The 288,358-nt window shown below is 44.3% G+C and overlaps 2 long non-coding RNA genes across 2 annotated transcripts in view; one reads left to right on the top strand and one right to left on the bottom strand.

Annotated features, from left to right (window-relative positions):
- Positions 1 to 98,204: 98,204 nt before the first annotated feature.
- LOC125963926 (uncharacterized) lies at positions 98,205 to 198,147 on the top strand. Its single transcript, XR_007476377.1, has 3 exons — positions 98,205 to 98,286; positions 149,130 to 149,211; positions 198,105 to 198,147. It is a non-coding gene; the product is annotated as an uncharacterized LOC125963926 (long non-coding RNA).
- Positions 198,148 to 285,167: 87,020 nt separating this feature from the next.
- Positions 285,168 to 288,358, bottom strand: part of LOC125963927 (uncharacterized) — an 18,104-nt gene continuing 14,913 nt past the window's right edge. The window contains exon 3 of the long non-coding RNA XR_007476378.1: positions 285,168 to 285,237. This is a non-coding gene — a long non-coding RNA (uncharacterized LOC125963927). The remainder of the gene's footprint in view (positions 285,238 to 288,358) is intronic.

Raw genomic sequence — 288,358 nt, 5'->3', positions numbered from 1 at the left:
GTCTTCTCCCTTTTTTTCTTGATGAGTCTGGCTAGTGGTTTATCTATTTTGTTTATCTTCTCAAAGAACCAGCTTTTAGTTTTATTGATCTTTGCTATCGTTTCCTTCATTTCTTTTTCATTTATTTCTGATCTGATCTTTATGATTTCTTTCCTTCTGCTAACTTAGGGGTTTTTTTGTTCTTCTTTCTCTAATTGCTTTAGGTACAAGGATAGGTTCTTTATTTGAGATGTTTCCTGTTTCTTAAGGTAGGATTGTATTGCTATAAACTTCCCTCTCAGAACTGCTTTTGCTGCATCCCATAGGTTTTGGGTCATTGTGTCTCCATTGTCATTTGTTTCTAGGTATTTTTAAATTTCCTCTTTGATTTCTTCAGTGATCACTTGCTTATTAAGTAGTGCATTGTTTAGTCTCCATGTGTTTGTATTTTTTACAGATCATTTCCTGTAATTGATACCTAATCTCAAAGCGTTGTGATTGGAAAAGATACTTGATACAATTTCAATTTCCTTAAATTTATCAAGGCTTGATTTGTGACCCAAGATATGATCTATCCTGGAGAATGTTCTATGAGCACTTGAGAGAAATGTGTATTCTGTTGGTTTGGGATGGAATGTCCCATAAATATCAATTAAGTCCATCTTGATTAATGTATCATTTAAAGCTTGTGTTTCCTTATTTATTTTAATTTTGGATGATCTGTCCATTGGTGAAAGTGGGGTGTTAAAGTCCCCTACTATGATTGTGTTACTGTCGATTTCCCCTTTTATGGCTGTTAGTATTTGCCTTATGTATTGTGGTGCTCCTATGTTGGGTGCATAAATATTTACAATTGTTATATCTTCTTCTTGGATCAATCCCTTGATCATTATGTAGTGTCCTTCTTTGTCTCTTGTAATAGTATTTAAAGTCTATTTTGTCTGATATGAGAATTGCTACTGCAGCTTTCTTTTGATTTCCATTTCCATGGAATATCTTTTTCCATCCCCTCACTTTCAGTCTATATGTGTCCTTAGGTCTGCAGTGGGTCTCTTGTAGACACCATATACACAGGTCTTGTCTTTGTATCCATTCAGCCAGCCTGCGTCTTTTGGTGGGAGCACTAAATCCATTTACATTTAAGGTAATTATCAATATGTATGTTCCTATTACCATTTTCTTGATTGTTTTGGGTTTGTTATTGTAGGTCTTTTCCTTCTCTTGTGTTTCTTGCCTAGAGAAGTTCCTTTAGCATTTGTTGTAAAGCTGGTTTGGTGGTGCTGAACTCTCTCAGCTTTTGCTTGTCTGTAAAGGTTTTAATTTCTCCATCAAATCTGAATGAGATCCTTGCTGGTAGAGTCATCTTGGTTGTAGGTTTTTCTCCTTTATCACTTTAAATATATCCTGCCTCTTCCTTCTGGCTTGCAGAGTTTCTGCTGAAAGATCAGCTGTTAACCTTATGGGGATTCCCTTGTGTGTTTTTTGTTGTTTTTCCCTTGCTGCTTTTAATATGTTTTCTTTGTATTTAATTTTTGATAGTTTAATTAATATGTGTCTTGGCGTGTTCCTCCTTGGATTTACCCTGTATGGGACTCTTTGTGCTTCCTGGACTTGATTAACTATTTCCTTTCCCATATTAGGGAAGTTTTCAACTATAATCTTTTTGAATATTTTCTCAGTCCCTTTCTTTTTCTCTTCTTCTTCTGGAACCCCTATAATTCGAATGTTGGTGCATTTAATGTTGTCCCAGAGGTCTCTGAGACTGTCCTCATTTCTTTTCATTCTTTTTTCTTTATTCTGCTCTGCAGTAGTTATTTCCACTATTTTATCTTCCAGGTCGCTTATCCATTCTTCTGCCTCAGTTATTCTGCTATTGATCCCTTCTAGAGTATTTTTAATATCATTTATTGTGTTGTTAATCATTGCTTGTTTCCTCTTTAGTTCTTCTAGGTCCTTGTTAAATGTTTCTTGCATTTTCTGTATTCTATTTCCAAGATTTAGGATCATCTTTACTATCATTATTCTGAATTCTTTTTCAGGTAGACTGCCTATTTCCTCTTCATTTGTTAGGTCTGGTGGGTTTTTACCTTGCTCCTTCATCTGCTGTGTGTTTCACTGTCTTCTCATTTAGCTTATCTTACTGTGTTTGGGGTCTTCTTTTCGCAGGCTGCAGGTTCGTAGTTCCCGTTGTTTTTGCTGTCTGGCCCCAGTGGCTAATGTTGGTTCGGTGGGTTGTGTAGGCCTCCTGGTGGAAGGGACTAGTGCCTGTGTTCTGGTAGATGAGGCTGGATCTAGTCTTTCTGGTGGGCAGGTCTATGTCTGGTGGTGTGTTTTGGGGTGTCTGTGGCCTTATTATGATTTTAGGCAGCCCCTCTGCTAATGGATGGGGCTGTGTTCCTGTCTTGCTATTTGTTTGGCATAGGGTGTCCAGCACTGTAGCTTGCTGATTATTGAGTGAAGCTGGGTCTTGGTGTTGAGATGGAGATCTCTAGGAGATTTTCACTGTTTGATATTACGTGGAGCTGGGAGGTCTCTTGTGGACCAGTGTCCTGAAGTTGGCTTTCCCACCTCAGAGGCACAGCACTGACGCCTGGCTGGAGCACCAAGAGCCTCTCATCTACACAGCTCAGAATAAAAGGGAGAAAAAATAAGAAAGAAAGAAAGAAAGAAAGAAAGAAAGAAAGAAAGAAAGAAAGAGAAAGAAAGAAGATAAAATAAAATAAAGTAAGATAAAATTAAATAAAGTTATTAAAATAAAAAGTAATTAAGAAAAAAATTTTAAACAGTAAAAGGAAAAAATAGAAAAAAAAAAAAAAAACCGGACAAACAGAACCCTAGTACAAATGGTGAAAGCAAAGCTATACAGACAAAATCTCACATAGAAGCATACATATACACACTCACAAAAAGAGGAAAAGGGGAAAACATAATATATCTTGCCCCCAAAGTCCACCTCCTCAATTTGGGGTGATTCATCATCTATTCAGGTATTCCACAGATGCAGGGTACATCAAGTTGATTGTGGAGATTTAATTTGCTGCTCCTCAGGCTGCTGTGAGAAATTTCACTTTCTCTTCTTTGTTAGCACAGCTCAAGGGTTCCAGGTTTGGATTTGGCCCTGCCTCTGCATGGAGCTCGCCTGAGGGCGTCTTTTCTTCACTCAGACAGGACGGGGTTAAAGGAGCAGCTGATTTGGCCGCTCTGACTCACTCATGCCGTGGGGAGGGAGGGGTATGGATGCGCCGTGAACCTGCGGCAGCAGAGCCCAGCATGACGTTGCATCAGCCTGATGCGCGCTGTGCATTCTTCTGGGGAAGTTGTCCCTGGATCACGGGACCCTGGCAGTGGTGGGCTGCACAGGCTCCCGACAGGGGAGGTGTGGATAGTAACCTGTGCTCGCACACAGGTGGCTGCGGCAGCAGCCTTAGCGTCTCATGCCCATCTCTGGTGTCTGCGCTGATAGCCGCAGCTCGCCCCCATCTCTGGAGCTCTTTAAGTGGCACTCTGAATCCCCTCTCCTCGTGCACCAGGTAACAAAGAGGCAAGAAAACGTCTCTTGTCTCTTTGGCAGCTCCAGCCCTTTTCCCGGACTCCCTCTTGGCTAGCCGTGGCACACTAGCCCCCTTCAGGATGTGTTCACACCACCAACCCCATTCCTCTCCCTGCGATCCGACCAAAGCCCAAGCCTCAGCTCCCAGCCCTTGCCTGCCCTGGTGGGTAAGCAGACAAGCCTCTCAGGCTGGTGAGTGCTGGTCGGCACCGATCCTCTGTGCGGGAATCTCTCCTCTTTGCCCTCTGCACCCCTGTGGCTGCACTCTCCTCCGTGACTCTGAAGCTTCCCCCCTCTGCCACACGCAGTCTCCGCCCATGAAGGGGCTTCCTAGTGTGTGGAAACCTTTCCTCCTTCACGGCTCCCTCCCACTGGTGCAGGTCCCATCCCTATTCTTTTGTCTCTGGTTTTTCTTTTTTCTTTTACCCTACCCATGTACGTGGGGAGTTTCTTGACTTTTGGGAGTTCTGAGGTCTTCTGCCAGCATTTAGTGGGTGTTCTGTAGGAGCAGTTCCACGTGTAGATGTATTTCTGATGTGTCTGTGGGGAGGAAGGTGATCTCTGCATCTAACTCTTCCACCATCTTCCAAGATTCCCCTCCACTGCTTTTAAAATGAGAGGTTAGCAGGTTCCTGTTTGTCTGAGGGAGAGACATTAGCTTATTCCTCAAGGCTGTTCATTACAAACACACTCCCAAGAAATGGTTCAGGTGAAATGCTGTCAGGGTATACATTCTTTTTCTTTGTTTCTTTTGTTTTTTTTAATTGAAGAATTGTTGGCTTATAATATTACATTAGTTTCAGATGTACAACATAATGATTCAGCATTTGAGTATATTACAAAATGATCACCTTGATGAGTCTAGTAAACATCTGTCCCCATCCACAGTTACTGCAATATCATGAACCATATTCTTTATTCTGTACATTAAATTCTTTTCAATTTTTATCATATAACTGGAATTTTGTACTTCTTATACCCTTTCACTTGTCTTTTCCATGACCCACTCCCCTCCCCTTTTGCAACCACCAATTTTTTCACTGTGTCTGTAAGATTTGTTTTGTTGTGTTTATTTTGTTTTTAGATTACACATGTAAGTGAGATCATGTGGTATTTGTCTTTCTCTATGTGACTTACTTCACTGAGCATAATACTCTCTAGGTCCATCCATGTTGTCAAAATGTCAAGATTTTATCTTTTTATGGCTGAGTAATATATAACTGTATATGTACATTTGTATACACATATATATGTATATGAATATATCTGCATATATGTACAGATACATGTATATATGTGTACATGTGTATATGTATGTGTGTATATGTGTATGTGCATTGTGTATGTTCATATGTATGTATGTGTATATATGTGTGTGTGTGTGTATATATATATATCACTTATCCATTTGTCTATCATTGAACATTTAGGCTTCTACCATATATTGGCTATTGTAAGTTATGTTGCAATTAACACAGGGGTGCATGTATATCTTTAAATTCGGTTTTTGCTTTGTTTTGTTTTCTTTGGATAAATAACCAAATGTGGAATTGCTAACTCATATGGTAGTTTTTTTTAATGTTTTAAGAACCCTCCGTAATGTTTTCAATAGTTGGCTACACTGATTTACATTCTTAGCAACAGTGCAGGTGAGTGCTCTTTTCTCCACATCCTCAGCAACACTTATTAATTGTTGTCATTTTGATTATAGCCATTCTGACACCTGTAAGGTGATCTCTTTTTGTGGTTTTGATTTGCATTTCCCTCCTGATGATTAGGGATGTTGAGCATGTTTCCATGTGATTTTTAGCATCTTTTTTTTTTTTGGCAAAATGTGTACTCAGATCCTCTACCCAATTGTTTTTATTTTATTTTTTAAAAGTATAATTTATTTACAATATTATATGTGTTTCAGGTGATCTGGGATTTTTTACAGATTACACTTGATTAAATGATTTTACAAGAGAATGGCTATAATTCCCTGTCTTATACAATATATCTTTGTTGCTTATCTGTTTTATACAAAGTAGTTTGTACCTCTTAAGCCCATACCCCTAATTTGCCCCTCCCCCCTTACCTGTCCCCAATGGTAACCACTAGTTTGTTTATAGATCTGTGAGTCTGTTTCTGTTTTGCATATACATTCATTTGTATTATTTTTAGATTCCACATATAAATGATATCACACAGTATTTGTCTTTCTCTGACTTACTTCATTAAGCATAATATTCTCGAGGTCCATCCACGATGCTGCAAATGGCAGAATTTCATTTCTTTATGGCTGTGTAATATTCCACCGTACATATATACCATATCTTCTTTATCCATTTGTCTGTTCATGGGCATTTCCGTTGCTTTCATATCTTGGCCATTGTCAATAGTGCTATTATGCATATTGGGGTTTACGTATCTTTTTGAATTAGTGTTTTCATTTTTTTCCTAGATAGGTACCCAGGAGAGTTATTGATGGATCATATGGTAGTTCTACTTTTACTTTTTTGAGAAACCTCCATCCTATTGTCCATAGTGCCTGCAACAATTTACAATCCTACCCACAGTGTACAAAGGTTCACTTTTCTCCACATCCTCTCGAAAATTTGGTATTTGTAGACATTTTTATGAGAGCTATTTTGACAGGTGGGGGTTGATATCTCATTGTTGCTTTGAATTGAACTTCTCTAATAATTAGTGATGTTGAGCACATTTTCATCTGCCTTTTAGCCATCTGTATCTTCTTTGGAAAGATGTCTATTCATGTCTCCTGACCATTATTGATTGTGCTGTTTGTTCATTTCGTGTGTGTGTGTGTTATTGAGTTGTATGAACCATTTATATATTTTGGATATTAACCTTTTGTCAGTCATATCATTTGCAAATATTTTCTTACACTTTGCACTTTGAATTTTGATTTTGTTGCTGGTTTTCATGGCTGTGCAAAAGCTCTTACACTTTATTTAGCTTCCACTTGTTTATTTTTGCTTTTATTTCTTTTGACTTAGAGGCCAGATCCCCAAAACTATTGCTACAATTTATGTCAAAGAACGTTCTGCCTATGTCCTCTCCTAGGAGTTTTATGGTTTGGTGTATTACCTTTAGGTCCTTAATCCATTTTGAATTTTGTGTCTGGTGTGAGGAAATGTTCTAAATTCCTTATTTTACATGTAACCCTCCACTTTTCCCAACACCACTTATTGAAGAAACTGTCTTTCTCCATTGTATATTCTTGCCACCTTGGTGGTAGACTTATTCACCATAAGTGTGTGATATCCTTTCTGGGATCTCTATTCTATTCCCTTGATATATGTGTCTGTTTTTGTGATTATTGTAGCTTTGTAGTCAGGGAGCATGCTATCTCCAGCTTTGGTCTTTTTTTCTTAGGATTGCTTTGGCAGTGTGGGTGTTTTGTGGCTCTATATTTATTTGGGGATTATTTGTTCTGTGTGTGAACATTGTCATGGGTATTTTGATAGAGATTGCTTTAAATCTGTAGGTCGCTTTGAGTAATAGGACTATTTTAAAAAAGATTAATTCTTCTGATCCAAGAACATGGGATATCTTTTCATTTGTTTGCATCATCTTCAATTTCCTTCATCAGTGTCTTATAATTTTTAATATATAAATCTTTCACGTCCATGGTTAAATTTATTCCCAGATATTTTATTATTTTTGGTACAATTGTAAATTTTTCTCTTAATTTCTCTGCTAGTTTGTTATTAGTGCCGAGAAAAATAACAGATTTCTGTATATTAATTGCATATATTTCAATGAAAATAAAAACAAAAATTAACAAATGGGACCTAATTAAACTTAAAAGTTTTGCACAGAAAAGGAAACCATAAACAAGATGAAAAGACAACACTCACAATGGGAGAAAATATTTGCAAATGAAGCAACTGACAAAGGATTAATCTCGAAAATATAAAAACAGCTCATGTAACTCAATATTAAAAAAACAACAACTCAATCAAAAAATGAGTGGAAGACCTAAATAGGCATTTTTCCAAAGAAGACATACAGATGGCCAACAGGTGCATGAAAAGATGCTCAACACCATTAATTATTAGGGAAATGCAAATCAAAACTACAATGAGGTATCACCTCACACCAGTCAGAATGGCCATCATCAAAAAATCTACAAACAATAAATGCTGGAGAGGGTGTGGAGAAAAGAGAGCCCTTTTGCACAGTTGGTGGGAATGTAAATTGATACAGCCACTATGGAGAACAGTATGGAAGTTCCTTAAAAAACTAAGAGTAGAGCTACGTTATGATACAGCAATCCCACTACTGGGCATATACCCAGAGAAAACCATAATTGCAAAAGACACGTGCACCCCAATATTCACTGTGACACTATTTACAATAGCCAGGACATGGAAGCAACCTAAATGTCCATCAACAGAGTAATGGATAAAGAAGATGTGGTACGTATATACAATGGAGTATTACTCAACTGTAAAAAAGGAACGAAATTGGGTTATTTGTAAAGACGCGGATGGACCTAGAGAGAGTCCTACAGAGTGAGGTAAGTCAGAAAGAGAAAAACAAATATCGTATATTAACACATATATGTGGAATCTGGAAAAATGGTATGGATGATCTCATTTGCAAAACAGAAATAGAGACACAGATGTAGAGAACAAACGTATGGACACCAAGGGGGGAAAGGGGGGATGGGAGAAACTGGGAGATTGGGATTGACAGATAAACACTATTGATACTATGTATGAAATAGATAACTAATGAGAACCTACTGTATAGCACAGGGAACTCTGCTCAGTCTCTGTGGTGACCTAAATGGGAAGGAAATCCAAAAAAAGGGGATATATGTATACGTATAGGTGCTTCACTTTGCTGTATAGTAGAAACTAACACAACATTGAAAAGCAACTATACTCCAAAAAAGTTAATTAAAAAAAAAAAGAAACAAATTGTGTATACTTCAAATTTACTGAGTTTATTTATGCTAATAATTTGTTGGTGAGATCTTTAGGGTTTTCTCTACATACTATCATGTCATCTGCAAAGAGTGACAGTTTTATTTCCTTTACAAGTTAGATCCTATTTTGTATTTTTATTTTTGTCTTTGGCTGTGGCTAGAACTATTAATCCTGTGTTGAATAAAAGTGGTGAGAGTGGGCATCCTTGTCTTGTTCCTATTCTTAGAGGAGATGCTTTCAGCTTTTCACCATTAAGTATGATGTTAGGTCTGCTTTTGTCATATATGCCCTTTATATTTATTTATTAATTAATTCATTCAGGCTGCACCGCACAGCATGGGGGACCCTAGTTCCCTGACCAGGGATTGAACCCACACTGCCTGCAGTGGAATTGTGAATTTCCAACCACTGGACTGCCACAGAAGTCCCTGTCCTTTATAATAAAAAGGTATGTTGCCTCTATACCCACCTTGTTGAGAGTTTTTATCATAATTCAGATGTTGAATTTTGTCGAATTTTGCCAAATCATTTGCTGGAGATATGAAGATGATCATACTATTTTATCCTTTGTTCTGGTAATCTGGCGTGTCACTTAATTGATCTGCATAGACTGAGTCATTCCTGCATTGCTGAGATGATCCATTTGATCATGGTGTATGGTTCTTTTAGTGTATTGTTGAATTCAGTTTACCAGTATTTTGTTGAGGTTTTTTGCATCTATGTTCACCAGGGATATTGGCCTGTAATTTACCTTTTTTGATAGTATGTTTATCTGGTTTTCATATATGGGTGATGGTAGCCTCAGAAAATAAGTTTGGAAGCACTCCATCAATTGTTTGGAATAGCTTGAGAAGGACAGATGTTAACTGTCCTTTAAATGTTTGGTAGAATTTATTAGTAAAGCCACCTGGTGCTGGACATTTATTTATGGGTTTTTTTGATTATTGATTGATTTCATTGTTAGTAATAGATCTGTTTAGATTTTTTATTGATTGCTAACTCAATCTTAGAAGATTTATGTTTTTAGGAATTTATCCACTTCTTCTAGGTTGTCCCATTTGTTAGTGTACAATTGTTTGTCGTGATCTCTTAGGATACTTTCTATTTCTGTGGTGTCTGTTGTAACTTCATCTCTTTCATTTCTGATTTATTTGGTCCCTCTCTTTCTTAAAAAAAATACTACTATTGTCTTTTATTCTTTACAGAAGCTTAATAAGTGTTTGATCTACTACCCTTACTCTATGTATACTTTTTGCAGTGAGATTTTTACTTTTGTTTGTTTTCTGATTACTATCAATAATTAGTGAGACTTCTTTTAAGCTTAAGTAAATTCTTGCAACATTGCTTATAAGGCTGTTTTCTTAGTGATGAACTCTTCTAGCTTTTGCTAGTCTGGGAAACTCTTGATCTCTCCTTCAATTCTTTTTTTTTTCATAAATTTATTTATTTATTTTTGGCTGCGTTGGGTCTTCGTTGCTGCATGCACGCTTCTCATTGTGGTGGCTTCTCTTGTTGCAGAGTATGGGCCCTAGGTGTGCAGGCTTCAGTAGTTGTGGCTCGTGGGCTCAGTAGCTGTGGCTCACGGGCTCTAGAGCACAGTCTCAGTAGTTGTGGCTCACAGGCGTAGCTGCTTCACAGCATGTGGGATCTTCCCAGACCAGGGCTCGAACCTGTGTACCCTGAATTGGCAGGCGGATTCTCAACAACTGTGCCACCAGGGAAGCCCTCTCCTTCAATTCTGAATCATAATCTTGCTGGTAGAGTATTCTTGTTGTAGCCTTTTTCCTTTTAGCCCTTTGAATATATCCCGTCGTTCCTTCCTAGTCTGCAAAGTCTGCTGAAAAGTCAGCTGACAGCCTTATGGGAATACCTTGAACATAACTAGATGCTTTTATTTCACTGCTTCTATGATCCCACTTTAAATTTTTGGCACTTTATAATATGTCTTGGTGTGGACCTGTTTGTCTTCATTTTGTTTGGGACTCTGTGTTCCCTGGACCTGGATGTGTGTTTCCTTCCCCAGGTTAGGAAAGTTATCAGTTACTATATTCTCTAATAAGTTCTCTGCCCCTTTCTCTCGTCTCCTCTTTCTGGGACCCCTGTAATGCTCATGTGAATATTCTTGATGTTGTCTCAGAGGTCCCTTTACCTATAGTCTTAATTCTTTTTTCTTCGTGCTATTCAGCTTGGGTGATTTTCACTACTCTGTTTCCCATTTCACTGATCTGTTCTTCTGTATCATATGATATAATGTTGCTCCCCTCATGTGTGTGTGTGTGTGTGTGTGTATGTGTTTTAATATCATTTATTGTATTTTTCAGCTGTTTGGTTCTTTCTGACATTTTATTACTCTTTGTTGAAATTCTCACTATGTCCATGTATTCTTCTCCTGACTTGGGTGAGCATCTTTATAATCATTAGTGTGAACACTTTTTTTTTTCGGGTAGAATGCTTATCCCTGTTTTATTTAGTTCTTTTTCTGATGTTGTGTCTTGTTACTTCATTTGTAACATATTCCTCTATTTCCTTCTGTTTCCTAATTCTCTATGCATTTCTATTCATTAGGTTCAGGTTGCTACATTCCTGGGTCTTGGAGAAGTGATCTTATATAGGAGAAGATTGATATGGCCCAGCAGCACATTGTACTCTGGCCAGCAGAGCCACATGCTCCAGGGATGTCCCCTGTGTGGGCTGCACACATCTTTCTCTTACGGCAGGGCCACCTACTGTGGACAAGCTGGTAGGCAGTGTTGGACTCTGGCCTGAATGGATGTGAGGCCCTGCAGTATGTGATTACCATGGGGGTGCTGGTAGCTAAGGCAGCCCTCCATTATGGGTGGCTGTGTGGTGCTCTGGGTGCACGGGCAGACAGGGTACGCCCCCAGTGTGTCTGGTTGTGAGGCCTTGTGGTGCAGGAGTGCTATGGGCATGGTGGTAGATGGGGCAGGCCCCTGATTCTAATCAGTTCCAGGGAAGACTCTAAAATGTTGCTTGCCAATGTCTTAGTTCCTAGCAGGAGTCCCAGCTTCCTCTTGCCTTTCCAAGAAGCTCTCCGAGATTAGCAAGTGGGTCTGACCCAGGTGTCTTTCACACTACTGGCTCTGCACAGGGACTGAGAATGTGTGAGATTTGTGTGTGCCCAATGAGAGCAAAGTCTCTGTTTTCTTTAGCCTCCAGCTTTCCTGAAAGTAAGCCCTGCAGGTTTTTAGAGCCAGACCTGCTGTGTTCTTTTCTTCCCAGTGCAGGATCCCTGGGCTGAGCAGCCTGATGTAGGGCTAGGACCCTTCCCTCCATGTGGAGGACCTATGCAATTGTGATTATCTTCCAGCTGTGGGTCACTGTGCTCGAGGTGTGCATTCCAACTAGATTGTTTCCAGTCCTCCTACCTGCTTTGTGGTTTCTCCTTCCTTATATCTTTAGTTGCAGAAAACTTTCCCTGCTAGTCTTCAGGTCATTGTCAGAGATAATTTCCGTGTAAGTTGTAATTTGGCTGTGTCCATGGCAGGAGTGGAGCTCAGTATCTTCCTACTCTATCATCTTGATCCTCTCTCAAGAATTTTTTTAAATACATCCATTTATTACTGTAAACATAACTCTTTGAATTGCATTGTTTTTCCTGTATTCCATAAATTTAGGTAATTTGTGTTTCCAATTTTGTTTAAGAATTTTTTTTAAAATTTCCCTTTTGATTTATTCCTGTATGCATTGGCTATTCAGGAGCTTATTGTTCAATTTCTACATGTTCTTGAATTTTCAATTATTCTTTTTAATGTTGAATTTCAGTTTTATACCATTGTGGTTGGAAATGATACTTGATATGATTTCAATATTCTTGGATTTTTGAAGACTTGTTTTGTGGCTTAACATAGGATCTACCCTAGGAAATGTTCTACGTGTACTTAAGAAGAATGGAAATTTTGCTGCTGTTGAGTGGAATGTACTGTATATGTCTGGTAGGTTCATTTGATATCAAGTGTGTGTTCAAGTTCAGTGTTTCCTGATTGATATTCTGTCCAGATGATCTATACAGTGTTGAAAGTTGGGTATTGATATTTCTTACCATTATTTTATTTCTGCACATTTTCCCCTTCATGTGTGTTAATATTTTCTTTATATGTTTAGAGGCTCCAATGCTGGACATGTACATATTTATAATTGTCATAAATTCCTGATGAATTAATCCCTTTATCATTATATGATAACCTTCTTTCCATTGAGAGGTTTGACTTCAAGTCTTTTTTGCCTGACAATAGACTAGTCAGGCAAGTATCATTTTCACGGAGTATCTTTTTTCCAATTATTCAATTTTATGGTATATATGGATTTAAAGTTAACATGAATCTCTTATACACAGTATATAATTGAACTTTCTTTAATCCATTCAGCCACCCTATGGATTATTTAAATTGAAGTATAGTTGATTTACAATATTACATTGGTCTCAGGGGTACAACATATGGATTGAATATTTTTATAGATCATGCTCCACTAAAGTGATTATAAAATAATGGCTATATTTCCCTGTGTTGTACTATATATCCTTGTTTGTTTATTTCATACATAGGGGTATTGGATTTAGAGAAACAAACTACTGTATTTCCCTCCACCCTTCACTCGCCTCACCAGTAACCACTAATTTGTTCTCTGTGAGTCTATTTCTGTTTTGTTATATACATTCCTTTCTTGCATTTTAGATTCTTCAGAGAAGTGAGAACATAGAGTATTTGTCTTTCTCTAACTTATTTAAGTAAGTATAAATATTCTAGGCCTATCCACGTTGTTGCAAGTGGCAGAATTTGATCATTTTTAATGGCTGAGTAATAGTCTATTGTGTATACATACCACATCTTCTTTATCCACTCATCTGTTGATGGACATTTAGTTTGCTTCCATATGTTGGCAATTGTAAATAATGCTGCTATGAACATTGGGATGCATGTATCTTGTCAAATTGGTGTCTTCATTTTCTTTGGACATATACCAAGCAGTGGAATTGCTGGCTAATATGATAGTTCTACTTTTAGCTTTTCTCAGGACCTCCATATTCTTTTCATAGTGGGTGTACCAATTTACAATACCACCAACAGTGTACTAGGGCTCCCTTTTCCATGTCATGAACAACATTTCATATTTGTAGACTTTGCAATAATAGCCACGTTGAGAGGTGTGACATGACTTCTCATTATGGGTTTTCTTGTGGGTCATTCATTAAATTTAATTTACAAAAGAAGGTGATAGGCTGCATGTGATCTCCAGGTTTAGTTTGCTAATGCCTGGTATAGGTTAATTTGGGGAGAATTAATACCTTTACAATGTTATTTATTGCTTACATTTTTCAGGTTGACATTTAATGATTGGTAACAGATTTTAAATTTTTTCTCCCTGAAGGATATCTGAAGTCTGTTGGTTTGTTTCTGTTTCATAAATTTGTTCATTTCTATCACTTTTTTGACTCCACTATAAGTGATATCATATGATATTTGTCTTTTTCTATCTGACTTACTTCACTTAGAATGAAATAATGCCATTTGCATCAACTGGAATGGACCTAGAGATGATCATGCTTTTTCATTGCTGAGTAATATTTGATTGTGTACATGTACCACTTTTCCATTATCCATTCATCTGTTGATGGACATTTTGGTTGCCTCCATGTCTTGGCTATTGTAAATAGTGCATATTTGGGTTTGGGTGCATTTGTCTTTTTGAATTCTGGCTTTCTGAAGATGTACGCCCAGAAGTAGGACTGCTGGATGATATGGTAGCTCTATTTTTACATTTTAAAGGCATCTCCATACTGTGCTTTATAGTGGCTGTTACCAGCTTACATCTCACCAACGGCATAGGAGGGTTCCCTTTTCTCCATGTTCTCTCCAGCATTTATGGTTTGTAAACATTTTGATGATGGCCATTCTGACTGTGCAAGGTGATACCTTGTTGTGGTTTTGATTTGCATGTGTCTAATAATTCGAGATGCTGAGCATCTTTGCATGTGTTTTTTTTAAAACACTGTGGGAAAAAGTTACAGTTGACAATGGCTTTTTGAAAGTCTGACTATTTTGAATTTTTGTTCGATAGCTACCACAGGACATTTGTTAAAGGGCAGGTGTCATTTACACCCTGGCAGTCCTTGTGAATATTAAGTGCCCATAAGCACACGTTTTAAAGTTGCTGTTGTGGAAATGGGCACAGGTGGTAGGATTTTCTTCATGCCCCTCTCTGGTTACTTCGGTAACCAGAACCACTGTGGAAGATGGGCTCCTGGATTGTAAATTAGTGTGGGCTGTGGCAGAACAAACACCCAAAATCTTCTGTTTTGTTACTTCTTGTTTTTGTTTTAATTTTTCTTTTTTATTGAAGTAAATTTGATTTAAAATATTCTGTTTGTGGTAGGCGTACAGAGTCTTGTTCGGTTATGTATATTCATATGTCTATTCATCTTCAGATTTTTTTCCATATAGGTTATTAGAGAGTGTTGAATAGACTTCCCTTTGTTATACAGTAGGTCCTTGTTGATAATCTCTTTTATATGTATTAGTGTGTAAATATTTTTCCCAGCCTCCTGATTTATTCCTTCTGCCCACCTTTCTCACTGGGTAACCATAAGTTTGTTTTCTACATCTGTGAGTCTGTTTCTCTCTCTTTTATTTTATTTGTCTGGCTGTACTGCAAGGCATGCGTGATATTAGTTCTCCCAACACCAGGGATCGAACGCATGCCCCCTGAAGTGGAAGCTCGGATTCTTAACCATTGGACAACCTAGAAAGTCCCTGTTTCTCTCTTGTAAATTAGTTCATTGGTATCAATTTTTAAATTTCAGCTATAAGTAGTATCATATGATATTTGACTTTCTCTTTCTGACTTACTTCACTTAGTATGATTATCTCTAATTCTATCCATGATGCTGCAAATGGCATTCCTTCATTCTTTTTCATTTCTGAGTAATATTTCACTGTGAACATGTACCACTTCTTTATCCATCCATCTGCTGATGGATATTTGGGTTGCTTCCATATCTTAGACATTGTAAATTGTGCTGCGGTACACATATGGGTGCATGTGTGTTTTCCAATTCTGGTTTTCTCCTGTTATATGCCTGGGAGTGGGACTGCTGCATCATAGGGTACCTCTAATTTTACCTTTTAAAGCACCTCCATACTGTTATTTATAGTGGCTGTTACCACATTAGATCCCAACAGCAACATAGGAGGGTTCCCTTTTTTCTACAACCTCTCAAGCATTTATTGTTTGTGGACTTTTCGATGATGGCTATTCTTACTCATGTGAAGTGATCCCTCATTGTAGTTTTGATTTCCATGATGCTAATAATACAGGAATTAGAGCATCTTTTCAAGTGCTTTTCTTTTAAACAGTGTAAAATTTACCTATTGAAATAGGATCTTGAAAGTCTGTGCCTTTGGAATTTATTTTGCTTACCTATCCCTGGACATTTCCTGATTGTGCGTGTCATTTAAAACCCAACAGTCCTTGTGAATATTAAGTACCCATAAGCATTGTTTTTAAAATTGCAGTTGCAGTAAAGGGCAACAAGGTAGTGGAACTTATTCATACTCAATTTGATTGCTAGGGAAAACAGAGGCTTAGTGGAATTCCTCTTCCTAGGTTGTAAATTGGAGTGTAAAGTGCCAGGACAAATACCCAAAATCTTGTGTCACATTACTTCTTGTTGAATTTACTTTTTATTTCTTATCAGAGTAAATTTGATTACAATGTTATATTTGTTCTTGGTGTACAGAATCTGGTTCATTCATACGTATACATATATCTAGACAGGTTTAGATTATTTCCCATGTTGGTTATTAGAGTTGAGTAGACCTCCCTTGGCATCCAGTAGGTCCTTCTTGATTATATATTTTATGTGAATTATTAAATGCATGTTAACCCCAACATCTTAATTTTTCCATTCCTTTCATCTTTTTCAAAGTCTGTATGGGTCTTTCTCAGTGGAAATATGTTCATGGGTATCAATTTTTAGATAACACTAGTAAATGATATCATCGGATATTTGTCTTTCTTTTTGTGACTTACTTTACGTAGTATGATTACCCCTAGGTTCATCAGTGGTGCTGTAAAAGGCATTGTTTCATCTTTTCCATGGCTAATATTCGATTGTGTACATGTACCACTTCTTTGTCCATTCATCTGTACTTGGACATTTTGCTTGCATCCATATCTGGCTATTGTAAGTATCGCTGAAGAGCACTTTTGGTTACCTGTGTCTTTCTGAATTCTGGTGTTCTCGGGTTACAGGCCCATTAGTGGTTTGGCAGGATCACATAGTAGCTCAATTGTTAACTTTTAAAGGCACCTTCATTCTGTTCTGATTAGTGGCTGTTACCAGTTTACATCCTAGCAACAGCATAGGGTGTATCCATTCTCGGAAACCCATTCAGCATTTATTGTTTGCAGACATTTTTTTCTGATGGTCATTCAGACTATTGTGAGGTGATGCCTTTTTGTAGTTTAAATTTGCATTTTCCTAATAATTCTTGATGTTGAACATTTTTTCATGTCCTTTAAAAAAACACTGTGAGGAAATTTACCTCTTGAATTGTCTTCTCCAGATTTTCTACTGTTTTGCATATTAATGTCCATTCCTGGCCACAGGATATTTTTTGAGGGCAGGTGTCATTTAAAGCCCTGCAGTCCTTGTGAATATTAAGTGACCAATAGCACTGGGATTAAAGCTGCTGTTGCGGGAATTGGTCACAAGGCAGCAGATTTCTACATTCCCAGCTTTGGTTACAAGGGCAGGAGAGCCTTCCTGGAAGTTGTGTTCCTAGGTTCAAATTGTAGTGGAATGTTCCAGGACAAACTCCCAAAAGCTTATGTCTCCTACTTAGTTTGTTTTTTAAATTTATTTTATGTTTTTCATTGAAGTAATGATTTTTTAAACTAGATCCTTACTCTATCTACAATTTCCCCTTTCTTCTTTGCCTTTAATATTTATTTATTTATTTATTCACTTATTTATTTATTTATTTATTCATGGCTGTGTTGGGTCTTCGTTTCTGTGCGAGGGCTTTCTCTAGTTGCGGCAAGCAGGGGCCGCTCTTCATTGCAGTGCACAGGCCTCTCACTATCGCGGCCTCTCTTGCTGTGGAGTACAGGCTCCAGACACGCAGGCTCAGTAGTTGTGGCTCACGGACCTAGTTGCTCTGCAGCATGTGAGATCCTCCCAGACCAGGGCTCGAACCCGTGTCCCCTGTATTGGCAGGCAGATTCTCAACCACTGGGCCACCAGGGAAACCCCTATCGGAGTAAATTTTATTAGAGTGTTGTGATTCTCTGGGTGTACCAATTCTGATCAATTTTTCATACATATGTCTGTTCATCTTTGCATCCTGTTACCAGGTAGGTTATTACAGAGTGTTGAGTAGACCTCCGTTTGTATTTGGTCGGTGTTTGGTGATTATGTATTAGTGATTATATAATTTATATATATTATAAGTTTATCTACATATAACATACATTAGTGTATGTATGTTAACCCCATAATCCTAATTTATCCACCCTCCCACCTTTCATTTTGGTTAACCATTAGTTTGTTTTATATGTCTCTGAGTGTCTTTTCCTTTGGAAATATGTTCATTGGTACGAATCTTAAGATAACATCTATAAATTATATTATAGGATATATATCATACACTTTTGACTTAACGTAATATGATTATTTCTAGACTCAACTGTAGTCATGAAAACAGCATTGTTCATTTTTTTCAAAAGCTAATCTTCCATTAGGTACATGTACCACTTATTCTTTGTCCATTCATCTGTTGATTGACATTTTGGCTGCTTCCATGTCTTGCCTATTTTGAATATTGCTGCAGGACAGCTTTGTCAGCCTGTGTCTTCTTGATTCGGCTCTTAGGTGACAGGCCCAGTGGTGGGCGTGCTGGATCAAATGGCATCTCAATTTTTACTTTTAAATGCATCTCCTTTCTGTTCTCATTACTGACTCTTACCACTTTACATCTCAGCAGCAGCTAGAGGGTACACAGTTCTCTAAAACCCTTTCAGAATTTATTGTTTGTAGACATTTTGCTGATGGTCATTCGACGGATGTGACTCGAAAACTTCGTAGATTTGCATGAGTCTAATAATTCCTGATGTTGAGCTTTTACCCATTTTCCTTTTTTGAAAAAAAGAAGGTGTAAAACTTACCTCTTCATACTATCTTTTTGAAAAATTTGCCAGTTGTGAATTTTTTTGGCCATTCCCTACCTCAGGACATTTTTTGAGGGCAGGTGTGCTTTACAGCCCTTGTGAATGTTAAGTGACCGTTACCTGTGGGTTTAAAGCTGCTCTTGCGGGAAACGGCCACAAGGTGGCAGCATTTCTACATTTCCAACTCTGGGTTTTTAGGCAACAGAGCCTTCCTGGAAATCCTGTTAGTAGGCTGCAAGTTAGAGTGGAACGTGCCAGGGCAAACACCAAAGAGCTTATATCTCCTTACTTCTTGTTTGTTTTTTAAATTTAATTTTTATTTATTATCACAGCAAATTTGATAAAAATGTTGTTTGTTTTATGTGTACAGAATCTGATTCATTATATCTATGTATCTAACTATTCATCTTTGGATCCTTTCCCGTGTAGGTTATTACAGAGTGTCGAGTACACCTCTCTTGGTATTCCATAGGTATTTCGTGATATGTATTTCATATGTATTAGTACATGTCTGTTAACCCCCATATCCTAATTCATCCATTCCTTACACTTTTCCATGTGATTAAACATAATTTTGTTTTCTTAATCCATGCGTGTCCTTCTCTTGGAAATAATTTCATGGGTATCAATTTTTAGGTAACACCTATAAGTGATATCATAGGATATCTGTTTTTCGGTTTCTTCCTTACTTCAAATTGGGTGTTTATCTGTAGGTCCTTCTATGGTGGTGCACACGGCACTGTTTCATTCTTTTCCATGGCTAATATTCCATGTGTACATGGACCAGTTATTCGTGGTGCATTTTTCTGTTGATGGACATTTTGGTTTCTTCCAAGTCTTGGTTATGTTAAATGTTGCTGCAGAGCAGGATTGCCAGCCTGTGTCTTTTTGATTCTGGTCTGCTCAGGTCATAGGCGCATCAAAGGGCTTACCAGATCACATGGTAGCTCAATTTTTACTATTTAAACGCACCTTCATTATGTTCTCACTACTGGCTGTTACCAGTTTACATCCCTCCAGAAGCTAGAGGGTACACAGTTCTCTAAAACCCCTTCAGCATTTATTCTTTGTAGACTTTTTGCTGCTGATCATTCTGATGGCTGTGAGCTGAACGTTTCTGTAGATTGGATTTGCATGGCTTTATTAATTCCTGATGCTCAGCATTTTTTCATACCCTCTTTTTTTAAAAAAAATAAAAAGGAAAAGACAAACTGTGCATAAAATGTGCCTCTTGAAATGTGGAGGTCTTTTGAAATTCTTGGTCGATTTACAACCCCAGATTTGTTTTGAGGGCAGGTGTCATTTACAGGCCTGCAATTGTTTTGAATATTAAGTGACCATTAGTGCTGGGTTTAAAGCTGCTGTTGTGTGAAACGGCCACAAGGCGGCAGCATTTCTCCTTAAAAAATTTGGTTATTAGGGCAACAGAGCCTTAAGGGAAGTCGTGTTCTAGGTTGTAAAAAAGAATGGAATGTGCCAGGAAAAAGGCTCTTAAGTTTATGTCTCACTACTTCTTGTTCGTTTTATTAATTTAATTTTTATTTTTTATCACAGCATGTTTGATTACAATGGTTTCTTTGTTCCGCCTGTGCAAGATGTGGTCCTTTACACATATACACATATCTATTCTTCCTTGGATCCTTTTCCCATGTAGGTTATGATACAATATTGAGTAGTCTTCTCTTGGTATTCCGTAGATCTTTGGTGATTATATATTTCACCTGTGTTTGTATATCTCTGTTAACGCCAATATCCTAATGTATCCAGTCCTCACACTTTTACATTGGTGAAACATAAGTTTGTTTAATGAATCTGTGATTGCCTTTCTCTGTGGAAATATCTTCACTGGTATCAATTTTTAGGTAACACATATAAGTGGTATGATAGGATATGTGTCTTTCCCTTTCTCACTTACTACAAGTTGTGTGATTACTTCTAGACTCATGTATGGTGCTGCAAACGGCATTGTGCTATTTTTTTCCTTGGCTAATATTCCATCTGTACATGTACCAGTTCTTCTTTGTCCACTCTTCTGTTGATGGACTTTTTGGTTGCTTCCATGTCTTGGCTACTGTAATACTGCTGCAATGCAGATTTGCCCACCTGTGTCTTTCCAATTCTGTCTTCTTAGGTTATAGGCCTAGGAGTGGGCCTCCTGGATCATATCGTAGCTCAATGTTTACGTTGTAACGGCACCTCCATTCTGTTCTCATTAGTGGCTCTTACCAGGTTAAGCCCCACTTCAAGTTGAGGGTATGCACTTCTCCACAACCACTTCAACATTTATTGTTCGTAGTTTTTTTGCTGATGGTTATTCTGACTGGTGTGAGCTGATACCTCTTTGTGGTTGGACTTGGATGCGTCTCATAATCCCCTGAAGTTGAACTTTCAGGCATGTCCTTTTTCTCTTCAAACTGTGAGTACAGCTTACCTCTTCAAATGGTTTTCTTGAAGTATGTGCCACATTTTGAAGTATTTTGGTCATTACACCCCTCAAGACATTTTGAGGGCAGGTTTCATTTACAGCCCTCCAGTACTTGTGCATATGAAGTGACCATCAGTACAGGTTTTAAAGCTGCTGTTGCAGGTAACGGCCAGAGGGCAGCAGCATTTCTGCTTTCCCCAGTCTGGTAACTAAGGAAACAGTCCTTCCTGCCAGTGGTGTTCTTTGGTTATAAATTAAAGTGGAGTGTCCCTGGATAAACCCCCAAAAGCTGATGTCTCCTTACTTATGTTTGTTTTTTAAATTGAATTTATATTTTTTATTGGAGTAATATTCCATTGTGTATATGGACCACTTCTTCTTTGTGCATTCTTCTGTTGATGGACATTTTCGTTGCTTCCAAGTGTTGGCAATGGTAAATATTGCTGGAGTGCAGGATTCCTAGCCTGTGTCTTTTTTATTCTCATCCTCTCAGGCGATAGGCCCAGCAGTGGGTATACTTGATTGAATGGTAGCTCAATGTTTACCCTTTCGAGGCACCTCCATTGTGTTTTCATTAGTGGCTCTTACCACATCCCACTTAGAACCGAGGGTACGTATTTCTCCACAACCCCTTCAGCATTTATTGTTTGCAGAACTTTTGCTGATGACTATTCTGACTGGTGTGAGCGGATAGGTTTTTGTAATTGGATTTGCATGTCTTTAATAATTCCTAATGTTCAGCTTTTTTCCACGCCTTTTTAAATTCTGTTAAACAAAAACAGAAAAAAACTGTGAGTACAATAAACCTCTTGAAATTGTCTTCTTGGAAGTTTCCATCTTTTGATTTTTTTGATCGATGTTCAACGCCAGGATTTTTTTTGAAGGCAGGTGTCATCTACAGGCCTGCAATGAGTGTGAATATTTAGTGACCCTTAGCACTGGTTTTAAAGCTGCTGTTGTGGGAAACGGCCACAAGGGGGCAGCATTTCTCCATCCCCAAATCCGGTTACTAGGGCAGCAGAGCCTTTCTGGAAGTCATGTTCCCAGGTTGTAAATTAGAATGGAATGTGCCAGGAAAAAAACCCCATAAGTTTATGTCACATTACTCCTTGTTCATTGTTTTAATTTTTTAAATCAGGGTAATGATTAGAATATTGTTTGTCCTAGGTGTACACAATCTGGTTCATTTGTACAATATATTTATATATATGTAGATATATCTATATATATAGATACATAGATATAGATATAGATGTACAGATCCTCCTCCCATGTAAATTATTGAAGAGTGTCCCGTAGACCTCCGTTTCTATATGGTCAGTCTTTTTGACATATGTATTTAATATGCATTTGTACACGTATGGTAAACCTGATCTTAATTTATCCATTCGCTCCACCTTTCCTTTTAGATGAGCATAATTTGTTTTCTAAGTCTGTGAGTGTGTTTCTCTGTGGAAATATGTTCATTTGGGTCAGTTGTTAGATAACACCTATAAGTGATATCATAGGATACGTCTTTTGCTTTCCGACTTACCTCATGTTTTGTGATTATCTGTAGGCTCATCTATGGTGCCTCAAAGAACAGTGTTTCATTGTTTTCCAAGGCTAATATTCCATTGTGTACATGGACCACTTCTTCTTTATCCATTCATCTGTTGATGGACATTTTGGTTGCTTCCGTATTTTGGCTATTGTGAAAATGGCTGCAGTGCAGCTGTTGCAGCCTCTGTCTTCTCGATTCTGGTCTTCTCACTTGAGAGGTTCAGTGTTGGGCATGCTGGATGGAATGGTGGCTCAGTTTTTCTCTTTTTTGCGATATGAGGGCCTCGCACTGTTGCGGCCTCTCCCGTTATGGAGCACAGTTCTCTAAAACTCTTTCAGCATGTATTGTTTGTAGTCTCTTTGCTGATGGTAGTTGACGTGTGTGAGTTGAAACCTTTTTGTAGATTAGATTTGCATGAGTCTAATAATTCCTGATGTTGAGCTTTTATCCATTTTCCTTTCTTTTGAAGAAGAGTGTGTAAACTTATCTCTTCATACTGTCTCCTTTAAACATTTGCATGTCTTGAATTTTTTTGGTCATTCCCTAGCTCAGGACATTTTTTGAGGGCACGTGTCCTTAAATGCCCTGAGTCTTTGTGAATGTTAAGTGACCATTAGCAGTGGGTTTAAAGCCGCTCTTGCCGCAAACGGCCACAAGGTGGCAGCATTTCTACATTTCCAACTCTGGGTTTTTGAGCAACAGAGCCTTCCTGGAAATCCTGTTAGTAGGCTGCAAATTAGGGTGGAATGTGCCAGGGCAAACCCCCAACAGCTTATATCTCCTTACTCCCTGTTTGTTTTTTAAATTTAATTTTTATTTAGTATCAGAGTAAATTTGATAAAAATGTTGTGTGTGTTCTAGGTGTACAGAATCTGGTTCATTTTATGTATGTATCGATCTATTCATCTTTGGATCCTTTCCCATGTAGGTTATTACAGAATGTTGAGTAGACCTCTCTTGGTATTCCGTAGGTATTTGGTGATTATATATTTCATATGTATTAGCACATGTCTGTTCATCCCCATATCCTAATTCATACCTTCCTTACACCTTTCCATTTGGTTAAACATAATTTGGTTTTCTGAATCTATGAGTGTCCTTCTCTTGGAAAGTATTTCATGGGTATCAATTTTTAGGTAACACCTATAATTGATGTCATAGGATATCTGTCTTTCGTTTTCTTTCTTACTTCAAGTTGGGTGATTATATCTAGATCCTTCTATGGTGGTGCACACGGCACTGTTCCATGCTTTTCCATGGCTAATATTCCATGTGTACATGGACCAGTTATTAATTGTGCATTTTTCTGTTGATGGACATTTTGGTTTCTTCGAGGTCTTGGCTGTGGTACATGTTGCTGCAGTGCAGGATTGCCAGCCTGTGTCTTTTTTTTCTGGTCTTCTCAGATGATAGGCCCATCAGCGGGCCTACCAGATCACATGGTAGCTCAATTTTGACCTTTAAACACACCTCCATTGTGTTCTCAACACTGGCTGTTACCAGGTTACATCCCACCAGCAGCTAGAGAGTACACAGTTCTCTAAAACCCCTTCAGCATTTATACTTTGTAGACATTTTTTGCTGATGATCATTCTGACAGCTGTGAGGTGAACCTTTTTGTAGACTGGATTTGCATGGCTTTATTAATTCCTGATGTTGAGCATTTATCCTTGCCCTTTTTTTTAACAAAAAAAAGAAAGAAAGAAAAAGAAAGAGAATACAAAATGTGCGTAAAATATGCCTCTTGAAATTGTCGTTTTGAAATATGCACGTCTTTTGAGATTTTTGCTCGATTTAGGACTCAAGGATTTGTTTAGAGGGCAGGTGTCATTTACAGGCCTGCAATTATTTTGAATATCAAGTAACCATTAGCGCTGGGTTTAGAGCTGCTGTTGTGTGAAACAGCCACAAGGCGGCAGCAGTTCTCCTTTACCAAATCTGGTTATTAGGGCAACAGAGGCTCAATGCAAGTCGTGTTCTAGGTTGTAAATTAGAATGGAATGTGCCAGGAAAAAGCCCCTTAAGTTTATATCTCATTACTGCTTGTTCGTTTTTTAAATTTAATTTAATTTTTTATCACAGCAAGTGTGATTACAATGTTTTGCTTGTTCTAGGTTTGCAGGATGTGGTTGTTTTACACATATACATATATCTATTGTTCTTTGGACCCTTTTCCCATTTAGGTTACGACAAAATGTTGAGTAGTCTTCTCTTGGTATTCTGTAGGTCTTTGGTGATTATAGACGTCACCTGTGTTTGTATATCTCTGCGAACCCCGACATCCTAACGTATCCAATCTGCACACCTTTCCATTGGTGAACCATAAGTTTGTTTATTAAATCTGTGATTGCCTTTCTCTGTGAAAATATCTTCACTGGTGTCAGTTTTTAGGTAACACCTATAAGTGATATCATAGGATATGTGTATTTCACTTTCTGACTTACTACAAGTTGCGTGATTACTTCTAGACTCATCTATGGTGTTGCAAATGGCATTGCGTCATTATTTTCCTTGGCTAGTATTCCATCTGTACATGTACAAGTTCTTCTTTGTCCACTCATCTGTTGATGGACTTTTGGTTGCTTCCATGACTTGGCTACTGTAATACTGCTGCAAGGCACATTTGCCTGCCTGTGTCTTTCCAATTCTGGCTTCTTCTGTTATAGGCCCAGGAGTGGGCCTGCTGGATAATATGGTAGCCAAATGTTTCCCTTGTAAAGGCACCTCCATTCTGTTCCATTAGTGGCTCTTACCAGGTTACGTCCCATTTAAAGTTGAGGGTATGCACTTCACCATAACCCCTTCAGCATTTATTGTTTGTAGTTTTTCTGCTAATTTTTATTGTGACTGCTGTAAGCTGATACCTCTTTGTGGTTGGATTTGCATGCGTTTCATAAACCGTTGAAATTGAGTTTTCAGGCATGTCCTTTTTTTCTTCAAACTGTGAGTACAGCTTACCACTTCAAATGGTTTTCTTTAAGTATGTGCCACATTTTGAAATATTTTGGCCATTACCTCCCTGTAGACATTTTGAGGACACGTTTCATTTACAGCCCTCCAGTACTTGTGCATATGAAGTGATGATTAGCACAGGTTTTAAAGCTGCTGTTGTAGGTAACGGCCATAGGATGGCAGCATTTCCGCTTTCCCCATTCTGGTAACTAGGGAAACAGACATTCCTGCCACTGGCGTTCCTAGTTTATACACTAGAGCTGAATGTGCCCAGATAAACGCCCAAAGGCTGATGTTGTCGTACACTAAACTGTAACCTAAATTGTACCCGTTCCCTAACCGTAACCCTAACCCTTACTCTTACACTAACCCTAACCCTAAACCGTAACCGTTCCCTAACCCTAACCCTAACCCTAACCCAAATGCTTACCTGAAGCCTTACCCTAACCCATACACTAATACTAATCCGTACACTAACACTAACCCATACCCTAACACATATGCCAACACTAAACCATTGTCGTACCCTACCTGTACTCTAAAACGTACCAATTCCCTAACCCTAAACCTAACCATAACCCTAACCCTTACGCGAAGCCTTACCCTACACCATACCCTAATCCTAACCTGTACACTAACACTAACTCATACCCTAACACGTACATTAAACCTAAACCGTTATCGTACCTTAACAGGTACCCTAAAAAGTATCCGTTCCCTAACCCTAACCCTATCCCTTACATGAAGCTTTACCCTAACCCGTAACCTAATCCTAACCCGTACACTAACACTAACCCGAACCCTAACATGCTAACCCTAAACCATTGTAGTACCCTAACCTGTATCCTAAACGTTACTTGTTCCCTAAACCTAACCATAACCCTAACCCTTACCCGTACCCTAATCCTAACCCATACACTAACACTAACCTGTACCCTAACCCATATGCTAACGCTAAACCATTGTCGTATGCTAATCTATACCGTAAGCCGCACCCGTTCCCTAACCCTAACCCTAAACTTAACCCTAACTCTCACCCTTACCTGAAGCCTTACCCTAACACGTACCCTAATCCTAACATGTACACTAACACTAAACCATACCCTAACACGTACGCTAACCCTAAACCATTGTCGTACGCTAATCTGTACTGTAAACCGCACCTGTTCCCTAACCTAACCCTAAACCTAACCCGAACTCTCACCCTTACCCAAAGCCTTACCCTAACACATACCCTAATCCTAACACATATGCTAACACTAAACCATACCCTAACATGTACGCTAACCTTAAACCGTTGTCATACCATAACTTGTACCATTAACCGTACCTGTTCCCTAACCCTAACCCTAACCCAAATCCTAACCCTTACCTGAAGCCTTACCCTAACCTGTACCTAAATCCTAAACCATACACTACCACTAACCAGTACCCTAAAACGTAAGCTAACCCTAAACTGTTGTCGTACCCTAACCTGTACCCTAAACCATACCCATTCCCTAAACCTAACCCTAACCCTAAACCTAACCCTTACCCGTACCCTAATCCTAACCCATACACTAACAATAACCTGTACCCTAACACGTACGCTGACCCTAAACTGTTGTCGTACACTAACCTGCCCACTAAACCATACCTGTTCCCTAATCCTAACACTAATCCTTACCCGAAGCTTTTCCCTAACCCGTAACCTAATCCTAACACGTATGCTAACACTAAACCATACCCTAACATGTACGCTAAAACTAAACCTTTGTTGTACACTAATCTGTACCCTAAACCGTACCTGTTCCCTAACCCTAACCCTTGCACGAAACTTTACCCTAACCCGTACCCTAATCCTAACCCGTACACCAAGAGTAACCCATACCCTAACACGTACACTAACACTAAACACTTGTCCTACCCTAACCTGTTCCCTAAACCGTACACGTTCCCTAATCCTAACCCTAAACCTAACCCTTACCTGAAGCTTTACCCTAATCCATACCCTAATCCTAACACGTACACTAACACTAACCCATACCCTAACACGTACGCTAACCCTAAACCGTTGTAGTACCCAAACGTGTACCCTAAACTGTACCAATTCCCTATCCCTAACTCTAACCCTAAACCTAACCCTTACCCGTAGCTTAATCCTAACCCATACACTAACATTAATCTGTACGCTAACACGTACGATAACCATAAACCATTGTCGTACACTAACCTGTACCCTAAACCATACCCGTTCCCTAACCCAAACACTAACCTTCACCCTCACCCTTATCCAAAGCCTTACCCAAACCCATACCCTAATCCTAACCCATAGACTAACACTAAACTGTACCCTAACACGTACGCTAACCCTAAACAGTTGTCGTACCCTAACCAGTACTGTGAATTATACCCGTTCCCTAACCCTAACCGTAGCTCTAACCCAAACACTAACCCTTGCACGAAGCCTTACCCTAACCTGTAACTTAATCCTAAACCGTACACTACCACTAATCTGTACCCTAACATGTACATTAACCCTAAACCGTTGTTGTACCCTAACCTGTACCCTAAACCATCCCCATTCCCTAACCCTAGCCCTAACCCTAACCCTAGCCCTAACACTTACCTGAAGCCTTACCCTAACACATACCCTAATCCTAACCCGTACACTATCACTAACCCGTACCCTAACACGTACGCTCACCCTAAACCGCTGTCATACCCTAACCTGTACCCTAAACCGTCCCCACTCCCTAACCCTAACCCTTACCCAAAGCCTTACCCTAACCTTTACTGTAATCCTAACCCATACACTGACACTAACCCATACCCTAACACATACGCTAAACCTAAAACGTTGTTGTAACCTAACCTGTACCCTAAACCGTCCCCGTTTCCTAACCCTAACCCTAACCCTAACACTTACCCGAAGCCATACCGGATCCGGTACCCTAATCCTAAACCGTACACTAACACGAACCTGTACCCTAACATGTATGCTAAACCTAAACCGTTGTCCTACACTAAACTGTACCCTACACCATCCCTGATCCGTAATCCTAAGCCTATCCCTAACCCTAAACCTAACACTTACCTGAAGCCTTACCCTAACCCGTACCATAATCCTAACCCATACACTAACACTAACTCATACCCTAACACGTACGCTAACACTAAAATTTTGTCGTTCCCTAACCTGTACGCTAAAGCGTCCCCATTCCCTAACCCTAACCCTAACCCTTACCCGAAGCCTTACCCTAAACCGTACCCTAATCCTAACCCATACACTAACAGTAACCCATCCCATAACACCTACACTAACCCTAAACTGTTGTCGTACCCTAACCTGTACCATAAACCGTCCATGTTCCCTAACCCTAACCCGTACACTAACACTAACCTGTACCCTAACACGTACGCTAACCCTAAACCATTGTCGTACCCTAACCTGTACCCTAAACCATCCCCGTTCTCTAACCCTAACCCTAGCTCTAACCCTTACCCGAAGCCTTACCCTAACACGTACCCTAATCCTAACCAGTACACTAACACTAAGCTGTACCCTAACACATACGCTAATGCTAAACTGTTGTCGTACTCTAACCTGTACCCTAAACCGTCCCCGTTCCCTAACCCTAACCCTTACCCAAAGCGTTACCCTAAACCTTACCCTAATCCTAACCCGTACACTAACACTAACCCGTAACCTAATACGTATGCTAACAGTAAATCGTTGTCATACCCTAACATGTACCCTGCACCAACCCCATTCCCTAACCCCAATCCTAAGCCTAACCCGAACCTGAAACCTTACTCTAACGCATACCCTAATACTAACCGGTACAGTAATACTAACCTGTACCCTAACATGAAAGCTAAACATAAACCATTGTCGTACCCTAACCTGTACCCTAAACCATCCCCATTCCCTAACTCTAAACCTAACCCTAACCCTAAACCTAACCCTTACCCTAACCCGTACCCTAATTCTAAACCGTACACTAACACTAACCCATACCCTAACACGTATGCTAACACTAAACCGTTGTCGTACCCTAAACCGTACACAAAACTGTCCCCGTTCCCTAATGCTAACCCTAACCCTAACCCTTACCCGAAGCCTTACACTAATCTGTACCATAATCCTAACTCATACACTAACATTAACCCATACACTAACACATACGCTAACCCTAAACCATTGTTGTACCCTAACCTGTACCCTAAACCATCCCCATTCCCTAACCCTAACACTTACCTGAAGCCTTACCCTAAACCGTACCCCAATCCTAACATGTACACTAACACGTACACTAAATGTACGCTAACCCTAAACTGTTGTCATACCCTAACCTGTACCCTAGGCCATCACCATTCCCTAACCCTAACTCTAATCCTTACCCTAAACCTTACTCGAAGCCTTACCCTAACCCGTACCCTAATCCTAACCCGTGCACTAACACCAACCCATAACCTAACACGTATGCTAACCCTGAAACGTTGTCCTACCCTAAACTTTACCCCAAATCATCTCCGTTCCCTAACCTTACCTTAAACCTAAACCTTACCCGAAGCCGTATCTTAACCCATAACCTACTCCTAACATGTACACTAACACATACCCTAACATGTACGCTAACCCTAAACCGTTGTCGTACCCTAACCTGTACCCTAAACCGTCCATGTTCCCTAACCCTAACCCTTACCCAAAGCCTTACCCTAACCTGTACCTTAATCCTAACCCATACACTAACACTAACCCATACCCTAACACGTATGCTAAACCTAAAACTTTGTCATACACTAACCTGTACCCTAAACTGTCTCCGTTCCCTAACCCTAACCCTAACGCTAGCCCTAACCCTTGCCCGAAGCCTTACGCTAACCCGTACCTTAATCCTAACCCGTATACTAACACTAACCCATACCCTAACACGTACGCTAACCCAAAACCGTTGTCGTACCCTAACCTGTACCCTAAACCGTCCCTGTCCCCTAACCCTAACCCTAACCCTAACCCTAACACTACCCGTTACCCGAAGCCTTACCCTAACACGTAGCCTAATCCTAACCCGTACACTAACACTAACCCATACTGTAACACTTACGCTAACCCTAAACCGTTGTCATAGCCTAACCTGTACCCTAAACCGTCCCCTTTCCCTAACACTAACCCTAAACCTACCCGTAACAGTTACCCAAAGCCTGACCGTAACCCGTCCCCTAATCCTAACGTGTACATTAACACTAACCCATACCCTAACACGCACTCTAACCGTAAACCGTTGTCGTAGCCTAACCTGTACCCTAAACCGTCCCTGTTCCCTAACCCTAATGCTAACCCTAATCCTTACCCAAAGACATACCCTAAACCGTACCATATTCCTAACCGGTACACTAACACTACCCCATATCCTAACACGTACGCTAACCCTAAAATGTTGTCGTACCCTAACATGTACCCTAAACCGTCCCCATTCCCTAACTCTAACCCTAACACTAAACCTTACCCGAAGCCTTACTCTTACATGTACCCTAATCCTAACCCATACACAAACAGTAAACCATACCCTAACATGAACGCTAAACCTAAACCGTTGTCGTACCCTAAACTGTACCCTAAACAATCCCTATTCTCTAACCCTAACCCTAACCCTAACCCTTACCCGAAGCCTTACCCTAACCCGTACCTTAATCCTAACCCGTACAATAACACTAAGCCACACCCTAACACGTACACTAACACTAAACTGTTGTCGTACCCTAACCTGTACAATAAACCATCTCCATTCCCTAACCCTAATCCTAACAGTAAACCTAACCTTTACCCGAAACCTTACCCTAACCCATACACTAACACTAAACCGTACCCTAACACGTACGCTAACCCTAAACCAATTTCGTATGCTAACCTGTACCCTAAACCATCCCCGTTTCGTAACCCTAACCGTAAACCTAACCCTTACCCAAAGCCTTACCCTAACCCGTCCCCTAATCCTAACCCGTACACTAACACTAACCCGTACCCTAACACATATGCTAACTCTAAACCGTTGTCGAACACTAACGTGTACCCTAAACTCTCCCTGTTCCCTAACCCTAACCCTAACCCTAACCCTAACCCGTACACTAACACTGACATATACCCTCACACGTATGCTAACCCTAAACCGTTGTCATACCCTAACCAGTACCCTAAACCATTCCCATTCACTAACCCTATCCCTAACCCTAACCCTTACCCGAAACCTTACCCTAACATGTCCCATAATTGTAACCCGTCCACTAACTCTAACATGTACCCTAATGCATACACTAAACCAAAACCATTGTTGTACCCTAACCTGTACCGTAAACAATTCCCATTCACTAACACTAAACCTAACCCTAAACCTAACCCTTACCCGAACACTTACCCTAAACCGTCCCCTAAACCTAACCCATACACTAACACTAATCCATACCCTAACACATATGCTAACCCTAAACCGTTGTCATACCCTAACGTGTACCCTAAACCCTCCCCGTTCCCTAACCCCCACCCTAAACCTAACCCTAACCCTTACCCAAAGCCTTACACTAATCCGTCCGCTAATCCTAACCCATACACTAACACTAACCTGTACCCTAACACGTACGCTAACCCTAAACCGTTGTCGTACCCTAACCTGTATCCTAAACTGTCCCCGTCCCTAACCCTAACCCTTACCCGAAGCCTTACCCTAAACCTTACCCTAATCCTAACCCGTACACTAACACTCACCCATACCCTAACACGTACACTAACCCTAAACTGTTGTCATACCCTAAACTGTACCCTAAACCATCCCCATTCCCTAATCCTAACCCTAACCCTTACCTGAAGCCTTACCCTAACCCGCAACCTAATCCTAACCTGTACACTAACACTAACCTGTACCCTAACACGTACGCTAACCCTAAACCTTTGTCATACCCTAACCTGTATGCTAAACAGTCCCAGGTCCCTAATCCTAACCCTAACCCTAACACTTACCCGAAGCCTTACACTAACCTGTACCCTAATCCTAAAGCTTACACCAACACTAACCGCTACCCTAACACGTACGCTAACCCTAAACCATTGTCATACCCTAACCTGTACCCTAAGCCATCACCATTCCCTAACCCTAACCCTAACCCTAACCCTTACCCTAACCCTAAACCTTACAAGAAGCCTTACCCTAACCTGTACCATAATCTTAACCCATACACTAACACCTGTATCCTAACGTGTATGATAACTCTAAAATACTGTCGTACCTTAAACTGTACCCTAAACTGTCTCTGATACCTAACCCTAACCCTAAACCTAACCTTTACCAAAAGCCTTCTCCTAACCCGTACCCTACTCCTAACCTGTACACTAACAGTAACACATATCCTAACACATACGCTAACCCTAAACCGTTGTCGTACCCTCAACTGTACCCTAAATCATCCCCATTCTCTAACACTAACCCTAACCTTAAGCCAGCCCTAAATCTTACCTGAAGCCTTACCCTAACTGTACCCCAATCCTAACCCGTACACTAACACTATCCCATAACCTAACACATACGCTAACCCTAAACCGTTGTCGTACCCTTACGTGTACCCTAAACCGTCCCCATTCCCTAACCTTAACTGTAACCCAAACCCTAACACTAAACCTTACCTGAAGCCTTACCCGAACCCGTACCCTAATCCTAACCAGTACACTAACACTAACTCATACCCTAACATGCACGCTAACCCTAAACCATTGCCATACCCTAACCTATACCCTAAACTGTCCACATTCCCTAACACTAACCCTAACCCTTACCCGAAGCCTTACCCTAACCCATATCCTAATCCTAACCCGTACCCAAACACGTGTGCTAACCCTAAACCGTTGTCATACCCTAACCTGTACCCTAAACCGTCCACGTTCCCAAACACTAACCCTAACCCTAACCAGAAGCCTTACACAAATCCGTACCCTAATCCTAACCCGTACACTAATACTAACTGCTAACCTTACACGTATGCTAACCCTAAACCGTTGTCATACCCTAAACTGTACCCTAAACCGTCCCCATTCCCTAACCCTAACCCAACCCTAACGCTTACCCGAAGCCTTACCCTAACCCGTACCATAATCCTAAACCGTACACTAACACTAACCCATACCCTAACATGTACGCTAAACCTAAACCGTTGTCGTACCCTAAACTGTCCCCATCCCCTAACCCTAACCCTAACCCTAAACCTTACCCAAAGCCTTACCCTAAATCATACCCTAAACCTAACCCATACACAAACACTAACACATACCCTAACACGTACACTAAACCTAAACTGTTGTCGTACCCTAACTTTACCCTAAACCGTCCCCATTCCCTAACCCTAACCCTTAGCCCAAGTCTTACCCTAAACCGTACCCTAATCCTAACCCGTACACTAACACTAACACATACTCTAACACGTATGCTAACCCTAAAACGTTATCGTAACCTGTATCTGTATCTAACCTGTATCTGAAAACGTCCCCGTTCCCTAAAACTAACCCTAACACTAACACTAATCCTAACCCTAAACCTAACCCTAAACCATACCCTAATCCTAACCTGTACACTAACACTCACCCGTATCCTAACACGTATGCTAAACCTAAAGCCTTGTCGTTCTCTGACCTGTAACCTAAACCGTCCCCATGCCCTAACCCTAACCCTAATCCTAACCCTTACCCGAAGCCTTACCCTAACCCGTACCTTAACCTAACCTGTACACTAACACTAACTCGTACCCTAACACTAAAACTTTGTCATACCCTAAACTGTACGCTAAACGGTCGCTGTTCTCTAACCCTAACCCTAACCCTTACCTGAAGCCCTACCCTAACACGTCCCCTAATCCTAACCCGTACGCTAACACTAACCCGTTTCCTAACACGTACGCTCACCCTAAACAGTTGTTGTACACTAACCTGTACCCTAAACCGTCTCTGTCCCCTAACCTTAACCCTAAGCCTAACCCTAAATCTAACCCTTACCTGAAGCCTTACCCTAACCTGTCCCCAATCCTAACCCATACACTAACACTAAACAGTACCCTAACACGTACACTCACCCTAAACCATTGTCATACCCTAACCTGTACCCTAAAGAGTCCTGTCCCCTAAACCTAACCCTAACCCTTAACCGAAGCCTTACCCTAATGCGTCCCCTAATCCTAACCCATACGCTAACACTAACCCATACCCTAACACATACGCTCACCCTAAACCGCTGTCATACCCTAACCTGTACGCTAAACCATCCCCTAACCCTAACACTAACCTAACCCTTACCCGAAGCCTTACACTAACCTGTCCCCTAAACCTATCCTGTATGCTAACACTAACCCGTACCCTAACACATACGCTCAACCTATACCGTTGTCATACCCTAACCTGTACCCTAATCTGTCCCCATCCCCTAAGCCTAACCCTAAAACTTACCCGAAGCCTTACCTTAAACCGTCCCCTAATCCTAACCCGTACGCTAACACTAACCTGTACCCTAACACGTAAGCTCACCCTAATCCCTTGTCGTACCCTAACCTGTACCCTAAACCGTCCCCGTCCCTGTCCCCTAACCCTAACCCTAACCCTTACCCGAAGCCTTAATGTAACCCATCCCTTAATCCTAACCCGTACACTAACACAAACCCATACCATAACACATACGCTCACCCTAAACGGTTGTCGTACCCTAACCTGTACCCTAAACCATCCCCTAACCCTAACCCTAACCCTTAACTGAAGCCTTACCCTAACCGGTCCCCTAATCCAAACCCGTATGCTAACACTAACCCATACTCTAACATGTACTCTCACCCTAAACCATTGTCGTACACTAACCTGTACCCTAAACCGTCCCCGTCCCCTAACCCTAACACTTAACTGAAGCCTTACCCTAACCTGTCCCCTAATCCTAACCCGTACGCTAACACTAAAATGTACTCTAACACATACACTCACCCTAAACCATTGTCGTACCCTAACCTGTACGCTAAACAGTCCCCTAACCCTAACCCTAACCCTAACACTTACCCGAAGCCTTACTCTAACCCGCCCCCTAACCCTAACCCGTACGCTAACACTAACCCATACCCTAACACATACACTCACCCTATACCGTTGTCGTACCCTAACCTGTACCCTAAACCGTCCCCGTCCCCTAACCCTAACCCTTACCCGAAGCCTTACCCTATCCTGTCACCTAATCCCAACCCATATGCTAACAAAAACCCATACCCTAACACGTACGCTCAACCTAAACTGTTGTCGTACCCTAACCTGTACCCTAAACTGTCTCCGTTCCCTAACCCTAACCCTAAACCTAACCCTTACCCGAAGCCTTACCCTAAGCTGTCCCCTAATCCTAACCCGTACGCTAACATGAACCCGTACCCTAACACGTATGCTCACCCTATACCGTTGTCGTAACCCTAACCTGTACCCTAAAACGTCCCCGTCCCCATCCCCTAACCCTAACCCAACCCTAACCCTAACACTTACCTGAAGCCTTATGCTAAACCGTTCACTAATCCTAACCCGTACGCTAACACTAAACCATACCCTAACACATACGCTCACCCTAAATCATTGTCATACACTAACCTGTACCCTAAACTGTCCCTGTCCCCGTCCCCTAAGCCTAACCCTAAACCTTACCCAAAGCCTTACCCTAACCTGTCCCCTAATCCTAACCCGTACGCTAACACTAACCTGTAGCCTAACACGTATGCTCACCCTAAACCGTTGTCATACCCTAACCTGTACCCTGAACCGTCCCCATCCCCTTAACCTAACCCTAACGCTAAACCTAACCCTTACCGAAGCCTTACCCTAACACGTCACCTAATCCCAACCCGTACGCTAACACGAAACTGTACCCTAACACGTACGCTCACCCTAAACCGTTGTTGTACCCCAACCTGTACCCTAAACCGTCCCCTAACCCTAACCCTAACCCTATCCGTAACCCTTACCCGGAGCCTTACCCTAACCCGTCCCCAATCCTAACCCATACGCTAACACTAACCCATACCCTAACACGTACGTTCACTGTAAACCGTTGTCGTATACTAACCTGTACCCTAAACCGTCCCCGTCCCCTAAACCTCACCATAACCCAAACCCTAACCCTTACCCGTAGCCTTACACTAACCCGTCCCGTGATCCTAAACCATAAGCTAACACTAACCCGTACCATAACACCTACCCTCACCCTAAACCATTGTCGTACACTAACCTGTACCCTAAACCATCCCTGTCCCCGTCCCCTAACACTAACCCTAACCCTAAACCTTACCCGAAGCCTTACACTAATCCGTCCACTAATCCTAACCCGTACGCTAACACTAACCCGTACCCTAACACGTACGCTCACCCTAAACCGTTGTCATACCTTAACGTGTACTCTAAAGCGTCCCTGTCCCCTAACCCTAAACCTAACCCTTACCCGAAGCCTTACCCTAACCCGTCCCCTAATACTAAACCATACGCTAACAGTAACCCATAACCTAAAACGTACGACCACACTAAACCGCTGGCGTACCCTAACCTGTACCCTAAACCGTCCCTGTCCTCTAACCCTAAACCTTACCCTGACCCTAACACTTACCCGAAGCCTTACCCTAAACTGTCCCCTAATCCTAACCCGTATGCTAACACTAACCAGTACCATAACATGTACGATACAATTTAAATATCCCAGAAAGCGAAAAATGGATAAAGAAGTTGTGGTACTTACGTACAATGCAATATCACTCAGCAATGAAATCTATGTCATCAGGCCCGTAGCAGCATAATGAGTGGATTCAGGTACGATGATTCTAAGTGAAATAAGTCACACAGAAAAAGAAACATCATAAGATATCACTAATACTCGGAATGTAAACTTGGCAACACATGAACTGAATTACAGAACAGAACAGTGTCTCACATTTAGTAAACTAACTTATGCTTGTTTAAGGGGAAAGGTGAGTTGCGGTGCTGCATAAAACCAGAGATTGAAATTAGCACAAATACCGTTACATAAGCCAAACATGTAATAGAAAAGACCTACTGCTTGCTCAACGAAATGGACTCAACACCCCATATTCAACGCCTAGGAATATACCTGACTAGTAAGAATCTTAAAACCGATGTATTTATATGTCTCCGTAATAGAATCAATTTTGTGTATAGTGGCATGAATGCAGCAGTGAAAATCAGCTAAATCCCATTATAAAAATAAATTTCAAAAACAAAACCCAATGACAGTGAAATAGAGAGCAATTCTTAAATAATTCATTTAGGGCTTGTGATGAAACCTGGATTTACCACATCTACACCCACAGCTGGGTGAGACATTAGGCTGGACACTTGGGGCTGTTAGGACTTGTGAAGTTCGTTGAGCAAATGCAGACCCTTTGAAATAATACTGCATGGTACCCATTCCATGGGTCCCAACTCTCCAGGTTTAAGGGATTCTTCCTTCAGCTAAAACATGCATGGGTAACCCAGAGTATGGTCCACCGTGTGATCGGGAAACGTTTTTAGTTTTTAAATGCATCTCAGTTTTCGTCCCCTGGTACTCAGGTTAGCAATTCCAGATGCTTTACTAACACTCTCCCCACTTGGAAAGTCAGTGCCTTTAACCTCCTGTTTGGCCCAGTTTGCAATTTCTGCAGAAGATGAACAGGAATAGGGAGAACCAATGAGAGACTAGCTATAGGTGTCTGGATGGGCACATTTAACTCTAATTTCCCACCAGGAAGAGGAATAACCAAAGGCTCAGTGTGCCATGCCAGAAGCAGATTAGTGCCTGAAGCAATCCTGTTTTTTGCAGCCAGCTCACAAGAAAGCGAGTTGAAGAAAGGATCTCAGGGACACTGTAATTCACAAACCTGCAGAGTTATAAATGACAGCTATCGTCCAAAAATATTTTGAAGTAGGGGTGCGAAGAGGACTTGAAAGAGGGGCAGAATTGCAGGAAACTGATTTCAGGAGGTAGACTGGAATTGCAGTTAAAGCATAGGAAAAGAGGCAGAACGTGGACAATGATGCACTTGGCCAAAAAGGGCGTATGCGTTTTTTCCTGAATATATTCAGGAAAAAACGCATACGCCCTTTTTGGCCAAGCAAGCAAGCCTGCAACGGAAATCCGCATTACAATGAAGTCTCACTTCCCCCTGGTCAAAAGGGCCATCTAAAGAAAGTGGAAAATCCAGAAAGGAAGGATAGGCCATGGAGAACAGGGAGCCTTGTTATGCTGATGGGTGGGATGTCAATTGCCAACAGCCCCACAGGAGAAGTGTATGGTGTACCCTGAAACATCTAAAAAACAAAGCAACAGAGCCTAGGGCACTTCCACTTATGGCCCTAGAGCTTAGGAATATTAAAGTCAACAAGACACAGCCAACCCAAAATTTAGGGCTGCTGTGTTTACAAGAACCTCGAGTCCAGTACAACTTAAATATCCCAGAAAGAAAAAATGGATAAAGAAGTTGTGCTACTTAAGTACAATGGAATATCACTCAGCAGTACAATCAATGTCATCAGGCCTGTAGCAGCAAATTGAGTGGTTTTAAGTACGATGATTCTAAGAGAAATATGTCACACAGCGAAAGAAAATTATCATAAGATATCACTAACAGAGGGTGTGTAAACTTGGCTACACATGAACTGAATTACAAAACCGAACAGAGTCTCACATTTAGATTAAAAACTTATGCTTGCTTAATGTGAAAGTTGAGTTGGGGTGCTGTAGAAACCCAGAGATTGACATTAGCACAGATACCGTTTCATAAGCCAAATATATAATAGAGAATACCTACTCTTTGCTCAATGAAATAGACTCAACAATGAGGGATCAGCTCACACCTGTTAGAATGGGCATCATCAGAAAATCTACAAACAACAAATCCTGGAAAGGGTATGGAGAAAAGGAACCCTATTCCACTATTTTTGCGAATGTAAATTGATACAGTCACTACGGAGAACAATATGGAGTTTCTTAAAAAACTAAAAATAGAATTATCATATGATACAGCAATCCCACTACTGGGCGTATACCCAGACAAAACCATAAATCAAAAAGAGACATTCACCGCAATGTTCATTGCATCACTATTTACAATATCCAGGTAACGGAAGCAACCTAAATGCCCCAGACAGACGAATGCATAAAGATGTGGTACACATGTAAAATGGAATATTACTAAGCCATAAAAAGGAATGAAATTGGGTCATTTGTAGAGACATCGATGGATCTAGAGACTGTAATACAGAGTGAAGTAAGTCAGAAAGAGAAAAACAAATCTTGTATATCCATGCATATATGTGGAACCTAGCAAAATTGTACAGATGAACCTTTTTGCAAGGCAGAAATTGAGCAACAGATGTAGACAACAAACGTATGGACAACAAGGGGAGAGAGCTGTTGCGGGGGTGGTGATGGGAGTTGAGAGACTGGGATTGGCATGTATACATTATATAAAATAGATAAACAATAAGAGCCTGCTGTATAAAAAATAAAATAAAATTCAAAATTAAAAAAAATAAAATTAAAAAAAGTAAAACAGAAAAAAAATTCTTCCCTTCACATACATGTATTTACATGAATAAATTATTTCCATGCTTATATCTGTAAATACAAAAAAGAGGAATAAAATCTACCTTGAACCAAAAACGAAAAAAAGAAAAAAAAAAAAAACAGAACCCACCAGTTACACAGAGGAAAACCGTATCAGGGCACTTGCTCCAGTTGTAAACAACTCTGAAGTTGGTCAGTGGTGGGGAATCGTCTCCCATTCAGCCAGCAGCACCCACGCAACAAGCGTCCTCATTGCAAAGCTGGGGGACCGTGCTGAGGCATCTGTGAGTAAACGTGAGCTGAGCCCCAAGCCAGCTGCTGCTGAACTGTTCCCACACTTCCCAGGTAAAACACCTGAATATGTACAAGAACTTGAAAGCCTAGAGGAAGGGCCATGGAGGCACAAGAGCGACAGCATGCCAGCCGACTTGGTGCCTGCAGGCCAGCCAGGATGGTCCTGGCCCTGGGTGCTCTTTTGGAAGCTTTCCATTTCCCTGCCTGAGATACCCGTCCTGTCCTGGTCCCCACTGCTTTTTTCCTTCCTCACCTCGGCCCAGGGAGAAATTCCAGCAGCAGGTATGGGTGACACATCCTCTTCTTTAGCAGGTGGCAGCCTGGCAACTGCTGCAGAAAGTCCGGCAAAGCCCCACTCACACTGGGCCACCCACAAAGCCGTGGCCTCTCACTCCGTCCCACCAGCCCAGCCCCGAGACTGCTGAAAGGGCAGAGAAAATGGCGTCAGGCACAGCTGCAGAGACTCTTGCTGCCTGGAGCGGTGTTTATATTGATCTCAACACAGGCACACCTGGGGAGGGCTGGCCAGCAGGGTCAGGCTGCCCAGGTCAGCCAATAGTCACCCCTCAGGGTCGCACAGTTGTAGAAAATGGACCTTCCTGAACTGGCCAGGTCCAAGGAAAAGGTGTGGGCTCTGAGAGTCAGGATAGACAAGGGGCTGCAGCTCTGGCTTGTTTTCTAATCATTTTATCTGGCCCATGAGTGGGAGACAACTTCAAGAAAACCCTCTCCTAATGAGAGGAACCCAGGAGTCAGGGAGAGGAGGGGTGGGTGGTGGGTGGAGACAGAGGCCTGGTGCCCCAGGTGCAGTGGAAGTCTCTGGAAGACCAGGTGGAGGGAGGCCGCACAGAGTGATGCCCAGGGTCACAGACCTGTCGGAGCTATTGTTTGTTAGTTCAAGTCCTGCTCTGAGGTGCTCTGTGTCAGCTCTGAGCGACAGGTGAACTGGGGGTGCTCTGCAATGAGGGCTATGTGCACGGTTCCTGTGTGCCCAGCCGTGCCACGTTACCTGCAAGGGTAGCTCTGTATTCTGGGAGGGGCCTGACAACAAGAGCCCCATGAGCTGCAGGGGACCTGCCCAGGGAACACCATATCCTGGGTGGGGCCTGACCACGAGAGCCCCGTGGGCTGGGGTGGGGGTGGGGTACCTGCCCAGGTGAGCTCCATATCCTGGGATTGGCCTGACCACGAGAGCCCCATGGGCTGCTGGGGACCTGGTAAAGGATGTCAGGACAGTCAGTGAAGCCACCGAGGATATACCTCCAGTTGCTCCTAATTCCTACACACTGCTGGTCATTCTACCAACTACCAGGACATGCTATTCTGTATTAGTCTTCAATGATGCCTTCTTTTGTATTCCATTAGTCCCAGAGTCACAAGAAATATTGGCTTGTGAGTGGCAGGACTCAACATACAACTAAAACAATACTTCCAGGCCGTCTTGCCCCAAGGGTTCAAAAATTCCCACACCATCTTTGGGGAAAGCTTAGCTAAAGACCTAAAAGTTCTACCTCTGGAAAAGGAAACCCTCCTTTAACATGCAGACGACATTCTGATCACTAGCCCTAATAAGGAGGCCTCTGAACTACCAAGCCAATAAAGGATAGAAGTTGTTCAAGAAAAAGCTCAAATATCACAGACTGCGGTGACCTGCCTGGGCTTCATTCTCACAGAAGGTCGGAGAAGCCCATCCCAGGAAAGGGAAGAAACCATTTTCAGCCTTACCCCTTTCTAAAACTAGAAGACAGCTTAGGGGTTCCTGGGGAGGCCAGGGTTTGCTGCTTCTGGATCCCTAACTACAGTCTACTAGCTGGGCCTCTATATGAAACACTGAAAGGAAAAGATGATGATCCTTTTGAATAGAATCCAGAAGTGGCCTTTCAAGAATGGAAAGAGCAGTCAATTCAGACCCTTGCCCTGGAACTCCATAATTTAGCTAAACCCTTTGACCTTTACATTCCCGGTGAAAGGTGAATCACCATTGGAGAATTAGTGCAAAAACTGGGACCACTTGAAATGGAACAATGCAAGAATGCCATCCAGGTAGGATAAACTACGGTCACCAAGGGGCTTGGCCCACTGCCACATCTGGCCAAGATACTGGCGGTATCTAAAAACCTGGAAATCAGCAACCCAAAGGGCCACCTCCCTCCTAAGGGAAAAGGACCCCACGTGGTGATCCTAACCACCAAGCATGCCCTGAAGTTGCAGGGTTTGCTCCGTGGGCACAATGACCTCGAGTGAGGAGGCCCTCCAACTCCAACCTCCAGAGAGATATCCGGGGGCAACGGGGCACAATGACGACTCGTGTGACCATCACTTGACCTGGAGTTTCTCTCATAAAACAAGAGTGTGTCCCAAAAGAGTAGACTACTGCTTGCAGGACTTACTGCACCCAGAGGGGAGCTAATAATCTCGGCGGGGGAACCGTATATCACGCTGTCACCATAGAAAAGCCTACAGACACCATGATGATGGTGGCCAATAAGACCGGCTGGACTCCTGTTTACTTCAAAAGGCTGTTGACTGAGTGGCCATCATGGTCCTTGATCACCACTGACCCTGGACTGTCTGGGACTTGAGCAGGCAGGGCTCTGACACCTGGTGCTGTTTTTACGTTAATTCAGGGGCCTAATTGAAGAAAGCACAGACTACTGGTCAGAGCATCTAGGCTGGCAGACACGGTCAGCCTAAGGTGGCTGAACAAATGTGGGGCGGGGTGAAACCTGACCTCACAGTGTCTCTGCACATCTCCTTCGTGGACCCTTGAAGGTCATTAGAATCTATAGCACTTCCAATGCTGGTGCTCAGGCGGATGAGCAGGGAGGCAGGAGGCCTGGGGACAATCAACGTCACCTGGAGGCTGCTGGGGAGAAGTTCTGACCCTCGCCCCCGGGTACGAGGGCTCCCAACTCAGCATGAAGCAGTTACAGAAGAGGGGTCTGCACCCTCAGCACTCCAAGTATGAGGAACAGGACAAAAGGCCGAAGAGGGGTTTTTCCCAGGCAAAGCCCATTAAAAATCCCTGGGAGATAAAAATAGAATCTGGGCAATAAAATAAAGTCTAACCTTTTTTATCCTTTGTGCTTTGTCTAATTTCATGTGCTCCTAGGGTCTCACATTCAGAGGTTCCACACCCGGCACTTCAGACCAGATTTCCTGGTGCAGAATGGCTGGATCGACACCTCAGCTCCTGGGGCCCAGTGCAGACTCCGCGATATAGAGCCTGAGCTGCAGCCAACCCGGCCCTCGAGAGCTCCACCCCCTCCCTCCCACTGACTCTGACAGGATCTCTACACAGCAGCCCAGCCCACAGCCCACGGGGTAGTGCATGCTCTCACCTCTCCATTCTCTGATCAAAATATAAAGTTTCCTTTGCTTGTGAACCAAACTCAGTCTCGATCTGTTGGCTCCAATGACACTGGGCAGGGGGACACTTGTTGGGGTCCACTCTGGAGGATCAGTAACAGAAATTGAGACTATTGTAACTTCAGTGAACAGATGTGTGAGCCAAACTGTAATTAACATAGAACAGTGTATAAGGCTCGGGTAAAATAAGATGTTTCTAACACTTCCATTTGACATTTCCATCACTTTATTATAAGCAAGTTCAGTGAAAAGGTTTGTCTTATTTGTCAGGTCAATATTCGAGAAACGAAGTGATTTCTTTCCAAGGATGTACATCTAATAATCTTGGTTAAAGCTTCAATCTTGTTTTAAATGCTTTTCCATTGAAAATGATACCTGTCTTTCAGCTCCCCCATTTCTGGGAAGTATAAAATCTTATAATTTATTATTACCAAAGGGGAAAGGTGGGAGGAGGGATAAATTAACAGTTTGGGATTAGCACATACACACTGCTATGTATAAAATAGGTCATCAACAAGGAACTACTGTATAGCACAGGGAACTACACTCAATATTTTGCAATAACCTATAAGGGGAAATAATCTGAAAAAGAATAGATATTTTTATTGACATCATCTATCAATGACAGTTAAAGTGTAACCTAAGGGAAGCTGGTGGTGAGTGCTTCTGACCCTGAAGACTTCAATCATCTAAAGTTTGGACTCTGCCTACTTCCCGAGGCCCTTAATGAACATATGTGTAGCCGTAGCTTAAAAAATTCCCCAGTTTGGGTTTCGGGGAGACACTGATTTTGAAAAAACCCTGGTGTTCTCCTTACATGAATGGGACCCTTCCTACTGCTAAAACATGTCTGTCACACCCAGAGGATGGTATACCGTCTGATCGGGAAGAGTTTGGAAAAGGCATCTCATCTCCTCATCTCCTGGTGCTCGGGTTCACCCCTCCAGCGTCTTTACTAACAGTCTCCCTACTTGGAGATGTCAGCACTGTCAACATCCTGTTGTGTACAGTTTGGAATTTGTCCAGAGGATGAAGCGGAAGGATGAGGAACAATGAGAGACAAGTCCTAGGTGTTTGGACAGGCACATGTCACTCTAATTTCCAATCAGGAAGACGAATTGACCAAAGGCTAGGGTTGCCCATGGAAACAGAATAGGGCTTGAGGAAATCCCTCTGCTTTGTGGCCAGTTCCCATAAACACAAGTTGAACAATGGAACTCAGGGGCAGTAAAATTCACGAAACTGCAGAGTTGAAAATATCTATCACTGAAAAATGTCTTGAGGAAAGTCAGAGAAAAGGACTTGTAAGCAAGGGAGAATGGCAGGAAAGGGATTGGAAGAGGTAGAAAGGGCTCGCCATTAAGCAAAAGAAAAGGGGCTGAACATTGCCAACATTGCAGTTGGCCATAAAGGGTGTATGCGTTTTTTCTGTATATATTCAAGAAAAGGGCATACACTTTTTTAGCCAACCAAACAGGTGGGCACTGGAAATCAATACTACAAAAGATATCACTTTGCATCAGTCAGAAGAACCATCCTCATAAAGTATAAACACCAGAAATGCAGGACAGGGCAAGGAGAAAAGGGAGCCCTGTGAGACTTATAGTGGAAATATATATTGCCAACGGCCATTCTGGAGAAGTGTATTGTGTTTACTAAAGCATCTGAAAAATGAGCTACAGAGCATAGGGCACTTGCACTCATGGGCGTATATCTTGGGAAAACAAAAATCGAGAGGACACAGGCACCCCAATGTTTACCGCCTCTCTGCTTAAAAGATCCTCGACTAGGATATAACTTAAAATGTCTCTGGAGGGAAAAAATGGATAGAGATGTGGTACTTATGTAGAGTGGAATATTATTCAGCCTGGAAATCAATGAAATACGGCCAGTTGTAACAACTCCGGAGGAGTTACGTATGATCATTCTAAGTGACATAATTCAAAAAGTAAAAGACACATATCATAAGATATCACTTAAAGGTGGAATCCAAAATGGCTACACATGACATAAATTACAAAACAAAAATATAGTCGAATATGTAGAAAACACGCATAAGGCTGTTAAACGGGAAAGGTGGGGAGGGGTGAGGCATTATCCAGGAGTTTGAAATTAGCAAACATACCATTCCAAATACCAAATCGATAATCAACAAGCTGTACACGGTACCTAAAAGAACTGCAGTCAGCACACTCAAGTCACCGGAAAAGAATATATACGACTGGTAAGAATCTGAAAAAGAATTTATTGATGTCTCTCTGTACGTGAATCAAGTGGATGTACAGCAGCAAGAAACAGAGCTTTGAAAATCAGCTGTAACCAATATAATAATAAATTGAAAAAAATAAATGACAGAGAGACAGAGAGAACCTCTTACAACATTTCCTCAGGGATGGTGATGCAACATGGATTGAATACATCTAGACCCACAGCAGGATGAGACATAAGGCTGGAAACTGTTCGTGCTAAGAGAAATGTGAGGTTGGTTGAGGAAATGCACACCCTTTAAAGTAATACTACCTGGTACCCATTCAATGGGTCCCAAATCTGCAGGTTCAAGGGATCTTCCTACAGCTAAAACATACATGGAAAACCCAGAGGACTGTACACCATGTGATCGGGAGATGTGTCTGAAATGCACCTCATTTATCCTCTCCTGGTGCTCCTGTTCACCATTCCAGCCACGTTACTTAGAATCTCCCCACTTGGAGAATCAGCACATTTAAACTTCTGTTTCTCACATTTTGCAAATTGTGAGGAGGATAAACGGGAAGAGGGAGAACCAATGAGAGAATAGTTGTAGGGGATTGCACGGGCACATGTCACTCTAATTTCCCATTAAGAATAAGAATTAAAAAAAGGCTCAGCCCACCTCGCCGGAGCCAAAATAGGGCCTGAAGCAATCTTGCAGTTTTGAGGCCAGCTCACAAAAGAGCAAGTTAAAAAATGGAGCTCAGGGTCACTGCTATTCACAAACCTGCAGAGTTATAAATGAAAACTAACGTCCAAAAATATGTTGAGGTAAGGCAAAGAAGAGGATCGGAATGCAAGACAGAATTGCAAGAAACAGATTTCAAGAGATAGATTGGACTCGTCTTTAAAGCACATGAAAAGCGGCAGAATTTCGACAATGGTGCAGTTGGCCAAGAAGGGCGTATGCGTTGTTTCCTGAATATATTCAGGAAACAACGCATATGCACTTTATGGGCAAACAAGCAAGCAAGCAATGGAAATGCGCACAACAAAGAAGTCTCATTTGCCACCGGTCAAAAGGGCCATCTAAAAAACTGTAAAAACCAGAAATGCAGGACAGGCCATGGAGAATAGGGAGCATTTATACACTGTTGGGGGGTGTGTGAATTGCCGAGAGCCACTCTGGAGAAGTGTGTGGTGGTTCCTAAATCATCTAAAAAACAGAGCTACAGAGCATAGGGCACTTCCTATCACGGGAGTGTATCTAGGGAGGTCTAAAAATCAAGAAGACAAAAGAAGACCACAGTTTAGGGCTCCTCTGCTTACAAGAACCTCGACTTCAGTACATCTTAAATATCCCAGGAAAGAGAACAGTGGATAAAGAAGATGTGGTACTTATGTACAATGGAATATCTCTTCACCATGAAATCAATGTAATAAGGCTAGTAGAAGCATAAAGAGTGGATTTACGTCCGATAATACTACTTGAAATAAGTCAAACAGAAAAAGAAACATATCATAATATATCACTTATAGAGAGAATGTAAGTATGGCTGCACAACAAATGAATTACAAAACAGAACAGTGTCTCACATTTAGAAAACACACTTATGTCAGCTTAAGGGGAAAGGAGAGGTGGGGTGATGCATAAAACCAGAGTTTGAAATTAGCACACATACCGTTCAATAAACCAAATAGGTATTTGACAAGATCTACACCTTGCTCAATGAACTGGCCACAACACACCCTATACACCGCAGAGGAATATATCTGAGTAATAAGTATCTTAAAACCCATATATTGATATATCTCCATAAGGGAATCAAATGTGTGCAGAGCAGCACAAACACAGCAGTGAAAATGAGCTAAACCCCATCATAGAAATAAATTTTAAAAACAAAACGCAGAAACAACAAAAGAGAGAAAAATTCTTACAAAATTCGTTCAGGGGCTGTGATGTAACCTGGATTGACCACATATAAACCCACAGCTGGATAACACATAAGGCTGGACACTTGGGGCTGAGAGCATTGATGAGCTTTGGTGAGCAACTGCCAAACCTTTAATGCAATACATCATGCTACTCATTCCAAGGGTCCCAACACTCCAGGTTGAAGGGAATCTTCCTACAGCTAAACCATGCATGGGTAACCCAGCAGATGTTATACCATGTGACTGGGAAAGGTTTCTAAAATGCACCTCACTTTTCCTCTCCTGGGGATCCGTATCAACATTCCAGCCACTTTACTAACCATATCCCAACCTGGAGGGTCAATGCATTTAAGTTCCTGTATTGCACAGTCTGCAGTTAGTGCGGAGGATGAATGGGAAGAGGGGCAACCAGCGAGAAACTAGCTGTAGGGGTTTTGATGGGAACATGTCACTCTAAATTCACATCAGGAAGAAGAATTAACCAATGGCACAGCAAGGCGCCCCAGAACAAGAATAGGGCTTGAAGCAATCCTGCGGTTATGAGGCCAGATCACAAAAATAAAAGCTGAAAAGTGGAGCTCAGGGGCACGGTAATTCACAAACCTGCAGAGTTACAAAGGCAAATATTTTCCAAAAGTATATTGACGTAACGCTATGAAGAGGCATTGAAAGCGGGCAGAATTGTAGCAAACGGATTTCAAGAGGCAGATGGCATTTGCATTTAAAGCATAGGAAAAGGGGAAGAATTTTGACAATGATGCACTTGGCCAAAAAGGGCGTATGCGTTTTTCCCTGAATATATTCAGGGAAAAACGCATACGCCCTTTTTGGCCAAGTGCATCATTGTCGACGTTCTGCCTCTTTTCCTATGCTTTAAATGCAATTCCAGTCTACCTCCTGAAATCGGTTTCCTGCAATTCTGCCCCGCTTTCAAGTCCTCTTGGCAGCCTTATTTCAATATATTTTTCGACGATAGCTGTCATTTATAACTCTGCAGGTTTGTGAATTACAGTGCCCCTGAGCTCCTTTCTTCAACTCGCTTTCTTGTGAGCTGGCCGCAACACCGCAGGATTGCTTCAGGCCCTAATCAGGTTCCGGCACGGCACTGAGCCTTTGGTTAATTCCTCTTCCTGGTGGGAAATGAGAGTTAAATTTGCCCGTCCAGACACCTCCAGCTAGTCTCTCATTGGTTCTCCCTATTCCTGTTCACCTTCTGCAGAAATTGCAAACTGGGCCAAACAGGAGGTTAAAGGCACTGACTCTCCAAGTGGGGAGAGTGTTAGTAAAGCGTCTGGAATGTTGCACCCGAGTACCAGGGGACGAAAACTGAGACACATTTGAACACGTTTCCCGAACACACGGTGGATCATACTCTGGGTTCCACATGCATGTTTTAGCTGAAGGAAGAATCCCTTAAACCTAGAGAGTTGACACCCATGGAATGGGTACCATGCAATATGACTTCAAAGGGTCTGCATTTGCTCACTGAACCCCACCAGTCCTATCACTGCTGCGTTTATGCCGCTGTACACACGCTATTCTCTTTCGGAGACATAAATCGATAGGTTTTAAGATTCTTATTAGTCAGGTATATTCTTAGGCGTTTAATATGGGGTGTTGAGTCCATTTCGTTGAACAAGGAGTAGTTCTTGTCTATTACATATTTGGCATATGGAACGGTATCTGTGCTCATTTCAATCTCTGGTTTTATGCAGCACCCCAACTCACCTTTCCCCTTAAGCAAGCATAAGTTGGTTTTCTCAATTGGAGAACATGTTCTCTTTTGTAATTCAGTTCCTGTGTAGCCAAGTTTACATTGCGTGTATTAGTGATATCTTATCATGTTTCTTTTTCTGTGTGACTTATTTCAGTTAGAATTATCGTAACTGAATCCACTCATTATGCTGCTACAGGCCTGATGATATAGATTTCATTGCTGAGTGATATTGCATTGTACGTAGGTAGCACAACTTCTGTATCCATTTTTCGCTTTCTGCAATATTGAACTTGTACCGTAAATGAGGTTCTTGTAAATGGAGCTGTCCCTAACTTTGGGGTGGCTGTGTCTTTTTGATTTTAATTTCCCTAAGCTATAGGACCATAAGTGGAAGTGCCCTAGGCTCTGTTGCTTTGTTTTCTAGATGTTTCAGGAAATACCATACACTTCTCCAGATTGGCTGTTGGCAATTTACATCCCACCCATCAGCATAACAAGGCTCCCAGTTCTCCATGGCCTGTCCTGCCTTTTTGGATTTTACACATTTTTCAGATGGCCTTTTTGACCAGGGGGATGTGAGACTTCATTGTAGTGCAGATTTCCTTTGCAAGCTTGCTTGGTTGGTTAAAAAGTGCGTATGCGTTTTTTCCTGAATATATTCAGGAAAAAACGCATACGCCCTTTTTGGCCAAGTGCATCATTCTCAACGTTCTCCCTCTTTTCCTATGCTTTAAATGCAATTCCCGTCTACCTCCTGAAATCGGTATCCTACAATTCTGCCCCGCTTTCAAGTCCTCTTGGCAGCCTTACTTCAGTGTATTTTTGGACGATAGCTGTCATTTATAACTCTGCAGGTTTGTGAGTTATAGTGCCCCTGAGCTCCTTTCTTCAACTCGCTTTCTTCTGAGCTGGCCGCAACACCGCAGGATTTCTTCAGGCCCTCATCTGGTTCCGGCATGGCATGCGGAGCCTTTGGATAATTCCTCTTCCTGCTGGGAAATGAGAGTTAAATTTGCCCGTCCAGACACCTCCAGCTAGTCTCTCATTTGTCCTCCCTATTCCTGTTCATCTTCCACAGAAATTGCAAACTGGGCCAAACAGGAGGTTAAAGGCACTGACTCTCCAAGTGGGGACAGTGTTAGTAAAGCGTCTGGAATGTTGCACCCCAGTACCAGGGCACGAAAAGTGAGACACATTTGAACACGTTTCCCGAACACACGGTGGATCATACTCTGGGTTCCACATGCATGTTTTAGCTGAAGGAAGAATCCCTTACCTGGAGAGTTGAGACCCATGGAATGGGTACCATGCAATATGACTTCAAAGGGTCTGCATTTGCTCACCGAACCTCACCAATCCTATCACTGCTGCGTTTATGCCGCCGTACACATGCTTGATTCTCTTTCGGACACATATCAATCCATAGGTTTTACGATTCTTACTAGTCAGGTATATTCTTAGGCGTTGAATATGGGGTTTTGAGTCCATTTCGTTGAGCAAGGAGTAGCTCTTGTCTATTACATATTTGGCTTATGGAACGGTATCTGTGCTCATTTCAATCTCTGGTTTTATGCAGCACCCCAACTCACCTTTCCCCGTAATCAAGCATCAGTTGGTTTTCTAAATTTGAGACCCTATTCTGTTTTGTAATTCAGTTCCTGTGTAGCCACGTTTACACTCCGTGCATTAGTGATATCTTATGATGTTTCTTTTTCTGTGTGAGTTATTTCAGTTAGAATCATCGTACCTGAATGCACTCATTATGCTGCTACGGGCCTGATGACATAGATTTCATTGCTGAGTGATATTGCATTGTACGTAAGTACCGCAACTTCTTCATCCATTTTTCGCTTTCTGCGATATTGAACGTGTACCGTAAATGTGGTTCTTGTAAACAGAGCCGTCCCAAACTTTGGGGTGGCTGTGTCTTTTTGATTTTAATTTCCTGAAGCTATAGGACCATAAGTGGAAGTGCCCTAGGCTCTGTTGCTTTGTTTTTTAGATGTTTCAGGAAACACCATACACTTCTCCAGAGTGGCTGTTGACAATTTACATCCTGCCCATGAGCTTAACAAGGTTCCCAGTTCTCCAAGGCCTGTCCTGCCTTTCTGGATTTTACACATTTTTCAGATGGCCCTTTTGACCAGGGGGAAGTGAGACTTCATTGTAGTGCAGATTTCCTTTGCAAGCTTGCTTGGTTGGTCAAAAAGGGCGTAAGCGTTTTTTCCTGAATATATTCAGGAAAAAACGCATACGCCCTTTTTGGCCAGGTGCATCATTCTCAACGTTCTCCCTCTTTTCCTATGCTTTAAATGCAATTCCAGTCTACCTCCTGAAATTGCTTTCCTGCAATTCTGCCCCGCTTTCAAGTCCTCTTGGCAGCCTTACTTCAGTATATTTTTGGACGATAGCTGTCATTTATAACTCTGCAGGTTTGGGAATTACAGTGCCCCTGAGCTCCTTTCTTCAACTCGCTTTCTTGTGAGCTGGCCGCAACACCGCAGGATTGCTTCAGGCACTAATCTGGTGCCGGCACGGCACGCTGAGCCTTTGGTTAATTCGTCTTCCTTGTGGGAAATGAGAGTTAAATTTGCCCGTCCAGACACCTCCAGCTAGTCTCTCATTGGTTCTCCCTATTCCTGTTCATCTTCCGCAGAAATTGCAAACTGGGCCAAACAGGAGGTTAAAGGCACTGACTCTCCAAGTCGGGAGAGTGTTAGTAAAGCGTCTGGAATGTGGCACCCGAGTACCAGGGGACGAGAACTGAGACATATTTGAACACGTCTCCCAATCACACGGTGGATCATACTCTGGGTTCCACATGCATGTTTTAGCTGAAGGAAGAATCCCTTCAACCTGGAGAGTTGAGACCCGTGGAATGGGTACCATGCAATATGCCTTCAAAGGGTCTTCATTTGCTCACCAAACCTCTCCAATCCTATCACTGCTGCGTTTATGCCCCTGTACACATGCTTGATTCTCTTTCGGAGACATAGCAATCCATAGGTTTTAAGATACTTACTAGTCAGGTACATTATTAGGCGTTTAATATGGGGTGTTGAGTCCATTTCGTTGAGCAAGGAGTAGCTCTTGTCTATTACATATTTGGCTTAAGGAAGGTTTTCTGTGCGCATTTCAATCTCCGGTTTTATGCAGCACCCCAACTCACCTTTCCCCTTAAGCAAGCATAAGTTGGTTTTCTAAATATGAGACCCTGTTCTGTTTTGTAATTCAGTTCCTGTGTAGCCATGTTTACATTACATGTATTAGTGATATCTTATGGTTTCTTTTTCTGTGTGACTTATTTCAGTTAGAATCATCATACCTGAATCCACTCATTATGCTGCTACGGGCCTCATGACATAGATTTCATTGCTGAGTGATATTGCATTGTACATAAGTACCACAACTTCTTTATCCATTTTTCACTTTCTGCGATATTGAACTTGTACCGTAAACGAGGTTCTTGTAAACAGAGCCGTCCCAAACATTGGGGTGGCTGTGTCTTTTTGATTTTAATTTCCCTAAGCTATAGGACCATAAGTGGAAGTGCCCTAGGCTCTGTTGCTTTGTTTTTTAGATGTTTCAGGAAACACCATACACTTCTCCCGAGTGGCTGTTGGCAATTTACATCCCGCCCATCAGCATAACAAGGCTCCCAGTTCTCCAAGGCCTGTCCTGCCTTTCTGGACTTTACACTTTTTTCAGATGGCCCTTTTGACCGGGGTGAAGTGAGAATTCACTGTAGTGTAGATTTCCTTTGCAAGCTTGCTTAGTTGGCCAAAAAGTGCGTATGCGTTTTTTCCTGAATATATTCAGGAAAAAACGCATACGCCCTTTTTGGCCAAGTTCATCATTGTGGACGTTCTGCCTCTTTTCCTATGCTTTAAATGCAATTCCAGTCTACTTCCGGAAATCGGTTTCCTGCAATTCTGCCCCGCCCTCAAGTCCTCTTGGCAGCCTTACTTCAGTATATTTTTGGATGATAGCTGTCATTTATAACTCTGCAGGTTTGTGAATTACAGTGTCCCTGAGCTCCTTTCTTCAACTCGCTTTCTTGTGAGCTGGCCGCAACACCGCAGGATTGCTTCAGACCCTAATGTGATTCCGGCAAGGCATGCTGAGCCTTTGGTTAATTCCTCTTCATGGTGGGAAATGAGAGTTAAACTTGCCCGTCCTGACACCTCCAGCTAGTTTCTCATTGGTTCTCCCTATTCCTGTTCATCTTCTGCAGAAATTGCAAACTGGGCCAAACAGAAGGTTAAAGGCACTGACTCTCCAAGTCGGGAGAGTGTTAGTAAAGTGTCTGGAATGTTGCACCCGAGTACCAGGGGACGAGAACTGAGATATATTTGAACACGTCTCCCGATCACACGGTGGATCATACTCTGGGTTCCACATGCATGTTTTAGCTGAAGGAAGAATCCCTTAAACCTGGAGAGTTGAGACCCGTGGAATGGGTACCATGCAATATGACTTCAAAGGGTCTTCATTTGCTCACCGAACCTCTCCAGTCCTATCACTGCTGCATTTATGCCGCTGTACACACGGTTGATTCTCTTTCAGAGACATAGCAATCCACAGGTTTTAAGATACTTACTAGTCAAGTACATTCTTACGCATTTAATATGGGATGTTGAGTCCATTTCGTTGAGCAAGGAGTAGCTCTTGTCTATTACATGTTTGGCTTAAGGAACTTTATCTGTGCTCATTTCAATCTCTGGTTTTATGCAGCACGCCAACTCACCTTTCCCCTTCAGCAAGCATAAGTTGGTTTTCTAAATTTGAGACCCTGTTCTGTTTTGTAATTCAGTTCCTGTGTAGCCAAGTTTACATTCCGTGTAATAGTGATATCTTATGATGTTTCTTTTTCTTTGTGACTTATTTCAGTTAGAATCATCATACCTGAATCCACTCATTATGCTGCTACGGGCCTCATGACATAGATTTCATTGCTGAGTGATATTGCATTGTACGTAAGTACCACAACTTGTTTATCCATTTTTCACTTTCTGCGATATTGAACTTGTACCGTAAACGAGGTTCTTGTAAACAGAGCCATCCCAAACATTGGGGTGGCTGTGTCTTTTTGATTTTAATTTCCCTAAGCTATAGGACCATAAGTGGAAGTGCCCTAGGCTCTGTTGCTTTGTTTTTTAGATGTTTCAGGAAACACCATACACTTCTCCCGAGTGGCTGTTGGCAATATACATCCCGCCCATCAGCACAACAAGGCTCCCAGTTCTCCATGGCCTGTCCTGCCTTTCTGGATTTTACACTTTTTTCAGATGGCCCTTTTGACCGGGGGGAAGTGAGACTTCATTGTAGTGCAGATTTCCTTTGCAAGCTTGCTTGGTTGGCCAAAAAGGGCGTATGCGTTTTTTCCTGAATATATTCAGGAAAAAACGCATACGCCCTTTTTGGCCAAGTGCATCATCGTCGAGGTTCTGACTCTCTTCATATGTTTTCAATGCAATTCCAGTCTACCTCCTGAAATCGGTTTCCTGCAATTCTGCCTTGCTTTCAATGCCTCTTCCTAGCCTTACCTCAATATATTTTTTGAAAATAGTTGGCCTTTACAACTCTGCAGGTTTTTGAATTGCAGTGGCCCTTAGCTCCATTTTTCAGCTCTTATTTTTGTGATCTTGCCTCATAAACGCAGGATTCCTTCAGGCCCTATTCTTCTTCTGGGGCACCTTTCTGTGCCTTTGGTTTATTCTTCTTACTGATGTGAAATTAGAGTGACATGTGCCCATTGAAACCGCTACAGCTTGTTTCTCACTGGTTCCCCCTATTCCCATTCATCCTCCGCCCTAACTGCAGACTGTGCGATACCAGAACTTAAAGGCATTGACTCTCCATGTGGGGATATTGTTAGTAAAGTGGCTGGAATGTCGATCCGGAGCCCCAGGAGAGGAAAAATGAGGTGCGTTTTAGAAACCTTTCCTGATCATATGGTATACCAGTCGCTGGGTTTCCCAAGCATGGTTTAGCTGTAGGAAGATTCCCTTCAACCTGGAGTGTTGGGACCCTTGGAATGAGTAGCATGAAGTATTGCATTAAACTTTTGGCAGTTGCTCACCAAAGCTCACCAATCCTCTCAGCCCCAAGTGTCCAGCCTTATGTCTTATCCAGCTGTGGGTTTATATGTGGTCAATCCAGGTTGCATCACAGCCCCTGAGCGAGTTTTGTAAGAATTTTTCTCTCTTTCATTGTTTCTGCGTTTTGTTTTTAAAATTTATTTCTATAACGGGGTTTAGCTCATTTTCACTGCTGTGTTTGTGCCGCTCTGCACACACTTGATTCCCTTATGGAGATATATCAATACATGGGTTTTAAGATTCTTATTACTCAGATATATTTCTCTGTGGTGTATAGGGTGTGTTGAGGCCAGTTCATTGAGCAAGGTGTAGATCTTGTCTAATACCTATTTGGTTTCTTGAACGGTATCTGTGCTAATTTCAAACTCTGGTTTTATGCATCACCCCACCTCTCCTTTCCCCTTAAGCTGACATAAGTGTGTTTTCTAAATGTGAGACACTGTTCTGTTCTGTAATTCATTTCTTGTGCAGCCATATTTACCCTCCCTCTATAAGTGATATCTTATGATATGTTTCTTTTTCTGTTTGACTTATTTCAAGTAGTATTATCAGACCTAAATCCACTCTTTATCCTTCTACTAGCCTTATTACATTGATTTCATGGTGAAGAGATATTCCATTGTACCTAAGTACCACATCTTCTTTATCCATTGTTCTCTTTCCTGGGATATTTAAGGTGTACTGAAGTTGAGGTTCTTGTAAACAGAGTAGCCCTAAACTGTGGTGTGCTTGTGTCTTGTTGATTTTTAGACTTCCCTAGATATACTCCCATGATTGGAAGTGTCCTATGCTCTGTAGCTCTGTTTTTTAGATGATTTAGGAACCACCATACACTTCTCCAGAGTGGCTCTCGGCAGTTCACACACTGCCCATCAGCGTATAAAGGCTCCCTGTTCTCCATGGCCTGTCCTGCATTTCTGCTTTTTACAATTTTTTAGGATGGCCCTTTTGACCGGTGGGAAATGAGACTTCTTTGTTGTGCACATTTGCATTGCTTGCTTGCTTCGTTGCCCATAAAGTGCGTATGCGTTTTTTCCTGGATATAATCAGGAAAAAACGCATACGCCCTTTTGGGCCAACTGCATCATTGTCGAAATTCTGCCGCTTTTCATGTGCTTTAAAGACGAGTCCAATCTATCTCTTGAAATCTGTTTCTTGCAATTCTGTCTTGCATTCAGATCCTCTTCTTTGCCTTACCTCAACATATTTTTGGACGTTAGTTTTCATTTATAACTCTGCAGATTTGTGAATTGCAGTGACCCTGAGCTCCATTTTTTAAGTTGCTCTTTTGTGAGCTGGCCTCAAACCCGCAGGATTGCTTCAGGCCCTATTTTGGCTCCGGCGAGGCGGGCTGAGCCTTTTTTAAATTCTTATTCTTAATGGGAAATTAGAGTGATATGTGTCCGTCCAAACCCCTACAACTATTCTCTCATTGGTTCCCCCTCTTCCCGTTCATCCTCCTCACAATTTGCAAAATGTGTGAAACAGAAATTTAAATGTGCTGATTCTCCAAGTGGGGAGATTCTAAGTAACGTGGCTGGAATGGTGAACAGGAGCACCAGGAGAGGATAAATGAGGTGCATTTTAGACACATCTCCCGATCACATGGTGTACAGTCCTCTGGGTTTTCCATGTATGTTTTAGCTGTAGGAAGATCCCTTGAACCTGCAGATTTGGGACCCATTGAATGGGTACCAGGTAGTATTACTTTAAAGGGTGTGCATTTCCTCACCCAACCTCACATTTCTCTTAGTGCAAACAGTTTCCAGCCTTATGTCTCATCCTGCTGTGGGTCTAGATGTGTTCAATCCATGTTGCATCACCGTCCCTGAGGAAAAGTTGTAAGAGGTTTTCTCTGTCTCTCTGTCGTTTATTTTTTTCAATTTATTACTATATTGGTTACAGCTGATTTTCAAAGCTCTGTTTCTTGCTGCTGTACATCCACTTGATTCACGTACAGAGAGACATCAATAAATTCTTTTTCAGATTCTTACCAGTCGTATATATTCTTTTCCGGTGACTTGAGTGTGCTGAGTGCAGTTCTTTTAGCTACCGTGTAGGCCTTGTTGATTATCAGTTTGGTATTTGGAATGGTATGTTTGCTAATTTCAAACTCCTGGATGATGCCTCACCCCTCCCCACCTTTCCCGTTTAGCAGCCTTATGCGTGTTTTCTACATATTTGACTATGTTTTTGTTTTGTAATTTATTTCATGTGTAGCCATTTTGGATTCCACCTTCAAGTGATATCTTATGATATGTGTCTTTTTCTTTTTGAATTATGTCACTTAGAATGATCATACGTAACTCCTCCGGAGTTGTTACAACTGGCCATATTTCATTGATTTCCAGGCTGAATAATATTCCACTCTACCTAAGTACCACATCTCTATCCATTTTTTCCCTCCAGAGACATTTAAGTTATATCCTAGTCGAGGATCTTTTAAACAGAGAGGGGGTAAACATTGGGGTGCCTGTGTCCTCTCGATTTTTGTTTTTCCCAAGATATACGCCCATGAGTGCAAGTGCCCTATGCTCTGTAGCTCATTTTCTAGATGCTTTAGTAAACACAATACACTTCTCCAGAATGGCCGTTGGCAATATACATTTCCACTATAAGTCTCACAGGGCTCCCTCTTCTCCTTGCCCTGTCCTGCATTTCTGTTGTTTACGCTTTATGAGGATGGCTCTTCTGACTGATGCGAAGTGATATCTTTTGTAGTATTGACTTCCAGTGCCCACCTCTTTGGTTGGCTAAAAAAGTGTATGCCCTTTTCTTGAATATATACAGAAAAAAACGCATACACCCTTTTAGGCCAACTGCAATGTTGGCAATGTTCAGCTCCTTTTCTTGTGCTTAATGGCGAGTCCTTTCTACCTCCTCAAATCCCTTTCCTGCCATTCTCCCTTGCTTACAAGTCCTTTTCTCTGACTTTCCTCAAGATATTTTTCAGTGATGGATATTTTCAACTCTGCAGTTTCGTGAATTTTACTGCCCCTGAGTTCCATTGTTCAACTTGTGTTTATGGGAACTGGCCACAAAGCAGCGGGATTTCCTCAAGCCCTATACTGTTTCCATGGGCAACCCTAGCCTTTGGTCAATTCGTCTTCCTGATTGGAAATTAGAGTGACATGTGCCTGTCTGAACACCTAGGACTTGTCTCTCATTGTTCCTCATCCTTCCGCTTCATCCTCTGGACAAATTCCAAACTGTACGCAACAGGATGTTGACAGTGCTGACATCTCCAAGTGGGGAGACTGTTAGTAAAGACGCTGGAGGGGTGAACCCAAGCACCAGGAGATGAGGAGATGAGATGCCTTTTCCAAACTATTCCTGATCAGACGGTATACCATCCTCTGGGTGTGACAGACATGTTTTAGCAGTAGGAAGAGTCCCATTCATGTAAGGAGAACACCAGGGCTTTTTCAAAATCAGTGTCTCCCCGAAACCCAAACTGGGGAATTTTTTAAGCTACGGCTACACATATGTTCATTAAGGGCCTTGGAAGTAGGCAGAGTCCAAACTTTAGATGATTGAAGTCTTCAGGGTCAGAAGCACTCACCACCAGCTTCCCTTAGGTTACACTTTAACTGTCATTGATAGATGATGTCAATAAAAATATCTATTCTTTTTCAGATTATTTCCCCTTATAGGTTATTGCAAAATGTTGAGTGTAGTTCCCTGTGCTATACAGTAGTTCCTTGTTGATGATCTATTTTATACATAGCAGTGTGTATGTGTTAATCCCAAACTGTTAATTTATCCCTCCTCCCACCTTTCCCCTTTGGTAATAATAAATTATAAGATTTTATACTTCTCGGAAATGGGGGAGCTGAAAGAGAGGTATCATTTTCAATGGAAAAGCATTTAAAACAAGATTGAAGCTTTAACCAAGATTACTAGATGTACATCCTTGGAAAGAAATCACTTCATTTCTCTAATATTGACCTGACAAATAAGACAAACCTTTTCACTGAACTTGCTTATAATAAAGTGATGGAAATATCAAATGGAAGTGTTAGAAACATCTTATTTTACCCGAGCCTTATACACTGTTCTATGTTAACTACAGTTTGGCTCACACATCTGTTCATTGAGGTTACAATAGTCTCAATTTCTGTTACTGATCCTCCAGAGTGGACCCCAACAAGTGTCCCCCTGCCCAGTGTCATTGGGGCCAACAGATCGAGACTGAGTTTGGTTCACAAGCAAAGGAAACTTTATATTTTGATCAGAGAATGGAGAGGCGAGAGCATGCACTACCCCGTGGGCTGTGGGCTGGGCTGCTGTGTAGAGATCCTGTCAGAGTCAGTGGGAGGGAGGGGGCGGAGCTCTCGAGGGCCGGGTTGGCTGCAGCTCAGGCTCTATATCGCGGAGTCTGCACTGGGCCCCAGGAGCTGAGGTGTCGACCCAGCCATTCTGCACTAGGAAATCTGGTCTGAAGTGCCAGGTGTGCAACCTCTGCATGCGGGACCCTAGGAGCACATGAAATTAGACAAAGCACAAAGGATAAAAAAGGTTAGACTTGACTTTATTGCCCAGATTCTATTTTTATCTCCCAGGGATTTTTAATGGGCTTTGCTGGGGACAAACCCCTCCTCTGCCTTCTGTCCCGTTCCTCATTCTTGGAGTGCTGAGGGTGCAGACCCTTCTTCTGTAACTGCTGAGTGCTGAGTTGGGAGCCCTCATACCCGGGGGCGAGGGTCAGAGCTTCTCCCCAGCAGCCTTCAGGTGACGTTGATTGTCCCCAGGCCCCCTGCCTCCCTGCTCGTCCACCTGAGCACCAGCATTGGAAGTGTTATAGATTCTAATGACCTTTAAGGGTCCAGGAAAGAGATGTGCAGAGACGCTGTGGGGGCCGGTTTCACCCCGCCCCACATTTGTTCGGCCACCTTAGGCTGACCGTTTCTGCCAGCCTAGATGCTCTGACCAGTAGTCTGCGCTTTCTTCAATTAGGCCCCTGAATTAACGTACAAACAGCACCAGGTGTCAGAGCCCTGCCCGCTCAAGTCCCAGACAGTCCAGGGTCAGTGGTGATCAAGGACCATGATGGCCACTGAGTCAACAGCCTTTTGAAGTAAACAGGAGTCCAGCCGGTCTTATTGGCCACCATCATCATGGTGTCTGTAGGCTTTTCTATGGTGACAGTGTGATATACGGTTCCCCCGCCAAGATTATTAGCTCCCCTCTGGGTGTAGTAAGTCCTGCAAGCAGTAGTCTACTCTTTTGGGACACACTCGTTGTTTTATGAGAGAAACTCCAGGTCAAGTGATGTTCACACGAGTCGTCATGGTGCCCCGTTGCCCCCGGTTATCTCTCTGGATGTTGGAGTTGGAGGGCCTCCTCACTCGAGGTCGGTGTGCCCACGGAGCGAACCCTGCAACTTCAGGGCATGGTTGGTGGTTAGGATCACCACGTGGGGTCCTTTTCCCTTAGGAGGGAGGTGGCCTTTTGGGCTGCTGATTTCCAGGTTTTTAGATACCGCCAGTATCTTGGCCAGATGTGGCAGTGGGCCAAGCCCCTTGGTGACCGTAGTTTATCCTACCTGGATGGCATTCTTGCATTGTTCCATTTCAAGTGGTCCCAGTTTTTGCACTAATTCTCCAATGGTGATTCACCTTTCACCGGGAATGTAAAGGTCAAAGGGTTTAGCTAAATTATGGAGTTCCAGGGCAAGGGTCTGAATTGACTGCTCTTTCCATTCTTGAAAGGCCACTTCTGGATTCTATTCAAAAGGATCATCATCTTTTCCTTTCAGTGTTTCATATAGAGGCCCAGCTAGTAGACTGTAGTTAGGGATCCAGAAGCAGCAAACCCTGGCCTCCCCAGGAACCCCTAAGCTGTCTTCTAGTTTTAGAAAGGGGTAAGGCTGAAAATGGTTTCTTCCCTTTCCTGGGATGGGCTTCTCCGACCTTCTGTGAGAATGAAGCCCAGGCAGGTCACCGCAGTCTGTGATATTTGAGCTTTTTCTTGGACAACTTCTATCCTTTATTGGCTTGGTAGTTCAGAGGCCTCCTTAGTAGGGCTGGCGATCAGAATGTCGTCTGTGTACTGAAGGAGGGTTTCCTTTTCCAGAGGTAGAACTTTTAGGTCTTTAGCTAAGCTTTCCCCAAAGATGGTGTGGAAATTTTTGCACCCTTGGGGCAAGACGGCCCGGAAGTATTGTTTTAGTTGTATGTTGAGTCCTGCCACTCACAAGCCAAAATTTCTTGTGACTCTGGGACTAATGGAATACAAAAGAAGGCATCATTGAAGGCTAATACAGAATACCATGTCCTGGTGGTTGGTAGAATGACCAGCAGGGTGTAGGAATTAGGAGCAACTGGAGGTATATCCTCGGTGGCTTCACTGACTGTCCTGACATCCTTTACCAGGTCCCCAGCAGCCCATGGGGCTCTCGTGGTCAGACCAATCCCAGGATATGGAGCTCACCTGGACAGGTACCCCACCCCCACCCCAGCCCACGGGGCTCTCGTGGTCAGGCCCCTCCCAGGATACAGAGCTACCCTTGCAGGTACCGTGGTAGGGCTGGGAACACGGGAACCATGCACATAGCCCTCATTGCAGAGCACCCCCAGGTCACCTGTCTCTCAGAGCTGACACAGAGCACCTCAGAGCAGGACTTGAACTAACAAACAGCAGCTGCGACAGGTCTGTGACCCTGGGCATCACTCTGTGTGGCCTCCCTTCACCTGGTCTTCCAGAGACTTCCACTGCACCCAGGGCACCAGGCCTCTGTCTCCAACCACCACCCACCCCTCCTGTCCCTGACTCCTGGGTTTCTCTCATTAGGAGAGGGTTTTCTTGAAGTTGTCTCCCACTCATGGGCCAGATAAAATGATTAGAAAACAAGCCAAAGCTGCAGCCCCTTGTCTATCCTGACTCTCAGGAGCCCACACCTGTTCCTTGGACCTGGCCGGTTCAGCAAGTTCCATTTTCTGCAACTGTGAGCCCCTGAGGGGTGATGATTGGCTGACCTGGGCAGCCTTACCGTGCTGGCCAGCCCTCCCCAGGTGTGCCTGGGTTGAGATCAATATAAATACCACTCCAGGCAGCAAGAGCCCCTGCAGCCGTGCCTGACGCCATTTTCTCTGCCCTGTCAGCAGTGTCGGGGCTGGGCTGGTGGGAAGGAGTGAGAGGCCACGGCTTTGTGGGTGGCCCAGTGTGAGTGGGGCTCTGCTGGACTTTCTGCAGCAGTTGCCAGGCTGCCACCTGCTAAAGAAGAGGATGTGTCACCCATACCTGCTGCTGGAATTTCTCCCTGGGCAGAAGTGAGGAAGGAAAAAAGCAGTGGGGGCAGGGACAGGACGGGTATCTCAGGCAGGGAAATGGAAATCTTCCAGAAGAGCACCCAGGGCCAGGACCATCCTGGCTGGCCTGCAGGCACCAAGTCGGCCGGCATGCTGTCACTCGTGTGGCTCTATGGCCCTTCCTCTAGGCTTTCAAGTCCTTGTATATATTCAGGTGTTTTACCTGGGACGGGTGGGAATAGTTCAGCAGCAACTGGCCTGGGGCTCAGCTCACGTTTACTCACAGATGCCTCGGCACGGTGCCCCAGCTTTGCAATGAGGACGCTTGTTGTGTGGGGGCTGCTGGCTGAATGGGAGACGATTCCCCACCACTGACCAACTTCAGAATTGTTTACAACTGGAGCAAGTGCCCTGATACGGTTTTCCTCTGTGTAACTGGTGGGTTCTGTGGTTTTTTTCTCTTTTTCGTTTTTGGTTCAAGGTAGATTTTATTCCTCTTTTTTGTATTTACAGATATAAGCATGGAAATAATTTATTTATGTAAATACATGTATGTGAAGGGAATAATTGATTTTTCTGTTTTATTTTTTAAATTTTATTTCTTTTTAATTTTGAATTTTATTTTATATTTTTATACAGCAGGTTCTTATTGGTTATCTATTTTATACATATAAATGTATACATGTCAATCCCAGTCTCTCAACTCCTCCCACCACCAGCCCCCAACAGCTTTCCCCCCTTGTTGTCTATACATTTGTTGTCTTCATCTGTTGCTCTATTTATGCCTTGCAAAATGGTTAATCTGTACAGTTTTTCTAGGTTCCACATATATGCATGAATATACAAGATTTGTTTTTCTCTTTCTGACTTACTTCACTCTGTATGACAGTCTCTAGATCCATCGACGTCTCTACAAATGACCCAATTTCATTCCTTTTCATGGCTTAGTAATATTCCATTTTATATATGTACCACTGCTTTATGCATTCGTCTGTCTGTGGGCATTTAGGTTGCTTCCACTACCTCGATATTGTAAATAGTGATGCAATGAACATTGCGGTGAATGTCTCTTTTTGATTTATGGTTTTGTCTGGGTATATGTCCAGTACTGGGATTGCTGTATCATATGGTAATTCTATAGTTAGTTTCTTAAGAAATTCCATATTGTTCTCCATAGTGACTGTATCAATTTATATTCCCAAAAATAGTGGAAGAGGGTGCCTTTTCTCCACACCCTTTCCAGCATTTTTTGTTTGTAGATTTTCTGATGATGCCCATTCTACCAGGTGTGAGATGATACCTCATTGTTGAGTCCATTTTGTTGAGCAAGGGGTAGGTCTTGTCTATCACATATTTGGCTTATGGAACGGTATATGTGCTCATTTCAAACTCTGGTTTTATGCAGCACCCCAACGCACCTTTCCCCTTAAGCAAGCACAAGATGGTTTTCGAAATTTGAGACCCTGTTCTGTTTTGTAATTCAGTTCCTGTGTAGCCAACTTTACATTCCGTGTATTAGTGATATCTTATGATGTTTCTTTCTCTGTGTGACTTATTTCAGTTAGAATCATCATACCTGAATCCACTCATTATGCTGCTACGGGCCTGATGACATAGATTTCATTGCTGAGTGATATTGCATTGTACGTAAGTACCACAACTTCTTTATCCATTTTTCACTTTCTGCGATATTGAACTTGTACCATAAATGAGGTTCTTGTAAACAGAGCCGTTCCAAACTTTGGGGTGGCTGTGTCTTTTTGATTTTAATTTCCCTAAGCTATAGGACCATAAGTGGAAGTGCCCTAAGCTCTGTGGCTTAATTTTTTAGATGTTTCAGGAAACACCATACACTTCTCCCGAGTGGCTGTTGGCAATTCACATCCCGCCCATCAGCATAACAAGGCTACCAGTTCTCCATGGCCTGTCCTGCCTTTCTGGATTTTACACTTTTTTCAGATGGCCCTTTTGAACGGGGGGAAGTGAGACTTCATTGGAGGGCAGATTTCCTTTGCAAGCTTGCTTGGTTGGCCAAAAAGGGCGTATGTGTTTTTTCCTGAATATATTCACGAAAAAACGCATACGCCCTTTTTGGCCAAGTGCATTATTGTCGACGTTCTGCCTCTTTTCCTATGCTTTAAATGCAATTCCAGTCTACCTCCTGAAATCGGTTTCCTGCAATTCTGCCCCACATTCAAGTCCTCTTGGCAGCCTTAGTTCAGTATATTTTTGGACAATAGCTGTCATTTATAACTCTGCAGGTTTGTGAATTACAGTGCCCCTGAGCTCCTTTCTTCAACTCGCTTTCTTGTGAGCTGGCCGCAACACCACAGGATTGCTTCAGGCCTAATCTGGTTCTGGCACGGCACGCTGAGCCTTTGGTTAATTCCTCTTCCTGGTGGGAAATGAGAGTTAAATTTGCCCGGCCAGACACCTACAGCTAGTGTCTCATTGGTTCTCCCTATTCCTGTTCATCTTCCGCAGAAATTGCAAACTGGGCCAAAGAGGAGGTTAAAGGCACTGACTCTCCAAGTCGGGAGAGTGTTAGTAAAGCATCTGGAATGTGGCACCCGAGTACCAGGGGACAAGAACTGAGACATATTTGAACACGTCTCCCGATCACACGGTTCATCATACTCTGGGTTCCACATGCATGTTTTAGCTGAAGGAAGAATCCCTTAAACCTGGAGAGTTGAGACCCGTGGAATGGGTAGCATGCAATATGACTTCAAAGGGTCTTCATTTGCTCACCGAACATCTCCAATCCTATCACTGCTGCGTTTATGCCCCTGTATACACGCTTGATTCTCTTTCGGAGACATAGCAATCCAGAGGTTTTAAGATACTTACTAGTCAGGTACATTCTGAGGCGTTTAATATGGGGTGTTGAGTCCATTTCGTTGAGCAAGGAGTAGCTCTGGTCTATTACATATTTGGCTTAAGCAACTTTATCTGTGCTTATTTCAATCTCTGGCTTAGGCAGCACCCCAACTCCCCTTTCCCCTTAAGCAAGCATAAGTTGGTTTTCTAAATTTGAGACCCTGTTCTGTTTTGTAATTCAGTTCCTGTGTAGCCAAGTTTACATTCGTGTATTAGTGATATCTTATGATGTTTCTTTTTCTGTGTGACTTATTTCAGTTAGAATCGTCATACCTGAATCCACTCATTATGCTGCTATGGGCCTGATGACATAGATTTCATTGCTGAGTGATATTGCATTGTACGTAAGTACCACAAATTCTTTATCCATTTTTTACTTTCTGCGATATTGAACTTGTACCGTAAACGAGTTCCTTGTAAACTGAGCCGTCCCAAACTTTGGGGTGCCTGTGCCTTTTTCATTTTAATTTCCCTAAGCTATAGGACCATAAGTGGAATTGCCCTAGGCTCTGTTGCTTTGTTTTTTAGATGTTTCAGGAAACACCATACACTTCTCCCGAGTGGCTGTTGGCAATTTACATCCCACCCATCAGCTTAACAAGGCTCCCTGTTCTCCATGGCCTGTCCTGACTTTCTGGATTTTACACTTTTTTCAGATGGCCCTTTTGACCGGGGTGAAGTGAGACTTCATTGGAGTGCAGATTTCCTTTGCAAGCTTGCTTGGTTGGCCAAAAAGAGCGTATGCGTTTTTTCCTGAATATATTCAGGAAAAAACGCATACGCCCTTTTTGGCCAAGTGCATCATTGTGGACGTTCTGCCTCTTTTCCTATGCTTTAAATGCAATTCCAGTCTACCTCCTGAAATCGGTTTCCTGCAATTCTGCCCCGCTTTCAAGTCGTCTTGGCAGCCTTACTTCAGTATATTTTTGGATGATAGCTGTCATTTATAACTCTGCAGGTTTGTGAATTACAGTGCCCCTGAGCTCCTTTCTTCAACTCGCTTTCTTGTGAACTGGCCGCAACACCGCAGGATTGCTTCAGGCCCTAATCTGGTTCCGGCACGGCACGCTGAGCCTTTGGTTAATTCCTCTTCCTGGTGGGAAATGAGAGTGAAATTTGCCCGTCTAGACACCTCCAGCTAGTCTCTCATTGGTTCTCCCTATTCCTGTTCATCTTCCGCAGAAATTGCAAACTGGGCCTAACAGGAGTTTAAAGGCACTGACTCTCCAAGTCGGGCGAGTGTTAGTAAAGCGTCTGGAATGTTGCACCCGAGTACCAGGGGACGAGAACTGAGACATATTTGAACAGGTCCCCCGATCACACGGTTGATCATACTCTGGGTTCCACATGCATGTTTTAGCTGAAGGAAGAATCCCTTAAACCTGGAGAGTTGAGACCCGTGGAATGGGTACCATGCAATATGCCTTCAAAGGGTCTTCATTTGCTCACCGAACCTCTCCAATCCTATCACTGCTGCGTTTATGCCCCTGTACACACGCTTGATTCTCTTTCGGAGACATAGCAATCCATAGGTTTTAAGATACTTACTAGTCAGGTACATTCTGAGGCGTTGAATATGGGGTGTTGAGTCCATTTCGTAGAGCAAGGAGTAGCTCTTGTCTATTACATATTTGGCTTAAGGAACTTTATCTGTGCTCATTTCAATCTCTGGTTTTATGCAGCACCCCAACTCCCCTTTCCCCTTAAGCAAGCATAAGTTGGTTTTCTAAATTTGAGACCCTGTTCTGTTTTGTAATTCAGTTCCTGTGTAGCCAAGTTTACATTCCGTGTATTAGTGATATCTTACGATGTTCCTTTTTCTCTGTGACTTATTTCAGTTAGAATCGTCATACCTGAATCCACTCATTATGCTGCTATGGGCCTGATGACATAGATTTCATTGCTGAGTGATATTGCATTGTACGTAAGTACCACAACTTCTTTATCCATTTTTCACTTTCTGCAATATTTTACTTGTACCGTAAACGAGGTTTTTGTAAACAGAGCCGTCCCAAACTTTGGGGTGGCTGTGTCTTTTTTTTTTTTTTTAATTTTTTTATTTTTCAGTTCGTGGGCCTCTCACTGTTGTGGCCTCTCCCGTGGCAGAGCACAGGCTCCGGAAGCGCAGGCTCAGCGGCCGTGGCTCACGGGACCAGCCGCTCCGCGGCATGTGTGATCCTTCCGGACCGGGGCACAAACCCGTGTCCCCTGCATCGGCAGGCGGACTCTCAACCACTGCGCCACCAGGAAAGCCCGGCTGTGTCTTTTTGATTTTAATTTCCCTAAGCTATAGGACCATAAGTGGAAGGGCCCTAGGCTCTGTTGCTTTGTTTTTTAGATGTTTCAGGAAACACCATACACTTCTCCCGAGTGGCTGTTGGCAATTCACATCCCGCCCATCAGCATAACAAGGCTCCCAGTTCTCCATGGCCTGTCCTGCCTTTCTGGATGTTACACTTTTTTCAGATGGCCATTTTGACCGGGGGGAAGTGAGACTTCATTGGAGTGCAGATTTCCTTTGCAAGCTTGCTTTGTTGGCCAAAAAGGGCGTATGCGGTTTTTCCTGAATATATTCAGGAAAAAACGCATGCGCACTTTTTGGCCAAGTGCATCATTGTGGACGTTCTGCCTCTTTTCCTATGCTTTAAATGCAATTCCAGTCTACCCCCTGAAATCGGTTTCCTGCAATTCTGCCCCGCTTTCAAGTCCTCTTGGCAGGCTTACTTCAGTATATTTTTGGACGATAGCTGTCATTTATAACTCTGCAGGTTTGTGAATTACAGTGCCCCTGAGCTCCTTTCTTCAACTCGCTTTCTTGTGAGCTGGCCGCAACACCGCAAGATTGCTTCAGGCCCTAATCTGGTTCCGGCACGGCATGCTGAGCCTTTGGTTAATTCCTCTTCCTGGTGGGAAATGAGAGTGAAATTTGCCCGTGCAGACACCTCCAGCTAGTCTCTCATTGGTTCTCCCTATTCCTGTTCATCTTCCGCAGAAATTGCAAACTGGGCCAAACAGGAGGTTAAAGGCACTGACTCTCCAAGTCGGGAGAGTGTTAGTAAAGTGTCTGGAATGTTGCACCCGAGTACCAGGGGACGAGAACTGAGACATATTTGAACACGTCTCCCGATCACATGGTTGATCATACTCTGGGTACCACATGCATCTTTTAGCTGAAGGAAGAATCCCTTAAACCTGGAGAGTTGAGACCCGTGGAATGGGTACCATGCAATATGACTTCAAAGGGTCTTCATTTGCTCACCGAACCTCTCCAATCCTATCACTGCTGCATTTATGCCCCTGTACACACGCTTGATTCTCTTTCGGAGACATAGCAATCCATAGGTTTTAAGATACTTACTAGTCAGGTACATTCTTAGCCGTTGAATATGCGGTGTTGAGTCCATTTCGTTGAGCAAGGAGTAGCTCTTGTCTATTACATATTTGGCTTAAGGAACTTTATCTGTGCTCATTTCAATCTCTGATTTTATGTAGCACCCCAACTCACCTTTCCCCTTAAGCAAGCATAAGTTGGTTTTCTAAATTTGAGACCCTGTTCTGTTTTGTAATTCAGTTCCTGTGTAGCCAGGTTTACATTCCGTGTATTAGTGATATCTTATGATGTTTCTTTTTCTGTGTGATTTATTTCAGTTAGAATCATCATACCTGAATCCACTCATTATGCTGCTACGGGCCTGATGACATAGATTTCATTGCTGAGTGATATTGCATTGTACGTAAGTACCACAACTTCTTTATCCATTTTTCACTTTCTGCGATATTTTACTTGTACCGTAAACGAGGTTCTTGTAAACAGAGCCGTCCCAAACTTTGGGGTGGCTGTGTCATTTTTTTTTTTTTTTAATTTTTTTATTTTTCAGTTCGCGGGCCTCTCACTGTTGTGGCCTCTCCCGTGGCAGAGCACAGGCTCCGGAAGCGCAGGCTCAGCGGCCGTGGCTCACGGGACCAGCCGCTCCGCGACATGTGCGATCCTTCCGGACCGGGGCACGAACCCGTGTCCCCTGCATCGGCAGGCGGACTCTCAACCACTGCGCCACCAGGAAAGCCCGGCTGTGTCTTGTTGATTTTAATTTCCCTAAGCTATAGGACCATAAGTGGAAGTGCCCTAGGCTCTGTTGCTTTGTTTTTTAGATGTTTCAGGAAACACCATACACTTCTCCCGAGTGGCTGTTGGCAATTTACATCCCGCCCATCAGCATAACAAGGCTCCTAGTTCTCCGTGGCCTGTCCTGCCTTTCTGGATTTTACACTTTTTTCAGATGGCCATTTTGAATGGGGGGAAGTGAGACTTCATTGTAGTGCAGATTTCCTTTGCAAGCTTGCTTGGTTGGCCAAAAAGTGCGTATGAATTTTTTCCTGAATATATTCAGGAAAATGCGAATACGCGCTTTTTGGCCAAGTGCATCATTGTCGACGTTCTGCCTCTTTTCCTATGCTTTAAATGGAATTCGAGTCTACCTCCTGAAATTGGTTTCCTGCAATTCTGCCCCGCTTTCAAGTCCTCTTGGCAGCATTACTTCAGTATATTTTTGGACGATAGCTGTCATTTACACCTCTGCAGGTTTGTGAATTACAGTGCCCCTGAGCTCCTTTCTTCAACTCGCTTTCTTGTGAGCTGGCCGCAGCACCGCAGGATTGCTTCAGGCCCTAATCTGGTTCCGGCACAGCACGCTGAGCCTTTGGTTAATTCCTCTTCCTGGTGGGAAATGAGAGTTAAATTTGCCCGTCCAGACACCTCCAGCTAGTCTCTCATTGGTTCTCCCTATTCCTGTTCATCTTCCGCAGAAATTGCCAACTGAGCCAAACAGGAGGTTAAAGGCACTGACTGTCCAAGTCGGGAGAGTGTTAGTAAAGCGTCTGGAATGTTGCACCCGAGTACCAGGGGCCGAGAACTGAGACATATTTGAACATGTCTCCCGATCACACGGTTGATCATACTCTGGGTTCCACATGCATGTTTTAGCTGAAGGAAGAATCTCTTAAACCTGGAGAGTTGAGACCCGTGGAATGGGTGCCATGCAATATGACATCAAAGGGTCTTCATTTGCTCACCGAACCTCTCCAATCCTATCACTGCTGCGTTTATGCCCCTGTACACACGCTTGATTCTCTTTCGGAGACATAGCAATCCATAGGTTTTAAGATACTTACTAGTCAGGTACATTCTTAGGCGTTTAATATGGGGTGTTGAGTCCATTTCGTAGAGCAAGGAGTAGCTCTTGTCTATTTCATATTTGGCTTAAGGAACTTTATCTGTGCTCATTTCAATCTCTGGTTTTATGCAGCACCCCAACTCACCTTTCCCCTTAAGCAAGCTTAAGTTGGTTTTCTAAGTTTGAGACCCTGTTCTGTAATTCAGTTCCTGTGTAGCCAAGTTTACATTCTGTGTATTAGTGATATCTTATGATGTTTCTTTTTCTGTGTGACTTATTTCAGTTAGAATCATCATACCTGAATCCACTCATTATGCTGCTACGGGCCTGACAACACAGATTTCATTGCTGAGTGATATTGCATTGTACGTAAGTACCACAACTTCTTTATCCATTTTTCACTTTCTGCGATATTGAACTTGAACCGTAAACGAGGTTCTTGTAAACAGAGCTGTCCCAAACTTTGGGGTGGCTGTGTCTTTTTGATTTTAATTTCCCTAAGCTATAGGACCATAAGTGGATGTGCCCTAAGCTCTGTGGCTTTGTTTTTTAGATGTTTCAGGAAATACCATACACTTCTCCCGAGTGGCTGTTGGCAATTTACTTCCCACCCATCAGCATAACAAGGCTCCCAGTTCTCCATGGCCTGTCCTGCCTTTCTGGATATTACACTTTTTTCAGATGGCCCTTTTGACCGGGGGGAAGTAAGACTTCATTGGAGTGCAGATTTTGTTTGCAAGCTTTCTTGGTTGGCCAAAAAGTGCGTATGCGTTTCTTCCTGAATATATTCAGGAAAAAACTTATACGCCATTTTTGGCCAAGTGCATCATTGTGGACGTTCTGCCTCTTTTCCTATGCTTTAAATGCAATTCCAGTCTACCTCCTGAAATCGGTTTCCTGCAATTCTGCCCTGCATTCAAGTCCTCTTGGCAGCCTTACTTCAGTATATTTTTGGACGATAGATGTCATTTATAACTCTGCAGGTTTGTGAATTACAGTGCCCCTGAGCTCCTTTCTTCAACTCGCATTCTTGTGAGCTGGCCGCAACACCGCAGGATTGCTTCAGGCCCTAATGTGGTTCCGGCACGGCACGCTGAGCCTTTGGTTAATTCCTCTTCCTGGTGGGAAATGAGAGTTAAATTTACCCGTCCAGACACCTCCAGCTATTCTCTCATTGGTTCTCCCTATTCCTGTTCATCTTCCGCAGAAATTGCAAACTGGGCCAAACAGGAGGTTAAAGGCACTGACTCTCCAAGTCAGGAGAGTGTTAGTAAAGCGTCTGGAATGTTGCACCCGAGTACCAGGGGACGAGAACTGAGACATATTTGAACACGTCGCCTGATCACACGGTTGAGCATACTGTGGATTCCACATGCATGTTTTAGCTGAAGGAAGAATCCCTTCAACCTGGAGAGTTGAGACCCGTGGAATGGGTACCATGCAATAAGACTTCAAAGGTTCTTCATTTGCTCACCAAACCTCTCCAATCCTATCACTGCTGCGTTTATGCCCCTGTACACACGGTTGATACTCTTTTGGAGACATAGCAATCCATAGGTTTAAGATACTTACAAGTCAGGTGCATTCTTAGGCGTTTAATATGGGGTGTTGAGTCCATTTCGTTGAGCAAGGAGTAGCTCTTGTCTATTAAATATTTGGCTTAAGGAAATTTAACTGTGCTCATTTCAATCTCTGGTTTTATGCAGCACCCCAACTCACCTTTCCCGTTAAGCAAGCATAAGTTGGTTTTCTAAATTTGAGACCCTGTTCTGTTTTGTAATTCAGTTCCTGTGGAGCCAAGTTTACATTCCGTGTATTAGTGATATCTTATGATGTTTCTTTTTCTGTGTGACTTATTTCAGTTAGAATCATCATACCTGAATCCACTCATTATGCTGCTACGGGCCTGATGACATAGATTTCACTGCTGAGTGATATTGCATTGTACGTAAGTACCACAACTTCTTTATCCATTTTTCACTTTCTGCGATATTGAACTTGAACCGTAAACGAGGTTCTTGTAAACAGTGCCATCCCAAATTTTGGGGTGGCTGTGTCTTTTTTATTTTAATTTCCGTAAGCTATAGGACCATAAGTGGAAGTTCCCTAGGCTCTGTTGCTTTGTTTTTTAGATGTTTCAGGAAACTCCATATACTTCTCCCTAGTGGCTGTTGGCAATTTACATCCCGCCCATCAGCATAACAAGGCTCCCATTTCTCCATGGCCTGTCCTGCCTTTCTGGATTTTACACTTTTTTCACATGGCCCTTTTGACCGGGGGGAAGTGAGACTTCATTGGAGTGCAGATTTCCTTTGCAAGCTTGCTTGGTTGGCCAAAAAGTGCGTATGAATTTTTTCCTGAATATATTCAGGAAAAAACGCATACGCCCTTTTTGGCCAAGTGCATCATTGTGGACGTTCTGCCTCTTTTCCTATGCTTTAAATGCAATTCCAGTCTACCTCCTGAAATCAGTTTCCTGCAATTCTGCCCCGCTTTCAAGTCCTCTTGGCAGCCTTACTTCAGTATATTTTTGGACGATAGCTGTCATTTATAACTCTGCAGGTTTGTGAATTACAGTGCCCCTGAGCTCCTTTCTTCAACTCACTTTCTTGTGAGCTGGCCGCAACACCGCAGGATTGCTTCAGGCCCTAATCTGGTTCCGGCACGGCACGCTGAGCCTTTGGTTAATTCCTCTTCCTGGTGGGAAATGAGAGTTTAATTTGCCCGTCCAGACACCTCCAGCTAGTCTCTCATTGGTTCTCCCTATTCCTGTTCATCTTCTGCAGAAATTGCAAACTGTGTGAAACAGGAGGTTAAAGGCACTGACTCTCCAAGTCGGGAGAGTGTTAGTAAAGCGTCTGGAATGTTTTACCCGAGAAACAGAGGACGAGAATTGAGACATATTTGAACACGTCTCCCGATCACATGGTTGATCATACTCTGGGTTCCACATGCATGTTTTAGCTGAAGGAAGAATCCCTTAAACCTTGAGAGTTGAGACCCATGGAATGGGTACCATGCAATATGACTTCAAAGGGTCTTCATTTGCTCACTGAACCTCTCCAATCCTATCACTGCTGTGTTTATACCCATGTACACATGCTTGAGTCTCTTTCAGAGAAATAACAATCCATAGGTTTTAAGATACTTACTAGTCAGGTACATTCTAGGCGTTGAATATGGGATGTTGAGTCCATTTCGTTGAGCAAGGAGTAGCTCTTGTCTATTACATATTTGGCTTAAGGAACTTTATCTGTGCTCATTTCAATCTGTGGTTTTATGCAGCACCCCAACTCACCTTTCCCCTTAAGGAACCATAAGTTGGTTTTCTAAATTTGAGACCCTGTTCTGTTTTGTAATTCAGTTCCTGTATCGCCAAGTTTACATTCCGTGTATTAGTGATATCTTATGATGTTTCTTTTTCTGTGTGACTTATTTCAGTTAGAATCATCATACCTGAATCCACTCATTATGCTGCTATGGGCCTGATGACATAGATTTCATTGCTGAGTGATATTGCATTGTACGTAAGTACCACAACTTCTTTATCCATTTTTCACTTTCTGCGATATTGAACTTGTACCGTAAACGAGGTTCTTGTAAACAGAGCCGTCCCAAACTTTTGGGTGGCTGTGTCTTTTTGATTTTAATTTCCCTAAGCTATAGGACCATAAGTGGAAGTGCCCTAGGCTCTGTTGGTTTGTTTTTTAGATGATTCAGGAAACACCATACACTTCTCCTGAGTGGCTGTAGGCAATTTACATCCTGCCCATCAGCATAACAAGGCTCCCAGTTCTCCATGGCCTGTCCTGCCTTTCTGGATTTTACACTTATTTCAGATGGCCCTTTTGACCGGGGGGGGGGGAGTGAGACTTCATTGTAGTGCAGATTTCCTTTGCAAGCTTGCTTGGTTGGCCAAAAACGGCGTATGCGTTTTTTCCTGCATATATTCAGGAAAAAACGCATACGTCCTTTGTGGCCAAGTGCATCATTGTGGACGTTCTGCCTCTTTCCTATGCTTTAAATGCACTTCTCGTCTACCTCCTGAAATCGGTTTCCTGCAATTCTGCCCCGCTTTCAAGTCCTCTTGGCAGCCTTACTTCAGTATATTTTTGGACGATAGCTGTCATTTATAACTCTGCAGGTTTGTGAATTACAGTGCCCCTGAGCTCCTTTCCTCAACTCGCTATCTTGTGAGCTGGCCGCAACACCGCAGGATTGCTTCAGGCCCTAATCTGGTTTCGGCACGGCATGCTGAGCCTTTGGTTAATTCCTCTTCCTGGTGGGAAATGAGAGTTAAATTTGCCCGTCCAGACACCTCCAGCTAGTCTCTCATTGGTTCTCCCTATTCCTGTTCATCTTCCGCAGAAATTGCAAACTGGGCCAAACAGGAGGTTAAAGGCACTGACTCTCCAAGTCGGGAGAGTGTTAGTAAAGCGTCTGGAATGTTTTACCCGAGTACCAGGGGACGAGAACTGAGACATATTTGAACAGGTCCCCCGATCACACGGTTGATCATACTCTGGGTTCCACATGCATGTTTTAGCTGAAGGAAGAATCCCTTAAACCTGGAGAGTTGAGACCCGTGGAATGGGTACCATGCAATATGCCTTCAAAGGGTCTTCATTTGCTCACCGAACCTCTCCAATCCTATCACTGCTGCGTTTATGCCCCTGTACACACGCTTGATTCTCTTTCGGAGACATAGCAATCCATAGGTTTTAAGATACTTACTAGTCAGGTACATTCTTAGGCGTTTAATATGGGGTGTTGAGTCCATTTCGTTGAGCAAGGAGTAGCTCTTGTCTATTCCATATTTGGCTTAAGGAACTTTATCTGTGCTCATTTCAATCTCTGGTTTTATGCAGCACCCCAACTCACCTTTCCCCTTAAGCAAGCATAAGTTGGTTTTCTAAATTTGAGACCCTGTTCTGTTTTGTAATTCAGTTCCTGTGTAGCCAAGTTTACATTCCGTTTATTAGTGATATCTTATGATGTTTCTTTTTCTGTGTGACTTATTTCAGTTAGAATCATCATACCTGAATCCACTCATTATGCTGCTACGGGCCTGATGACATAGATTTCATTGCTGAGTGATATTGCATTGTACGTACGTACCACAACTTCTTTATCCATTTTTCACTTTCTGTGATATTGAACTTGTACCGTAAATGAGGTTCTTGTAAACAGAGCCGTCCCAAACTTTGGGGTGGCTGTGTCTTTTTGATTTTAATTTCCCTAAGCTATAGGACCATAAGTGGAAGTGCCCTAGGCTCTGTTGCTTTGTTTTTTAGATGTTTCAGGAAACACCATACACTTCTCCCGAGTGGCTGTTGGCAATTTACATCCCGCCCGTCAGCATAACAAGGCTCCCAGTTCTACATGGCCTGTCCTGCCTTTCTGGATTTTACACTTTTTTCAGATGGCCGTTTTGACTGGGGGGAAGTGAGACTTCATTGGAGTGCCGATTTCCTTTGCAAGCTTGCTTGGTTGGCCAAAAAGGGTGTTTGCGTTTTCTCCTGAATATATTCAGGAAAAAACGCATACGCCCTTTTTGGCCAAGTGCATCATTGTGGACGTTCTGCCTCTTTTCCTATGCTTTAAATGCCATTCCAGTCTACCTCCTGAAATAGGTTTCCTGCAATTCTGCCCCGCTTTCAAGTCCTCTTGGCATCCTTACTTCAGTATATTTTTGGACGATAGCTGTCATTTATAACTCTGCAGGTTTGTGAATTACAGTGCCCCTGAGCTCCTTTCTTCAACTCGCTTTCTTGTGAGCTGGCCACAACACCGCAGGATTGCTTCAGGCCCTAATCTGGTTCCAGCACGGCACGCTGAGCCTTTGGTTAATTCCTCTTCCTGGTGGGAAATGAGAGTTAAATTTGCCCGTCCACACACCTCCAAGTAGTCTCTCATTGGTTCTCCCTATTCCTGTTCATCTTCCGCAGAAATTGCAAACTGGGCCAAACAGGAGGTTAAAGCCACTGACTCTCCAAGTCGGGAGAGTGTTAGTAAAGCGTCTGGAATGTTGCACCCGAGTACCAGGGGACGAGAACTGAGACATATTTGAACACGTCTCCTGATCACATGGTTGATCATACTCTGGGTTCCACATGCATGTTTTAGCTGAAGGAAGAATCCCTTAAACCTGGAGAGTTGAGACCCATGGAATGGGTACCATGCAATATGCCTTCTACGGGTATTCATTTGCTCACCGTACCTCTCCAATCCTATCACTGTTGCTTTTATGCCCCTGTACACACGCTTGATTCCCTTTCGGAGACATAGCAATCCATAGGTCTTAAGATACTTACTAGTCAGGTACATTCTTAGGCGTTTAATATGGGGTGTTGAGTCCATTTCGTTGAGCAAGGAGTAGCTCTTGTCTGTTATATATTTGGCTTAAGGAACTTTATCTGTGCTCATTTCAATCTCTGGTTTTATGCAGCACCCCAACTCACCTTTCCCCTTAATCAAGCATAAGTTGGTTTTCTAAATTTGAGACCCTTTTCTGTTTTGTAATTCAGTTCCTGTGGAAGCAAGTTTACATTCCGTGTATTAGTGATATCTCATGGTGTTTCTTTTTCTCTGTGACTTATTACAGTTAGAATCATCGTACCTGAATCCACTCATTATGCTGCTATGGGCCTGATGACATAGATTTCATTGCTGAGTGATATTGCATTGTACGTATGTACCACAAGTTCTTTATCCATTTTTCACTTTCTGCGATATTGAACTTGTACTGTAAATGAGGTTCTTGTAAACCCAGCCGTCTGAAACTTTGGGGTGGCTGTGTCTTTTTGATTTTAATTTCCCTAAGCTATAGGACCATAAGAGGAAGTGCCCTAGGCTCTGTTGCTTTGTTTTATGGATGTTTCAGGAAACACCATACACTTCTCCCGAGTGGCTGTTGGCAATTTACATCCCGCTTATCAGCATAAGAAGGCTCCCAGTTCTCCATGGCCTGTCCTGCCTTTCTGAATTTTACACTTTTTTCAGATGGCCGTTTTGACCGGGGGGAAGTGAGACTTCATTGTAGTGCAGATTTCCTTTGCAAGCTTGCTTGGTTGGCCAAAAAGGGCGTATGCGTTTTTTCCTGAATATATTCAGGAAAAAACGCATACGCACTTTTTGGCCAAGTGCATCATTGTGGACGTTCTGCCTCTTTTCGTATGCTTTAAATGCAATTCCAGTCTACCTCCTGAAATCAGTTTCCTGCAATTCTGCCCCGCTTTCAAGTCCTCTTGGCAGCCTTACTTCAGTATATTTTGGGACGATAGCTGTCATTTATAACTCTGCAGGTTTGTGAATTACAGTGCCCCTGAGCTCCTTTCTTCAACTCGCTTTCTTGTGAGCTGGCCGCAACACCGCAGGATTGCTTCAGGCCCTAATCTGGTTCCGGCACGGCACGCTGAGCCTTTGGTTAATTCCTCTTCCTGGTGGGAAATGAGAGTGAAATTTGCCCGTCTAGACACCTCCAGCTAGTCTCTCATTGGTTCTCCCTATTCCTGTTCATCTTCCGCAGAAATTGCAAACTGGGCCTAACAGGAGTTTAAAGGCACTGACTCTCCAAGTCGGGCGAGTGTTAGTAAAGCGTCTGGAATGTTGCACCCGAGTACCAGGGGACGAGAACTGAGACATATTTGAACAGGTCCCCCGATCACACGGTTGATCATACTCTGGGTTCCACATGCATGTTTTAGCTGAAGGAAGAATCCCTTAAACCTGGAGAGTTGAGACCCGTGGAATGGGTACCATGCAATATGCCTTCAAAGGGTCTTCATTTGCTCACCGAACCTCTCCAATCCTATCACTGCTGCGTTTATGCCCCTGTACACACGCTTGATTCTCTTTCGGAGACATAGCAATCCATAGGTTTTAAGATACTTACTAGTCAGGTACATTCTTAGGCGTTTAATATGGGGTGTTGAGTCCATTTCGTTGAGCAAGGAGTAGCTCTTGTCTATTCCATATTTGGCTTAAGGAACTTTATCTGTGCTCATTTCAATCTCTGGTTTTATGCAGCACCCCAACTCACCTTTCCCCTTAAGCAAGCATAAGTTGGTTTTCTAAATTTGAGACCCTGTTCTGTTTTGTAATTCAGTTCCTGTGTAGCCAAGTTTACATTCCGTGTATTAGTGATATCTTATGATGTTTCTTTTTCTGTGTGACTTATTTCAGTTAGAATCATCATACCTGAATCCACTCATTATGCTGCTACGGGCCTGATGACATAGATTTCATTGCTGAGTGATATTGCATTGTACGTACGTACCACAACTTCTTTATCCATTTTTCACTTTCTGTGATATTGAACTTGTACCGTAAATGAGGTTCTTGTAAACAGAGCCGTCCCAAACTTTGGGGTGGCTGTGTCTTTTTGATTTTAATTTCCCTAAGCTATAGGACCATAAGTGGAAGTGCCCTAGGCTCTGTTGCTTTGTTTTTTAGATGTTTCAGGAAACACCATACACTTCTCCCGAGTGGCTGTTGGCAATTTACATCCCGCCCGTCAGCATAACAAGGCTCCCAGTTCTACATGGCCTGTCCTGCCTTTCTGGATTTTACACTTTTTTCAGATGGCCGTTTTGACTGGGGGGAAGTGAGACTTCATTGGAGTGCCGATTTCCTTTGCAAGCTTGCTTGGTTGGCCAAAAAGGGTGTTTGCGTTTTCTCCTGAATATATTCAGGAAAAAACGCATACGCCCTTTTTGGCCAAGTGCATCATTGTGGACGTTCTGCCTCTTTTCCTATGCTTTAAATGCCATTCCAGTCTACCTCCTGAAATAGGTTTCCTGCAATTCTGCCCCGCTTTCAAGTCCTCTTGGCAGCCTTACTTCAGTATATTTTTGGACGATAGCTGTCATTTATAACTCTGCAGGTTTGTGAATTACAGTGCCCCTGAGCTCCTTTCTTCAACTCGCTTTCTTGTGAGCTGGCCGCAACACCGCAGGATTGCTTCAGGCCCTAATCTGGTTCCGGCACAGCAGGCTGAGCCTTTGGTTAATTCCTCTTCCTGGTGGGAAATGAGAGTTAAATTTGCCCGTCCAGACACCTCCAGCTAGTCTCTCATTGGTTCTCCCTATTCCTGTTCATCTTCCGCGGAATTTGCAAACTGGGCCAAACAGGAGGTTAAAGGCACTGACTCTCCAAGTTGGGAGAGTGTTAGTAAAGCGTCTGGAATGTTGCACCCGAGTACCAGGGGATGAGAACTGAGACATATTTGAACATGACTCACGATCACACGGTTGATCATAGTCTGGGTTCCACATGCATGTTTAGCTGAAGGTAGAATCCCTTAAACCTGGAGAGTTGAGACCCGTGGAATGGGTACCATGCAATATGACTTCAAAGGGTCTTCATTTGCTCACCAAACCTCTCCAATCCTATCACTGCTGCGTTTATGCCCCTGTACTCACGCTTGATTCTCTTTCAGACACATAGCAATCTATAGGTTTTAAGATACTTACTAGTCAGGTACATTCTTAGGCGTTTAATATGGGGTTTTGAGTCCATTTCGTTGAGCAAGGAGTAGCTCTTTTCTATTCCATATTTGGCTTAAGGAACTTTATCTGTGCTCATTTCAATCTCTGGATTTATGCAGCACCCCAACTCACCTTTCCCCTTAAGCAAGCATAAGTTGGTTTTCTAAATTTGAGACCCTGTTCTGTTTTTTAATCCAGTTCCTGTGTAGCCAAGTTTACATTCCGTGTATTAGTGATATCTTATGATGTTTCTTTTTCTGTGTGACTTATTTCAGTTAGAATCATCATACCTGAATCCACTCATTATGCTGCTACGTGCCTGATGGCATAGATTTCTTTGCTGAGTGATATTGCATTGTACGTAAGTACCAACTTCTTTATCCATTTTTCACTTTCTGCGATATTGAAATTGTACCGTAAATGAGGTTCTTCTAAACAGAGCCGTCCCAAATTTTGGGGTAGCTGTGTATTTTTGATTTTAATTTCCCTAAGCTGTAGGACCATAAGTGGAAGTGCCCTAGGCTCTGTTGCTTTGTTTTTTAGATGTTTCAGGAAACACCATACACTTCTCCCAAGTGGCTGTTGACAATTTACATCCCACCCATCAGCATAACAAGGCTCCCAGTGCTCCATGGCCTGTCCTGCCTTTCTGGATTTTACACTTTTTTCAGATGGCCCTTTTGACCGGGGGGAAGTGACACTTCATTGTAGTGCAGATTTCCTTTGCAAGCTTGCTTGGTTGGCCAAAAAGTGCGTATGCATTTGTTCCTGAATATATTCAGGAAAAAACGCATACGCCCTTTTTGGCCAAGTGCATCATTGTCGACGTTCTGCCTCTTTTCCTATGCTTTAAATGCAATTCCAGTCTACCTCCTGAAATCGGTTTCCTGCAATTCTGCCCCGCTTTCAAGTCCTCTTGGCAGCCTTACTTCAGTATATTTTTGGACGATAGCTGTCATTTATAACTCTGCAGGTTTGTGAATTACAGTGCCCCTGAGCTCCTTTCTTTAACTCGCTTTCTTGTGAGCTGGCCGCAACACCGCAGGATTGCTTCAGGCCCTAATCTGGTTCCGGCACGGCATGCTGAGCCTTTGGTTAATTCCTCTTCCTGGTGGGAAATGAGAGTTAAATTTGCCCGTCCAGACACCTCCAGCTAGTCTCTCATTGGTTCTCCCTATTCCTGTTCATCTTCCGCAGAAATTGCAAACTGGGCCAAACAGGAGGTTAAAGCCACTGACTCTCCAAGTCGGGAGAGTGTTAGTAAAGCGTCTGGAATGTTGCACCCGAGTACCAGGGGACGAGAACTGAGACATATTTGAACAGGTCTCCCGATCACACGGTTGATCATACTCTGGGTTCCACATGCATGTTTTAGCTGAAGGAAGAATCCCTTAAACCTTGAGAGTTGAGACCCGTGGAATGGGTACCATGCAATATGCCTTCAAAGGGTCTTCATTTGCTCACCGAACCTCTCCAATCCTATCACTGCTGCGTTTATGCCCCTGTACACACGCTTGATTCTCTTTCGGAGACATAGCAATCCATAGGTTTTAAGATACTTACTAGTCAGGTACATTCTTAGGCATTTAATATGGGGTGTTGAGTCCATTTCATTGAGCAAGGAGTAGCTCTTGTCTATTACATATTTGGCTTAAGGAACTTTATCTGTGCTCATTTCAATCTCTGCTTTTATGCAGCACCCCAACTCACCTTTCCCCTTCAGCAAGCATAAGTTGGTTTTCTAAATTTGAGACCCTGTTCTGTTTTGTAATTCAGTTCCTGTGTAGCCAAGTTTACATTGCGTGTATTAGTGATATCTTATGATGTTTCTTTTTCTGTGTGACTTATTTCAGTTAGAATCATCATACCTGAATCTACTCATTATGCTGCTACGGGCCTGATGACATAGATTTCATTGCTGAGTGATATTGCATTGTACGTAAGTACCACAACTTCTTTATCCATTTTTCACTTTCTGCGATATTGAACTTGTACTGTAAATGAGGTTCTTGTAAACAGAGCTGTCCCAAACTGTGGGGTGGCTGTGTCTTTTTGATTTTAATTTCCCTAAGCTATAGGACCATAAGTGGAAGTGCCCTAGGCTCTGTTGCTTTGTTTTTTAGATGTTTCAGGAAACACCATAGACTTCTCCCCAGTGGCTGTTGGCAATTTACATCCCGCCCATCAGCATAACAAAGCTCCCAGTTCTCCATGGCCTGTCCTGCCTTTCTGCATTTTACACTTTTTTCAGATGGCCCTTTTCACCGAGCTGAAGTGAGACTTCATTGTAGTGCAGATTTCCTTTGCAAGCTTGCTTGGTTGGCCAAAAAGGGCGTATGCGTTTTTTCCTGAATATATTCAGGAAAAAACGCATACGCCCTTTTTGGCCAAGTGCATCATTGTGGACGTTGTGCCTCTTTTCCTATGCTTTAAATGCAATTCCAGTCTACCTCCTGAAATCGGTTTCCTGCAATTCTGCCCCGCTTTCAAGTCCTCTTGGCAGCCTTACTTCAGTATATTTTTGGACGATAGCTGTCATTTATAACTCTGCAGGTTTGTGAATTAAGGTGCCCCTGAGCTCCTTTCTTCAACTCGCTTTCTTGTGAGCTGGCCGCAACACAGCAGGATTGCTTCAGGCCCTAATCTTGTTCCGGCACGGCACGCTGAGCCTTTGGTTAATTCCTCTTCCTGGTGGAAATGAGAGTTAAATTTGCCCGTCCAGACACCTCCAGCTAGTCTCTCATTGGTTCTCCCTATTCCTGTTCATCTTCCGCAGAAATTGCAAACTGGGCCAAACAGGAGTTTAAAGGCACTGACTCTCCAAGTCGGGAGAGTGTTAGTAAAGCGTCTGGAATGTTGCACCTGAGTACCAGCGACGAACACTGAGACATATTTGAACACGTCTCCTGATCACACGGTTGCTCATACTCTGGGTTCCACATGCATGTTTTAGCTGAAGGAAGAATCCCTTAAAACTGGAGAGTTGAGACCCGTGGAATGGGTACCATGCAATATGACTTCAAAGGTTCTTCATTTGCTCACCGAACCTGTCCAATCCTATCACTGCTGCGTTTATGCCCCTGTACACATGCTTGATTCCCTTTCGGAGACATAGCAATCCATAGGTTTTAAGATACTTTCTAGTCAGGTACATTCTTAGGCGTTTAATATGGGGTGTTGAGTCCATTTCGTTGAGCAAGGAGTAGCTCTTGTCTATTACATATTTGGCTTAAGGAACTTTATAGGTGCTCATTTCAATCTCTGATTTTATGAAGCACCCCAACTCACCTTTCCCCTTAAGCTAGCATAAGTTGGTTTTCTAAATTTGAGACCCTGTTCTGTTTTGTAATTCAGGTCCTGTGGAGACAAGTTTACATTCCGTGTATTAGTGATATCTTATGATGTTTCTTTTTCTGTGTGACTTATTTCAGTTAGAATCATCATACCTGAAACCACTCATTATGCTGCTACGGGCCTGATGACATAGATTTCATTGCTGAGTGATATTTCATTGTACGTAAGTACCACAACTTCTTTATCCATTTTTCACTTTCTGCGATATTGAACTTGTACCGTAAACGAGCTTCTTGTAAACAGAGCCATCCCAAACTTTGGGGTGGCTGTGTCTTTGTGATTTTAATTTCCCTAAGCTATAGGACCATAAGTGGAAGTGCCCTAGGCTCTGTTGGTTTGTTTTATGGATGTTTCAGGAAACACCATACACTTCTCCCGAGTGGCTGTTGGCAATTTACATCCCGCCCATCAGCATAACAAGGCTCCCAGTTCTCCATGGCCTGCCCTGCCTTTCTGGATTTTACACTTTTTTCAGACGGCCCTTTTGACCGGGGGGAAGTGAGACTTCATTGTAGGGCAGATTTCCTTTGCAAGCTTGCTTGGTTGGCCAAAAAGTGCGTATTCGTTTTTTCCTGAATATATTCAGGAAAAAACGCATACGCCCTTTTTGGTCAAGTGCATCATTGTGGACGTTCTGCCTATTTTCCTATGCTTTAAAGGCAATTCCAGTCTACCTCCTGAAATCGGTTTCCTGCAATTCTGCCCCGCTTTCAAGTCCTCTTGGCAGCCTTACTTCAGTATATTTTTGGACGATAGCTGTCATTTATAACTCTGCAGGTTTGTGAATTACAGTGCCCCTGAGCTCCTTTCTTCAACTCGCTTTCTTGTGACCTGGCCGCAACACCGCAGGATTGCTTCAGGCCCTAATCTGATTCCGGCACGGCATGCTGAGCCTTTGGTTAATTCCTCTTCCTGGTGGGAAATGAGAGTGAAATTTGCCCGTCCAGACACCTCCAGCTAGTCTCTCATTGGTTCTCCCTATTCCTGTTCATCTTCCGCAGAAATTGCAAACTGGGCCAAACAGGAGATTAAAGGCACTGACTCTCCAAGTCGGGAGAGTGTTAGTAAAGCATCTGAAATGTTGCACCCGAGTACCAGGGGATGAAAACTGAGACATATTTGAACACGTCTCCTGATCACACGGTTGATCATACTCTGGGTTCCACATGCATGTTTTAGCTGAAGGAAGAATCCCTTAAACCTGGAGAGTTGAGACCCGTGGAATGGGTACCATGCAATATGCCTTGAAAGGGTCTTCATTTGCTCACCGAACCTCTCCAATCCTGTTACTGCTGCGTTTGTGCCCCTGTACACATGCTTGATTCTCTTTCAGAGACATAGCAATCCATAGGTTTTAAGATACTTACTAGTCAGGTACATTCTTAGGCGTTTAATATGGGGTGTTGAGTCCATTTCGTTGAGCAAGGAGTAGCTCTTGTCTATTCCATATTTGGCTTAAGGAAGTTTATCTGTGCTCATTTCAATCTCTGATTTTATGCAGCACCCCAACTCACCTTTCCCCTTAAGCAAACATAAGTTGGTTTTCTAAATTTGAGACCCTGTTCTGTTTTGTAATTCAGTTCCTGTGGAGCCAAGTTTACATTCCGTGTATTAGTGATATCTTATGATATTTCTTTTACTGTGTGACTTACTTCAGTTAGAATCATCATACCTGAATCCATTCATTATGCTGCTACGGGCCTGATGACATAGATTTCTTTGCTGAGTGATATTGCATTGTACGTAAGTACCACAACTTCTTTATCCATTTTTCATTTTCTGCGATATTGAACTTGTACCGTAAACGAGGTTGTTGTAAACAGAGCCGTCCCAAACTTTGGGGTGGCTGTGTCCTTTTTATTTTAATTTCCCTAAGCCATAGGACCATAAGAGGAAGTGCCCTAGGCTCTGTTGCTTTGTTTTTTAGATGTTTCAGGAAACACCATAGACTTCTCCCGAGTGGCTGTTGGCAATTTACATCCCGCCCATCAGCATAACAAAGCTCCCAGTTCTCCATGGCCTGTCCTGCATTTCTGCATTTTACACTTTTTTCAGATGGCCCTTTTCACCGAGCTGAAGTGAGACTTCATTGGAGTGCAGATTTCCTTTGCAAGCTTGCTTGGTTGGCCAAAAAGGGCGTATGCGTTTTTTCCTGAATATATTCAGGAAAAATCACATACGCCCTTTTTGGCCAAGTGCATCATTGTGGACGTTGTGCCTCTTTTCCTATGCTTTAAATGCAATTCCAGTCTAACTCCTGAAATCGGTTTCCTGCATTTCTGCCCCGCTTTCAAGTCCTCTTGGCAGCCTTACTTCAGTATATTTTTGGACGATAGCTGTCATTTATAACTCTGCAGGTTTGTGAATTACAGTGCCCCTGAGCTCCTTTCTTCAACTCGCTTTCTTGTGAGCTGGCCGCAACACCGCAGGATTGCTTCAGGCCCTAATCTGGTTCCGGCACGGCACGCTGAGCCTTTGGTTAATTCCTCTTCCTGGTGGGAAATGAGAGTGAAATTTGCCCGTCTAGACACCTCCAGCTAGTCTCTCATTGGTTCTCCCTATTCCTGTTCATCTTCCGCAGAAATTGCAAACTGGGCCTAACAGGAGTTTAAAGGCACTGACTCTCCAAGTCGGGCGAGTGTTAGTAAAGCGTCTGGAATGTTGCACCCGAGTACCAGGGGACGAGAACTGAGACATATTTGAACAGGTCCCCCGATCACACGGTTGATCATACTCTGGGTTCCACATGCATGTTTTAGCTGAAGGAAGAATCCCTTAAACCTGGAGAGTTGAGACCCGTGGAATGGGTACCATGCAATATGCCTTCAAAGGGTCTTCATTTGCTCACCGAACCTCTCCAATCCTATCACTGCTGCGTTTATGCCCCTGTACACACGCTTGATTCTCTTTCGGAGACATAGCAATCCATAGGTTTTAAGATACTTACTAGTCAGGTACATTCTTAGGCGTTTAATATGGGGTGTTGAGTCCATTTCGTTGAGCAAGGAGTAGCTCTTGTCTATTCCATATTTGGCTTAAGGAACTTTATCTGTGCTCATTTCAATCTCTGGTTTTATGCAGCACCCCAACTCACCTTTCCCCTTAAGCAAGCATAAGTTGGTTTTCTAAATTTGAGACCCTGTTCTGTTTTGTAATTCAGTTCCTGTGTAGCCAAGTTTACATTCCGTGTATTAGTGATATCTTATGATGTTTCTTTTTCTGTGTGACTTATTTCAGTTAGAATCATCATACCTGAATCCACTCATTATGCTGCTACGGGCCTGATGACATAGATTTCATTGCTGAGTGATATTGCATTGTACGTACGTACCACAACTTCTTTATCCATTTTTCACTTTCTGTGATATTGAACTTGTACCGTAAATGAGGTTCTTGTAAACAGAGCCGTCCCAAACTTTGGGGTGGCTGTGTCTTTTTGATTTTAATTTCCCTAAGCTATAGGACCATAAGTGGAAGTGCCCTAGGCTCTGTTGCTTTGTTTTTTAGATGTTTCAGGAAACACCATACACTTCTCCCAAGTGGCTGTTGGCAATTTACATCCCGCCCGTCAGCATAACAAGGCTCCCAGTTCTACATGGCCTGTCCTGCCTTTCTGGATTTTACACTTTTTTCAGATGGCCGTTTTGACTGGGGGGAAGTGAGACTTCATTGGAGTGCCGATTTCCTTTGCAAGCTTGCTTGGTTGGCCAAAAAGGGTGTTTGCGTTTTCTCCTGAATATATTCAGGAAAAAACGCATACGCCCTTTTTGGCCAAGTGCATCATTGTGGACGTTCTGCCTCTTTTCCTATGCTTTAAATGCCATTCCAGTCTACCTCCTGAAATAGGTTTCCTGCAATTCTGCCCCGCTTTCAAGTCCTCTTGGCAGCCTTACTTCAGTATATTTTTGGACGATAGCTGTCATTTATAACTCTGCAGGTTTGTGAATTACAGTGCCCCGAGCTCCTTTCTTCAACTCGCTTTCTTGTGAGCTGGCCGCAACACCGCAGGATTGCTTCAGGCCCTAATCTGGTTCCGGCACAGCAGGCTGAGCCTTTGGTTAATTCCTCTTCCTGGTGGGAAATGAGAGTTAAATTTGCCCGTCCAGACACCTCCAGCTAGTCTCTCATTGGTTCTCCCTATTCCTGTTCATCTTCCGCGGAATTTGCAAACTGGGCCAAACAGGAGGTTAAAGGCACTGACTCTCCAAGTTGGGAGAGTGTTAGTAAAGCGTCTGGAATGTTGCACCCGAGTACCAGGGGATGAGAACTGAGACATATTTGAACATGACTCACGATCACACGGTTGATCATAGTCTGGGTTCCACATGCATGTTTAGCTGAAGGTAGAATCCCTTAAACCTGGAGAGTTGAGACCCGTGGAATGGGTACCATGCAATATGACTTCAAAGGGTCTTCATTTGCTCACCAAACCTCTCCAATCCTATCACTGCTGCGTTTATGCCCCTGTACTCACGCTTGATTCTCTTTCAGACACATAGCAATCTATAGGTTTTAAGATACTTACTAGTCAGGTACATTCTTAGGCGTTTAATATGGGGTTTTGAGTCCATTTCGTTGAGCAAGGAGTAGCTCTTTTCTATTCCATATTTGGCTTAAGGAACTTTATCTGTGCTCATTTCAATCTCTGGATTTATGCAGCACCCCAACTCACCTTTCCCCTTAAGCAAGCATAAGTTGGTTTTCTAAATTTGAGACCCTGTTCTGTTTTTTAATCCAGTTCCTGTGTAGCCAAGTTTACATTCCGTGTATTAGTGATATCTTATGATGTTTCTTTTTCTGTGTGACTTATTTCAGTTAGAATCATCATACCTGAATCCACTCATTATGCTGCTACGTGCCTGATGGCATAGATTTCTTTGCTGAGTGATATTGCATTGTACGTAAGTACCAACTTCTTTATCCATTTTTCACTTTCTGCGATATTGAAATTGTACCGTAAATGAGGTTCTTCTAAACAGAGCCGTCCCAAATTTTGGGGTAGCTGTGTATTTTTGATTTTAATTTCCCTAAGCTGTAGGACCATAAGTGGAAGTGCCCTAGGCTCTGTTGCTTTGTTTTTTAGATGTTTCAGGAAACACCATACACTTCTCCCAAGTGGCTGTTGACAATTTACATCCCACCCATCAGCATAACAAGGCTCCCAGTGCTCCATGGCCTGTCCTGCCTTTCTGGATTTTACACTTTTTTCAGATGGCCCTTTTGACCGGGGGGAAGTGACACTTCATTGTAGTGCAGATTTCCTTTGCAAGCTTGCTTGGTTGGCCAAAAAGTGCGTATGCATTTGTTCCTGAATATATTCAGGAAAAAACGCATACGCCCTTTTTGGCCAAGTGCATCATTGTCGACGTTCTGCCTCTTTTCCTATGCTTTAAATGCAATTCCAGTCTACCTCCTGAAATCGGTTTCCTGCAATTCTGCCCCGCTTTCAAGTCCTCTTGGCAGCCTTACTTCAGTATATTTTTGGACGATAGCTGTCATTTATAACTCTGCAGGTTTGTGAATTACAGTGCCCCTGAGCTCCTTTCTTTAACTCGCTTTCTTGTGAGCTGGCCGCAACACCGCAGGATTGCTTCAGGCCCTAATCTGGTTCCGGCACGGCATGCTGAGCCTTTGGTTAATTCCTCTTCCTGGTGGGAAATGAGAGTTAAATTTGCCCGTCCAGACACCTCCAGCTAGTCTCTCATTGGTTCTCCCTATTCCTGTTCATCTTCCGCAGAAATTGCAAACTGGGCCAAACAGGAGGTTAAAGCCACTGACTCTCCAAGTCGGGAGAGTGTTAGTAAAGCGTCTGGAATGTTGCACCCGAGTACCAGGGGACGAGAACTGAGACATATTTGAACAGGTCTCCCGATCACACGGTTGATCATACTCTGGGTTCCACATGCATGTTTTAGCTGAAGGAAGAATCCCTTAAACCTTGAGAGTTGAGACCCGTGGAATGGGTACCATGCAATATGCCTTCAAAGGGTCTTCATTTGCTCACCGAACCTCTCCAATCCTATCACTGCTGCGTTTATGCCCCTGTACACACGCTTGATTCTCTTTCGGAGACATAGCAATCCATAGGTTTTAAGATACTTACTAGTCAGGTACATTCTTAGGCATTTAATATGGGGTGTTGAGTCCATTTCATTGAGCAAGGAGTAGCTCTTGTCTATTACATATTTGGCTTAAGGAACTTTATCTGTGCTCATTTCAATCTCTGCTTTTATGCAGCACCCCAACTCACCTTTCCCCTTCAGCAAGCATAAGTTGGTTTTCTAAATTTGAGACCCTGTTCTGTTTTGTAATTCAGTTCCTGTGTAGCCAAGTTTACATTGCGTGTATTAGTGATATCTTATGATGTTTCTTTTTCTGTGTGACTTATTTCAGTTAGAATCATCATACCTGAATCTACTCATTATGCTGCTACGGGCCTGATGACATAGATTTCATTGCTGAGTGATATTGCATTGTACGTAAGTACCACAACTTCTTTATCCATTTTTCACTTTCTGCGATATTGAACTTGTACTGTAAATGAGGTTCTTGTAAACAGAGCTGTCCCAAACTGTGGGGTGGCTGTGTCTTTTTGATTTTAATTTCCCTAAGCTATAGGACCATAAGTGGAAGTGCCCTAGGCTCTGTTGCTTTGTTTTTTAGATGTTTCAGGAAACACCATAGACTTCTCCCCAGTGGCTGTTGGCAATTTACATCCCGCCCATCAGCATAACAAAGCTCCCAGTTCTCCATGGCCTGTCCTGCCTTTCTGCATTTTACACTTTTTTCAGATGGCCCTTTTCACCGAGCTGAAGTGAGACTTCATTGTAGTGCAGATTTCCTTTGCAAGCTTGCTTGGTTGGCCAAAAAGGGCGTATGCGTTTTTTCCTGAATATATTCAGGAAAAAACGCATACGCCCTTTTTGGCCAAGTGCATCATTGTGGACGTTGTGCCTCTTTTCCTATGCTTTAAATGCAATTCCAGTCTACCTCCTGAAATCGGTTTCCTGCAATTCTGCCCCGCTTTCAAGTCCTCTTGGCAGCCTTACTTCAGTATATTTTTGGACGATAGCTGTCATTTATAACTCTGCAGGTTTGTGAATTAAGGTGCCCCTGAGCTCCTTTCTTCAACTCGCTTTCTTGTGAGCTGGCCGCAACACAGCAGGATTGCTTCAGGCCCTAATCTTGTTCCGGCACGGCACGCTGAGCCTTTGGTTAATTCCTCTTCCTGGTGGAAATGAGAGTTAAATTTGCCCGTCCAGACACCTCCAGCTAGTCTCTCATTGGTTCTCCCTATTCCTGTTCATCTTCCGCAGAAATTGCAAACTGGGCCAAACAGGAGTTTAAAGGCACTGACTCTCCAAGTCGGGAGAGTGTTAGTAAAGCGTCTGGAATGTTGCACCTGAGTACCAGCGACGAACACTGAGACATATTTGAACACGTCTCCTGATCACACGGTTGCTCATACTCTGGGTTCCACATGCATGTTTTAGCTGAAGGAAGAATCCCTTAAAACTGGAGAGTTGAGACCCGTGGAATGGGTACCATGCAATATGACTTCAAAGGTTCTTCATTTGCTCACCGAACCTGTCCAATCCTATCACTGCTGCGTTTATGCCCCTGTACACATGCTTGATTCCCTTTCGGAGACATAGCAATCCATAGGTTTTAAGATACTTTCTAGTCAGGTACATTCTTAGGCGTTTAATATGGGGTGTTGAGTCCATTTCGTTGAGCAAGGAGTAGCTCTTGTCTATTACATATTTGGCTTAAGGAACTTTATAGGTGCTCATTTCAATCTCTGATTTTATGAAGCACCCCAACTCACCTTTCCCCTTAAGCTAGCATAAGTTGGTTTTCTAAATTTGAGACCCTGTTCTGTTTTGTAATTCAGGTCCTGTGGAGACAAGTTTACATTCCGTGTATTAGTGATATCTTATGATGTTTCTTTTTCTGTGTGACTTATTTCAGTTAGAATCATCATACCTGAAACCACTCATTATGCTGCTACGGGCCTGATGACATAGATTTCATTGCTGAGTGATATTTCATTGTACGTAAGTACCACAACTTCTTTATCCATTTTTCACTTTCTGCGATATTGAACTTGTACCGTAAACGAGCTTCTTGTAAACAGAGCCATCCCAAACTTTGGGGTGGCTGTGTCTTTGTGATTTTAATTTCCCTAAGCTATAGGACCATAAGTGGAAGTGCCCTAGGCTCTGTTGCTTTGTTTTATGGATGTTTCAGGAAACACCATACACTTCTCCCGAGTGGCTGTTGGCAATTTACATCCCGCCCATCAGCATAACAAGGCTCCCAGTTCTCCATGGCCTGCCCTGCCTTTCTGGATTTTACACTTTTTTCAGACGGCCCTTTTGACCGGGGGGAAGTGAGACTTCATTGTAGGGCAGATTTCCTTTGCAAGCTTGCTTGGTTGGCCAAAAAGTGCGTATTCGTTTTTTCCTGAATATATTCAGGAAAAAACGCATACGCCCTTTTTGGTCAAGTGCATCATTGTGGACGTTCTGCCTATTTTCCTATGCTTTAAAGGCAATTCCAGTCTACCTCCTGAAATCGGTTTCCTGCAATTCTGCCCCGCTTTCAAGTCCTCTTGGCAGCCTTACTTCAGTATATTTTTGGACGATAGCTGTCATTTATAACTCTGCAGGTTTGTGAATTACAGTGCCCCTGAGCTCCTTTCTTCAACTCGCTTTCTTGTGACCTGGCCGCAACACCGCAGGATTGCTTCAGGCCCTAATCTGATTCCGGCATGGCATGCTGAGCCTTTGGTTAATTCCTCTTCCTGGTGGGAAATGAGAGTGAAATTTGCCCGTCCAGACACCTCCAGCTAGTCTCTCATTGGTTCTCCCTATTCCTGTTCATCTTCCGCAGAAATTGCAAACTGGGCCAAACAGGAGATTAAAGGCACTGACTCTCCAAGTCGGGAGAGTGTTAGTAAAGCATCTGAAATGTTGCACCCGAGTACCAGGGGACGAAAACTGAGACATATTTGAAGACGTCTCCCTATCACACGGTTGATCATACTCTGGGTTCCACATGCATGTTTTAGCTGAAGGAAGAATCCCTTAAACCTGGACATTGAGACCCGTGGAATGGGTACCAAGCAATATGACTTCAAAGGGTTTTCATTTGCTCACCGAACCTGTCCAATCCTATCACTGCTGCGTTTATGCCCCTGTACACATGCTTGGTTCTCTTTCGGAGATGTTGCAATCCATAGGTTTTAAGATACTTACTAGTCAGGTACATTCTTAGGCGTTGAATATGCGGTGTTGAGTCCATTTCGTTGAGCAACGAGTAGCTCTTGTCTATTTCATATTTGGCTTAAGGGACTTTATCTGTGCTCATTTCAATCTCTGGTTTTATGCAGCACCCCAACTCACCTTTCCCCTTAAGCAAGCATAAGTTGGTTTTCTAAATTTGAGACCCAGTTCTGTTTTGTAATTCAGTTCCTGTGTAGCCAAGTTTACATTCCGTGTATTAGTGATATCTTATGATGTTTCTTTTTCTGTGTGACTTATTTCAGTTAGAATCATCATACCTGAATCCACTCATTATGCTGCTACGGGCCTGATGACATAGATTTCATTGCTGAGTGATATTGCATTGTACGTAAGTACCACAACTTCTTTATCCATTTTTCACTTTCTGCGATATTGAACTTGTACCGTAAACGAGGTTCTTGTAAACAGAGGCGTCCCAAACTTTGGGGTGGCTGTGTCTTTTTGATTTTAATTTCCCAAGCTATAGGACCATAAGTGGAAGTGCCCTAGGCTCTGTTGCTTTGTTTTTTAGATGTTTCACGAAACACCATACACTTCTCCCAAGTGGCTGTTGCCAATTTACATCCCGCCCATCAGCATAACAAGGCTCCCAGTTCTCCATGGCCTGTCCTGCCTTTCTGGATTTTACACTTTTTTCAGATGGCCCTTTTGACTGGGGGAAAGTGAGACTTAATTGGAGTGCAGATTTCCTTTGCAAGCTTGCTTGGTTGGCCAAAAAGGGCGTATGCGTTTTTTCCTGAATATATTCAGGAAAAAACGTATACGCCCTTTCTGGCGAAGTGCATCATTGTGGACGTTCTGCCTCTTTTCCTATGCTTTAAATGCAATTCCAGTCTACCTCCTGAAATCGGATTCCTGCAATTCTGGCCCGTTTTCAAGTCCTCTTGGCAGCCTTACTTCGGTATATTTTTGGACGATAGCTGTCATTTATAACTCTCCATGTTTGTGAATTACAGTGCCCCTGAGCTCCTTTCTTCAACTCGCTTTCTTGTGAGCTGGCCGCAACACCGCAGGATTGCTTCAGGCCCTAATCTGGTTCCGGCACGGCATGCTGAGCCTTTGGTTAATTCCTCTTCCTGGTGGGAAATGAGAGTTAAATTTGCCCGTCCAGACACCTCCAGCTAGTCTCTCATTGGTTCTCCCTATTCCTGTTCATATTCCGCAGAAAGTGCAAACTGGGCCAAACAGGAGGTTAAAGCCACTGACTCTCCAAGTCGGGAGAGTGTCAGTAAAGCGTCTGGAATGTTGCACCCGAGTACCAGGGGACGAGAACTGAGACATATTTGAACACGTCTCCCGATCACACGGTTGATCATACTCTGGGTTCCACATGCATGTTTTAGCTGAAGGAAGAATCCCTTAAACCTGGACAGTTGAGACCCGTGGAATGGGTACCATGCAATATGACTTCAAAGGGTCTTCATTTGCTCACCGAACCTGTCCAATCCTATCACTGCTGCGTTTATGCCCCTGTACACATGCTTGGTTCTCTTTCGGAGACGTTGCAATCCATAGGTTTTAAGATACTTACTAGTCAGGTACATTCTTAGGCGTTGAATATGGGGTGTTGAGTCCATTTCGTTGAGCAAGGAGTAGCTCTTGTCTATTCCATATTTGGCTTAAGGAAGTTTATCTGTGCTCATTCAATCTCTGATTTTATGCAGCACCCCAACTCACCTTTCCCCTTAAGCAAGCATAAGTTGGTTTTCTAAATTTGAGGCCCTGTTCTGTTTTGTAATTCAGTTCCTGTGGACCGTAGTTTACATTCCGTGTATTAGTGATATCTTATGATGTTTCTTTTACTGTGTGACTTATTTCAGTTAGAATCATCATACCTGAATCCATTCATTATGCTGCTACGGGCCTGATGACATAGATTTCTTTGCTGAGTGATATTGCATTGTACGTAAGTACCACAACTTCTTTATCCATTTCTCGCTTTCTGCAATATTGAACTTGTACCGTAAACGAGGTTCTTGTAAACAGAGCCGTCCCAAACTTTGGGGTGGCTGTGTCTTTTTGATTTTAATTTCCCTAAGCTATAGGACCATAAGTGGAAGTGCCCTAGGCTCTGTTGCTCTGTTTTTCAGATGTTTCAGGAAACACCATACACTTCTCCAGAGTGGCTGTTGGCAATTTACATCCCGCCCATCAGCATAACAAGGCTCCCAGTTCTTCATGGCCTGTCCTGCCTTTCTGGATTTTACACTTTTTTCACATGGCCCTTTTGACCGGGGGGAAGTGAGACTTCATTGGAGTGCAGATTTCCTTTGCAAGCTTGCTTGGTTGGCCAAAAAGGGCGTATGCGTTTTTACCTGTATATATTCAGGAAAAAACGCATATGCACTTTTTGGCCAAGTGCATCATTGTCGACGTTCTGCCTCTTTTCCTATGCTTTAAATGCAATTCCAGTCTACCTCCTGAAATCCGTTTCCTGCAATTCTGGCCCGCTTACAAGTCCTCTTGGCAGCCTTACTTCATTATATTTTTGGACGATATCTGTCATTTATAACTCTGGAAGTTTGTGAATTACAGTGCCCCTGAGCTCCTTTCTTCAACTCGCTTTCTTGTGAGCTGGCCGCAACCCCGCAGGATTGCTTCAGGCCCTAATCTGGTTCCGCCTGGCACGCTGAGCCTTTGGTTAATTCCTCTTCTTGGTGGGAAATGAGAGTTAAATTTGCCCGTTCAGATACCTCCAGCTAGTCTCTCATTGGTTCTCCCTATTCCTGTTCATCTTCCGCAGAAATTGCAAACTGGGCCAAACAGGAGGTTAAAGCCACTGACTCTCCAAGTCGGGAGAGTGTTAGTAAAGCGTCTGGAATGTTGTACCCGAGTACCAGGGGACGAGAACTGAGACATATTTGAACACGTCTCCCGATCACATGGTTGATCATACTCTGGGTTCCACATGCATGTTTTAGCTGAACGAAGAATCCCTTGAACCTGGAGAGTTGAGACCCGTGGAATGGGTACCATGCAATATGACTTCAAAGGGTCTTCCTTTGCTAACCGAACCTCTCCAATCCTATCACTGCTGCGTTTATGCCCCTGTACACACGCTTGATTCTCTTTCGGAGACATAACAATCCATAGGTTTTAAGATACTTATTAGTCAGGTACATTCTTAGGCGTTTAATATGGGGTGTTGAGTCCATTTCGTTGAACAAGGAGTAGCGCTTGTCTATTACATATTTGGCTTAAGGAACTTTATCTGTGCTCATTTCAATCTCTGGTTTTATGCAGCACCCCAACCACCCTTCCCCTTATGCAAGCATAAGTTGGTTTTCTAAATTTGAGACCCTGTTCTGTTTTGTAATTCAGTTCCTGTGTAGCCAAGTTTACATTCCGTGTATTAGTGATATCTTATGATGTTTCTTTTTCTGTGTGACTTATTTCAGTTAGAATCATCATACCTGAATCCACTCATTATGCTGCTACGGGCCTGATGAAATAGATTTCATTGCTGAGTGATATTGCATTGTATGTAAGTACCACAACTTCTTTATCCATTTCTCGCTTTCTGCGATATTGAAATTGTACCATAAACGAGGTTCTTGTAAATGGAGCCGTCCCAAACTTTGGGCTGGCTGTGTCTTTTTGATTTTAATTTCCCTAAGCTATAGGACCATAAGTGGCAGTGCCCTATGCTCTGTTGCTTTGTTTTTTAGATGTTTCAGGAAACACCATACACTTCTCCCCAGTGGCTCTTGGCAATTTACATCCTGCCCATCAGCATAACAAGACTCCCAGTTCTCCATGGCCTGTCCTGCCTTTCTGGATTTTACACTTTTTTCAGATGGCCTTTTTCACCAGGGGGAAGTGAGACTTCATTGTAGTGCAGATTTCCTTTGCAAGCTTGCTTGGTTGGACAAAAAGTGCGTATGCGTTTTTTCCTGAATATATTCAGGAAAAAACACATACGCTCTTTTTGGCCAAGTGCATCATTGTCGATGTTCTGCCTCTTTTCCTATGCTTTAAATGCAATTCCAGTCTACCTCCTGAAATCGGTTTCCTGCAATTCTGGCCCGCTTTCAAGTCCTCTTGGCAGCATTACTTCAGTATATTTTTGGACGATAGCTGTCATTTATAACTCTGGAAGTTTGTGAATTACAGTGCCCCTGAGCTCCTTTCTTCAACTCGCTTTCTTGTGAGCTGGCCGCAACCCCGCAGGATTGCTTCAGGCCCTTATCTTGTTCCAGCATGGCACACTGAGCCTTTGGTTAATTCCTCTTCCTGGTGGGAAATGAGAGTTAAATTTGCCCATCCAGACACCTCCAGCTAGTCTCTCATTGGTTCTCCCTATTCCTGTTCATCTTCCGCAGAAATTGCAAACTGGGCCAAACAGGAGGTTAAAGGCACTGACTCTCCAAGTCGGGAGAGTGTTAGTAAAGCATCTGGAATGTTGCAACTGAGTACCAGGGGACGAAAACTGAGACATATTTGAACACCGCTCCCAATCACATGGTTGATCATACTCTGGATTCCACATGCATGTTTTGGCTGAAGGTGGAATCCCTTAAACCTGGAGATTTGAGACCCGTGGAATGGGTACCATGCAATATGACTTCAAAGGGTCTTCATTTGCTCACTGAACCTCTCCAATCCTATCACTGCTGCGTTTATGCCCCTGTACACACGCTTGATTCTCTTTCGGAGACATAGCAATCCATAGGTTTTAAGATACTTACTAGTCAGGTATATTCTTAGGCGTTGTATATGGGGTGTTGAGTCCATTTCGTTGAGCAAGGAGTAGCTCTTGTCTATTACATATTTGGCTTAGGGAACTTTATCTGTGCTCATTTCAATCTCTGGTTTTATGCAGCACCACAATTCCCGTTTCCCCTTAAGCAAGCATAAGTTGGTTTTCTAAATTTGAGACCCTGTTCTGTTTTGTAATTCAGTTCCTGTGGAGCCAAGTTTTCATTCCGTGTATTAGTGATATCTTATGATGTTTCTTTTTCTGTGTGACTTATTTCAGTTAGAATCATCATACCTGAATCCACTCATTATGCTGCTATGGGCCTGATGACATAGATTTCATTGCTGAGTGATACTGCATTGTACGTAAGTACCACAATGTCTTTATCCATTTTTCACTTTCTGCGATATTGAACTTGTACCGCAAATGAGTTTCTTGTAAACAGAGCCGTCCCAAATTTTGGGGTGGCTGTGCCTTTTTCATTTTAATTTCCCTAAGCTATAGGACCATAGGTTGAAGTGCCCTAGGCTCTGTTGCTTTGTTTTTTAGGTGTTTCAGGAAACACCATACACTTCTCCCGAGTGGCTGTTGGCAATTTACATCCCGACCATCAGCATAACAAGGCTCCCAGTTCTCCATGGCCTGTCCTGCCTTTCTGGATTTTACACTTTTTTCATATGGCCCTTTTGACCGGGGGGAATTGAGACTTCATTGGAGTGCAGATTTCCTTTGCAAGCTTGCTTGGTCAGGCAAAAAGGGCGTATGCGTTTTTTCCTGAATATATTCAGGAAAAAACGCATACGCCCTTTTTGGCCAAGTTCATCATTGTGGACGTTCTGCCTCTTTTCCTATGCTTTAAATGCAATTCCAGTCTACCTCCTGAAATCGGTTTCCTGCAATTCTGCCCCGCTTTCAATGCCTCTTCCTAGCCTTACCTCAATATATTTTTTGAAAATAGTTGGCCTTTACAACTCAGCAGGTTTTTGAATTGCAGTGGCCCTTAGCTCCATTTTTCAGCTCTTATTTTTGTGATCTTGCCTCATAAACGCAGGATTCCTTCAGGCCCTATTCTTCTTCTGGGGCACCTTTCTGTGCCTTTGGTTTATTCTTCTTACTGATGTGAAATTAGAGTGACATGTGCCCATTGAAACCGCTACAGCTAGTTTCTCACTGGTTCCCCCTATTCCCATTCATCCTCCGCACTAACTGCAGACTGTGCGATACCAGAACTTAAAGGCATTGACTCTCCATGTGGGGATATTGTTAGTAAAGCGGCTGGAATGTCGATCTGGAGCACCAGGAGAGGAAAAATGAGGTGCGTTTTAGAAACCTTTCCTGATCATATGGTATACCAGTCGCTGGATTTCCCAAGCATGGTTTAGCTGTAGGAAGATTCCCTTCAACCTGGAGTGTTGGGACCCTTGGAATGAGTAGCATGAAGTATTGCATTAAACTTTTGGCAGTTGCTCACCAAAGCTCACCAATCCTCTCAGCCCCAAGTGTCCAGCCTTATGTCTTATCCAGCTGTGGGTTTATATGTGGTCAATCCAGGTTGCATCACAGCCCCTGAGCGAATTTTGTAAGAATTTTTCTCTCTTTCATTGTTTCTGCGTTTTGTTTTTAAAATTTATTTCTATAATGGGGTTTAGCTCATTTTCACTGCTGTGTTTGTGCCGCTCTGCACACACTTGATTCCCTTATGGAGATATATCAATACATGGGTTTTAAGATTCTTATTACTCAGATATATTTCTCTGCGGTGTATAGGGGGTGTTGAGGCCAGTTCATTGAGCAAGGTGTAGATCTTGTCTAATACCTATTTGGTTTCTTGAACGGTATCTGTGCTAATTTCAAACTCTGGTTTTATGCATCACCCCACCTCTCCTTTCCCCTTAAGCTGACATAAGTGTGTTTTCTAAATGTGAGACACTGTTCTGTTCTGTAATTCATTTCTTGTGCAGCCATATTTACCCTCCCTCTATAAGTGATATCTTATGATATGTTTCTTTTTCTGTTTGACTTATTTCAAGTAGTATTATCGGACCTAAATCCACTCTTTATCCTTCTACTAGCCTTATTACATTGATTTCATGGTGAAGAGATATTCCATTGTACATAAGTACCACATCTTCTTTATCCATTGTTCTCTTTCCTGGGATATTTAAGGTGTACTGAAGTTGAGGTTCTTGTAAACAGAGTAGCCCTAAACTGTGGTGTGCTTGTGTCTTGTTGATTTTTAGACTTCCCTAGATATACTCCCATGATTGGAAGTGTCCTATGCTCTGTAGCTCTGTTTTTTAGATGATTTAGGAACCACCATACACTTCTCCAGAGTGGCTCTCGGCAGTTCACACACTGCCCATCAGCGTATAAAGGCTCCCTGTTCTCCATGGCCTGTCCTGCATTTCTGCTTTTTACAATTTTTTAGGATGGCCCTTTTGACCGGTGGGAAATGAGACTTCTTTGTTGTGCACATTTGCATTGCTTGCTTGCTTCGTTGCCCATAAAGTGCGTATGCGTTTTTTCCTGGATATAATCAGGAAAAAACGCATACGCCCTTTTGGGCCAACTGCATCATTGTCGAAATTCTGCCGCTTTTCATGTGCTTTAAAGACGAGTCCAATCTATCTCTTGAAATCTGTTTCTTGCAATTCTGTCTTGCATTCAGATCCTCTTCTTTGCCTTACCTCAACATATTTTTGGACGTTAGTTTTCATTTATAACTCTGCAGATTTGTGAATTGCAGTGACCCTGAGCTCCATTTTTTAAGTTGCTCTTTTGTGAGCTGGCCTCAAACCCGCAGGATTGCTTCAGGCCCTATTTTGGCTCCGGCGAGGCGGGCTGAGCCTTTTTTAAATTCTTATTCTTAATGGGAAATTAGAGTGATATGTGTCCGTCCAAACCCCTACAACTATTCTCTCATTGGTTCCCCCTCTTCCCGTTCATCCTCCTCACAATTTGCAAAATGTGTGAAACAGAAGTTTAAATGTGCTGATTCTCCAAGTGGGGAGATTCTAAGTAACGTGGCTGGAATGGTGAACAGGAGCACCAGGAGAGGATAAATGAGGTGCATTTTAGACACATCTCCCGATCACATGGTGTACAGTCCTCTGGGTTTTCCATGCATGTTTTAGCTGTAGGAAGATCCCTTGAACCTGCAGATTTGGGACCCATTGAATGGGTACCAGGTAGTATTACTTTAAAGGGTGTGCATTTCCTCACCCAACCTCACATTTCTCTTAGTGCAAACAGTTTCCAGCCTTATGTCTCATCCTGCTGTGGGTCTAGATGTGTTCAATCCATGTTGCATCACCGTCCCTGAGGAAAAGTTGTAAGAGGTTTTCTCTGTCTCTCTGTCGTTTATTTTTTTCAATTTATTACTATATTGGTTACAGCTGATTTTCAAAGCTCTGTTTCTTGCTGCTGTACATCCACTTGATTCACGTACAGAGAGACATCAATAAATTGTTTTTCAGATTCTTACCAGTCGTATATATTCTTTTCCGGTGACTTGAGTGTGCTGAGTGCAGTTCTTTTAGCTACCGTGTAGGCCTTGTTGATTATCAGTTTGGTATTTGGAATGGTATCTTTGCTAATTTCAACCTCCTGGATGATGCCTCACCCCTCCCCACCTTTCCCGTTTAGCAGCCTTATGCGTGTTTTCTACATATTTGACTATGTTTTTGTTTTGTAATTTATTTCATGTGTAACCATTTTGGATTCCACCTTTAAGTGATATCTTATGATATGTGTCTTTTTCTTTTTGAATTATGTCACTTAGAATGATCATACGTAACTCCTCCGGAGTTGTTACAACTGGCCATATTTCATTGATTTCCAGGCTGAATAATATTCCACTCTACCTAAGTACCACATCTCTATCCATTTTTTCCCTCCAGAGACATTTAAGTTATATCCTAGTCGAGGATCTTTTAAACAGAGAGGGGGTAAATATTGGGGTGCCTGTGTCCTCTCGATTTTTGTTTTTCCCAAGATATACGCCCATGAGTGCAAGTGCCCTATGCTCTGTAGCTCATTTTCTAGATGCTTTAGTAAACACAATACACTTCTCCAGAATGGCCGTTGGCAATATACATTTCCACTATAAGTCTCACAGGGCTCCCTCTTCTCCTTGCCCTGTCCTGCATTTCTGTTGTTTACGCTTTATGAGGATGGCTCTTCTGACTGATGCGAAGTGATATCTTTTGTAGTATTGACTTCCAGTGCCCACCTCTTTGGTTGGCTAAAAAAGTGTATGCCCTTTTCTTGAATATATACAGAAAAAAAAGCATACACCCTTTTTGGCCAACTGCAATGTTGGCAATGTTCAGCTCCTTTTCTTGTGCTTAATGGCGAGTCCTTTCTACCTCCTCAAATCCCTTTCCTGCCATTCTCCCTTGTTTACAAGTCCTTTTCTCTGACTTTCCTCAAGATATTTTTCAGTGATGGATATTTTCAACTCTGCAGTTTCGTGAATTTTACTGCCCCTGAGTTCCATTGTTCAACTTGTGTTTATGGGAACTGGCCACAAAGCAGCGGGATTTCCTCAAGCCCTATACTGTTTCCATGGGCAACCCTAGCCTTTGGTCAATTCGTCTTCCTGATTGGAAATTAGAGTGACATGTGCCTGTCTGAACGCCTAGGACTTGTCTCTCATTGTTCCTCATCCTTCCGCTTCATCCTCTGGACAAATTCCAAACTGTACGCAACAGGATGTTGACAGTGCTGACATCTCCAAGTGGGGAGACTGTTAGTAAAGACGCTGGAGGGGTGAACCCGAGCACCAGGAGATGAGGAGATGAGATGCCTTTTCCAAACTCTTCCCGATCAGACGGTATAGCATCCTCTGGGTGTGACAGACATGTTTTAGCAGTAGGAAGAGTCCCATTCATGTAAGGAGAACACCAGGGCTTTTTCAAAATCAGTGTCTCCCCGAAACCCAAACTGGGGAATTTTTTAAACTACGGCTACACATATGTTCATTAAGGGCCTTGGAAGTAGGCAGGGTCCAAACTTTAGATGATTGAAGTCTTCAGGGTCAGAAGCACTCACCACCAGCTTCCCTTAGGTTACACTTTAACTGTCATTGATAGATGATGTCAATAAAAATATCTATTCTTTTTCAGATTATTTCCCCTTATAGGTTATTGCAAAATGTTGAGTGTAGTTCCCTGTGCTATACAGTAGTTCCTTGTTGATGATCTATTTTATACATAGCAGTGTGTATGTGTTAATCCCAAACTGTTAATTTATCCCTCCTCCCACCTTTCTCCTTTGGTAATAATAAATTATAAGATTTTATACTTCTCGGAAATGGGGGAGCTGAAAGAGAGGTATCATTTTCAATGGAAAAGCATTTAAAACAAGATTGAAGCTTTAACCAAGATTATTAGATGTACATCCTTGGAAAGAAATCACTTCGTTTCTCTAATATTGACCTGACAAATAAGACAAACCTTTTCACTGAACTTGCTTATAATAAAGTGATGGAAATATCAAATGGAAGTGTTAGAAACATCTTATTTTACCCGAGCCTTATACACTGTTCTATGTTAACTACAGTTTGGCTCACACATCTGTTCATTGAGGTTACAATAGTCTCAATTTCTGTTACTGATCCTCCAGAGTGGACCCCAACAAGTGTCCCCCTGCCCAGTGTCATTGGGGCCAACAGATCGAGACTGAGTTTGGTTCACAAGCAAAGGAAACTTTATATTTTGATCAGAGAATGGAGAGGTGAGAGCATGCACTACCCCGTGGGCTGTGGGCTGGGCTGCTGTGTAGAGATCCTGTCAGAGTCAGTGGGAGGGAGGGGGCGGAGCTCTCGAGGGCCGGGTTGGCTGCAGCTCAGGCTCTATATCGCGGAGTCTGCACTGGGCCCCAGGAGCTGAGGTGTCGACCCAGCCATTCTGCACTAGGAAATCTGGTCTGAAGTGCCGGGTGTGGAACCTCTGCATGCGGGACCCTAGCAGCACATGAAATTAGACAAAGCACAAAGGATAAAAAAGGTTAGACTTGACTTTATTGCCCAGATTCTATTTTTATCTCCCAGGGATTTTTAATGGGCTTTGCTGGGGACAAACCCCTCCTCTGCCTTTTGTCCCGTTCCTCATTCTTGGAGTGCTGAGGGTGCAGACCCTTCTTCTGTAACTGCTGAGTGCTGAGTTGGGAGCCCTCATACCCGGGGGCGAGGGTCAGAGCTTCTCCCCAGCAGCCTCCAGGTGACGTTGATTGTCCCCAGGCCCCCTGCCTCCCTGCTCGTCCACCTGAGCACCAGCATTGGAAGTGTTATAGATTCTAATGGCCTTTAAGGGTCCAGGAAAGAGATGTGCAGAGACGCTGTGGGGGCCGGTTTCACCCCGCCCCACATTTGTTCAGCCACCTTAGGCTGACCGTTTCTGCCAGCCTAGATGCTCTGACCAGTAGTCTGCACTTTCTTCAATTAGGCCCCTGAATTAACGTACAAACAGCACCAGGTGTCAGAGCCCTGCCTGCTCAAGTCCCAGACAGTCCAGGGTCAGTGGTGATCAAGGACCATGATGGCCACTGAGTCAACAGCCTTTTGAAGTAAACAGGAGTCCAGCCGGTCTTATTGGCCACCATCATCATGGTGTCTGTAGGCTTTTCTATGGTGACAGTGTGATATACGGTTCCCCCGCCAAGATTATTAGCTCCCCTCTGGGTGCAGTAAGTCCTGCAAGCAGTAGTCTACTCTTTTGGGACACACTCTTGTTGTTTTATGAGAGAAACTCCAGGTCAAGTGATGTTCACACGAGTCGTCATGGTGCCCTGTTGCCCCTGGTTATCTCTCTGGATGTTGGAGTTGGAGGGCCTCCTCACTCGAGGTCGGTGTGCCCACGGAGCGAACCCTGCAACTTCAGGGCATGGTTGGTGGTTAGGATCACCACGTGGGGTCCTTTTCCCTTAGGAGGGAGGTGGCCTTTTGGGCTGCTGATTTCCAGGTTTTTAGATACCGCCAGTATCTTGGCCAGATGTGGCAGTGGGCCAAGCCCCTTGGTGACCGTAGTTTATCCTACCTGGATGGCATTCTTGCATTGTTCCATTTCAAGTGGTCCCAGTTTTTGCACTAATTCTCCAATGGCGATTCACCTTTCACCGGGAATGTAAAGGTCAAAGGGTTTAGCTAAATTAGGGAGTTCCAGGGCAAGGGTCTGAATTGACTGCTCTTTCCATTCTTGAAAGGCCACTTCTGGATTCTATTCAAAAGGATCATCATCTTTTCCTTTCAGTGTTTCATATAGAGGCCCAGCTAGTAGACTGTAGTTAGGGATCCAGAAGCAGCAAACCCTGGCCTCCCCAGGAACCCCTAAGCTGTCTTCTAGTTTTAGAAAGGGGTAAGGCTGAAAATGGTTTCTTCCCTTTCCTGGGATGGGCTTCTCCGACCTTCTGTGAGAATGAAGCCCAGGCAGGTCACCGCAGTCTGTGATATTTGAGCTTTTTCTTGAACAACTTCTATCCTTTATTGGCTTGGTAGTTCAGAGGCCTCCTTAGTAGGGCTGGCGATCAGAATGTCGTTTGCGTACTGAAGGAGGGTTTCCTTTTCCAGAGGTAGAACTTTTAGGTCTTTAGCTAAGCTTTCCCCAAAGATGGTGTGGGAATTTTTGCACCCTTGGGGCAAGACGGCCCGGAAGTATTGTTTTAGTTGTATGTTGAGTCCTGCCACTCACAAGCCAAAATTTCTTGTGACTCTGGGACTAATGGAATACAAAAGAAGGCATCATTGAAGACTAATACAGAATACCATGTCCTGGTGGTTGGTAGAATGACCAGCAGGGTGTAGGAATTAGGAGCAACTGGAGGTATATCCTCGGTGGCTTCACTGACTGTCCTGACATCCTTTACCAGGTCCCCAGCAGCCCATGGGGCTCTCGTGGTCAGACCAATCCCAGGATATGGAGCTCACCTGGGCAGGTACCCCACCCCCACCCCAGCCCACGGGGCTCTCGTGGTCAGGCCCCTCCCAGGATACAGAGCTACCCTTGCAGGTACCGTGGCAGGGCTGGGCACACAGGAACCGTGCACATAGCCCTCATTGCAGAGCACCCCCAGGTCACCTGTCTCTCAGAGCTGACACAGAGCACCTCAGAGCAGGACTTGAACTAACAAACAGCAGCTGCGACAGGTCTGTGACCCTGGGCATCACTCTGTGCGGCCTCCCTCCACCTGGTCTTCCAGAGACTTCCACTGCACCTGGGGCACCAGGCCTCTGTCTCCAACCACCACCCACCCCTCCTGTCCCTGACTCCTGGGTTCCTCTCATTAGGAGAGGGTTTTCTTGAAGTTGTCTCCCACTCATGGGCCAGATATAATGATTAGAAAACAAACTAGAGCTGCAGCCCCTTGTCTATCCTGACTCTCAGGAGCCCACACCTGTTCCTTGGACCTGGCCGGTTCAGCAAGTTCCATTTTCTGCAACTGTGAGCCCCTGAGGGGTGATGATTGGCTGACCTGGGCAGCCTTACCGTGCCGGCCAGCCCTCCCCAGGTGTGCCTGGGTTGAGATCAATATAAATACCACTCCAGGCAGTAAGAGCCCCTGCAGCCGTGCCTGACGCCATTTTCTCTGCCCTGTCAGCAGTCTCGGGGCTGGGCTGGTGGGAGGGAGGGAGAGGCCACGGCTTTGTGGGTGGCCCAGTGTGAGTGGGGCTTTGCCGGACTTTCTGCAGCAGTTGCCAGGCTGCCACCTGCTAAAGAAGAGGATGTGTCACCCATACCTGCTGCTGGAATTTCTCCCTGGGCAGAGGTGAGGAAGGAAAAAAGCAGTGGGGGCAGGGACAGGATGGGTATCTCAGGCAGGGAAATGGAAATCTTCCAGAAGAGCACCCAGGGCCAGGACCATCCTGGCTGGCCTGCAGGCACCAAGTCGGCTGGCATGCTGTCACTCGTGTGGCTCTATGGCCCTTCCTCTAGGCTTTCAAGTCCTTGTATATATTCAGGTGTTTTACCTGGGACGGGTGGGAATAGTTCAGCAGCAACTGGCCTGGGGCTCAGCTCACGTTTACTCACAGATGCCTCGGCACGGTGGCCCAGCGTTGCAATGAGGACGCTTGTTACGTGGGAGCTGCTGGCTGAATGGGAGATGATTCCCCACCACTGACCAACTTCAGAATTGTTTACAACTGGAGCAAGTGCCCTGATACGGTTTTCCTCTGTGTAACTGGTGGGTTCTGTGTTTTTTTTCTCTTTTTCGTTTTTGGTTCAAGGTAGATTTTATTCCTCTTTTTTGTATTTACAGATATAAGCATGGAAATAATTTATTCATATAAATACATGTATGTGAAGGGAATAATTGTTTTTTCTGTTTTATTTTTTAAATTTTATTTCTTTTTAATTTTGAATTTTATTTTATATTTTTATACAGCAGGTTCTTATTGGTTATCTATTTTATACATATAAATGTATACATGTCAATCCCAGTCTCTCAACTCCTCCCACCACCACCCCCCAACAGCTTTCCCCCCTTGTTGTCCATACATTTGTTGTCTTCATCTGTTGCTCTATTTATGCCTTGCCAAATGGTTAATCTGTACAGTTTTTCTAGGTTCCACATATATGCATGAATATACAAGATTTGTTTTTCTCTTTCTGACTTACTTCACTCTGTATGACAGTCTCTAGATCCATCGATGTCTCTACAAATGACCCAATTTCATTCCTTTTCATGGCTTAGTAATATTCCATTTTATATATGTACCACAGCTTTATGCATTCGTCTGTCTGTGGGCATTTAGGTTGCTTCCACTACCTCGATATTGTAAATAGTGATGCAATGAACATTGCGGTGAATGTCTCTTTTTGATTTATGGTTTTGTCTGGGTATATGTCCAGTACTGGGATTGCTGTATCATATGGTAATTCTATTGTTAGTTTCTTAAGAAACTCCATATTGTTCCCCATAGTGACTGTATCAATTTATATTCCCAACAATAGTGGAAGAGGGTTCCTTTTCTCCACACCCTTTCCAGCATTTTTTGTTTGTAGATTTTCTGATGATGCCCATTCTACCAGGTGTGAGGTGATACCTCATTGTTCAGTCCATTTCATTGAGCAAGGGGTAGGTCTTGTCTATTATATATTTGGCTTATGGAACGGTATCTGTGCTCATTTCAAACTCTGGTTTTATGCAGCACGCCAACTCACCTTTCCCCTTAAGCAAGCATAAGTGGGTTTTTGAAATTTGAGACCCGGTTCTGTTTTGTAATTCAGTTCCTGTGTAGCCAAGTTTACATTCCGTGTATTAGTGATATCTTATGATGTTTCTTTTTCTGTGTGACTTATTTCAGTTAGAATCATCATACCTGAATCCACTCATTATGCTGCTACGGGACTGATGACGTAGATTTCATTGCTGAGTGATATTGCATTGTACGTAAGTACCACAACTTCTTTATCCATTTTTCGCTTTCTGCGATATTGAACTTGTACCATAAACGAGGTTCTTGTAAACAGAGCCGTCCCAAACTTTGGGGTGGCTGTGTCTTTTTGATTTTAATTTCCCTAAGCTATAGGACCATACTTGGAAGTGCCCTAAGCTCTGTGGCTTTGTTTTTTAGATGTTTCAGGAAACACCATACACTTCTCCAGAGTGGCTGTTGGCAATTTACATCCCGACCATCAGCATAACAAGGCTCCCAGTTCTCCATGGCCTGTCCTGCCTTTCTGGATTTTACACTTTTTTCAGATGGCCCTTTTGACCAGGGGGAAGTGAGACTTCATTGGAGTGCAGATTTCCTTTGCAAGCTTGCTTGGTTGGCCAAAAAGGGCGTATGCGTTTTTTCCTGAATATATTCAGGAAAAAACGCATACGCACTTTTTGTCCAAGTGCATCATTGTGGACGTTGTGCCTTTTCCTATGCTTTAAATGCAATTCCAGTCTACCTCCTGAAGTCGGTTTCCTGCAATTCTGCCCCGCTTTCAAGTCCCCTTGGCAGCCTTATTTCAATATATTTTTGGACGATAGCTGTCATTTATAACTCTGCAGGTTTGTGAATTACAGTGCCCCTGATCTCCTTTCTTCAACTCGCTTTCTTGTGAGCTGGCCGCAACACCGCAGGATTGCTTCAGGCCCTAATCTGGTTCTGGCATGGCACGCTGAGCCTTTGGTTAATTCCTCTTCCTGGTGGGAAATGAGAGTTAAATTTGCCCGTCCAGACACCTCCAGCTAGTCTCTCATTGGTTCTCCCTATTCCTGTTCATCTTCTGCAGAAATTGCAAACTGGGCCAAACAGGAGGTTAAAGGCACTGACTCTCCAAGTGGGGAGAGTGTTAGTAAAGCGTCTGGAATATGCACCCGAGTACCAGGGGACAAAAACTGAGACACATTTGAACACGTTTCCCGATCACACGGTGGATCATACTCTGGGTTCCACATGCATGTTTTAGCTGAAGGAAGAATCCCTTAAACCTGGAGAGTTGAGACCCATGGAATGGGTACCATGCAATATGACTTCAAAGGGTCTGCATTTGCTCACTGAACCTCACCAATCCTATGAGCCCCAAGTGTCCAGCCTTATGTGTCACCCAGCTCTGGGTTTAGATGTTGTAAATCCAGGTTGCATCACAAGCCTTGAATGAATTACTTAAGTATTGCTCTCTATTTCACTGTCATTGTGTTTTGTTTAAAAAATTAATTTTTATTATGGGATTTAGCTGATTTTCACTGCTGCGTTTATGTCGCTGTACACAGGCTTGATTCTCTTACAGAGATATATAAATCCATACGTTTTATGATTCTTACTAGTCAGGTATATTCCTAGGCGTTGAATATGGGGTGTTGAGTCCATTTCATTAAGCAAGGAGTAGCTCTTGTCTATTACATATTTTGCTTATGAAACGGTATCTGTGCTCATTTCAATCTCTGGTTTTATGCAGCACCCCAACTCCCCTTTCCCCTTAAGCAAGCATAAGTTGGTTTTCTAAATTTGAGACCCTGTTCTGTTTTGTAATTCAGTTCCTGTGTAGCCAAGTTTACATTCCATGTATTAGTGATATCTTATGATGTTTCTTTTTCTGTGTGACTTATTTCAGTTAGAATCATTGTACTTAATCCACTCATTTTGCTGCTACGGGCCTGATGACATAGATTTCATTGCTGAGTGTTATTGCATTGTACGTAAGTACCACAACTTCTTTATCCATTTTTCGCTTTCTGCGATATTGAACTTGTACCGTAAATGAGGTTCTTGTAAACAGAGCCATCCCAAACTTTGGGGTGGCTGTGTCTTTTTGATTTTAATTTCTCTAAACTATAGGACCATAAGTGGAAGTGCCCTAGGCTCTGTTGCTTTGTTTTTTAGATGTTTCAGGAAACACCATACACTTCTCCAGAGTGGCTGTTGGCAATTTACATCCTGCCCATCAGCATAAGAAGCCTCCCAGTTCTCCATGACCTGTCCTGCCTTTCTGGATTTTACACTCTTTTCAGATGGCCCTTTTGACGGGGGGGAAGTGAGACTTCATTGTAGTGCAGATTTCCTTTGCAAGCTTGCTTGGTTGGGCAAAAAGGGCGTATGCGATTTTTCCTGAATATATTCAGGAAAAAACGCATACGCCCTTTTTGGCCAAGTGCATCATTGTCGAGGTTCTGGCTCTCTTCATATGTTTTCAGTGCAATTCCAGTCTACCTCCTGAAATCGGTTTCCTGCAATTCTGCCTTGCTTTCAATGCCTCTTCCTAGCCTTACCTCAATATATTTTTTCAAAATAGTTGGCCTTTACAACTCTGCAGGTTTTTGAATTGCAGTGGCCCTTAGCTCCATTTTTCAGCTCTTATTTTTGTGATCTTGCCTCATAAACGCAGGATTCCTTCAGGCCCTATTCTTCTTCTGGGGCACCTTTCTGTGCCTTTGGTTTATTCTTCTTACTGATGTGAAATTAGAGTGACATGTGCCCATTGAAACCGCTACAGCTAGTTTCTCACTGGTTCCCCCTATTCCCATTCATCCTCCGCACTAACTGCAGACTGTGCGATACCAGAACTTAAAGGCATTGACTCTCCATGTGGGGATATTGTTAGTAAAGCAGCTGGAATGTTGATCCGGAGCCCCAGGAGAGGAAAAATGAGGTGCATTTTAGAAACCTTTCCTGATCATATGGTATACCAGTCGCTGGATTTCCCAAGCATGGTTTAGCTGTAGGAAGATTCCCTTCAACCTGGAGTGTTGGGACCCTTGGAATGAGTAGCATGAAGTATTGCATTAAACTTTTGGCAGTTGCTCACCAAAGCTCACCAATCCTCTCAGCCCCAAGTGTCCAGCCTTATGTCTTATCCAGCTGTGGGTTTATATGTGGTCAATCCAGGTTGCATCACAGCCCCTGAGCGAATTTTGTAAGAATTTTTCTCTCTTTCATTGTTTCTGCGTTTTGTTTTTAAAATTTATTTCTATAATGGGGTTTAGCTCATTTTCACTGCTGTGTTTGTGCCGCTCTGCACACACTTGATTCCCTTATGGAGATATATCAATACATGGGTTTTAAGATTCTTATTACTCAGATATATTTCTCTGTGGTGTATAGGGGGTGTTGAGGCCAGTTCATTGAGCAAGGTGTAGATCTTGTCTAATACCTATTTGGTTTCTTGAACGGTATCTGTGCTAATTTCAAACTCTGGTTTTATGCATCACCCCACCTCTCCTTTCCCCTTAAGCTGACATAAGTGTGTTTTCTAAATGTGAGACACTGTTCTGTTCTGTAATTCATTTCTTGTGCAGCCATATTTACCCTCCCTCTATAAGTGATATCTTATGATATGTTTCTTTTTCTGTTTGACTTATTTCAAGTAGTATTATCAGACCTAAATCCACTCTTTATCCTTCTACTAGCCTTATTACATTGATTTCATGGTGAAGAGATATTCCATTGTACATAAGTACCACATCTTCTTTATCCATTGTTCTCTTTCCTGGGATATTTAAGGTGTACTGAAGTTGAGGTTCTTGTAAACAGAGTAGCCCTAAACTGTGGTGTGCTTGTGTCTTGTTGATTTTTAGACTTCCCTAGATATACTCCCATGATTGGAAGTGTCCTATGCTCTGTAGCTCTGTTTTTTAGATGATTTAGGAACCACCATACACTTCTCCAGAGTGGCTCTCGGCAGTTCACACACTGCCCATCAGCGTATAAAGGCTCTCTGTTCTCCATGGCCTGTCCTGCATTTCTGGTTTTTACAATTTTTTAGGATGGCCCTTTAGACCGGTGGGAAATGAGACTTCTTTGTTGTGCACATTTGCATTGCTTGCTTGCTTCGTTGCCCATAAAGTGCGTATGCGTTTTTTCCTGGATATAATCAGGAAAAAACGCATACGCCCTTTTGGGCCAACTGCATCATTGTCGAAATTCTGCCGCTTTTCATGTGCTTTAAAGACGAGTCCAATCTATCTCTTGAAATCTGTTTCTTGCAATTCTGTCTTGCATTCAGATCCTCTTCTTTGCCTTACCTCAACATATTTTTGGACGTTAGTTTTCATTTATAACTCTGCAGATTTGTGAATTGCAGTGACCCTGAGCTCCATTTTTTAAGTTGCTCTTTTGTGAGCTGGCCTCAAACCCGCAGGATTGCTTCAGGCCCTATTTTGGCTCCGGCGAGGCGGGCTGAGCCTTTTTTAAATTCTTATTCTTAATGGGAAATTAGAGTGATATGTGTCCGTCCAAACCCCTACAACTATTCTCTCATTGGTTCCCCCTCTTCCCGTTCATCCTCCTCACAATTTGCAAAATGTGTGAAACAGAAGTTTAAATGTGCTGATTCTCCAAGTGGGGAGATTCTAAGTAACGTGGCTGGAATGGTGAACAGGAGCACCAGGAGAGGATAAATGAGGTGCATTTTAGACACATCTCCCGATCACATGGTGTACAGTCCTCTGGGTTTTCCATGCATGTTTTAGCTGTAGGAAGATCCCTTGAACCTGCAGATTTGGGACCCATTGAATGGGTACCAGGTAGTATTACTTTAAAGGGTGTGCATTTCCTCACCCAACCTCACATTTCTCTTAGTGCAAACAGTTTCCAGCCTTATGTCTCATCCTGCTGTGGGTCTAGATGTGTTCAATCCATGTTGCATCACCGTCCCTGAGGAAAAGTTGTAAGAGGTTTTCTCTGTCTCTCTGTCGTTTATTTTTTTCAATTTATTACTATATTGGTTACAGCTGATTTTCAAAGCTCTGTTTCTTGCTGCTGTACATCCACTTGATTCACGTACAGAGAGACATCAATAAATTGTTTTTCAGATTCTTACCAGTCGTATATATTCTTTTCCGGTGACTTGAGTGTGCTGAGTGCAGTTCTTTTAGCTACCGTGTAGGCCTTGTTGATTATCAGTTTGGTATTTGGAATGGTATCTTTGCTAATTTCAACCTCCTGGATGATGCCTCACCCCTCCCCACCTTTCCCGTTTAGCAGCCTTATGCGTGTTTTCTACATATTTGACTATGTTTTTGTTTTGTAATTTATTTCATGTGTAACCATTTTGGATTCCACCTTTAAGTGATATCTTATGATATGTGTCTTTTTCTTTTTGAATTATGTCACTTAGAATGATCATACGTAACTCCTCCGGAGTTGTTACAACTGGCCATATTTCATTGATTTCCAGGCTGAATAATATTCCACTCTACCTAAGTACCACATCTCTATCCATTTTTTCCCTCCAGAGACATTTAAGTTATATCCTAGTCGAGGATCTTTTAAACAGAGAGGGGGTAAATATTGGGGTGCCTGTGTCCTCTCGATTTTTGTTTTTCCCAAGATATACGCCCATGAGTGCAAGTGCCCTATGCTCTGTAGCTCATTTTCTAGATGCTTTAGTAAACACAATACACTTCTCCAGAATGGCCGTTGGCAATATACATTTCCACTATAAGTCTCACAGGGCTCCCTCTTCTCCTTGCCCTGTCCTGCATTTCTGTTGTTTACGCTTTATGAGGATGGCTCTTCTGACTGATGCGAAGTGATATCTTTTGTAGTATTGACTTCCAGTGCCCACCTCTTTGGTTGGCTAAAAAAGTGTATGCCCTTTTCTTGAATATATACAGAAAAAAAAGCATACACCCTTTTTGGCCAACTGCAATGTTGGCAATGTTCAGCTCCTTTTCTTGTGCTTAATGGCGAGTCCTTTCTACCTCCTCAAATCCCTTTCCTGCCATTCTCCCTTGTTTACAAGTCCTTTTCTCTGACTTTCCTCAAGATATTTTTCAGTGATGGATATTTTCAACTCTGCAGTTTCGTGAATTTTACTGCCCCTGAGTTCCATTGTTCAACTTGTGTTTATGGGAACTGGCCACAAAGCAGCGGGATTTCCTCAAGCCCTATACTGTTTCCATGGGCAACCCTAGCCTTTGGTCAATTCGTCTTCCTGATTGGAAATTAGAGTGACATGTGCCTGTCTGAACGCCTAGGACTTGTCTCTCATTGTTCCTCATCCTTCCGCTTCATCCTCTGGACAAATTCCAAACTGTACGCAACAGGATGTTGACAGTGCTGACATCTCCAAGTGGGGAGACTGTTAGTAAAGACGCTGGAGGGGTGAACCCGAGCACCAGGAGATGAGGAGATGAGATGCCTTTTCCAAACTCTTCCCGATCAGACGGTATAGCATCCTCTGGGTGTGACAGACATGTTTTAGCAGTAGGAAGAGTCCCATTCATGTAAGGAGAACACCAGGGCTTTTTCAAAATCAGTGTCTCCCCGAAACCCAAACTGGGGAATTTTTTAAACTACGGCTACACATATGTTCATTAAGGGCCTTGGAAGTAGGCAGGGTCCAAACTTTAGATGATTGAAGTCTTCAGGGTCAGAAGCACTCACCACCAGCTTCCCTTAGGTTACACTTTAACTGTCATTGATAGATGATGTCAATAAAAATATCTATTCTTTTTCAGATTATTTCCCCTTATAGGTTATTGCAAAATGTTGAGTGTAGTTCCCTGTGCTATACAGTAGTTCCTTGTTGATGATCTATTTTATACATAGCAGTGTGTATGTGTTAATCCCAAACTGTTAATTTATCCCTCCTCCCACCTTTCTCCTTTGGTAATAATAAATTATAAGATTTTATACTTCTCGGAAATGGGGGAGCTGAAAGAGAGGTATCATTTTCAATGGAAAAGCATTTAAAACAAGATTGAAGCTTTAACCAAGATTATTAGATGTACATCCTTGGAAAGAAATCACTTCGTTTCTCTAATATTGACCTGACAAATAAGACAAACCTTTTCACTGAACTTGCTTATAATAAAGTGATGGAAATATCAAATGGAAGTGTTAGAAACATCTTATTTTACCCGAGCCTTATACACTGTTCTATGTTAACTACAGTTTGGCTCACACATCTGTTCATTGAGGTTACAATAGTCTCAATTTCTGTTACTGATCCTCCAGAGTGGACCCCAACAAGTGTCCCCCTGCCCAGTGTCATTGGGGCCAACAGATCGAGACTGAGTTTGGTTCACAAGCAAAGGAAACTTTATATTTTGATCAGAGAATGGAGAGGTGAGAGCATGCACTACCCCGTGGGCTGTGGGCTGGGCTGCTGTGTAGAGATCCTGTCAGAGTCAGTGGGAGGGAGGGGGCGGAGCTCTCGAGGGCCGGGTTGGCTGCAGCTCAGGCTCTATATCGCGGAGTCTGCACTGGGCCCCAGGAGCTGAGGTGTCGACCCAGCCATTCTGCACTAGGAAATCTGGTCTGAAGTGCCGGGTGTGGAACCTCTGCATGCGGGACCCTAGCAGCACATGAAATTAGACAAAGCACAAAGGATAAAAAAGGTTAGACTTGACTTTATTGCCCAGATTCTATTTTTATCTCCCAGGGATTTTTAATGGGCTTTGCTGGGGACAAACCCCTCCTCTGCCTTTTGTCCCGTTCCTCATTCTTGGAGTGCTGAGGGTGCAGACCCTTCTTCTGTAACTGCTGAGTGCTGAGTTGGGAGCCCTCATACCCGGGGGCGAGGGTCAGAGCTTCTCCCCAGCAGCCTCCAGGTGACGTTGATTGTCCCCAGGCCCCCTGCCTCCCTGCTCGTCCACCTGAGCACCAGCATTGGAAGTGTTATAGATTCTAATGGCCTTTAAGGGTCCAGGAAAGAGATGTGCAGAGACGCTGTGGGGGCCGGTTTCACCCCGCCCCACATTTGTTCAGCCACCTTAGGCTGACCGTTTCTGCCAGCCTAGATGCTCTGACCAGTAGTCTGCACTTTCTTCAATTAGGCCCCTGAATTAACGTACAAACAGCACCAGGTGTCAGAGCCCTGCCTGCTCAAGTCCCAGACAGTCCAGGGTCAGTGGTGATCAAGGACCATGATGGCCACTGAGTCAACAGCCTTTTGAAGTAAACAGGAGTCCAGCCGGTCTTATTGGCCACCATCATCATGGTGTCTGTAGGCTTTTCTATGGTGACAGTGTGATATACGGTTCCCCCGCCAAGATTATTAGCTCCCCTCTGGGTGCAGTAAGTCCTGCAAGCAGTAGTCTACTCTTTTGGGACACACTCTTGTTGTTTTATGAGAGAAACTCCAGGTCAAGTGATGTTCACACGAGTCGTCATGGTGCCCTGTTGCCCCTGGTTATCTCTCTGGATGTTGGAGTTGGAGGGCCTCCTCACTCGAGGTCGGTGTGCCCACGGAGCGAACCCTGCAACTTCAGGGCATGGTTGGTGGTTAGGATCACCACGTGGGGTCCTTTTCCCTTAGGAGGGAGGTGGCCTTTTGGGCTGCTGATTTCCAGGTTTTTAGATACCGCCAGTATCTTGGCCAGATGTGGCAGTGGGCCAAGCCCCTTGGTGACCGTAGTTTATCCTACCTGGATGGCATTCTTGCATTGTTCCATTTCAAGTGGTCCCAGTTTTTGCACTAATTCTCCAATGGCGATTCACCTTTCACCGGGAATGTAAAGGTCAAAGGGTTTAGCTAAATTAGGGAGTTCCAGGGCAAGGGTCTGAATTGACTGCTCTTTCCATTCTTGAAAGGCCACTTCTGGATTCTATTCAAAAGGATCATCATCTTTTCCTTTCAGTGTTTCATATAGAGGCCCAGCTAGTAGACTGTAGTTAGGGATCCAGAAGCAGCAAACCCTGGCCTCCCCAGGAACCCCTAAGCTGTCTTCTAGTTTTAGAAAGGGGTAAGGCTGAAAATGGTTTCTTCCCTTTCCTGGGATGGGCTTCTCCGACCTTCTGTGAGAATGAAGCCCAGGCAGGTCACCGCAGTCTGTGATATTTGAGCTTTTTCTTGAACAACTTCTATCCTTTATTGGCTTGGTAGTTCAGAGGCCTCCTTAGTAGGGCTGGCGATCAGAATGTCGTTTGCGTACTGAAGGAGGGTTTCCTTTTCCAGAGGTAGAACTTTTAGGTCTTTAGCTAAGCTTTCCCCAAAGATGGTGTGGGAATTTTTGCACCCTTGGGGCAAGACGGCCCGGAAGTATTGTTTTAGTTGTATGTTGAGTCCTGCCACTCACAAGCCAAAATTTCTTGTGACTCTGGGACTAATGGAATACAAAAGAAGGCATCATTGAAGACTAATACAGAATACCATGTCCTGGTGGTTGGTAGAATGACCAGCAGGGTGTAGGAATTAGGAGCAACTGGAGGTATATCCTCGGTGGCTTCACTGACTGTCCTGACATCCTTTACCAGGTCCCCAGCAGCCCATGGGGCTCTCGTGGTCAGACCAATCCCAGGATATGGAGCTCACCTGGGCAGGTACCCCACCCCCACCCCAGCCCACGGGGCTCTCGTGGTCAGGCCCCTCCCAGGATACAGAGCTACCCTTGCAGGTACCGTGGCAGGGCTGGGCACACAGGAACCGTGCACATAGCCCTCATTGCAGAGCACCCCCAGGTCACCTGTCTCTCAGAGCTGACACAGAGCACCTCAGAGCAGGACTTGAACTAACAAACAGCAGCTGCGACAGGTCTGTGACCCTGGGCATCACTCTGTGCGGCCTCCCTCCACCTGGTCTTCCAGAGACTTCCACTGCACCTGGGGCACCAGGCCTCTGTCTCCAACCACCACCCACCCCTCCTGTCCCTGACTCCTGGGTTCCTCTCATTAGGAGAGGGTTTTCTTGAAGTTGTCTCCCACTCATGGGCCAGATATAATGATTAGAAAACAAACTAGAGCTGCAGCCCCTTGTCTATCCTGACTCTCAGGAGCCCACACCTGTTCCTTGGACCTGGCCGGTTCAGCAAGTTCCATTTTCTGCAACTGTGAGCCCCTGAGGGGTGATGATTGGCTGACCTGGGCAGCCTTACCGTGCCGGCCAGCCCTCCCCAGGTGTGCCTGGGTTGAGATCAATATAAATACCACTCCAGGCAGTAAGAGCCCCTGCAGCCGTGCCTGACGCCATTTTCTCTGCCCTGTCAGCAGTCTCGGGGCTGGGCTGGTGGGAGGGAGGGAGAGGCCACGGCTTTGTGGGTGGCCCAGTGTGAGTGGGGCTTTGCCGGACTTTCTGCAGCAGTTGCCAGGCTGCCACCTGCTAAAGAAGAGGATGTGTCACCCATACCTGCTGCTGGAATTTCTCCCTGGGCAGAGGTGAGGAAGGAAAAAAGCAGTGGGGGCAGGGACAGGATGGGTATCTCAGGCAGGGAAATGGAAATCTTCCAGAAGAGCACCCAGGGCCAGGACCATCCTGGCTGGCCTGCAGGCACCAAGTCGGCTGGCATGCTGTCACTCGTGTGGCTCTATGGCCCTTCCTCTAGGCTTTCAAGTCCTTGTATATATTCAGGTGTTTTACCTGGGACGGGTGGGAATAGTTCAGCAGCAACTGGCCTGGGGCTCAGCTCACGTTTACTCACAGATGCCTCGGCACGGTGGCCCAGCGTTGCAATGAGGACGCTTGTTACGTGGGAGCTGCTGGCTGAATGGGAGATGATTCCCCACCACTGACCAACTTCAGAATTGTTTACAACTGGAGCAAGTGCCCTGATACGGTTTTCCTCTGTGTAACTGGTGGGTTCTGTGTTTTTTTTCTCTTTTTCGTTTTTGGTTCAAGGTAGATTTTATTCCTCTTTTTTGTATTTACAGATATAAGCATGGAAATAATTTATTCATATAAATACATGTATGTGAAGGGAATAATTGTTTTTTCTGTTTTATTTTTTAAATTTTATTTCTTTTTAATTTTGAATTTTATTTTATATTTTTATACAGCAGGTTCTTATTGGTTATCTATTTTATACATATAAATGTATACATGTCAATCCCAGTCTCTCAACTCCTCCCACCACCACCCCCCAACAGCTTTCCCCCCTTGTTGTCCATACATTTGTTGTCTTCATCTGTTGCTCTATTTATGCCTTGCCAAATGGTTAATCTGTACAGTTTTTCTAGGTTCCACATATATGCATGAATATACAAGATTTGTTTTTCTCTTTCTGACTTACTTCACTCTGTATGACAGTCTCTAGATCCATCGATGTCTCTACAAATGACCCAATTTCATTCCTTTTCATGGCTTAGTAATATTCCATTTTATATATGTACCACAGCTTTATGCATTCGTCTGTCTGTGGGCATTTAGGTTGCTTCCACTACCTCGATATTGTAAATAGTGATGCAATGAACATTGCGGTGAATGTCTCTTTTTGATTTATGGTTTTGTCTGGGTATATGTCCAGTACTGGGATTGCTGTATCATATGGTAATTCTATTGTTAGTTTCTTAAGAAACTCCATATTGTTCCCCATAGTGACTGTATCAATTTATATTCCCAACAATAGTGGAAGAGGGTTCCTTTTCTCCACACCCTTTCCAGCATTTTTTGTTTGTAGATTTTCTGATGATGCCCATTCTACCAGGTGTGAGGTGATACCTCATTGTTCAGTCCATTTCATTGAGCAAGGGGTAGGTCTTGTCTATTATATATTTGGCTTATGGAACGGTATCTGTGCTCATTTCAAACTCTGGTTTTATGCAGCACGCCAACTCACCTTTCCCCTTAAGCAAGCATAAGTGGGTTTTTGAAATTTGAGACCCGGTTCTGTTTTGTAATTCAGTTCCTGTGTAGCCAAGTTTACATTCCGTGTATTAGTGATATCTTATGATGTTTCTTTTTCTGTGTGACTTATTTCAGTTAGAATCATCATACCTGAATCCACTCATTATGCTGCTACGGGACTGATGACGTAGATTTCATTGCTGAGTGATATTGCATTGTACGTAAGTACCACAACTTCTTTATCCATTTTTCGCTTTCTGCGATATTGAACTTGTACCATAAACGAGGTTCTTGTAAACAGAGCCGTCCCAAACTTTGGGGTGGCTGTGTCTTTTTGATTTTAATTTCCCTAAGCTATAGGACCATACTTGGAAGTGCCCTAAGCTCTGTGGCTTTGTTTTTTAGATGTTTCAGGAAACACCATACACTTCTCCAGAGTGGCTGTTGGCAATTTACATCCCGACCATCAGCATAACAAGGCTCCCAGTTCTCCATGGCCTGTCCTGCCTTTCTGGATTTTACACTTTTTTCAGATGGCCCTTTTGACCAGGGGGAAGTGAGACTTCATTGGAGTGCAGATTTCCTTTGCAAGCTTGCTTGGTTGGCCAAAAAGGGCGTATGCGTTTTTTCCTGAATATATTCAGGAAAAAACGCATACGCACTTTTTGTCCAAGTGCATCATTGTGGACGTTGTGCCTTTTCCTATGCTTTAAATGCAATTCCAGTCTACCTCCTGAAGTCGGTTTCCTGCAATTCTGCCCCGCTTTCAAGTCCCCTTGGCAGCCTTATTTCAATATATTTTTGGACGATAGCTGTCATTTATAACTCTGCAGGTTTGTGAATTACAGTGCCCCTGATCTCCTTTCTTCAACTCGCTTTCTTGTGAGCTGGCCGCAACACCGCAGGATTGCTTCAGGCCCTAATCTGGTTCTGGCATGGCACGCTGAGCCTTTGGTTAATTCCTCTTCCTGGTGGGAAATGAGAGTTAAATTTGCCCGTCCAGACACCTCCAGCTAGTCTCTCATTGGTTCTCCCTATTCCTGTTCATCTTCTGCAGAAATTGCAAACTGGGCCAAACAGGAGGTTAAAGGCACTGACTCTCCAAGTGGGGAGAGTGTTAGTAAAGCGTCTGGAATATGCACCCGAGTACCAGGGGACAAAAACTGAGACACATTTGAACACGTTTCCCGATCACACGGTGGATCATACTCTGGGTTCCACATGCATGTTTTAGCTGAAGGAAGAATCCCTTAAACCTGGAGAGTTGAGACCCATGGAATGGGTACCATGCAATATGACTTCAAAGGGTCTGCATTTGCTCACTGAACCTCACCAATCCTATGAGCCCCAAGTGTCCAGCCTTATGTGTCACCCAGCTCTGGGTTTAGATGTTGTAAATCCAGGTTGCATCACAAGCCTTGAATGAATTACTTAAGTATTGCTCTCTATTTCACTGTCATTGTGTTTTGTTTAAAAAATTAATTTTTATTATGGGATTTAGCTGATTTTCACTGCTGCGTTTATGTCGCTGTACACAGGCTTGATTCTCTTACAGAGATATATAAATCCATACGTTTTATGATTCTTACTAGTCAGGTATATTCCTAGGCGTTGAATATGGGGTGTTGAGTCCATTTCATTAAGCAAGGAGTAGCTCTTGTCTATTACATATTTTGCTTATGAAACGGTATCTGTGCTCATTTCAATCTCTGGTTTTATGCAGCACCCCAACTCCCCTTTCCCCTTAAGCAAGCATAAGTTGGTTTTCTAAATTTGAGACCCTGTTCTGTTTTGTAATTCAGTTCCTGTGTAGCCAAGTTTACATTCCATGTATTAGTGATATCTTATGATGTTTCTTTTTCTGTGTGACTTATTTCAGTTAGAATCATTGTACTTAATCCACTCATTTTGCTGCTACGGGCCTGATGACATAGATTTCATTGCTGAGTGTTATTGCATTGTACGTAAGTACCACAACTTCTTTATCCATTTTTCGCTTTCTGCGATATTGAACTTGTACCGTAAATGAGGTTCTTGTAAACAGAGCCATCCCAAACTTTGGGGTGGCTGTGTCTTTTTGATTTTAATTTCTCTAAACTATAGGACCATAAGTGGAAGTGCCCTAGGCTCTGTTGCTTTGTTTTTTAGATGTTTCAGGAAACACCATACACTTCTCCAGAGTGGCTGTTGGCAATTTACATCCTGCCCATCAGCATAAGAAGCCTCCCAGTTCTCCATGACCTGTCCTGCCTTTCTGGATTTTACACTCTTTTCAGATGGCCCTTTTGACGGGGGGGAAGTGAGACTTCATTGTAGTGCAGATTTCCTTTGCAAGCTTGCTTGGTTGGGCAAAAAGGGCGTATGCGATTTTTCCTGAATATATTCAGGAAAAAACGCATACGCCCTTTTTGGCCAAGTGCATCATTGTCGAGGTTCTGGCTCTCTTCATATGTTTTCAGTGCAATTCCAGTCTACCTCCTGAAATCGGTTTCCTGCAATTCTGCCTTGCTTTCAATGCCTCTTCCTAGCCTTACCTCAATATATTTTTTCAAAATAGTTGGCCTTTACAACTCTGCAGGTTTTTGAATTGCAGTGGCCCTTAGCTCCATTTTTCAGCTCTTATTTTTGTGATCTTGCCTCATAAACGCAGGATTCCTTCAGGCCCTATTCTTCTTCTGGGGCACCTTTCTGTGCCTTTGGTTTATTCTTCTTACTGATGTGAAATTAGAGTGACATGTGCCCATTGAAACCGCTACAGCTAGTTTCTCACTGGTTCCCCCTATTCCCATTCATCCTCCGCACTAACTGCAGACTGTGCGATACCAGAACTTAAAGGCATTGACTCTCCATGTGGGGATATTGTTAGTAAAGCAGCTGGAATGTTGATCCGGAGCCCCAGGAGAGGAAAAATGAGGTGCATTTTAGAAACCTTTCCTGATCATATGGTATACCAGTCGCTGGATTTCCCAAGCATGGTTTAGCTGTAGGAAGATTCCCTTCAACCTGGAGTGTTGGGACCCTTGGAATGAGTAGCATGAAGTATTGCATTAAACTTTTGGCAGTTGCTCACCAAAGCTCACCAATCCTCTCAGCCCCAAGTGTCCAGCCTTATGTCTTATCCAGCTGTGGGTTTATATGTGGTCAATCCAGGTTGCATCACAGCCCCTGAGCGAATTTTGTAAGAATTTTTCTCTCTTTCATTGTTTCTGCGTTTTGTTTTTAAAATTTATTTCTATAATGGGGTTTAGCTCATTTTCACTGCTGTGTTTGTGCCGCTCTGCACACACTTGATTCCCTTATGGAGATATATCAATACATGGGTTTTAAGATTCTTATTACTCAGATATATTTCTCTGTGGTGTATAGGGGGTGTTGAGGCCAGTTCATTGAGCAAGGTGTAGATCTTGTCTAATACCTATTTGGTTTCTTGAACGGTATCTGTGCTAATTTCAAACTCTGGTTTTATGCATCACCCCACCTCTCCTTTCCCCTTAAGCTGACATAAGTGTGTTTTCTAAATGTGAGACACTGTTCTGTTCTGTAATTCATTTCTTGTGCAGCCATATTTACCCTCCCTCTATAAGTGATATCTTATGATATGTTTCTTTTTCTGTTTGACTTATTTCAAGTAGTATTATCAGACCTAAATCCACTCTTTATCCTTCTACTAGCCTTATTACATTGATTTCATGGTGAAGAGATATTCCATTGTACATAAGTACCACATCTTCTTTATCCATTGTTCTCTTTCCTGGGATATTTAAGGTGTACTGAAGTTGAGGTTCTTGTAAACAGAGTAGCCCTAAACTGTGGTGTGCTTGTGTCTTGTTGATTTTTAGACTTCCCTAGATATACTCCCATGATTGGAAGTGTCCTATGCTCTGTAGCTCTGTTTTTTAGATGATTTAGGAACCACCATACACTTCTCCAGAGTGGCTCTCGGCAGTTCACACACTGCCCATCAGCGTATAAAGGCTCTCTGTTCTCCATGGCCTGTCCTGCATTTCTGGTTTTTACAATTTTTTAGGATGGCCCTTTAGACCGGTGGGAAATGAGACTTCTTTGTTGTGCACATTTGCATTGCTTGCTTGCTTCGTTGCCCATAAAGTGCGTATGCGTTTTTTCCTGGATATAATCAGGAAAAAACGCATACGCCCTTTTGGGCCAACTGCATCATTGTCGAAATTCTGCCGCTTTTCATGTGCTTTAAAGACGAGTCCAATCTATCTCTTGAAATCTGTTTCTTGCAATTCTGTCTTGCATTCAGATCCTCTTCTTTGCCTTACCTCAACATATTTTTGGACGTTAGTTTTCATTTATAACTCTGCAGATTTGTGAATTGCAGTGACCCTGAGCTCCATTTTTTAAGTTGCTCTTTTGTGAGCTGGCCTCAAACCCGCAGGATTGCTTCAGGCCCTATTTTGGCTCCGGCGAGGCGGGCTGAGCCTTTTTTAAATTCTTATTCTTAATGGGAAATTAGAGTGATATGTGTCCGTCCAAACCCCTACAACTATTCTCTCATTGGTTCCCCCTCTTCCCGTTCATCCTCCTCACAATTTGCAAAATGTGTGAAACAGAAGTTTAAATGTGCTGATTCTCCAAGTGGGGAGATTCTAAGTAACGTGGCTGGAATGGTGAACAGGAGCACCAGGAGAGGATAAATGAGGTGCATTTTAGACACATCTCCCGATCACATGGTGTACAGTCCTCTGGGTTTTCCATGCATGTTTTAGCTGTAGGAAGATCCCTTGAACCTGCAGATTTGGGACCCATTGAATGGGTACCAGGTAGTATTACTTTAAAGGGTGTGCATTTCCTCACCCAACCTCACATTTCTCTTAGTGCAAACAGTTTCCAGCCTTATGTCTCATCCTGCTGTGGGTCTAGATGTGTTCAATCCATGTTGCATCACCGTCCCTGAGGAAAAGTTGTAAGAGGTTTTCTCTGTCTCTCTGTCGTTTATTTTTTTCAATTTATTACTATATTGGTTACAGCTGATTTTCAAAGCTCTGTTTCTTGCTGCTGTACATCCACTTGATTCACGTACAGAGAGACATCAATAAATTGTTTTTCAGATTCTTACCAGTCGTATATATTCTTTTCCGGTGACTTGAGTGTGCTGAGTGCAGTTCTTTTAGCTACCGTGTAGGCCTTGTTGATTATCAGTTTGGTATTTGGAATGGTATCTTTGCTAATTTCAACCTCCTGGATGATGCCTCACCCCTCCCCACCTTTCCCGTTTAGCAGCCTTATGCGTGTTTTCTACATATTTGACTATGTTTTTGTTTTGTAATTTATTTCATGTGTAACCATTTTGGATTCCACCTTTAAGTGATATCTTATGATATGTGTCTTTTTCTTTTTGAATTATGTCACTTAGAATGATCATACGTAACTCCTCCGGAGTTGTTACAACTGGCCATATTTCATTGATTTCCAGGCTGAATAATATTCCACTCTACCTAAGTACCACATCTCTATCCATTTTTTCCCTCCAGAGACATTTAAGTTATATCCTAGTCGAGGATCTTTTAAACAGAGAGGGGGTAAATATTGGGGTGCCTGTGTCCTCTCGATTTTTGTTTTTCCCAAGATATACGCCCATGAGTGCAAGTGCCCTATGCTCTGTAGCTCATTTTCTAGATGCTTTAGTAAACACAATACACTTCTCCAGAATGGCCGTTGGCAATATACATTTCCACTATAAGTCTCACAGGGCTCCCTCTTCTCCTTGCCCTGTCCTGCATTTCTGTTGTTTACGCTTTATGAGGATGGCTCTTCTGACTGATGCGAAGTGATATCTTTTGTAGTATTGACTTCCAGTGCCCACCTCTTTGGTTGGCTAAAAAAGTGTATGCCCTTTTCTTGAATATATACAGAAAAAAAAGCATACACCCTTTTTGGCCAACTGCAATGTTGGCAATGTTCAGCTCCTTTTCTTGTGCTTAATGGCGAGTCCTTTCTACCTCCTCAAATCCCTTTCCTGCCATTCTCCCTTGTTTACAAGTCCTTTTCTCTGACTTTCCTCAAGATATTTTTCAGTGATGGATATTTTCAACTCTGCAGTTTCGTGAATTTTACTGCCCCTGAGTTCCATTGTTCAACTTGTGTTTATGGGAACTGGCCACAAAGCAGCGGGATTTCCTCAAGCCCTATACTGTTTCCATGGGCAACCCTAGCCTTTGGTCAATTCGTCTTCCTGATTGGAAATTAGAGTGACATGTGCCTGTCTGAACGCCTAGGACTTGTCTCTCATTGTTCCTCATCCTTCCGCTTCATCCTCTGGACAAATTCCAAACTGTACGCAACAGGATGTTGACAGTGCTGACATCTCCAAGTGGGGAGACTGTTAGTAAAGACGCTGGAGGGGTGAACCCGAGCACCAGGAGATGAGGAGATGAGATGCCTTTTCCAAACTCTTCCCGATCAGACGGTATAGCATCCTCTGGGTGTGACAGACATGTTTTAGCAGTAGGAAGAGTCCCATTCATGTAAGGAGAACACCAGGGCTTTTTCAAAATCAGTGTCTCCCCGAAACCCAAACTGGGGAATTTTTTAAACTACGGCTACACATATGTTCATTAAGGGCCTTGGAAGTAGGCAGGGTCCAAACTTTAGATGATTGAAGTCTTCAGGGTCAGAAGCACTCACCACCAGCTTCCCTTAGGTTACACTTTAACTGTCATTGATAGATGATGTCAATAAAAATATCTATTCTTTTTCAGATTATTTCCCCTTATAGGTTATTGCAAAATGTTGAGTGTAGTTCCCTGTGCTATACAGTAGTTCCTTGTTGATGATCTATTTTATACATAGCAGTGTGTATGTGTTAATCCCAAACTGTTAATTTATCCCTCCTCCCACCTTTCTCCTTTGGTAATAATAAATTATAAGATTTTATACTTCTCGGAAATGGGGGAGCTGAAAGAGAGGTATCATTTTCAATGGAAAAGCATTTAAAACAAGATTGAAGCTTTAACCAAGATTATTAGATGTACATCCTTGGAAAGAAATCACTTCGTTTCTCTAATATTGACCTGACAAATAAGACAAACCTTTTCACTGAACTTGCTTATAATAAAGTGATGGAAATATCAAATGGAAGTGTTAGAAACATCTTATTTTACCCGAGCCTTATACACTGTTCTATGTTAACTACAGTTTGGCTCACACATCTGTTCATTGAGGTTACAATAGTCTCAATTTCTGTTACTGATCCTCCAGAGTGGACCCCAACAAGTGTCCCCCTGCCCAGTGTCATTGGGGCCAACAGATCGAGACTGAGTTTGGTTCACAAGCAAAGGAAACTTTATATTTTGATCAGAGAATGGAGAGGTGAGAGCATGCACTACCCCGTGGGCTGTGGGCTGGGCTGCTGTGTAGAGATCCTGTCAGAGTCAGTGGGAGGGAGGGGGCGGAGCTCTCGAGGGCCGGGTTGGCTGCAGCTCAGGCTCTATATCGCGGAGTCTGCACTGGGCCCCAGGAGCTGAGGTGTCGACCCAGCCATTCTGCACTAGGAAATCTGGTCTGAAGTGCCGGGTGTGGAACCTCTGCATGCGGGACCCTAGCAGCACATGAAATTAGACAAAGCACAAAGGATAAAAAAGGTTAGACTTGACTTTATTGCCCAGATTCTATTTTTATCTCCCAGGGATTTTTAATGGGCTTTGCTGGGGACAAACCCCTCCTCTGCCTTTTGTCCCGTTCCTCATTCTTGGAGTGCTGAGGGTGCAGACCCTTCTTCTGTAACTGCTGAGTGCTGAGTTGGGAGCCCTCATACCCGGGGGCGAGGGTCAGAGCTTCTCCCCAGCAGCCTCCAGGTGACGTTGATTGTCCCCAGGCCCCCTGCCTCCCTGCTCGTCCACCTGAGCACCAGCATTGGAAGTGTTATAGATTCTAATGGCCTTTAAGGGTCCAGGAAAGAGATGTGCAGAGACGCTGTGGGGGCCGGTTTCACCCCGCCCCACATTTGTTCAGCCACCTTAGGCTGACCGTTTCTGCCAGCCTAGATGCTCTGACCAGTAGTCTGCACTTTCTTCAATTAGGCCCCTGAATTAACGTACAAACAGCACCAGGTGTCAGAGCCCTGCCTGCTCAAGTCCCAGACAGTCCAGGGTCAGTGGTGATCAAGGACCATGATGGCCACTGAGTCAACAGCCTTTTGAAGTAAACAGGAGTCCAGCCGGTCTTATTGGCCACCATCATCATGGTGTCTGTAGGCTTTTCTATGGTGACAGTGTGATATACGGTTCCCCCGCCAAGATTATTAGCTCCCCTCTGGGTGCAGTAAGTCCTGCAAGCAGTAGTCTACTCTTTTGGGACACACTCTTGTTGTTTTATGAGAGAAACTCCAGGTCAAGTGATGTTCACACGAGTCGTCATGGTGCCCTGTTGCCCCTGGTTATCTCTCTGGATGTTGGAGTTGGAGGGCCTCCTCACTCGAGGTCGGTGTGCCCACGGAGCGAACCCTGCAACTTCAGGGCATGGTTGGTGGTTAGGATCACCACGTGGGGTCCTTTTCCCTTAGGAGGGAGGTGGCCTTTTGGGCTGCTGATTTCCAGGTTTTTAGATACCGCCAGTATCTTGGCCAGATGTGGCAGTGGGCCAAGCCCCTTGGTGACCGTAGTTTATCCTACCTGGATGGCATTCTTGCATTGTTCCATTTCAAGTGGTCCCAGTTTTTGCACTAATTCTCCAATGGCGATTCACCTTTCACCGGGAATGTAAAGGTCAAAGGGTTTAGCTAAATTAGGGAGTTCCAGGGCAAGGGTCTGAATTGACTGCTCTTTCCATTCTTGAAAGGCCACTTCTGGATTCTATTCAAAAGGATCATCATCTTTTCCTTTCAGTGTTTCATATAGAGGCCCAGCTAGTAGACTGTAGTTAGGGATCCAGAAGCAGCAAACCCTGGCCTCCCCAGGAACCCCTAAGCTGTCTTCTAGTTTTAGAAAGGGGTAAGGCTGAAAATGGTTTCTTCCCTTTCCTGGGATGGGCTTCTCCGACCTTCTGTGAGAATGAAGCCCAGGCAGGTCACCGCAGTCTGTGATATTTGAGCTTTTTCTTGAACAACTTCTATCCTTTATTGGCTTGGTAGTTCAGAGGCCTCCTTAGTAGGGCTGGCGATCAGAATGTCGTTTGCGTACTGAAGGAGGGTTTCCTTTTCCAGAGGTAGAACTTTTAGGTCTTTAGCTAAGCTTTCCCCAAAGATGGTGTGGGAATTTTTGCACCCTTGGGGCAAGACGGCCCGGAAGTATTGTTTTAGTTGTATGTTGAGTCCTGCCACTCACAAGCCAAAATTTCTTGTGACTCTGGGACTAATGGAATACAAAAGAAGGCATCATTGAAGACTAATACAGAATACCATGTCCTGGTGGTTGGTAGAATGACCAGCAGGGTGTAGGAATTAGGAGCAACTGGAGGTATATCCTCGGTGGCTTCACTGACTGTCCTGACATCCTTTACCAGGTCCCCAGCAGCCCATGGGGCTCTCGTGGTCAGACCAATCCCAGGATATGGAGCTCACCTGGGCAGGTACCCCACCCCCACCCCAGCCCACGGGGCTCTCGTGGTCAGGCCCCTCCCAGGATACAGAGCTACCCTTGCAGGTACCGTGGCAGGGCTGGGCACACAGGAACCGTGCACATAGCCCTCATTGCAGAGCACCCCCAGGTCACCTGTCTCTCAGAGCTGACACAGAGCACCTCAGAGCAGGACTTGAACTAACAAACAGCAGCTGCGACAGGTCTGTGACCCTGGGCATCACTCTGTGCGGCCTCCCTCCACCTGGTCTTCCAGAGACTTCCACTGCACCTGGGGCACCAGGCCTCTGTCTCCAACCACCACCCACCCCTCCTCTCCCTGACTCCTGGGTTCCTCTCATTAGGAGAGGGTTTTCTTGAAGTTGTCTCCCACTCATGGGCCAGATATAATGATTAGAAAACAAACTAGAGCTGCAGCCCCTTGTCTATCCTGACTCTCAGGAGCCCACACCTGTTCCTTGGACCTGGCCGGTTCAGCAAGTTCCATTTTCTGCAACTGTGAGCCCCTGAGGGGTGATGATTGGCTGACCTGGGCAGCCTTACCGTGCCGGCCAGCCCTCCCCAGGTGTGCCTGGGTTGAGATCAATATAAATACCACTCCAGGCAGTAAGAGCCCCTGCAGCCGTGCCTGACGCCATTTTCTCTGCCCTGTCAGCAGTCTCGGGGCTGGGCTGGTGGGAGGGAGGGAGAGGCCACGGCTTTGTGGGTGGCCCAGTGTGAGTGGGGCTTTGCCGGACTTTCTGCAGCAGTTGCCAGGCTGCCACCTGCTAAAGAAGAGGATGTGTCACCCATACCTGCTGCTGGAATTTCTCCCTGGGCAGAGGTGAGGAAGGAAAAAAGCAGTGGGGGCAGGGACAGGATGGGTATCTCAGGCAGGGAAATGGAAATCTTCCAGAAGAGCACCCAGGGCCAGGACCATCCTGGCTGGCCTGCAGGCACCAAGTCGGCTGCCATGCTGTCACTCGTGTGGCTCTATGGCCCTTCCTCTAGGCTTTCAAGTCCTTGTATATATTCAGGTGTTTTACCTGGGACGGGTGGGAATAGTTCAGCAGCAACTGGCCTGGGGCTCAGCTCACGTTTACTCACAGATGCCTCGGCACGGTGGCCCAGCGTTGCAATGAGGACGCTTGTTACGTGGGAGCTGCTGGCTGAATGGGAGATGATTCCCCACCACTGACCAACTTCAGAATTGTTTACAACTGGAGCAAGTGCCCTGATACGGTTTTCCTCTGAGTAACTGGTGGGTTCTGTGTTTTTTTTCTCTTTTTCGTTTTTGGTTCAAGGTAGATTTTATTCCTCTTTTTTGTATTTACAGATATAAGCATGGAAATAATTTATTCATATAAATACATGTATGTGAAGGGAATAATTGTTTTTTCTGTTTTATTTTTTAAATTTTATTTCTTTTTAATTTTGAATTTTATTTTATATTTTTATACAGCAGGTTCTTATTGGTTATCTATTTTATACATATAAATGTATACATGTCAATCCCAGTCTCTCAACTCCTCCCACCACCACCCCCCAACAGCTTTCCCCCCTTGTTGTCCATACATTTGTTGTCTTCATCTGTTGCTCTATTTATGCCTTGCCAAATGGTTAATCTGTACAGTTTTTCTAGGTTCCACATATATGCATGAATATACAAGATTTGTTTTTCTCTTTCTGACTTACTTCACTCTGTATGACAGTCTCTAGATCCATCGATGTCTCTACAAATGACCCAATTTCATTCCTTTTCATGGCTTAGTAATATTCCATTTTATATATGTACCACAGCTTTATGCATTCGTCTGTCTGTGGGCATTTAGGTTGCTTCCACTACCTCGATATTGTAAATAGTGATGCAATGAACATTGCGGTGAATGTCTCTTTTTGATTTATGGTTTTGTCTGGGTATATGTCCAGTACTGGGATTGCTGTATCATATGGTAATTCTATTGTTAGTTTCTTAAGAAACTCCATATTGTTCCCCATAGTGACTGTATCAATTTATATTCCCAACAATAGTGGAAGAGGGTTCCTTTTCTCCACACCCTTTCCAGCATTTTTTGTTTGTAGATTTTCTGATGATGCCCATTCTACCAGGTGTGAGGTGATACCTCATTGTTCAGTCCATTTCATTGAGCAAGGGGTAGGTCTTGTCTATTATATATTTGGCTTATGGAACGGTATCTGTGCTCATTTCAAACTCTGGTTTTATGCAGCACGCCAACTCACCTTTCCCCTTAAGCAAGCATAAGTGGGTTTTTGAAATTTGAGACCCGGTTCTGTTTTGTAATTCAGTTCCTGTGTAGCCAAGTTTACATTCCGTGTATTAGTGATATCTTATGATGTTTCTTTTTCTGTGTGACTTATTTCAGTTAGAATCATCATACCTGAATCCACTCATTATGCTGCTACGGGACTGATGACGTAGATTTCATTGCTGAGTGATATTGCATTGTACGTAAGTACCACAACTTCTTTATCCATTTTTCGCTTTCTGCGATATTGAACTTGTACCGTAAACGAGGTTCTTGTAAACAGAGCCGTCCCAAAATTTGGGGTGGCTGTGTCTTTTTGATTTTAATTTCCCTAAGCTATAGGACCATACTTGGAAGTGCCCTAAGCTCTGTGGCTTTGTTTTTTAGATGTTTCAGGAAACACCATACACTTCTCCCGAGTGGCTGTTGGCAATTTACATCCCGACCATCAGCATAACAAGGCTCCCAGTTCTCCATGGCCTGTCCTGCCTTTCTGGATTTTACACTTTTTTCAGATGGCCCTTTTGACCAGGGGGAAGTGAGACTTCATTGGAGTGCAGATTTCCTTTGCAAGCTTGCTTGGTTGGCCAAAAAGGGCGTATGCGTTTTTTCCTGAATATATTCAGGAAAAAACGCATACGCACTTTTTGTCCAAGTGCATCATTGTGGACGTTGTGCCTTTTCCTATGCTTTAAATGCAATTCCAGTCTACCTCCTGAAGTCGGTTTCCTGCAATTCTGCCCCGCTTTCAAGTCCCCTTGGCAGCCTTATTTCAATATATTTTTGGACGATAGCTGTCATTTATAACTCTGCAGGTTTGTGAATTACAGTGCCCCTGATCTCCTTTCTTCAACTCTCTTTCTTGTGAGCTGGCCGCAACACCGCAGGATTGCTTCAGGCCCTAATCTGGTTCTGGCATGGCACGCTGAGCCTTTGGTTAATTCCTCTTCCTGGTGGGAAATGAGAGTTAAATTTGCCCGTCCAGACACCTCCAGCTAGTCTCTCATTGGTTCTCCCTATTCCTGTTCATCTTCTGCAGAAATTGCAAACTGGGCCAAACAGGAGGTTAAAGGCACTGACTCTCCAAGTGGGGAGAGTGTTAGTAAAGCGTCTGGAATATGCACCCGAGTACCAGGGGACAAAAACTGAGACACATTTGAACACGTCTCCCGATCACACGGTGGATCATACTCTGGGTTCCACATGCATGTTTTAGCTGAAGGAAGAATCCCTTGAACCTGGAGAGTTGAGACCCGTGGAATGGGTACCATGCAATATGACTTCAAAGGGTCTTCATTTGCTCACCGAACCTCTCCAATCCTATCACTGCTGCGTTTATGCCCCTGTACACACGCTTGATTCTCTTTTGCAGACATAGCAATCCATAGGTTTTAAGATATTTACTAGTCAGGTACATTCTTACCGTTTAATATGGTGTGATGAGTCCATTTCGTTGAGCAAGGAGTAGCTCTTGTCTATTACATATTTGGCTTAAGGAACTTTATCTGTGCTCATTTCAATCTCTGGTTTTATGCAACACCCCAACTCACCTTCCCCTTAAGCAAGCATAAGTTAGTTTTCTAAATTTGAGACCCTGTTCTGTTTTGTAATTCAGTTCCTGTGGACCCAAGTTTACATTCTGTGTATTAGTGATATCTTATGATGTTTCTTTTTCTGTGTGACTTATTTCAGTTAGAATCATCATACCTGAATCCACTCATTATGCTGCTACGGGCCTGATGACATAGATTTGATTGCTGAGTGATATTGCATTGTACGTAAGTACCACAACTTCTTTATCCATTTTTCACTTTCTGCGATATTGAACTTGTACCGTAAACGAGGTTCTTGTAAACAGAGCCGTCCCAAACTTTGGGGTGGCTGTGTCTTTTTGATTTTAATTTCCCTAAACTATAGGACCATAAGTGGAAGTGCCCTAAGCTCTGTTGCTTTGTTTTTTAGATGTTTCAGGAAACACCATACACTTCTCCGGAGTGGCTGTTGGCAATTTACTTCCCACCCATCAGCATAACAAGGCTCCCAGTTCTCCATGGCCTGTCCTGTCTTTCTGGATTTTACACTTTTTTCAGATGGCCCTTTTGACCGGGGGGAAGTGAGACTTCATTGGAGTGCAGATTTCCTTTGCAAGCTTGCTTGGTTGGCCAAAAAGGGCGTATGCGTTTTTTCCTGAATATATTCAGGAAAAAAGGCATACGCCCTTTTTGGCCAAGTGCATCATTGTGGACGTTCTGCCTCTTTTCCTATGCTTTAAATGCAATTCCAGTCTACCTCCTGAAATCGGTTTCCTGCAATTCTGGCCCGCTTTCAAGTCCTCTTGGCAGCCTTACTTCAGTATATTTTTGGACGATAGCTGTCATTTATAACTCTGCCGGTTTCTGAATTACAGTGCCCCTGAGCTCCTTTCTTCAACTCGCTTTCTTGTGAGCTGGCCGCAACACCGTAGGATTGCTTCAGGCCTTAATGTGGTTCCGGCATGGCACGCTGAGCCTTTGGTTAATTCCTCTTCCTGGTGGGAAATGAGAGTGAAATTTGCCCGTCCAGACACCTCCAGTGAGTCTCTCATTGGTTCTCCCTATTCCTGTTCATCTTCTGCAGAAATTGCAAACTGGGCCAAACAGGAGGTTAAAGGCACTGACTCTCCAAGTCGGGAGAGTGTTAGTAAAGCGTCTGGAATGTTGCACCCGAGTACCAGGGGACGAGAACTGAGACATATTTGAACACGTCTCCTGATCACACGGTTGATCATACTCTGGGTTCCACATGCATGTTTTAGCTGAAGGAAGAATCGCTTAAAACTGGAGAGTTGAGACCCGTGGAATGGGTAACATGCAATATGCCTTCAAAGGGTCTTCATTCACTCACCGAACCTCTCCCATCCTATCACTGCTGTATTTATGCCCCTGTACACATGCTTGATTCTCTTTCGGAGACATAGCAATCCATAGGTTTTAAGATACTTACTAGTCAGGTACATTCTTAGGCGTTGAATATGGGGTGTTGAGTCCATTTCGTTGAGCAAGGAGTAGCTCTTGTCTATTACATATTTGGCTTAAGGAAGTTTATCTGTGCTCATTTCAATCTCTGGTTTTATGCAGCACCCCAACTCACCTTGCCCCTTAAGCAAGCATAAGTTGGTTTTCTAAATTTGAGACCCTGTTCTGTTTTGTAATTCAGTTCCTGTGGAGCCAAGTTTACATTCCGTGTATTAGTGATATCTTATGATGTTTCTTCTTCTGTGTGACTTATTTCACTTAGAATCATCATACCTGAATCCAGTCATTATGCTGCTATGGGCCTGATCACATAGATTTCGTTGCTGAGTGATATTGCATTGTACGTAAGTACCACAACTTCTTTATCCATTTTTCCCTTTCTGCGATATTTAACTTGTACCGTAAACGAGGTTCTTGTAAACGGAGCCGTCCCAAACTTTGGGGTGGCTGTGTCTTTTTGATTTTAATTTCCCTAAGCTATAGGACCATAAGTGGAAGTGCCCTAAGCTCTGTTGCGTTGTTTTTTAGATGTTTCAGGAAACACCATACACTTCTCCCGAGCGGCTGTTGGCAATTTACTTCCCGCCCCGCAGCATAACAAGGCTCCCAGTTCTCCATGGCCTGTCCTGTCTTTCTGGATTTTACACTTTTTTCAGATGGCCCTTTTGACCGGGGGGAAGTGAGACTTCATTGGAGTGCAGATTTCCTTTGCAAGCTTGCTTGGTTGGCCAAAAAGGGCGTATGTGTTTTTTCCTGAATATATTCAGGAAAAAACGCATACGCCCTTTTTGCCCAAGTGCATCATTGTGGACGTTCTGCCTCTTTTCCTATGCTTTAAATGCAATTCCAGTGTACCTCCTGAAATCGGTTTCCTGCAATTCTGCCCCGCTTTCAAGTCCTCTTGGCAGCCTTACTTCAGTATATTTTTGGACAATAGCTGTCATTTATAACTCTGCAGGTTTGTGAATTACAGTGCCCCTGAGCTCCTTTCTTCAACTCGCTTTCTTGTGAGCTGGCCGCAACACCGCAGGATTGCTTCAGGCCCTAATCTGGTTCCGGCACAGCACACTGAGCCTTTGGTTAATTCCTCTTCCTGGTGGGAAATGAGAGTGAAATTTGCCCGTCCAGACACCTCCAGCTAGTCTCTCATTGGTTCTCCCTATTCCTGTTCATCTTCCGCAGAAATTGCAAACTGGGCCAAACAGGAGGTTAAAGGCACTGACTCTCCAAGTCGGGAGAGTGTTAGTAAAGCGTCTGGAATGTTGCACCCGAGTACCAGGGGACGAGAACTGAGACATATTTGAACACGTCTCCTGATCACACGATTGATCATACTCTGGGTTCCACATGCATGTTTTAGCTGAAGGAAGAATCCCTTAAACCTGGAGAGTTGAGACCTGTGGAATGGGTACCAAACAATTTGACTTCAAAGGATCTCCATTTGCTCACCGAACCTCTCCAATCGTATCACTGATGCGTTTATGCCCCTGTACACACGCTTGATTCTCTTTCGGAGACATAGCAATCCATAGGTTTTAAGATACTTACTAGTCAGGTACATTCTTAGGCGTTTAATATGGGGTGTTGAGTCCATTTCGTTGAGCAAGGAGTGGCTCTTGTCTATTACATATTTGGCTTAAGGAACTTTATCTGTGCTCATTTCAATCTCTGGTTTTATGCAGCACGCCAACTCACCTGTCCCCTTAAGCAAGCATAAGTTGGTTTTCAAAACTTGAGACCCTGTTCTGTTTTGTAATTCAGTTCCTGTGTAGCCAAGTTTACATTCCGTGTATTAGTGATATCTTATGATGTTTCTTTTTCTGTGTGACTTATTTCAGTTAGAATCATCATACCTGAATCCACTCATTATGCTGCTACGGGCCTGATGACATAGATTTCGTTGCTGAGTGATATTGCATTGTACGTAAGTACCACAACTTCTTTATCCATTTTTCACTTTCTAAGATATTGAACTTGTACCGTAAACGAGGTTCTTGTAAACAGAGCCGTCCCAAACTTTGGGGTGGCTGTGTCTTTTTCATTTTAATTTCCCTAAGCTATAGGACCATAAGTGGAAGTGCCCTACGCTCTCTTGCTTTGTTTTTTAGATGTTTCAGGAAACACCATACACTTCTCACTAGTGGCTGTTGGCAATTTACTTCCCACCCATCAGCATAACAAGGCTCCCAGTTCTCCATGGCCTGTCCTGCCTTTCTGGATTTTACACTTTTTTCAGATGACCCTTTTGACCAGGGGGAAGTGAGACTTCACTGTACTGCAGATTTCCTTTGCAAGCTTGCTTGCTTTGCCAAAAAGGGCGTATGCGTTTTTTCCTGAATATATTCAGGTAAAAACGCATACGCGCTTTTTGGCCAAGTGCATCATTGTGGACGTTCTGCCTCTTTTCCTATGCTTTAAATGCACTTCCAGTCTACCTCCTGAAATCGGTTTCCTGCAATTCTGCCCCGCTTTCAAGTCCTCTTGGCAGCCTTACTTCAGTATATTTTTGGACAATAGCTGTCATTTATAACTCTGCAGGTTTGTGAATTACAGTGCCCCTGAGCTCCTTTCTTCAACTCGCTTTCTTGTGAGCTGGCCGCAACACCGCAGGATTGCTTCAGACCCCAATCTGGTTCCGGCATGGCACGCTGAGCCTTTGGTTAATTCCTCTTCCTGGTGGGAAATGAGAGTGAAATTTGCCCGTCCAGACACCTCCAGCTAGTCTCTCATTGGTTCTCCCTATTCCTGTTCATCTTCCGCAGAAATTGCAAACTGGGCCAAACAGGAGGTTAAAGGCACTGACTCTCCAAGTGGGGAGAGTGTTAGTAAAGCGTCTGGAATGTTGCACCCGAGTACCAGGGGATGAGAACTGAGACATATTTGAATAGGTCTCCCGATCTCACGGTTGATCATACTCTGGGTTCCACGTGCATGTTTTAGCTGAAGGAAGAATCCCTTAAACCTGGAGAGTTGAGACCCGTGGAATGGGTACCATGCAATATGACTTCAAAGGGACTTCATTTGCTCACCGAACCTCTCCAATCCTATCACTGCTGCGTTTATGCCCCTGTACACACGCTTGATTCTCTTTCGGAGACATAGCAATCCATAGGTTTTAAGATACTTACTAGTCTGGTACATTCTTAGGTGTTTAATATGGGATGTTGAGTCCATTTCGTTGAGCAAGGGGTAGCGCTTGTCTATTACATATTTGGCTTAAGGAACTTTATCTGTGCTCATTTCAATCTCTGGTTTTATGCAGCACCCCAACTCACCTTTCCCCTTAAGCAAGCATAAGTTGGTTTTCTAAATTTGAGACCCTGTTCTGTTTTGTAATTCAGTTCCTGTGGAGCCAAGTTTACATTCCGTGTATTAGTGATATCTTATGATGTTTCTTTTTCTGTGTGACTTATTTCAGTTAGAATCATCATACCTGAATCCACTCATTATGCTGCTACGGGCCTGATGACATAGATTTCATTGCTGAGTGATATTGCATTGTACATAAGTACCATAACTTCTTTATCCATTTTTCACTTTCTACGATATTGAACTTGTACCGTAAACGAGGTTCTTGTAAACAGAGCTGTCCCAAACTTTGGGGTGGCTGTGTCTTTTTGATTTTAATTTCCCTAAGCTATAGGACCATAAGTGGAAGTGCCCTACGCTCTCTTGCTTTGTTTTTTAGATGTTTCAGGAAACACCATACACTTCTCCCGAGTGGCTGTTGGCAATTTACTTCCCACCCATCAGCATAACAAGGCTCCCAGTTCTCCATGGCCTGTCCTGCCTTTCTGGATTTTACACTTTTTTCAGATGACCCTTTTGACCGGGGGGAAGTGAGACTACATTGTAGTGCAGATTTCCTTTGCAAGCTTGCTTGGTTGGCCAAAAAGGGCGTATGCGTTTTTTCCTGAATATATTCAGGAAAGAACGCATACGCCCTTTTTGGCCAAGTGCATCATTGTGGACGTTCTGCCTCTTTTCCTATGCTTTAAATGCAATTCCAGTCTACCTCCTGAAATCGGTTTCCTGCAATTCTGCCCCGCTTTCAAGTCCTCTTGGCAACCTTACTTCAGTATAGTTTTGGAAGATTGCTGTCATTTATAACTCTGCAGGTTTGTGAATTACAGTGCCCCTGAGCTCCTTTCTTCAACTCGCTTTCTTGTGAGCTGGCCGCAACACCGCAGGATTGCTTCAGGCCCTAATGTGGTTCCGGCACGGCATGCTGAGCCTTTGGTTAATTCCTCTTTCTGGTGGGAATTGAGAGATAAATTTGCCCGTCCAGACACCTCCAGCTAGTCTCTCATTGGTTCTCCCTATTCCTGTTCATCTTCTACAGAAATTGCAAACTGGGCCAAACAGGAGGATAAAGGCACTGACTCTCCAAGTCGGGAGAGTGTTAGTAAAGCGTCTGGAATGTTGCACCCGAGTACCAGGGGACGAGAACTGAGACATATTTGAACACGTCTCCTGATCACATGGTTGATCATACTCTGGGTTCCACATGCATGTTTTAGCTGAAGGTAGAATCCCCTAAACCTGGAGAGTTGAGACATGAGGAATGGGTACCATGCAATATGACTTCAGAGGGTCTTCATTTGCTCACGGAACCACTCCAATCCTATCACTGCTGCGTTTATGCCCCTGTACACACGCTTGATTCTCTTTCGGAGACATAGCAATCCATAGGTTTTAAGATACTTACTAGTCTGGTACATTCTTAGGTGTTTAATATGGGATGTTGAGTCCATTTCGTTGAGCAAGGGGTAGCGCTTGTCTATTACATATTTGGCTTAAGGAACTTTATCTGTGCTCATTTCAATCTCTGGTTTTATGCAGCACCCCAACTCACCTTTCCCCTTAAGCAAGCATAAGTTGGTTTTCTAAATTTGAGACCCTGTTCTGTTTTGTAATTCAGTTCCTGTGGAGCCAAGTTTACATTCCGTGTATTAGTGATATCTTATGATGTTTCTTTTTCTGTGTGACTTATTTCAGTTAGAATCATCATACCTGAATCCACTCATTATGCTGCTACGGGCCTGATGACATAGATTTCATTGCTGAGTGATATTGCATTGTACATAAGTACCATAACTTCTTTATCCATTTTTCACTTTCTACGATATTGAACTTGTACCGTAAACGAGGTTCTTGTAAACAGAGCTGTCCCAAACTTTGGGGTGGCTGTGTCTTTTTGATTTTAATTTCCCTAAGCTATAGGACCATAAGTGGAAGTGCCCTACGCTCTCTTGCTTTGTTTTTTAGATGTTTCAGGAAACACCATACACTTCTCCCGAGTGGCTGTTGGCAATTTACTTCCCACCCATCAGCATAACAAGGCTCCCAGTTCTCCATGGCCTGTCCTGCCTTTCTGGATTTTACACTTTTTTCAGATGACCCTTTTGACCGGGGGGAAGTGAGACTACATTGTAGTGCAGATTTCCTTTGCAAGCTTGCTTGGTTGGCCAAAAAGGGCGTATGCGTTTTTTCCTGAATATATTCAGGAAAGAACGCATACGCCCTTTTTGGCCAAGTGCATCATTGTGGACGTTCTGCCTCTTTTCCTATGCTTTAAATGCAATTCCAGTCTACCTCCTGAAATCGGTTTCCTGCAATTCTGCCCCGCTTTCAAGTCCTCTTGGCAACCTTACTTCAGTATAGTTTTGGAAGATTGCTGTCATTTATAACTCTGCAGGTTTGTGAATTACAGTGCCCCTGAGCTCCTTTCTTCAACTCGCTTTCTTGTGAGCTGGCCGCAACACCGCAGGATTGCTTCAGGCCCTAATGTGGTTCCGGCACGGCATGCTGAGCCTTTGGTTAATTCCTCTTTCTGGTGGGAATTGAGAGATAAATTTGCCCGTCCAGACACCTCCAGCTAGTCTCTCATTGGTTCTCCCTATTCCTGTTAATCTTCTACAGAAATTGCAAACTGGGCCAAACAGGAGGATAAAGGCACTGACTCTCCAAGTCGGGAGAGTGTTAGTAAAGCGTCTGGAATGTTGCACCCGAGTACCAGGGGACGAGAACTGAGACATATTTGAACACGTCTCCTGATCACATGGTTGATCATACTCTGGGTTCCACATGCATGTTTTAGCTGAAGGTAGAATCCCCTAAACCTGGAGAGTTGAGACATGAGGAATGGGTACCATGCAATATGACTTCAGAGGGTCTTCATTTGCTCACGGAACCACTCCAATCCTATCACTGCTGCGTTTATGCCCCTGTACACACGCTTGATTCTCTTTCAGAGACATAGCAATCCATAGGTTTTAAGATACTTACTAGTCTGGTACATTCTTAGGTGTTTAATATGGGGTGTTGAGTCCATTTCGTTGAGCAAGGAGTTCTCTTGTCTATTTCATATTTGGCTTAAGGGACTTTATCTGTGCTCATTTCAATCTCTGGTTTTATGCAGCACCCCAACTCACCTTTCCCCTTAAGCAAGCATAAGTTGGTTTTCTAAATTTGAGACCCTGTTCTGTTTTGTAATTCAGTTCCTGTGTAGCCAAGTTGACATTCCGTGTATTAGTGATATCTTATGATGTTTCTTTTTCTGTGTGACTTATTTCAGTTAGAATCATTATACCTGAATCCACTCATTTTGCTGCTACGGGCCTGATGACATAGATTTCATTGCTGAGTGATATTGCATTGTACGTAAGTACTACAACTTCTTTATCCATTGTTCACTTTCTGCGATATTGAACTTTTACCGTAAATGAGGTTCTTCTAAACGGAGCTGTCCCAAACTTTGGGGTGGCTGTGTCTTTTTCATTTTAATTTCCCTAAGCTATAGGACCATAAGTGGAAGTGCCCTAGGGTCTGTTGCTTTGTTTTTTAGATGTTTCAGGAAACACCATACACTTCTCCCCAGTGGCTGTTGGCAATTTACATCCCGCCCGTCACCATAACAAGGCTCCCATTTCTCCATGACCTGTCCTGCCTTTCTGGATTTTACACTTTTTTCAGATGGCCCTTTTGACCGGGGGGAAGTGAGACTTCACTGGAGTGCAGATTTCCGTTGCAAGCTTGCTTGGTTGGCCAAAAAGGGCGTATGCGTTTTTTCCTGAATATATTCAGGAAAGAACGCATACGCCCTGTTTGCCCAAGTGCATCATTGTGGACGTTCTGCCTCTTTTCCTATGCTTTAAATGCACTTCCAGTCTACCTCCTGAAATCGGTTTCCTGCAATTCTACCCCGCTTTCAAGTCCTCTTGGCAGCCTTACTTCAGTATATTTTTGGACAATAGCTGTCATTTATAACTCTGCAGGTTTGTGAATTACAGTGCCCCTGAGCTCCTTTCTTCAACTCGCTTTCTTGTGAGCTGGCCGCAACACCGCAGGATTGCTTCAGACCCCAATCTGGTTCCGGCATGGCATGCTGACCCTTTGGTTAATTCCTCTTCCTGGTGGGAAATGAGAGTGAAATTTGCCCGTCCAGACACCTCCAGCTAGTCTCTCATTGGTTCTCCCTATTCCTGTTCATCTTCTGCAGAAATTGCAAACTGGGCCAAACAGGAGGTTAAAGGCACTGAGTCTCCAAGTCGGGAGAGTGTTAGTAAAGCGTCTGGAATGTTGCAACTGAGTACGAGGGGACGAGAACTGAGACATATTTGAACACGTCTCCTGATCACATGGTTGATCATACTCTGCGTTCCACATGCATGTTTTAGCTGAAGGAAGAATCCCTGAAACCTGGAGAGTTGAGACCCGTGGAATGGGTACCATGCAATATGACTTCAAAGGGTCTTCATTTGCTCACGGAACCTCTCCAATCCTATCACTGCTGCGTTTATGCCCCTGTACACACGCTTGATTCTCTTTCGGTGACATAGCAATCCATAGGTTTTAAGATACTTACTAGTCAGGTACATTCTTAGGTGTTTAATATGGGGTGTTGAGTCCATTTCATTGAGCAAGGAGTAGCTCTTGTCTATTTCATATTTCGCTTAAGGAAATTTATCTGTGCTCATTTCAATCTCTGGTTTTATGCAGCACCCCAACTCACCTTTCCCCTTAAGCAAGCATATGTTGGCTTTCTAAATTTGAGACCCTGTTGTGTTTTGTAATTCAGTTTCTGTGTAGCCAAGTTGACATTCCGTGTATTAGTCATATCTTATGATGTTTCTTTTTCTGTGTGACTTATTTCAGTTAGAATCATCATACCTGAATCCACTCATTATTCTGCTACAGGCCTGATGACATAGATTTCATTGCTGAGTGATATTGCATTGTACGTAAGTACCACAACTTCTTTATCCATTTTTCACTTTCTGTGATTTTGAACTTGTACCGTAAACGAGGTTTTTGTAAACAGAGCCGTCCCAAATTTTGGGGTGGCTGTGTCTTTTTGATTTTAATTTCCCTAAGCTATAGGACCATAAGTGGAAGTGCCCTAGGCTATGTTGCTTTGTTTTTTAGATGTTTCAGGAAACACCGTACACTTCACCCAAGTGGCTGTTGGCAATTTACATCCCACCCATCAGCATAACTAGGCTCCCAGTTCTCCATGGCCTGTCCTGTCTTTCTGGATTTTACACTTTTTTCAGATGGCCCTTTTGAACGGGGGGAAGTGAGACTTCATTGTAGTGCAGATTTCCTTTGCAAGCTTGCTTGGTTGGCCAAAAAGTGCGTATGCGTTTTTTCCTGAATATATTCAGGAAAAAACGCATACGCCCTTTTTGGCCAAGTGCATCATTGTGGACGTTCTGCCTCTTTTCCTATGCTTTAAATGCAATTCCAGTCTACCTCCTGAAATCGGTTTCCTGCAATTCTGCCCCGCTTTCAGTCCTCTTGGCAGCCTTACTTCAGTATATTTTTGGACGATAGCTGTCATTTATATCTCAGCAGGTTTGTGAATTACAGTGCCCCTGAGCTCCTTTCTTCAACTCGTTTTCTTGTGAGCTGGCCGCAACACCACAGGATTGCTTCAGGCCCTAATCTGGTTCCGGCATGGCACGCTGTGCCTTTGGTTAATTCCTCTTCCTGGTGGGAAATGAGAGTGAAATTTGCCCGTCCAGACACCTCCAGCGAGTCTCTCATTGGTTCTCCCTATTCCTGTTCATCTTCCGCAGAAATTGTAAACTGGGACAAACAGAAGGTTAAAGGCACTGACTCTCCAAGTCGGGAGAGTGTTAGTAAAGCGTCTGGAATGTTGCACCCGAGTACCAGGGGACGAGAACTGAGACATATTTGAACACGTCTCCCGATCACATGGTGGATCATCCTCTGGTTTCCACATGCATGTTTTAGCTGAAGGAAGAATCCCTTAAACCTGGAGAGTTGAGACCCGTGGAATGGGTACCATGCAATATGACTTCAAAGGGTCTTCATTTGCTCACCGAACCTCTCCAATCCTATCAATGCTGCGTTTATGCCCCTGTGCACACGCTTGATTCTCTTTCGGAGACATAGCAATCCATAGGTTTTAAGATACTTACTAGTCAGGTACATTCTTAGGCGTTTAATATGGGGTGTTTAGTCCATTTCACTGAGCAAGGAGTAGCTCTTGTCTATTACATATTTCGCTTAAGGAACTTTATCTGTGCTCATTTCAATCTCTGGTTTTATGCAGCACCCCAACTCACCTTTCCCCTTAAGCAGGCATAAGTTGGTTTTCTATATTTGAGACCCCGTTCTGTTTTGTAATTCATTTCCTGTATCGCCAAGTTTACATTCCGTGTATTAGTGATATCTTATGATGTTTCTTTTTCTGTGTGACTTATTTCAGTTAGAATCATCATACCTGAATCCACTCATTATGCTGCTACAGCCTGATGACATAGATTTCATTGCTGAGTGATATTGCATTGTATGTAAGTACCACAACTTCTTTATCCATTTTTCACTTTCTGGGATATTGAACTTGTACCGTAAATGAGGTTCTTGTAAACAGGGCCATCCCAAACTTTGGGGTGGCTGTGTCTTTTTTATTTTATTTTCCCTAATGTATAGGACCATAAGTGGAAGTGCCCTAGGCTCTGTTGCTTTGTTTTTTAGATGTTTCAGGAAACACCATACACTTCTCCCAAGTGGCTGTTGGCTATTTACATCCCGCCCATCAGCATAAAAAGGCTCCCAGTTCTCCATGGCCTGTCCTGCCTTTCTGGATTTTACACTTTTTTTCAGATGGCCCTTTTGACCGGGGGGAAGTGAGACGTCATTGTAGTGCAGATTTCCTTTGCAAGCTTGCTTGGTTGGCCAAAAAGGGCGTATGCATCTTTTCCTGAATATATTCAGGAAAAAAAACATACGCCCTTTTTGGCCAAGTGCATGATTGTCGACGTTCTGCCGCTTTTCCTATGCTTTAAATGCAATTCCAGTCTACCTCCTGAAATCGGTTTCCTGCAATTCTGCCCCGCTTTCAAGTCCTCTTGGCAGGCTTACTTCAGTATATTTTTGGACGATAGCTGTCATTTATAACTCTGCAGGTTTGTGAATTACAGTGCCCATGAGCTCCTTTGTTCAACTCGCTTTCTTGTGAGCTGGCCGCAACACCAAAGGATTGCTTCAGGTCCTAATCTGGTTCCGGCACGGCACGCTGAGCCTTTGGTTAATTCCTCTTCCTGTTGGGATATGAGAGTGAAATTTGCCCGTCCAGACACCTCCAGCTAGTCTCTCATTGGTTCTCCCTATTCCTGTTCATCTTCCGCAGAAATTGCAAACAGGGCCAAACAGGAGGTTAAAGGCACTGACTCTCCAAGTTGGGAGAGTGTTAGTAAAGCGTCTGGAATGTTGCACCCGAGTACCAGGGGACGAGAACTGAGACATATTTGAACAGGTCTCCCGATCACACGGTTGATCATACTCTGCGTTCCACATGCATGTTTTAGCTGAAGTAAGAATCCCTTAAAGCTGGAGAGTTGAGACCCGTGGAATGGGTACCATGCAATATGACTTCAAAGGGTCTTCATTTGCTCACCGAACCTCTCCAATCCTATCACTGCTGCTTTTATGCCCCTGTACACATGCTTGATTCTCTTTCGGAGACAGAACAATCCATTGGTTTTAAGATACTTACAAGTCAGGTACATTCTTAGGCGTTTAATATGGGGTGTTGAGTCCATTTCGTTGAGCAAGGAGTAGCTCTTGTCTATTACATATTTGGCTTAAGGAACTTTATCTGTGCTCATTTCAATCTCTGGTTTTATGCAGCACCCCAACTCACCTTTCCCCTTAAGCAAGCGTAAGTTGGTTTTCTAAATTTGAGACCCTGTTCTGTTTTGTAATTCAGTTCCTGTGGAGCCAAGTTTACATTCCGTGTATTAGTGATATCTTATGATGTTTCTTTTTCTGTGTGACTTATTTCAGTTAGAATCATCATACCTGAATCCACTCATTATGCTGTAACGGGCCTGGTGCCATAGATTTCATTGCTGAGTGATATTGCATTGTACGTAAGTACCACAACTTCTTTATCCATTTTTCACTTTCTGCGATATTGAACTTGTACCGTAAACGAGGTTCTTGTAAACAGAGCCGTCCCAAAATTTGGGGTGGCTGTGTCTTTTTTATTTTAATTTCCCTAAGCTATAGTACCATAAGTTGAAGTGCCCTAGGCTCTGTTGCTTTGTTTTATGGATGTTTCAGGAAACACCATACACTTCTCCTGAGTGGCTGTTGGCAATTTACATCCCACCCATCAGCATAACAAGGCTCCCAGTTCTCCATGGCCTGTCCTGCCTTTCTGAAATTTACACTTTTTTCACATGGCCCTTTTAACAGTGGGGAAGTGAGACTTCAGTGGAGTGCAGATTTACTTTGCAAGCTTGCTTGGTTGGCCAAAAAGGGCGTATGCGTTTTTTCCTAAATATATTCAGGAAAAAACGCATACGCCCTTTTTGGCCAAGTGCATCATTGTGGACGTTCTGCCTCTTTTCCTATGCTTTAAATGCATTTCCAGTCTACCTCGTGAAATCGGTTTCCTGCAATTCTGCCCCGCTTTCAAGTCCTCTTGGCAGCCTTACTTCAGTATATTTTTGGACGATAGCTGTCATTTATAACTCTGCATGTTTGTGAATTACAGTGCCCCTGAGCTCCTTTCTTCAACTCACTTTCTTGTGCGCTGGCCGCAACACCGCAGGATTGCTTCAGGCCCTAATCTGGTTCCGGCACAGCATGCTGAGCCTTTGGTGAATTCCTCTTCCTGGTGGGAAATGAGAGTGAAATTTGCCCGTCCAGACACCTCCAGCTAGTCTCTCATTGGTTCTCCCTATTCCTGTTCATCTTCCGCAGAAATTGCAAACAGGGCCAAACAGGAGGTTAAAGGCACTGACTCTCCAAGTCGGGAGAGTGTTAGTAAAGCGTCTGGAATGTTGCAACTGAGTACGAGGGGACGAGAACTGAGACATATTTGAACACGTCTCCTGATCACATGGTTGATCATACTCTGCGTTCCACATGCATGTTTTAGCTGAAGGAAGAATCCCTTAAAGCTGGAGAGTTGAGACCCGTGGATGGGTACCATGCAATATGACTTCAAAGGGTCTTCATTTGCTCACCGAACCTCTCCAATCCTATCACTGCTGCTTTTATGCCCCTGTACACATGCTTGATTCTCTTTCGGAGACATAACAATCCATAGGTTTTAAGATACTTACAAGTCAGGTACATTCTTAGGCGTTTAATATGGGGTGTTGAGTCCATTTCGTTGAGCAAGGAGTAGCTCTTGTCTATTACATATTTGGCTTAAGGAACTTTATCTGTGCTCATTTCAATCTCTGATTTTATGCAGCACCCCAACTCACCTTTCCCCTTAAGCAAGCATAAGTTGGTTTTCTAAATTTGAGACACTGTTCTGTTTTGTAATTCAGTTCCTGTGGAGCCAAGTTTACATTCCGTGTATTAGTGATATCTTATGATGTTTCTTTTTCTGTGTGACTTATTTCAGTTAGAATCATCATACCTGAATCCACTCATTATGCTGCTACGGGCCTGGTGACATAGATTTCATTGCTGAGTCATATTGCATTGTACGTAAGTACCACAACTCCTTTATCCATTTTTCAGTTTCTGCAATATTGAACTTGTACCGTAAACGAGGTTCTTGTAAACAGAGCCGTCCCAAAATTTGGGGTGGCTGTGTCTTTTTTATTTTAATTTCCCTAAGCTATAGTACCATAAGTGGAAGTGCCCTAGGCTCTGTTGCTTTGTTTTTTAGATGTTTCAGGAAACAGCATACACTTCTCCTGAGTGGCTGTTGGCAATTTACATCCCACCCATCAGCATAAGAATGCTCCAAGTTCTCCAAGGCCTGTCTTGCCTTTCTGGATTTTACAATTTTTTCAGATGGCCCTTTTGACCAGGGGGAAGTGAGACTTCATTGGAGTGCAGATTTCCTTTGCAAGCTTGCTTGGTTGGCCAAAAAGTGCGTATGCGTTTTTTCCTGAATATATTCAGGAAAAAACGCATACGCCCTTTTTGGCCAAGTGCATCATTGTCGACGTTCTGCCTCTTTTCCTATGCTTTAAATGCAATTCCAGTCTACCTCCTGAAATCGGTTTCCTGCAATTCTGCCCCACTTTCAAGTCCTCTTGGCACCTTACTTCAGTATATTTTTGGACGATAGCTGTCATTTATAACTCTGCAGGTTTGTGAATTACAGTGCCCCTGAGCTCCTTTCTTCAACTCGCTTTCTTGTGAGCTGGCCGCAACATCGCGGGATTGCTTCAGGTCCTAATCTGGTTCCGGCACGGCACGCTGAGCCTTTGGTTAATTCCTCTTCCTGGTGGGAAATGAGAGTGAAATTTGCCCGTCCAGACACCTCCAGCTAGTCTCTCATTGGTTCTCCCTATTCCTGTTCATCTTCCGCAGAAATTGCAAACTGGGCCAAACAGGAGGTTAAAGGCACTGACTCTCCAAGTCGGGAGAGTGTTAGTAAAGCATCTGGAATGTTGCACCCGAGTACCAGGGGATGAGAACTGAGACATATTTGAAGACGTCTCCCGATCACACGGTTGATCATACTCTGGGTTCCACATGCATGTTTTAGCTGAAGGAAGAATCCCTTAAACCTGGAGAGTTGAGACCTGTGGAATGGGTACCATGCAATATGACTTCAAAGGGTCTTCATTTGCTCACCGAACCTCTCCAATCCTATCACTGCTGCGTTTATGCCCCTGTACACATGCTTGATTCTCTTTCGGAGACATAGCACTCCATAGGTTTTATGATACTTGCTAGTCAGGTACATTCTTAGGCGTTTAATATGGGGTGTTGAGTCCATTTCGTTGAGCAAGGAGTACCTCTTGTCTATTACATATTTGGCTTAAGGAACTTTATCTGTGCTCATTGCAATCTCTGGTTTTATGCAGCACCCCAACTCACCTTTCCCCTTAAGCAAGCATAAGTTGGTTTTCTAAATTTGAGACACTGTTCTGTTTTGTAATTCAGTTCCTGTGGAGTCAAGTTTACATTCCGTGTATTAGTGATATCTTATGATGTTTCTTTTTCTGTGTGACTTATTTCAGTTAGAATCATCATACCTGAATCCACTCATTGTGCTGCTACGGGCCTGGTGACATAGATTTCATTGCTGAGTGATATTGCATTGTACGTAAGTACCACAACTTCTTTATCCATTTTTCAGTTTCTGCAATATTGAACTTGTACCGTAAACGAGGTTCTTGTAAACAGAGCCGTCCCAAACTTTGGGGTGGCTGTGGCTTTTTGATTTTAATTTCCCTAAGCTATAGGACCATAAGTGGAAGTGCCCTAGGCTCTGTTGCTTTGTTTTTTAGATGTTTCAGGAAACACCATACACTTCTCCCGAGTGGCTGTTGGCAATTTACATCCCGCCCATCAGCATAACAAGGCTCCCAGTTCTCCATGGCCTGTGCTGCCTTTCTGGATTTTACACTTTTTTCAGATGGCCCTTTTGACCGGGGGGAAGTGAGACTTCATTGGAGTGCAGATTTCCTTTGCAAGCTTGCTTGGTTGGCCTAAAAGGGCGTATGCGTTTTTTCCTGAATATATTCAGGAAAAAACGCATACGCCATTTTTGGCCAAGTGCATCATTGTGGACGTTCTGCTTCTTTTCCTATGCTTTAAATGCATTTCCAGTCTACCTCGTGAAATTGGTTTCCTGCAATTCTGCCCCGCTTTCAAGTCCTCTTGGCAGCCTTACTTCAGTATATTTTTGGACGATAGCTGTCATTTATAACTCTGCAGGTTTGTGAATTACAGTGCCCCTGAGCTCCTTTCTTCATCTCGCTTTCTTGTGAGGTGGCCACAACACCGCAGGATTGCTTCAGGCCCTAATCTGGTGTCGGCACGGCACGCTGAGCCTTTGGTGAATTCCTCTTCCTAGTGGGAAATGAGAGTTAAATTTGCCCGTCCAGACACCTCCAGCTAGTCTCTCATTGGTTCTCCCTATTCTTGTTCATCTTCCGCAGAAATTGCAAACTGGGCCAAACAGGAGGTTAAAGGCACTGACTCTCCAAGTCGGGAGAGTGTTAGTAAAGCGTCTGGAATGTTGCACCCGAGTACCAGGGGACGAGAACTGAGACATATTTGAACACGTCTCCAGATCACACGGTTGATCATAATCTGGGTTCCACATGCATGTTTTAGCTGAAGGAAGAATCCCTTAAAGCTGGAGAGTTGAGACCCGTGGAATGGGTACCAGGCAATATGCCTTCAAAGGGTCTTCATTTGCTCACCGAACGTCTCCAATCCTAGCACTGCTGCGTTTATGCCCCTGTACACACGCTTGATTGTCTTTCGGAGACATAGCAATCCATAGGTTTTAAGATACTTACAAGTCAGGTACATTCTTAGGCGTTTAATATGGGGTTTTGAGTCCATTTCATTGAGCATGGAGTAGCTCTTGTCTATTACATATTTGGCTTAAGGAACTTTATCTGTGCGCATTTAAATCTCTGGTTTTATGCAGCACCCCAACTCACCTTTCCCCTTAAGCAAGCATAAGTTGGTTTTCTAAATTTGAGACCCTGTTCGGTTTTGTAATTCAGTTCCTGTGGAGCCAAGTGTACATTCCGTGTATTAGTGATACCTTATGATGTTTCTTTTTCTGTGTGACTTATTTCAGTTAGAATCATCATACCTGAATCCACTCATTATGCTGCTATGTGCCTGATGACATAGATTTCATTGCTGAGTGATATTGCATTGTACGTAAGTACCACAACTTCTTTATCCATTTTTCAATTTCTGTGATATTGAACTTGTACCGTAAACGAGGTTCTTGTAAACAGAGCCGTCCCAAAATTTGGGGTGGCTGTGTCTTTTTTATTTTAATTTCCCTAAGCTATAAGTCCATAAGTGGAAGTGCCCTAGGCTCTGTTGCTTTGTTTTATGGATGTTTCAGGAAACAGCATACACTTCTCCTGAGTGGCTGTTGGCAATTTACATCCCTCCCATCAGCATAACAAGGCTCCCAGTTCTCCATGGCCTGTCCTGCCTTTCTGAATTTTACACTTTTTTCACATGGCCCTTTTGACAGGGGGGAAGTGAGACTTCATTGGAGTGCAGTTTTCCTTTGCAAGCTTGCTTGGTTGGCCAAAAAGTGCGTATGCGTTTTTTCCTGAATATATTCAGGAAAAAACGCATACGCCCTTTTTGGCCAAGTGCATCATTGTGGACGTTCTGCCTCTTTTCCTATGCTTTAAATGGAATTCCAGTCTACCTCCTGAAATCGGTTTCCTGCAATTCTGCCCCCCTTTCAAGTCCTCTTGGCAGCCTTACTTCAGTATATTTTTAGACGATAGCTGTCATTTATAACTCTGGAGGTTTGTGAATTACAGTGCCCCTGAGCTCCTTTCTTCAACTCGCTTTCTTGTGAGCTGGCCGCAACACTGCAGGATTGCTTCAGGCCCTAATCTGGTTCCTGCATGGCATGCTGAGCCTTTGGTTAATTCCTCTTCCTGCTGGGAAATGAGAGTGAAATTTCCCCGTCCAGACACCTCCAGCTAGTCTCTCATTGGTTCTCCCTATTCCTGTTCATCTTCCGCAGAAATTGCAAACTGGTCCAAACAGGAGGTTAAAGTCACTGACTCTCGAAATCAGGAGAGTGTTAGTAAAGTGTCTGGAATGTTGCACCCGAGCAAGAGGGGACAAAAACTGAGACATATTTGAACACGACTCCCGATCACACGGTTGATCATACTCTGGGTTCCACATGCCTGTTTTAGCTGAAGGAAGAATCCCTTAAACCTGGAGAGTTGAGACCCGTGGAATGGGTACAATGCAATATGACTTCAAAGGGTCTTCATTTGCTCACCGAACCTCTCCAGTCCTATCACTGCTGCGTTTATGCCCCTGTACACACGCTTGATTCTCTTTCGGAGACATAGCAATTCATACTTTTTAAGATACTTACTAGTCAGGTACATTCTTAGGTGTTTAATATGGGGTGTTGAGTCCATTTCATTGAGCAAGGAGTAGCTCTTGTCTATTCCATATTTGGCTTAAGGAACTTTATCTGTGCTCATTTCAATCTCTGGTTTTATGCAGCACCCCAACTCACCTTTCCCCTTAAGCAAGCATAAGTTGGTTTTCTAAATTTGAGACCCTGCTCTGTTTTGTAATTCAGTTCCTGTGTAGCCAAGTTTACATTCCGTGTATTAGTGATATCTTATGATGTTTCTTTTTCTGTGTGACTTATTTCAGTTAGAATCATTATACCTGAATCCACTCATTTTGCTGCTACGGGCCTGATGACATAGATTTCATTGCTGAGTGATATTGCATTGTACATAAGTACCACAACTTCTTTATCCATTTTTCACTTTCTGTGATATTGAACTTGTACCGTAAACGACGTTCTTGTAAACATAGCCGTCCCAAACTTTGATGTGGTTATGTCTTTTTGATTTTAATTTCCCTAAGCTATAGGACCATAAGTGGAAGTGCCCTAGGCTCTGTTGCTTTGTTTTTTAGGAGTTTAAGGAAACACAATACACTTCTCCCCAGTGGCTGTTGGCAATTTACATCCCACCCATCAGCATAAGAATGCTCCCAGTTCTCCATGGCCTGTCCGGGCTTTCTGGATTTTACACTTTTTTCAGATTGCCCTTTTGACTGGGGGGAAGTGAGACTTCATTGGAGTGCAGATTTCCTTTGCAATCTTGCTTGGTTGGCCAAAAAGGGCGTATGCGTTTTTTCCTGAATATATTCAGGAAAAAACGCATACGCCCTTTTTGGCCAAGTGCATTATTGTCGACGTTCTGCCTCTTTTCCTATGCTTTAAATGCAATTCCAGTCTACCTCCTGAAATCGGTTTCCTGCAATTCTGCACCACTTTCAATTCCTCTTGGCAGCCTTATTTCAGTATAATTTTGGACGACAGATTTCATTTATAACTCTGCAGGTTTGTGAATTACAGTGCCCCTGAGCTCCTTTCTTCAACTCACTTTCTTGTGAGCTGGCCGCAACACCGCAGGATTGCTTCAGGCCCTAATCTGGTTCCGGCACGGCATGCTGAGCCATTGGTTAATTCCTCTTCCTGGTGGGAAATGAGAGTGAAATTTGCCCGTCCAGACACCTCCAGCTAGTCTCTCATTGGTTCTCCCTATTCCTGTTCATCTTCCGCAGAAATTGCAAACTGGGACAAACAGGAGGTTAAAGGCACTGACTCTCCAAGTCGGGGGAGTGTTAGTAAAGCGTCTGGAATGTTGCACCCGAGTACCAGGGGATGAGAACTGAGACATATTTGAAGACGTCTCCTGATCACACGGTTGATCATACTCTGGGTTCCACATGCATGTTTTAGCTGAAGGAAGAATCCCTTAAACCTGGAGAGTTGAGACCTGTGGAATGGGTAACATGCAATATGACTTCAAAGGGTCTTCATTTGCTCACCGAAACTCTCTAATCCTATCACTGCTGCGTTTATGCCCCTGTACACACGCTTGATTCTCTTTCGGAGACATAGCAATCCATAGGTTTTAAGATACTTACAAGTCAGGTACATTCTTAGGCGTTTAATATGGGGTGTTGAGTCCATCTCGTTGATCAAGGAGTAGCTCTTGTCTATTACATATTTGGCTTAAGGAACTTTATCTGTGCTCATTTCAATCTCTGGTTTTATGCAGCACCCCAACTAACCTTTCCCCTTAAGCAAGCATAAGTTGGTTTTCTAAATTTGAGACCCTGTTCGGTTTTGTAATTCAGTTCCTGTGTAGCCAAGTGTACATTACGTGTATTAGTGATACCTTATGATGTTTCTTTTTCTGTGTGACTTATTTCAGTTAGAATCATCATACCTGAATCCACTCATTATGCTGCTACGGGCCTGATGACATAGATTTCATTGCTGAGTGATATTGCATTGTACGTAAGTACCACAAATTCTTTATCCATTTTTCACTTTCTGCGATATTGAACTTGTACCATAAACGAGGTTCTTGTAAACAGAGCCGTCCCAAACTTTGGGGTGGCTGTGTCTTTTTGATTTTAATTTCCCTAAGCTATAGGACCATAAGTGGAAGTGCCCTAGGCTCTGTTGCTTTGTTTTTTAGATGTTTCAGGAAACAGCATACACTTCTCCTGAGTGGCTGTTGGCAATTTACATCCCACCCATCAGCATAAGAATGCTCCAAGTTCTCCAAGGCCTGTCTTGCCTTTCTGGATTTTACAATTTTTTCAGATGGCCCTTTTGACCGGGGGGAAGTGAGACTTCATTGGAGTGCAGATTTCCTTTGCAAGCTTGCTTGGTTGGCCAAAAAGGGCGTATGCGTTTTTTCCTGAATATATTCAGGAAAAAACGCATACGCCCTTTTTGGCCAAGTGCATCATTGTCGACGTTCTGCCTCTTTTCCTATGCTTTAAATGCAAATCCAGTCTACCTCCTGAAATCGGTTTCCTGCAATTCTGCCCCACTTTCAAGTCCTCTTGGCAGCCTTACTTCAGTATATTTTTGGACGATAGCTGTCATTTATAACTCTGCAGGTTTGTGAATTACAGTGCCCCTGAGCTCCTTTCTGCAACTCGCTTTCTTGTGAGCTGGCCGCAACACCGCGGGATTGCTTCAGGCCCTAATCTGGTTCCGGCACGGCACGCTGAGCCTTTGGTTAATTCCTCTTCCTGGTGGGAAATGAGAGTGAAATTTGCCCGTCCAGACACCTCCAGCTAGTCTCTCATTGGTTCTCCCTATTCCTGTTCATCTTCCGCAGAAATTGCAAACTGGGCCAAACAGGAGGTTAAAGGCACTGACTCTCCAAGTCGGGAGAGTGTTAGTAAAGCATCTGGAATGTTGCACCCGAGTACCAGGGGATGAGAACTGAGACATATTTGAAGACGTCTCCCGATCACACGGTTGATCATACTCTGGGTTCCACATGCATGTTTTAGCTGAAGGAAGAATCCCTTAAACCTGGAGAGTTGAGACCTGTGGAATGGGTACCATGCAATATGACTTCAAAGGGTCTTCATTTGCTCACCGAACCTCTCTAATCCTATCACTGCTGCGTTTATGCCCCTGTACACATGCTTGATTCTCTTTCAGAGACATAGCACTCCATAGGTTTTAAGATACTTACTAGTCAGGTACGTTCTTAGGCGTTTAATATGGGGTGTTGAGTCCATTTCGTTGAGCAAGGAGTACCTCTTGTCTATTACATATTTGGCTTAAGGAACTTTATCTGTGCTCATTTCAATCTCTGGTTTTATGCAGCACCCCAACTCACATTTCCCCATAAGCAAGCATAAGTTGGTTTTCTAAATTTGAGACCCTGTTCTGTTTTGTAATTCAGTTCCTGTGTAGCCAAGTTTACATTCCATGTATTAGTGATATCTTATGATGTTTCTTTTTCTGTGTGACTTATTTCAGTTAGAATCATTATACCTGAATCCACTCATTTTGCTGCCATGGGCCTGATGACATAGATTTCATTGCTGAGTGATATTGCATTGTACATAAGTACCACAACTTCTTTATCCATTTTTCACTTTCTGTGATATTGAACTTGTACCGTAAACGAGGTTCTTGTAAACAGAGCCGTCCCAAACTTTGATGTGGCTATGTCTTTTTGATTTTAATTTCCCTAAGCTATAGGACCATAAGTGGAAGTGACCTAGGCTCGGTTGCTTTGTTTTTTAGGTGTTTCAGGAAACACCATACACTTCTCCCGAGTGGCTGTTGGCAATTTACATCCCACCCATCAGCATAAGAATGCTCCCAGTTCTCCATGGCCTGTCCTGCCTTTCTGGATTTTACACTTTTTTCAGATTGCCCTTTTGACTGGGGGGAAGTGAGACTTCATTGGAGTGCAGATTTCCTTTGCAATCTTGCTTGGTTGGCCAAAAAGCGCGTATGCGTTTTTTTCTGAATATATTCAGGAAAAAACGCATACGCCCTTTTTGGCCAAGTGCATCATTGTCGACGTTCTGCCTCTTTTCCTATGCTTTAAATGCAAATCCAGTCTACCTCCTGAAATCGGTTTCCTGCAATTCTGCACCACTTTCAATTCCTCTTGGCAGCCTTATTTCAGTATAATTTTGGACGACAGATTTCATTTATAACTCTGCAGGTTTGTGAATTACAGTGCCCCTGAGCTCCTTTCTTCAACTCACTTTCTTGTGAGCTGGCCGCAACACCGCAGGATTGCTTCAGGCCCTAATCTGGTTCCGGCACGGCACGCTGAGCCATTGGTTAATTCCTCTTCCTGGTGGGAAATGAGAGTGAAATTTGCCCGTCCAGACACCTCCAGCTAGTCTCTCATTGGTTCTCCCTATTCCTGTTCATCTTCCGCAGAAATTGCAAACTGGGAGAAACAGTAGGTTAAAGGCACTGACTCTCCAAGTCGGGAGAGTGTTAGTAAAGGGTCTGGAATGTTGCACCCGAGTACCAGGGGATGAGAACTGAGACATATTTGAAGACGTCTCCTGATCACATGGTTGATCATACTCTGGGTTCCACATGCATGTTTTAGCTGAAGGAAGAATCCCTTAAACCTGGAGAGTTGAGACCTGTGGAATGGGTAACATGCAATATGACTTCAAAGGGTCTTCATTTGCTCACCGAAACTCTCTAATCCTATCACTGCTGCGTTTATGCCCCTGTACACACGCTTGATTCTCTTTCGGAGACATAGCAATCCATAGGTTTTAAGATACTTACAACTCAGGTACATTCTTAGGCGTTTAATATGGGGTGTTGAGTCCATTTCGTTGTCAAGGAGTCGCTCTTGTCTATTACATATGTGGCTTAAGGAACTTTATCTGTGCTCATTTCAATCTCTGGTTTTATGCAGCACCCCAACTAACCTTTCCCCTTAAGCAAGCATAAGTTGGTTTTCTAAATTTGAGACCCTGTTCGGTTTTGTAATTCAGTTCCTGTGTAGCCAAGTTTACATTCCGTGTATTAGTGATACCTTATGATGTTTCTTTTTCTGTGTGACTTATTTCAGTTAGAATCATCATACCTGAATCCACTCATTATGCTGCTACGGGTCTGATGACATAGATTTCATTGCTGAGTGATATTGCATTGTACGTAAGTACCACAAATTCTTTATCCATTTTTCACTTTCTGCGATATTGAACTTGTACTGTAAACGAGGTTCTTGTAAACAGAGCCGTCCCAAACTTTGGGGTGGCTGTGTCTTTTTGATTTTAATGTCCCTATGCTATAGGACCATAAGTGGAAGTGCCCTAGGCTCTGTTGCTTTGTTTTTTAGATGTTTCAGGAAACAGCATGCACTTCTCTTGAGTGGCTGTGGCAATTTACATCCCACCCATCAGCATAAGAATGCTCCAAGTTCTCCAAGGCCTGTCTTGCCTTTCTGGATTTTACAATTTTTTTAGATGGCCCTTTTGACCGGGGGGAAGTGAGACTTCATTGGAGTGCAGATTTCCTTTGCAAGCTTGCTTAGTTGGCCAAAAAGGGCGTATGCGTTTTTTCCTGAATATATTCAGGAAAAAACGCATACGCCCTTTTTGGCCAAGTGCATCATTGTCGACGTTCTGCCTCTTTTCCTATGCTTTAAATGCAATTCCAGTCTACCTCCTGAAATCGGTTTCCTGCAATTCTGCCCCACTTTCAAGTCCTCTTGGCAGCCTTACTTCAGTATATTTTTGGACGATAGCTGTCATTTATAACTCTGCAGGTTTGTGAATTACAGTGCCCCTGATCTCCTTTCTTCAATTCGCTTTCTTGTGAGCTGGCTGCAACACCGCGGGATTGCTTCAGGCCCTAATCTGGTTCCGGCACGGCACGCTGAGCCTTTGGTTAATTCCTCTTCCTGGTGGGAAATGAGAGTGAAATTTGCCCGTCCAGACACCTCCAGCTAGTCTCTCATTGGTTCTCCCTATTCCTGTTCATCTTCCGCAGAAATTGCAAACTGGGCCAAACAGGAGGTTAAAGGCACTGACTCTCCAAGTCGGGAGAGTGTTAGTAAAGCATCTGGAATGTTGCACCCGAGTACCAGGGGATGAGAACTGAGACATATTTGAAGACGTCTCCCGATCACACGGTTGATCATACTCTGGGTTCCATATGCATGTTTTAGCTGAAGGAAGAATCCCTTAAACCTGGAGAGTTGAGACCTGTGGAATGGGTACCATGCAATATGACTTCAAAGGGTCTTCATTTGCTCACCGAAACTCTCTAATCCTATCACTGCTGCGTTTATGCCCCTGTACACATGCTTGATTCTCTTTCGGAGACATAGCACTCCATAGGTTTTAAGATACTTACTAGTCAGGTACATTCTTAGGCATTTAATATGGGGTGTTGAGTCGATTTCGTTGAGCAAGGAGTACCTCTTGTCTATTACATATTTGGCTTAAGGAACTTTATCTGTGCTCATTTCAATCTCTGGTTTTATGCAGCACCCCAACTCACATTTCCCCTTAAGCAAGCATAGGTTGGTTTTCTAAATTTGAGACCCTGTTCTTTTTTGTAATTCAGTTCCTGTGTAGCCAAGTTTACATTCCATGTATTAGTGATATCTTATGATGTTTCTTTTTCTGTGTGACTTATTTCAGTTAGAATCATTATACCTGAATCCACTCATTTTGCTGCTACGGGCCTGATGACATAGATTTAATTGCTGAGTGATGTTGCATTGTACGTAAGTACCACAAATTCTTTATCCATTTTTCACTTTCTGCGATATTGAACTTGTACCGTAAACGAGGTTCTTGTAAACAGAGCCGTGGCAAACTTTGGGGTGGCTGTGTCTTTTTGATTTTAATTTCCCTAAGCTATAGGACCATAAGTGGAAGTGCCCTAGGCTCTGTTGCTTTGTTTTTTAGATGTTTCAGGAAACACCATACCTTCTCCCGAGTGGCTGTTGGCAATTTACATCCCGCCCATCAGCATAACAAGGCTCCCAGTTCTCCATGACCTGTCCTGCCTTTCTGGATTTTACACTTTTTACAGATGGCCCCTTTGACTGGGGGGAAGTGAGACTTCATTGTAGTGCAGATTTCATTTGGAAGCTTGCTTGGTTGGCCATAAAGGGCGTATGCATTTTTTCCTGAATATATTCAGGAAAAAACGCATACGCCCTTTTTGGCCAAGTGCATCATTGTGGACGTTCTGCCTCTTTTCCTATGCTTTAAATGCAATTCCAGTCTACCTCCTGAAATCGGTTTCCTGCAATTCTGCCCTGCCTTCAGGTCCTCTTGGCAGCCTTACTTCAGTATATTTTTGGACGATAGCTGTCATTTATAACTCTGCAGGTTTGTGAATTACAGTGCCCCTGATCTCCTTTCTTCAACTCACTTTCTTCTGAGCTGGCCGCAACACCGCAGGATTGCTTCAGGCCCTAATCTCGTTCCAGCATGGCACGCTGAGCCTTTGGTTAATTCCTCTTCCTGGTGGAAATGAGAGTTAAATTTGCCCGTCCAGACACCTCCAGCTAGTCTCTCATTGGTTCTCCCTATTCCTGTTCATCTTCCGCAGAAATTGCAAACTGGGCCAAACAGGAGGTTAAAGGCACTGACTCTCCAAGTCGGGAGAGTGTTAGTAAAGCGTCTGGAATGTTGCACCCGAGTACCAGGGGACGAGAACTGAGACATATTTGAACACGTCTCCCGATCACACGGTTGATCATACTCTGGGTTCCACATGCATGTTTTAGCTGAGGGAAGAATCCCGTAAACCTGGACAGTTGAGACCCGTGGAATGGGTACCATGCAATATGACTTCAAAGGGTCTTCATTTGCTCACCGAACCTCTCCAATCCTATCACTGCTGCGTTTATGCCCCTGTACACACGCCTGATTCTTTTTCGGAGACATAGCAATCCATAGGTTATAAGATACTTACTAGTCAGGTACATTCTTAGGCATTGAATAAGGGGTGTTGAGTCCATTTCGTTGAGCAAGGTGTAGCTCTTGTCTATTACATATTTGGCTTAAGGAACCTTATCTGTGCTCATTTCAATCTCTGGTTTTATGCAGCACCCCAACTCACCTTTCCCCTTAAGCAAGCATAAGTTGGTTTTCTAAATTTGAGACCCTGTTGTGTTTTGTAATTCAGTTCCTTTGTAGCCAAGTTTACATTCCGTGTATTAGTGATATCTTATGATGTTTCTTTTTCTGTGTGACTTATTTCAGTTAGAATCAACATACCTGAATCCACTCATTATGCTGCTACAGGCCTGATGACATAGATTTAATTGCTGATTGATATTGCATTGTACGTAAGTACCACAACTTCTTTATCCATTTTTCAGTTTCTGCGATATTGAACTTGTACCGTAAACGAGGTTCTTGTAAACAGAGCCATCCCAAACTTTGGGGTGGCTGTGTCTTTTTGATTTTAATTTCCCTAAGCTATAGGACCATAAGTGGAAGTGCCCTAGGCTCTGTTGCTTTGTTTTTTAGATGTTTCAGGAAACACCATACACTTCTCCCCAGTGGCTGTTGGCAATTTACATCCCACCCATCAGCATAACAAGGCTCCCAGTTCTCCATGGCCTGTCCTGCCTTTCTGGATTTTACCTTTTTTTCAGATGGCCCTTTTGACCGGGGGTAAGTGAGACTTCATTGGAGTGCAGATTTCCTTTGCAAGCTTGCTTGGTTGGCCAAAAGGGCGTATGCGTTTTTTCCTGAATATATTCAGGAAAACACGCATACGCCCTTTTTGGCCAAGTGCATCATTGTGGACGTTCTGCCTCTTTTCCTATGCTTTAAATGCAATTCCAGTCTACCTCCTGAAATCGGTTTCCTGCAATTCTGCCCCGCTTTCAAGTCCTCTTGGCAGCCTTACTTCAGTATATTTTTGGACGATAGCTGTCATTTATAACTCTGCAGGTTTGTGAATTACAGTGCCCCTGATCTCCTTTCTTCAACTCGCTTTCTTGTGAGCTGGCCGCAACACCGCAGGATTGCTTCAGGGCCTAATCTGGTTCCGGCACGGCACGCTGAGCCTTTGGTTAATTCCTCTTCCTGGTGGGAAATGAGAGTTAAATTTGCCCGTCCAGACACCTCCAGCTAGTCTCTCATTGGTTCTCCCTATTCCTGTTCATCTTCCGCAGAAATTGCAAACTGGGCCAAACAGGAGGTTAAAGGCACTGACTCTCCAAGTCGGGAAAGTGTTAGTAAAGCGTCTGGAATGTTGCACCCGAGTACCAGGGGATGAGAACTGAGACATATTTGAAGACGTCTCCCGATCACACGGTTGATCATACTCTGGGTTCCATATGCATGTTTTAGGTGAAGGAAGAATCCCTTAAACCTGGAGAGTTGAGACCTGTGGAATGGGTACCATGCAATATGACTTCAAAGGGTCTTCATTTGCTCACCGAACCTCTCTAATCCTATCACTGCTGCGTTTATGCCCCTGTACACATGCTTGATTCTCTTTCGGAGACATAGCACTCCATAGGTTTTAAGATACTTACTAGTCAGGTACATTCTTAGGCGTTTAATATGGGGTGTTGAGTCCATTTCGTTGAGCAAGGAGTACCTCTTGTCTATTACATATTTGGCTTAAGGAACTTTATCTGTGCTCATTCCAATCTCTGGTTTTATGCAGCACCCCAACTCACATTTCCCCTTAAGCAAGCATAAGTTGGTTTTCTAAATTTGAGACCCTGTTCTTTTTTGTAATTCAGTTCCTGTGTAGCCAAGTTTACATTCCATGTATTAGTGATATCTTATGATGTTTCTTTTTCTGTGTGACTTATTTCAGTTAGAATCATCATACCTGAATCCACTCATTATGCTGCTACGGGCCTGATGACATAGATTTCATTGCTGAGTGATGTTGCATTGTACGTAAGTACCACAATTTCTTTATCCATTTTTCACTTTCTGCGATATTGAACTTGTACCGTAAACGAGGTTCTTGTAAACAGAGCCGGCCCAAGCTTTGGGGTGGCTGCGTGGTTTTGATTTTAATTTCCCTAAGCTATAGGACCATAAGTGGAAGTGCCCTAGGCTCTGTTGCTCTGTCTTTTAGATGTTTCAGGAAACACCATACACTTCTCCCGAGTGGCTGTTGGCAATTTACATCCCGCCCATCAGCATAACAAGGCTCCCAGTTCTCCATGGCCTGTCCTGCCTTTCTGGCTTTTACACTTTTTCTGAGGGCCCTTTTGACCGGGGGGAAGTGAGACTTCATTGAAGTGCAGATTTCCTTTGCAAGCTTGCTTGGTTGGGCAAAAAGTGCGTATTCGTTTTTTCCTGAATATATTCAGGAAAAAAAGCATACGCCCTTTTTGGCCAAGTGCATCATTGTTGATGTTCTGCCTCTTTTCCTATGCTTTAAATGCAATTCCAGTGTACTTCCTGAAATCGGTTTCCTGCAATTCTGCCCCTCTTTCAAGTCCTCTTGGCAGCCTTACTTCAGTATATTTTTGGACGATAGCTGTCATTTATAACTCTGCAGGTTTGTGAATTACAGTGCCCCTGTGCTCCTTTCTTCAACTCGATTTTTAGGAGCTGGCCGCAACACTGCAGGATTGCTTCAGGCCCTAATCTGTTTCCGGCACGGCACGCTGAGCCTTTGGTTAATTCCTCTTCCTGGTGGGAAATGAGAGTTAAATTTGCCCGTCCAGACACCTGCAGCTAGTCTCTCATTGGTTCTCCCTATTCCTGTTCATCTTCCGCAGAAATTGCAAACTGGGACAAACAGGAGGTTAAAGGCACTGACTCTCCAAGTCGGGAGAGTGTTAGTAAAGAGTCTGGAATGTTTCACCCGGGTACCAGGGGACGAGAACTGGGACATATTTGAACACGTATCCTGATCACACGGTTGATCATACTCTGGGTTCCACATGCATGTTTTAGCTGAAGGAAGAATCCCTTGAACCTGGAGAGTTGAGACCCGTGGAATGGGTACCAAGCAATATGACTTCAAAGGGTCTTCATTTGCTCACCGAACCTCTCCAATCCTATCACTGCTGCGTTTATGCCCCTGTACACAGGCTTGATTCTCTTTCGGAGACATAGCAATCCATAGATTTTAAGATACTTACTAGTCAGTTACATTCTTAGGCGTTTTAATATGGGGTGTTGAGTCCATTTCATTGAGCAAGGAGTAGCTCTTTTCTATTACATATTTGGCATAAGGAAATTTATCTGTGCTAATTTCAATCTCTGGTTTTATGCAGCACCCCAACTCACCTTTCCCCTTAAGCAAGCATAAGTTGGTTTTCAACATTTGAGACCCTGTTCTGTTTTGTAATTCAGTTCCTGTGTAGCCAAGTTTACATTCCGTGTATTAGTGATATCTTATGATGTTTCTTTCTCTGTGTGACTTATTTCAGTTAGAATCATCATACCTGAATCCACTCATTATGCTGCTATGTGCCTGATGACATAGATTTCATTGCTGAGTGATATTGCATTGTACGTAAGTACCACAACTTCTTTATCCATTTTTCACTTTCTGCGATATTGAACTTGTACCGTAAACGTAGTTCTTGTAAGCAGAGCCGTCCCAAACTTTGGGGTGGCTGTGTCTTTTTGATTTTAATTTCCCTAAGCTATAGGACCATAAGTGGAAGTGCCCTAGGCTCTGTTGCTTTGTTTTTTAGATGTTTCAGGAAACACCATACACTTCTCCCGAGTGGCTGTTGGCAATTTACATCCCGCCAATCAGCATAACAAGGCTCCCAGTTCTCCATGGCCTGTCCTGCCTTTCTGGATTTTACACTTTTTTCAGATGGCCCTTTTGACCGGGGGGAAGTGAGACTTCATTGGAGTGCAGGTTACCTTTGCAAGCTTGCTTGGTTGGCCAAAAAGGGCGTATGCGTGTTTTCCTGAATATATTCAGGAAAAAACGCATACGCCCTTTTTGGCCAAGTACATCATTGTGGACGTTCTGCCTCTTTTCCTATGCTTTAAATGCAATTCCAGTCTACCTCCTGAAATCGGTTTCCTGCAATTCTGCCCCACTTTCAAGTCCTCTTGGCAGCCTAACTTAAGTATATTTTTGGACGATAGCTGTCATTTTTAACTCTGCAGGTTTGTGAATTACAGTGCCCCTGAGCTCCTTTCTTCAACTCGCTTTCTTGTGAGCTGGCCGCAACCCCGCAGGATTGCTTCAGGCCCTAATCTGTTTCCGGCTTGTCACTCTGAGCCTTTGGTTAATTCCTCTTCCTTGTGGGAAATGAGAGTTAAATTTTCCCGTCCAGACACCTCCAGCTAGTCTCTCATTGGTTCACCCTATTCCTGTTTATCTTCCACAGAAATTTCAAACTGGGCCAAACAGGAGTTTAAGGGCACTGACTCTCCAAGTCGGGAGAGTGTTAGTAAAGCGTATGGAATGTTGCACCCGAGTACCAGGGGACGAGAACTGAGACATATTTGAACACGCCTCCCGATCACACGGTGGATCATACTCTGGGTTCCACATGCATGTTTTAGCTGAAGGAAGAATCCATTGAACCTGGAGAGTTGGGACCCGTGGAATGGGTACCATGCAATATGCCTTCAAAGGGTCTTCATTTGCTCACCGAACTTCTTCAATCCTATCACTGCTGCGTTTATGCCCCTGTGCACATGCTTGATTCTCTTTCAGAGACATAGCAATCCATAGGTTTTAAGATACTTACTAGTCAGGTACATTCGTAGGCGTTTTATATGGGGTGTTGAGTCCATTTCGTTGAGCAAGGATTAGCTCTTGTCTATTACATATTTGGCTTAAGGAACTTTATCTGTGCTCATTTCAATCTCTGGTTTTATGCAGCACCCCAACTCACCTTTCCCCTTAAGCAAGCATAAGTTGGTTTTCTAAATTTGACACCCTGTGCTGTTTTGTAATTCAGTTCCTGTGTAGCCAAGTTTACATTCCGTGTTTTAGTGATATCTTATGATGTTTCTATTTCTGTGTGACTTATCTCAGTTAGAATCATCATACCTGAATCCACTCATTATGCTGCTACGGGCCTGATGACATAGATTTCATTGCTGAGTGATATTGCATTGTACGTAAGTACCACAACTTCTTTATCCATTTTTCACTTTCTGCGATATTGAACTTGTACCGTAAACGAGGTTCTTGTAAACAGAGCCGTCCCAAACTTTGGGGTGGCTGTGTCTTTTTGATTTTAATTTCCCTAAGCTATAGTACCATAAGTGGAAGTGCCCTAGGCTCTGTTGCTTTGTTTTTTAGATGTTTCAGGAAACACCATACACTTCTCCTGAGTGGCTGTTGGCAATTTACATCCCACCCATCAGCAGAACAAGGCTCCCAGTTCTCCATGCCGTGTCCTGACTTTCTGGATTTTACACTTTTTTCAGATGGTCCTTTTCACCGGGGGGAAGTGAGACTTCATTCTAGTGCAGATTTCCTTTGCAAGGTTGCTTCTTTGGCCGAAAAGGGTGTATGCGTTTTTTCCTAAATATATTCAGGAAAAAACGCTTATGCCCTTTTTGGCCAAGTGCATCATTGTGGACGTTCTGCCCCTTTTCCCATGCTTTAAATGCAATTCCAGTCTACCTCCTGAAATCGGTTTCCTGCAATCTGCCCCACTTTCAAGTCCTCTTGGCAGCCTTACTTCAGTATATTTTTGGACAATAGCTGTCATTTATAACTCTGCAGGTTTGTGAATTACAGTGCCCCTGAGCTCCTTTCTTCAACTCGCTTTCTTGTGAGCAGGCCGCAACACCCTAAGATTGCTTCAGGCCCTAATCTGGTTCCGGCACGGCACGCTGAGCCTTTGGTTAATTCCTCTTCCTGGTGGGAAATGAGAGTGAAATTTGCCCTTCCAGACACCTCCAGCTAGTCTCTCATTGGTTCTCCCTATTCCTGTTCATCTTCCGCAGAAATTGCAAACTGGGCCAAACAGGAGGTTAAAGGCACTGACTCTCCAAGTTGGGAGAGTGTTAGTAAAGCGTCTGGAATGTTGCACCCGAGTACCAGGGGACGAGAACTGAGACATATTTGAAGACGTCTCCCGATCACACGGTGGATCATACTCCGGGTTCCACATGCATGTTTTAGCTGAAGGAAGAATCCCTTAAACCTGGAGAGTTGAGACCCGTGGAATGGGTACCATGCAATATGACTTCAAAGGGTGTGCATTTGCTCACCGAACCTCACCAATCCTATCACTGCTGCGTTTATGCCACTACACACACGCTTGATTCTCTTTCGGAGACATAGAAATCCAGAGGTTTTAAGATTCTTACTAGTCAGGTATATTCCTAGGCGTTTAATATGGGGTGTTGTGTCCACTTTGTTGAGCGAGGAGTAGCTCTTGTCTATTACATATTTGGCTTATGGAACGGTATCTGTGCTAATTTCAATCTCTGGTTTTATGCAGCACCCAAACTCACCTTTCCCCTTAAGCAACCATAAGTTGGTTTTCTACATTTGAGACCCTGTTCTGTTTTGTAATTCAGTTCCTGTGTAGCCAAGTTTACATTCCGTGTATTAGTGATATCTTATGATATTTCTTTTTCTGTGTGACTTATTTCACTTAGAATCATCGTTGCTGAATCCACTCATTATGCTGCTACGGGCCTGATGACAGATTTCATTGCTGAGTGATATTGCATTGTACGTAAGTACCACAACTTCTTTATCCATTTTTTGCTTTCTGTGATATTGAAGTTGTACCGTAAACGAGGTTCTTGTAAACAGAGCCATCCCAAACTTTGGGGTGGCTGTGTCTTTTTGATTTTAAATTCCCTAATCTATAGAACCATAAGTGGAAGTGCCCTAGGCTCTGTTGCTTTGTTTTTTAGATGTTTCAGGAAACACCATACAGTTCTCCAGAGTGGCTGTTGGCAATTTACATCCCTCCCATCAGCATAACAAGGCTCCGAGTTCTCCATGGCCTGTCCTGCCTTTCTGGATTTTACACTTTTTTCAGATGGCCCTTTTGACCGGGGGGAAGTGAGACTTCATTGTAGTGCAGATTTCCTTTGCAAGCTTGCTTGGTTGGCCAAAAAGAGCGTATGCGTTTTTTCCTGAATATATTCAGGAAAAAACGCATACGCTCTTTTTGGCCAAGTGCATCATTGTGGACGTTCTGCCTCTTTTCCTATGCTTTAAATGCAATTCCAGTCTACCTCCTGAAATCAGTTTCCTGCAATTCTGTCCCACTTTCAAGTCCTCTTGGTAGCCTTACTTCAATATATTTTTGGACGTTAGCTGTCATTTATAACTCTGCAGTATTTGAATTACAGTGCCCCTGAGCTCCTTTCTTCAACTCGCTTTCTTGTGAGCTGGCCGCAACACTGCAGAATTGCTTCATGCCCTAGTGTGGTTCTGGCATGGCACGCTGAGCCTTTGGTTAATTCCTCTTCCTGGTGGGAAATGAGAGTTAAATTTGCCCGTCCAGATACCTCCAGCTAGTCTCTCATTGGTTCTCCCTATTCCTGTTCATCTTCCGCAGAAATTGCAAACTGGGCCAAATAGGAGGTTAAAGGCACTGACTCTCCAAGTGGGGAGAGTGTTAGTAAAGCGTCTGGAATGTTGCATCCGAGTACCAGGGGACGAAAACTGAGACACATTTGAACAGGTTTCCCGATCACACGATGGATCATACTCTGGGTTCCACATGCATGTTTTAGCTGAAGGAAAAATCCCTTAAACCTGGAGAGTTGAGACCCATGGAATGGGTACCATGCAATATGACTTCAAAGGGTCTGCATTTTCTCAACGAACCTCACCAATCCTATCACTGCTGCGTTTATGCTGCTACACACATGCTTGATTCCCTTTCGGAGACATATAAATCCATAGGTTTTAAGATTCTTACTAATCAGGTATATTCTTAGGCGTTTAATATGAGGTGTTGATTCCATTTCATTGAGCAAGGAGTAGCTCTTGTCTGTTACATATTTGGCTTATGGAACGGTATGTGTGCTAATTTCAATCTCTGGTTTTATGCAGCACCCCAACTCACCTTTCCCCTTAAGCAAGCATAAGTTGGTTTTCTACATTTGAGACCCTGTTCTGTTTTGTAATTCAGTTCCTGTGTAGCCAAGTTTACATTCCGTGTATTAGTGATATCTTATGATGTTTCTTTTTCTGTGTGACTTATTTCACTTAGAATCATCGTAGCTGAATCCACTCATTATGCTGCTACGGGCCTGATGACATAGATTTCATTGCTGAGTGATATTGCATTGTACGTAAGTACCACAACTTCTTTATCCATTTTTCGCTTTCTGCGATATTAAACTTGTACCGTAAACGAGGTTCTTGTAAACAGAGCTGTCCCAAACTTTGGGGTGGCTGTGTCTTTTTGATTTTAATTTCCCTAAGCTATAGGAGCATAGGTGGCAGTGCCCTAGGCTCTGTTGCTTTGTTTTTTAGATGTTTCAGGAAACACCATACACTTCTCCAGAGTGGCTGTTGGCAATTTTCATCCCACCCATCAGCATAACAAGGCTCTCAGTTCTCCATGGCCTGTCCTGCCTTTCTGGATTTTACACTTTTTTCAGATGGCCCTTTTGACCCGGGGGAAGTGAGACTTCATTGTAGTGCAGATTTCCTTTGCAAGCTTGCTTGGTTGGCCAAAAAGGGCGTATTCGTTTTTTCCTGAATATATTCAGGAAAAAACGCATAGGCCCTTTTTGGACAAGTGCATCATTGTGGATGTTCTGCCTCTTTTTCTATGCTTTAAATGCAATTCCAGTCTACCTCCTGAAATCGGTTTCCTGCAATTCTGCCCCGCTTTCAAGTCCTCTTGGCAGACTTACTTCAGTATAGTTTTGGACGATAGCTGTCATTTATAACTCTGTAGGTTTGTGAATGACAGTGCCCTTGAGCTCCTTTCTTCAACTCGTTTTCATGTGAGCTGGCCGCAAAACCGCAGGATTGCTTCAGGCCCTAGTGTGGTTCCAGCACGGCACGCTGAGCCTTTGTTTAATTCCTCTTCCTGGTGGGAAATCAGAGTTAAATTTGCCCGTCCAGACACCTCCAGCTAGTCTCTCATTGGTTCTCCCTATAGCTGTTCATCTTCCGCAGAAATTGCAAACTGGTCCAAACAGGAGGTTAAAGGCACTGACTCTCCAAGTGGGGAGTGTTAGTAAAGTGTCTGGAATGTTGCACCCGAGTACCAGGGGACGAAAACTGAGACACATTTGAACACATTTCCCGATCACACGGTGGATCATACTCTGGGTTCCACATGCATGTTTTAGCTGAAGGAAGAATCCCTTAAACCTGGAGATTTGAGGCCCATGGAATGGGTACCATGCAATATGACTTCAAAGGGTCTGCATTTGCTCACCAAACCTCACCAATCCTATCACTGCTGCGTTTATGCCACTGTACACATACATGATTCTCTTTCGGAGACATATAAATGCATAGGTTTTAAGATTCTTACTAGTCAGGTATATTCTTACGCGTTTAATATGGGGTGTTGGTTCCACTTCGTTGAGCAAGGAGTAGCTCTTGTCTATTACATATTTGGCTTATGGAACGGTATGTGTGCTAATTTCAATCTCTGGTTTTATGTAGCACCCCACCTCACCTTTCGCCTTAAGCAAGCATAAGTTGGTTTTCTACATTTGAGACCCTGTTCTGTTTTGTAATTCAGTTCCTGTGTAGCCAAGTTTACATTCCGTGTATTAGTTATATCTTATGATGTTTCATTTTCTGTGTGACTTATTTCACTTAGAATCATCGTACCTGAATCCACTCATTATGCTGCTACTGGCCTGATGACATAGATTTCATTGCTGAGTGATATTGCATTGTACGTACGTACCACAACTTCTTTATCCATTTTTCACTTTCTGCGATATTGAACTTGTACCGTAAATGAGGTTCTTGTAAACAGAGCCGTCCCAAACTTTTGGGTGGCTGTGTCTTTTTGATTTTAATTTCCCTAAGTTATAGGACCATAAGTGGATGTGCCCTAGGCTCTGTTGCTTTGTTTTTTAGATGTTTCAGGAAACACCATACACTTCTCCAGAGTGGCTGTAGGCAATTTACATCCCGCCCGTCAGGATAACAAGGCTCCGAGTTCTCCATGGCATGTCCTGCCTTTCGGATTTTACACTTTTTTCAGATGGCCCTTTTGACCGGGGGCAGTGAGACTTCATTATAGTGCAGATTTCCTCTGCAAGCTTGCTTGGTTGGCCAAAAAGTGCGTATGCGTTTTTTCCTGAATATATTCAGGAAAAAACGCATACGCCCTTTTTGTCCAAGTGCATCATTGTGGACATTCTGCCTCTTTTCCTATGCTTTACATGCAATTCCAGTCTACCTCCTGAAATCGGTTTCCTGCAATTCTGCCCCACTTTCACGTCCTCTTGGCAGCCTTACTTCAATATATTTTTGGACGATAGCTGTCATTTATAACTCTGCAGGTTTGTGAATGACAGTGCCCCTGAGCTCCTTTCTTCAACTCGCTTTCTTGTGAGCTGGCCGCAACACCGGAGGATTGCTTCAGGCCATAGTGTGGTTCCGGCATGGCACGCTGAGCCTTTGGTTAATTCTTCTTCCTGGTGGCAAATGAGAGTTAAATTTGCCCGTCCAGACCCCTCCAGCTAGTATCTCATTGTTTCTCCCTATTCCTGTCCATCTTCCGCAGAAATTGCAAACTGGGCCAAACAGGAGGTTAAAGGCACTGACTCTCCAAGTGGGGAGAGTGTTAGTAAAGCGTCTGGAATGTTGCACCCGAGTACCAGGGGACGAAAACTGAGACACATTTGAACACGTTTCCCGATCACACGGTGGATCATACTCTGGGTTCCACATGCATGTTTTAGCTGAAGGAAGAATCCCTTAAACCTGGAGAGTTGAGACCCATGGAATGGGTACCATGCAATATGACTTCAAAGGGTCTGCATTTGCTCACCGAACCTCACCAATCCTATCACTGCTGTGTTTATGCCGCTGTACACACGCTTGATTCTCTTTTGGAGACATATCAATCCATAGGTTTTAAGATTTTTACTAGTCAGGTATATTCTTAGGCGTTTAACATGGGATGTTGAGTCCACTTCGTTGAGCAAGGAGTAGCTCTTGTCTATTACACATTTGGCTTATGGAACGGTATCTGTGCTAATTTCAATCTCTGGTTTTATGCAGCACCCCAACTCACCTTTCCCCTTAAGCAAGCATAAGTTGATTTTCTACATTGGAGACCCTGTTTTGTTTTGTAATTCAGTTCCTGTGTAGCCAAGTTTACATTCTGTGTAGTAGTGATATCTTATGATGTTTCTTTTTCTGTGCGACTTATTTCACTTAGAATCATCGTACCTGAATCCACTCATTATGCTGCTACGGGCCTGATGTCATAGATTTCATTGCTGAGTGATATTGAATTGTACGTAAGTACCACAACTTCTTTATCCATTTTTTGCTTTCTGTGATATTGAACTTGTACCGTAAATGAGGTTCTTGTAAACAGAGCCGTCCCAAACTTTGGGGTGGCTGTGTCTTTTTGATTTTAATTTCGCTAAGCTACAGGATCATAAGTAGAAGTGCCCTAGGTTCTGTTGCTTTGTTTTTTAGATGTTTCAGGAAACACCATACACTTCTCCAGAGTGGCTGTAGGCAATTTACATCCCGCCCGTCAGGATAACAAGGCTCCGAGTTCTCCATGGCATGTCCTGCCTTTCTGGATTTTACACTTTTTTCAGATGGCCCTTTTGACCTGGGGGCAGTGAGACTTCATTATAGTGCAGATTTCCTCTGCAAGCTTGCTTGGTTGGCCAAAAAGGGCGTATGCGTTTTTTTCTGAATATATTCAGGAAAAAACGCATACGCCCTTTTTGGCCAAGTGCATCATTGTGGACGTTCTGCCTCTTTTCCTATGCTTTACATGCAATTCCAGTCTACCTCCTGAAATCGGTTTCCTGCAATTCTGCCCCACTTTCACGTCCTCTTGGCAGCCTTACTTCAATATATTTTTGGACGATAGCTGTCATTTATAACTCTGCAGGTTTGTGAATGACAGTGCCCCTGAGCTCCTTTCTTCAACTCGCTTTCTTGTGAGCTGGCCGCAACACCGGAAGATTGCTTCAGCCCATAGTGTGGTTCCCGCATGGCACGCTGAGCCTTTGGTTAATTCTTCTTCCTGGTGGCAAATGAGAGTTAAATTTGCCCGTCCAGACCCCTCCAGCTAGTATCTCATTGGTTCTCCCTATTCCTGTCCATCTTCCGCAGAAATTGCAAACTGGGCCAAACAGGAGGTTAAAGGCACTGACTCTCCAAGTGGGGAGAGTGTTAGTAAAGCGTCTGTAATGTTGCACCCGAGTGCCAGGGGACGAAAACTGAGACACATTTGAACACGTTTCCCGATCACACGGTGGATCATACTCTGGGTTCCACATGCATGTTTTAGCTGAAGGAAGAATCCCTTAAACCTGGAGAGTTGAGACCCATGGAATGGGTACCATGCAATATGACTTCAAAGGGTCTGCATTTGCTCACCGAACCTCACCAATCCTATCACTGCTGCATTTATGCCGCTGTACACACGCTTGATTCTCTTTCAGAGACATATCAATCCATAGGTTTTAAGATTCTTACTAGTCAGGTATATTCTTAGGCGTTTAACATGGGATGTTGAGTCCACTTCGTTGAGCAAGGAGTAGCTCTTGTCTATTACATATTTGGCTTATGGAACGGTATCTGTGCTAATTTCAATCTCTGGTTTTATGCAGCACCCCAACTCACCTTTACCCTTAAGCAAGCATAAGTTGGTTTTCTACATTTGAGACCCTGTTCTGTTTTGTAATTCAGTTCCTGTGTAGCCAAGTTTACATTCCGTGTATTAGTGATATCTTATGATGTTTCTTTTTCTGTGTGACTTATTTCACTTAGAATCATCATACCTGAATCTACTCATTATGCTGCTATGGGCCTGATGATATAGATTTCATTGCTTAGTGATATTGCATTGTACGTAAGTACCACATCTTCTTTATCCATTTTTCGCTTTCTGTGATATTGAACTTGTACCGTAAACGAGGTTCTTGTAAACAGAGCCGTCCCAAACATTTGGATGGCTGTGTCTTTTTGATTTTAATTTCCCTAAGCTATAGGACCATAAGTGGAAGTGCTCTAGGCTCTGTTGCTTTGTTTTTTAGATGTTTCAGGAAACACCATACACTTCTCTAGAGTGGCTGTTGGCAATTTACATCCCGCCCATCAGCATAACAAGGCGCCCAGTTCTGCATGGCCTGTCCTGCCTTTCTGGATTTTACACTTTTTTCAGATGGCCCTTTTGACCGGGGGGAAGTGAGACTTCACTGTAGTGCAGATTTCCTTTGCAAGTTTGCTTGGTTGGCCTAAAAGGGCGTATGCATTTTTTCCTGAATATATTCAGGAAAAAACGCCTACGCACTTTTTGGCCAAGTGCATCATTGTGGACGTTCTGCCTCTTTTCCTATGCTTTACATGCAATTCCAGTCTACCTCCTGAAATGGGTTTCCTGCAATTCTGCCCCGCTTTCAAGTCCTCTTGGCAGGCTTACTTCAATATATTTTTGGACGATAGCTGTCATTTATAACTCTGCAGGTTTGTGAATGACAGTGCCCCTGAGCTCCTTTCTTCAACTCGCTTTCTTCTGAGCTGGCCGCAACACCGCAGGATTGCTTCAGGCCATAGTGTGGTTCCGGCATGGCACTCTGAGCCTTTGGTTAATTCTTCTTCCTGGTGGCAAATGAGAGTTAAATTTGCCCATCCAGACACCTCCAGCTAGTCTCTCATTGGTTCTCCCTATTCCTGTTCATCTTCTGCAGAAATTGCAAACTGGGCCAAACAGGAGGTTAAAGGCACTGACTCTCCAAGTGTGCAGAGTGTTAGTAAAGCATCTGGAATGTTGCACCCAAGTACCAGAGGACAAAAACTGAGACACATTTGAACATGTTTCCCGATCACACGGTTGATCATACTTTGGGTTCCACATGCATGTTTTAGCTGAAGGAAGAATCCCTTAAACCTGAAGAGTTGAGACCCATGGAATGGGTACCATGCAATATGACTGCAAAGGGTCTGCATTTGCTCACTGAACCTCACAAATCCTATCACTGCTGCATTTATACCGCTGTACACAAGCTTGATTCTCTTTTGGAGACATATAAATGCATAGGTTTTAAGATTCTTACTAGTCAGGTATATTCTTAGGCGTTTAATATGGGGTGTTGTGTCCACTTCGTTGAGCAAGGAGTAGCTCTTGTCTATTATATATATGGCTTATGGAACGGTACCTGTGCTAATTTCAATCTCTGGTTTCATGCAGCACCCCAACTCACCTTTCCCCTTAAGCAAGCATAAGTTGGTTTTCTACATTTGAGACCCTGTTCTGTTTTGTAATTCAGTTCCTGTGTAGCCAAGTTTACATTCCGTGTATTAGTGATATCTTATGATGTTTCTTTTTCTGTGTGACTTATTTCACTTAGAATCATCGTACCTGAATCCACTCATTATGCTGCTACGGGCCTGATGACATAGATTTCATTGCTGAGTGATATTGCATTGTACGTAAGTACCACAAACTCTTTATCCATTTTTCGCTTTCTGCGATATTGAACTTGTACCCTAAACAGGGTTCTTGTAAACAGAGCCGTCCCAAACTTTGGGGTAGCTGTGTCTTTTTGATTTTAATTTCCCTAAGCTATAGGACCATAAGTGGAAGTGCCCTAGGCTCTGTTGCTTTGTTTTTTAGATATTTCAGGAAACACCATACACTTCTCCAGAGTGGCTGTTGGCAGTTTACATCCCTCCCATCAGCATAACAAGGCTCCCAGTTCTCCATGGCCTGTCTTGCCTTTCTGGATTTTACACTTTTTTCAGATGGCCCTTTTGACCGGGGGGCAGTGAGACTTCATTTTAGTGCAGATTTCCTTTGCAAGCTTACTTGGTTGGCCAAAACGGGCGTATGCGTTTTTTCCTGAATATATTCAGGTTAAAACGCATACGTCCTTTTTGGCCAAGTGCATCATTGTGGACGTTCTGCCTCTTTTCCTATGCATTAAATGCAATTCCAGTCTCCCTCCTGAAATCGGTTTCCTGTAATTCTGCCCCGATTTCAACTCCTCTTGGCAGCGTCACTTCAATATATTTTTGGACGATAGCTATCATTTATAACTGTGCAGGTTTGTGAATTACAGTGCCCCTGAGCTACTTTCTTCAACTCGCTTTCTTGTGAGCTGCCCGCAACACCGCAGGATTGCTTCAGGCCCTAGTGTGGTTCCGGCATGGCAGTCTCTGCCTTTGGTTAATTCCTCCTCCTGGTGGGAAATGAGAGTTAAATTTTCCTGTCCAGACACCTCCAGCTAGTCTCTCATTGGTTCTCCCTATTCCTGTTCATCTTCCGCAGAAATTGCAAACTAGGCCAAACAGGAGGTTAAAGGCCCTGACTCTCCAAATGGGCATAGTGTTAGTAAAGCGTCTGGAATGTTGCACCCAAGTACCAGAGGACGAAAACTGAGACACATTTGAACATGTTTCCCGATCACACGGTGGATCATACTCTGGGTTCCACATGCATGTTTTAGCTGAAGGGAGAATCCCTTAAACCTGGAGAGTTGAGACCCATGGCATGGGTACCATGCAATATAACTTCAAAGGGTCTGCATTTGCTCACCGAACCTCACCAATCCTATCACTGCTGCGTTTATGCCGCTGTACACACACTTGATTCTCTTTCGGAGACATATAAATCCATAGGTTTTAAGATTCTTACTAGTCGGGTATATTCTTAGGCGTTTAATATGGTGTGTTGAGTCCACGTCATTGAGCAAGGAGTAGCTCTTGTCTATTACATATTTGGCTTATGGAATGGTATCTGTGCTATTTTCAATCTCTGGTTTTATGCACCACCCCAACTCACCTTTCCCCTTAAGCAAGCATAAGTTGGTTTTCTACATTTGAGACCCTGTTCTGTTTTGTAATTCAGTTCCTGTGTAGCCAAGTTTACATTCCGTGTAGTAGTGATATCTTATGATGTTTCTTTTTCTGTGTGACTTATTTCACTTAGAATCATCGTACCTGAATCCACTCATTTTGCTGCTATGGGCCTGATGACATAGATTTCATTGCTGAGTGATATTGCATTGTACGTAAGTACCACAACTTCTTTATCCATTTTTCGCTTTCTGTGATATTGAACTTGTACCGTATTCGAGGTTCTTGTAAACAGAGCCATCCCAAACTTTGGGGTGGCTGTGTCTTTTTGATTTTAATTTCCCTAAGCTATAGGACCATATGTGGAATTGCCCTAGGCTCTGTTGCTTTGTTTTTTAGATGTTTCAGGAAACACCATACACTTCTCCAGAGTGGGTGTTGGCAAATTACATCCCTCCCATCAGCATAACAAGGCTCCCAGTTCTCCATGGCCTGTCCTGCCTTTCTGGATTTTACACTTTTTTCAGGTGGCCCTTTTGACCGGGGGGAAGTGAGACTTCATTGCAGTGCAGATTTCCTTTGCAAGCTTGGTTGGTTGGCCATAAAGGGCGTATGCGTTTTTTCTTGAATATATTCAGGAAAAAACACATACGCCCTTTTTGGCCAAGTGCATCATTGCGGACGTTCTGCCTCTTTTCCTATGCTTTACATGCAATTCCAGTCTACCTCCTGAAATCGGTTTCCTGCAATTCTGCCCCGCTTTCAAGTCCTCTTGGCAGCCTTACTTCAATATATTTTTGGACGATAGCTGTCATTTATACCTCTGAAGGTTTATGAATTACAGTGACCCTGAGCTCCTTTCTGCAACTCGCTTTCTTGTGAGCTGGCCGCAACACCGCAGGATTGCTTCAGGCCTTAGTGTGGTTCCGGCACAGCACGCAGAGCCTTTGGTTAATTCCTCTTCCTGGTGGGAAATGAGAGTTAAATTTGCCCGTCCAGACACCTCCAGCTAGTCTCTCATTGGTTCTCCCTATTCCTGTTCATCTTCCGCAGAAATTGCAAACTGGGCCAAACAGTAGGTTAAAGGCACTGACTCTCCAAGTGGGGAGAGTGTTAGTAAAGCGTCTGGAATGTTGCACCCGAGTACGAGGGGATGAAAACTGAGACACATTTGAACACGTTTCCCGATCACATGGTGGATCATACTCTGGGTTCCATATGCATGTTTTAGCAGAAGGAAGAATCCCTTAAACCTGGAGAGTTGAGACCCATGGAATGGGTACTATGCAATATGACTTCAAAGGGTCTGCATTTGCTCACTGAACCTCACCAATCCTATCACTGCTGCGTTTATGCTGCTGTACACACGCTTGATTCTCTTTCGGAGGCACATAAATCCATAGGTTTTAAGATTATTACTAGTCAGGTATATTCTTAGACGTTTAATATGGGGTGTTGAGTCCACTTCGTTGAGCAAGGAGTAGCTCTTGTCTATTACATATTTGGCTTATGGAACGGTATCTGTGCTAATTTCAATCTCTGGTTTTATGCAGCACCCCAACTCACCTTTCCCCTTAAGCAAGCATAAGTTGGTTTTCTACATTTGAGACCCTGTTCTGTTTTGTAATTCAGTTCCTGTGCAGCCAAGTTTACATTCCGTGTAGTAGTGATATCTTATGATGTTTCTTTTTCTCTGTGACTTATTTCACTTAGAATCATCGTAACTGAATCCACTCATTATGCTGCTTCGGGCCTGATGACATAGATTTCATTGCTGAGTGATATTGCATTGTATGTAAGTACCACAACTTCTTTATCCATTTTTCGCTTTCTGTGATATTGAACTTGTACTGTAAATGAGGTTCTTGTAAACAGAGCCATCCCAAAATTTGGGGTGGCTGTGTCTTTTTGATTTTAATTTCCCTAAGCTATAGGACCATAAGTGGAAGTGCCCTAGGTTCTGTTGCTTTGTTTTTTAGATATTTCAGGAAACACCATACACTTCTCCAGAGTGGCTGTTGGCAATTTACATCTCGTCCATCAGCATAACAAGGCTCCCAGTTCTGCATGGCCTGTCCTGCCTTTCTGGATTTTACACTTTTTTCAGATGGCCCTTTTGACCGGGGGGCAGTGAGACTTCATTGTAGTGCAGATTTCCTTTGCAAAGTTGCTTGGTTGGCCAAAAAGTACGTATGCGTTTTTTCCTGAATATATACAGGAAAAAACGCATACGCCCTTTTTGGCCAAGTGCATCATTGTGGACGTTCTGCCTCTTTTCCTATGTTTTACATGCAATTCCAGTCTACCTCCTGAAATCGGTTTCCTGCAATTCTGCCCCGCTTTCAAGTCCTCTTGGCCGCCTTACTTCAATATATTTTTGGACGATAGCTGTCATTTATAACTCTGCAGGTTTGTGAATGACAGTGCCCCTGAGCTCGTTTCTTCAACTCGCTTTCTTGTGAGCTGGCCGGAACACTGCAGGATTGCTTCAGGCCCTAGTGTGGTTTTGGCATGGCACGCTGAGCCTTTGGTTAATTTCTCTTCCTGGTGGGAAATGAGAGTTAAATTTGCCCGTCCAGACACCTCCAGCTAGTCTCTCATTGGTTCTCCCTATTCCTGTTCATTTTCCGCAGAAATTGCAAACTGGGCCAAACAGGAGGTTAAAGGCACTGACTCTCCAAGTGGGGAGAGTGTTAGTAAAGCGTCTGGAATGTTGCACCCGAGTACCAGGGAACGAAAACTGAGACACATTTGAACACGTTTCCCGATCACACGGTGGATCATACTCTGGGTTCCACATGCATGTTTTAGCTGAAGGAAGAATCCCTTAAGCCTGGAGAGTTGAGACCCATGGAATGGGTACCATGCAATATGACTTCAAAGGGTCTGCATTTGCTCACGGAACCTCAGCAATCCTATCACTGCTGCATTTATGCCGCTGTACACACGCTTGATTCTCTTTCGGAGACATATAAATCCATAGGATTTAAGATTCTTACTAGTCAGGTATATTCTTAGGCGTTTAATATGGGGTGTTGAGTCCACTTCGTTGAGCAAGGAGTAGCTCTTGTCTATTACATATTTGGTTTATGGAACGGTATCTGTGCTAATTTCAATCTCTGGTTTTATGCAGCACCCCAACTCACCTTTCCCCTTAAGCAAGCATAAGTTGGTTTTCTACATTTGAGACCCTGTTCTGTTTTTTAATTCAGTTCCTGTGCAGCCAAGTTTACATTCCGTGTAGTAGTGATATCTTATGATATTTCTTTTTCTCTGTGACTTATTTCACTTAGAATCATCGTACCTGAATCCACTCATTATGCTGCTACGGGCCTGATGACATAGATTTCATTGCTGAGTGATATTGCATTGTACGTAATTACCACAACTTCTTTATCCATTTTTCGCTTTCTGTGATATTGAACTTGTACCGTAAACGAGGTTCTTGTAAACAGAGCCGTCCCAAAATTTGGGGTGGCTGTGTCTTTTTGATTTTAATTTCCCTAAGCTGTAGGACCATAAGTGGAAGTGCCCTAGGTTCTGTTCCTTTGTTTCTTAGATGTTTCAGGTAACACCATACACTTCTCCAGAGTGGCTGTTGGCAATTTATATCCCGCCCATCAGCATAACAAGGCTCCCAGTTCTCCATGGCCTGTCCTGCCTTTCTGGATTTTACACTTTTTTCAGATGGCCCTTTTGACCGGGGGGCAGTGAGACTTCATTGTAGTGCAGATTTCCTTTGCAAAGTTGCTTGGTTGGCCAAAAAGTACGTATGCGTTTTTTCCTGAATATATACAGGAAAAAACGCATACGCCCTTTTTGGCCAAGTGCATCATTGTGGACGTTCTGCCTCTTTTCCTATGTTTTACATGCAATTCCAGTCTACCTCCTGAAATCGGTTTCCTGCAATTCTGCCCCGCTTTCAAGTCCTCTTGGCAGCCTTACTTCAATATATTTTTGGACGATAGCTGTCATTTATAACTCTGCAGGTTTGTGAATGACAGTGCCCCTGAACTCCGTTCTTCAACTCGCTTTCTTGTGAGCTGGCCGGAACACTGCAGGATTGCTTCAGGCCCTAGTGTGGTTTCGGCATGGCACGCTGAACCTTTGGTTAATTTCTCTTCCTGGTGCGAAATGAGAGTTAAATTTGCCCGTCCAGACACCTCCAGCTAGTCTCTCATTGGTTCTCCCTATTCCTGTTCATTTTCCGCAGAAATTGCAAACTGGGCCAAACAGGAGGTTAAAGGCACAGACTCTCCAAGTGGGGAGAGTGTTAGTAAAGCGTCTGGAATGTTGCACCCGAGTACCAGGGGACGAAAACTGAGACACATTTGAACACGTTTCCCGATCACACGGTGGATCATACTCTGGGTTCCACATGCATGTTTTAGCTGAAGGAAGAAGCCCTTAAACCTGGAGAGTTGAGACCCATGGAATGGGTACCATGCAATATGACTTCAAAGGGTCTGCATTTGCTCACTGAACCTCACCAATCCTATCACTGCTGCGTTTATGCCGCTGTACACACGCTTGATTCTCTTTAGGAGACATATCAATCCATAGGTTTTAAGATTCTTACTAGTCAGGTATATTCTTAGGCGTTTAATATGGGGTGTTGAGTCCACTTTGTTGAGCAAGGAGTAGCTCTTGTCTATTACATATTTGGCTTATGGAACGGTATCTGTGCTAATTTCAATCTCTGGTTTTATGCAGCACCCCAACTCACCTTTCCCCTTAAGCAAGCATAAGTTGGTTTTCTACATTTGAGACCCTGTTCTGTTTTGTAATTCAGTTCCTGTGTAGCCAAGTTTACATTCCGTGTAGTAGTGATATCTTATGATGTTTCTTTTTCTCTGTGACTTATTTCACTTAGAATCATCGTACCTGAATCCACTCATTATGCTGCTATGGCCCTGATGACATAGATTTCATTGCTGAGTGATACTGCATTGTACGTAAGTACCACAACTTCTTTATTCATTTTTCGCTTGCTGTGATATTGAACTTGTACTGTAAACGAGGTTCTTGTAAACAGAGCCGTCCCAAACTTTGGGGTGGCTGTGTCTTTTTGATTTTAATTTCCCTAAGCTATAGGACCATAAGTGGAAGTGCCCTAGGTTCTGTTGCTTTGTTTTTTAGATGTTTCAGGAAACACCATACACTTCTCCAGAGTGGCTGTTGGCAATTTACATCCCGCCCATCAGCATAACAAGGCTCCCAGTTCTCCATGGCCTGTCCTGCCTTTCTGGATTTTACACTTTTTTCAGATGGCCCTTTTGACCGGGGGGCAGTGAGACTTCATTGTAGTGCAGATTTCCTTTGCAAGCTTGCTTGGTTGGCCAAAAAGTGCGTATGCGTTTTTTCCTGAATATATTCAGGAAAAAACGCATACACCCTTTTTCACCAAGTGCATCATTGTGGACGTTCTGCCTCTTTTCCTATGCTTTACATGCAATTCCAGTCTACCTCCTGAAATCGGTTTCCTGTAATTCTGCCCCGCTTTCAAGTCCTCTTGGCAGCCTTACTTCAATATATTTTTGGACGATAGCTGTCATTTATAACTCTGCAGGTTTGTGAATGACAGTGCCCCTGAGCTCCTTTCTTCAACTCGCTTTCTTGTGAGCTGGCCGCAACACTGCAGGATTGCTTCAGGCCCTAGTGTGGTTTCGGCATGGTACACAGAGCCTTTGGTTAATTCCTCTTCCTGGTGGGAAATGAGAGTTAAATTTGCCCGTCCAGACACCTCCAGCTAGTCTCTCATTGGTTCTCCCTATTCCTGTTCATTTTCCCCAGAAATTGCAAACTGGGCCAAACAAGAGGTTAAAGGCACTGACTCTCCATGTGGGGAGAGTGTTAGTAAAGCGTCTGGAATGTTGCACCCGAGTACCAGGGGACGAAAACTGAGACACATTTGAACACGTTTCCCGATCACACGGTGGATCATAATGTGGGTTCCACATGCATGTTTTAGCTGAAGGAAGAATCCCTTAAACCTGGAGAGTTGAGACCCATGGAATGGGTACCATGCAATATGACTTCAAAGGGTCTGCATTTGCTCACTGAACCTCACCAATCCTATCACTGCTGCGTTTATGCCGCTCTACACACGCTTGATTCTCTTTCGGAGACATATAAATCCATAGGTTTTAAGATTCTTACTAGTCAGGTATATTCTTAGGCGTTTAATATGGGGTGTTGAGTCCACTTTGTTGAGCAAGGAGTAGCTCTTTTGTATTACATATTTGGCTTATGGAACAGTATCTGTGCTAATTTCAATCTCTGGTTTTATGCAGCACCCCAACTCACCTTTCCCCTTAAGCAAGCATAAGTTGGTTTTCTACATTTGAGACCCTGTTCTGTTTTGTAATTCAGTTCCTGTGTAGCCAAGTTTACATTCCGTGTAGTAGTGGTATCTTATGATGTTTCTTTTTCCCTGTGACTTATTTCACTTATAATCATCGTACCTGAATGCACTCATTATGCTGCTACGGGCCTGATGGCATAGATTTCATTGCTGAGTGATATTGCATTGTACGTAAGTACCACAACTTCTTTATCCATTTTTCACTTTCTGTGATATTGAACTTGTACCGTAAACGAGGTTCTTGTAAACAGAGCCGTCCCAAAATTTGGGGTGGCTGTGTCTTTTTGATTTTAATTTCCCTAAGCTATAGGACCATAAGTGGAAGTGCCCTAGGCTCTGTTGCTTTGTTTTTTAGATGTTTCAGGAAACACCATACACTTCTCCAGAGTGGCTGTTGGCAATTTACATCCCGCCCATCAACATAACAAGGCTCCCAGTTCTCCATGGCCTGTCCTGCCTTTCTGGATTTTACACTTTTTTCAGATGGCCTTTTGACCGGGGGGCAGTGAGACTTCATTGTAGTGCAGATTTCCTTTACAAGCTTGCTTGGTTGGCCAAAAAGGGCTTATGCGTTTTTTCCTGAATATATTCAGGAAAAAACTCATACACCCTTTTTCGCCAAGTGCATCATTGTGGACGTTCTGCCTCTTTTCCTATGCTTTACATGCAATTCCAGTCTACATCCTGAAATCGGTTTCCTGCAATTCTGCCACGATTTCAAGTCCTCTTGGCAGCCTTACTTTAATATATTTTTGGACGATAGCTGTCATTTATAACTCTGCAGGTTTGTGAATGACAGTGCCCCTGAGCTCCTTTCTTCAACTCGCTTTCTTGTGAGCTGGCCGCAACACTGCAGGATTGCTTCAGGCCCTAGTGTGGTTCCGGCATGGCACGCTGACCCTTTGTTTAATTCGTCTTCCTGGTGGGAAAGGAGAGTTAAATTTGCCCGTCCAGACACCTCCAGCTAGTCTCTCATTGGTTCTCCCTATTCCTGTTCATTTTCCCCAGAAATTGCAAACTGGGTCAAACAGGAGGTTAAAGGCACTGACTCTCCATGTGGGGAGAGTGTTAGTAAAGCGTCTGGAATGTTGCACCCGAGTACCAGGGGACGAAAACTGAGACACATTTGAACACGTTTCCCGATCACACGGTGTATCATACTCTGGGTTCCACATGCATGATTTAGCTGAAGGAAGAATCCCTTAAACCTGCAGAGTTGAGACCCATGGAATGGGTACCATGCAATATGACTTCAAAGGGTCTGCATTTGCTCACCGAACCTCACCAATCCTATCACTGTTGCGTTTATGCCGCTGTCCACATGCTTGATATTCTTTCGGAGACATATAAATCCATAGGTTTTAAGATTCTTACTAGTCAGGTATACTCTTAGGCGTTTAATATGGGGTGTTGAGTCCACTTCGTTGAGCAAGGAGTAGCTCTTGTCTATTACATATTTGGCTTATGGAACGGTATCTGTGCTAATTTCAATCTCTGGTTTTATGCAGCACCCCAACTCACCTTTCCCCTTAAGCAAGCATAAGTTGGTTTTCTACATTTGAGACCCTGTTCTGTTTTGTAATTTAGTTCCTGTGTAGCCAAGTTTACATTCCGTGTAGTAGTGATATCTTATGATGTTTCTTTTTCTGTGTGACTTATTTCACTTAGAATCATAATACCTGAATCCACTCATTATGCTGCTATGGGCCTGATGACATACATTTCATTGCTGAGTTATATTGCATTGTACGTAAGTACCACAAATTCTTTATCCATTTTTCGCTTTCTGTGATATTGAACTTGTACCGTAAAAGAGGTTCTTGTAAACAGAGCCGTCCCAACCATTGGGGTGGCTGTGTCTTTTTGATTTTAATTTCTCTAAACTATAGGACCATAAGGGGAAGTGCCCTTGGCTCTGTTCCTTTGTTTTTTAGATGTTTCAGGAAACAACATACACTTCTCCAGAGTGGCTGTTGGCAATTTACATCCCGCCCATCAGCATAACAAGGCTCCCAGTTCTCCATGGCCTGTCCTGCCTTTCTGGATTTTACACTTTTTTCAGATGGCCCTTTTGACCGGGGGGCAGTGAGACTTCATTGTAGTGCAGAATTCCTTTGCAAGCTTGCTTGGTTGGCCAACAAGGGCGTATGCGTTTTATCCTGAATATATTCAGGAAAAAACGCATACGCCCTTTTTGGCCAAGTGCATCACTGTGGACGTTCTGCCTCTTTTCCTACACTTTACATGCAATTCCAGTCTAACTCCTGAAATCGGTTTCCTGCAATTCTGCCCCGCGTTCAATTCCTCTTGGCAGCCTTACTTCAATATATTTTTGGACGATAGCTGTCATTTATAACTCTGCAGGTTTGTGAATGACAGTGCCCCTGAGCTCCTTTCTTCAACTCACTTTCTTGTGAGCTGGCCACAACACCGCAGGATTGCTTCAGGCCCTAGTGTGGTTCTGGATTGGCATGCTGAGCCTTTGGGTAATTCCTCTTACTGGTGGGAAATGAGAGTTAAATTTGCCCGTCCAGACACCTACAGCTAGTCTCTCATTGGTTCTCCCTATTGCTGTTCCTCTTCAGCAGAAATTGCTAACTGGGCCAAACAGGAGGTTAAAGGCACTGACTCTCCAAGTGGGGAGAGTGTTAGTAATGCATCTGGAATGTTGCACCCGAGTACCAGGGGACGAAAACTGAGACACATTTGAACACGTTTCCCGATCACACGGTGGATCATACTCTGGGTTCCACATGCATGTTTTAGCTGAAGGAAGAATCCCTTAAACCTGGAGAGTTGAGCCCCATGGAAAGGGTACCATGCAATATGACTTCAAAGGGTCTGCATTTGCTCACCGAACCTCACCAATCCTATCACTGCTGCGTTTATGCCACTATACACATGCTTGATTCTCTTTCGGAGACATATAAATACATAGGTTTTAAGATTCTTACTAGTCAGGCATATTCTTAAGCGTTTAATATGGCGTGTTGAGTCCACTTCGTTGAGCAAGGAGTAGCTCTTGTCTATTACATATTTGGCTTATGGAACGGTATCAGTGCTCATTTCAATCTCTGGTTTTATGCATCACCCCAACTCACCTTTCCCCTTAAGCAAGCATAAGGTGGTTTTCCACATTTGAGACCCTGTTCTGTTTTGTCATTTAGTTCTTGTGTAGCCAAGTTTACATTCCGTGTGTTAGTGATATCTTATAATGTTTCTTTTTCTGTGTGACTTATTTCACTTAGAATCATCGTACCTGAATCCACTCATTATGCTGCTACGGGCCTGATGACATAGATTTCATTGCTGAGTGATATTGCATTGTACGTAAGTACCACAACTTCTTTATCCATTTTTCGCTTTCTGTGATATTGAACTTGTACCGTAAACGAGGTTCTAGTAAACAGAGCCAGCCCAAAAATTGGGGTGGCTGTGTCTTTTTGATTTTAATTTCCCTAAGCTATAGGACCATAAGTGGAAGTGCCGTAGGCTCTGTTGCTTTGTTTTTTGGATGTTTCAGGAAACACCATACACTTCTCCAGAGTGGCTGTTGGCAATTTACATCCCGCCCATCAGCATAACAAGGCTCCCAGTTCTCCATGGCCTGTCCTGCCTTTCTGGATTTTACACTTTTTTCAGATGGCCCTTTTGACCGAGGGGCAGTGAGACTTCATTGTAGTGCAGATTTACTTTGCAAGCTTGCTTGGTTGGCCAAAAAGGGTGTATGCGTTTTTTCCTGAATATATTCAGGAAAAAATGCATACGCCCATTTTGGCCAAGTGCATCATTGTGGACGTTCTGCCTCTTTTCCTATGCTTTACATGCAATTCCCGTCTACCTCCTGATATCGGTTTCCTGCAATTCTGCCCCGCATTCAAGTCCTCTTGGCAGCCTTTCTTCAATATATTTTTGGACGATAGCTGTCATTTATAACTCTGCAGTTTTGTGAATTACAGTGCCCCTGAGCTCCTTTCTTCAACTCGTTTTCTTGTGAGCTGGCCAAAACACCGCAGGATTGCTTCAGGCCCTAGTGTGGTTCCAGCACGGCACTCTGAGCCTTTGGTTAATTCCTCTTCCTGGTGGGAAATGAGAGTTAAATTTGCCCGTCCAGACACCTCCAGCTAGCCTCTCATTGGTTCTCCCTATTCCTGTTCATTTTCCGCAGAAATTGCAAACTGGGCCAAACAAGAGTTTAAAGACACTGACTCTCCAAGTGGGGAGAGTGTTAGTAAAGCGTCTGGAATGTTGCACCCGAGTACCAGGGGATGAAAACTCAGACACATTTGAACACGTTTCCCGATCACACGGTGGATCATACTCTGGGTTCCACATGCATGTTTTAGCTGAAGGAAGAATCCCTTAAACCTGCAGAGTTGAGACCCATGGAATCGGTACCATGCAATATGACTTCAAAGGGTCTGCATTTGCTCACCGAACCTCACCAATCCTATCACTGCTGCGTTTATGCCGCTGTACACACGCTTGATTCTCTTTCGGAGACATATCAATCCATAGGTGTTAAGATTCTTACTAGTCAGGTATATTCTTAGGCGTTTAATATGGCGTGTTGAGTCCACTTCGTTGAGCAAGGAGTAGCTCTTCTCTATTACATATTTGGCTTATGGAACGGTATCTGTGCTCATTCCAATCTCTGGTATTATGCAGCATCCCAACTCACCTTTCCCTTTAAGCAAGCATAAGTTGGTTTTCTACATTTGAGACCCTGTTCTGTTTTGTAATTCAGTTTCTGTGTAGCCAAGTTTACATTCCGTGTAGTAGTGATAACTTATGATGTTTCTTTTTCTGTGTGACTTATTTCACTTAGAATCATCGTACCTGAATCCACTCATTATGCTGCTACGGACCTGATGACATAGATTTCATTGCTGAGTGATATTGCATTGTACGTAAGTACCACAAATTCTTTATCCATTTTTCGCTTTCTGCGATATTGAACTTGTACCGTAAATGAGGTTCTTGTAAACAGAGCTGTCCCAAACTTTGGGGTGGCTGTGTCTTTTTGATTTTAATTTCCCTAAGCTATAGGACCATAAGTGGAAGTGCCCTAGGCTCTGTTGCTTTGTTTTTTGTATATTTCAGGAAACAGCATACACTTCTCCAGAGTGGCTGTTGGCAATTTGCATCCCGCCCGTCAGCATAACAAGGCTCCCAGATCTCCATGGCCTGTCCTGCATTTCTGGATTTTACACTTTTTTCAGATGGCCCTTTTGACCGGGGGGAAGTGAGACTTCATTGGAGTGCAGATTTCCTTTGCAAGCTTGCTTGGTTGGCCAAAAAGGGCGTATGCGTTTTTTCCTGAATATATTCAGGAAAAAACGCATACGCCCTTTTTGGCCAAGTGCATCATTGTCGATGTTCTGCCTCTTTTCCTATGCTTTAAATGCAATTCCAGTCTACCTCCTGAAATCGGTTTCCTGCAATTCTGCCCCACTTTCAAGTCTTCTTAGCAGCCTTAAATCAGTATATTTTTGGACGATAGCTTCCATTTATAACTCTCCAGGTTTGTGAATTACAGTGCCCCTGAGCTCCTTTCTTCAACTCGCTTTCTTGTGAGCTGCCCGCAACACCGCAGGATTGCTTCAGGCCCGAATCTGGTTCCGGCACGGCCCGCTGAGCCTTTGGTTAATTCCTCTTCCTGGTGGGAAATGAGAGTTAAATTTGCCCGTCCAGATACCTCCAGCTAGTCTCTCATTGGTTCTCCCTATTCCTGTTCATCTTCCGCAGAAATTGCAAACTGGGCCAAACAGGAGATTAAAGGCACTGACTCTCCAAGTCGGGAGAGTATTAGTAAAGCGTCTGGAATGTTGCACCCTGGTACCAGGGGACGAGAACTGAGACATATTTGAACACGTCTCCTGATCACACGGTTGATCATACTCTGAGTTCCACATGCATGTTTTAGCTGAAGGAAGAATCCCTTAAACCTGGAGAGTTGAGACCTTTGGAATGGGTACCATGCAATATGACTTCAAAGGGTCTTCATTTGCTCACCAAACCTCTCCAATCCTATCACTGCTGCGTTTATGCCCCTGTACACACGCTTGATTCTCTTTCGGAGACATAGCAATCCATAGGATTTAAGATACTTACTAGTCAGGTACATTCTTAGGCGTTGAATATGGGGTGTTGAGTCCATTTCAGTGAGCAAGGAGTAGCTCTTGTCATTACATATTTGGCATAAGGAAGTTTATGTGTGCTCATTTCAGTCTCTGGTTTTATGCAGCACCCCAACTCACCTTTCCCCTTAAGCAAGCATAAGTTGGTTTTCTAAATTTGAGACCCTGTTCTGTTTCGTAATTCAGTTCCTGTGTAGCCAAGTTTACATTCCGTGTATTAGTGATATCTTATGATGTTTCTTTTTTTGTGTGACTTATTTCAGTTAGAATCATCATACCTGAATCCACTCATTATGGTGCTACGGGCCTGATGACATAGATTTCATTGCCAGTGATATTGCATCGTACGTAAGTACCACAACTTCTTTATCCATTTTTCACTTTCTGCGATATTGAACTTGTACCGTAAACGAGGTTCTTGTAAACAGAGCCGTCCCAAACTTTGGGGTGGCTGTGTCTTTTTGATTTTAATTTCCCTAAGCTATAGGACCATAAGTGGATGTGCCCTAGGCTCTGTTGCTTTGTTTTTTAGATGTTTCAGGAAACACCATACACTTCTCCAGAGTGGCTGTTGGCAATTTACTTCGCACCTTTCAGCATAACAAGGCTCCCAGTTCTCCATGGCCTGTCCTGACTTTCTGGATTTTACACTTTTTTCAGATGGGCCTTTTGACCGGGGGGAAGTGAGACTTCATTGGAGTGCAGATTTCCTTTGCAAGCTTGCTTGGTTGGCCAAAAAGGGAGTATACGTTTTTTCCTGAATATATTCAGGAAAAAACGCATACGCCCTTTTTGGCCAAGTGCATCATTGTGGACATTCTGCCTCTTTTCCTATGCTTTAAATGCAATTCCAGTCTACCTCTTGAAATCGGTTTCCTGCAATTCTGCCCCGCTTTCAAGTCTTCTTGGCAGCCTTACTTCAGTATATTTTTGGACGATAGCTGTCATTTATAACTCTGCAGGTCTGTGAATTACAGTGCCCCTGAGCTCCTTTCTTCAACTCGCTTTCTTGTGATCTGGCCGCAACACTGCAGGATTGCTTCAGGCCCTAATCTGGTTCCGGCACGGCACACTGAGCCTTTGGTTAATTCTTCTTCCTGGTGGAAATGAGAGTGAAATTTGCCCGTCCAGACACCTCCAGCCAGTCTCTCATTGGTTCTCCCTATTCCTGTTCATCTTCCGCAGAAATTGCAAACTGGGCCAAACAGGAGGTTAAAGGCACTGACTCTCCAAGTCGGGAGAGTGTTAGTAAAGCATCTGAAATGTTGCACCAGAGTACCAGGGGCCGAAAACTGAGACATATTTGAACACGTCTCCCGATCACACGGTTGATCATACTCTGTGTTCCACATGCATGTTTTAGCTGAAGGAAGAATCCCTTAAACCTGGAGAGTTGAGACCCGTGGAATGGGTACCATGCAATATGACTTCAAAGGGTCTTCATTTGCTCACCGAACCTGTCCAATCCTATCACTGCTGCGTTTATGCCCCTGTACACATGCTTTATTGTCTTTTGGAGACGTAGCAATCCATAGGTTTTAAGATACTTACTAGTCAGGTACATTCTTAGGCGTTTAATATGGGGTGTTGAGTCCATTTCGTTGAGCAAGGAGTAGCTCTTGTCTATTACATATTTGGCTTAAGGAACTTTATCTGTGCTCATTTCAATCTCTGGTTTTATGCAGCACCCCAACTCACCTTTCCCCTTAAGCAAGCTTAAGTTGGTTTTCTAAATTTGACACCCTGTTCTGTTTTGTAATTCAGTTCCTGTGTAGCCAAGTTTACATTCCGTGTATTAGTGATATCTTATGATGTTTCTTTTTCTGTGTGACTTATTTCAGTTAGAATCATCATACCTGAATCCACTCATTATGCCGCTACGGGCCTGATGACATAGATTTCATTGCTGAGTGATATTGCATTGTACGTAAGTACCACAACTTCTTTATCCATTTTTCACATTCTGCGATGTTGAACTTGTACAGTAAATGAGGTTCTTGTAAACAGAGCCATCCCATACTGTGGGGTGGCTGTGTCTTTTTGATTTTAATTTCCCTAAGCTATAGGACCATAAGTGGAAGTGCCCTAGGCTCTGTTGCTTTGTTTTTCAGATGTTTTAGGAAACACAATACACTTCTCCCTAGTGGCTGTTGGCAATTTACATCCCGCCCATCAGCATAACAAGGCTCCCAGTTCTCCATGGCCTGTCCTGCCTTTCTGGATTTTACACTTTTTTTCAGATAGCCCTTTTGACCGGGGGCAAGTGAGAATTCATTGGAGTGCAGATTTCCTTTGCAAGCTTGCTTGGTTGGGCAAAAAGGGCGTATGCGTTTTTTCCTGAATATATTCTTTCCTGAATATATTCAGGAAAAAACGCATACGCCCTTTTTGGCCAAGTGCATCATTGTGGACGTTCTGCCTCTTTTCCTATGCTTTAAATGCAATTCCAGTCTACCTCCTGAAATCGGTTTCCTGCAATTCTGCCCCGCTTTCAAGTCCTCTTGGCAGCCTTACTTCAGTATATTTTTGGACGATAGCTGTCATTTATAACTCTGCAGGTTTGTGAATTACAGTGCCCCTGAGCTCCTTTCTTCAACTCGCTTTCTTGTGAGCTGGCCTCAACACCGCAGGATTGCTTCAGGCCCTAATGTGGTTCAGCACGGCACGCTGAGCCTTTGGTTAATTCCTCTTCCTGGTGGGAAATGAGAGTTAAATTTGCCCGTCCAGACACCTCCAGCTAGTCTCTCATTGGTTCTCCCTATTCCTGTTCATCTTCCGCAGAAATTGCAAACTGGGCCAAATAGGAGGTTAAAGGCACTGACTCTCCAAGTCTGGAGAGTGTTAGTAAAGCGTCTGGAATGTTGCACCTGAGTACCAGGGGACGAGAACTGAGACATATTTGAACACGTCTCCTGATCACACGGTTGATCATACTGTGGATTACACATGCATGTTTTAGCTGAAGGAAGAATCCCTTAAACTTGGAGAGTTGAGACCCGTGGAATGGGTACCATGCAGTATGACTTCAAAGGTTCTTCATTTGCTCACCAAACCTCTCCTATCCTATCACTGCTGCGTTTATGCCCCTATACACACGCTTGATACTCTTTCAGAGACATAGCAATCGATAGGTTTAAGATACTTACTAGTCAGGTGCATTCTTAGGCGTTTAATATGGGGTGTTGAGTCCATTTCGTTGAGCAAGGAGTAGCTCTTGTCTATTAAATATTTGGCTTAAGGAAATTTATCTGTGCTCATTTCAATCTCTGGTTTTATGCAGCACCCCAACTCACCTTTCCCCTTAAGCAAGCATAAATTGTCTTTCTAAATTTGAGACCCTGTTCTGTTTTGTAATTCAGTTCCTGTGTAGCCAAGTTTACATTCCGTGTATTAGTGATATCTTATGATGTTTCTTTTTCTGTGTGACTAATTTCAGTTAGAATCATCATACCTGAATCCACTCATTATGCTTCTACGGGCCTGATGACATAGATTTCATTGCTAGTGATATTGCATTGTACGTAAGAACCAAAACTTCTTTATCCATTTTTCACTTTCTGTGATATTGAACTTGTACCGTAAACGAGGTTCTTGTAAACATAGCCGTCCAAAACTTTGGGGTGGCTGTGTCTTTTTGATTTTAATTTCCCTAAGCTATAGGACCATAAGTGGAAGTGCCCTAGGCTCTGTTGCTTTGTTTTTCAGATGTTTCAGGAAACACCATACACTTCTCCCGAGTGGCTGCTGGCAATTTACATCCCGCCCATCAGCATAACAAGGCTCCCAGTTCTCCATGGCCTGTCCTGCCTTTCTGGATTTTACACTTTTTTCAGATGGCCCTTTTGACCGGGGGGAAGTGAGACTTCATTGGAGTGCAGATTTCCTTTGCAAGCTTGCTTGGTTGGCCAAAAAGGTCGTATGAGTTTTTTCCTGAATATATTCAGGAAAAAACGCATACGCCCGTTTTGGCCAAGTGCATCATTGTGGACGTTCTGCCTCTTTTCCTATGCTTTAAATGCAATTCCAGTCTACCTCGTGAAATCGGTTTCCTGCAATTCTGCCCCGCATTTAAGTCCTCCTGGCAGCCTTACTTCAGTGTATTTTTGGACGATAGCTGTCATTTATAACTCTGCAGGTTTGTGAATTACAGTGCCCCTGAGCTCCTTTCTTCAACTCGCTTTCTTGTGAGCTGGCCGCAACACCACAGGATTGCTGCAGGCCCTAATATGGTTCCGGCACGGCACGCTGAGCCTTTGGTTAATTCCTCTTCCTGGTGGGAAATGAGAGTGAAATTTGCCCGTCCAGACACCTCCAGCTAGTCTCTCATTTGTTCTCCCTATTCCTGTTCATCTTCCGCAGAAATTGCAAACTGGGCCAAACAGGAGGTTAAAGGCACTGACTCTCCAAGTCGGGAGAGTGTTAGTAAAGTGTCTGGAATGTTACACCCGAGTACCAGGGGACGAGAACTGAGACATATTTGAACAGGTCTCCCGATCACACGGTTGATCATACTCTGGGTTCCACATGCATGTTTTAGCTGAAGGAAGAATCCCTTAAACCTGGAGAGTTGAGACCCGTGGAATGGGTTCCATGCAAAATGAATTCAAAGGGTCTTCATTTGCTCACCGAACGTCTCCAATCCTATCACTGCTGCATTTATGACCCTGTACACACGCTTGATTGTCTTTCGGAGACATAGCAATCCATAGGTTTTAAGATACTTAGTAGTCAGGTACATTCTTAGGCGTTTAATATGGGGTGTTGAGTCCATTTCGTTGAGCAAGGAGTAGCTCTTGTCTATTACATATTTGGCTTAAGGAACTTTATCTGTGCTCATTTCAATCTCTGGTTTTATGCAGCATCCCAACTCACCTTTCCCCTTAAGCAAGCATAAGTTGGTTTTCTAAATTTGAGACCCTGTTCTGTTTTGTAATTCAGTTCCTGTGTAGCCAAGTTTACATTCCATGTATTAGTGATATCTTATAATGTTTCTTTTTCTGTGTGACTTATTTCAGTTAGAATCATCATACCTGAATCCACACATTATGCTGCTACGGGCCTGATGACATAGATTTCATTGCTGAGTGATATTGCATTGTACGTAAGTACCACAACTTCTTTATCCATTTTTCACTTTCTGCGATATTGAACTTGTACTGTAAACGAGGTTCTTGTAAACAGAGCCGTCCCAAACTTTGGGGTGGCTGTGTCTTTTTGATTTTAATTTCCCTAAGCTATAGGACCATAAGTGGAAGTGCCCTAGGCTCTGTTGCTTTGTTTTTTAGATGTTTCAGGAAACACCATACAGTTCTCCCTAGTGGCTGTTGGCAATTTACATCCCGCCCATCAGCATAACAAGGCTCCCAGTTCTCCATTGCCTGTCCTGCCTTTCTGGATTTTACACTTTTTTCAGATGGCCCTTTTGACCGGGGGGAAGTGAGACTTCATTGGAGTGTAGATTTCCGTTGCAAGCTTGCTTGGTTGGCCAAAAAGGGCGTATGCGTTTTTTCCTGAATATATTCAGGAAAAAACGCATACGCCCTTTTTGGCCAAGTGCATCATTGTGGACGTTCTGCCTCTTTTCCTATGCTTTAAATGCAATTCCAGTCTACCTCCTGAAATCGGTTTCCTGCAATTCTGCCCCGCTTTCAAGTCCTCTTGGCAGCCTTACTTCAGTATATTTTTGGACGATAGCTGTCATTTATAACTCTGCAGGTTTGTGAATTACAGTGCCCCTGAGCTCCTTTCTTCAACTCGCTTTCTTGTGAGCTGGCCTCAACACCGCAGGATTGCTTCAGGCCCTAATCTGGTTGTGGCACGGCACGCTGAGCTTTTGGTTAATTCCTCTTCCTGGTGGGAAATGAGAGTTAAATTTGCCCGTCCAGACACCTCCAGCTAGTCTCTCATTGGTTCTCCCTATTCCTGTTCATCTTCCGCAGAAATTGCAAACTGGGCCAAACAGGAGGTTAAAGGCACTGACTCTCCAAGTCGGGAGAGTGTTAGTAAAGTGTCTGGAATGTTGCACCCGAGTACCAGGGGACGAGAACTGAGACATATTTGAACACGTCTCCCGATCACATGGTTGATCATACTCTGGGTTCCACATGCATGTTTTAGCTGAAGGAAGAATCCCTTAAACCTTGAGAGTTGAGAACCATGGAATGGGTACCATGCAATATGACTTCAAAGGGTCTTCATTTGCTCACCGAACCTCTCCAATCCTATCACTGCTGCGTTTATGCCCCTGTACACACGCTTCATTCTCTTTCAGAGACATAGCAATCCATAGGTTTTAAGATACTTACTAGTCAGGTACATTCTTAGGCGTTTAATATGGGGTGTTGAGTCCATTTCGTTGAGCAAGGAGTAGCTCTTGTCTATTACATATTTGGCTTAAGGAACTTTATCTGTGCTCATTTCAATCTCTGGTTTTATGCAGCACCCCAACTCACCTTTCCCCTTAAGCAAGCATAAGTTGGTTTTCTAAATTTGAGACCCTGTTCTCTTTTGTAATTCAGTTCCTGTGTAGCCAAGTTTACATTCCGTGTGTTAGTGATATTTTATGATGTTTCTTTTTCTGTGTGACTTATTTCAGTTAGAATAATCATACCTGAATCCACTCATTATGCTGCTACGGGCCTGATGACATAGATTTCATTGCTGAGTGATATTGCATTGTACGTAAGTACCACAACTTCTTTATCCATTTTTCACTTTCTGCGACATTGAACTTGTACCGTAAACAAGGTTCTTGTAAACAGAGCCGTCCCAAACTTTGGGGTGGCTGTGTCTTTTTGATTTTAATTTCCCTAAGCTATAGGACCATAAGTGGAAGTGCCCTAGGCTCTGTTGCTTTGTTTTTTACACGTTTCAGGAAACACCATACACTTCTCCCAAGTGGCTGTTGGCAATTTACATCCCGCCCATCAGCATAACAAGGCTCCCAGTTCTCCATGGCCTGTCCTGCCTTTCTGGATTTTACACTTTTTTCAGATGGCCCTTTTGACCGGGGGGAAGTGAGACTTCATTGGAGTGCAGATTTCCTTTGCAAGCTTGCTTGGTTGGCCAAAAAGGGCGTATGCGTTTTTTCCTGAATATATTCAGGAAAAAACGCATACGCCGTTTTTGGCCAAGTGCATCATTGTGGACGTTCTGCCTCTTTTCCTATGCTTTAAATGCAATTCCAGTCTACCTCCTGAAATTGGTTTCCTGCACTTCTGCCCTGCTTTCAAGTCCTCTTGGCAGCCTTACTTCAGTATAATTTTGGACGATAGCTGTCATTTATAACTCTGCAGGTTTGTGAATTACAGTGCCCCTGAGCTCCTTTCTTCAACTCGCTTTCTTGTGAGCTGGCCTCAGCACCGCAGGATTACTTCAGGCCCTCATCTGGTTCCTGCACCGCATGCTGAGCCTTTGGTTAATTCCTCTTCCTGGTGGGAAATGAGAGTTAAATTTGCCCGTCCAGACACCTCCAGCTAGTCTCTCATTGGTTCTCCGTATTCCTGTACATCTTCCGCAGAAATTGCAAACTGGGCCAAACAGGAGGTTAAAGGCACTGACTCTCCAAGTCGGGAGAGTGTTAGTAAAGCGTCTGTAATGTTGCACTCCAGTACCAGGGGCCGAGAACTGAGACATATTTGAACACGTCTCCCGATCACACGGTTGATCATACTCTGGGTTCCACATGCATGTTTTAGCTGATGGAAGAATACGTTAAACGTGGAGAGTTGAGACCCGTGGAATGGGTACCATGCAATATGACTTCAAAGGGTCTTCATTTGCTCACCGAACCTCTCCAATCCTATCACTGCTGCGTTTATGCCCCTGTACACACGCTTGATTCTCTTTCGGAGACATAGCAATCCATAGGTTTTAAGATACTTACTAGTCAGGTACATTCTTAGGCGTTTAATATGGGGTGTTGAGTCCATTTCGTTGAGCAAGGAGTAGCTCTTGTCTATTACATATTGGCTTAAGGAAATTTATCTGTGCTCATTTCAATCTCTGGTTTTATGCAGCTCCCCAACTCACCTTTCCCCTTAAGCAAGCATAAGTTGGTTTTCTAAATTTGAGACCCTGTTCTGTTTTGTAATTCAGTTCCTGTGTAGCCAAGTTTACATTCCGTGTGTTAGTGATATTTTATGATGTTTCTTTTTCTGTGTGACTTATTTCAGTTAGAATCATCATACCTGAATCCACTCATTATGCTGCTACGGGCCTGATGACATAGATTTCATTGCTGAGTGATATTGCATTGTACGTAAGTACCACAACTTCTTTATCCATTTTTCACTTTCTGCGACATTGAACTTGTACCGTAAACGAGGTTCTTGTAAACAGAGCCGTCCCAAACTTTGGGGTGGCTGTGTCTTTTTGATTTTAATTTCCCTAAGCTATAGGGCCATAAGTGGAAGTGCCCTAGGCTCTGTTGCTTTGTTTTTTAGATGTTTCAGGAAACACCATACACTTCTCCTGAGTGGCTGTTGGCAATTTACATCCCGCCAATCAGCATAACAAGGCTCCCAGTTCTCCATGGCCTGGCCTGCCTTTCTGGATTTTACACTTTTTACAGATGGCCCTTTTGACCGGGGGGAAGTGAGACTTCATTGGAGTGCAGATTTCCTTTGCAAGCTTGCTTCGTTGGCCAAAAAGGGCGTATGCGTTTTTTCCTGAATATATTCAGGAAAAAACGCATACGCCCTTTTTGGCCAAGTGCATCATTGTGGACGTTCTGCCTCTTTTCCTATGCTTTAAATGCAATTCCAGTCTACCTCCTGAAATCGGTTTCCTGCAATTCTGCCCCGCTTTCAAGTCCTCTTGGCAGCCTTACTTCAGTATATTTTTGGACGATAGCTGTCATTTATAACTCTGCAGGTTTGTGAATTACAGTGCCCCTGAGCTCCTTTCTTCAACTCGCTTTCTTGTGAGCTGGCCGCAACACAGCAGGATTGCTTCAGGCCCTAATCTGGATCTGGCATGGCACGCTGAGCCTTTGGTTAATTCCTCTTCCTGGTGGGAAATGAGAGTTAAATTTGCCCGTCCAGACACCTCCAGCTAGTCTCTCATTGGTTCTCCCTATTCCTGTTCATCTTCCGCAGAAATTGCAAACTGGGCCAAACAGGAGGTTAAAGGCACTGACTCTCCAAGTCGGGAGAGTGTTAGTAAAGCATCTGAAATGTTGCACCCTAGTACCAGGGGACGAGAACTGAGACATATTTGAACAGGTCTCCCGATCACACGGTTGATCATACTCTGGGTTCCACATGCATGTTTTAGCTGAAGGAAGAATCCCTTAAACCTGGAGAGTTGAGACCCGTGGAATGGGTACCATGCAATATGACTTCAAAGGGTCTTCATTTGCTCACCGAACCTCTCCAATCCTATCACTGCTGCATTTATGCCCCTGTACACACGCTTGATTCTCTTTCGGAGACATAGCAATCCATAGGTTTTAAGATACTTACTAGTCAGGTACATTCTTAGGCGTTTAATATGGGGTGTTGAGTCCATTTCGTTGAGCAAGGAGTAGCTCTTGTCTATTACATATTTGGCTTAAGGAACTTTATCTGTGCTCATTTCAATCTCTGGTTTTATGCAGCACCCCAACTCACCTTTCCCCTTAAACAAGCATAAGTTGGTTTTCTAAATTTGAGACCCTGTTCTCTTTTGTAATTCAGTTCCTGTGTAGCCAAGTTTACATTCCGTGTATTAGTGATATCTTATAATGTTTCTTTTTCTGTGTGACTTATTTCAGTTAGAATCATCATACCTGAATCCACTCATTATGCTGCTACAGGCCTGATGACATAGATTTCATTGCTGAGTGATATTGCATTGTGCGTAAGTACCACAACTTCTTTATCCATTTTTCACTTTCTGCGATATTGAACTTGTACCGTAAACGAGGTTCTTGTAAACAGAGCCGTCCCAAACTTTGGGGTGGCTGTGTCTTTTTGATTTTAATTTCCCTAAGCTATAGGACCATAAGTGGAAGTGCCCTAGGCTCTGTTGCTTTGTTTTTTAGATGTTTCAGGAAACACCATACAGTTCTCCCTAGTGGCTGTTGGCAATTTACATCCCGCCCATCAGCATAACAAGGCTCCGAGTTCTCCATGGCCTGTCCTGCCTTTCTGGATTTTACACTTTTTTCAGATGGCCCTTTTGACCGGGGGGAAGTGAGACTTCATTGGAGTGTAGATTTCCGTTGTAAGCTTGCTTGGTTGGCCAAAAAGGGCATATGCGTTTTTTCCTGAATATATTCAGGAAAAAACGCATACGCCCTTTTTGGCCAAGTGCATCATTGTGGACGTTCTGCCTCTTTTCCTATGCTTTAAATGCAATTCCAGTCTACCTCCTGAAATCGGTTTCCTGCAATTCTGCCCCGCTTTCAAGTTCTCTTGGCAGCCTTACTTCAGTATATTTTTGGACGATAGCTGTCATTTATAACTCTGCAGGTTTGTGAATTACAGTGCCCCTGAGCTCCTTTCTTCAACTCTCTTTCTTGTGAGCTGGCCTCAACACCGCAGGATTGCTGCAGGCCCTAATCTTGTTCCGGCACGGCACGCTGAGCCTTTGGTTAATTCCTCTTCCTGGTGGGAAATGAGGGTGAAATTTGCCCGTCCAGACACCTCCAGCTAGTCTCTCATTGGTTCTCCCTATTCCTGTTCATCTTCCGCAGAAATTGCAAACTGGGCCAAACAGGACGTTAAAGGCACTGACTCTCCAAGTCGGGAGAGTGTTAGTAAAGTGTCTGGAATGTTGCACCCGAGTACCAGGGGACGAGAACTGAGACATATTTGAACAGGTCTCCCGATCACACGGTTGATCATACTCTGGGTTCCACATGCATGTTTTAGCTGAAGGAAGAATCCCTTAAACCTGGAGAGTTGAGACCCGTGGAATGGGTACCATGCAATATGACTTCAAAGGGTCTTCATTTGCTCACCGAACCTCTCCAATCCTATCACTGCTGCATTTATGCCCCTGTACACACGCTTGATTCTCTTTCGGAGACATAGCAATCCATAGGTTTTAAGAAACTTACTAGTCAGGTACATTCTTAGGCGTTTAATATGGGGTGTTGAGTCCATTTCGTTGAGTAAGGAGTAGCTCTTGTCTATTACATATTTGGCTTAAGGAACTTTATCTGTGCTCATTTCAATCTCTGGTTTTATGCAGCACCCCAACTCACCTTTCCCCTTAAGCAAGCATAAGTTGGTTTTCTAAATTTGAGACCCTGTTCTCTTTTGTAATTCAGTTCCTGTGTAGCCAAGTTTACATTCCGTGTGTTAGTGATATTTTATGATGTTTCTTTTTCTGTGTGACTTATTTCAGTTAGAATCATCATACCTGAATCCACTCATTATGCTGCTACGGGCCTGATGATATAGATTTCATTGCTGAGTGATATTGCATTGTACGTAAGTACCACAACTTCTTTATCCATTTTTCACTTTCTGCGACATTGAACTTGTACCGTAAACAAGGTTCTGGTAAACAGAGCAGTCCCAAACTTTGGGGTGGCTGTGTCTTTTTGATTTTAATTTCCCTAAGCTATAGGGCCATAAGTGGAAGTGCCCTAGGCTCTGTTGCTTAGTTTTTTAGATGTTTCAGGAAACACGATACACTTCTCCTGAGTGGCTGTTGGCAATTTACATCCCGCCAATCAGCATAACAATGCTCCCAGTTCTCCATGGCCTGGCCTGCCTTTCTGGATTTTACACTTTTTACAGATGGCCCTTTTGACCGGGGGGAAGTGAGACTTCATTGGAGTGCAGATTTCCTTTGCAAGCTTGCTTCGTTGGCCAAAAAGGGCGTATGCGTTTTTTCCTGAATATATTCAGGAAAAAACGCATACGCCGTTTTTGGCCAAGTGCATCATTGTGGACGTTCTGCCTCTTTTCCTATGCTTTAAATGCAATTCCAGTCTACCTCCTGAAATCGGTTTCCTGCAATTCTGCCCCGCTTTCAAGTTCTCTTGGCAGCCTTACTTCAGTATATTTTTGGACGATAGCTGTCATTTATAACTCTGCAGGTTTGTGAATTACAGTGCCCCTGAGCTCCTTTCTTCAACTCTCTTTCTTGTGAGCTGGCCTCAACACCGCAGGTTTGCTGCAGGCCCTAATCTGGTTCCGGCACGGCACGCTGAGCCTTTGGTTAATTCCTCTTCCTGGTGGGAAATGAGGGTGAAATTTGCCCGTCCAGACACCTCCAGCTAGTCTCTCATTGGTTCTCCCTATTCCTGTTCATCTTCCGCAGAAATTGCAAACTGGGCCAAACAGGACGTTAAAGGCACTGACTCTCCAAGTCGGGAGAGTGTTAGTAAAGTGTCTGGAATGTTGCACCCGAGTACCAGGGGACGAGAACTGAGACATATTTGAACAGGTCTCCCGATCACACGGTGGATCATACTCTGGGTTCCACATGCATGTTTTAGCTGAAGGAAGAATCCCTTAAACCTGGAGAGTTGAGACCCGTGGAATGGGTACCATGCAATATGACTTCAAAGGGTCTTCATTTGCTCACCGAACCTCTCCAATCCTATCACTGCTGCATTTATGCCCCTGTACACACGCTTGATTCTCTTTCGGAGACATAGCAATCCATAGGTTTTAAGAAACTTACTAGTCAGGTACATTCTTAGGCGTTTAATATGGGGTGTTGAGTCCATTTCGTTGAGTAAGGAGTAGCTCTTGTCTATTACATATTTGGCTTAAGGAACTTTATCTGTGCTCATTTCAATCTCTGGTTTTATGCAGCACCCCAACTCACCTTTCCCCTTAAGCAAGCATAAGTTGGTTTTCTAAATTTGAGACCCTGTTCTCTTTTGTAATTCAGTTCCTGTGTAGCCAAGTTTACATTCCGTGTGTTAGTGATATTTTATGATGTTTCTTTTTCTGTGTGACTTATTTCAGTTAGAATCATCATACCTGAATCCACTCATTATGCTGCTACGGGCCTGATGATATAGATTTCATTGCTGAGTGATATTGCATTGTACGTAAGTACCACAACTTCTTTATCCATTTTTCACTTTCTGCGACATTGAACTTGTACCGTAAACGAGGTTCTTGTAAACAGAGCCGTCCCAAACTTTGGGGTGGCTGTGTCTTTTTGATTTTAATTTCCCTAAGCTATAGGGCCATAAGTGGAAGTGCCCTAGGCTCTGTTGCTTTGTTTTTTAGATGTTTCAGGAAACACGATACACTTCTCCTGAGTGGCTGTTGGCAATTTACATCCCGCCAATCAGCATAACAATGCTCCCAGTTCTCCATGGCCTGGCCTGCCTTTCTGGATTTTACACTTTTTACAGATGGCCCTTTTGACCGGGGGGAAGTGAGACTTCATTGGAGTGCAGATTTCCTTTGCAAGCTTGCTTCGTTGGCCAAAAAGGGCGTATTCGTTTTTTCCTGAATATATTCAGGAAAAAACGCATACGCCGTTTTTGGCCAAGTGCATCATTGTGGACGTTCTGCCTCTTTTCCTATGCTTTAAATGCAATTACACTCTACCTCCTGAAATCGGTTTCCTGCAATTCTGCCCCGCTTTCAAGTCCTCTTGGCAGCCTTACTTCAGTATATTTTTGGACGATAGCTGTCATTTATAACTCTGCAGGTTTGTGAATTACAGTGCCCCTGAGCTCCTTTCTTCAACTCGCTTTCTTGTGAGCTGGCCGCAACACCACAGGATTGCTGCAGGCCCTAATCTGGATCTGGCATGGCACGCTGAGCCTTTGGTTAATTCCTCTTCCTGGTGGGAAATGAGAGTTAAATTTGCCCGTCCAGACACCTCCAGCTAGTCTCTCATTGGTTCTCCCTATTCCTGTTCATCTTCCGCAGAAATTGCAAACTGGGCCAAACAGGAGCTTAAAGTTACTGACTCTCCAAGTCGGGAGAGTGTTAGTAAAGCATCTGAAATGTTGCACCCTAGTACCAGGGGACGAGAACTGAGACATATTTGAACAGGTCTCCAGATCACACGGTTGATCATACTCTGGGTTCCACATGCATGTTTTAGCTGAAGGAAGAATCCCTTAAACCTGGAGAGTTGAGACCCGTGGAATGGTTACCATGCAATATGACTTCAAAGGGTCTTCATTTGCTCACCGAACCTCTCCAATCCTATCACTGCTGCATTTATGCCCCTGTACACACGCTTGATTCTCTTTCGGAGACATAGCAATCCATAGGTTTTAAGATACTTACTAGTCAGGTACATTCTTAGGCGTTTAATATGGGGTGTTGAGTCCATTTCGTTGAGCAAGGAGTAGCTCTTGTCTATTACATATTTGGCTTAAGGAACTTTATCTGTGCTCATTTCAATCTCTGGTTTTATGCAGCACCCCAACTCACCTTTCCCCTTAAACAAGCATAAGTTGGTTTTCTAAATTTGAGACCCTGTTCTCTTTTGTAATTCAGTTCCTGTGTAGCCAAGTTTACATTCCGTGTATTAGTGATATCTTATAATGTTTCTTTTTCTGTGTGACTTATTTCAGTTAGAATCATCATACCTGAATCCACTCATTATGCTGCTACGTGCCTGATGACATAGATTTCATTGCTGAGTGATATTGCATTGTGCGTATGTACCACAACTTCTTTATCCATTTTTCACTTTCTGCGATATTGAACTTGTACCGTAAACGAGGTTCTTGTAAACAGAGCCGTCCCAAACTTTGGGGTGGCTGTGTCTTTTTGATTTTAATTTCCCTAAGCTATAGGACCATAAGTGGAAGTGCCCTAGGCTCTGTTGCTTTGTTTTTTAGATGTTTCAGGAAACACCATACAGTTCTCCCTAGTGGCTGTTGGCAATTTACATCCCGCCCATCAGCATAACAAGGCTCCGAGTTCTCCATGGCCTGTCCTGCCTTTCTGGATTTTACACTTTTTTCAGATGGCCCTTTTGACCGGGAGGAAGTGAGACTTCATTGGAGTGTAGATTTCCGTTGTAAGCTTGCTTGGTTGGCCAAAAAGGGCGTATGCGTTTTTTCCTGAATATATTCAGGAAAAAACGCATACGCCCGTTTTGGCCAAGTGCATCATTGTGGACGTTCTGCCTCTTTTCCTATGCTTTAAATGCAATTCCAGTCTACCTCGTGAAATCGGTTTCCTGCAATTCTGCCCCTCATTTAAGTCCTCCTGGCAGCCTTACTTCAGTGTATTTTTGGACGATAGCTGTCATTTATAACTCTGCAGGTTTGTGAATTACAGTTCCCCTGAGCTCCTTTCTTCAACTCGCTTTCTTGTGAGCTGGCCGCAACACCACAGGATTGCTGCAGGCCCTAATCTGGTTCCAGCATGGCACGCTGAGCCTTTGGTTAATTCCTCTTCCTGGTGGGAAATGAGAGTGAAATTTGCCCGTCCAGACACCTCCAGCTAGTCTCTCATTTGTTCTCCCTATTCCTGTTCATCTTCCACAGAAATTGCAAACTGGGCCAAACAGGAGGTTAAAGGCACTGACTCTCCAAGTCGGGAGAGTGTTAGTAAAGTGTCTGGAATGTTGCACCCGAGTACCAGGGGACGAGAACTGAGACATATTTGAACAGGTCTCCCGATCACACGGTTGATCATACTCTGGGTTCCACATGCATGTTTTAGCTGAAGGAAGAATCCCTTAAACCTGGAGAGTTGAGACCCGTGGAATGGGTACCATGCAATATGACTTCAAAGGGTCTTCATTTGCTCACCGAACCTCTCCAATCCTATCACTGCTGCATTTATGCCCCTGTACACACGCTTGATTCTCTTTCGGAGACATAGCAATCCATAGGTTTTAAGATACTTACTAGTCAGTTACATTCTTAGGCGTTTAATATGGGGTGTTGAGTCCATTTCGTTGAGCAAGGAGTAGCTCTTGTCTATTACATATTTGGCTTAAGGAACTTTATCTGTGCTCATTTCAATCTCTGGTTTTATGCAGCACCCCAACTCACCGTTCCCCTTAAGCAAGCATAAGTTGGTTTTCTAAATTTGAGACCCTGTTCTCTTTTGTAATTCAGTTCCTGTGTAGCCAAGTTTACATTCCGTGTGTTAGTGATATTTTATGATGTTTCTTTTTCTGTGTGACTTATTTCAGTTAGAATCAGCATACCTGAATCCACTCATTATGCTGCTACGGGCCTGATGACATAGATTTCATTGCTGAGTGATATTGCATTGTACATAAGTACCACAACTTCTTTATCCATTTTTCACTTTCTGCGACATTGAACTTGTACCGTAAACAAGGTTCTTGTAAACAGAGCCGTCCCAAACTTTGGGGTGGCTGTGTCTTTTTGATTTTAATTTCCCTAAGCTATAGGACCATAAGTGGAAGTGCCCTAGGCTCTGTTGCTTTTTTTTTAGACGTTTCAGGAAACACCATACACTTCTCCGAAGTGGCTGTTGGCAATTTACATCCCGCCCATCAGCATAACAAGGCTCCCAGTTCTCCATGGCCTGTCCTGCCTTTCTGGATTTTACACTTTTTTCAGATGGCCCTTTTGACCGGGGGGAAGTGAGACTTCATTGGAGTGCAGATTTCCTTTGCAAGCTTGCTTGGTTGGCCAAAAAGGTCGTATGCGTTTTTTCCTGAATATATTCAGGAAAAAACGCATACGCCCTTTTTGGCCAAGTGCATCATTGTGGACGTTCTGCCTCTTTTCCTATGCTTTAAATGCAATTCCAGTCTACCTCCTGAAATTGGTTTCCTGCACTTCTGCCCTGCTTTCAAGTCCTCTTGGCAGCCTTACTTCAGTATAATTTTGGACGATAGCTGTCATTTATAACTCTGCAGGTTTGTGAATTACAGTGCCCCTGAGCTCCTTTCTTCAACTCGCTTTCTTGTCAGCTGGCCTCAGCACCGCAGGATTGCTTCAGGCCCTCATCTGGTTCCTGCACCGCATGCTGAGCCTTTGGTTAATTCCTCTTCCTGGTGGGAAATGAGAGTTAAATTTGCCCGTCCAGACACCTCCAGCTAGTCTCTCATTGGTTCTCCCTATTCCTGTTCATCTTCCGCAGAAATTGCAAACTGGGCCAAACAGGAGGTTAAAGGCACTGACTCTAAAGTCGGGAGAGTGTTAGTAAAGCATCTGAAATGTTGCACCCGAGTACCAGGGGACAAAAACTGAGACATATTTGAACAGGTCTCCCGATCACACGGTTGATCATACTCTGGGTTCCACATGCATGTTGTAGCTGATGGAAGAATACGTTAAACGTGGAGAGTTGAGACCCGTGGAATGGGTACCATGCAATATGACTTCAAAGGGTCTTCATTTGCTCACCGAACCTTTCCAATCCTATCACTACTGCGTTTATGCCCCTGTACACACGCTTGATTCTCTTTCGGAGACATAGCAATCCATAGGTTTTAAGATTCTTACTAGTCAGGTATATTCTTAGGCGTTTAATATGTGGTGTTGAGTCCACTTCGTTGAGCAAAGAGTAGCTCTTGTCTATTACATCTTTGGCTTAGGGAACGGTATCTGTGCTAATTTCAATCTCTGGTTTTATGCAGCACCCCAACTCACCTTTCCCCTTAAGCAAGCATAAGTTGGTTTTCTACATTTGAGACCCTGTTCTGTTTTGTAATTCAGTTCCTGTGTAGCCAAGTTTACATTCCGTGTATTAGAGATATCTTATGATGTTTCTTTTTCTGTGTGATTTATTTCACTTAGAATCATCGTACCTGAATGCACTCATTATGCTGCTGCGGGCCTGATGACATAGGTTTCTTTGCTGAGTGATATTGCATTGTACGTAAGTACCACATCTTCTTTATCCATTTTTCGCTTTCTGCGATATTGAACTTGTACCGTAAACGAGGTTCTTGTAAACAGAGCCGTCCCACACTTTGGGGTGGCTGTGCCTTTTTGATTTTAATTTCCCTAAGCTATAGGACCATAGGTGCAAGGGCCCTAGGCTGTGTTGCTTTGTGTTTTAGATGTTTCAGGAAACACCATACACTTCTCCAGAGTGGCTGTTGGCAATTTACATCCCGCCCATCAGCATAACAAGGCTCCCAGTTCTCCATGGCCTATCCTGCCTTTCTGGATTTTACACTTTTTTCAGATGGCCCTTTTGACCGGGGGGAAGTGAGACTTCATTGGAGTGCAGATTTCCTTTGCAAGCTTGCTTGGTTGGCCAAAAAGGGCGTATGCGTTTTTTCCTGAATATATTCAGGAAAAAACGCATACGCCCTTTTTGGCCAAGTGCATCATTGTGGACGTTCTGCCTCTTTTCCTATGCTTTAAATGCAATTCCAGTCTACCTCCTGAAATTGGTTTCCTGCACTTCTGCCCTGCTTTCAAGTCCTCTTGGCAGCCTTACTTCAGTATAATTTTGGACGATAGCTGTCATTTATAACTCTGCAGGTTTGTGAATTACAGTGCCCCTGAGCTCCTTTCTTCAACTCGCTTTCTTGTCAGCTGGCCTCAGCACCGCAGGATTGCTTCAGGCCCTCATCTGGTTCCTGCACCGCATGCTGAGCCTTTGGTTAATTCCTCTTCCTGGTGGGAAATGAGAGTTAAATTTGCCCGTCCAGACACCTCCAGCTAGTCTCTCATTGGTTCTCCCTATTCCTGTTCATCTTCCGCAGAAATTGCAAACTGGGCCAAACAGGAGGTTAAAGGCACTGACTCTAAAGTCGGGAGAGTGTTAGTAAAGCATCTGAAATGTTGCACCCGAGTACCAGGGGACAAAAACTGAGACATATTTGAACAGGTCTCCCGATCACACGGTTGATCATACTCTGGGTTCCACATGCATGTTGTAGCTGATGGAAGAATACGTTAAACGTGGAGAGTTGAGACCCGTGGAATGGGTACCATGCAATATGACTTCAAAGGGTCTTCATTTGCTCACCGAACCTTTCCAATCCTATCACTACTGCGTTTATGCCCCTGTACACACGCTTGATTCTCTTTCGGAGACATAGCAATCCATAGGTTTTAAGATTCTTACTAGTCAGGTATATTCTTAGGCGTTTAATATGTGGTGTTGAGTCCACTTCGTTGAGCAAAGAGTAGCTCTTGTCTATTACATCTTTGGCTTAGGGAACGGTATCTGTGCTAATTTCAATCTCTGGTTTTATGCAGCACCCCAACTCACCTTTCCCCTTAAGCAAGCATAAGTTGGTTTTCTACATTTGAGACCCTGTTCTGTTTTGTAATTCAGTTCCTGTGTAGCCAAGTTTACATTCCGTGTATTAGAGATATCTTATGATGTTTCTTTTTCTGTGTGATTTATTTCACTTAGAATCATCGTACCTGAATGCACTCATTATGCTGCTGCGGGCCTGATGACATAGGTTTCTTTGCTGAGTGATATTGCATTGTACGTAAGTACCACATCTTCTTTATCCATTTTTCGCTTTCTGCGATATTGAACTTGTACCGTAAACGAGGTTCTTGTAAACAGAGCCGTCCCACACTTTGGGGTGGCTGTGCCTTTTTGATTTTAATTTCCCTAAGCTATAGGACCATAGGTGCAAGGGCCCTAGGCTGTGTTGCTTTGTGTTTTAGATGTTTCAGGAAACACCATACACTTCTCCAGAGTGGCTGTTGGCAATTTACATCCCGCCCATCAGCATAACAAGGCTCCCAGTTCTCCATGGCCTATCCTGCCTTTCTGGATTTTACACTTTTTTCAAATGGCCCTTTTGACCAGGGGGAAGTGAGACTTCATTGTAGTGCAGATTTCCTTTGCAAGCTTGCTTGGTTTGCCAAAAAGAGCATATGAGTTTTTTCCTGAATATATTCAGGAAAAAACGCATACGCCCTTTTTGTCCAAGTGCATCATTGTGGACGTTCTGCCTCTTTTCCTATGCTTTAAATGCAATTCCAGTCTACCTCCTGAAATCGGTTTCCTGCAATTCTGCCCCGCTTTCAAGTCCTCTTGGCAGCCTTACTTCAATATATTTTTGGACGATAGCTGTCATTTATAACTCTGCAGGTTTTTGAATGACAGTGCCCCTGAGCTCCTTTCTTCAACTCGCATTCTTGTGAGCTGGCCGCAACACCACTGGATTGCTTCAGTCCCTAGTGTGGTTCCGGCACGGCATGCTGAGCCTTTGGTTAATTCCTCTTCCTGGTGGGAAATGAGAGTTAAATTTGCCCGTCCAGACACCTCCAGCTAGTCTCTCATTGGTTCTCCCTATTGCTGTTCATCTTCCGCAGAAATTGCAAACTGGGCCAAACAGGAGGTTAAAGGCACTGACTCTGCAAGTGGGGAGAGTGTTAGTAAAGCGTCTGGAATGTTGCACCCGAGTACGAGGGGACGAAAACTGAGACACATTTGAACACGTTTCCCGATCACACGGTGGATCATACTGTGGGTTCCACATGCATGTTTTAGCTGAAGGCAGAATCCCTTAAACCTGGAGAGTTGAGACCCATGGAATGGGTACCATGCAATATGACTTCAAAGGGTCTGCATTTGCTCACCGAACCTCACCAGTCCTATCACTGATGCACTTATGCCCCTCTACACATGCTTGATTCTCTTTCGGAGACATACAAATCCATAGGTTTTAAGATTCTTACTAGTCAGGTATATTGTTAGACGTTTAATATGAGGTGTTGTGTCCACTTCGTTGAGCAAGGAGTAGCTCTTGTCTATTACATATTTGGCTTATGGAACGGTATCTGTGCTAATTTCAATCTCTGGTTTTACGCAGCACCCCAACTCACCTTTCCCCTTAAGCAAGCATAAGTTGGTTTTCTACATTTGAGACCCTGTTCTGTTTTGTAATTCAGTTCCTGTGTAGCCAAGTTTACATTCCGTGTATTAGAGATATCTTATGATGTTTCTTTTTCTGTGTGATTTATTTCACTTAGAATCATCGTACCTGAATGCACTCATTATGCTGCTGCGGGCCTGATGACATAGGTTTCTTTGCTGAGTGATATTGCATTGTACGTAAGTACCACATCTTCTTTATCCATTTTTCGCTTTCTGCGATATTGAACTTGTACCGTAAACGAGGTTCTTGTAAACAGAGCCGTCCCACACTTTGGGGTGGCTGTGCCTTTTTGATTTTAATTTCCCTAAGCTATAGGACCATAGGTGCAAGGGCCCTAGGCTGTGTTGCTTTGTTTTTTAGATGTTTCAGGAAACACCATACACTTCTCCAGAGTGGCTGTTGGCAATTTACATCCTGCCCATCAGCATAACAAGGCTCCCAGTTCTCCATGGCCTATCCTGCCTTTCTGGATTTTACACTTTTTTCAAATGGCCCTTTTGACCGGGGGGAAGTGAGACTTCATTGTAGTGCAGATTTCCTTTGCAAGCTTGCTTGGTTTGCCAAAAAGAGCATATGAGTTTTTTCCTGAATATATTCAGGAAAAAACGCATACGCCCTTTTTGTCCAAGTGCATCATTGTGGACGTTCTGCCTCTTTTCCTATGCTTTAAATGCAATTCCAGTCTACCTCCTGAAATCGGTTTCCTGCAATTCTGCCCCGCTTTCAAGTCCTCTTGGCAGCCTTACTTCAATATATTTTTGGACGATAGCTGTCATTTATAACTCTGCAGGTTTTTGAATGACAGTGCCCCTGAGCTCCTTTCTTCAACTCGCATTCTTGTGAGCTGGCCGCAACACCACTGGATTGCTTCAGTCCCTAGTGTGGTTCCGGCACGGCATGCTGAGCCTTTGGTTAATTCCTCTTCCTGGTGGGAAATGAGAGTTAAATTTGCCCGTCCAGACACCTCCAGCTAGTCTCTCATTGGTTCTCCCTATTCCTGTTCATCTTCCGCAGAAATTGCAAACTGGGCCAAACAGGAGGTTAAAGGCACTGACTCTCCAAGTCGGGAGAGTGTTAGTAAAGTGTCTGGAATGTTGCACCCGAGTACCAGGGGACGAGAACTGAGACATATTTGAACACGTCTCCCGATCACATGGTTGATCATACTCTGGGTTCCACATGCATGTTTTAGCTGAAGGAAGAATCCCTTAAACCTTGAGAGTTGAGAACCATGGAATGGGTACCATGCAATATGACTTCAAAGGGTCTTCATTTGCTCACCGAACCTCTCCAATCCTATCACTGCTGCGTTTATGCCCCTGTACACACGCTTCATTCTCTTTTAGAGACATAGCAATCCATAGGTTTTAAGATACTTACTAGTCAGGTACATTCTTAGGCGTTTAATATGGGGTGTTGAGTCCATTTCGTTGAGCAAGGAGTAGCTCTTGTCTATTACATATTTGGCTTCAGTAAGTTTATCTGTGCTCATTTCAATCTCTGGTTTTATGCAGCACCCCAACTCAACTTTCCCATTAAGCAAGCATAAGTTGGTTTTCTAAATTTGAGACCCTGTTCTATTTTGTAATTCATTTCCTGTGTAGCCAAGTTTACATTCCGTGTATTAGTGATATCTTATGATGTTTCTTTTTCTGTGTGACTTATTTCAGTTAGAATCATCATACCTTAATCCACTCATTATGGTGCTAAGTGCCTGATGACATAGATTTCATTGCTGAGTGATATTGCCTTGTACGTAAGTACCACAACTTCTTTATCCATTTTTCACTTTCTGCGATATTGAACTTGTACCGTAAACGAGGTTCTTGTAAACAGAGCCGTCCCAAACTTTGGGGTGGCTGTGTCTTTTTGATTTTAATTTCCCTACACTATAGGACCATAAGTGGAAGTGCCCTAGGCTCTGTTGCTTTGTTTTTTAGATGTTTCAGGAAACACCATACACTTCTCCTGAGTGGCTGTTGGCAATTTACATCCCGCCCATCCGCATAACAAGGCTCCCAGTTCTCCATGGCCTGTCCTGCCTTTCTGGATTTTACACTTTTTTCAGATGGCCCTTTTGACCGGGGGGAAGTGAGACTTCATTGGAGAGCAGATTTCCTTTGCAAGCTTGCTTGGTTGGCCAAAAAGGTCGTATGAGTTTTTTCCTGAATATATTCAGGAAAAAACGCATACGCCCGTTTTGGCCAAGTGCATCATTGTGGACGTTCTGCCTCTTTTCCTATGCTTTAAATGCAATTCCAGTCTACCTCGTGAAATCGGTTTCCTGCAATTCTGCCCTGCATTTAAGTCCTCCTGGCAGCCTTACTTCAGTGTATTTTTGGACGATAGCTGTCATTTATAACTCTGCAGGTTTGTGAATTACAGTGCCCCTGAGCTCCTTTCTTCAACTCGCTTTCTTGTGAGCTGGCCGCAACACCACAGGATTGCTGCAGGCCCTAATCTGGTTCCGGCACGGCACGCTGAGCCTTTGGGTAATTCCTCTTCCTGGTGGGAAATGAGAGTTAAATTTGCCCGTCCAGACACCTCCAGCTAGTCTCTCATTGGTTCTCCCTATTCCTGTTCATCTTCCGCAGAAATTGCAAACTGGGCCAAACAGGAGGTTAAAGGCACTGACTCTCCAAGTCGGGAGAGTGTTAGTAAAGCGTCTGGAATGTTGCACCCGAGTACCAGGGGACGAGAACTGAGACATATTTGAACACGTCTCCCAATCACACGGTTGATCATACTCTGGGTTCCACATGCATGTTTTAGCTGAAGGAAGAATCCCTTAAACCTGGAGAGTTGAGACCCGTGGAATGGGTACCATGCAATATGACTTCATGGGTCTTCATTGGCTCGACGAACCTCTCCGATCCTATCACTGCTGCGTTTATGCCCCTGTACACACGCTTGATTCTCTTTCGGAGACATAGCAATCCATAGGTTTTAAGATACTTACTAGTCAGGTACATACTTAGGCGTTTAATATGGGGTGTTGAGTCCATTTCGTTGAGCAAGGAGTAGCTCTTGTCTATTACATATTTGGCTTAAGGAACTTTATCTGTGCTCATTTCAATCTCTGGTTTTATGCAGCACCCCAACTCACCTTTCCCCTTAAGCAAGCATAAGTTGGTTTTCTAAATTTGAGACCCTGTTCTGTTTTGTAATTCAGTTCCTGTGTAGCCAAGTTTACATTCCGTGTATTAGTGATATCTTATGATGTTTCTTTTTCTGTGTGACTTATTTCAGTTAGAATCATCATACCTGAATCCACTCATTATGCTGCTACTGGCCTGATGACATAGATTTCATTGCTGAGTGATATTGCATTGTACGTAAGTACCACAACTTCTTTATCCATTTTTCACTTTCTGCGATATTGAACTTGTACCGTAAACGAGGTTCTTGTAAACAGAGCCGTCCCAAACTTTGGGGTGGCTGTGTCTTTTTGATTTTAATTTCCCTAAGCTATAGGACCATAAGTGGAAGTGCCCTAGGCTCTGTTGCTTTCTTTTTTAGATGTTTCAGGAAACACCATACACTTCTCCAGAGTGGCTGTTGGCAATTTACATCCCGCCCATCAGCATAACAAGGCTCCCAGTTCTCCATGGCCTGTCCTGCCTTTCTGGATTTTACACTTTTTTCAGATGGCCCTTTTGACCGGGGGGAAGTGAGACTTCATTGGAGTGTAGATTTCCGTTGCAAGCTTGCTTAGTTGGCCAAAAAGGGCGTATGCATGTTTTCCTGAATATATTCAGGAAAACACGCATACGCCCTTTTTGGCCAAGTGCATCATTGTGGACGTTCTGCCTCTTTTCCTATGCTTTAAATGCAATTCCAGTCTACCTCCTGAAATCGGTTTCCTGCAATTCTGCCCCGCTTTCAAGTCCTCTTGGCAGCCTTACTTCAGTATATTTTTGGACGATAGCTTTCATTTATAACTCTGCAGGTTTGTGAATTACAGTGCCCCTGAGCTCCTTTCTTCAACTCGCTTTCTTGTGAGCTGGCCTCAACACCGCAGGATTGCTTCAGGCCCTAATCTGGTTGTGGCATGGCACGCTGAGCCTTTGGTTAATTCCTCTTCCTGGTGGGAAATGAGAGTTAAATTTGCCTGTCCAGACACCTCCAGCTAGTCTCTCATTGGTTCTCCCTATTCCTGTTCATCTTCCGCAGAAATTGCAAACTGGGCCAAACAGGAGGTTAAAGGCACTGACTCTCCAAGTCGGGAGAGTGTTAGTAAAGGCTCTGGAATGTTTTACCCGAGTACCAGGGGACGAGAACTGAGACATATTTGAACACGTCTCCCGATCAGATGGTTGATCATACTCTGGGTTCCACATGCATGTTTTAGCTGAAGGAAGAATCCCTTAAACCTTGAGATTTGAGAACCATGGAATGGGTACCATGCAATATGACTTCAAAGGGTCTTCATTTGCTCACCGAACCTCTCCAATCCTATCACTGCTGCGTTTATGCCGCTGTACACACGCTTCATTCTCTTTCAGAGACATAGCAATCCATAGGTTTTAAGATACTTACTAGTCAGGTACATTCTTAGGCGTTTAATATGGGGTGTTGAGTCCATTTCGTTGAGCAAGGAGTAGCTCTTGTCTATTACATATTTGGCTTCAGGAAGTTTATTTGTGCTCATTTCAATCTCTGGTTTTATGCAGCACCCCAACTCAACTTTCCCCTTAAGCAAGCATAAGTTGGTTTTCTAAATTTGAGACCCTGTTCTATTTTGTAATTCAGTTCCTGTGTAGCCAAGTTTACATTCCGTGTGTTAGTGATATTTTATGATGTTTCTTTTTCTGTGTGACTTATTTCAGTTAGAATCATCATACCTGAATCCACTCATTATGCTGCTACGGGCCTGATGACATAGATTTCATTGCTGAGTGATATTGCCTTGTACGTAAGTACCACAACTTCTTTATCCATTTTTCACTTTCTGGGATATTGAACTTGTACCGTAAACGAGGTTCTTGTAAACAGAGCCATCCCAAACTTTGGGGTGGCTGTGTCTTTTTGATTTTAATTTCCCTAAGCTATAGGACCATAAGTGGAAGTGCCCTAGGCTCTGTTGCTTTGTTTTTTAGATGTTTCAGGAAACACCATACACTTCTCCTGAGTGGCTGTTGGCAATTTACATCCCGCCCATCCGCATAACAAGGCTCCCAGTTCTCCATGGCCTGTCCTGCCTTTCTAGATTTTACACTTTTTTCAGATGGCCCTTTTGACCGGGGGGAAGTGAGACTTCATTGGAGTGCAGATTTCCTTTGCAAGCTTGCTTGGTTGGCCAAAAAGGTCGTATGAGTTTTTTCCTGAATATATTCAGGAAAAAACGCATACGCCCGTTTTGGCCAAGTGCATCATTGCGGACGTTCTGCCTCTTTTCCTATGCTTTAAATGCAATTCCAGTCTACCTCCTGAAATCGGTTTCCTGCAATTCTGCCCCGCATTTAAGTCCTCCTGGCAGCCTTACTTCAGTGTATTTTTGGACGATAGCTGTCATTTATAACTCTGCAGGTTTGTGAATTACAGTGCCCCTGAGCTCCTTTCTTCAACTTACTTTCTTGTGAGCTGGCCGCAACACCACAGGATTGCTGCAGGCCCTAATCTGGTTCCGGCACGGCACGCTGAGCCTTTGGGTAATTCCTCTTCCTGGTGGGAAATGAGAGTGAAATTTGCCCGTCCAGACACCTCCAGCTAGTCTCTCATTTGTTCTCCCTATTCCTGTTCATCTTCCACAGAAATTGCAAACTGGGCCAAACAGGAGGTTAAAGGCACTGACTCTCCAAGTCGGGAGAGTGTTAGTAATGTGTCTGGAATGTTGCACCCGAGTACCAGGGGACGAGAACTGAGACATATTTGAACAGGTCTCCTGATCACATGGTTGATCATCCTCTGGTTTCCACATGCATGTTTTAGCTGAAGGAAGAATCCCTTAAACCTGGAGAGTTGAGACCCGTGGAATGGGTACCATGCAATATGACTTCAAAGGGTCTTCATTTGCTCACCGAACCTCTCCAATCCTATCACTGCTGCATTTATGCCCCTGTACACACGCTTGATTCTCTTTCGGAGACATAGCAATCCATAGGTTTTAAGAAACTTACTAGTCAGGTACATTCTTAGGCGTTTAATATGGGGTGTTGAGTCCATTTCGTTGAGCAAGGAGTAGCTCTTGTCTATTACATATTTGGCTTAAGGAACTTTATCTGTGCTCATTTCAATCTCTGGTTTTATGCAGCACCCCAACTCACCTTTCCCCTTAAGCAAGCATAAGTTGGTTTTCTAAATTTGAGACCCTGTTCTCTTTTGTAATTCAGTTCCTGTGTAGCCAAGTTTACATTCCGTGTGTTAGTGATATTTTATGATGTTTCTTTTTCTGTGTGACTTATTTCAGTTAGAATCATCATACCTGAATCCACTCATTATGCTGCTACGGGCCTGATGACATAGATTTCATTGCTGAGTGATATTGCATTGTACGTAAGTACCACAACTTCTTTATCCATTTTTCACTTTCTGCGACATTGAACTTGTACCGTAAACAAGGTTCTTGTAAACAGAGCCGTCCCAAACTTTGGGGTGGCTGTGTCTTTTTGATTTTAATTTCCCTAAGCTATAGGACCATAAGTGGAAGTGCCCTAGGCTCTGTTGCTTTGTTTTTTACACGTTTCAGGAAACACCATACACTTCTCCCAAGTGGCTGTTGGCAATTTACATCCCGCCCATCAGCATAACAAGGCTCCCAGTTCTCCATGGCCTGTCCTGCCTTTCTGGATTTTACACTTTTTTCAGATGGCCCTTTTGACCGGGGGGAAGTGAGACTTCATTGGAGTGCAGATTTCCTTTGCAAGCTTGCTTGGTTGGCCAAAAAGGGCGTATGCGTTTTTTCCTGAATATATTCAGGAAAAAACGCATACGCCGTTTTTGGCCAAGTGCATCATTGTGGACGTTCTGCCTCTTTTCCTATGCTTTAAATGCAATTCCAGTCTACCTCCTGAAATTGGTTTCCTGCACTTCTGCCCTGCTTTCAAGTCCTCTTGGCAGCCTTACTTCAGTATAATTTTGGACGATAGCTGTCATTTATAACTCTGCAGGTTTGTGAATTACAGTGCCCCTGAGCTCCTTTCTTCAACTCGCTTTCTTGTGAGCTGGCCTCAGCACCGCAGCATTACTTCAGGCCCTCATCTGGTTCCTGCACCGCATGCTGAGCCTTTGGTTAATTCCTCTTCCTGGTGGGAAATGAGAGTTAAATTTGACCGTCCAGACACCTCCAGCTAGTCTCTCATTGGTTCTCCGTATTCCTGTACATCTTCCGCAGAAATTGCAAACTGGGCCAAACAGGAGGTTAAAGGCACTGACTCTCCAAGTCGGGAGAGTGTTAGTAAAGCATCTGTAATGTTGCACTCCAGTACCAGGGGCCGAGAACTGAGACATATTTGAACACGTCTCCCGATCACACGGTTGATCATACTCTGGGTTCCACATGCATGTTTTAGCTGATGGAAGAATACGTTAAACGTGGAGAGTTGAGACCCGTGGAATGGGTACCATGCAATATGACTTCAAAGGGTCTTCATTTGCTCACCGAACCTCTCCAATCCTATCACTGCTGCGTTTATGCCCCTGTACACACGCTTGATTCTCTTTCGGAGACATAGCAATCCATAGGTTTTAAGATACTTACTAGTCAGGTACATTCTTAGGCGTTTAATATGGGGTGTTGAGTCCATTTCGTTGAGCAAGGAGTAGCTCTTGTCTATTACATATTGGCTTAAGGAAATTTATCTGTGCTCATTTCAATCTCTGGTTTTATGCAGCTCCCCAACTCACCTTTCCCCTTAAGCAAGCATAAGTTGGTTTTCTAAATTTGAGACCCTGTTCGGTTTTGTAATTCAGTTCCTGTGTAGCCAAGTTTACATTCCGTGTGTTAGTGATATTTTATGATGTTTCTTTTTCTGTGTGACTTATTTCAGTTAGAATCATCATACCTGAATCCACTCATTATGCTGCTACGGGCCTGATGACATAGATTTCATTGCTGAGTGATATTGCATTGTACGTAAGTACCACAACTTCTTTATCCATTTTTCACTTTCTGCGACATTGAACTTGTACCGTAAACGAGGTTCTTGTAAACAGAGCCGTCCCAAACTTTGGGGTGGCTGTGTCTTTTTGATTTTAATTTCCCTAAGCTATAGGGCCATAAGTGGAAGTGCCCTAGGCTCTGTTGCTTTGTTTTTTAGATGTTTCAGGAAACACCATACACTTCTCCTGAGTGGCTGTTGGCAATTTACATCCCGCCAATCAGCATAACAAGGCTCCCAGTTCTCCATGGCCTGTCCTGCCTTTCTGGATTTTACACTTTTTTCAGATGGCCCTTTTGACCGGGGGGAAGTGAGACTTCATTGGAGTGCAGATTTCCTTTGCAAGCTTGCTTGGTTGGCCAAAAAGGGCGTATGCGTTTTTTCCTGAATATATTCAGGAAAAAACGCATACGCCGTTTTTGGCCAAGTGCATCATTGTGGACGTTCTGCCTCTTTTCCTATGCTTTAAATGCAATTCCAGTCTACCTCCTGAAATTGGTTTCCTGCACTTCTGCCCTGCTTTCAAGTCCTCTTGGCAGCCTTACTTCAGTATAATTTTGGACGATAGCTGTCATTTATAACTCTGCAGGTTTGTGAATTACAGTGCCCCTGAGCTCCTTTCTTCAACTCGCTTTCTTGTGAGCTGGCCTCAGCACCGCAGGATTACTTCAGGCCCTCATCTGGTTCCTGCACCGCATGCTGAGCCTTTGGTTAATTCCTCTTCCTGGTGGGAAATGAGAGTTAAATTTGCCCGTCCAGACACCTCCAGCTAGTCTCTCATTGGTTCTCCGTATTCCTGTACATCTTCCGCAGAAATTGCAAACTGGGCCAAACAGGAGGTTAAAGGCACTGACTCTCCAAGTCGGGAGAGTGTTAGTAAAGCGTCTGTAATGTTGCACTCCAGTACCAGGGGACGAGAACTGAGACATATTTGAACACGTCTCCCGATCACACGGTTGATCATACTCTGGGTTCCACATGCATGTTTTAGCTGATGGAAGAATACGTTAAACGTGGAGAGTTGAGACCCGTGGAATGGGTACCATGCAATATGACTTCAAAGGGTCTTCATTTGCTCACCGAACCTCTCCAATCCTATCACTGCTGCGTTTATGCCCCTGTACACACGCTTGATTCTCTTTCGGAGACATAGCAATCCATAGGTTTTAAGATACTTACTAGTCAGGTACATTCTTAGGCGTTTAATATGGGGTGTTGAGTCCATTTCGTTGAGCAAGGAGTAGCTCTTGTCTATTACATATTGGCTTAAGGAAATTTATCTGTGCTCATTTCAATCTCTGGTTTTATGCAGCTCCCCAACTCACCTTTCCCCTTAAGCAAGCATAAGTTGGTTTTCTAAATTTGAGACCCTGTTCGGTTTTGTAATTCAGTTCCTGTGTAGCCAAGTTTACATTCCGTGTGTTAGTGATATTTTATGATGTTTCTTTTTCTGTGTGACTTATTTCAGTTAGAATCATCATACCTGAATCCACTCATTATGCTGCTACGGGCCTGATGACATAGATTTCATTGCTGAGTGATATTGCATTGTACGTAAGTACCACAACTTCTTTATCCATTTTTCACTTTCTGCGACATTGAACTTGTACCGTAAACGAGGTTCTTGTAAACAGAGCCGTCCCAAACTTTGGGGTGGCTGTGTCTTTTTGATTTTAATTTCCCTAAGCTATAGGGCCATAAGTGGAAGTGCCCTAGGCTCTGTTGCTTTGTTTTTTAGATGTTTAAGGAAACACCATACACTTCTCCTGAGTGGCTGTTGGCAATTTACATCCCGCCAATCAGCATAACAAGGCTCCCAGTTCTCCATGGCCTGGCCTGCCTTTCTGGATTTTACACTTTTTTCAGATGGCCCTTTTGACCGGGGGGAAGTGAGACTTCATTGGAGTGCAGATTTCCTTTGCAAGCTTGCTTGGTTGGCCAAAAAGGGCGTATGCGTTTTTTCCTGAATATATTCAGGAAAAAACGCATACGCCGTTTTTGGCCAAGTGCATCATTGTGGACGTTCTGCCTCTTTTCCTATGCTTTAAATGCAATTCCAGTCTACCTCCTGAAATTGGTTTCCTGCACTTCTGCCCTGCTTTCAAGTCCTCTTGGCAGCCTTACTTCAGTATAATTTTGGACGATAGCTGTCATTTATAACTCTGCAGGTTTGTGAATTACAGTGCCCCTGAGCTCCTTTCTTCAACTCGCTTTCTTGTGAGCTGGCCTCAGCACCGCAGGATTACTTCAGGCCCTCATCTGGTTCCTGCACCGCATGCTGAGCCTTTGGTTAATTCCTCTTCCTGGTGGGAAATGAGAGTTAAATTTGCCCGTCCAGACACCTCCAGCTAGTCTCTCATTGGTTCTCCGTATTCCTGTACATCTTCCGCAGAAATTGCAAACTGGGCCAAACAGGAGGTTAAAGGCACTGACTCTCCAAGTCGGGAGAGTGTTAGTAAAGCGTCTGTAATGTTGCACTCCAGTACCAGGGGACGAGAACTGAGACATATTTGAACACGTCTCCCGATCACATGGTTGATCATACTCTGGGTTCCACATGCATGTTTTAGCTGATGGAAGAATACGTTAAACGTGGAGAGTTGAGACCCGTGGAATGGGTACCATGCAATATGACTTCAAAGGGTCTTCATTTGCTCACCGAACCTCTCCAATCCTATCACTGCTGCGTTTATGCCCCTGTACACACGCTTGATTCTCTTTCGGAGACATAGCAATCCATAGGTTTTAAGATACTTACTAGTCAGGTACATTCTTAGGCGTTTAATATGGGGTGTTGAGTCCATTTCGTTGAGCAAGGAGTAGCTCTTGTCTATTACATATTGGCTTAAGGAAATTTATCTGTGCTCATTTCAATCTCTGGTTTTATGCAGCTCCCCAACTCACCTTTCCCCTTAAGCAAGCATAAGTTGGTTTTCTAAATTTGAGACCCTGTTCTGTTTTGTAATTCAGTTCCTGTGTAGCCAAGTTTACATTCCGTGTGTTAGTGATATTTTATGATGTTTCTTTTTCTGTGTGACTTATTTCAGTTAGAATCATCATACCTGAATCCACTCATTATGCTGCTACGGGCCTGATGACATAGATTTCATTGCTGAGTGATATTGCATTGTACGTAAGTACCACAACTTCTTTATCCATTTTTCACTTTCTGCGACATTGAACTTGTACCGTAAACGAGGTTCTTGTAAACAGAGCCGTCCCAAACTTTGGGGTGGCTGTGTCTTTTTGATTTTAATTTCCCTAAGCTATAGGGCCATAAGTGGAAGTGCCCTAGGCTCTGTTGCTTTGTTTTTTAGATGTTTCAGGAAACACCATACACTTCTCCTGAGTGGCTGTTGGCAATTTACATCCCGCCAATCAGCATAACAAGGCTCCCAGTTCTCCATGGCCTGGCCTGCCTTTCTGGATTTTACACTTTTTACAGATGGCCCTTTTGACCGGGGGGAAGTGAGACTTCATTGGAGTGCAGATTTCCTTTGCAAGCTTGCTTCGTTGGCCAAAAAGGGCGTATGCGTTTTTTCCTGAATATATTCAGGAAAAAACGCATACGCCCTTTTTGGCCAAGTGCATCATTGTGGACGTTCTGCCTCTTTTCCTATGCTTTAAATGCAATTCCAGTCTACCTCCTGAAATCGGTTTCCTGCAATTCTGCCCCGCTTTCAAGTCCTCTTGGCAGCCTTACTTCAGTATATTTTTGGACGATAGCTGTCATTTATAACTCTGCAGGTTTGTGAATTACAGTGCCCCTGAGCTCCTTTCTTCAACTTACTTTCTTGTGAGCTGGCCGCAACACAGCAGGATTGCTTCAGGCCCTAATCTGGATCTGGCATGGCACGCTGAGCCTTTGGTTAATTCCTCTTCCTGGTGGGAAATGAGAGTTAAATTTGCCCGTCCAGACACCTCCAGCTAGTCTCTCATTGGTTCTCCCTATTCCTGTTCATCTTCCGCAGAAATTGCAAACTGGGCCAAACAGGAGGTTAAAGGCACTGACTCTCCAAGTCGGGAGAGTGTTAGTAAAGTGTCTGGAATGTTGCACCCGAGTACCAGGGGACGAGAACTGAGACATATTTGAACAGGTCTCCCGATCACACGGTTGATCATACTCTGGGTTCCACATGCATGTTTTAGCTGAAGGAAGAATCCCTTAAACCTGGAGAGTTGAGACCCGTGGAATGGGTACCATGCAATATGCCTTCAAAGGGTCTTCATTTGCTCACCGAACCTCTCCAATCCTATCACTGCTGCATTTATGCCCCTGTACACACGCTTGATTCTCTTTCGGAGACATAGCAATCCATAGGTTTTAAGAAACTTACTAGTCAGGTACATTCTTAGGCGTTTAATATGGGGTGTTGAGTCCATTTCGTTGAGTAAGGAGTAGCTCTTGTCTATTACATATTTGGCTTAAGGAACTTTATCTGTGCTCATTTCAATCTCTGGTTTTATGCAGCACCCCAACTCACCTTTCCCCTTAAGCAAGCATAAGTTGGTTTTCTAAATTTGAGACCCTGTTCTCTTTTGTAATTCAGTTCCTGTGTAGCCAAGTTTACATTCCGTGTGTTAGTGATATTTTATGATGTTTCTTTTTCTGTGTGACTTATTTCAGTTAGAATCATCATACCTGAATCCACTCATTATGCTGCTACGGGCCTGATGATATAGATTTCATTGCTGAGTGATATTGCATTGTACGTAAGTACCACAACTTCTTTATCCATTTTTCACTTTCTGCGACATTGAACTTGTACCGTAAACAAGGTTCTGGTAAACAGAGCCGTCCCAAACTTTGGGGTGGCTGTGTCTTTTTGATTTTAATTTCCCTAAGCTATAGGGCCATAAGTGGAAGTGCCCTAGGCTCTGTTGCTTTGTTTTTTAGATGTTTCAGGAAACACGATACACTTCTCCTGAGTGGCTGTTGGCAATTTACATCCCGCCAATCAGCATAACAATGCTCCCAGTTCTCCATGGCCTGGCCTGCCTTTCTGGATTTTACACTTTTTACAGATGGCCCTTTTGACCGGGGGGAAGTGAGACTTCATTGGAGTGCAGATTTCCTTTGCAAGCTTGCTTCGTTGGCCAAAAAGGGCGTATGCGTTTTTTCCTGAATATATTCAGGAAAAAACGCATACGCCGTTTTTGGCCAAGTGCATCATTGTGGACGTTCTGCCTCTTTTCCTATGCTTTAAATGCAATTCCAGTCTACCTCCTGAAATCGGTTTCCTGCAATTCTGCCCCGCTTTCAAGTTCTCTTGGCAGCCTTACTTCAGTATATTTTTGGACGATAGCTGTCATTTATAACTCTGCAGGTTTGTGAATTACAGTGCCCCTGAGCTCCTTTCTTCAACTCTCTTTCTTGTGAGCTGGCCTCAACACCGCAGGTTTGCTGCAGGCCCTAATCTGGTTCCGGCACGGCACGCTGAGCCTTTGGTTAATTCCTCTTCCTGGTGGGAAATGAGGGTGAAATTTGCCCGTCCAGACACCTCCAGCTAGTCTCTCATTGGTTCTCCCTATTCCTGTTCATCTTCCGCAGAAATTGCAAACTGGGCCAAACAGGACGTTAAAGGCACTGACTCTCCAAGTCGGGAGAGTGTTAGTAAAGTGTCTGGAATGTTGCACCCGAGTACCAGGGGACGAGAACTGAGACATATTTGAACAGGTCTCCCGATCACATGGTGGATCATACTCTGGGTTCCACATGCATGTTTTAGCTGAAGGAAGAATCCCTTAAACCTGGAGAGTTGAGACCCGTGGAATGGGTACCATGCAATATGACTTCAAAGGGTCTTCATTTGCTCACCGAACCTCTCCAATCCTATCACTGCTGCATTTATGCCCCTGTACACACGCTTGATTCTCTTTCGGAGACATAGCAATCCATAGGTTTTAAGAAACTTACTAGTCAGGTACATTCTTAGGCGTTTAATATGGGGTGTTGAGTCCATTTCGTTGAGTAAGGAGTAGCTCTTGTCTATTACATATTTGGCTTAAGGAACTTTATCTGTGCTCATTTCAATCTCTGGTTTTATGCAGCACCCCAACTCACCTTTCCCCTTAAGCAAGCATAAGTTGGTTTTCTAAATTTGAGACCCTGTTCTCTTTTGTAATTCAGTTCCTGTGTAGCCAAGTTTACATTCCGTGTGTTAGTGATATTTTATGATGTTTCTTTTTCTGTGTGACTTATTTCAGTTAGAATCATCATACCTGAATCCACTCATTATGCTGCTACGGGCCTGATGATATAGATTTCATTGCTGAGTGATATTGCATTGTACGTAAGTACCACAACTTCTTTATCCATTTTTCACTTTCTGCGACATTGAACTTGTACCGTAAACGAGGTTCTTGTAAACAGAGCCGTCCCAAACTTTGGGGTGGCTGTGTCTTTTTGATTTTTATTTCCCTAAGCTATAGGGCCATAAGTGGAAGTGCCCTAGGCTCTGTTGCTTTGTTTTTTAGATGTTTCAGGAAACACGATACACTTCTCCTGAGTGGCTGTTGGCAATTTACATCCCGCCAATCAGCATAACAATGCTCCCAGTTCTCCATGGCCTGGCCTGCCTTTCTGGATTTTACACTTTTTACAGATGGCCCTTTTGACCGGGGGGAAGTGAGACTTCATTGGAGTGCAGATTTCCTTTGCAAGCTTGCTTCGTTGGCCAAAAAGGGCGTATTCGTTTTTTCCTGAATATATTCAGGAAAAAACGCATACGCCGTTTTTGGCCAAGTGCATCATTGTGGACGTTCTGCCTCTTTTCCTATGCTTTAAATGCAATTACACTCTACCTCCTGAAATCGGTTTCCTGCAATTCTGCCCCGCTTTCAAGTCCTCTTGGCAGCCTTACTTCAGTATATTTTTGGACGATAGCTGTCATTTATAACTCTGCAGGTTTGTGAATTACAGTGCCCCTGAGCTCCTTTCTTCAACTCGCTTTCTTGTGAGCTGGCCGCAACACCACAGGATTGCTGCAGGCCCTAATCTGGATCTGGCATGGCACGCTGAGCCTTTGGTTAATTCCTCTTCCTGGTGGTAAATGAGAGTTAAATTTGCCCGTCCAGACACCTCCAGCTAGTCTCTCATTGGTTCTCCCTATTCCTGTTCATCTTCCGCAGAAATTGCAAACTGGGCCAAACAGGAGCTTAAAGTTACTGACTCTCCAAGTCGGGAGAGTGTTAGTAAAGCATCTGAAATGTTGCACCCTAGTACCAGGGGACGAGAACTGAGACATATTTGAACAGGTCTCCAGATCACACGGTTGATCATACTCTGGGTTCCACATGCATGTTTTAGCTGAAGGAAGAATCCCTTAAACCTGGAGAGTTGAGACCCGTGGAATGGTTACCATGCAATATGACTTCAAAGGGTCTTCATTTGCTCACCGAACCTCTCCAATCCTATCACTGCTGCATTTATGCCCCTGTACACACGCTTGATTCTCTTTCGGAGACATAGCAATCCATAGGTTTTAAGATACTTACTAGTCAGGTACATTCTTAGGCGTTTAATATGGGGTGTTGAGTCCATTTCGTTGAGCAAGGAGTAGCTCTTGTCTATTACATATTTGGCTTAAGGAACTTTATCTGTGCTCATTTCAATCTCTGGTTTTATGCAGCACCCCAACTCACCTTTCCCCTTAAGCAAGCATAAGTTGGTTTTCTAAATTTGAGACCCTGTTCTCTTTTGTAATTCAGTTCCTGTGTAGCCAAGTTTACATTCCGTGTATTAGTGATATCTTATAATGTTTCTTTTTCTGTGTGACTTATTTCAGTTAGAATCATCATACCTGAATCCACTCATTATGCTGCTACGTGCCTGATGACATAGATTTCATTGCTGAGTGATATTGCATTGTGCGTAAGTACCACAACTTCTTTATCCATTTTTCACTTTCTGCGATATTGAACTTGTACCGTAAACGAGGTTCTTGTAAACAGAGCCGTCCCAAACTTTGGGGTGGCTGTGTCTTTTTGATTTTAATTTCCCTAAGCTATAGGACCATAAGTGGAAGTGCCCTAGGCTCTGTTGCTTTGTTTTTTAGATGTTTCAGGAAACACCATACAGTTCTCCCTAGTGGCTGTTGGCAATTTACATCCCGCCCATCAGCATAACAAGGCTCCGAGTTCTCCATGGCCTGTCCTGCCTTTCTGGATTTTACACTTTTTTCAGATGGCCCTTTTGACCGGGAGGAAGTGAGACTTCATTGGAGTGTAGATTTCCGTTGTAAGCTTGCTTGGTTGGCCAAAAAGGGCGTATGCGTTTTTTCCTGAATATATTCAGGAAAAAACGCATACGCCCGTTTTGGCCAAGTGCATCATTGTGGACGTTCTGCCTCTTTTCCTATGCTTTAAATGCAATTCCAGTCTACCTCGTGAAATCGGTTTCCTGCAATTCTGCCCCTCATTTAAGTCCTCCTGGCAGCCTTACTTCAGTGTATTTTTGGACGATAGCTGTCATTTATAACTCTGCAGGTTTGTGAATTACAGTTCCCCTGAGCTCCTTTCTTCAACTCGCTTTCTTGTGAGCTGGCCGCAACACCACAGGATTGCTGCAGGCCCTAATCTGGTTCCAGCATGGCACGCTGAGCCTTTGGTTAATTCCTCTTCCTGGTGGGAAATGAGAGTGAAATTTGCCCGTCCAGACACCTCCAGCTAGTCTCTCATTTGTTCTCCCTATTCCTGTTCATCTTCCACAGAAATTGCAAACTGGGCCAAACAGGAGGTTAAAGGCACTGACTCTCCAAGTCGGGAGAGTGTTAGTAAAGTGTCTGGAATGTTGCACCCGAGTACCAGGGGACGAGAACTGAGACATATTTGAACAGGTCTCCCGATCACACGGTTGATCATACTCTGGGTTCCACATGCATGTTTTAGCTGAAGGAAGAATCCCTTAAACCTGGAGAGTTGAGACCCGTGGAATGGGTACCATGCAATATGACTTCAAAGGGTCTTCATTTGCTCACCGAACCTCTCCAATCCTATCACTGCTGCATTTATGCCCCTGTACACACGCTTGATTCTCTTTCGGAGACATAGCAATCCATAGGTTTTAAGATACTTACTAGTCAGTTACATTCTTAGGCGTTTAATATGGGGTGTTGAGTCCATTTCGTTGAGCAAGGAGTAGCTCTTGTCTATTACATATTTGGCTTAAGGAACTTTATCTGTGCTCATTTCAATCTCTGGTTTTATGCAGCACCCCAACTCACCTTTCCCCTTAAGCAAGCATAAGTTGGTTTTCTAAATTTGAGACCCTGTTCTCTTTTGTAATTCAGTTCCTGTGTAGCCAAGTTTACATTCCGTGTGTTAGTGATATTTTATGATGTTTCTTTTTCTGTGTGACTTATTTCAGTTAGAATCAGCATACCTGAATCCACTCATTATGCTGCTACGGGCCTGATGACATAGATTTCATTGCTGAGTGATATTGCATTGTACATAAGTACCACAACTTCTTTATCCATTTTTCACTTTCTGCGACATTGAACTTGTACCGTAAACAAGGTTCTTGTAAACAGAGCCGTCCCAAACTTTGGGGTGGCTGTGTCTTTTTGATTTTAATTTCCCTAAGCTATAGGACCATAAGTGGAAGTGCCCTAGGCTCTGTTGCTTTTTTTTTAGACGTTTCAGGAAACACCATACACTTCTCCGAAGTGGCTGTTGGCAATTTACATCCCGCCCATCAGCATAACAAGGCTCCCAGTTCTCCATGGCCTGTCCTGCCTTTCTGGATTTTACACTTTTTTCAGATGGCCCTTTTGACCGGGGGGAAGTGAGACTTCATTGGAGTGCAGATTTCCTTTGCAAGCTTGCTTGGTTGGCCAAAAAGGGCGTATGCGTTTTTTCCTGAATATATTCAGGAAAAAACGCATACGCCCTTTTTGGCCAAGTGCATCATTGTGGACGTTCTGCCTCTTTTCCTATGCTTTAAATGCAATTCCAGTCTACCTCCTGAAATTGGTTTCCTGCACTTCTGCCCTGCTTTCAAGTCCTCTTGGCAGCCTTACTTCAGTATAATTTTGGACGATAGCTGTCATTTATAACTCTGCAGGTTTGTGAATTACAGTGCCCCTGAGCTCCTTTCTTCAACTCGCTTTCTTGTCAGCTGGCCTCAGCACCGCAGGATTGCTTCAGGCCCTCATCTGGTTCCTGCACCGCATGCTGAGCCTTTGGTTAATTCCTCTTCCTGGTGGGAAATGAGAGTTAAATTTGCCCGTCCAGACACCTCCAGCTAGTCTCTCATTGGTTCTCCCTATTCCTGTTCATCTTCCGCAGAAATTGCAAACTGGGCCAAACAGGAGGTTAAAGGCACTGACTCTAAAGTCGGGAGAGTGTTAGTAAAGCATCTGAAATGTTGCACCCGAGTACCAGGGGACAAAAACTGAGACATATTTGAACAGGTCTCCCGATCACACGGTTGATCATACTCTGGGTTCCACATGCATGTTGTAGCTGATGGAAGAATACGTTAAACGTGGAGAGTTGAGACCCGTGGAATGGGTACCATGCAATATGACTTCAAAGGGTCTTCATTTGCTCACCGAACCTTTCCAATCCTATCACTACTGCGTTTATGCCCCTGTACACACGCTTGATTCTCTTTCGGAGACATAGCAATCCATAGGTTTTAAGATTCTTACTAGTCAGGTATATTCTTAGGCGTTTAATATGTGGTGTTGAGTCCACTTCGTTGAGCAAAGAGTAGCTCTTGTCTATTACATCTTTGGCTTAGGGAACGGTATCTGTGCTAATTTCAATCTCTGGTTTTATGCAGCACCCCAACTCACCTTTCCCCTTAAGCAAGCATAAGTTGGTTTTCTACATTTGAGACCCTGTTCTGTTTTGTAATTCAGTTCCTGTGTAGCCAAGTTTACATTCCGTGTATTAGAGATATCTTATGATGTTTCTTTTTCTGTGTGATTTATTTCACTTAGAATCATCGTACCTGAATGCACTCATTATGCTGCTGCGGGCCTGATGACATAGGTTTCTTTGCTGAGTGATATTGCATTGTACGTAAGTACCACATCTTCTTTATCCATTTTTCGCTTTCTGCGATATTGAACTTGTACCGTAAACGAGGTTCTTGTAAACAGAGCCGTCCCACACTTTGGGGTGGCTGTGCCTTTTTGATTTTAATTTCCCTAAGCTATAGGACCATAGGTGCAAGGGCCCTAGGCTGTGTTGCTTTGTTTTTTAGATGTTTCAGGAAACACCATACACTTCTCCAGAGTGGCTGTTGGCAATTTACATCCCGCCCATCAGCATAACAAGGCTCCCAGTTCTCCATGGCCTATCCTGCCTTTCTGGATTTTACACTTTTTTCAGATGGCCCTTTTGACCGGGGGGAAGTGAGACTTCATTGGAGTGCAGATTTCCTTTGCAAGCTTGCTTGGTTGGCCAAAAAGGGCGTATGCGTTTTTTCCTGAATATATTCAGGAAAAAACGCATACGCCCTTTTTGGCCAAGTGCATCATTGTGGACGTTCTGCCTCTTTTCCTATGCTTTAAATGCAATTCCAGTCTACCTCCTGAAATTGGTTTCCTGCACTTCTGCCCTGCTTTCAAGTCCTCTTGGCAGCCTTACTTCAGTATAATTTTGGACGATAGCTGTCATTTATAACTCTGCAGGTTTGTGAATTACAGTGCCCCTGAGCTCCTTTCTTCAACTCGCTTTCTTGTGAGCTGGCCTCAGCACCGCAGGATTGCTTCAGGCCCTCATCTGGTTCCTGCACCGCATGCTGAGCCTTTGGTTAATTCCTCTTCCTGGTGGGAAATGAGAGTTAAATTTGCCCGTCCAGACACCTCCAGCTAGTCTCTCATTGGTTCTCCCTATTCCTGTTCATCTTCCGCAGAAATTGCAAACTGGGCCAAACAGGAGGTTAAAGGCACTGACTCTAAAGTCGGGAGAGTGTTAGTAAAGCATCTGAAATGTTGCACCCGAGTACCAGGGGACAAAAACTGAGACATATTTGAACAGGTCTCCCGATCACACGGTTGATCATACTCTGGGTTCCACATGCATGTTGTAGCTGATGGAAGAATACGTTAAACGTGGAGAGTTGAGACCCGTGGAATGGGTACCATGCAATATGACTTCAAAGGGTCTTCATTTGCTCACCGAACCTTTCCAATCCTATCACTACTGCGTTTATGCCCCTGTACACACGCTTGATTCTCTTTCGGAGACATAGCAATCCATAGGTTTTAAGATTCTTACTAGTCAGGTATATTCTTAGGCGTTTAATATGTGGTGTTGAGTCCACTTCGTTGAGCAAAGAGTAGCTCTTGTCTATTACATCTTTGGCTTAGGGAACGGTATCTGTGCTAATTTCAATCTCTGGTTTTATGCAGCACCCCAACTCACCTTTCCCCTTAAGCAAGCATAAGTTGGTTTTCTACATTTGAGACCCTGTTCTGTTTTGTAATTCAGTTCCTGTGTAGCCAAGTTTACATTCCGTGTATTAGAGATATCTTATGATGTTTCTTTTTCTGTGTGATTTATTTCACTTAGAATCATCGTACCTGAATGCACTCATTATGCTGCTGCGGGCCTGATGACATAGGTTTCTTTGCTGAGTGATATTGCATTGTACGTAAGTACCACATCTTCTTTATCCATTTTTCGCTTTCTGCGATATTGAACTTGTACCGTAAACGAGGTTCTTGTAAACAGAGCCGTCCCACACTTTGGGGTGGCTGTGCCTTTTTGATTTTAATTTCCCTAAGCTATAGGACCATAGGTGCAAGGGCCCTAGGCTGTGTTGCTTTGTTTTTTAGATGTTTCAGGAAACACCATACACTTCTCCAGAGTGGCTGTTGGCAATTTACATCCCGCCCATCAGCATAACAAGGCTCCCAGTTCTCCATGGCCTATCCTGCCTTTCTGGATTTTACACTTTTTTCAAATGGCCCTTTTGACCAGGGGGAAGTGAGACTTCATTGTAGTGCAGATTTCCTTTGCAAGCTTGCTTGGTTTGCCAAAAAGAGCATATGAGTTTTTTCCTGAATATATTCAGGAAAAAACGCATACGCCCTTTTTGTCCAAGTGCATCATTGTGGACGTTCTGCCTCTTTTCCTATGCTTTAAATGCAATTCCAGTCTACCTCCTGAAATCGGTTTCCTGCAATTCTGCCCCGCTTTCAAGTCCTCTTGGCAGCCTTACTTCAATATATTTTTGGACGATAGCTGTCATTTATAACTCTGCAGGTTTTTGAATGACAGTGCCCCTGAGCTCCTTTCTTCAACTCGCATTCTTGTGAGCTGGCCGCAACACCACTGGATTGCTTCAGTCCCTAGTGTGGTTCCGGCACGGCATGCTGAGCCTTTGGTTAATTCCTCTTCCTGGTGGGAAATGAGAGTTAAATTTGCCCGTCCAGACACCTCCAGCTAGTCTCTCATTGGTTCTCCCTATTGCTGTTCATCTTCCGCAGAAATTGCAAACTGGGCCAAACAGGAGGTTAAAGGCACTGACTCTGCAAGTGGGGAGAGTGTTAGTAAAGCGTCTGGAATGTTGCACCCGAGTACGAGGGGACGAAAACTGAGACACATTTGAACACGTTTCCCGATCACACGGTGGATCATACTGTGGGTTCCACATGCATGTTTTAGCTGAAGGCAGAATCCCTTAAACCTGGAGAGTTGAGACCCATGGAATGGGTACCATGCAATATGACTTCAAAGGGTCTGCATTTGCTCACCGAACCTCACCAGTCCTATCACTGATGCACTTATGCCCCTCTACACATGCTTGATTCTCTTTCGGAGACATACAAATCCATAGGTTTTAAGATTCTTACTAGTCAGGTATATTGTTAGACGTTTAATATGAGGTGTTGTGTCCACTTCGTTGAGCAAGGAGTAGCTCTTGTCTATTACATATTTGGCTTATGGAACGGTATCTGTGCTAATTTCAATCTCTGGTTTTACGCAGCACCCCAACTCACCTTTCCCCTTAAGCAAGCATAAGTTGGTTTTCTACATTTGAGACCCTGTTCTGTTTTGTAATTCAGTTCCTGTGTAGCCAAGTTTACATTCCGTGTATTAGAGATATCTTATGATGTTTCTTTTTCTGTGTGATTTATTTCACTTAGAATCATCGTACCTGAATGCACTCATTATGCTGCTGCGGGCCTGATGACATAGGTTTCTTTGCTGAGTGATATTGCATTGTACATAAGTACCACATCTTCTTTATCCATTTTTCGCTTTCTGCGATATTGAACTTGTACCGTAAACGAGGTTCTTGTAAACAGAGCCGTCCCACACTTTGGGGTGGCTGTGCCTTTTTGATTTTAATTTCCCTAAGCTATAGGACCATAGGTGCAAGGGCCCTAGGCTGTGTTGCTTTGTTTTTTAGATGTTTCAGGAAACACCATACACTTCTCCAGAGTGGCTGTTGGCAATTTACATCCCGCCCATCAGCATAACAAGGCTCCCAGTTCTCCATGGCCTATCCTGCCTTTCTGGATTTTACACTTTTTTCAAATGGCCCTTTTGACCGGGGGGAAGTGAGACTTCATTGTAGTGCAGATTTCCTTTGCAAGCTTGCTTGGTTTGCCAAAAAGAGCATATGAGTTTTTTCCTGAATATATTCAGGAAAAAACGCATACGCCCTTTTTGTCCAAGTGCATCATTGTGGACGTTCTGCCTCTTTTCCTATGCTTTAAATGCAATTCCAGTCTACCTCCTGAAATCGGTTTCCTGCAATTCTGCCCCGCTTTCAAGTCCTCTTGGCAGCCTTACTTCAATATATTTTTGGACGATAGCTGTCATTTATAACTCTGCAGGTTTTTGAATGACAGTGCCCCTGAGCTCCTTTCTTCAACTCGCATTCTTGTGAGCTGGCCGCAACACCACTGGATTGCTTCAGTCCCTAGTGTGGTTCCGGCACGGCATGCTGAGCCTTTGGTTAATTCCTCTTCCTGGTGGGAAATGAGAGTTAAATTTGCCCGTCCAGACACCTCCAGCTAGTCTCTCATTGGTTCTCCCTATTGCTGTTCATCTTCCGCAGAAATTGCAAACTGGGCCAAACAGGAGGTTAAAGGCACTGACTCTGCAAGTGGGGAGAGTGTTAGTAAAGCGTCTGGAATGTTGCACCCGAGTACGAGGGGACGAAAACTGAGACACATTTGAACACGTTTCCCGATCACACGGTGGATCATACTGTGGGTTCCACATGCATGTTTTAGCTGAAGGCAGAATCCCTTAAACCTGGAGAGTTGAGACCCATGGAATGGGTACCATGCAATATGACTTCAAAGGGTCTGCATTTGCTCACCGAACCTCACCAGTCCTATCACTGATGCACTTATGCCCCTCTACACATGCTTGATTCTCTTTCGGAGACATACAAATCCATAGGTTTTAAGATTCTTACTAGTCAGGTATATTGTTAGACGTTTAATATGAGGTGTTGTGTCCACTTCGTTGAGCAAGGAGTAGCTCTTGTCTATTACATATTTGGCTTATGGAACGGTATCTGTGCTAATTTCAATCTCTGGTTTTACGCAGCACCCCAACTCACCTTTCCCCTTAAGCAAGCATAAGTTGGTTTTCTACATTTGTGACCTTGTTCTGTTTTGTAATTCAGTTCCTGTGTAGCCAAGTTTACATTCCGTGTATTAGTGATATCTTATGATGTTTCTCTTTCTGTGTGACTTATTTCTCTTAGAATCATCGTACCTGAATCCACTCATTATGCCTTTACGGGCCTGATGACATAGATTTCATTGCTGAGTGATATTGCATTGTACGTAAGTACCACAACTTCTTTATCCATTTTTCGCTTTCTGCGATATTGAACTTGTGCCGTAAACGAGGTTCTTGTAAACAGAGCCGTCCCAAACTTTGAGGTGGCTGTGTCTTTTTGATTTTAATTTCCCTAAGCTATAGGACCATAGGTGGAAGTGCCCTAGGCTCTGTTGCTTTGTTTTTTAGATGTTTCTGGAAACACCATACACTTCTCCAGAGTGGCTGTGGCAATTTACATCCCGCCCATCAGCATAACAAGCCTCCCAGTTCTCCATGACCTGTCCTGCCTTTCTGGATTTTACACTTTTTTCAGATGGGCCTTTTGTCGCGGGGATGTGAGACTTCATTGTAGTGCAGATTTCCTTTACAAACTTGCTTCCTTGGGCAAAAAGTGCGTATTCGTTTTTTCCTGAATATATTCAGGAAAAAACGCATACGCCCTTTTTGGCCAAGTGCATCATTGTGGACGTTCTGCCTCTTTTCCTATGCTTTAAATGCAATTCCAGTCTACCTCCTGAAATCGGTTTCTTGCAATTCTGCCTTGTTATCAGTGCCTCTTCATAGCCTTAGCACAATATACTTTTGGAAAATAGTTGGCCTTTATAACTCTGCAGGGTTTTGAAATGCAGTGGCCCTTAGCTCCATTTTTCTGCTCTTATTGTTGTGATCTTGCCTCATATCCACAGGATTTCTTCAGGCCCTATTCTTCTCTTGGGCACCTTGCTCTGCCTTTGGTTAATTCTTCTTCCTGATGTGAAATTAGAGTGACATGTGCCCATTGAAACCGCTACAGCTATTTTCTCACTGGTTCCCCCTATTCCCATTCATCCTCCGCACTAACTGCAGACTGTGCGATACCGGAACTTAAAGGCATTGACTCTCCATGTGGGGATGTTGTTAGTAAAGTGGCTGGAATGTTGATCTGGAGTACCAGGTGAGGAAAATGAGGTGCGTTTTAGAAACCTTTCCCGATCATATGGTATACCATCCGCTGGATTTCCCTTGCATGGTTTAGCTGTAGGATAGGAAGATTCCCTTCAACCTGGAGTGTTGGGACCCTTGGAATGAGTAGCATGAAGTATTGCATTAAACTTTCGGCAGTTGCTCACTAAAGCTCACCAATCCTCTCAGCCCCAAGTGTCCAGCCTTATGTCTTATTCAGCTCTGGGTTTATATGTGGTCATTCCAGGTTGCATCACAGCCCCTGAGCGAATTTTGTAAGAATTTTTCTCTCTTTCATTGTTTCTGCGTTTTGGTTTTAAAATTTATTTCTATAATGGGGTTTAGCTCATTTTCACTGCTGTGTTTGTGTCGCTCTGCACACACTTGATTCCCTTATGGAGATATATCAATACATGGGTTTTAAGATTTTTATTACTCAGATATATTTCTCTGCGGTGTATTGGGTGTGTTGAGGTCAGTTCATTGAGCAAGGTGTAGATCTTGTCTCATACCTATTTGGTTTATTGAACGGTATCTGTGCTAATTTCAAACTCTGGTTTTATGCATCACCCCACCTCTCCTTTCCCCTTAAGCTGACATAAGTGTGTTTTCTAAATGTGAGACACTGTTGTGTTTTCTAAATGTGAGACACTGTTGTGTTTTGTAATTCATTTTTTGTGCAGCCATATTTATCCTCCCTCTATAAGTGATATCTTATGATATGTTTCTTTTTCTGTTTGACTTATTTCAAGTAGTATTATCGGACCTAAATCCACTCTTTATCCTTCTACTAGCCTTATTACATTGATTTCCTGGTGAAGAGATATTCCATTGTACGTAAGTACCACATTTTCTTTATCCATTGTTCTCTTTCCTGGGATATTTAAGGTGTACTGAAGTTGAGGTTCTTGTAAACAGAGTAGCCCTAAACTGTGGTGTGCTTGTGTCTTGTTGATTTTTAGACTTCCCTAGATATATTTCCGTGATTGGAAGTGCCCTATGCTCTGTAGCTCTGTTTTTTAGATGATTTAGGAACCACCATACACTTCTCTGGAGTGGCTCTCGGCAGTTCACACACTGTCCATCAGCGTATAAAGGCTCCCTGTTCTCCATGGCCTGTCCTGCATTTCTGGTTTTTACAATTTTTTCGGATGGCCCTTTTGACCGGTGGGAAATGAGACTTCTTTGTTGTGCACATTTGCATTGCTTGCTTGCTTGGTTGCCCATAAAGTGCGTATGCGTTTTTTCCTGGATATAATCAGGAAAAAACGCATACTCCCTTTTGGGCCAACTGCATCATTGTCGAAATTCTGCCGCTTTTCATGTGCTTTAAAGACGAGTCCAATCTATCTCTTGAAATCTGTTTCTTGCAATTCTGTCTTGCATTCAGATCCTCTTCTTTGCCTTACCTCAACATATTTTTGGACGTTAGTTTTCATTTATAACTCTGCAGGTTTGTGAATTGCAGTGACCCTGAGCTCCATTTTTGAAGTTGCTCTTTTGTGAGCTTGCCTCAAAGCCGCAGGATTGCTTCAGGCCCTATTTTGGCTCCGGCGAGGCAGGCTGAGCCTTTTTTTAATTCTTATTCTTAATGGGAAATTAGAGTGACATGTGCCCGTCCAAACCCCTACAACTATTCTCTCATTGGTTCCCCCTCTTCCCGTTCATCCTCCTCAGAATTTGCAAAATGTGTGAAACAGAAGTTTAAATGTGCTGATTCTCTAAGTGGGGAGATTCTAAGTAACGTGGCTGGAATGGTGAACAGGAGCACCAGGAGAGGATAAATGAGGTGCATTTTAGACACATCTCCCGATCACATGGTGTACAGTCCTCTGGGTTTTCCATGCATGTTCTAGCTGTAGGAAGATTCCTTGAACCTGCAGATTTGGGACCCATTGAATGGGTACCAGGTAGTATTACTTTAAAGGGTGTGCATTTCCTCACCCAACCTCACATTTCTCTTAGCGCGAACAGTTTCCAGCCTTATGTCTCATCCTGCTGTGGGTCTAGATGTGTTCAATCCATGTTGCATCACCGTCCCTGAGGAAAAGTTGTAAGAGGTTTTCCCTGTCTCTCTGTCGTTTATTTTTTTCAATTTATTACTATATTGGTTACAGCTGATTTTCAAAGCTCTGTTTCTTGCTGCTGTACATCCACTTGATTCATGTACAGAGAGACATCAATAAATTCTTTTTCAGATTCTTACCAGTCATAGATATTCTTTTCCGGTGAGTTGAGTGTGCTGAGTGCAGTTCTTTTAGCTACCGTGTAGGCCTTGTTGATTATCAGTTTGGTATTTGGAATGGTATCTTTGCTAATTTCAACCTCCTGGATGATGCCTCACCCCTCCCCACCTTTCCCGTTTAGCAGCCTTACGCGTGTTTTCTACATATTTGACTATGTTTTTGTTTTGTAATTTATTGCATGTGTAGCCATTTTGGATTCCACCTTTAAGTGATATCTTATGATATGTGTCTTTTTCTTTTTGAATTATGTCACTTAGAATGATCATACGTAACTCCTCCGGAGTTGTTACAACTGGCCATATTTCATTGATTTCCAGGCTGAGTAATATTCCACTCTACATAAGTACCACATCTCTATCCATTTTTTCCCTCCAGAGACATTTAAGTTATATCCTAGTCGAGGATCTTTTAAACAGAGAGGCAGTAAACATTGGGGTGTCTCTGTCCTCTCGATTTTGTTTTTCCCAAGATATACGCCCATAAGTGCAAGTGCCCTATGCTCTGTAGCTCATTTTTTAGATGCTTTAGTAAACACAATACACTTCTCCAGAATGGCCGTTGGCAATATACATTTCCACTATAAGCCTCACAGGGCTCCCTCTTCTCCTTGCCCTGTCCTGCATTTCTGGTGTTTACACTTTATGAGGATGGCTCTTCTGACTGATGTGAAGTGATATCTTTTGTAGTATTGATTTCCAGTGCCCACCTGTTTGGTTGGCTAAAAAAGTGTATGCCCTTTTCTTGAATATATACAGAAAGAAACGCATACAGCCTTTTTGGCCAACTGCAATGTTGGCAATGTTCTGCCCCTTTTCTTGTGCTTAATGGCGAGTCCTTTCTACCTCCTCAAATCCCTTTCCTGCCATTCTCCCTTGCTTACCAATCCTTTTCTCTGACTTTCCTCAAGACATTTTTCAGTGATAGATATTTTCAACTCTGCAGTTTCGTGAATTTTACTGCCCCTGAGTTCCATTGTTCAACTTGTGTTTATGGGAACTGGCCACAAAGCAGTGGGATTTCCTCAAGCCCTATACTGTTTCCATGGGCAACCCTAGCCTTTGGTCGATTCGTCTTCCTGATTGGAAATTAGAGTGACATGTGCCTGTCTGAACACCTAGGACTTGTCTCTCATTGTTCCTCATCCTTCCGCTTCATCCTCTGGACAAATTCCAAACTGTACGCAACAGGATGTTGACAGTGCTGACATCTCCAAGTGGGGAGACTGTTAGTAAAGACGCTGGAGGGGTGAACCCGAGCACCAGGAGATGAGGAGATGAGATGCCTTTTCCAAACTCTTCCCGATCAGACGGTATACCATCCTCTGGGTGTGACAGACATGTTTTAGCAGTAGGAAGAGTCCCATTCATGTAAGGAGATCACCAGGGCTTTTTCAAAATCAGTGTCTCCCCGAAACCCAAATTGGGGAATTTTTTAAGCTACGGCTACACATATGTTCATTAAGGGCCTTGGGAAGCAGGCAGAGTCCAAACTTTAGATGATTGAAGTCTTCAGGGTCAGAAGCACTCACCACAGGCTTCCCTTAGGTTACACTTTAACTGTCATTGATAGATGATGTCAATAAAAATATCTATTCTTTTTCCGATTATTTCCCCTTATAGGTTATTGCAAAATATTGAGTGTAGTTCCCTGTGCTATACAGTAGTTCCTTGTTGATGATCTATTTTATACATAGCAGTGTGTATGTGTTAATTCCAAACTGTTAATTTATCCCTCCTCCCACCTTTCCCCTTTGGTAATAATAAATTACAAGATTTTATACTTCTCAGAAATGGGGGAGCTGAAAGAGAGGTATCATTTTCAATGGAAAAGCATTTAAAACAAGATTGAAGCTTTAACCAAGATTATTAGATGTACATCCTTGGAAAGAAATCACTTCATTTCTCTAATATTGACCTGACAAATAAGACAAACCTTTTCACTGAACTTGCTTATAATAAAGTGATGGAAATATCAAATGGAAGTGTTAGAAACATCTTATTTTACCCGAGCCTTATAAACTGTTCTATGTTAACTACAGTTTGGCTCACACATCTGTTCATTGAAGTTACAATAGTCTCAATTTCTGTTACTGATCCTCCAGAGTGGACCCCAACAAGGGTCCCCCTGCCCAGTGTCATTGGGGCCAACAGATCGAGACTGAGTTTGGTTCACAAGCAAAGGAAACTTTATATTTTGATCAGAGAACAGAGAGGTGAGAGCATACGCTACCACGTGGGCTGTGGGCTGGGCTGCTGTGTAGAGATCCTGTCAGAGTCAGTGGGAGGGAGGGGGCGGAGCTCTCGAGGGCCGGGTTGGCTGCAGCTCAGGCTCTATATCTCGGAGTCTGCACTGGGCCCCAGGAGCTGAGGTGTCGACCCAGCCATTCTGCACTAGGAAATCTGGTCTGAAGTGCCGGGTGTGGAACCTCTGCATGCGGGACCCTAGGAGCACGTGAAATTAGACAAAGCACAAAGGATAAAAAAGTCAGACTTGACTTTATTGCCCAGATTCTATTTTTATCTCCCAGGGATTTTTAATGGGCTTTGCTGGGGACAAACCCCTCCTCTGCCTTTTGTCCCGTTCCTCATTCTTGGAGTGCTGAGGGTGCAGACCCTTCTTCTGTAACTGCTGAGTGCTGAGTTGGGAGCCCTCATACCAGGGGACGAGGGTCAGAACTTCTCCCCAGCAGCCTCCAGGTGACGTTGATTGGCCCCAGGACCCCTGCCTCCCTGCTCGTCCACCTGAGCACCAGCATTGGAAGTGTTATAGATTCTAATGACCTTTAAGGGTCCAGGAAAGAGATGTGCAGAGACGCTGTGGGGGCCGGTTTCACCCCGCCCCAAATTTGTTCGGCCACCTTAGGCTGACCGTTTCTGCCAGCCTAGATGCTCTGACCAGTAGTCTGCTCTTTCTTCAATTAGGCCCCTGAATTAACGTAAAAACAGCACCAGGTGTCAGAGCCCTGCCCGCTCAACTCCCAGACAGTGCAGGGTCAGTGGTGATCAAGGACCATGATGGCCACTGAGTCAACAGCCTTTTGAAGTAAACAGGAGTCCAGCCGGTCTTATTGGCCACCATCATCACGGGGTCTGTAGGCTTTTCTATGGTGACACTGTGATATACGGTTCCCCCGCCAAGATTATTAGCACCCCTTCGGGTGCAGTAAGTCCTGCAAGCAGTAGTCTACTTCGGGACACACTATTGTTGTTTTATGAGAGAAACTCCAGGTCAAGTGATGTTCACACGAGTCGTCATGGTGCCCTGTTGCCCCTGGTTATCTCTCTGGATGTTGGAGTTGGAGGGCCTCCTCACTCGAGGTCGGTGTGCCCACGGACCGAACCCTGCAACTTCAGGGCATGGTTGGTGATTAGGATCACCACGTGGGGTCCTTTTCCCTTAGGAGAGAGGTGGCCTTTTGGGCTGCTGATTTCCAGGTTTTTAGATACCGCCAGTATCTTGGCCAGATGTGGCAGTGGGCCAAGCCCCTTGGTGACTGTAGTTTATCCTACCTGGATGGCATTCTTGCGTTGTTCCATTTCAAGTGGTCCCAGTTTTTGCACTAATTCTCCAATGGCGATTCACCTTTCACTGGGAATGGAAAGGTCAAAGGGTTTAGCTCAATTAGGGAGTTCCAGGGCAAGGGTCTGAATTGACTGCTCTTTCCATTCTTGAAAGGCCACTTCTGGATTCTGTTCAAAAGGATCATCATCTTTTCCTTTCAGTGTTTCATATAGAGGCCCAGCTAGTAGACTGTAGTTAGGGATCCAGAAGCAGCAAACCCTGGCCTCCCCAGGAACCCCTAAGCTGTCTTCTAGTTTTAGAAAGGGGTAAGGCTGCAAATGGTTTCTTCCCTTTCCTGGGATGGGCTTCTCTGACCTTGTGTGAGAATGAAGCCCAGGCAGGTCACCGCAGTCTGTGATATTTGAGCTTTTTCTTGGACAACTTCTATCCTTTATTGGCTTGGTAGTTCAGAGGCCTCCTTAGTAGGGCTGGCGATCAGAATGTCGTCTGCATATTGAAGGAGGGTTTCCTTTTCCAGAGGTAGAACTTTTCGGTCTTTAGCTAAGCTTTCCCCAAAGATGGTGTGGGAATTTTTGAACCCTTGGGGCAAGACGGCCCGGAAGTATTGTTTTAGTTGTATGTTGAGTCCTGCCACTCACAAGCCAAAATTTCTTGTGACTCTGGGACTAATGGAATACAAAAGAAGGCATCATTGAAGACTAATACAGAATACCATGTCCTGGTGGTTGGTAGAATGACCAGCAGGGTGTAGGAATCAGGAGCAACTGGAGGTATATCCTCGGTGGCTTCACTGACTGTCCTGACATCCTTTACCAGGTCCCCAGCAGCCCATGGGGCTCTCGTGGTCAGGCCAATCCCAGGATATGGAGGTCTCCTGGGCAGGTACCCCACCCCCAACCCAGCCCACGGGGCTCTCGTGGTCAGGCCTCTCCCAGGATACAGAGCTACCCTTGCAGGTACCGTGGCAGGGCTGGGCACACAGGAACCATGCACATAGCCCTCATTGAAGAGCACCCCCAGCTCACCTGTCGCTCAGAACTGACACAGAGCACCTCAGAGCAGGACTTGAACTAACAAACAGCAGCTGCGACAGGTCTGAGACCCTGAGCATCACTCTGTGTGGCCTCACTCCACCTGGTCTTCCAGAGATTTCCACTGCACCCAGGGCACCAGGCCTCTGTCTCCAACCACCACCCACCCCTCCTCTCCCTGACTCCTGGGTTCCTCTCATTAGGAGAGGGTTTTCTTGAAGTTGTCTCCCACTCATGGGCCAGATAAAATGATCAGAAAACAAGCCAAAGCTGCATCCCCTTGTCTATCCTGACTCTCAGGAGCCCACACCTGTTCCTTGGACCTGGCCGGTTCAGCAAGTTCCATTTTCTGCAACTGTGAGCCCCTGAGGGGTGATGATTGGCTGACCTGGGCAGCCTTACCTTGCCGGCCAGCCCTCCCCAGGTGTGCCTGGGTTGAGATCAATATAAATACCACTCCAGGCAGCAAGAGCCCCTGCAGCTGTGCCTGACGCCATTTTCTCTGCCCTGTCAGCAGTCTCGGTGCTGGGCTGGTGGGAGGGAGGGAGAGGCCACGGCTTTGTGGGTGGCCCAGTGTGAGTGGGGCTCTGCTGGACTTTCTGCAGCAGTTGCCAGGCTGCCACCTGCTAAAGAAGAGGATGTGTCACCCATACCTGCTGCTGGAATTTCTCCCTGGGCAGAGGTGAGGAAGGAAAAAAGCAGTGGGGGCAGGGACAGGACGAGTATCTCAGGCAGGGAAATGGAAATCTTCCAGAAGAGCACCCAGGGCCAGGACCATCCTGGCTGGCCTGCAGGCACCAAGTCAGCTGGCATGCTGTCACTCGTGTGGCTCCATGGCCCTTCCTCTAGGCTTTCAAGTCCTTGTATATATTCAGGTGTTTTACCTGGGAAGGGTGGGAACAGTTCAGCAGCAACTGGCCTGGGGCTCAGCTCACGTTTACTCACAGATGCCTCGGCACGGTGCCCCAGCTTTGCAATGAGGATGCTTGTTGTGTGGGGGCTGCTGGCTGAATGGGAGACGATTCCCCACCACTGACCAACTTCAGAATTGTTTACAACTGGAGCAAGTGCCCTGCTATGGTTTTCCTCTGTGTAACTGGTGGGTTCTGTTTTTTTTTTCTCTTTTTCGTTTTTGGTTCAAGGTAGATTTTATTCCTCTTTTTCGTATTTACAGATATAAGCATGGAAATAATTTATTCATATAAATACATGTATGTGAAGGGAATAATTGTTTTTTCTGTTTTATTTTTTAAATTTTATTTCTTTTTACTTTTGAATTTTATTTTATATTTTTATACAGCAGGTTCTTATTGGTTATCTGTTTTATACATATAAATGTTTACATGCCAATCCCAATCTCTCAACTCCTCCCACCACCACCCCCCCAAGAGCTTTCCCCCCGTGTTGTCCATACGATTGTTGTCTACATCTGTTGCTCTATTTATGCCTTGCAAAATGGTTAATCTGCACAGTTTTTCTAGGTTCCACATATATGCATGAATATACAAGATTTGTTTTTCTCTTTCTGACTTACTTCACTCTGTATGACAGTCTCTAGATCCATCGACATCTCTACAAATGACCCAATTTCATTCCTTTCATGGCTTAGTAATATTCCATTTTATATATGTACCACATCTTTATGCATTCGTCTGTCTGTGGGCATTTAGGTTGCTTCCATTACCTCGATATTGTAAATAGTGATGCAATGAACATTGCGTTGAATGTCTCTTTTTGACTTATGGTTTTGTCTGGGTATATGTCCAGTACTGGGATTGCTGTATCATATGGTAATTCTATTATTAGTTTCTTAAGAAACTCCATATTGTTCTCCATAGTGACTGTATCAATTTATATTCCCAACAATAGTGGAAGAGTGTTCCTTTTCTCCACACCCTTTCCAGCATTTGTTGTTTGTAGATTTTAAGATGATGCCCATTCTAACAGGTGTGAGGTGATACCTCATTGTTGAGTCCATTTCGTTGAGCAAGGGGTAGGTCTTGTCTATTACATATTTGGCTTATGGAACGGTATCTGTGCTAATTTCAAACTCTGGTTTTATGCAGCACCCCAACTCACCTTTCCCCTTAAGCAAGCATAAGTTGGTTTTCTAAACTTGAGACCCTGTTCTGTTTTGTAATTCAGTTCATGTGTAGCCAAGTTTACATTCCGTGTATTAGTGATACCTTATGATGTTTCTTTTTCTGTGTGACTTATTTCACTTAGAATCATCGTGCCTCAATCCACTCATTATGCTGGTACAGGCCTGGTGACAGAGATTTCATTGCTGAGTGGTATTCTGTTGTACGTAAGTACTGCAACTTCTTTATCAATTATTTGTTCTCTGGGATATTTAACTTGTACCGTAGAAGAGGTTCCTGTAAACAGAGCTGTCCCAAATTTTGGGGCGGCTGTGTCTTTTTGATTTTAATTTCCCTAAGCTATAGGACCATAAGTGGAAATGCTCTAGACTCTGTTGTTTTGTTTTTCAGATGTATCAGGAAACACCATACACTTCTCCAGAGTGGCTGTTGGCAATTTACATCCCGCCCATCAGTATAACAAGGCTCCTATTTCCCCATGGCCTATCTTGCCTTTCTGGATTTTACACTTTTTTCAGATGGCCCTTTAGACCGGGGGGAAGTGACACTTCATAGTAGTTCGGATTTCCATTGCAAGCTTGCTTGGTTTGCCAAAAAGGGCGTATGTGTTTTTTCCTGAATATATTCAGGAACAAACTCATACGCCCTTTTTTGCCAAGTGCATCATTGTCGATGTTCTGCCTCTTTTCCTATGCTTTAAATGCAAATCCAGTCTACCTCCTGAAATCGGTTTCCTGAAATTCTGCCCCGCTTTCAAGTCCTCTTCGCAGCCTTCCTTCAATATATTTTTGGACGTTATCTGTCATTTATATCTCTGCAGGTTTGTGAATTACAGGGCCCCTGAGCTCCTTTCTTCAACTCGCTTTCTTGTGAGCTGGCCGCAAACCCGCAAGACTCCTTCAGGCCCTAATGTGCTTCTGGCAGGGCACGCTGAGCCTTTGGTTAATTCCTCTTCCTGGTGGGAAATGAGTGTTAAATATGCCCGTCCAGACACCTACCTCACTCTCAACCCCTTGGTGATGTGGGTCCTCTGGTTTGTGGCCACCTTTGCTGGGTTCCTCACCTTTCGATGATGTGGCCCCACTAGTGTGAGGACACTCCTGCCTGGTTCTCATCCACGTGGTTATGTGGACCCCCTGGTGAGAGTCTGTTCCTGGCTGTGTTCCTCACCCTTCTGTGAGGGAGACCCTCTGCTGATAGGTCACTCCTACATGGCTGGCACACATTGCCTTGGTGAAGTCAGCCGTGTGGTGGCAGTTGGAACGTGCTGGGAATCTCCTCCCACCGGTGATGAGGGCCCTCTTGCGTCAGGCCCTAACTGCTGGGCTCACCAACTTTTCCTAGTGAGCCCAATGATGCTTGGGCACTCCTCTTAGGATCACATCTCCATGGGGATGTGGGCCTTCTGCTCTGAGGTTCCAACGGCTGGGTTGTTCACATTTTCATGATGTGGGCTCTCTGGTGTTAGTTCACAGAGGCCTGGATCCCATAGCCTCTGTGCTCTTGGCCGCCTGCTGGGAGGTTCCAACTGCTGGATTCCTCACTTTTTTAATTTTTTGGGCCCTCTGTTGTGAGGATCCTCCTGCCTGCCTCACTCCCAGCCCCTTCGTGATGTGTGTCGTCTGGTTTGAGGCCACATGTGCTGGGTTCCTCACCTTTCGATGATGTGGGACCAATGGTCTTAGGAGACTCCTGCCTGGTTCACATCCCCTTGGTGATGTGGGCCCTCTGTTGAGAGTCTGATCCTGGCTGGGTTCCTCACCCATCTGTGAGGTGGGTCGTCTGCTGTGAGGTCACTCCTGCCTGGCTTGCTCACCTCGCCTTGTGGACATGAGCCCTCTGGTGGCACTTGGAGCCTGCTGGGAGCCTCCTCCCCTCAGTGATGAGGGCCCTCTGGCTTCAGGCCCTAACTGCTGGGCTCCCCACATTTTGTGATGTGTGCCCAGTGGTGCGAGGACACTCCAGCCAGGTTCCCATTCCCATGGGGATGTGGGACTTCTGCTCTGAGGTCCCAACGCCTGGGTTGCTCACAGTTTCATGATGTGGGCTCTCTGGTGTTAATTCACTCCTGCCTGCATCCCATAACTTCTGTGCTCTCAGTCGCCTGCTGGGAGGTTCCAACTGTTGGATTCCTCACGTTTCTTATTCTTTGGGCCCTCTGTTTTTAGGCTACTCCTGCCTGCCTCACTCCCATTCCCTTTGTGATATGTGTCCTCTGATTTGAGGCCACATGTGCTGGGTTCCGCACCTTTCGATGATGTGGCCCCACTGGAGGGAAGACAGTCCTGACTGGTTCCCATCCCCTTGCTGATGTGGGCCCTCAGGTGAGAGTCTGATCCTGGCTGTGTTCCTCACCCTTCTGTGAGGTGGGCCCTCTCCTGTGAGGTCAAACATGCCTGTCTGGCACACGTCACCTTGGTGACGTGGGCCCTCTGGTGGCAGTTGGAGTGTGCTGGGATCCTCCTCCCCTCGGTGATGAGGGCCCTCTTGCCTTAGGCCATAACTGCTGGGCTCCCCACATTATCTGATGTGCGCCAAGTGAATGAGGACACTCTTGCCATGTTCCCATCCCCATGGGGATATGGGCCTTCTGCTCTGAAGTCAAAACGGCTGGGTTGCTCACAGTACCATGATGTGGGCCCTCTGCTGTGAGTTCACTGTGGCCTGGATCCCATAGCCTCGGTGTTCTGGGCCGCCTGCTGGAAGGTCTAAATGCTGGAATCCTCACGTTTTTTATATTATGTGCCCTGTGTTGTGAGGCTACTCCTGCCTCCCTCACTCCAAGGCCCTTGGTGATGTGGGTCCTCTGGTTTGAGGACACATGTGCTGGGTTCCTCACCTTAAGATGATGTGGGACCAATGGTCTTAGGAGACTCCTGCCTGGTTCACATCCCCTTGGTGATGTGGGCCCTCTGTTGAGAGTCTGATGCTGGCTGGGTTCCTCACCCTTCTGTGAGGTGGGCCGTCTGCTGTGAGGTCACTCCTGCCTGGCTTGCTCACCTCGCCTTGTGTACATGAGCCCTCTGGTGGCACTTGAAGCCTGCTGGGAGCCTCCTCCCCTCGGTGATGAGGGCCCTCTGGCATCAGGCCCTAACTGCTGGGCTCCCTACCTTTTGTGATGTGTGCCCAGTGGTTCGAGGACACTCCAGCCAGGTTCACATCCCCATTGGGATGTGGGCCTTCTGCTCTGAGGTCAAAACGGCTGGCTTGCTCACAGTACCATGATGTGGGCCCTCTGCTGTGAGTTCACTCTGGCAAGGATCCCTTATCATCGGTGCTCTGAGCTGCCTGCTGGGAGGTTCCAACTGCTCGATTCCTCAACTTTTGTATTCTATGTGCCCTCTGTTGTGAGGCTCCTCCTGCCTGCCTCACTGCCAGCCCCTTGGTGATGACTGTCCTATGGCTTGAGGCCACATGTGCTGCGTTCCTCACCTTTCGATGATGTGGCCCCACTCGTGTGAGGACACTCCTGCCTGGTTCCCATCCCCTTGTTGAGGTGGGCCCTCTGGCGAGAGTCTAATCCTGGCTGGGTTCCTCAACGTTCTGTGAGGTAGGCCCTCTGCTGTGAGGTCACTCCTGCCTGGCTGGCACACGTCACCTTGGAGACGTGAGCCCTCTGGTGGCAGTTGGAGCGTGCAGGGTGCCTCCTCCTCTCGGTGATGACGGCCCTCTGGCGTCAGGCTCTAAATGGTGGGTTCCCCATATTTTCTGATGTGCGCCCAGTGGTGCGAGGACACTCCAGCCAGGTTCCCATTCCCATGGGAATGTGGGCCTTCTGTGCTGAGGTTGCAACGCCAGGGTTGCTCACAGTTTTATGATGTGGGCCCTCTGCTGTGAGTTCACTGTGGCCTGGATCCCATAGCCTCGGTGTTCTGGGCCGCCTGCTGGAAGGTCTAAATGCTGGAATCCTCATGTTTTTTATATTATGTGCCCTGTGTTGTGAGGCTACTCCTGCCTGCCTCACTCCAAGGCGCTTGGTGATGTGGGTCCTCTGGTTTGAGGACACATGTGCTGGGTTCCTCACCTTAAGATGATGAGGCTCCACTGGTGTGAGGATAATCCTGACTGGTTCCCATCCCCTTTGTGATGTGGGCCCTCTGGTGAGAGTCTGATCCTGGCTGGGTTCCTCACCCATCTGTGAGGTGGGCCCTCTACTATCAGGTAACTCTTGCCTGGCTTGCTCACCTCGCCTTGTTGACATGAGCCCTCTGGTGGCACTTGGACCCTGCTGGGAGCCTCCTTACCTCTGTGATGAGGGCCGTCTGATGTGAGGCCCTAACTGCTGGGCTCCCCAACTTTTCTTAGTGAGCCCAGTGATGCTCGGGCACTCCTCTTAGGTTCCCATCTCCACGGGGATGAGGGCCTTCTGCTTTGAGGTTCCAACGGCTGGGTTTATCACAATTTCATGATGTGGGCTCTCTGCTGTTAGTTCACTGTGGCCTGGATCCCATAGCCTCTGTGCTCTTGGCCGCCTGCTGGGAGGTTCCAACTGCTCGATTCCTCAACTTTTGTATTCTATGGGTCCTGTGTTGTGATGCTCCTCCTGCCTGCCTCACTCGCAACCCCTTCGTGATGTGGGTCTTCTGGTTTGAGGCCACATGTGCTGGGTTCCGCAACTTACAATGATGTGGCCCCACTGGTGTGAGGACACTCCTGCCTGGTTCCCATCCCCTTGGTGATGTGGGCCTTCTGGTGACAGTCTTATCCTGGCTGGGTTCCTCACTCTTCTGTGAGGTAGGCCCTCTGCTGTGAGGTCAATCCTGCCTGACTTGCACACATCACCTTGGCGACGTGGGCCCTCTGTTGGCACATGGAACCTGCTGGGAGCCTCCTGCCCTCGGTGATGACGGCCCTCTAGCATCAGGCCCTAACTGCTGGGCTCCCCACGTTTTCTGATGTGAGCCCAGTGATGCCAGGGCACTCCTGTCAGGTTCCCATCCCCATGGGGATGTGGGCTTTCTGCTCTGAGGTCCCAACGCCTGGGTTGCTCACAGTTTCATGATGTGGGCTCTCTGGTGTTAGTTCACTCCTGCCTGCATCCCATAGCTTCTGTGCTCTCGGCCGCCTGCTGGGAGGTTCCAAATGCTGGATTCCTCACCTTTCTTATTCTTTGGGCCCTCTGTTTTTAGGCTACTCCTACCTGCCTCACTCCCATCCCCTTTGTGATGTATGTCCTCTGATATGAGGCCACATGTGCTGGGTTCCTCACCTTTCGATGATGTGGCCCCACTGGTGGGAGGACAGTCCTGACTGGTTCCCATCCCCTTGGTGTTGTGGGCCCTCTGGCGAGAGTCTCATCCTGCCTCGGTTCCTCACCCTTCTGTGAGATAGGCCCTCTGCTGTGAGGTCACTACTGCCTGGCTGGCGCATGCCACCTTGTAGACGTGGGCCCTCTGTTGGCAGTTGGAACCTGCTGGGAGTCTCCTCCCCTCAGTTATGAGGGCCCCCTGGCGTCAGGCCCTAACTGCTGGGCTCCTAACATTTTCTGATATGTGCTAAGTGGTGCGAAGCCACTCCTGCCAGGTTCCCATCCCAATGGGGATGTGGGCCTTCTGTTCTGAGGTCCCAACGGCTGGGCTGCTCACAGGTTCATGATGTGGGCCCTCTGCTGTGAGTTCACTGCGGCCTGGATCCCATAGCCTCGGTGCTCTGGGCCACTTGCTGGGAGGTTCCAACTGCTGGATTCCTCAACTTTTATATTCTATGGACCCTGTGTTGTGAGGCCGGTCCTGCCAGCCTCATTCCGAACCCCTTGGTGATGTGGTTCCTGTGGTTTGAGGCTACATGTGCTGGGATCCTCACCTTTCGATGATGTTGTCCCACTGGTGTGGGGACACTCCTGCCTGGTTCCCATCCCCTTGGTGATGTGGGCCCTCTGGTGAGAGTCTGATCCTGGCTGTGTTCCTCACCCTTCTGTGAGGTGGGCCCTCTGCTGTGAGGTCACTCCTGCTGGGCTGGCACACATCGCCTTGGCGACGTTGGCCCTCTGGTGGCAGCTGGAGCCTGCTGGGAGCCTCCTCCCCTCGGTGATGAGTGCCCTCTAGCGTCAGGCCCTAACTTCTGAGCACCCCACGTTTTCTGATGTGAGCCCAGTGATGCCAGGACACTCCTGTCATGTTCCCATCACCATGGGGATGTGGGCCTTCTGCTCTGAGGTCCCAATGTCTGGGTTGCTCACAGTTTCATGATGTGGGCTGTCTGGTGTTAGTTCACTCCGGCCTGGATCCCTAGCCTCTGTGCTCTGGGCCGCCTGCTGGGAGGTTCCAAATGCTGGATTCCTCACCTTTCTTATTTTTGGGCCCTCTGTTATGAGGCTCCTCCTGCCTGCCTCACTCCCAGCCCCTTGGTGATGGGTGTCCTATGGTTTGAAGCCACATGTTCTGGGTTCCTCAGCTTTAGATGATGTGGCCCTACTCATGTGAGGACACTCCTGCCTGGTTCCAATCCATTTGGTGATGTGGGCCCTCTGCTGCGCGTCTGATCCTGACTGGGTTCGTCACACTTCTCTGAGGTGGGCCCTCTGCTGTGAGGTCATTCGTGCCTGGTTGGCACACATCGCCTTGGCGACGTCAGCCCTCTGGTGGCAGTTGGAGCCTGCTGGGAGCCTCCTTCCCTTGGTGATGAGGGTCCTCTGGCGTCAGGCCCTAACTGCTGGTCGCCCAAAATTTTCTGATACGTTCTCAGTGGTGCGAGGACACTCCTACCAGATTTCCATCCCCATGGGGATGTGGGCCTCCTGCTCTGAGGTCCCAATGGCTGGGTTGCTCAGTTTCATGACATGGGCCCTCTCCTGTGAGTTCACTGTGGCCTGGATCCCAGAGCCTCGGTGCTCTGGGCTGCCTTCTGGGAGGTTCCAACTGCTGGATTCCTCACTTTTTTATTCTATGGGCCCAGTGTTGTGAGGCTACTCCTGCCTGCCTCACTCCGAGGCCCTTGGTGATGTGGGTCCTCTGGTTTGAGGACACATGTGCTGAGTACCTCACCTTTCGATGATGTGGCCCCACTGGTGTGAAGACACTCCTGCCTGGTTCCCATCCCCTTGGTGATGTGAGCCCTCTGGTGAGAGTCTGATGTTGGCTGGGTTTCTCACCCTTCTGTGAGGTGGGACCTCTGCTGTGAGGTAACTCCTGCCTGGCTTGCTCACGTTGCCTTGGCAATGTGAGCCCTCAGGTGGCAGTTGGAGCCTGCTGGGAATCTCCTCCCCTCAGTTATGAGAGCTCTGGATAAAACACATATGCCCTTTTTTGCCAAGTGCATTATATTCCAAGTCCTGTCTCTTTTCCTGTGCTTTAAGAGCGAATCCCATGTACCTTCTGAATCGGTTTCCAGCAATTCTTCCCCGCATCCAAGTCCTCTTCGCAGCCTTACTTCAGTATAATTTTGAATGATAGCTGTCATTTATAACTCCGCAGGTTTGTGAATTACAGTGCCCCTGAGCTCCTTTCTTCAACTCGCTTTCTTGTGAGCTGGCCGCAACACCGCAGGATCTCTTCAGGCCCTAGTGTGGTTCCGGCATGGCACGCTGAGCCTTTGGTTAATTCCTCTTCCTGGTGGGAAATGAAAGTTAAATTTGCCCATCCAGACACCTTCAGCTAGTCTCTCATTGGTTCTCCCTATTCCTGTTCATTTTCCACAGAAATTGCAAACTGGGCCAAACAGGAGGTTAAAGGCACTTACTCTCCAAGTGGGGAGGGTGTTAGTAAAGCATCTGGAATGTTGCACCCGAGTACCAGGGGACGAAAATTGAGACACATTTGAACACGTTTCACGATCACACGGTGGATCATAGTCCGGGTTCCACATGCATGTTTTAGCTGAAGGAAGAATCCCTTAAACCTGTAGAGTTGAGACCCATGGAATGGGTACCATGCAGTATGACTTCAAAGGGTCTGCATTTGCTCACCAAACCTCACCAATCTTATCACTGCTGCGTTTATGCCACTGTACACACGCTTGATTCTCTTTTGGAGACATATAAATCCATAGGTTTTAAGATTCTTACTAGTCAGGTATATTCTTAGGCGTTTAATATGGTGTGTTGAGTCCACTTCGTTGAGCAAGGAGTAGCTCTTGTCTATTACATATTTGGCTTATGGAACGGTATCTGTGCTAATTTCAATCTCTGGTTTTATGCAGCACCCCAACTCACCTTTCCCCTTAAGCAAGCATAAGTTGGTTTTCTACATTTGAGACCCTGTTCTGTTTTGTAATTCAGTTCCTGTGTAGCCAAGTTTACATTCCGTGTATTAGTGATATCTTATGATGTTTCTTTTTCTGTGTGACTTATTTCACTTAGAATCATCGTACCTGAATCCACTCATTATGCTGCTATGGGCCTGATGGCATAGATTTCATTGCTGAGTGATATTGCATTGTACGTAAGTACCACAAATTCTTTATCCATTTTTCGCTTTCTGCGATATTGAACTTGTACTGTAAACGAGGTTCTTGTAAACAGAGCCATCCCAAACTTTGGGGTGGCTGTGTCTTTTTGATTTTAATTTCCCTAAGCTATAGGACCATAAGTGGAAGTGCCCTAGGCTCTGTTGCTTTGTTTTTTAGATGTTTCAGGAAACACCATACACTTCTCCAGAGTGGCTGTTGGCAATTTACATCCCGCCCATCAGCATAACAAGGCTCCCAGTTCTCCATGGCCTGTCCTGCCTTTCTGGATTTTACACTTTTTTCAGATGGCCCTTTTGACCAGGGGGCAGTGAGACTTCATTGTAGTGCAGATTTCCTTTGCAAGCTTGCTTGGTTGGCCAAAAAGGGCGTATGCGTTTTTTCCTGAATATATTCAGGAAAAATCGCATACGCCCTTTTTGGCCAAGTGCATCATTGTGGACGTTCTGCCTCTTTTCCTATGCTTTACATGCAATTCCAGTCTACCTCCTGAAATCGGTTTCCTGCAATTCTGCCCCGCTTTCAAGTCCTTTTCGCAGCCTTACTTCAATATATTTTTGGATGTTATCTGTCATTTATAACTCTGCAGGTTTGTGAATTACAGGGCCCCTGAGCTCCTTTCTTCAACTCGCTTTCTTGTGAGCTGTCTGCAAACCCGCAAGACTGCTTAAGGCCCTAATCTGCTTCTGGCAAGGCACGCTGAGCCTTTGGTTAATTCCCCTTCCTGGTGCGAAATGAGTGTTAAATATGCCCGTCTAGACACCTACCTCACTCTCAACCCCTTGGTGATGTGGGTCCTCTGGTTTGTGGCCACCTTTGCTGGGTTCCTCACCTTTCCATGATGTGGCCCCACTAGTGTGAGGACACTCCTGCCTGGTTCTCATCCACGTGTTTATGTGGACCCCCTGGTGAGAGTCTGTTCCTGGCTGTGTTCCTCACCCTTCTGCGAGGGAAACCCTCTGCTGATAGGTCACTCCTACATGGCTGGCACACATTGCCTTGGTGAAGTCAGCCGTGTGGTGGCAGTTGGAGCGTGCTGGGAATCTGCTCCCCCCGGTGATGAGGGCCCTCTTGCGTCAGGCCCTAACTGCTGGGCTCACCAACTTTTCTTAGTGAGCCCAGTGATGCTTTGGCACTCCTCTTAGGATCCCATCTCCATGGGGATGTGGGCCTTCTGCTCTGAGGTCCCAACGGCTGGGTTGTTCACATTTTCATGATGTGGGCTCTCTGGTGTTAGTTCACAGAGGCCTGGATCCCATAGCCTCTGTGCTCTTGGCCGCCTGCTGGGAGGTTCCAACTGCTGGATTCCTCACTTTTTTAATTTTTTGGGCCCTCTGTTGTGAGGATCCTCCTGCCTGCCTCACTCCCAGCCCCTTCGTGATGTGTGTCGTCTGGTTTGAGGCCACATGTGCTGGGTTCCTCACCTTTCGATGATGTGGGACCAATGGTCTTAGGAGACTCCTGCCTGGTTCACATCCCCTTGGTGATGTGGGCCCTCTGTTGAGAGTCTGATCCTGGCTGGGTTCCTCACCCATCTGTGAAGTGGGCCGTCTGCTGTGAGGTCACTCCTGCCTGGCTTGCTCACCTCGCCTTGTGGACATGAGCCCTCTGGTGGCACTTGGAGCATGCTGGGAGCCTCCTCCCCTCGGTGATGAGAGCCCTCTGGCTTCAGGCCCTAACTGCTGGGCTCCCCACATTTTGTGATGTGCACCCAGTGGTGCGAGGACACTCCAGCCAGGTTCACATCCCCATTGGGATGTGGGCCTTCTGCTCTGAGGTCCCAACGCCTGGGTTGCTCACAGTTTCATGATGTGGGCTCTCTGGTGTTAGTTCACTCCTGCCTGCATCCCATAGCTTCTGTGCTCTCGGCCGCCTGCTGGGAGGTTCCAACTGTTGGATTCCTCACCTTTCTTATTCTTTGGGCCCTCTGTTTTCAGGCTACTCCTGCCTGCCTCACTCCCATTCCCTTTGTGATATGTGTCCTCTGATTTGAGGCCACATGTGCTGGGTTCCTCACCTTTCGATGATGTGGCCCCACTGGAGGGAAGACAGTCCTGACTGGTTCCCATCCCCTTGCTGATGTGGGCCCTCAGGTGAGAGTCTGATCCTGGCTGGGTTCCTCACCCTTCTGTGAGGTGGGCCCTCTGCTGTGAGGTCAATCATGCCTGTCTGGCACACGTCACCTTGGCGACGTGTGCCCTCTGGTGGCAGTTGGAGTGTGCTGGGATCCTCCTCCCCTTGGTGATGAGGGCCCTCTTGCCTTAGGCCATAACTTCTGGACTCCTCACATTTTCTGATGTGCGCCAAGTGAGTGAGGACACTCTTGCCAGGTTCCCATCCCCATGGGGATATGGGCCTTCTGCTCTGAGGTCAAACGGCTGGCTTGCTCACAGTACCATGATGTGGGCCCTCTGCTGTGAGTTCACTCCGGCAAGGATCCCTTATCATCGGTGCTCTGAGCTGCCTGCTGGGAGGTTCCAACTGCTGGATTCCTCAACATTTTATTCTATGTGCCCTCTGTTGTGAGGCTCCTCCTGCCTGCGTCACTGCCAGCCCCTTGGTGATGACTGTCCTATGGCTTGAGGCCACATGTGCTGCGTTCCTCACCTTTTGATGATGTGGCCCCACTCGTGTGAGGACACTCCTGCCTGGTTCCCATCCCCTTGGTGAGGTGGGCCCTCTGGCGAGAGTCTAATCCTGGCTGGGTTCCTCAACGTTCTGTGAGGTAGGCCCTCTGCTGTGAGGTCACTCCTGCCTGGCTGGCACACGTCACCTTGGAGACGTGAGCCCTCTGGTGGCAGTTGGAGCGTGCAGGGTGCCTCCTCCTCTCGGTGATGACGGCCCTCTGGCGTCAGGCCCTAAATGGTGGGCTCCCCACATTTTCTGATGTGCGCCCAGTGGTGCGAGGACACTCCAGCCAGGTTCCCATTCCCATGGGGATGTGGGCCTTCTGCGCTGTTTTCCCAATGCCTGGGTTGCTCACAGTTTTATGATGTGGGCCCTCTGCTGTGAGTTCACTGTGGCCTGGATCCCATAGCCTCGGTGTTCTGGGCCGCCTGCTGGAAGGTCTAAATGCTGGAATCCTCACGTTTTTTATATTATGTGCCCTGTGTTGTGAGGCTACTCCTGCCTGCCTCACTCCAAGGCCCTTGGTGATGTGGGTCCTCTGGTTTGAGGACACATGTGCTGGGTTCCTCACCTTAAGATGATGAGGCCCCACTGGTGTGAGGATAATCCTGACTGGTTCCCATCCCCTTTGTGATGTGGGCCCTCTGGTGAGAGTCTGATCCTGGCTGGGTTCCTCACCCATCTGTGAAGTGAGCCCTCTATTATCAGGTAACTCTTGCCTGGCTTGCTCACCTCACCTTGTGGACATGAGCCCTCTGGTGGCACTTGGAGCCTGCTGGGAGCCTCCTCCCCTCGGTGATGAGGGCCCTCTGGCGTCAGGCCCTAACGGCTGGGCTCCCCACATTTTGTGATGTGCACCCAGTGGTGCGAGGACACTCCATCCAGGTTCACATCCCCATTGGGATATGGGCCTTCTGCTTTGAGGTCCCAACGGCTGGGTTGATCACAGTTTCATGATGTGGGCTCTCTGCTGTTAGTTCACTCTGGCGTGGATGCCATATCCTCTGTGCTCTGGGCCGCCTGCTGGGAGGTTCCAACTGCTCGATTCCTCAACTTTTGTATTCTATGGTTCCTGTGTTGTGATGCTCCTCCTGCCTGCCTCACTCGCAGCCTCTTCGTGATGTGGGTCCTCTGGTTTGAGGCCACATGTGCTGGGTTCCGCAACTTACAATGATGTGGCCCCACTGGTGTGAGGACACTCCTGCCTGGTTCCCATCCCCTTGGTGATGTGGGCCTTCTGGTGATAGTCTTATCCTGGCTGGGTTCCTCACTCTTCTGTGAGGTAGGCCCTCTGCTGTGAGGTCAATCCTGCCTGACTTGCACACATCACCTTGGCGACGTGGGCCCTCTGTTGGCACATGGAACCTGCTGGGAGCCTCCTGCCCTCGGTGATGACGGCCCTCTAGCATCAGGCCCTAACTGCTGGGCTCCCCACGTTTTCTGATGTGAGCCCAGTGATGCCAGGGCACTCCTGTCAGGTTCCCATCCCCATGGGGATGTGGGCTTTCTGCTCTGAGGTCCCAACGCCTGGGTTGCTCACAGTTTCATGATGTGGGCTCTCTGGTGTTAGTTCACTCCTGCCTGCATCCCATAGCTTCTGTGCTCTCGGCCGCCTGCTGGGAGGTTCCAAATGCTGGATTCCTCACCTTTCTTATTCTTTGGGCCCTCTGTTTTTAGGCTACTCCTACCTGCCTCACTCCCATCCCCTTTGTGATGTATGTCCTCTGATATGAGGCCACATGTGCTGGGTTCCTCACCTTTCGATGATGTGGCCCCACTGGTGGGAGGACAGTCCTGACTGGTTCCCATCCCCTTGGTGTTGTGGGCCCTCTGGCGAGAGTCTCATCCTGCCTCGGTTCCTCACCCTTCTGTGAGATAGGCCCTCTGCTGTGAGGTCACTACTGCCTGGCTGGCGCATGCCACCTTGTAGACGTGGGCCCTCTGTTGGCAGTTGGAACCTGCTGGGAGTCTCCTCCCCTCAGTTATGAGGGCCCCCTGGCATCAGGCCCTAACTGCTGGGCTCCTAACATTTTCTGATATGTGCTAAGTGGTGCGAAGCCACTCCTGCCAGGTTCCCATCCCAATGGGGATGTGGGCCTTCTGTTCTGAGGTCCCAACGGCTGGGCTGCTCACAGGTTCATGATGTGGGCCCTCTGCTGTGAGTTCACTGCGGCCTGGATCCCATAGCCTCGGTGCTCTGGGCCACTTGCTGGGAGGTTCCAACTGCTGGATTCCTCAACTTTTATATTCTATGGACCCTGTGTTGTGAGGCCGGTCCTGCCAGCCTCATTCCGAACCCCTTGGTGATGTGGTTCCTGTGGTTTGAGGCTACATGTGCTGGGATCCTCACCTTTCGATGATGTTGTCCCACTGGTGTGGGGACACTCCTGCCTGGTTCCCATCCCCTTGGTGATGTGGGCCCTCTGGTGAGAGTCTGATCCTGGCTGTGTTCCTCACCCTTCTGTGAGGTGGGCCCTCTGCTGTGAGGTCACTCCTGCTGGGCTGGCACACATCGCCTTGGCGACGTTGGCCCTCTGGTGGCAGCTGGAGCCTGCTGGGAGCCTCCTCCCCTCGGTGATGAGTGCCCTCTAGCGTCAGGCCCTAACTTCTGAGCACCCCACGTTTTCTGATGTGAGCCCAGTGATGCCAGGACACTCCTGTCATGTTCCCATCACCATGGGGATGTGGGCCTTCTGCTCTGAGGTCCCAATGTCTGGGTTGCTCACAGTTTCATGATGTGGGCTGTCTGGTGTTAGTTCACTCCGGCCTGGATCCCTAGCCTCTGTGCTCTGGGCCGCCTGCTGGGAGGTTCCAAATGCTGGATTCCTCACCTTTCATATTTTTGGGCCCTCTGTTATGAGGCTCCTCCTGCCTGCCTCACTCCCAGCCCCTTGGTGATGGGTGTCCTATGGTTTGAAGCCACATGTTCTGGGTTCCTCAGCTTTAGATGATGTGGCCCTACTCATGTGAGGACACTCCTGCCTGGTTCCAATCCATTTGGTGATGTGGGCCCTCTGCTGCGCGTCTGATCCTGACTGGGTTCGTCACACTTCTCTGAGGTGGGCCCTCTGCTGTGAGGTCATTCGTGCCTGGTTGGCACACATCGCCTTGGCGACGTCAGCCCTCTGGTGGCAGTTGGAGCCTGCTGGGAGCCTCCTTCCCTTGGTGATGAGGGTCCTCTGGCGTCAGGCCCTAACTGCTGGTCGCCCAAAATTTTCTGATACGTTCTCAGTGGTGCGAGGACACTCCTACCAGATTTCCATCCCCATGGGGATGTGGGCCTCCTGCTCTGAGGTCCCAATGGCTGGGTTGCTCAGTTTCATGACATGGGCCCTCTCCTGTGAGTTCACTGTGGCCTGGATCTCATAGCCTCGGTGCTCTGGGCCGCCTTCTGGGAGGTTCCAACTGCTGGATTCCTCACTTTTTTATTCTATGGGCCCAGTGTTGTGAGGCTACTCCTGCCTGCCTCACTCCGAGGCCCTTGGTGATGTGGGTCCTCTGGTTTGAGGACACATGTGCTGAGTACCTCACCTTTCGATGATGTGGCCCCACTGGTGTGAAGACACTCCTGCCTGGTTCCCATCCCCTTGGTGATGTGGGCCCTCTGGTGAGAGTCTGATGTTGGCTGAGTTTCTCACCCTTCTGTGAGGTGGGACCTCTGCTGTGAGGTAACTCCTGCCTGGCTTGCTCACGTTGCCTTGGCAGTGTGAGCCCTCAGGTGGCAGTTGGAGCCTGCTGGGAATCTCCTCCCCTCAGTTATGAGAGCTCTGGATAAAACACATATGCCTTTTTTTGCCAAGTGCATTATTTTCCAAGTTCTGTCTCTTTTCCTGTGCTTTAAGAGCGACTCCTGTGTACCTTCTGAAATCGGTTTCCAGCAATTCTGCCACGGATTTAAGTCCTCTTCGCAGCCTTACTTCAGTATAATTTTGGATGATAGCTGTCATTTATAACTCCGCAGGTTTGTGAATTACAGTGCCCATGAGCTCCTTTCTTCAACTCGCTTTCTTGTGAGCTGGCCACAACACCGCAGGAACTCTTCAGGCCCTAGTGTGTTTCTGGCATGGCATGCTGAGCCTTTGGTTAATTCCTCTTCCTGGTGGGAAATGAGAGTTAAATTTGCCCATCCAGACACCTCCAGCTAGTCTCTCATTGTTTCTCCCTATTGCTATTTATCTTACTTAGAAATTGCAAACTGGGCCAAACAGGGGGTTAAAGGCACTGACTCTCCAAGTGGGGAGAGTGTTAGTAAAGCGTCTGGAATGTTGCACCCGAGTACCAGGGGACGAAAACTGAGACACATTTGAACACATTTCCCGATCACACGGTGGATCATACTCTGGGTTCCACATGCATGTTTTAGCTGAAGGAAGAATCCCTTAAACCTGTAGAGTTGAGACCCATGGAATGGGTACCATGCAATATGACTTCAAAGGGTCTGCATTTGCTCACCGAACCTCACCAATCCTTTCACTGCTGCGTTTATGCCACTGTACACACGCTTGATTCTCTTTCGGAGACATATCAATCCATAGGTTTTAAGATTCTTACTAGTCAGGTATATTCTTAGGCGTTTAATATGTGGTGTTGAGTCCACTTCGTTGAGCAAGCAGTAGCTCTTGTCTATTACATATTTGGCTTATGGAACGGTATCTGTGCTAATTTCAACCTCTGGTTTTATGCAGCTCCCCAACTCACCTTTCCCCTTAAGCAAGCATAAGTTGGTTTTCTACATTTGAGACCCTGTTCTGTTTTGTAATTCAGTTCCTGTGTAGCCAAGTTTACATTCCATGTAGTAGTGATATCTTATGATGTTTCTTTTTCTGTGTGACTTATTTCACTTAGAATCATCGTACCTGAATCCACTCATTATGCTGCTACAGGCCTGATGACATAGATTTCATTGCAGAGTGATATTGCATTGCACGTAACTACCACAACTTCTTTATCCATTTTTCGCTTTCTGTGACATTGAACTTGTACTGTAAACGAGGTTCTTGTAAACAGAAGCGTCCCAAACTTTGGGGTGGCTTTATCTTTTTGATTTTAATTTCCCTAAGCTATAGGACCATAAGTGGAAGTGCCCTAGGCTCTGTTGCTTTGTTTTTTAGATGTTTCAGGAAACACCATACACTTCTCCAGAGTGGCTGTTGGCAATTTACATCCCGCCAATCAGCATAACAAGGCTCCCAGTTCTCCATGGCCTGTCCTGCCTTTCTGGATTTTACACTTTTTTCAGATGGCCCTTTTGACCGGGGGGAAGTGAGACTTCATTGTAGTGCAGATTTCCTTTGCAAGCTTCCTTGGTTGGCCAAAAAGCGCGTATGCGTTTTCTCCTGAATATATTGAGGAAAAAACGCATACGCCCTTTTTGGCCAAGTGCATCATTGTGGACGTTCTGCCTCTTTTCCTATGCTTTACATGCAATTCCAGTCTACCTCCTGAAATCGGTTTCCTGCAATTCTGCCCCGCTTTCAAGTCCTCTTGGCAGCCTTACTTCAATATATTTTTGGACGATAGCTGTCATTTATAACTCTGCAGGTTTGTGAATTACAGTGCCCCTGAGCTCCTTTCTTCAACTCGCTTTCTTGTGAGCTGGACGCAACACCGCAGGATTGCTTCAAGCCCTAGTGTGGTTCCGGCATGGCACGCTGAGCCTTTGGTTAATTCCTCTTCCTGGTGGGAAATGAGAGTTAAATTTGCCCGTCCAGACACCTCCAGCTAGTCTCTCATTGGTTCTCCCTATTCCTGTTCATCTTCCAGAGAAATTGCAAACTCGGCCAAACAGGGCGTTAAAGGCACTGACTCTCCAAGTGGGGAGAGTGTTAGTAAAGCGTCTGGAATGTTGCACCCGAGTACCAGGGGACGAAAACTGAGACACATTTGAACACATTTCCCGATCACACGGTGGATCATACTGTGGGTTCCACATGCATGTTTTAGCTGAAGGAAGAATCCCTTAAACCTGGAGAGTTGAGACCCATGGAATGGGTACCATGCAATATGACTTCAAAGGGTCTGCATTTGCTCACCGAACCTCACCAATCCTATCACTACTGCGTTTATGCCGCTGTACACACGCTTGATTCTCTTTCGGAGACATATAAATCCATAGGTTTTAAGATTCTTACTAGTCAGGTATATTCTTAGGCGTTTAATATGGGGTGTTGAGTCCACTTCATTGAGCAAGGAGTAGCTCTTGTCTATTAGATATTTGGCTTATGGAACGGTATCTGTGCTAATTTCAATCTCTGGTTTTATGCAGCACCCCAACTCACCTTTCCCCTTAAGCAAGCATATGTTGGTTTTCTACATTTGAGACCCTGTTCTGTTTTGTAATTCAGTTCCTGTGTAGCCAAGTTTACATTCCGTGTAGTAGTGATATCTTATTATGTTTCTTTTTCTGTGTGACTTATTTCACTTAGAATCATCGTACCTGAATCCACTCATTATGCTGCTACGGGCCTGATGACATAGATTTCATTGCTGAGTGATATTGCATTGTACGTAAGTACCACAACTTCTTTATCTATTTTTCGCTTTCTGCGATATTGAACTTGTACCGTAAACGAGGTTCTTGTAAGCAGAGCCGTCCCAAACTTTGGGGTGGCTGTGTCTTTTTGATTTTAATTTCCCTAAGCTATAGGACCATAAGTGGAAGTGCCCTAGGCTCTGTTGCTTTGTTTTTTGGATGTTTCAGGAAATACCATACACTTCTCCAGAGTGGCTGTTGGCAATTTACATCCTGCCCATCAGCATAACAAGGCTCCCAGTTCTCCATGGCCTGTCCTGCCTTTCTGGAATTTACACTTTTCTCAGATGGCCCTTTTGACCGGGGGGCAGTGAGACTTCATTGTAGTGCAGATTTCCTTTGCAAGCTTGCTTAGTTGGCCAAAAAGCGCGTATGCGTGTTTTCCTGAATATATTCAGGAAAAGATGCATACGCCCTTTTTGGCCAAGTGCATCATTGTGGACGTTCTGCCTCTTTTCCTATGCTTTACATGCAATTCTAGTCTACCTCCTGGAATCCGTTTCCTGCAATTCTGCCCCACTTTCAAGTCCTCTTGGCAGCCTTACTTCAATATATTTTTGGACGATAGCTGTCATTTATAACTCTGTAGTTTTGTGAATGATAGTGCCCCTGAGGTCCTTTCTTCAACTCAATTTCTTGTGAGCTGGCCGCACACCGCAGGATTGCTTCAGGCCCTAGTGTGGTTCCGGCATGGCACGCTTAGCCTTTGGTTAATTCCACTTCCTGTTGGGAAATGAGCGTTAAATTTGCCCGTCCAGACACCTCCAGCTAGTATCTCATTGGTTCTCCCTATTCCTGTTCATTTTCTGCAGAAATTGCAAACTGGGCCAAACAGGAGGTTAAAGGCACTGACTCTCCAAGTGGGGAGAGTGTTAGTAAAGCGTCTGGAATGTTGCACCCGAGTACCAGGGGACGAAAACTGAGACACGTTTGAACACGTTTCCCGATCACACAGTGGATCATACTCTGGGTTCCACATTCATGTTTTAGCTGAAGGAAGAATCCCTTAAACCTGGAGAGTTGAGACCCATGGAATGGGTACCATGCAATATAACTTCAAAGGGTCTGCATTTGCTCACCGAACCTCACCAATCCTATCACTGCTGCGTTTATGCTGCTGTACACATGCTTGATTCTCTTTTGGAGACATATAAATTCATAGGTATTAAGATTCTTACCAGTCAGGTATATTCTTAGGCGTTTAATATGGGGTGTTGAGTCCACTTCGTTGAGCAAGGAGTAGCTCTTGTCTATTACATATTTGGCTTATGGAACGGTATCTGTGCTAATTTCAATCTCTGGTTTTATGTAGCACCCCAACTCACCTTTCCCCTTAAGCAAGCATAAGTTGGTTTTGTACATTTGAAACCCTGTTCTGTTTTGTAATTCAGTTCCTGTGTAGCCAAGTTTACATTCCATGTATTAGTGATATCTTATGATGTTTCTTTTTCTGTGTGACTTATTTCACTTAGAATCATCGTACCTGAATCCACTCTTTTTTTTTTTTTTACCATCTTTATTGGGGTATAATTGCTTTACAATGGTGTGTTAGTTTCTGCTTTATAACAAAGTGAATCAGTCATACATAAACATATGTTCCCATATGTCTTCCCTGTTGCATCTCCCTCCCTCCCACCCTCCGCATCCCACCCCTCCAGGCTGTCACAAAGCACCGAGCCAATATCCCTGTGCCATGCGGCTGCTTCCCACTAGCTATCTACCTTACTGTGTTTGTTAGTGTGTATATGCCCATGACTCTCTCTCGCCCTGTCACAGCTCACCCTTCCGCCTCCCCATAACCTCAAGTCCGTTCTCTAAGAGGTCTGCATCTTTATTCCTGCTTTACCCCTAGGTTCTTCATGACATTTTTTTCTTAAATTCCATATATATGTGTTAGCATACGGTATTTGTCTTTTTCTTTCTGACTTACTTCACTCCGTATGACAGACTCTACGTCTATCCACCTCATTACAAATAGCTCAATTTCGTTTCTTTTTATGGCTGAGTAATATTCCATTGTATATATGTGCCACATCTTCTTTATCCATTCATCCGATGACGGGCACTTAGGTTGTTTCCATCTCCGGGCTATTGTAAATAGAGCTGCAATGAACATTTTGGTACATGACTCTTTTTGAATTTTGGTTTTCTCAGGGTATATGCCCAGTAGTGGGATTGCTGGGTCATATGGTAGTTCTATTTGTAGTTTTTTAAGGAACCTCCATACTGTTCTCCATAGTGGCTGAACCAATTCACATTCCCACCAGCAGTGCAAGAGTGTTCCCTTTTCTCCACACCCTCTCCAGCATTTATTGTTTCTAGATTTTTTGATGATGGCCATTCTGACTGGTGTGAGATGATATCTCATTGTAGTTTTGATTTGCATTTCTCTAATGATTAATGATGTTGAGCATTCTTTCATGTGTTTGTTGGCAGTCTGTATATCTTCTTTGGAGAAATGTCTATTTAGGTCTTCTGCCCATTTTTGGATTGGGTTGTTTGTTTTCTTGTTATTGAGCTGCATGAGCTGCTTGTAAATTTTGGAGATTAATCCTTTGTCGGTTGCTTCATTTGCAAATATTTTCTCCCATTCTGAGGGTTGTCTTTTGGTCTTGTTTATGGTTTGCTATGCTGTGCAAAAGCTTTGAAGTTTCATTAGGTCCCATTTGTTTATTTTTCTTTTTATTTCCATTACTCTAGGAGGTGGGTCAGAAAGGATCTTGCTTTGATTTATGTCATAGAGTGTTCTGCCTATGTTTTCCTCTAAGAGTTTGATAGTTTCTGGCCTTACATTTAGGTCTTTAATCCATTTTGAGCTTATTATTGTGTATGGTGTTAGGGAGTGATCTAATCTCATACTTTTACATGTACCTGTCCAGTTTTCCCAGCACCACTTATTGAAGAGGCTGTCCTTTCTCCATTGTACATTACTGCCACCTTTATCAAAGATAAGGTGTCCATATGTGCATGGGTTTATCTCTGGGCTTTCTATCCTGTTCTGAATATATTCAGGAAAAAACGCATACGCCCTTTTTGGCCAAGTGCATCATTGTGGACATTCTGCCTCTTTTCCTATGCTTTACATGCAATTCCAGTCTACCTCCTGAAATCGGTTTCCTGCAATTCTGCCCCGCTTTCAAGTCCTCTTGGCAGCCTTACTTCAATATATTTTTGGACGATAGCTGTCATTTATAACTCTGCAGGTTTGTGAATTACAGTGCCCCTGAGCTCCTTTCTTCAACTCGCTTTCTTGTGAGCTGGACGCAACACCGCAGGATTGCTCCAGGCCCTAGTGTGGTTCCGGCACGGCACGCTGAGCCTTTGGTTAATTCCTCTTCCTGGTGGGAAATGAGAGTTAAATTTGCCCGTCCAGACACCTCCAGCTAGTCTCTCATTGGTTCTCCCTATTCCTTTTCATCTTACGCAGAAATTGCAAACTGGGCCAAAAAGGAGGTAAAAGGCACTGACTCTCCAAGTGGAGAGAGTGTTAGTAAAGCGTCTGGAATGTTGCACCCGAGTACCAGGCGATGAAAACTGAGACACATTTGAACACGTTTCCCGATCACATGGTGGATCATACTCTGGGTTCCACATGCATGTTTTAGCTGAAGGAAGAATCCCTTAAACCTGGAGAATTGAGACCCATGGAATGGGTACCATGCAATATGACTTCAAAGGGTCTGCATTTGCTCACCGAACCTCACCAATCCTATCACTGCTGCGTTTATGCCACTGTACACACGCTTGATTCTCTTTCGGAGACATATAAATCTATAGGTTTTAAGATTCTTACTAGTCAGGTATATTCTTAGGCGTTTAATATGGGCTGTTGAGTCCACTTCGTTGAGCAAGGAGTAGCTCTTGTCTATTACATATTTGGCTTATGGAATGGTATCTGTGCTAATGTCAATCTCTGGTTTTATGCAGCACCCCAACTCACCTTTCCCCTTAAGCAAGCATAAGTTGGTTTTCTACATTTGAGACCCTGTTCTGTTTTGTAATTCAGTTCCTGTGTAGCCAAGTTTACATTCCGTGTATTAGTGATATCTTATGATGTTTCTTTTTCTCTGTCACTTATTTCACTTAGAATCCTCGTACCTGAATCCACTCATTATGCTGCTACGGGCCTGATGACATAGATTTCATTGCTGAGTGATATTGCATTGTACATAAGTACCACAACATCTTTATCCATTTTTCGCTTTCTGTGATATTGAACTTGTACCGTAAACGAGGTTCTTGTAAACAGAGCCGTCCCAAACTTTGGGGTGGCTGTGTCTTTTTGATTTTAATTTCCCTAAGCTATAGGACCATAAGTGGAAGTGCCCTAGGCTCTGTTGCTTTGTTTTTTAGATGTTTCAGGAAACACCGTACAGTTCTCCAGAGTGGCTGTTGGCAATTTACATCCCACCCATCAGCATAACAAGGCTCCCACTTCTCCATAGCCTGTCCTGCCTTTCTGGATTTTACACTTTTTTCAGATGGCCCTTTTGACCAGGGGTCACTGAGACTTCATTGTAGTGCAGATTTCCTTTGCAAGCTTGCTTGGTTGGCCAAAAAGGGCGTATGCGTTTTCTCCTGAATATATTCAGGAGAAAATGCATACGCACTTTTTGGCCAAGTGCATCATTGTGGACGTTCTGCCTCTTTTCCTATGCTTTACATGCAATTCCAGTCTACCTCCTGGAATCCGTTTCCTGCAATTCTGCCCCACTTTCAAGTCCTCTTGGCAGCCTTACTTCAATATATTTTTGGACGATAGCTGTCATTTATAACTCTGTAGTTTTGTGAATGATAGTGCCCCTGAGCTCCTTTCTTCAACTCAATTTCTTGTGAGCTGGCCGCACACCGCAGGATTGCTTCAGGCCCTAGTGTGGTTCCGGCATGGCACGCTTAGCCTTTGGTTAATTCCACTTCCTGTTGGGAAATGAGCGTTAAATTTGCCCGTCCAGACACCTCCAGCTAGTATCTCATTGGTTCTCCCTATTCCTGTTCATTTTCTGCAGAAATTGCAAACTGGGCCAAACAGGAGGTTAAAGGCACTGACTCTCCAAGTGGGGAGAGTGTTAGTAAAGCGTCTGGAATGTTGCACCCGAGTACCAGGGGACGAAAACTGAGACACGTTTGAACACGTTTCCCGATCACACGGTGGATCATACTCTGGGTTCCACATTCATGTTTTAGCTGAAGGAAGAATCCCTTAAACCTGGAGAGTTGAGACCCATGGAATGGGTACCATGCAATATAACTTCAAAGGGTCTGCATTTGCTCACCGAATCTCACCAATCCTATCACTGCTGCGTTTATGCTGCTGTACACATGCTTGATTCTCTTTTGGAGACATATAAATTCATAGGTATTAAGATTCTTACCAGTCAGGTATATTCTTAGGCGTTTAATATGGGGTGTTGAGTCCACTTCGTTGAGCAAGGAGTAGCTCTTGTCTATTACATATTTGGCTTATGGAACGGTATCTGTGCTAATTTCAATCTCTGGTTTTATGTAGCACCCCAACTCACCTTTCCCCTTAAGCAAGCATAAGTTGGTTTTGTACATTTGAAACCCTGTTCTGTTTTGTAATTCAGTTCCTGTGTAGCCAAGTTTACATTCCATGTATTAGTGATATCTTATGATGTTTCTTTTTCTGTGTGACTTATTTCACTTAGAATCATCGTACCTGAATCCACTCTTTTTTTTTTTTTTTACCATCTTTATTGGGGTATAATTGCTTTACAATGGTGTGTTAGTTTCTGCTTTATAACAAAGTGAATCAGTCATACATAAACATATGTTCCCATATGTCTTCCCTGTTGCATCTCCCTCCCTCCCACCCTCCCCATCCCACCCCTCCAGGCTGTCACAAAGCACCGAGCCAATATCCCTGTGCCATGCGGCTGCTTCCCACTAGCTATCTACCTTACTGTGTTTGTTAGTGTGTATATGCCCATGACTCTCTCTCGCCCTGTCACAGCTCACCCTTCCGCCTCCCCATAACCTCAAGTCCGTTCTCTAAGAGGTCTGCATCTTTATTCCTGCTTTACCCCTAGGTTCTTCATGACATTTTTTTCTTAAATTCCATATATATGTGTTAGCATACGGTATTTGTCTTTTTCTTTCTGACTTACTTCACTCCGTATGACAGACTCTACGTCTATCCACCTCATTACAAATAGCTCAATTTCGTTTCTTTTTATGGCTGAGTAATATTCCATTGTATATATGTGCCACATCTTCTTTATCCATTCATCCGATGACGGGCACTTAGGTTGTTTCCATCTCCGGGCTATTGTAAATAGAGCTGCAATGAACATTTTGGTACATGACTCTTTTTGAATTTTGGTTTTCTCAGGGTATATGCCCAGTAGTGGGATTGCTGGGTCATATGGTAGTTCTATTTGTAGTTTTTTAAGGAACCTCCATACTGTTCTCCATAGTGGCTGAACCAATTCACATTCCCACCAGCAGTGCAAGAGTGTTCCCTTTTCTCCACACCCTCTCCAGCATTTATTGTTTCTAGATTTTTTGATGATGGCCATTCTGACTGGTGTGAGATGATATCTCATTGTAGTTTTGATTTGCATTTCTCTAATGATTAATGATGTTGAGCATTCTTTCATGTGTTTGTTGGCAGTCTGTATATCTTCTTTGGAGAAATGTCTATTTAGGTCTTCTGCCCATTTTTGGATTGGGTTGTTTGTTTTCTTGTTATTGAGCTGCATGAGCTGCTTGTAAATTTTGGAGATTAATCCTTTGTCGGTTGCTTCATTTGCAAATATTTTCTCCCATTCTGAGGGTTGTCTTTTGGTCTTGTTTATGGTTTGCTTTGCTGTGCAAAAGCTTTGAAGTTTCATTAGGTCCCATTTGTTTATTTTTCTTTTTATTTCCATTACTCTAGGAGGTGGGTCAGAAAGGATCTTGCTTTGATTTATGTCATAGAGTGTTCTGCCTATGTTTTCCTCTAAGAGTTTGATAGTTTCTGGCCTTACATTTAGGTCTTTAATCCATTTTGAGCTTATTATTGTGTATGGTGTTAGGGAGTGATCTAATCTCATACTTTTACATGTACCTGTCCAGTTTTCCCAGCACCACTTATTGAAGAGGCTGTCCTTTCTCCATTGTACATTACTGCCACCTTTATCAAAGATAAGGTGTCCATATGTGCATGGGTTTATCTCTGGGCTTTCTATCCTGTTCTGAATATATTCAGGAAAAAACGCATACGCCCTTTTTGGCCAAGTGCATCATTGTGGACGTTCTGCCTCTTTTCCTATGCTTTACATGCAATTCCAGTCTACCTCCTGAAATCGGTTTCCTGCAATTCTGCCCCGCTTTCAAGTCCTCTTGGCAGCCTTACTTCAATATATTTTTGGACGATAGCTGTCATTTATAACTCTGCAGGTTTGTGAATTACAGTGCCCCTGAGCTCCTTTCTTCAACTCGCTTTCTTGTGAGCTGGCCGCAACACCGCAGGATTGCTCCAGGCCCTAGTGTGGTTCCGGCACGGCACGCTGAGCCTTTGGTTAATTCCTCTTCCTGGTGGGAAATGAGAGTTAAATTTGCCCGTCCAGACACCTCCAGCTAGTCTCTCATTGGTTCTCCCTATTCCTTTTCATCTTACGCAGAAATTGCAAACTGGGCCAAAAAGGAGGTAAAAGGCACTGACTCTCCAAGTGGGGAGAGTGTTAGTAAAGGGTCTGGAATGTTGCACCCGAGTACCAGGGGAAGAAAACTGAGACAAATTTGAACACGTTTCCCGCTAACACGGTAGATCATACTCTGGGCTCCACATGCATGTTTTAGCTGAAAGAAGAATCCCTTAAACCTGGAGAGTTGAGACCCATGGAATGGGTACCATGCAATATGACTTCAAAGGGTCTGCATTTGCTCACCGAACCTCACCAATCCTATCACTGCTGCGTTTATGCCACTGTACACACGCTTGATTCTCTTTCGGGGACATATAAATCCATAGGTTTTAAGATTCTTACTAGTCAGGTATATTCTTAGGCGTTTAATATGGGGTGTTGAGTCCACTTCGTTGAGCAAGGAGTAGCTCTTGTCTATTACATATTTGGCTTATGGAACGGTATCTGTGCTAATTTCAATCTCTGGTTTTATGTAGCACCCCAACTCACCTTTCCCCTTCAGCAAGCATAAGTTGGTTTTCCACATTTGAGACCCTGTTCTGTTTTGTAATTCAGTTCCTGTGTAGCCAAGTTTACATTCCGTGTACTAGTGATGTCTTATGATGTTTCTTTTTCTGTGTGACTTATTTCACTTAGAATCATCGTACCTGAATCCACTGACTATGCTGCTATGGGCCTGATGACATAGATTTCATTGCTGAGTGATATTGCATTGTACGTAAGTACCACAACTTCTTTATCCATTTTTCGCTTTCTGCAATACTGAACTTGTACCGTAAACGAGGTTCTTGTAAACAGAGCCATCCCAAAATTTGGGGTGGCTGTGTCTTTTTGATTTTAATTTCCCTAAGCTATAGGACCATAAGTGGAAGTGCCCTAGGCTCTCTTGCTTTGTTTTTTGGATGTTTCAGGAAACACCATACACTTCTCCAGAGTGGCTGTTGGCAATTTACATCCAGCCCATCAGCATAACAAGGCTCCTAGTTCTCCATGGCCTGTCCTGCCTTTCTGGGTTTTACACTTTTTTCAGATGGCCCTTTTGACCGGAGGGCAGTGAGACTTCATTGTAGTGCAGATTTCCTTTGCAAGCTTGCTTGGTTGGCCAAAAAGGGCGTATGTGTTTTTTCCTGAATATATTCAGGAAAAAACGCATACGCCCTTTTTGGCCAAGTGCATCATTGTGGACGTTCTACCTTTCTCCTATGCTTTACATGCAATTCCAGTCTACCTCCTGAAATTGGATTCCTGCAATTCTGCCCCGCTTTCAAGTCTTCTTGGCAGCCTTACTTCAATATATTTTTGGACGATAGCTGTCATTTATAACTCTGCAGGTTTGTGAATGACAGTGCCCCTGAGCTCCTTTCTTCAACTCGCTTTCTTGTGAGCTGGCCACAACACCACAGGATTGCTTCAGGCCCTAGTGTGGTTCTGGCACAGCACGCTGAGCCTTTGGTTAATTCCTCTTCCTGGTGGGAAATGAGAGTTAAATTTGCCCGTCCAGACACCTCCAGCTAGTCTCTCATGGTTTCTCCCTATTCATGTTCATTTCCGCAGAAATTGCAAACTGGGCCAAACAGGATGTTAAACGCACTGACTCTCCAAGTGGGGAGAGTGTTAGTAAAGCGTCTGAAAATTTGCACCCTAGTACCAGGGGACGAAAACTGAGACACATTTGAACACGTTTCCCGATCACACAGTGGATCATACTCTGGGTCCCACATGCATGTTTTAGCTGAAGGAAGAATCCCTTAAACCTGGAGAGTTGAGACCCATGGAATGGGTACCATGCAATATGACTTCAAAGGGTCTGCATTTGCTCACCGATCCTCACCAATCCTATCACTGCTGAGTTTATGCCGCTGTACACACGCTTGATTCTCTTTCGGAGACATATAATTCCGTAGGTTTTAAGATTCTTACCAGTCAGGTATATTCTTAGGCGTTTAATATGGGGTGTTGAGTCCACTTCGTTGAGCAAGGAGTAGCTCTTGTCTATTACATATTTGGCTTATGGAATGGTATCTGTGCTAATTTCAATCTCTGTTTTTATGCAGCACCCCAACTCACCTTTCCCCTTAAGCAAGCATAAGTGGGTTTTCTACATTTGAGACCCTGTTCTGTTTTGTAATTCAGTTCCTGTGTAGCCAAGTTTACATTCCGTGTAGTAGTGATATCTTATGATGTTTCTTTTTCTGTGTGACTTATTTCACTTAGAATCATCGTAACTGAATCCACTCATTATGCTGCTATGGGCCTGATGACATAGATTTCGTTGCTGAGTGATATTGCATTGTATGTAAGTACCACAATTTCTTTATCCATTTTTCGCTTTCTGCAATACTGAACTTGTACCGTAAACGAGGTTCTTGTAAACAGAGCCGTCCCAAACTTTAGGGTGGCTGTGTCTTTTTTATTTTAATTTCCCTAAGCTACAGGACCATAAGTGGAAGTGCCCTAGGCTCTGTTGCTTTGTTTCTTAGATGTTTCAGGAAACACCATACACTTCTCCAGAGTGGCTGTTGGCAATTTACATCAAGCCCATCAGCATAACAGGGCTCCCAGTTCTCCATGGCCTGTCCTGCCTTTCTGGATTTTACACTTTTTTCAGATGGCCCTTTTGACCGGGGGGCAGTGAGACTTCATTGTAGTGCAGATTTCCTTTGCAAGCTTGCTTGGTTGGCCAAAAAGGGCGTATGCGTTTTTTCCTAAATATATTCAGGAAAAAACGCATACGCCCTTTTTGTCCACGTGCACCATTGTGGACGTTCTGCCTCTTTTCCTATGCTTTACATGCAATTCCAGTCTACCTCCTGAAATCGGTTTCCTGCAATTCTGCTCCCCTTTCAAGTCCTCTTGGCAGCCTTACTTCAATATATTTTTGGACGATAGCTGTCATTTACAACTCTGCAGGTTTGTGAATTACAGTGCCCCTGAGCTCCTTTCTTCAACTCGCTTTCTTGTGAGCTGGCCGAAACACCGCTGGATTGCTTCAGGCCCTAGTGTGGTTCCGGCATGGCATGCTGAGCCTTTGGTTCATTCCTCTTCCTGGTGGGAAAGGAGAGTTAAATTTGCCCGTCCAGACACCTCCAGCTACTCTCTCATTGGTTCTCCCTATTGCTGTTCATCTTCAGCAGAAATTGCAAACTGGGCCAAACAGGATGTTAAAGGCACTGACTCTCCAAGTGGGGAGAGTGTTAGTAAAGTGTCTGGAATGTTGCACCCGAGTACCAGGGGACGAAAACTGAGACACATTTGAACACGTTTCCCGATCACATGGTAGATCATACTCTGGGTTCCACATGCATGTTTTAGCTGAAGGAAGAATCCCTTAAACCTGGAGAGTTGAGACCCATGGAATGGGTACCATGCAATATGACTTCAAAGGGTCTGCATTTGCTCACCAAACCTCACCAGTCCTATCACTGCTGCGTTTATGCTGCTGTACACACGCTTGATTCACTTTCGGAGACATATAAATCCATAGGTTTTAAGATTCTTACTAGTCTGGTGTATTCTTAGGTGTTTAATATGGGGTGTTGAGTCCACTTCGTTGAGCAAGGAGTAGCTCTTGTCTATTACATATTTGGCTTATGGAACGGTATCTGTGCTAATTTCAATCTCTGGTTTTATGCAGCACCCCAACTCACCTTTCCCCTTAAGCAAGCATAAGTTGGTTTTCTACATTTGAGACCCTGTTCTGTTTTGTAATTTAGTTCCTGTGTAGCCAAGTTTACATTCCGTGTAGTAGTGATATCTTATGATGTTTCATTTTCTGTGTGACTTATTTCAGTTAGAATCATCATACCTGAATCCAGTCATTATGCTGCTACGGGCCTGATGACAGAGATTTCATTGCTGAGTGATATTGCATTGTACGTAAGTACCACAACTTCTTTATGCATTTTTCACTTTCTGCGATATTGAACTTGTACCGTAAGCGAGGTTCTTGTAAACAGAGCCGTCCCAAACTTTGGGGTGGCTGTGTCTTTTTGATTTTAATTTCCCTAAGCTATAGGACCATAAGTGGAAGTGCCCTAGGCTCTGTTGCTTTGTTTTTTAGATGTTTCAGGAAACACCATACACTTCTCCCCAGTGGCTGTTGGCAATTTACATCCCGCCCATCAGCATAACAAGGTTCCCAGTTCTCCATGGCCTGTCCTGCCTTTCTGGATTTTACACTTTATTCAGATGGCCCTTTTGACTGGGGGGAAGTGAGACTTCATTGTAGTGCAGATTTCCTTTGCAAGCTTGCTTGGTTGGCCAAAAAGGGTGTATGCATTTTTTCCTGAATACATTCAGGAAAAAACGCATACGCCCTTTTTGGCCAAGTGCATCATTGTGGACGTTCTGCCTCTTTTCCTATGCTTTAAATGCAATTCCAGTCTACCTCCTGAAATAGGTTTCCTGCAATTGTGCCTTGCTTTCAATGCCTCTTCATAGCCTTACCTCAATATACTTTTCGTAAATAGTTGGCCATTATAACTCTGCAGTTTTTTGAATTGCAATGGCCCTTAGCTCCATTTTTCAGCTCTTATATTTGTGATCTTGCCTCATAACCACAGGATTCCTTCAGGCCCTATTCTTCTTCTGGGACCCCTTGCTGTGCTATTGGTTAATTGTTCTTCCTGATATGAAATTAGAGTGAGTTGTGCCCATTTAAACCGCTACAGCTAGTTTCTCGCTGGTTCCCCCTATTCCCATTCATCCTCCGCACTAACTGTAGACTGTGCGATACCGGAACTTAAAGGCATTGACTCTCCATGTGGGGATGTTGTTAGTAAAGCAGTGGAATGTCAATCCAGAGCCCCAGGAGAGGAAAAATGAGGTGCGTTTTAGAAACCTTTCCCGATCATATGGTATACCATCCGCTGGGTTTCCCATGCATGGTTTAGCTGTAGGAGGATTCCCTTCAACCTGGAGTGTTGGGACCCTTGGAGTGAGTAGCATGAAGTATTGCATTAAACGTTCGGCAGTTGCTCACCAAAGCTCACCAATCCTCTCAGCCCCAAGTGTCCAGCCTTATGTCTTATCCAGCTGTGGGTTTATATGTGGTCATTCCAGGTTACATCACAGCACCTGAGCGAATTTTGTAAGAATTTTTCTCTCTTTTATTGTTTCTGCATTTTGTTTTTAAAATTTATTTCTATAATGGGGTTTAGCTCATTTTCACTGCTGTGTTTGTGCCGCTCTGCACACACTTGATTCCCTTAATGAGATATATCAATACATGGGTTTTAAGATTCTTTTTACTCAGATATATTCCTCTGCGGTGTATAGGGGGTGTTGAGGCCAGTTCATTGAGCAAGGTGTAGATCTTGTCTAATACCTATTTGGTTTATTGAATGGTATCTGTGCTAATTTCAAACTCTGGTTTTATGCATCACCCTACCTCTCCTTTCCCCTTAAGCTGACATAAGTGTGTTTTCTAAATGTGAGACACTGTTCTGTTTTGTAATTCATTTGTTGTGCAGCCATATTTACACTCCCTCTATAAGTGATATATTATGATGTTTCTTTTTCTGTTTAACTTATTTCAAGTAGTATTATCGGACCTAAATCCAGTCTTTATCCTTCTACTAGCCTTATTACATTGATTTCATGGTGAAGAGATATTCCATTGTACATAAGTACCACATCTTCTTTATCCATTGTTCTCTTTCCTGGGATATTTAAGGTGTACTGAAGTTGAGGTTCTTGTAAACAGAGTAGCCCTAAACTGTGGTGTGCTTGTGTCTAGTTGATTTTTAGACTTCCCTAGATATACTCCCGTGATTGGAAGTGCCCTATGTTCTGTAGCTCTGTATTTTAGATGATTTAGGAACCACCATACACTTCTCCAGAGTGGTTCTCGGCAGTTCACACACTGCCCATCAGGGTATAAAGGCTCCCTGTTCTCCATGGCCTGACCTGCATTTCTGGATTTTACAATTTTTTCGGATGACCCTTTTGACCGGTGGGAAATGAGACTTCTTTGTTGTGCACATTTGCATTGATTGCTTGCTTGGTTGCCCATAAAGTGCGTATGCGTTTTTCCTGGATATATTCAGGAAAAATCGCATACGCCCTTTTGGGCCAACTGCATCATTGTCGAAATTCTGCCGCTTTTCATGTGCTTTAAAGACGAGTCCAATCTATCTCTTGAAATCTGTTTCTTGCAATTCTGTCTTGCATTCAGATCCTCTTCTTTGTCTTACCTCAACATATTTTTGGACGTTAGTTTTCATTTATAACTCTGTAGGTTTGTGAATTGCAGTGACCCTGAGCTCCATTTTTTAAGTTGCTCTTTTGTCAGTTGGCCTCAAACCCGCAGGATTGCTTCAGACCCTATTTTGGCTCCGGCGAGGTGGGCTGAGCCTTCTTTTAATTCTTATTCTTAATGGGAAATTAGAGTGACTTGTGCCCGTCCAAACCCCTACAACTATTCTCTCATTTGTTCTCCCTCTTTCCGTTCATCCTCCTCAGAATTTGCAAAATGTGCGAAACAGAAGTTTAAATGTGCTGATTCTCCAAGTGGGGAGATTCTAAGTAACGTGGCTGGAATGGTGAACAGGAGCACCAAGAGAGGATAAATGAGGTGCATTTTAGACACATCTCCCGATCACATGGTGTACAGTCCTCTGGGTTTTCCATGCATGTTTTACCCTTGAACCTGCAGATTTGGGACCCATTGAACGAGTACCAGGTAGTATTACTTTAAAGTGTGTGCATTTCCTCACCCAACCTCACATTTCTCTTAGCGTGAACAGTTTCCAGCCTTATGTCTCATCCTGCTGTGGGTCTAGATGTGTTCAATCCATGTTGCATCACCGTCCCTGAGGAAAAGTTGTAAGAGGTTTTCTCTGTCTCTCTGTCGTTTATTTTTTTCAATTTATTACTATATTGGTTACAGCTGATTTTCAAAGCTCTGTTTCTTGCTGCTGTACATCCACTTGATTCACGTACAGAGAGACATCAATAAATTCTTTTTCAGATTCTTACCAGTCGTATATATTCTTTTCTGGTGACTTCAGTGTGCTGAGTGCAGTTCTTTTAGCTACCGTGTAGGCCTTGTTGATTATCAGTTTGGTATTTGGAATGGTATCTTTGCTAATTTCAACCTCCTGGATGATGCCTCACCCCTCCCCACCTTTCCCGTTTAGCAGCCTTATGCGTGTTTTCTACATATTTGACTATGTTTTTGTTTTGTAATTTATTTCATGTGTAGCCTTTTTGGATTCCACCTTTAAGTGATATCTTATGATATGTGTCTTTTTCTTTTTGAATTATGTCACTTAGAATGATCATATGTAACTCCTCCAGAGTTGTTACCACTGCCCATATTTCATTGATTTCCAGGCTGAGTAATATTCCACTCTACCTAAGTACCACATCTATCCATTTTTTCCCTCCAGAGACATTTAAGTTATATCCTAGTCGAGGATCTTTTAAACAGAGAGGGGGTAAATATTGGGGTGCCTGTGTCCTCTCGATTTTTGTTTTTCCCAAGATATACGCCCATGAGTGCAAGTGCCCTATGCTCTGTAGCTCATTTTTTAGATGCTTTAGTAAACACAATACACTTCTCCAGAATGGCCGTTGGCAATATACATTTCCACTATAAATCTCACAGGGCTCCCTCTTCTCCTTGCCCTGTCCTGCATTTCTGGTGTTTACACTTTATGAGACTGGCTCTTCTGACTGATGTGAAGTGATACCTTTTGTAGTATTGATTTCCAGTGCCCACCTGTTTGGTTGGCTAAAAAAGTGTATGCCTTTTCTTGAATATATACAGAAAAAAACGCATACACCCTTTTTGGCCAACTGCAATGTTGGCAATGTTCTGCCCCTTTTCTTGTGCTTAATGGCGAGTCCTTTCTACCTCCTCAAATCCCTTTCCTGCCATTCTCCCTTGCTTACCAATCCTTTTCTCTGACTTTCCTCAAGACATTTTTCAGTGATAGATATTTTCAACTCTGCAGTTTCGTGAATTTTACTGCCCCTGAGTTCCATTGTTCAACTTGTGTTTATGGGAACTGGCCACAAAGCAGTAGGATTTCCTCAAGCCCTATACTGTTTCCATGGGCAACCCTAGCCTTTGGTCAATTCGTCTTCCTGATTGGAAATTAGAGTGACATGTGCCTGTCTGAACGCCTAGGACTTGTCTCTCATTGTTCCTCATCCTTCCGCTTCATCCTCTGGACAAATTCCAAACTGTACGCAACAGGATGTTGACAGTGCTGACATCTCCAAGTGGGGAGACTGTTAGTAAAGACGCTGGAGGGGTGAACCCGAGCACCAGGAGATGAGGAGATGAGATGCCTTTTCCAAACTCTTCCCGATCAGACGGTATACCATCCTCTGGGTGTGACAGACATGTTTTAGCAGTAGGAAGAGTCCCATTCATGTAAGGAGAACACCAGGGCTTTTTCAAAATGAGTGTCTCCCTGAAACCCAAACTGGGGAATTTTTTAAGCTACGGCTACACATATGTTCATTAAGGACCTTGGGAAGTAGGCAGAGTCCAAACTTTAGATGATTGAAGTCTTCAGGGTCAGAAGCACTCACCACCGGCTTCCCTTAGGTTACACTTGAACTGTCATTGATAGATGATGTCAATAAAAATATCTATTCTTTTTCAGATTATTTCCCCTTATAGGTTATTGCAAAATATTGAGTGTAGTTCCCTGTGCTATACAGTAGTTCCTTGTTGATGATCTATTTTATACATAGCAGTGTGTATGTGTTAATCCCAAACTGTTAATTTATCCCTCCTCCCACCTTTCCCCTTTGGTACTAATAAATTATAAGATTTTATACTTCTCAGAAATGGGGGAGCTGAAAGACAGGTATCATTTTCAATGGAAAAGCATTTAAAACAAGATTGAAGCTTTAACCAAGATTATTAGATGTACATCCTTGGAAAGAAATCACTTCGTTTCTCTAATATTGATCTGACAAATAAGACAAACCTTTTCACTGAACTTGCTTATAATAAAGTGATGGAAATGTCAAATGGAAGTGTTAGAAACATCTTATTTTACCCGAGCTTTATACACTGTTCTATGTTAATTACAGTTTGGCTCACACATCTGTTCATTGAAGTTACAATAGTCTCAATTTCTGTTACTGATCCTCCAGAGTGGACCCCAACAAGTGTCCCCCTGCCCAGTGTCATTGGAGCCAACAGATCGAGACTGAGTTTGGTCCACAAGCAAAGGAAACTTTATATTTTGATCAGGGAATGGAGAGGTGAGAGCATGCGCTACCCCGTGGGCTGTGGGCTGGGCTGCTGTGTAGAGATCCTGTCAGAGTCAGTAGGAGGGAGGGGGCGGAGCTCTCGAGGGCTGGGTTGGCTGCAGCTCAGGCTCTATATCACGGAGTCTGCACTGGGCCCCAGGAGCTGAAGTGTCGACCCAGCCATTCTGCACTAGGAAATCTGGTCTGAAGTGCCGGGTGTGGAACCTCTGCATGCGGCACCCTAGGAGCATGTGAAATTAGACAAAGCACAAAGGATAAAAGAGGTTAGACTTGACTTTATTGCCCAGATTCTATTTTTATCTTCCAGGGATTTTTAATGGGCTTTGCTGGGGACAAACCTCACCTCTGCCTTTTGTCCCGTTCCTCATTCTTGGAGTGCTGAGGGTGCAGACCCTTCTTCTGTAACTGCTGAGTGCTGAGTTGGGAGCCCTCATACCCGGGGGCGAGGGTCAGAACTTCTCCCCAGCAGCCTCCAGGTGACGTTGATTGTCCCCAGGCCCCCTGCCTCCCTGCTCGTCTGCCTGAGCACCAGCATTGGAAGTGTTATAGATTCTAATGACCTTTAAGGGTCCAGGAAAGAGATGTGCAGAGACACTGTGGGGGTCAGTTTCACACCACCCCACATTTGTTCGGCCACCTTAGGCTGACCGTTTCTGCCAGCCTAGATGCTCTGACCAGTAGTCTGCACTTTCTTCAATTAGGCCCCTGAATTAACGTAAAAACAGCACCAGGTGTCAGAGCCCTGCCTGCTCAACTCCCAGACAGTCCAGGGTCAGTGGTGATCAAGGACCATGATGGCCACTGAGTCAACAGCCTTTTGAAGTAAACAGGAGTCCAGCCGGTCTTATTGGCCACCATCATCACGGTGTCTGTAGGCTTTTCTATGGTGACACTGTGATATACGGTTCCCCTGCCAAGATTATTAGCTCCCCTCTGGGTGCAGTAAGTCCTGCAAGCAGTATTCTACTCTTTTGGGACACAACAACAAGAGTGTTGTTTTATGAGAGAAACTCCAGGTCAAGTGATGTTCACATGAGTCGTCATGGTGCCCCGTTGCCCCCGGTTATCTCTCTGGATGTTGGAGTTGGAGGGCCTCCTCACTCGAGGTCGGTGTGCCCACGGAGCGAACCCTGCAACTTCAGGGCATGGTTGGTGGTTAGGATCACCACGTGGGGTCCTTTTCCCTTAGGAGGGAGGTGGCCTTTTGGGCTGCTGATTTCCAGGTTTTTAGATACCGCCAGTATCTTGGCCAGATGTGGCAGTGGGCCAAGCCCCTTGGTGACCGTAGTTTATCCTACCTGGATGGCATTCTTGCGTTGTCCCATTTCAAGTGGTCCCAGTTTTTGCGCTAATTCTCCAATGGCGATTCACCTTTCACCGGGAATGTAAAGGTCAAAGGGTTTAGCTAAATTAGGGAGTTCCAGGGCAAGGGTCTGAATTGACTGCTCTTTCCATTCTTGAAAGGCCACTTCTGGATTCTATTCAAAAGGATCATCATCTTTTCCTTTCAGTGTTTCATATAGAGGCCCAGCTAGTAGACTGTAGTTAGGGATCCAGAAGCAGCAAACCCTGGCCTCCCCAGGAACCCCTAAGCTGTCTTCTAGTTTTAGAAAGGGGTAAGGCTGAAAATGGTTTCTTCCCTTTCCTGGGATGGGCTTCTCTGACCTTGTGTGAGAGTGAAGCCCAGGCAGGTCACCGCAGTCTGTGATATTTGAGCTTTTTCTTGGACAACTTCTGTCCTTTATTGGCTTGGTAGTTCGGAGGCGTCCTTAGTAGTGCTGGCGATCAGAATGTCATCTGCATATTGAAGGAGGGTTTCCTTTTCCAGAGGTAGAACTTTTAGGTCTTTAGCTAAGCTTTCCCCAAAGATGGTGTGGGAATTTTTGAACCCTTGGGGCAAGACGGCCCGGAAGTATTGTTTTAGTTGTATGTTGAGTCCTGCCACTCACAAGCCAAAATTTCTTGTGACTCTGGGACTAATGGAATACAAAACAAGGCATCATTGAAGAGTAATACAGAATACCATGTCCTGGTGGTTGGTAGAATGACCAGCAGGGTGTAGGAATTAGGAGCAACTGGAGGTATATCCTCGGTGGCTTCACTGACTGTCCTGACATATTTTACCAGGTCCCCAGCAGCCCATGGGGCTCTCGTGGTCAGGCCAATCCCAGGATATGGAGCTACCCTTGCAGGTACCATGGCAGGGCTGGACACACAGGAACCGTGCACATAGTCCTCATTGCAGAGCACCCCTAGCTCACCTGTTGCTCAGAGCTGACACAGAGCACCTCAGAGCAGGACTTGAACTAACAGCAGCTACGACAGGTCTGTGACCTGGGCATCACTCTGTGCGGCCTCCCTCCACCTGGTCTTCCAGAGACTTCCACTGCACCCGGGGCACCAGTCCTCTGTCTCCACCCAACACCCACCCCTCCTCTCCCTGACTCCTGGGTTCCTCTCATTAGGAGAGGGTTTTCTTGAAGTTGTCTCCCACTCATGGGCCAGATATAATGATTAGAAAACAAACCAGAGCTGCAGCCCCTTGTCTATCCTGACTCTCAGGAGCCCACACCTGTTCCTTGGACCTGGCCGGTTCAGCAAGTTCCATTTTCTGCAACTGTGAGCCCCTGAGGGGTGATGATTGGCTGACCTGGGCAGCCTTACCGTGCCGGCCAGCCCTCCCCAGGTGTGCCTGGGTTGAGATCAATATAAATACCACTCCAGGCAGCAAGAGCCCCTGCAGCTGTGCCTGACGCCATTTTCTCTGCCCTGTCAGCAGTCTCGGGGCTGGGCTGGTGGGAGGGAGGGAGAGGCCATGGCTTTGTGGGTGGCCCAGTGTGAGTGGGGCTCTGCTGGACTTTCTGCAGCAGTTGCCAGGCTGCCACCTGCTAAAGAAGAGGATGTGTCACCCATACCTGCTGCTGGAATTTCTCCCTGGGCAGAGGTGAGGAAGGAAAAAAGCAGTGGGGGCAGGGACAGGACGGGTATCTCAGGCAGGGAAATGGAAATCTTCCAGAAGAGCACCCAGGGCCAGGACCATCCTGGCTGGCCTGCAGGCACCAAGTCGGCCGGCATGCTGTCACTCGTGTGGCTCCATGGCCCTTCCTCTAGGCTTTCAAGTCCTTGTATATATTCAGGTGTTTTTCCTGGGAAGGGTGGGAACAGTTCAGCAGCAACTGGCCTGGGGCTCAGCTCACGTTTACTCACAGATGCCTCTGCACGGTGCCCCAGCTTTGCAATGAGGACGCTTGTTGTGTGGGGGCTGCTGGCTGAATGGGAGACAATTCCCCACCACTGACCAACTTCAGAATTGTTTACAACTGGAGCAAGTGCCCTGATACGGTTTTCCTCTGTGTAACTGGTGGGTTCTGTGTTTTTTTCTCTTTTTCGTTTTTGGTTCAAAGTAGATTTTATTCCTCTTTTTTGTATTTACAGATATAAGCATGGAAATAATTTATTCATATAAATACATGTATGTGAAGGGAATAATTGTTTTTTCTGTTTTATTTTTTAAATTTTATTTCTTTTTAATTTTGAATTTTATTTTATATTTTTATACAGCAGGTTCTTATTGGTTATCTATTTTATACATATAAATGTATACATGCCAATCCCAATCTCTCAACTCCTCCCACCACCACCACCCCAACAGCTTTCCCCCCTTGTTGTCCATACGTTTGTTGTCTTCATCTGTTGCTCTATTTATGCCTTGCAAAACGGTTAATCTGTACAGTTTTTCTAGGTTCCACATATATGCATGAATATACAAGATTTGTTTTTCTCTTTCTGACTTACTTCACTCTGTATGACAGTCTCTAGATCCATCGACGTCTCTACAAATGACCCAATTTCATTCCTTTTCATGGCTAAGTAATATCCTATTTTATATATGTACCACATCTTTATGCATTCGTCTGTCTGTGGGCATTTAGGTTGCTTCTATTACCTCAATATTGTAAATAGTGATGCAATGAACATTGCGGTGAATGTCTCTTTTTGATTTATGGTTTTGTCTGGGTATATGTCCAGTACTGGAATTGCTGTATCATAGGGTAATTCTATTGTTAGTTTCTTAAGAAACTCCATATTGTCCTCCATGGTGACTGTATCAATTTATATTCCCATCAATAGTGGAAGAGGGTTCCTTTTCTCCACACCCTTTCCAGCATTTGTTGTTTGTAGATTTTCTGATGATGCCCATTCTAACAGGTGTGAGGTGATACCTCATTGTTGAGTCCATTTCGTTGAGCAAGGGATAGGTCTTGTCTATTACATATTTGGCTTATGGAACGGTATCTGTGCTCATTTCAAGCTCTGGTTTTATGCAGCACCCCAACTCACCTTTCCCCTTAAGCAAGCATAAGTTGGTTTCCTGACTTGAGACCCTGTTCTGTTTTGTAATTCAGTTCCTGTGTAGCCAAGTTTACATTCCGTGTATTACTGATACTTTATGATGTTTCTTTTTCTGTGTGACTTATTTCACTTAGAATCATTGTGCCTGAATCCACTCATTATGCTGGTACGGGTCTGCTGACATAGATTTCATTGCTGAGGGGTATTCCGTTGTACGTAAGCACCGCAACTTCTTTATCCATTATTTGCTGTCTGGGATATTTAACGTGTACCGTAGAAGAGGTTCCTGTAAACAGAGCCATCCCAAATTTTGGGGTGGCTGTGTCTTTTTGATTTTAATTTCCCTAAGCTATAGGACCATAAGTGGCAGTGCCCTAGACTCGGTTGCTTTGTTTTTTAGATGTTTCAGGAAACACCATACACTTCTCCAGAGTGGCTGTTGGCAATTTACATCCCACCCATCAGCATAACAAGGCTCCTTTTTCTCCATGGTCTGTCCTGCCTTTCTGGATTTTACACTTTTTTCAGATGGCCCTTTAGACCGGGGGGAAGTGACACTTCATAGTAGTTCGGATTTCCATTGCAAGCTTGCTTGGTTGGCCAAAAAGGGCGTATGCATTTGTTCCTGAATATATTCAGGAACAAATGCATACGCCCTTTTTTGCCAAGTGCATCATTGTCGACGTTCTGCCTCTTTTCCTATGCTTTAAATGCAAATCCAGTCTACCTCCTGAAATTGGTTTCCTGAAATTTGCCCAACTTTCAAGTCCTCTTGGCAGCCTTACTGCAATATATTTTCGGACATTAGCTGTCATTTATAACTCTGCAGGTTTGTGAATTACAGGCCTCCTGAGCTCCTTTCTTCAACTCGTTTTCTTCTGAGCTGGCCGCAAACCCGCAAGACTGCTTCAGGCACTAATCTGCTTCTGGCAGGGCATGCTGAGCCTTTGGTTAATTCCTCTTCCTGGTGGGAAATGAGTGTTAAATATGCCCGTACAGACACCTACCTCACTCTCAACCTCTTGGTGATGTGGGTCCACTGGTTTGTGGCCACCTTTGCTGGGTTCCTCACCTTTCGATGATGTGGCCCCACTAGTGTGAAGGACACTCCTGCCTGGTTCTCATCCACGTGGTTATGTGGAACCCCTGGTGAGCGTCTGATCCTGGCTGTGTTCCTCACCCTTCTGTGAGGGAGACCCTCTGCTGATAGGTCACTCCTGCATGGCTGGCACACATTGCCTTGGCGAAGTCAGCCGTGTGGTGGCAGTTGGAGCGTGCTGGGTATCTCCTCCCTTTGGTTATGAGCGCCCTCTGGCGTCAGACCCTAACTGCTGAGATCCCCACATTTTCTGATGTGCGCCCAGTGGTGCGAGGACACTCCAGCCAGGTTCACATCCCCATTGGGAGGTGGGCCTTCTGCTCTGAGGTCCCAATGGCTGGGTTGTTCCCAGTTTCATGATGTGGGCTCTCTGCTGTTAGTTCACTCTGGCCTGGATGCCATAGCCTCTGTGATCTGGGCTGCCTGCTGGGAGGTTCCACCTGCTCGATTCCTCAACTTTGTATTCTATGGGCCCTGTGTTGTGATACTCCTCCTGCCTACCTCACTCGCAACCCCTTCGTGATGTGGGTCCTCTGGTTTGAGGCCACAGGTGCTGGGTTCCGCAACTCTCGATAATATGGCCCCAACTGGTGTGAGGCCACTCCTGCCTGGTTCCCATCCCCTTGGTGATGTGGCCCTTCTGGTGACAGTCTTATCCTGGCTGGGTTCCTCAGCTTTCTGTAAGGTAGGCCCTCTGCTGTGAGGTCATTCCTGCCTGGCTTGCACACATCACCTTGGCGATGTGGGCCCTCTGTTGGCACATGGAACCTGCTGGGAGCCTCCTCCCCTCGGTGATGACAGCCCTCTACCGTCAGGCTTAACTGCTGGCCTCCCCACGTTTTCTGATATGAGCCCAGTGATGCCAGGACACTCCTGTCAGGTTCCCATCCCCATGGGGATGTGGGCTTTCTGCTCTGAGGTCCCAATGCCTGGGTTGCTCACAGTTTCATGATGTGGGCTCTCTGGTGTTAGTTCACTCCTGCCTGCATCCCATAGCTTCTGTGCTCTCGGCCACCTGCTGGGAGGTTCCAACTGCTGGATTCCTCACCTTTCTTATTCTTTGGGCCCTCTGTGTTTAGGTTACTCCTGCCTGCCTCACTCCCATTCCCCTTGTGATATGTGTCCTCTGATTTGAGGCCACATGTGCTGGGTTCCTCACCTTTCGATGATGTGGCCCCACTGGTGGGAGGACAGTCCTGACTGGTTCACATCCCCTTGGTGATGTGGGCCCTCTGGTGAGAGTTTGATCCTGGCTGGGTTCCTCACCCTTCTGAGAGGTGGGCCCTCTGCTGTGAGGTCAATCATGCCTGTCTGGCACACGTCACCTTGGCGACGTGAGCCCTCTGCTGGCAGTTGGAGTGTGCTGGAATCCTCCTCCCCTCGGTGATGAGGGCCCTCTTGCGTTAGGCCATAACTGCTGGGCTCCCCATATTTTAGGATGTGTGCCAAGTGAGCGAGGACACTCTTGCCCGGTTCCCATCCCCATGGGGATGTGGGCCTTCTGCTCTGAGGTCAAAATGGATGGCTTACAGTACCATGATGTGGACCCTCTTCTGTGAGTTCATTCCGGCAAGGATCCCTTATCGTCGGGCTCTGGGCTGCCTGCTGGGGGTTCCAACTGCTGCATTCCTCAACTTTTTTATTCTATGGGCCCTCTGTTGTGAAGCTCATCCTGCCTGCCTCACTCCCAGCCCCTTGGTGATGAGTGTCCTATGGTTTGAGGCCACATGTGCTGTGTTCCTCACCTTTCGATGATGTGGTCCCACTGTTGGGAGGACAATCCTGCCTGCTTCCCATCCCCTTGGTGAGGTACGCCCTCTGACGAGAGTCTAATCCTGGCTGGGTTCCTCAACGTTCTGTGAGGTAGGCCCTCTGCTGTGAGGTCACTCCTGCCTGGCTGGCACACGTCACCTTGGTGACGTGAGCCCTCTGGTGGCAGTTGGAGCATGCTGGGTGACTCCTCCTCTCGGTGATGACGGCCCTCTGGCATCAGGCCCTAAATGGTGGGCTCCCCACATTTTCTGATGTGCGCCCAGTGGTGCGAGGACACTCCAGCCAGGTTCCCATCCCCATGGGGATGTGGGCCTTTTGCTCTGAGGTCCCAATGCCTGGGTTGCTCACAGTTTTATGATGTGGGCCCTCTGCTGTGAGTTCACTGCGGCCTGGATCCCATAGCCTCGGTGCCCTGGGCCGCCTGCTGTGAGGTTCCAACTGCTGGATTCCTCACTTTTTTAATTTTTTAGGCCCTCTGTTGTGAGGATCTTCCTGCCTGCCACACTCCCAGCTCCTTCGTGATGTGTGTCCTCTGGTTTGAGGCCACATGTGCTGGGTTCCGCACCTTTCGATGATGTGGGACCAATGGTCTTAGGAGACTCCTGCCTGGTTCACATCCCCTTGGTGATGTGGGCCCTCTGTTGAGAGTCTGATCTTGGCTGGGTTCTTCACCCTTCTGTTAGGTGGGCCGTCTGCTGTGAGGTCACTCCTGCCTGGCTGGCACACCTCTCCTTGGAGACGTCGGCCCTCTGGTGGCAGTTGGAGCCTGCTGGGAGCCTCCTCCCCTTGGTGATGAGGGACTTCTGGCGTCAGGCCCTAACTGCTGGGCTCCCCACATTTTCTGATGTGCGCCCAGTGGTGCGAGGACACTCCTGCCGGATTCCCATCCCCATGGGGATGTGGGCCTTCTGCTCTGAGGTCCCAACGGCTGGGTTGCTCACACTTTCATGATGTGGTGTCTCTGGTGTTAGTTCACTCCGGCCTGGATCCCATAGTCTCTGTGCTCTGGGTCCCCTGCTGGGAGGCTCCAACTGCTGGATTCCTCACCTTATTTATTCTTTGGGCCCTCTGTTGTGAGGTTCCTCCTGCCTGCCTCACTCTCAGCCCCTTGGTGATGAGTGTCCTCTGGTTTGAGGCCACATGTTCTGGGTTCCTCAACTTTTGATGATGTGGCCCCTCTGGTGTGAGAACACTCCTGCCTGGTTCCCATCCCCTTGGTGATGTGGGCCCTCTGGTGAGAGTCTGATCCTGGCTGGGATCTTCACACTTCTATGAGGTGGGCCCTCTGCTGTGAGGTCACTCCTGCCTGGGTGGCACACCTCACCTTGGCGACGTCGGCCCTCTGGTGGCTTCCTACCCTCGGAGATTAGGGCCCTCTGGCGTCAGGCCCTGACTTATGGGCTCCCCACATTTTCTGATATGTGCTCAGTGCTGCAATGACACTCCTGCCAGGTTCCCATCACCATGGGGATATGGGCCTTCTGCTCTGAGGTCCCAAATTCTGGGTTGCTCAGAGTTTCATGATGTGGGCCCTCTGCTGTGAGTTCACTGCGGCCTGGATCCCAGCACCTCGGTGCTCTGGGCTGCCTGCTGGGAGGTTCCAACTGCTGGATTCCTCACCTTATTTATTCTTTGGGCCCTCTGTTGTGAGGCTACTACTGCTTGCCTCACTCCCAGCCCCTTGGTGATGAGGGTCCTCTGGTTTGAGGCCAAATATGCTGGGTTCCTCACCTTTCGATGATGTGGCCCTGCAGGTGTGAGGACACTCCTGCCTGGTTCCCATCCCCTTGGTGATGTGGGCCCTCTGGTGAGAGTCTGATCCTGGCTGGTTTCCTCACCCATCTGTGAGGTGGGCCCTCTGCTATGAGGTGATTGCTGCCTGATTTGCTCACGTTGCCTTGGCGATGTGAGCCCTCTGGTGGCAGTTGGAGCCTGCTGGGATCCTCCTCCCCTCGGTGATGAGGACCCTCTGTCGTCAGGCCCTAACTGCTGGGCTCCCCACGTTTTCTGATGTGAGCCCAGTGATGCCAGGGTACTCCTGTCAGGTTCCCATCCCCATGGGGATGTGGGCCTTCTGCTCTGAGGTCCCAATGGCTCAGTTGCTCACAGTTTCATGATGTGGGCCGTCTGATGTGAGTTCACTCCAGCCTGGATCCTATATGGTCAGTGTTCTGGGCCACCTGCTGGGACATTCCAACTGCTGGATTCCTCACCTTTTTTATTCTACGGTCCCTCTGTTTTGAGGCTCCTCCTGCCTGCCTCACTCCAGGCCGCGTCATGATGTGTGTCCGCTGGTTTGAGGCCACATGTTCTGGGTTCCTCACCTTTCGATGATGTGGCCCCACTGGGGTGAGGACACTCCTGCCTGGTTCCCATCCCCTTAATGATGTGAGCCCTCTGGTGAGAGTCTGATCCTGGCTGGGTTCTTCACCCTTCTGTGAGGTGGGCCCTCTGCTGTGAGGTCACTCCTTCCAGGTTGGCACTCCTCGCCTTGGTGACTTGGACCTCTGGTGTCAGTTGGAGCCTGTTGGGAGTCTCCTCTCCTCAGTCATGACGGCTCTCTGGCGTCAGGCCCTAACTGCTGGGCTCACCACGTTTTCTGATGTGAGCCCAGTAATGCCAGGGCACTCCTGTCAGGTTCCCATCCCCATGGGGATGTGGGCCTTCTGCTCTGAGTTCCCAACGGCTGGGTTGCTCACAATTTCGTGATGTGGGGTCTCTGGTGTTAGTTCACCCTGGCCTGGATCCCATAGCCTCTGTGCTCTCGGTTGCCTGCTGGCAGGATCCAACTGCTGTATTCCTCAACTTATTTATTCTTTGGGCCCTCTGTTGTGAGGTTCCTCCTGCCTGCCTCACTCCCAGCCCCTTGGTGATGTGGGTCTTATGATTTGAGGCCACATGTGCTGAGTTCCTCACCTATCGATGATGTGGTCCCACTGGTGTGAGGACACTCCTGCCTGGTTCGCATCACTTTGGTGATGTGGGCCCTCTGGTGAGAGTCTGATGTTGGCTGGGTTCTTCACCCTTCTGTGAGGTGTGACCTCTGCTGTGAGGTAATGCCTGCCTGGCTTGCACACATTGCCCTGGGGACGTGAGCCGACTGGTGGCACTTGGAGCCTGCTGGGACTCCTCCCCTCAGTTATGAGGGTCCTGGAAAAAACGAATGTGTTCTTTTTGGCCAAGTGCATCATTGTTGATGTTCTGCTTCTTTTCCGATGCTTTAAATGCCATTCCAGTCTACCTCCTGAAATCGGTGTCCTGAAATTATGCCCCACTTTCAAGTCCTCTTGGCAGCCTTACTTCAATATATTTTTGGATGATAGCTGTCGTTTATAACTCTGCAGGTTTGTGAATTACAGTGCCCCTGAGCTCCTTTCTTCAACTCGCTTTCTTGTGAGGTGGCCGCAAAACCACAGAATTGCTTCAGGCCCTAATCTAGTTCCGGCATGGCACGCTGAGCCTTTGGTTAATTCCTCTTCCTAGTGGGAAATTTGAGTTAAATGTGCCCGTCCAGACACCTACAGCTAGTCTCTCATTGGTTCTCCGTATTTCTGTTCATCTTCCGCAACAATTGCAAACTGGGCGAAACAGGAGGTTAAAGGCACTGACTCTCCAAGTGGGGAGAGTGTTGGTAAAGCATCTGGAATGTTGCACCCGAGTACCAGGGGACAAAAACTGAGATACATTTGAAAACGTTTCCCTATCACACGGTGGACCATACTCTGGGTTCCCTATGCATGTTTTATCTGAAGGAAGAATCCCTTGAACCTGCAGAGATGGGACCCATGGAATGGGTTCCGTGTAATATGACTTCAAAGGGTCTGCATTTGTTCGCTGGACCTCACCACTCCTATCTGCCCCAAGTGTCCAGCTTTATGTGTCACCCATCTCTGGGTGTAGAAGTGG

Source organism: Orcinus orca, chromosome 3 (assembly GCF_937001465.1).
Source record: "Orcinus orca chromosome 3, mOrcOrc1.1, whole genome shotgun sequence".
Taxonomy (NCBI): Eukaryota; Metazoa; Chordata; class Mammalia; order Artiodactyla; family Delphinidae; genus Orcinus; species Orcinus orca.
The sequence above is the reverse complement of the archived record's forward strand: the minus strand, read 5'-3'. Positions and strand labels throughout refer to the sequence as shown.